The sequence below is a fragment of the Ixodes scapularis genome, unplaced genomic scaffold, assembly GCF_016920785.2.
Source record: "Ixodes scapularis isolate PalLabHiFi unplaced genomic scaffold, ASM1692078v2 ptg000065l_1__unscaffolded, whole genome shotgun sequence".
Taxonomy (NCBI): Eukaryota; Metazoa; Arthropoda; class Arachnida; order Ixodida; family Ixodidae; genus Ixodes; species Ixodes scapularis.
This window is the reverse complement of record NW_024609904.1, coordinates 48,105-336,462: the sequence shown is the minus strand read 5'-3', so window position 1 is coordinate 336,462 and position 288,358 is coordinate 48,105. Positions and strand designations below refer to the sequence as shown.

Below are 288,358 nucleotides of genomic sequence, written 5' to 3'. Positions count from 1 at the left end.
CTTTCCGACGTCATAGTCAGCTTTTGGGCCAAACGTGGAGGGCCGGCCACAGCGACGGTTTCGGTCGCGCACGTCACCAATTGGCACTGCATACCCGCGAGTGTGGGATGGCATTTCAGTTCGTCCCATCGCCGCCGACACATGTAGGCATTACTGGTATGAAAACAAATGCAGAGCGCAAAGCGGCAGTGTAGAATATGTCAGCCGTGCTGACACAGTGGCAGACATGATCGGGAGACCAAATTTCTCGCGTTGTACAACACGGCTCCATCGTTGTCGCTGTCCCACAAAACATCGGCGAGGTGAAAAACTGTGAAACTTTGTCTCCGCGAGATACGACGCGTAACTATTGAAGCACTTAAGGGGAGACGCGGGTCTTAAAATGGTAAAAAAACGCGAAATTTCACGTTTTTCAAAATTCACATATTTGGATTAATTGTAGTCTAAGGTACCTGCCTGCAAAGTTTCAGTGTCGAATTCAATGTCTAAGCATGCAAAAAATGATGTTTTCGATGTCCCCGCAGAGCCCTAACACAGCGAGTTCAATAAAAACAAGTGGAACTTCGCGCCCCGCGCGTTTCGCGATCGCTCGTCGGACGCGGCCATCTTGGTCTTGTGTGAAAGCCGCTTATTTTCCCCACGTCCCCATTCCATTCGTTATCGCGACAACATCAGGGAACGTCCGCATTCCGCGGGTTTCGAAGGCCCCAATTGCGATCGCTCATTGGCCGGCTAGCAAGGTGCCCGTACGTCAGAGCACGCGCGGCGCCTAGCGCCCCTGCTATTGGCCTAAACGCGCCCCTCCGCTTTTTTTCTCCTTTCCTCCTTTCCGTTCCCGCGCTGGCGAGAGGTGCGTCGTCTGCTCCTGGGCCCGTCTCCGCCCGTCTCCTTAGGCCTGTCTGCTTTGTTTCCTCAGTGGTCGAGCGCACGTTTTAGTTCCCGTTTGCGCGCTTGCGTTGAACATTGTTGGTTCGCTTTCCTACGAAGTCGCGCGTGTTTTGTTTTGTTTCGCTTCGAGTTCTCGAGATGCCGGACGACGCTCGGTTGAAATCGAGCACGCGGCAAGCGTTCGGAAGGAAGAGGAAGCGACCGTGGAACAAGAAGCCGAAGCTGTCTGCTGCAAGTGCGCCACCGCGATTGACGCCACCGCGATCGGCTCCGCCGGATGCCTTGGATCTTCCGGAAACATCAGCCGGAGGCATCGCGACTCCATGCAGCAGCGGCAGTTTGTCGAGCTTTGCGAACGCGGTTCGTGTCGACACCGCATACTACACGGCCGAGCAGGCGCAACGAGTCGCACGATCGGACGAATGCAAGCGTGCGCTATCGGAAAAGTCGGCGACCCAGCGCAAATCCGACCTTCTCGGCATCACCCCAGGAGGCCAGACGCGCGACGCTGGGACACAGTTCATTGTAGTGGACATGAAAGCTCTCAAAGCATGGAGAAGGACAATCTGTGTTTGCGTAAGGCCAGCGCTGCCCACCAGAGCAGCAGCAATGCAAATAAGGGTGGCGATGTGGGTTAGTTGGTTCATACTGACGAAAAGGCAAACAGCGCGCAGAAAACGGGAACTAGAGGAAGTGCAGACAGGACAAGCGCTGACTCTCAACTGAAATTTAATCACAAGGAAACAAAACAAAGAAAACAGCAACTCCGCCCACGTCACATGACACATTCACCAAGTGTCCAAAAAAAAATCTCTTTGCTACTCAGGCCCAGTGACGTTTGGCTTACGCAGTTCGCGCTGGCTTTGATGATTGCATGCGCCTCTAAAATTTCTTCATTCACTCTTTCCCTACCATTGCCAATGATACTAGTCTTACTGAAGATAGGTTCGCACCCACAACCAGCGCTTGTCCTGTCTGCACTTCCTCTAGTCCCCGTTTTCCGCGCGCTGTTTGCCTTTTCGTCAGCAATGCAAAGCAGAGGTTCTCCAGGCAACACCAAACTGGAACAGCTGGGGACTACAGTCCTGGACAGCTGTGAGGGGGCTCCCCTTTCAAGTGCTACACGAACAAAGGCCCTTTTCAGGGCCAAACAAAATCTGCTTTCGGAACGTGCAACCCTTGGTGCCTCCTCCCGTTGTCCCTTATAGAGTCTACTCATTCTTTTATAACTTTATTTTACATCGCAGACATTATTTCTCAGTTTTATATTATTTTTTAAAGGTTCTTGTGAACGGATTGCAGAATTTTTCATCTCAATTTGTTCAGATAGAACTATGCTTCATATTGCTGAACATTATTGCATGGGATCCCTTACTCAATTTTATGCAATGAGTGTCAAAACTTCAACTGCAATTTTCTCAGCTTCGCATTTTTCGTCTACATGCCTAGCCTTACGTTTGTTTTCATGAGATTATTCTTCAAGGATTTCTATAATCTTTATACCGTTAAATTCAAAAAGAAGTGAACTGCAGGGTGATGCTATTTTTGTATGACAGTATGGGCCCGAAAGTTTATTACTAGTGATAATGTGACCTCGTTAGGCTTTCTAAATAGTGTACTTGACCTAATTAGACTAGTTCTATAAAATGATCTATCTTTACAAAAATATAAATAGCATCATCTTGCATGACAGGTCTTTAGCTACAAATCCATATCACTTATGCAAAAAAATTCTTATTAGAAAGTTCCTTAATGAGTCGTAAGAAATGACCTAATTAGGCTTCATTATTTTCTTCGTAACTCAAAAAGTAATTGAGATATTGCAGAACTAATTAAATATTTGAAAAGAGGAAGCCAAAACACATATGCACACTGATTTTCATTATAATCCATTAATAAACAAAAAAAGTCGATTTTAGAACCACTGTCTTGCCATAGTGACGCAGCACAGGCAACACTTCAGGCTGTGAACCCAGCGCAACCGCACCACTCCGACTTCTATGCGTACCAACGTACGCGGCGTGGTTTCGGTTTCGTTTTCTCTGGGGTTCTCACAACCTACCTTCGGTACCGGCCGCGTGGCGGCGCGCCAGTCGCGTCGCACAAAGAGTATATTTGTTTTGAAATTCGTTGAACCACAACCCATTCGGGAGAGCTGCCATGTTCCTCTTTTCACAAAGTTTCGAGTCTTGCTAAACGTGGAACATGCACCAGAGAAAACTCTTTTTTTATTATTTAAAATTTAAAATATTTGAATTAAACTTCCAGTTTATACTGCTCGATCTCCTTTATATAAATCATGCATCAGTTTTGATAAAGGTTGTGTCCTTTATGCTTTGGATGCTCTGAACATACAGAAAAAAAAAAACATGTTCTTCCAGATACGTGGGGCATGGCACAGACTTGAAAGAGCCTAGCAAAAAAACACTACCGTAATATCCCGAGTAATCGCCCACCCCCCAACCACCTGAAATTCGTTAAAAATTGGGGTGGGCCATGTCTCGGTGGTTGAGCACAAACACTTGAAAAAAGCGGAAAAAACCGCCTATTTTTCTCTGCGTATCTAGCGCTGATGCAGAAGATATACATCAAACTCAAAACTCGATTTAGTTTCATTGTTTTATAGAAAAAAAATGCTCACGAAAAAATATTTTACTATAGCGAAGTCCGTTGCTTGCATACGCGCTAGAAACACCGCGGATCTGCATATAGCACGAACGTTTGTTCCGTGAAAGAGTGTCACCATTATGTTCTCCTAGTTAGTTAAAAAAAAAGAAAAAAGAAAAGTCTACAAGAAAATAGAAAAACCGACCAGGCGCAACGAGCGAGCGAGCGAGCGGACCAAAGGAGCGACCAAGAGCAATGCTGGGAAAGCGGGAAAGCCGGCGGTCGGGTTGGCAAGTACTTTGGCGTCGGGCCAAGTCGGGCGCCTTGTCAATTGCAAGCTCTTGCGCAACTTTCTTGTTTGGTGCGTACATACGTGCGTCCGTGCACGGCGGGCTATCAATGCACGATTGGGACGCTCTGCAAACGTCTGTGTAGGACGTTCCAGCAAAGCTTTATTTACGCTTTGCCTTTGCCTAAAATATTGCACAACCGCGGTCGCGACGGGCGGGAAGAAGGAGCGGGTTCGCGGTGACCGAAATTCGTAAACAAAAAGAAGTGTCTTTCCCTCCTTCGTTTTACTTTGTCACGGCGTCCTCCAACTGTAAGGTCCGCGGCCGCGTCATTCGGGTAGGATGAGTGTTCGCGGATCGCAGAGTCCGCGCTGGGGTATTTGAAGGGGTGGGCGATGACTCGGTGTTTTTTCGGAAATCGATATTGGCCCAAAAAATGGGGTGGACGATGGCTCAGGGATGGGCGATGACTCGGGATATTACAGTAATTCGCTTTTTTTAAACCACTGCATTTGGTAATGAACAACAAAAATATTCTGTGCTAAACCTATTCTATTTTAAAATACTTGAAAACATTGAAAGCACCACTTTCAAAGGGCTAACAAAGGTTTCTCAACGTTTTATAAATATAAATTATACATATATATATATATATATAAATATATATAAAATATATATACATATACACTAAGAAAGTTGTAATCCATTATTTCTAAATCAAATGCAGGCAATTTTGGTTTTATATGATAATATTAAAAACAATTCTTGTTTGGAAAAAGCCCTAAAATTACATAGAGAAAAATGTGTTTGAATGTTACAGTAGATGTGTAGTGACAATCCTCCACACAGGAAGAATTTTTTCAAATTATCTGGGACAAATTGGAGCTACTGAAGACAGCAATGAAGCGGAGAAAATGTGATGGCAACGACAACCATTTGAAGAACAGCGCACACAAAAATAGCTCAAATTTATGCAGTTATGAGTTGCCAGTTTTTAAAATGCATATTTGACTCGTTTCGCTTAAAACCGGTGCTTACTATTTTTTAATGAAATATAAATAAAAAAAATTAATCACCATAAAAACCCAAAATCAGTTGTTTTGCAAAAGACTGCCATTGTTCGACTCGTACCTCCCCTTAACATATTGAGCAATTGTTTATAGTTTGCAATGGAGCAATATTGCCGCGCGCGCAGCTGGCCAAGTAGGCAGCGCGCGCCTGGCCCAATGGTTATCGCGCCTGCCTCCCACGCGAAAAGCCAGGGTGCGATTCCTGGAAGCGCCGCATCTTTTGTTATTCCTGAAATTTAGTTTTCTGGTAGACTCGAGAATAATGTTGCGTATTCGAGGTCCGAATGTTCTACGCGTCGAACATTCTACATCGATTCTTCCAGAAGCTCAAGCATGTACATAAGGGGCACTTTGGAAGACGCTGCACTGGCACCATTGCACCAGGTCTTATGCAAGCAAGAGGGACAATGTTAAAGTGCATTCATACATATAAAATGTATGGTCCAAGCTTCACTGACAAGTGTTCAACATTTACAAACCTGAAATGCAAACCACGCAAACCCTCATCACTTCAGCTTGTAATCGTATTAACAAACAGCGTGTCTCCCAAAAGAATTTACGCTCTTCTCTTTCACCACAGAAATAAATTATGAATTTCCCATTAGACAGTCTCTGCCCAAATAGCATAAACGGTTGAAGCCAGAGTTTCCAAACTAACTCTTATTTTATTAAAAAGTTATAGGCGATTTTCTGTATATATAGATACGGAAATGGGATAACCCGTTCTCGGTTACTGGCGTCAATCAGATCTATGTATTCACCCACTTTCCCATTGAAATTTACAGATGACTCAAAACTTTTTAATTAGAGAGGGGTTATTTATGAAACTTTGGTATCTGGTTTGGACCGCAAGCACTACGTTCGGGACGAGGTTGAGCGCTCGCCGATGCATAGCTTAATTTCGCAGTGAACAAAAACTCATTAAGTCATCGCACCATGCCGATGGTCACTCCACACTTGTTCTTGCAGGGAACAATGAATTTGGTGGTGCGAAATGAATATTCCAGAAGGTTGTACACTCAGCAGCAAGGCCATCGCAATGGCAGCTGGTGTGACAGCAATGCCTGTCACATATATATTTGCTCAAAAGGAGAAGAATAAGAAAATACTTCATACGTAGTACAGAGATTCTGAGTATTTTGTTGACACACTGTTACTGTTGGTTTTCAGAAACGTAGGCACAGGGATACAACCATGAGTTCCGGACAACAGCGCCAAAGTTTGCAGCCTTCAATTTTAGGTCACAGGCAAGGCATCGAGATGCAAAAGTTGAAATCAGGAAAGATGCTGGAAGTGGGTGGCAAATGTCTGCAGCGGATGTCTTGCGAGCCATTTAGAGTATCTTAATTTTTGTTAATAAAATTAAAAAGTTATTTGGCACTGAATGGGTGAGAACGGCAAGGCACGTCTCTTTCGTATGCCCGGCCCCCAGCAGTGCTGGTTGCCTTCCCTTGTGCTTCACCTGTGCAAGGGTGCTATATGCTCACAAGGCACGAAAGCATGATCGAAGGCAGGGGGCTAGCCCTGGGTATCTTTATTCGGTGGATGGATGGACGTTAATGGCTGTACTTATTGTAATGGGCAGTACCTTGCTCCAGCTATCCTAGAAACCAAAAAGGGCCAAAAGTATGGTTCCTCCCCTCGAGCTTCTAAGCCACTTTTCCTTCACCTCTTCCTAACTACCAGATCAGTCAAAGAAACTAGAAAGATCACTCCCCGCCTTCTTCCCCCACTTTTCGAGAGAGAGTCATCAATTTTCCTCGGGTTACCCCAACACCAAATTTTTGAAAGCACTGGCAAACGAGTTTGAGGCATTCGGTCGGAGCCACGCGGGAGGGAGTCCCAAGCTTGCTCTGCCCCGCCCGTCCCCAGCTGCGCTAATTAGATTTACTTCATTCAATTTTCCCCACATGATTTCCATCAATCTTTTAACCTCCTCTTTGAGAGTGTAATCCTTTTCACCTCAGTTCTTCCATCCTCACCCTCACCTTTGCCAAACCCAAAGAAAGGTTCTCATCACCTGACAGAATCAACTTGAGCGAAACGGTGTCATTTTTAAAGGAAAATCGGCTGAATTCGCTCTAGGCTGACAAGAAAGGGGGGTTCATTGTTTTGCCACACGATACCTTTTTATATGATGAAAGTTGACATCTTTCGATCTGATGAAAGTTGAAAGCTCCTCTTTGAGGTTGTACCGGCCTTCAGTCCTGCAACCAGGAAAGAAACATAAAAAAAAAAAAGCAATCTTGGACATCTGGAAGCCTTTTTCACGACTAAAACCCATAAGGACGGTTTACCTTTTTAGGGCCACTGGCACCTAAAGAGGGGCATGGCAGCGGTCAGAGAGCCAATACCTTCTAGAGCAATTAACTACCCTTCAACTTAGTGACCCATTTTAGGTGCAAAAATCACAGGCACTGGTGAGGTACTTGAATTCTGGTACCCACGCAAATGCGGCTGCGTTCTCTATCGGCATAGTTTATTGGTTTACTCTGTTCCCCATGAGAGCCTTTTTGCATCAGTGGGTGAGTGTATCGACGAAAATGGTGTGGCCAAGTTCCAAGACACTAGCGGTGTCGATGTTGATGGTTTCTTGGAACTGCTCAGGTTCTACTTTCAGTCGACTTTCAATCTGTTTGAAGGAAAGTATAATTTTAAAAAAGAAACTAGGGATGTCGCGAACCACCCTAGGTTCGATTTCGAAAGGTTTCGATATTTGGAAAGCGAACTGAGGTTCGATTTTGAAAAATTTCGATATTTTCCTACAGACCGAGGTTCGATTTCGAAAAATTCGCAACTTTTGACCACAGCGGAGTTTCGAATTCGAAAATTTCGAAGCTTTCACGGTTTCCAAAATTTCGAATTCGAATATTTCGAATATTTTTTTACTTCAGGTTCGATAAATTCGAAGATCTCAAAATTCTTTGGAAAAAAAATTCGAAAACTTCGAACGATTCGAATTTTTATAGACATGAAGTTCGAACAATTCGAAGATTTCGAATTTCTTTTTGCATAAAGTTCGAAAAGTTTGGAGGTTTCCATTCTCATTTAACGCTAGATTGAAAAAAAAAAAAAGGAACTTCGAAGATTTTGAATTTCTTTCTAATCGAAGTTTTCAAAGTTCGAAGTCCGATTTTCAAGTTTTTCCACAGTTTCACTTTCAAATAACATTTTCACGACTCACCGGTTTTCACGAGATCAAGTTTATAAAAGTTAGGGTGTGATATCTTGATTCTGCGAAGTTGGTCAGGCAATTAAATGAGACGACGAGTGTCCCGGACGTGCTAGAATATTTGCCAGTGAAGAATTGTGACCGCCAGCCCCGGGGGGGGGGGGGGGGTCTTTAACCTGCATCACGCAGTAGTGATTGCACGAACACACTGTTTTAAAAGACTCATCCAGTTCGAAACGGACAGGGGCAAGCAGGAGGTTGAGGCTCAGAAAAACCTTGAAGCGACCTGGCAAACTAGCTCGCCACCCCTTGCACGCTGGTAGTTATCCGATCCGGTGAAGTTTATAATTGTCCTGGAGGTTTATTTTCTGGGACGGAGGAATCGCCTCGCAAAAAGCACGAAAGCCGACACAACTCGAGGTCGAGGAGCGTTCTACCATACAAGTGGCGTCGGAAGAGGAAAAACGGGGGGAAAGAGGGTAGCGGGGGGGGGGGGGGGGGGGGGCTTCAGCCTCCTTCTCCCCCTTGCAGGTATTTCGAACTGTTAAAGAAAAAAATACGGGGAAAGATAGGGCGTGGTCGAGCATATTTTAATCTGAAATTATTTATGCATATGTATAGCTACTGTCGCTCTTCACTGCATAAAAGGTTGCGTAGATGGTCATTGTTAGAAACTCGTTGTCAGAAGGCACTGCTCGTCACATGCTTAGTGGTTCGGAAGTTCAAAGCTGTCTTTTCGACCTAAACACCTGTGCCGATAGTAACAAAAAAAAAAAAAGAATAAATGCGGGAATAAAAAGCAGGAGAAAAAAAAACTATCAAGAATTCGTCGGAAGTGTTCTATTCTTGCATATTCAGAGGTTCAGAAATTCGAAACAAGTTTCTTTTACCAAAATGTGTACAGGGTAAAAGAAACACGTCCCAAAAACGTGAAGCGAAAAAAAAAAAAAGTTTTCTTTTAATGACGTGCTGAACTTGAACACTATTAGAAATCTTCTCCCATGAGTTAATTTATTCCTTAACGTGAAAAAAACAATAAATATATTATTTTGTATTCTGCAGATGGCAATGATATGTACTGTCTGTGGTGTTAATTTAAATGCGATACCTCAAACAACTTAGACGAAAATAAATATCAAGTTTAGGTTATAATTGCATGCAGATACATGTTTGTACATTTCTTCGAAACTCGCGTTGAATAACAATAATCACATCTTAAGACGGCACTTACCTAGGCTATACATAGATCATTCTTAAAAAAAGTATATCTACCATAAATAGCTCCGGCTGCAGCGTGCTTCAAATCTGGCACAAACGATAATCGTCAAAAACCCGTCGTCCTTCCTCGCCCCTTCGGGGATTTATTTCTTTAAACCTAAGCATGCCAGAACATTGAAATAAACGACATTGTCTTTCGTAAGGAACGCAGCACCGCGTGTAAAAGTTCGAGAAAAAAAATTACGAATGTACCCCAGTACTTGAAATCAAATTAAACCGTCCGCCGGTCTTTCGAAGTTCGACGAACGTCGAACTTTTACCCTAAAAGTTCGAAGTTCGTCGAACTTCTGACTTTTCAGAATCCGAAAGTTCGAAACTTTTCGAATTCTCTTGATAAATAAGTTCGAAAGTTCGAAATTCATCGAATTTTTTGGTCAGTCAAGTTCGAAAGTTCGACAAGCATCGAACCTTGCAGCGCAGTAAGTTCAAAAGTTTGAAAAAGATCGAAATTTTTAACGTAATAAGTTCGACGGTTTGAAAAGCGTCGAACTTCTTAGCTTAACAAGTACGAAAATTCGACCTCCGTCGAATTTTACGATATAGACAATTCGAAAAATCGAAATCTTTCGAACCTTTAGAACCGCGTGATTTGATCATCGAAACTTCGATTCGAAAAAAGTTCGCGGCATCCCTAAAAGAAACAATTTGTATAGGTGCATGCGTAGCTCAAGTGCATTGCAACATTTTTTAGGCAAAGATTAACCAAACCATTAGCAAGAATTCGGGTGTGATCAGTGCCAGTAAGGTATTTCGATTTGTTGACGATTGCCTCGTGGTAACCAAAACGCTTGAGGGGGCTTCGATTGATAGCATTGTCAATTCAGTGTTGGCTATTTTCACGCGACACTTAAAGCCTCGTCCCACTAGAACGACAAACACAGTATTTTGTCCGACGACCCCACAAAGTTCTGTGTCGCTGATGCTGTCCCATTGCAACGACTAACACAAGCGACAAATGCCGACAAGCGCAAACAAACGACAGCTGACGGTACATTCTGTTGTCTCTCCTCATTTCCTTCTAAACTTCCTCCTGTTCCTCCCGTGGCTCGCTCCGCCGCTCAACCTTCAGAGATGTCCTTCGCAGCCATTGATCTTTCCTGCAGTTTTGGTCTCTCAATTGCCCGTAGAGGTCGCAGGCGCGGCGTGTTTGCTGGCGGTCTTGTGAAAGAGAATTGGCTGTGGCTGGTTTTGTTTGCGAAAACTTGGTGCGTGAGGTGTTCCTTCCAGATGCCAAGGATTGCGCCCCTACATCAGGATGGATACACCCATGTTCGAGGACTGACCAAAGTAAGACCGCTCACCAAGAAGTAGGACACCACGTTCCGCGGCAAGCTATTCCAGCAGACGAGAGACTTGTCATCACGTTTTGTGATAATCGGGATGCCGTATTGTCCCTTGAAAAACGCCTGCCTTCGATCATTCGAATATGAAGTTATAAACATCTTCAAAATTGGTGTGAAACTCCATGGCGCTCACCTAGAATGCCTTGAACGACCCAAAAAAAAGAACGATTCGGGAATTCTAGTTCGGAAAAAGTCTGGTGTCGATTGTCACGACTGCTAGCGGAAAGTCGCCAACGGCAAATGAAGAGAAGCGGAAGCTTTAAAGAAGAAACAAATTATTCGTCTCCACTTTCATCGTGTTTGTCGGCGCGTTTTACGCCCAAAGAGCAAAACATGAAAACCGCGTTGCCAGACTCTGTCTGTGTATTTTAAAGTGTTTTGTTGACAACTTTAGTCCCACTAGAAAAGAAGTTTCCTTGTCCCAATGTTCCGAGTCGTATCCGCCAAGGTGGGACGGCAGACTCCGACAAACAGGCTGTCTGTCGGTGTCGTCTGTTGCTCCTTGCCATGTGTAGGTGCCGTTTGTTGCTGTTTGTCGCTCTGATGGGATGCGGCTGTCAGGGCGACTAAAGTTCACACAGAAACACCAAGACGGCATGTTCTTTCCGTTTCTTTACCTAGAATTGAAGTTCACTGAGCGCCATGTGTGTTGGCTCTATCACTGTCGCACTACGAAGGGACTCTTGCCTTTTGATTTAAGGTACTTAAAGGGGCCCTGCAATCATATTTAAGCCTCTACCTTTTTTGCGGTTTCCACGTCTCTTGGGGTTTGGGCAAGCCAGCGGGCACGGAGAGAGTAACTAAATATCAGTGCTTCATATTATAACCGGACGACGCGGAAACCTCCTCCACCGACGCACGCGACCCGCGGTACCGAAAGCGCGCGATATGTGACGTCTTTGGTCCTGGGCTTACTACTGGTCAGAGCCACTAAAAGCTTCCTTTTAGTCGAAATACAAAATATAACTGGCGCGAACCGTTTCAATTATTTATAAAAGTAGTTTTTGACCAGTATTTTAGATCAGAAAATAAACAAATGGAGTTTATAAAGTATAGAAACAAGAAATGACCCGTCGACATACTTGCCACCAAGCGCTGGAAAAGGCGGCGCATACTAGGAAGTGGTAGTTTGATCAGGCGCCGACACGGAAAGGTTCCGGATGTACGCGGCGGCTCTGCGGTCGTATCGACTGGAGGATCCGACCAGCTCTGAGCGTTCCAAAGGCCTTCGGCGAGCAGCCTTGCCTTGAGGTTTGGCCGTTTCGCGGTATGGCAGCGTGAAGTGGGTCCCGTTCTGAACTGACCTTTATCCCATGTTTGCTGTCCTTTGTGGCCAATCAAGTGTCATGCCGAATTAGCGTTTAATCGCACAGCAAATGCAATGAGAGCCGCTCTGGCTGCCCGCTTCATACAGCCTAGCCAGAACATTCTTTAGTGGCGCCCTCACGAGCCGTCAACATGCAGTGCGGCAGCTGTGACCGCTCGCTGAGCTCACTACCCCCTCTAGTTCACGGCCACTCATGCAACTAGGGACGTCATGAAGGAGGTTAAATTTTGCTTGTTTTTGTCATTTTAATTTGCCTATAACTTTTAAACTAAAGCGAAATTCGAAAAAAAGTAAAGTTTCATAAGGTTACTACGTTCAGTGCGATCAGGTTCGGTGCAAATAAAAACCAGTAAAAAAGTCCTTGCAGGGCCCCTTTAAGGGGGGCATTGCATCATGTCTACAGGCGACCCTAGAAAAGTGTGCCACCATCAGTGATGAAAGCGGTATTTGAACTTTTTGTAGCAGGTTCTCTAGCAGGCAAGATATTGGTTTGGAGCAGCCACCGATGCTTTTGGAGCAGACGCCACATCACTTGAGAATGAAAAAGTGATTGCATCACTACATCAGTTCATTTAGGATGGTGGTAAAGAGGTCCTCTCTGATACTCGAGCATATTACTTATTATCGTTCGTGATAAGAATAGAAAGGGCATAAAGGGTACATAGTTTTCTTAAATAAGGCTCTGGTCAGAATAGGTTTCATGTACAATGGGTATTAAAAATGGTTGAAAAGTGAATCGTAACATACTAGTTCATTGGAATAAATCTTCTCTCTCCTCTCCATTTTACACTGGGTAGTTCCCTCAGCCTGTAAATATTTCTGTAAAATTTCAGGAAGAACCAGCATATTTGTTAACACGTTTACTGATTAAATGTGTCTACGTTCAATGAACCTGCCATACTCAAGACTTCAATATCATACACTGGAAAAACAACTGCCAATAAATAATATAAAAGCTTACATTGGCACTTTAAAGGTGACACTGCTCTTTAGCGACGTAGAAACCAGAGTTACGTTAAAGTTCGCCGATCTTTCGATTGACAGCTACACAGAAACTACCGTGACTACCTCATTTATTCAAATATATATATATGCTTTCTTCTCTCCCTTTTTCTACACATTTTTTTTATCTTTAAAGATTAATTTAAATTTAGGACAAAAAAGGTGTACCTGAATAATCCTGAGCATAATTTGCGTCCGTATCGCGCTAAGCCAGGAGCTCCCCCGGGTCAGCCGCTGCTCCTAGCACTCCGGTGCAAAGCAGCGAAGCACAACACGTGCATGCCGGTGAGAGGCAGTAAAGGTTGACGCACACGGCACAAGTGCCACGGTAATTTGCATCCACAGAACGAAGGTATTCGGAGGACATGATTATCGAGTGATCACATCAGGAGTGCAAGACCCTGGTTCTGTTTCATCCCAGTAGCCGCAATCGGCAATCCTTCTATTTTGCAAAGTTTTCTCTGGACTTTATAGTTCCTGACGTCAAAGAACAGCCTCTGCAAATTTAGACAATGTCGGAAATCAACCAGCCAGCACAGAAAAGAGCCAGAGCGGTTCATGGCCAGCATCAACGGCTCTGACCGGTTGATTCGTAGCATTAAAGCACGACATCATGTCATTCGTCATCTCCTTAGGCTGCACAGCCCTATATATAGGCCAGACTGGCCAATCTGGGAATGATCGAGCATGCAAACATGCACTTTTGCTGCGGTCTACCACCTTCCTTTACACTGTCAAATGCACGTGTCGGCCAAATTTTTGGGGGCAAGGGACTGATAAAACTGCGAGAGAATTGCTGGAAGCCTACAAGATAGGAAAGGGGGGTGATAAATTTGACAAACATCGCTGTATTTACACGTGAGATAACCTTTTCAGCATGTGTTGACGCTACGACGGTGTGGTTGTTTACCTTGGTGTTTTTTTTTTTTTTTCATTAACGCAGTGTCTAGCGTTATTTCGGACAGAACCCGTAATAAAAATTAAAGTTACATCCGACCTAATTTTACCCAAGGTTTCGAGCTGCGTCCGACGTAGCCCAATATAAAAATTAAAAGTTATGCCCGACGTTACCCAATATGAAAAATAAAGTTACGTCCAGCGGAACTCAAAATAAAAATTAAATTTACGTCCAACCACACTCCAAATAAAGAATAAAGTTACGTCCGAGGAAACTCGAAATAAAAGTTAAAGTTATGTCCCGTGTAAGCTACGCAATCTACGCGTATGTTTCACTTCACGACTGATACACGACGTAAATACGAAAATATTGTGAATTATTACTTCCTCACGCCCGATGCAGCATTCGTGAATCGGTTAAAATCTAACTCTATCTGTACCTTCAGCTTTGCTGGGAGGGCTGGAGTGTGTTCCTCGCACGTCGAGGCTGCTGAAGCTGGATGGGTTGGATGTCCGTCACATACATTTCTTTCTTCTTTTTTTTTCCCCTCCTTTAAAGGGGCCCTCCGGAGCGTTCTGCGATGGTCTATTTATGGCGGCAACTCAATCTACAGGCCATAAGAATCCTAAAAACCATAAAATTACGGTCATGCGCGGCGGATTTCCCTTTTAAAATTGCTATCAATGTCCCCGGTACGTCCCCCTTTCTGAGATGACCCCGGAAAACGGGAGGGGCATCTCTTTACGCGTCAGCCAATAGCAAGCGAAGGATCCTGGCGTCACTGCGCGTCACCGACGCGAACGACCGCCAACCCGCGGAGGAATCTCTCGAACACGCGCGGACCGTCGTCAAGGGGCCCGGACTTTGTGCTCGGCAGTCGTCGTTCGTCACGTACCGCACCGTCGCGCTGCTACTGCAATACGCAGTCGCATTCTACAGATGACAAGGAAAAGTTTGACTCATTGACGTGGAAGGATCGCAAAGCTGGCTTCGGAGTCGGGATCCACGGAAAGAAGGAACACGTGCCCCACAAACGCACGCCTGCACACGCCCCGGGAAGCAGACGAGCCGACGCGCCGACGCATCACCCCCTAGCAACGAGCTTGCGGGGAGAAAACATACTTTGCTGGTTTTGGAGCGATAATTGCGGACTATGTTTCCCGCACCACAATCAGTTTACGTTTTGCTCAAACTCTAATTTACAACAAGCTTAAAAAGTGTTACAACAATAACGTTCGCATTCACTGCGAGATGCAGCATTTCCATTGGTCAAGTTTTTGGCGATGGGCAGGGAATGGGGGATTGTCTTCGAAGAGAAAATAGTCCCGATATATTTCTTCTGCCATCTGCTTAATAAACGGTTTTGTAATCTAAAACATTGTATACATATTAACTTGCACCTACTACGAAGTATAGCAACATAAACAGACGATCGCAGAAAGCTCCGGAGGGCCCCTTTAAGACCATTTATTGCATTTTTTTTTTGTACGAAAACACTTCTTTTTATTTTTGACGCCTTTGTTACACGTGCTTGTAGCCTTTGCTGGCTTGGGCTGAGAACAAAGTTAACATGGCTAAAGGCCGAGGGTCTGTTGTCATTCTCGTACCCGGGCGGCCCCTCGAAACATTTCTTCATTTAAGACACCCTGGAAGAAAGCACTGCCAAAGCTAGTGCGCATGGCGACTTGGGTGGTACGTGAAGATTGAGCCAGTTTTCAACAAGTTTGCCGGAAACCCTGCTGTCGTGAAGAGCACATTCGTATCACATTACCATTCACCTGTCTTAATAATTACTTTGAATGTCCACGATTCTCAGAAAGCGTTGCAGGAAATCGTCTTAAAGGAGCAAAAAACTTGTCTTAAAAAAAGGGAAAATAGGAGAAAGAAAAATAATAATGTGATGGGCATCTGTCCCTGGAGGTACAGATAGTCGCAATTTTAATCAATTAAGGAATGCTGCATCGGACTTAACCTAGTAATACTTCACGATATGTTTGTGTTTACGTCATGTATCGGCCATAAAGTGCAACATTAAATAAGGTTGCGTAGGTGGACGTAACTCGAAACTTTGGGGTAAAGTTACGTCGGACGTAAATTTTATGGGCGTGTCGGCGGCATCTGGACGAGCGCTTCTACGACGCCTTGAGGTCGGCCTAAATATGCGCGTATTCGGCGACCCTATTGAGACAGATCTGGGCACTTCAGCGTATTTTGGCATGCCGTATCCGGAAGCGTACGGCGTGGTGCCGGCCAATCAGCTCCCAAGTTGACAGCCGGAGGTTGCTCCAGGGTTGGCTTGACTAGATGTGCGGATGGCAGGCTGGTTTGACTAAGCCGCCAAAATAAGAGCTGGCTTGGCGCGTTCGACGGTTTACTGGCGAACTGTACGAAATTGCAATATCTGTTTGGAACGAGCAATGAACGACCGAAACAGAAGAAAGTACTATCTCTGTAACGGGTGATGTGAAACAATTATAAAAAGAAGGGTTCTGAGCGGAGATCGCAACCGTCCTCCTGCTAGGACTTGTTGGCAACTTGTCGATTGCAAGGAACGTTTATGAAACAGGCGTTAGCAAATTAGGCTTTCGTGGTTGATTAACATTTATTTCTGTCCCCTTGTGGAACGCAATAATATAGCAGCCGATCTAAATGTTGCCTCCTTTCATGAAAGGCGAGAGTCGGGCTCCACTACACCAAACGCCGTGGAGACGTGGACGAAAAGCGCCGCGTGCGGTTTGGCGACCTTCCCATCTTCCATTATGTGAAAAAAAGCGCCCGCCAAATGCCGATTACGCCCACTGAAACGCGCGTAAATTCGTCGAGAATATACGCCCTATGTGGGTCGGTCTTAATTTTTTTTCCCGGGTTCCGTCGGACGTAACTGTACACACTACGTTTCATTAAACGTTCAGTTGAAGTTGGGCACTCGTCCTGTCCATTCCTCCCTTTGTCTATTTTTTTCCGCGCTGCTAACAGTTTGTATTCATGAACCAATTCGCCTGCATCGCTACATTGATCCATTACAACCTAAAAAAGCGCAAAAATCAGACGAAGGACGCGTGAGAGCAATGTACACGACAAGCGCTGACTTACAACTGAATTTTTATTAGGAAGAAACATGAAACCCTCGAACCACCAAAACACAAAACACCGCCAATCTAATCAATGGGATCACAATCTTGCTTCGTAACGACAGATCTAAGCAATTTCGCTGCCAAACAAGACAATGGACGGCCAACTGACACACATACCCTCCTCGCACCGTGACACTCGTCCACTACTCGTTTACTTGCGAGTCTCCTTTTAATTTTAACTAGTCCGTTTATTGCTTCAAACGGGCAGGTGAGCGCGACGTTTTCACGGCTTCAAAGGACGCTACTCGGGCGCAAAAGCGCGAAAAGTCGACGTTGAAGCAGTGTTACGGCCGCAAGCAAAGCCTTGCGAAGTTTATGTCAAAGCTATAGTCTCGCACACAACGATTCAGTCTAGAGAACAGTACCTGTTTCTTGAGTAGTGAAGTCGGTGAAGTCTTCGAACGTGGAATGACTTCACTTCAGTATGGTGCCTAGAAGGACTTGGTGTCCGGAGCGCCGCTCGAGGCGCGGGCCGTTTGAGGAAGACGAGGTAGGTGGCGCTGTGCAACGTAGGGCCGTCAGGATACGGGGTGGCGCGGCCGCGCGACGCCTCAGCGCAGCGTTGCGCGTTTCGTTTTCAGTGGGATCGTATTTAGGGCTGTATCCTGAATTGTTTTGCTGATGTTCATTCAGAATTCCCGACTGTTAGGCACAGCAATCTAGCGTTGACAGAATTAACTTCTTGCAAGCGGTTCGACGTAAGGGTGACTACCGTTCTGCCGATACTCGAGGGGCAACCTTTTCTAGCGTTCTCTCGCGCGGGCGCAGCTTTGATCGGTGTTTGAAGCGCATGCATTGCCAACAAAAGTCCAGCAGTATTGTTTTGGGCGCTGCTGGGTGTAAACCGAAATTATATTTATATTTCACATACTTGGAATAGCCACATCCGCCCACATGAGTTTCACTACATGTAATGTAAACGACTTAATTTTCGCGAGGACCCAATTTCCGCGAAAAATAGGTCCCGCGAACAATTCCGGTAAAATGTAAACACACTGGGATCTATATTGAGATCCCACCGCATGGCGAAAATTATAACCCACGAATTATTCCAAAACTTCAGCTTTGAGCCCGCGTAAAATAAGTAAAATAACATTAGACATTTGTGGTAGCGATGTCGTCGGCCGATTTTACTGCCACTAAAAAATGGGGAGGGGGGGGGGGGAGGGTTTGTGATCCAGACTAATGAGGGATGAATCTGGAACACCCCAGCTAACGAATGAGGCTCGGCAGATTCTGTCGAAACTATCGCGGTGGTTCCATACGGCACATTGAAAGAAAACATTTTTTCATCCGTTTTCCTAAACGGCCATGTCATTTGATAAAATAAATCATAACAAACGGTAAGAAGAACACAACGCCAGAAAGCGACAAAATTGGTACTTTATTCACCAACCTGAGGTTATTGCTTTACAAAAAATATACAGAAGATATTTCAACATGTTTCACCTGCAAATAAAAGCGTTCCGAAAATGGCAGTAATATTTCACACAATATACTTAGAATAATGTTCAATAATGATACCAATAGAAAACAGCTTGTACAGAAAAACTGAGCAGCTATATCTACACTCCACACTTCTGCTCACCTTCGGGATCACAGAAGAAACCGTTCACTGTCTTTGAATACCGAAAATACGCCTCGCAAGTGGGCTCATTTTCGTCTTCTGCGCATGAGAAAGGAAGTAGCGGTGACGTCAGAACGCCGAGCCCTGATTGGCTGATCGCGACCCCCTATCTCAGCGTCGTCTCCTCCTTTGCAACGTCGTCTGCTCGCAACGCCGTCTGCGTCTGTCTTGCCTTTCCTGCGGCTTTCGGAAGTGCAGGTCTTTACGAGCGAGCTCGACTTCGGCTTTCAGAGAGGGCAGACGAAATAACTCGAGCGGTACGTTGTTTTTGTCTAACAACTAGCAGACGTGCATCAAGGAGGGAAGTCAAAGGACTCACTGGCGAGGTGTCCCGAGGCGCCGAGGTTTGTTTGCTAAGAACCGAGAGGTGAGGATGCTTAGTGTCCGCAAGTTCCCTCCCAAATACTTTTTCCCTCCTTTTGTGTGCGGCGAGACCCCTGATTTTTCAACGGCGTCGGCGAGTTGGTGCAGTTAACGTCGTCTGCTTTAAGTCTGCTAGTCAAAGCGATGGCTGCTTTACCTTTCCTGCGTCTGTCGGAGATTCACCGCTTTTTCACCGGCGAGAGTCACCATTGCCTCGAGAAACAAGGAGATAACAAGAGGAAGAAATTGACCTCTTAATCTAAAATTGAGGTCAGCGATCAAAGTACAATATACGGGAAGGGTTCACAAGGGTCGCGCGGGCATATTCGATTCAGCACGCCAGCCGGTCGTGGGCAGACGGTCGCCGAGTAGCGGAGTGCCTGCTAGGCCTAACTGCCGAGCTCGCTTGGTCGTTGTCGGTGGAATCGTGGCCGTTGGAGCTTTTCCCGGGTGTTTCTGGATCCAGCGTTCTTGTTCGTCGTGGTCTGTTTCAAGTACTTTTCACTTTTTTTTTTGCTGCTTCAAGTAGGGACGCGTGAGAAGCGGACGTAGAAAAATAAACGTCCGTGGGTCGTCGTGACCGCGACGCTGTCGGCCATGCTGATTTGATCGTAAGAAGTGCGTAAGACAGCTTCGGAGCTGTCGTAGGATTTCGTCGTAACCTGCGCAAAACTTGCGAAAATTTTGTTTCGTGAATACGAATTCGTTCTTAACTTATGTCTTACGCACATTTTGGCGTAATATCGTTTCGTGAATCTGCACTTCCGAAAGCCGCAGGAAAGGTAAGACAGATGCAGACGACGTTGCGAGCAGACGACGTTGCAAAGGAGCAGACGACGCTCAGATAGGGGGTCGCGATCAGCCAATCAGGGCTCGGCGTTCTGACGTCACCACTACCCCCTGCGCGAGAAGCAGACGAACTTGCCCTCCGCATAATGCACTTTCGCTCAGCCGAGCGGTAACCTGTCTTGCATCCAGGCACACAGCAGTGCCTGTCCCTTGGCGGCCGCTTCGGCGCTGCCCCGTCCGCCATTTCGCTCACCTCGGTGATTTCATTCGTTTCATGCCTTCAGTCACTGTACTTAATCACTCCTCGGCCAAATTACAGCACATGCTCGCGCTCACCAAGCGTCCTTTTGTTTCTCTGTCTCGCTTCACCGGCTTCACTCCCGCCTCGGATCAACCCGTCTTGGCATCCCAGGGTGTCGTGGCGCCACCTATCCACGTCTTCCTCAGACGGCCCGCGCTTGTCAATGGGAGGGGGAGCTCGCTCCGGACACCAAGTCCTTCTAGCCACCATTCACTTTCACGCGGGGCTGCTGTTGTTCCTGAAAATAATGCAACACGAGCAATGGATCAAGGAACACGGCTAAAGCTCAAGCCCTTGAATCGGTCGGTGGATCGCGCCCTCTGGTCAGTGAGAAAAAAGGGTGAAAAAGGCCCCGCTCCTCTAACCAAAGGACACAAAGCCAATGACCGCCAAACACTTCCTTGCATACTGACGCTCTGGCGACTAGCGACGGTCGCGAGAGCGAGCGACCACCGACGTTCACACTGCGGGCGCCTCTCGGTAGCCGCCGTCGATTCAGTGCACCCCGCCAGAGGATCGCGTTTCGCTGCGTTTCCATTTTCGTTGTGTCACAGCTGTGCATCCGTCGTCGATGCCGCAGGAAGAAGACTGGTTATGTTGAACCGGGTCCTTCGGAACCGAACAGAGAAGCACAATCGCTACATCGGCGAGCCCTCGCTCGATCTACGACCGGCTTTTCGCACCGCAAAAATAAACTACACAGTGCGGGGGAGTTCCAACTCTGTCAAAACATAGCCCCAGCCTTTCGAGCAAGGCGCGAAAACGGCAAAACCTACCACAACCGTAATAAAAAGAGGTAAAGCCAGTAAAGCTATGAGAGGACGCCGTGCGTGAGAAGCAGCAGACGAAATGCCTCTGTTTGCGAAAGCATCTTGACGCTTCAATAAGCCAAGTGTTTTCTGGTTTGTTTCGGTTTCGGTCTGGCGGTTTGTGGCACAGTACCGCCACACCGCTTCTCACGTGCTCCGCTCAGTTTGGGTACAATTCCCGGTTTTTAGTGGATTCCTTTTTTAAACTCAGGCTAGGCTCGCTCAGTCGTTTAGTCGTATAATGCTTTTGTTGATCGTGAATAAAGATGTTTTGTTGCTTCATAAGCTGGCCTTTAAATTTTGTTGTCGTGACGTGAGCATGGGCGTACTAACCGGCGGGTCAAGGGGGGCTCTTGCCCCCCCCCCCCCCCCAGTTCTCAGGGTGGGGGGGCAAGGCATGTATTTTGCCCCCCCCCCCCTTCCCCTCAAACAGCCGCCACTGGGCAGGGCAAACACTGTCCGGGGCCCCAAGGGCACCACCCCCTGGACCTGGGGGGGAGGGGGGGAATTCCGGCTTGCCCCCCCCCCTCAGAAACATGTTGGTACGCCACTGGACGTAAGCCTTAAAGGTAATAAAGCATATGAGCGCTATGTAATAAAGTAAGCGATATCTGAGAAGAGAAGACGGCACATACAAAGAATCTAATCTGCATGGGCATTCAGAGACACGGGGAAGCAGCCGCGTCAAGATTGTGCCAGGCTCCGTGATGACAGCTTTTGGCAACCCTACAAAGGGCCTTTGTCAGGGTATTAAAATAAATAAACCGTTCACTTGACGGTAAGGTGTGAGTTCGTTCCGTAGACTGTTTTCAGATCAATTCTAGGCAGTGAAATACGGCTCTAATTCGGTTGGAACCAGGGCTTCGACATGGCCGCCTATACTCCGCGACAACTTCTCTTGGCAATGCAGTGGAAGGTACAGGCCCGCGTCCCCTCTCCTGCATCTTGAGTGTGCGCGGGCTCTCCTCCTCTCTCCGGAAATGGGGGAGGAGGAGAGCCTGCGTACACTCAAAATGGGAGAGAGGACGTTGGCCTGTACCTTCCACTGCATTGCCAAGAAAAGTTGCAGCAGCTCACATCTCGTCCGTGATGAGAGCTAACGATCGATGCGCTGCTTAATAAGGCGTCGAGTGCGGGGATGCGGCCCTTGTAGACCTGGGACTTCACAAACCCCCAAACGAAACAGTCGCATAACGTGAGGTCTGGCGATCGGGGCACTCCCACGGCATGTTCGGCGATCCCCGGCCCATCCATGGCATCCTGGGAATTGTTGTCCTCCAGCCAGTGCCTCACTAGTCGTCGAACATTGGGGTTGCGCACCATCCTGCATAAAGATCCATACGTTCCGCTGCATGTGCCGTATTTCCAACTCGGGAAGGAATATCATGCTGCAGCATCTAGGTGCTTGCATGTTACGTTGACATTGAAGAAAAAGGGGCCAACGACGCCCTCTCGCCAAATTCCGCAGCAGACTGTTACCTTCGGCGACTGCAAAGCTTTCTCGAGTGCTCCGTGCCGATCTCTCGAACTCCGAGAGCGGTAGTTCTGCCACCTGCCCGTCCAGGTGAAATGCATCGCCTCATCATTGAACAACAGAAACTGCAGATGATATGGATCTTGTCCAACCGTGAGGATCTCGTCGGTGTAGAAAAGATTGAACTCCTTAAAAATATTTTGAAGTGTCTGGATCGAACACGGATGTCAGAAAATAAAGTCTCCGCGAACCATTTCTTCAGCAGAAAAACTAGTGCATGGGACACATCCTGAAGTAAAAAAGAAACTGAACCTAGGAAAAGAAAATCAATCCATAATAGCAGTTAGTTTCGGTTTTGTTCCTGAATTAAAACGAGCAAGGGGTACTCCGCCGATTTCTTCATGGTCCCCGATTTGCTTGAAATTTTGCTAAACTCGCCAAACAACATCGCCAAAATAGTATCCCAAATATTAGGTCAAAATAATTTTTTTCACGAAGTTATTGAATTTACAATTTTGGTCCTCATCGTGTTTTCAAACTGAAAGTCTCTACTGGCAACAATGAAAAAGTGACGTCATTGGAAGTGCAGGGGTTCACTCTTTTCATGGTGTCAAATGAATGCCTTGGAAGCTCACTCCAGTCCCCGCGCTCCAGCACGGAACAAATAATTGGCATATTCTATTTTTTAGACTGCTCGCCCGACTGGCAAGCTGAACTTCCACTGACGTCACGGCCCTGAAAAGGGCGGGTATATTTGAATGTCTGTTTTTGCATCATTTTCATTTGCCGATTTCACAATAACTATTATGAATTTCACGATATTAAATAGCATTCCAGAAAGGGTAAAGGCCTGGGAGTCAGAAAATATAGTTAGTTGAGGTAGCTCAAAATTCGGCGGAGTACCCCTTTAAACCTTTCTTGCGGTTTCCACGTCTCTTGGGGTCCGGGCAAGCCAGTGGGCACGGAGAGAGTAACTAAATATCAGTGCGTCATATTTTAACCGGACGACGCGGAAACCACCTCCACCGACGAGGGCGACCCGCGGTACCGAAAGCGCGCAAAATGTGATGTGTTTGGTCCTGGGCTTACTACTGGTCAGAGCCGCTAAAAGCTTTTTCGTAGTCGAAATACAGAATATAAGTGGCGCGAACCGTTTCAATTATTTATAAAAGAAGTCTTTGTTCAGTATTTTAGATCAGAAAAGAAACAAATGCAGTTTATAAAGTACGGAAACAAGAAAAGACCCGTCGACATACCCGCCACCAAGCGGCGGAAAAAACGGCGCATACTAGAAACGTGTCGTCCTGTTTTCGTCCTCTATGTTAGTCTCCACAAACACCGTAACTTAACCAGCACGCTCCATTTCCACTAGAAAGAACTAGTGGGATGAGGCTACGACGAACGGCCAGCGGAGAAAAGCCCCGGATGTACGCGGCGGCGCTGCGGTCGTATACCCGCTCAACGATCCGATCGGTTCCGAGTGTTCCGAAGGCCTTCGGCGCGGGCCCTGCTGGCGATTTGGCCATTTGGCGGCATGGCAGCGCGAAGTGACTCCCGTTCTGAACTGATCTTTACCCCGTGTTTGCTGTCGTCTGTGGCCAATGAAGTGTTATGCCGAAATAGTCTTTAATTGCGCAGCAAATGCAATGCGAGCCGCCCCGGCCGCCCGCTTCATAGAGCCTATCCAACATATGCTTTAGTGGCGCCCTCTCAAGCCGTTGACCTGGAGTGCGGCGACCGTGAATGCTCGATGAGCTCACTACCCCTCCTCTAGTTCACGGCCACTCAAGCCAGGACCTACTACGTCATGAAGGAGATTATTTTTTGCTTGTTTTTGTAATTCTAATTCACCTATAACTTTTAAAATAAAGCGAAATTTGAGAAAAGAAAAGTTTGATTAAGTTACTACGTTCAGTGCGCTCAGGTTCGGTGTAAATTAAAGCCAGTCAAAAAGTCATTGCAGGGCCCCTTTAAACAGCGTTTTGAAAAAAAATAAAAAAAAAAAAATAAAATAAGACTGAACACAAAATTACTGATAATAAAATAAATAAGGAATATTAATAATAAATTTAAACATTTTTTTGAACAAAACAAAGTTCTAAAATAGGAGAAGTTTTGTAAATGCATTCACGGCCGAATCAATGCTGCAATTTTTGGCGCCTTTTCTGGTCGCTGTTGGTCGCTCTCTTTGGAAAGCTTCGTTTGTTGAGATCTTTGTTCTGTGGTAAATTTCAAGCACTTCAAGGAGCAAAGGAGGGCGCCAATACGAATGGACTGGTTTTGACTCTGTGCAAGCCAGCGGTAAGTGCCGATCTCGACAAAGGGAAGATCGGGGAACTACCGCAGAGTTGGTCGTGCGTGGGTCAAAGGTATCGATGGCCGTTTGATGTAGTTGGTCGTGGTTTGAAGGGACGGCATAAATAGGGTTCTTTACGAATAAACCGCATGCAAGCGATTAGGTGAGCGACGAGACATGCGACGGCGACCCGCTTCGCTGTCGCTCGGTCAGTCGCGCGACGAGGCAAACCGCATGAAAGCGACGGTAGCAAGCGACCCAGGCGATGCCGTACGACGGCACCCTTGCCGAGCGTTCAAGTGCCGTCGAAAAGTCTCGTGGAAAGTGAAGTGTCAAAACGAGTTTTTCGAAGCTGCAGCTTAGTAACGTTACGTCAAGGTTTTGAGTTACGTCTGACGGAAATAAGTTACGGCCTGTGTGACCTACGGAACCTTATTGAATGTTACGCTTTGTTGCCGAAACATGATGTAAACACAAAAATATTATAAATTACTTCTGCATTACGTCCGATGCAGCATTCGCAAATTGGTTAAAATCACGACTCTATCCGTATCTCCAGGTTTGTTGAGGGGGTTGGAGTGTGTGCCTCGTATGTAGGTAGAAGCTGCGTATGCCCGTACCATACGCTTTCTTTTTTTACTTTTTTTTAGCAATTTTTTTATAAGGATTTTTTTTTTGTTAATATGAAACCACTTCTTAGATGCGACGCACAAAAGAAAACAAATTGGGGTTGTGGGGATATTTATACAGCGTGTAGTTGGTCAGCCATTAAAGTTGCGACGAGTCACATGCTGTAGATGAGTAATTTAGCCAGTGCAGTACAACCGCTAGCCTGGGGTCTTTAACGTGCACCACGCAGTAGTGATACACAACCGCATGCCGGTACGATGCTCATCCAGATCGAAACGGGCAGGGGTGGGGCTCGAACCCAGGATCCCTGGGTTCTGCAGCGCGAGCTTTTGCTCCACGCGCGTCGAGCTGGGTGTGTGCTTTAGCCCACTCGGCCACCGATCCCCCCACAAAAGAAAGGAAAAACATTAACAAAATGGAAACCGCAGCACGCATGCTGCGAGCCTGAGATAGCAGTGTTGGGGTGTTTGTTCGTAGTTCGTACGACAGATTGAGAGCCCATCATCGTGTCTAAAGCCCCTATATGTGCCATGATCTAGAAAAACCGTGTTGCTCGTATGTTTAGACAGTTTTCATGCTAGTACGCCTCCACAAGTGACTTGTCTCTTAGCTGTAGATGAGAAAGTGAGCCGTTGCAGTACAATCGCTAACCTGGAGTCTTTAACGTGCACCACGCAGTAGTAATTACACGAATGCGTGCCAATACTACAACCTACGTCAGTACGAAAGTCATCCAGGTCGGAACGGGCAGCGGGTGGGGTAACTTCATTTTTTATTTCGAGTTCCGTCGGACGTAGCTCGAAACCTTAAGTTAAAGTTACGTCAGACGTAACTTTAATTTTTATTTAGAGTTCCGTACGTAACTTTAATTTTCATATTGGGTTACATGGGACATTACTCGAATCCTTGACGTAAAGTTACGTGGGACGTAACTTTAATTTTTATTTAAGGTTCTGTCGGACGTAACGCTAGACACTGCATTCTTTTTTTATGATTAACATTGAAAGACAAAAAAACGAAGGTTGTTGACGAAACTTCGCTGAACAAAAGAATATGGGACACCCTTTCCGGAGGTGCATGGGGGACAGCGTGGCTTGTGTTGCTGGCTGGACGCCGCGAAGTGGCGTGTACGGCGGGGCCTAGTGGGCTAATAGTTTTGTAATTAGCAGCCGCATTCTGTCGCCACCAAGCGGCGTGAATGCAGGCGGTGGGACTGGGTTAAAGGGGTACTCCGGCGATTTCTTCATGGTCCCCGATTTGCTTGGAATTTTTCTAAACTCACCAAACAACATCGCTCAAATAGTATCCCAAATATTAGGTCAAAATAATTTTTTTTTCGCGAAGTTATTGAATTTACAATTTTGGTCCTCATCGTGTTTTTCAAACTGAAAGTCTACTGACAACAAGGAAAAAGTGACGTCAGTGGAAGTGCAGGGGTTCACTCTTTGGACTGTAGAATTTGTTCCCAACTGATTCGAAGCAGTTGCATGGTGTCAAATGAATGCTTTGGAAGCTCGCTCCAGGACCTGCGCTCCAGTATGGAACAAATGATTGGCATATTCTATTTTTTAGACTGGTCGCTCGACTGGCAAGTCTGCCCGCCACTGACGTCACGGCACTGAAAAGTGCGGGTATATTTGAATGTTGGTTTTTCCATCATTTTCATTTGCCGATTTCGCAGTAACTATTATGAATTTCGCGATACTAAATAGCATACTGGAAAGGAAAGGCCGGGGAGTCAGAAAATATAGTTAGTTGAGGTAGCTCAAAAAATGGTCTCTTTAACGAGCTCTCCTGTGATACACGCGTCGTCCGACTTTCCTTCGGACGGCACTGCAGGCACAGACTTTCTAGAAATTTCTAGAAATCCGAGCGATTCGGCAAGCGACAGTGAGAAATCTCTGCTGCTCTTCACCGGCTCCTGTCGCTTTTTCTGTCGCTCGCTAAATCGCTCACATGCGCTTCAACCTTTGCTGTGGCGCTTATTTGTACCAAATGAAGTGTGTCTACAGAATCTGCACACTATAACGTAAGCCATTTTCTTTTTATTTTTTATCTGAGTATATACTTGGTGTCTCCAAGCGGTGTCCAGACGTAAAAAAATTCAGTTGAGGGCCATTAATCTTTCCAGTATGTCTTTTGGTGGTACATTTATCATGCTCATATTGGGTGAGTGTAGGTTTTAGCGAACAAAGCTGTGAAATTCTTATGCACCGAGGAAAACCGTCCACTTGACACTCTTTTTCACAGATGACGCTACATAAAGCAAAGAAATGGAAGTTCCTTTAAGATGAACACCCAAAAGCAAATCCAGCAGATCGAGTTTGTGGTACCATGATTGAGTGACAGTGCCAACCAGGTGATTCTAACCTTTTTGCTCCCTGTACTTTGGCAAAAAGTTGATTTTTTCAGCTTAGCTAAAATCTACACCCATGAAGTTTGAATATAATTAAAGCATCACCTAAAAGACGGCTTTGTAAGAACTTTAATTGCGGCAAGTTCAATGGATTATTTATACAAATTTTGTTATGCTGCTGAGCACATACCTTTCACACTATTGTTTCGCACGGCCATATTTGTTTTTCTCGGAAAGAACAAGTAGGGCAGATCACTGTCAGGGTGCAATGAGCAGTGATGTGATTGCTGCGCCAAACTGTGCCAAGGGGCTAATTCTGATACATTCTGCTACAATTTGCCGAAATATGGGTAATCTGCGCCAAGCCTGCACCAAAGGACCGATTTCGGTCGCCTTTCAAAACCGAAACTAAACTGAGTACCGTAATTGAGCATGCGTGAGCTAGGTGGCGCAAGCGGCTGCCTGACACAAAGTACCCTGCATTAATCATCCATTCAGTCTTGCATGGTGTTTCCCGCCGTATTTCGTTTCCTGCTCTCGTCGTCTCGTGGGTCTGGTCTCGCGTCTTTCTTAAATTTTTGTAACGATAGATGCAAGCGTGTGCGGACGCTCCGATGCTAGCCTGCCGGGTACCAGCCATGCCGTCGTGTTGTGAAATGAAACCACGTTTTTGCGCGGCAGGAGTTGCTTTGTGAGCTGAAGCACTTGCTCCTAAAATCATCGGCTGTGGAAAGACTATATTTGGTCCCTGCGTACCAGTCACCGTGGTTGCATGACGTCGGGTGTTGCCGTCTTCACGTCGCTGCAGATATGGCACTTTTTAAGCTGAAGTGTAAGGACCGCCGCAAGGTCATCAACATTTCTGTCCTTGTTTAAATGATACGCTACTACAAAAATCCTTCTTTAACCCAAAGACTGCTTGTCAAAGTATTGATTATCTAGGTTTCTCTCGATAAGCTTTCTTTTGAGAGGGACCTTAGTATGTGAAAAGTTTGCCGCGAAAGAAAGTTGATGAGAAGTGAGCTAAAGCAAAAAAGGCAATGTCTGCACGCTGAACCCGCACAGCGCACTTGTTTGTCTCGAGTTCGCTCGTTGCACGAAGCACTCCAAGAACTTTTTGACCCTGAGTTGCAATGTCTTGCATCAATGTGACCAGGTTCTTTTTTTGTGTGTGTTTAGCTTGTACCTCGCCTGCCGGCCTGGCAAGCACGCGCCGCTGGACTGGACTGTGTTTTGTCGTATTCTGGACCATCACATATTGCGTACAATTTCGGGAACCAGTTGGAGACGGAACGGAGTGGCATGGTTTTGGTTTTGATAGAACAGCAGTCTCCAATCGCACAACGAAGCGTCTATAACTGCCTGCTGCCGAAGTTGCCCTCATGTGCATGTAAACATGATAGCACGACAGAGGCACCAGCCGGGACACTTGCGATTCATTGTTCTACATTTGCTTGCTTTTGACGAAAATCTGGCATGTTAGCAATTGCTCGGCAATGCCTACAGCACTGTACATTTGTGGGATATCTCAATATCTCTTCGGAGACATTGAAAGTGGACATTCATTACTTGCCGAAGGCAAACCGAGGCTTGCAGCAGCCTTGCAGAAATTTTTGAAAAGTAAAAATAAAAAGCACCCGATGTCGTACTGGACCTTTTTCTTGAGTGCAGTTTCGCATTGCACTGCAGTAGTTACGTGTTCCGTCAGTCAGAGACTGCTTCCCTTCATTATATTATATAACTAGTCAACTTTTTTCTTTGATGTTTACTACTACTAAGCTGGTCATTTTCAAATAAATATAATGTGTGCAGTTTGGTTTTTATTTACCTATAGTGGGTACATATATATGTATCATTTAACTGAAGTGTCATGTCGTTGGCATTTCGGTTAACATTTTGATAGACTCCCAGGTCGTCTAACTTGACCATAATTTGTTTATTGCGGCGAGCAAAGTGCCCTTCATTTATCCAGAACTTAAAACAAATATTTTTATTTTTCTAAGAATATCTGCTCCAAAAGCCACTTTTGCTGCTCCACAACGGCTTAGGCCAATCACATCACTGAATGATGTTAGTGTGGGTTAGGGTTCTTGTACATAAGCTCCAATGAGCGCATTCAGTAGCGGCTCTCTCAGCTCCGAATGGAGTAACTCAAGTCGGAGTCCTCAAAGTGCCTACTGAACAACAAAAAAAAACAAAAAAAAACGTGGCTCCTCAGCTGCTTTTGCACGATTTCCGCTTCCTCCCCTGCCAGACGGTCTCCGAATAAAATGGAACCAGACGATGCCGAGCACGATCGCTGTTATTTGAAGCCATTATTGAAGAAGTCTTGACATGGTCGTTAAGAACTTCCTATAAAATATATTTGTATACACACAGGAAGTTTGTCCGCACTCGGCGATGAGGGTTTTGTCGGCCGAAGCGAGCATCAGCCAACGTACACCCCGATTTGGCTACGACAACAAACCATTAATCGGGATTATGCTCTGCGTGAGTGTCCAACTGGCTACCAAAGTCGTGTTCATTGCCTGCCTTGCTCTGTTCAACGCGGACAGGACTATCGTTGATATGAACCATTTACGTTGTTTATTGGCATATTCAAACCAAACAAAATGCGGTCCAATACATTTTTCGAAAAGAGCCTTACCTGGAAAAGAAATTCAAACGCGTTATTTGTCTTACCTTGAGCACTTTTCACTTACAAAAGCAAGCAAACCGCTCACTTGCGACAAAACTAACGTAACTTATCCTGCCAGTTTATTTATGTTTTATTTCTTTGATTGTCGGAATTTTGTCAGCGATCCGGAATTACGTCATGCTGCGCTCCTTTCACTCCTCATGCACCGTCTCCGGGGACGGTGCATGAGAGCCTGACTCCGGAAACTCGGGAGTAACATGCACCGGAAGTCGGTTTTAGCCGTCTAGTGGATGGAGCGCTGACTCCTTGACTATTGGAGCCGCTACTGAATGTGCCCATTGGGAGCAGAGTTGTTCATTCATCCATCTTAAAATTCAAAGTTATGCGGGAAAGTCACTCTTCACGCCTGCAGGTGCCGTGCTTCCACGAATACGGCTGGCACTTTGAGCTCGTTCTTTTCATCATTACTTTGATGACCATGTTGCACTTGATGATGTACTTGCAGAAAATATTTCACCGAAGTACTAGTTAGAAAATGAGCCAGGCAACACGACACACAAAGAAGCTTTCAAGTAGGTATACTTTTTGGCGACAAATTTAGTTTCATGAACAAGCACGCCCATGCATCTTTGGTTTTGGCCTCTGTTGATGCCAATTAATTCTCGCAAATTTTTTATTGCAGTATCCATACTGATTCTGCCTGCAGGTATCCAATGTAGGGGTGCGACATTGAGCATATTGAATGCTAGCAAATTTGCAATTTAGTGTTAACAACGAACTATGGTTTGAATATATAAAAACGTGTTACTGGTCATCTACTTTGAAAAAAATTAAGTGCCGGTAATCCAGTACTTAAAAAAAAGACAACTTTGGTTGCCTAGTTTATTTTAATGAATAATCAGTGAAATTATGAAAGCTTAGAAAAAAGCCTTCCCACCAGTTCAAAGAAAACATATTTGGTGCAATAAATTAATTGAGATACCATGGTTCTATAATGTAATGGCACTAATTTCCCTCACACTAGGACTTGATTTTTTGTATGTGGCGAGTTATCTTTTTCCGCTAAAAAATCAATGTACTTGGTTTCGTAATGGGATTAGTCAGTAACTGAAACAGTGATTTACCTTCACAATTTATTTGCAACTTTGGTAATTATGGCATACATGCCCAGAAATATTTCATTGTCTCGAAAGAAAGTAGAAAATAAATACATGTACTCATGATCATACATTTATTAATATGCTGCTAAACAAAGGTCACAGGCTAATACTGCAGTTTTGGCAAAGAACTCTTGTTCCTCGAACCCTTGCACGGCAAGTGTCTTTTTAAGTTGCTAGCTCGCTCCCTCCTTTGACTTTCAAAACATGAGGCACAGCGTGGGGCTATTTTTATTTTTAATAAATTATTATCATATTAGCAGTTTTTAGAATTGGCATGCGAAAATTCTGAGGACATCAGGTATGAATATTCATTAACTATAAAAATCCTGCAAGGAAATTTTGTTTATCTTGTACAGGTTATGTTAATGACATTTTTTGCAACACTCCGAAGTGTACTGATTGCAGAAACAATTTTAAATATGAAGAAACATCCGGCATCAAGTAGGATTTGATGCAGAAGGTCCCTCAATTCTTCCTAATCGAAAAAAAAAATTATGGACAAAAAATAGATGAGGAGAGAAGTGGAAACATGACAAGTAAACAAAGATCACACTTTCACTCTCCAAACTAAAAAAAAAGGTATATTTTGCTGTGCCTTTTTCTATGCTCTGATGTACCTTAGTAGAATAGTCTGTTTGGTGCCAAGATAAGCATTTTGGACCGTACTAACAAACTCAAAAACATTCTTTATTGCTTTGCTGTAGTTTATATCCCTACATGCTGAAGGAATTCCAGAGCTGCATTTTCCGCTAGCTGTGTACAAAATATCTTGGTACGATGGCACAAACAATTTTGGTACAATAGCATCGACGTTCCCTATGTTGAGTGTTCATTAGTTGCACACTCTAATGAATTTAGTCGTACCAAACATGAGTGTCCTCAACGAATTTCTAAGTTCATTTCAAATTCCACTTGTCAGTAAAAACCAGGGCTAAACAGTATCGCGATACAAATGTATTGTGATAGTATCTTAGATACTTTTGAGTATCTGTATCTCTGTATCAAGATACATTTGTAAAATGTATTTGTATCTCATTACTGAAATACATTTACGATGTATCGCTTGTATCGCAATACTTTGCCCGACAGGCATCTCCTTACATTTGTTGCCCTTTTTAAGATAAGTTTAAAGGATAAAAACATCCGTCTGGTACAACTTGCTTCAGAATTTATAATATGAACCTGCCCAATAACATAATCCATCTCAATCACCAACAATAAAAAAAAATTGTAGCTTAAAGGTTATTTGCAAGAATAACAAAATCAGCTCCTCTCACAAAGCTCTCCACTCTTTCCGATTTAGCGGAAGAAACGCTCTATGGGAGTTGAGTGGAGAAAAAGTATGGCCCTGTTGTCCAATCTCCCTACACTATGCGTGACCGAGAGGCTCATAATGTGACAGTTTGAGATGCACCCTCACAGCAAAACGGGGTTAATTTCGGGCAGACGCCTTTTGTCAAGCATGGTACGCAGTCTTTACCCTTCTGTAACTATGTGGTTCAACGGGGGTGACATGTTTTTTTAGCGGAATCAATGATAAAGAGTTTGAGGTAATGGGTAGTGCATAAAATGGCACAAAAAGAGGAGCACAAGAATAAATTACCTTTCGCATTCGCCGCGAACTGCACCCTCTCCACGTAGGATTGTTCGGGAACAAATGTATTTCTATAACTACATGTGCCTTTAAACGCATGTATTTCAGAATTTATATTCCGGAATACTTTTTGGAGTATCTCTGCCCAGCCCTGGTAAAAACATGGTAGCACTAATTCCGAGCGTTGTGATTATTTTGTGTAAAGCAAGGTTGGATCCTGCTCCTTCCAAAAAAAAAGATGAGTGCGAACAGTCTTTTGGTGACTAGAGGCCACTTGTGCCAAGTGCTCCTATGACAAGACGACCTCGATCAAGAAGGCTGCTGTGACCAGTTGTAACAAGTTTTCCGGTGACGAGTTGGATTCTGACGAGTGGCCTGGTTCCAGGGGAAGACAAATAAGCAACTCAGGCTCCCTTACAGGAAGCCAATCTAGGATGTCTAGTCCGAGCCATGTGTAAGGCCACGACAACTAGCTGCAACGATCAGTCTCTGTGCAGTTTCCATTTCAACTTCGTAACTTTTTAACACTCATCTATCAATTGTTGGACCATACGTTCAGGAACTGCAACATCTGCCCCTGCTCGCGTAAGACCAGGTGCAGTGATGTGGAGGCAGCATCCTCCCAAGTTAATGTCCCTCCATTGCAGACTATACCAGCTGTTTCTGCAAACGATTTTAAAAGTTCGTACTACTAGGGTGTTTGAAAAGTGAACACTTTTTGGGAACAAACTGCGTACCACGGGGGACGTCGAAGATTGCAGAAAAGAGCCACCAATTCGTGAAAATGAACGTATGGTCCTGACTAGAATCTTGCTGAGCGTCGTTACAAACTCAAAGATTAGTCAACTATAGGAAGACAAAGCGTGTGCGAAGTGTGGGGATACGCTAAAGTTCCCACTCATGAAGCAGGAGGAAGGCTGGCAATGTGAAAATGTTGATGATAACAAAATCATCAGTGTTTTTGCATCGCCAACCTTCCATTTGCTAAACGAGTGGAAACTTCAAACACATTTTCACGCTCCACAGATGCTTTAACTCTTCCAAAGGTTCACTCATTTAAGGGTTTTTGATGAGTCTAAACAAGCTTCCTAATGAAACCATGTTTATTTTTACTTATTAATAACAAATTATTACAATTTAGTTATTTGATTTGCTAATTACCAAAAAATTGCGCAGAAGTGCCCACTTCGTTCCAGGGCCATTTTAATATTTCCCAAACTTCGGAATTTAGAAATTATACGTTAATCGCCCGATTGGACCGGGCAAGCGCCCATGTCTATAGTCGGTTACAAGTCAAGAAGGTAGCGGCAAAAGCCCCTCAAAGGGAATCTTGTATTCCTCCGCCACCAATCGCGTCCCGTTGTTTCCGTGACGTCACGACCTGCCCGAACCGATCTTGTTCTGGCAAATGAATATTTTCAACATGGCTGCCTGGCAGATTTTCTACGACTCGAGTATCTTGCAGCAATTATTCTGTTTTTAATGCGGTTTTTCACTTACCCGAGCATACGTCGCTAAGTCGTAACCGCGTCCACTTTTATTCGCAATAGGTTCTGCGCGACAGCGTGAGAATCCAGCGATAGCATTGCCATCGAAAATTTCGATGCGGGAGTAAGGCCTAGCATCATACATACGTCGAACGCCGTCTGCTTCTCTGCCTCGGGTTGCGCCTCAACATCGTGAAGGCATCGGCTTTTCTTCGCAGTGGTTTCCGTGGAGCAACGTTAAAATGCAGCGGTCACCAAACTCTTCTTTATAAGTGTAGTGGGCTGTGCGGGAGGGGCATAAGTGAACCGTGAACACAGTAAGTGTCTTTACCCAATTTCGATCGTACCTTTGCTGGCGTTAATAAATAGTCTGTCTACTGAAATGACGCTTTCGAAGCAGTATGCATTCATCTGTGAAACGTGGCGTCCTTTTCAAATTTCCGCGTCGCAATCGGCTGCACGGTAATCTATGACTGCGATAGTACCCGCGGGTACACCCTCGTTCGCAATAATGAGCTGTTACATACAGGTGGCACACAAATGAAAAAGCCAGTGATGCGTATGTTACAAAAATTTAATTGATATTGTTTTGGACGTTAAGAAGCTGATGTCTTCTTTTGGAAGAAATACCAGAGAATTTGAGGGAAGCAGATTCGGTTCTCTCAAATGCTTCCGAACATTCTGCTTGCTCTCGAGGCGCTGTCAGTCGTATGTTTATGCTTCGAAACCCGGGTACGTGACACCTGTACCTCCACTCGCTTTGCGTCGCGGCCTGAGGTATTACCGGTAAACACGCACCAATTTTTCCAATTTACTTAAGAAGGAAAATGTGTCCACAATACTGGATCGCAGCATTGGTTTAGTAATTTGTAAAAGATGAAAAGTATGGTCAATAAAAATTGATTGTAAGGGCAGCTTCCCGCTTCATGAATTGTGGCTTTCTTATATGCGAAATATTTGTTTAAATCAAGAATTGAAAACATACCGAATACTCTTGATGTCCTGATCTTGGTCCGAATGCAAGTGACAGAATGATTTGTCTTTATAACAATAAAATCAACAATGTTTGAATCAAGCAACAGCTCTAACCGCCTAATTACATTTCTGATGTATGTTTATCTCCGGATCATACCAGGCTGTAGCCGCGAACGAGCTCTTCAGAATCTGCCATCGTCTTTCTGGTCTACCTTGGCAAAGACAGACTCGTGTAAAAACATTGAGCTTCTTGGAGGCAACCTTGCAGTCCTCATTGTCAGAGCCTCCATGGAACCACTGGAAAGAAGGGTCTCTGTTGTTTCATCGACACGTTTCATCAACTTTTTAGGACTCTCGTTTCATCGATACTGCCACACTGTGCTGTGAAGTTTCATCGACACAAAAATTGTACGCTGTAGGAACATTTTGTTGTGCGTTTATCACTGAAGCACATATTAAACTATCCGACCGACCCAGTTCACGACGCTTTGCGGCGACAGTCTCCAGCTGTTCATTATAAAAATGTGGACCCAACCAGCCCACCCGTACATGCCGCTTCGCAGCAGCGTGTAAGGGTGGTCCTGCCCCCGTGCATGTACCCGTACCCTTGCTCACCAACAAAGCAGCGCACCCCTAACCAAACCAAGATCTTGTCGACGAAACATATCAAGATATGTCGATGAGCGAGTGTCGATGAAACAATCTGTTGATAAAACGTCGCAGCGTTGAAACAAACCATCGGGGAAATGTCATTTGATGAAATGAGTGGCAGCGAAAAAAAAGCCTGTTCCCGAGCCGCGTTTATTTATTTATTTATTTAATTTTCCCTCAAGGCCAGAGGCATTACAGAGGTGGAGAGCAAAGAAAAATACAGAAAAGGAAAACAAGCCTAGAAATAAGTTAAACACACTCAACAAATAAAAGATTAGTAATTGCAGTTTTGAAAAGGTCAGAATCCGTGATGGAGGCAATTGTCCCGGGAAGGTGGTTCCATTCTCGTGATGTACGAGGGACGAACGATGAATGAAATGTTGTTGTGTTAGAAATTGGAATACCAACCTTGTGATTGTGATCGTTGCGAGAAGAAACGTAAAAAGGACGGGGTATTAATTTGTCGCGCAGGATAGAATTGTGAAAATAAATCTTATGGAATAAAGAAAGGCGAGAAATGCTACGACGCAAGGCTAAAGGCGGCAATGATAGAGTAGCTTTCATGGCAGTCACGCTAGCAGTGTTGTGGTAGTTAGAAAGGATAAAACGAGCTGATCTGTTTTGAATCGCTTTTAATGCAGTGATGAGGGTGACTTGTCCAGGATCCCAGACAGAGGCTGCATATTCCAACCTTGGACGAATTAATGTTTTATAAAGGGTCAACTTTAGTGCAACTGGAGCTAATAAAAAATTTCGTTTAACATAACCTAACATGGGGTTAGCGTTAGAGGAAACATACTGAATATGATTCGTCCATGAAAGGTCAGATGTTATGTGCACGCCGAGGTATTTATAAGACGACACCGGCTCCATATAAACCTGATCGAGAAAATAGTTAGGATTGTCAGAAGATTGTCGAGATACACGCATAGACTTACATTTGTTAGCGTTAAGGCTCATTGACCATAAATCACACCACTCGATGATAGTGTTAATGTCGGACTGTAGAACACTGGTGTCATGATTATCTATTATTTTACGATAAAGGACACAGTCGTCAGCAAACAGACACATGGACGAGGAGATGTTAACCGGAACATTGTTAATATAAATTAAAAATAGCAATGGCCCTAGAACAGATCCCTGAGGAACCCCGGAAGTAACAGATACAAGAGATGAGTTACTATTATTGACAGTAACAAATTGCGAGCGATCAGACAGAAAAGATTGAATCCATGCAGGATCTAAGTTAAGCTTGGAAAGTTTCGGAATCAGAAGTTTATGAGACACTTTATCGAACGCTTTTGCAAAGTCTAGGAAAATGCAGTCTGCCTGAGATCCTCGATCTAAAATGCAATGGAGGTCATGGGTGAAAGAGAGAAGCTGAGTTTCACATGAAAATGTCTTTCTAAATCCATGCTGGGAAGGGCTGAAAAAATTGTTAGACTCTAAAAAGTTGACAATGTGGGAGAAGATGACATGCTCAAGTAGTTTGCAAGGTATGCTGGTTATTGAGATTGGGCGGTAATTATGAGCAGAATGCTTGTTACCAGCTTTGAGTATAGGTACCACCTTCCCTATCTTCCAGTCGAGAGGAAGAACGGCATCTTTGATTGACTGTTCGAACAACATAGTTAATATTATGGATGAGTAAAATTTAGTATTCTTGAGGAATTTTGAATTGATACCATCTATTCCTGTTGAGGAGGACAATCTGAGATTTTCTATAATTGAAATCACTCCAACATAATCAAGAGGAATCAAATCCGTCGGTAGGTAATCAGTGCTAACCAGCAGTGGGGTATCAAGGCGTCTATCACTTGAAAAAGAATCAATGAAAACGCGATTAAATACATTTGCGCAGACTCCGCTAGGCATGCTTTCACCACTTGAAGACATTAGTGTGATTGAAGAATGGGATTTTTTGTTCATAATGTTCCAAAATTGTTTAGGGTTATTTATCAACATTGCTGGTAAGCTGCGTGTGAAAAAATCTAATTTGGCGTCTTCAATTGCTCTTTTATACACTTCAGCAGCAGTGCGATGGCTCGACCAGCGATGTTCACATGTACTGAATTTTGCAGCGCGAAATAAACGCTTTTTCTTATTGGAGAGGCGTTTTAGGGCCCTAGTAAACCAGGGTGACTGTGAGTTTTCAAAGGCTGTTCTGAGTGGAATATGCTGATTGATAAGCATGTGTACTTTGGTCTTGTAAAGTTGCCAATTTTCTTCTACTGACCGGCTCGAGAAACCTGCTGAAATTACGTCAAAGAAAGCTTCGAGGTCATGATTAATTCTGATGAAGTCAGCTTTAGCATAATTACGAATTTGCTTTGTGAGAGTTGATGGCTTAGGCACTGCTGCTTTAACATCAAAATGCAATATGGAATGATCACTAAGTCCTGCGAGGTGTATTATCGGGGAAACAATATCAGGATGAGTTGTTAGAACAAGATCCAACACATTTGCTATCAATGGGGTCACTCGCGTGGGTTTTGTGACTAGCTGAGTTAAATTAAAATCTAGACACAGGGAGACGAAGTCTTTGCATTCAGAAGATAAAGTCGTTGCAACTATAGATTCAGACCAAACAATAGAAGGATAATTAAAGTCACCCAAAAGGAAAATAGGTGAACCTGGATAACGCACCTTAATGTCATTTAATGAATCATGCAAGGCTTTAACAAATGATGACGCGTAGGAGGGTGGTCGATAGCACACCCCTATTATCCACTTTTGATGGTTGTTACCAATGCACACCCAAAGAATTTCTAAATCACAGATTGCGTTTATGCAGAAAGAACTCATGTAAGCTGCTACTGCAATTAACAGTCCACCACCGCTCTTATCTACTCTGTCATTCCTGTAAATATTATACTTTTTATTCGCGGGAAAAATCTCATCATTACGCAACTTCCCGTTTAACCAAGTTTCCGTTAAAACAATTACATGAGCATCAGTTGAATCAATAATTGAGCACAAGTCATCTCGTTTTCTAATGATGCTTGTAATATTTGTGTATATCACCGATACATCCGAGAAAGCTGACGCAGGCACTCTACCCCTCGCGGTCCGTTAACTCGATATCGGCTGCCGAGGCGATTCACCGCTGGGAGCCAGATTTTGCGTGGTAGATGGTATCGGAGATACGGAGGGGCCGACTTCATATACGTTGTCATTCACCGTGCAGTGATGTGATTTCTGCGCCAATTGCGCCAAACTGCGCCAAGGGGCTAATCCTGCTACACGCTGCTACATTTTGCCAAAATATGGGTAATCTGCGCCAAGCCTGCGCCAAAGGACCAGTTTTGATCGTTTTTCAAAACCGAAACTAAACTGACTACCGTAATTGAGCATGCGTGAGCTTGGTGGCGCAAGCGGCCGCCCGACAAAAAGTATGCTGCATCAATCGTGGCATTGTAACCCTGGAGTCTGGAAAAAGAAGGGACGTAGGACAGGAACAAAACTCCAATGTCAGTATTGAACCGGCTCGCCTGCACCCTTGCTTTAGTTACATCAATCGTCCATCCGGTCTCGCATGGTTTTCCGCGCCGTTTCTTCTTTCGCGCTCTCGTCGTCTCGTAAATCTCGTCTCACGTTTTTTTCTTTTTTTTTTTTTTAACGATAGATGCGGGCGTGTGCGGACGCTCCGACGCTACTATGCTGGGTTCCAGCCATGCCGTCACGCTGTGAAACGAAATTACATTTTTGCACAGCGGGAGTTACTTTTTGAACTCGCTTCCGAAAGCAACGGCCGTGAAAAAACTATTCGGACCCGGCCAGCCAGTCCGCACGTCGCCACAGATATGGAGCTTCCTAAACTGAAACATAAGGACGGCCGCATGTTCATCAACATTCCTGTTCTTGTTTGAAACATACGCTACTACAAAAATACCTTTTTAACTTAAAGACTGCTGTGTGGAAGTATTTGACTACCTAGGTTTCTCTTGGTTGGCTTTCTTTCAAGAGGGACCCCGGTACGTAAAAATTTGTTGCGAAAGAAAGTTGGTGAAGAGAAGTGACATAAAGCAAAGAAGGCAATATCTGCACGCTGAACCCGCAGAGCGCGCTTGTTTGCCTCGAATTCAGTCATTGCACAAAGCGCTGCAAGAACATTTTGACCCTGACTCGCGATGTCCTGCATCGATGCGCTCAGGTTCTTTTTTTCTGTATGTTTAGCTTCTACCTCCCCTGCCGGCCTTGCAAGCACACGCCGCTGGACTGTTTATTGTCGTATGCTGGGCAGTTACATTTTACATGCATTTTTGGAGACCAGTTGGCGACAGAGCGGAGAGGCATGGTTACGGTTTCGATCGAACAGCCGTCTCCGCTTGGGCGACGAAGCACGTGCAGCTGCAAGCCTGCCGAAGTTGCCCTGACGTGCATACGAACATGATTGCACGACAGAGGCACCATCCAGGACGCTTGCAATCCACTGTTTTACATTTACTTTTGACGAAAATCTGGCACGTCGGGAATAGTAAAACCGTGGCAAGCGGTTTTTCAAAATTGCTCGGTAACGCGTACAGCACTGTACACTTGTGGGATGACTCAATGTCTCTTTGGAGACATTGAAAGTGGACATTTATTACTAGCCTAAGCCAAAGCGAAGCTTGCAGCAGCTTTGCAGAAAGTTTCGAAAAGAAAACAGTACCCGCTAGTTGTAGTGCACCTTTTTCCATGTGTGTGATTTCGCATTGCACTGCAGTAGCTATGTATTTCATCAGTCGGAGACTGCTTCCATTTATTATATTATATCACTAGATCACTGGTCAACCTAATGCTGTGATATTTACTAAGCTGGTCATTTTCAAATAAATTTTAATATGTGAAGTTTGGTTTTCAGATAAATTTTAATATGTGAAGTTTGGTTCTTATCTATCTATAGTGGGTACATATATATGTATAATTTAACTGAAGCATTGCAAAATGTGTCATGTCATTGACATTTCAGTCACACCTTAAAATACTCCTAGGTGGTCGAGCTTGATCATAATTCGTTTATTTCGGCGAGCAAAGTTCCCTTCGTTTGTCCAGCACCTAAAACAAATATTTTTTTTTCTAAGAATATCTGCTCCGAAAGCCACTTTTGGTGCTCCGAAACACCGTTTTGGCTGCTCCAAAAGCCACATTTGCTGCTCCAAAACATTGTTTTGGCTGCTCCAAAGGCCACTTATGCTGCTCCAAAACACTGTTTTGGCTGCTCCGAAAGGTGCTCCAAAACGGCTTAGGCCAATCACCTCACTGACCGTGTCATAAGCGTAGCATATGTTGTTAATATTCATTTTGTTGTGCCGTAGTTTAAACGTGTCACCTTTTTCTTTCGCGAATTCGATAAGCTTTTTTTGTGCCTGGCACGTTCCAATCGAGTAGTCCTCGCTCACAGAAATGCGGTCAGCCTTAAGCATTAACCGTCGTTGCAAAATTTGGTCTTTAATCTTGTAAGATGAGAACTTCACAATGACTGGGCGGGACTTTGACTGACAGAATGTTCCAATTCTATGGGCCCTGATAATCGCGTCATTCGGGACTTGAAGATTAAGCGACCGCTGAAAAATATTTAAAATTGATTTCTCCGTTTGTGACCAAGTTTTGGCTAGTGTGTCAGCAATTCCAAAAAAAACTAGGTTGTCCCGGCGTGAACGATCTTCCGCGTCATCCAAACGCGCTCTCAGTGCTTCGTTTTCCTTCTGCATCACCTCTGCGAAGCCTCGTGCCGTGTTAACGTCTTGCTGAAGTTGAGTGATAGCCGTAGTTTTATTTTCAACATCAGTTAGGCCAGCTTTTATATCAGTTATATCCACTTTAATGGCTTCTTGGTTTTGTTTTACTTCGTTTAGTGAGGCAAGAATTCCTGATTGAGCTTAAACACTATCGCAGGCATCATTTTTAGATACCCATTGCCAGAACAAATGCACTCTAAACAAAGAAGAAAATGAATTTCACGCCCCTCTGCTGTTAAAGTTCACGACCTGGAATCGGATAAGGGGCCATAAGGCAAATTTGATATGGTTCTGGACTGGACAAGACAACCTTTCGGTACTTTACAACTCTGCCCTTGGCAACAAGTCTGGCTGCAATCTGTGCATTGTGGTTCTTATCAGCTTTGAAAATGTTAGATTTAATCCTGTACATTGCACTAGTCCGGGAGGCTCAAAACTGAGGTCTCTATGGAAGACCGCTTCACTTCATCACAGCGTTTCTGCAAGACGGACAATATCAAGCTTCAGCTAGGCCCAGTTACTGGCATTGGCATTCCCCAGATCTCCGTCCTCTCACCAATCCTTCATCAATGTTGTAGCCGACGTTTTTTCACGTCAAGCAATTAGTGCTGTTTTTACGATATATTTCAAGCGAGTACAATGGCGCCTCTTAAATTCAGGAAATCTCTGCCAAACTACTTCAGACCGCACTTCGGCGCACAGGGCAGCTTGCTCCTCATCCACCATGAGGTGTTGGCCAACTCGCCAAAGTGCGACCCAAGAGTCATAATGGTCGTCGCCTTCAAGGGAACTTTCGACGCGTCTGTTCAGCTGCGAAACGGAGCACTAGCACTGGCATTTTGCTCTCCACTGTGCTAACACAAGGTATTGTTATTCCCAGGGTGGCCTCAATCGTGTGAATGGCCACAGACGTCCTGTTTATGTTTCGAAACGAGATCATTAGCAGTTAGAGTTAGCTGCACACAGTGCTGACAGACGTTATTGTTATTCTCAGAGTGACCTCGGTCGTGTGGATGGCCACCGACGTCCAGTTTATGCTTCGAAACAGGTCATTGGCAGTTAGAGTTAGCTGCCTGCAGCGCTGATGCACGTTATTGTTATTCTCAGAGTGGCCTCGGTCGTGAGAATGGCCACCGACGTCCAGTTTATGCTTAGAAACAGGTTATTGGCAGTTAGAGTTAGCTGCCCGCAGCGCTGATGCACATTATTGTTATTCTTAGAGTGGGCCTCGGTCGTGTGAATGGCCGCTGACGTCCAGTTTATGCTTCGAAACAGGTCACTGGCAGTTAGAGTTAGCTGCCCGCAGCGCTGATGCACGTTATTGTTATTCTCAGAGTGGCCTCGGTCGTGTGGATGGCCACTGGCGTCCAGTTTATGCTTCGAAACAGGTCATTGGCAGTTAGAGTTAGCTGCCCGCAGCGCTGATGCACGTTATTGTTATTCTCAGAGTGGCCTCGGTCGTGTGGATGGCCACTGACGTCCAGTTTATGCTTCGGAACAGGTCATTGGCAGTTAGAGTTAGCTGCCCGCAGCGCTGATGCACGTTATTGTTATTCTCAGAGTGGCCTCGGTCGTGTGAATGGCCGCTGACGTCCAGTTTATGCTTCGAAACAGGTCACTGGCAGTTAGAGTTAGCTGCCCGCAGCGTTGATGCACGTTATTGTTATTCTCAGAGTGGCCTCGGTCGTGTGAATGGCCACGGACATCCAGTTTATGCTTCGAAACAGGTCATTGGCAGTTAGAGTTAGCTGCCCGCAGCGCTGATGCACGTTATTGTTATTCTCAGAGTGGCCTCGGTCGTGTGGATGGCCACTGACGTCCAGTTTATGCTTCGGAACAGGTCATTGGCAGTTAGAGTTAGCTGCCCGCAGCGCTGATGCACGTTATTGTTATTCTCAGAGTGGCCTCGGTCGTGTGGATGGCCACTGACGTCCAGTTTATGCTTCGAAACAGGTCATTAGCAGTTAGAGTTAGCTGCCCGCAGCGCTGATGCACGTTATTGTTATTTTCAGAGTGGCCTCGGTCATGTGAATGGCCACTGACGTCCAGTTTATGCTTCGAAACAGGTCATTGGCATTAAGAGTTAGCTTCCCACAGTGCTGACTCACATTATTGTTGTTTTCAGAGGGGCCTCGGTCATGTGAATGACCATTGGCGTTCCCTTTAGACTTAGAAACAGAGTACTGGTACTGCGACTTCGCTCTCCACTGTGGTAACACATGGCCTTGTTATTCCCAGAAGCCTCAGTCATGTAAATGGCCACAGACGTCCCATTTATGCTTTAAAGCAGAGCACTGGCAGTGATATGTTGTGTCGTTTTTCTTAGACAAAAAAGAGCTTATTTGCAATCAAAATTCCATTTGCTGCGTAGCAAAGATCTTTATACAGCGGGAAGGGTCAATATGGCATCTGATGTCTTTGCCGTAGATGGGCTGCAAACTTTTGTTTTCGTGAAGTTGAAATCTATACTGGTGATTTAAGGCACAGTGCAATGTATAGACCAGCTTAGACATTATCGCAACAAAAATAAAAAGTTTGTCTGGTGGCTGCATATTGAAATGCTATACGGCAACGAGCAGAGAAGCATGACAACATGAGACACGGGAGGTTAGTGGTGGTCAAGAACAACAATCCAATCTTAAAGCAAATAAGTGGTCCTTAAAAGGACCGTTTTGTGTTCCGAGATGTTCCACGCTTTCTCCATAATGGTGGCCTTCAGCTTCGTCAAGGGGCTCGACACCAGACAGGTCACTCTCGGATGGGGTGTCCTCTCCATCCAGCTGGATGACGATGGGCTGGATGTGGGCACTTGTGGCACCGCCTCGTCGGAACGTTGCTTCAATGTCAATAACGTGCCTGACAGCATTAATCCAGTTGTCAATGGTGACCTTGTCAACTTCTTCGTTGAGGAGTCTCCCCACGTCGACAATCTTGAACGTCGTGTTTCGGGCAGCAACGCCGTTCTTGATCTGCGCCCTTATCAGTTCAATGGGGTTGAACTCGCAGTGATACAATGGGAGCCTGACCACAGTGCAGCCAGCTGTCTCGGAAGCAGTGTCCACACGATACTTTAGGTGCTGTGGCTTCACCAAGGCCACAATGTCGAGCAGCTGCTTCTTCACCATCTTGGGGTCCCATGAAATTTTCTTAGACGTCAGCCACTGTCGGATGTCGTCCTTCCGGGAACTCGTCGTCGGCACTGCTTCCAACCGCCGTGAATGGTAAGAAGCGTTGTCCATGACGATAACGCTTCCTGTCGGCAGTTTGTCGAGGACACCGTCGAACCACTTCTCAAAGCGGGCGCCATCCATCTCCTCGTGGTAATCACCGGTCTTTTGTCCACGGAACACGTCCAGGCAGCCGTCGACGAAACCTTTATCGCTGCCGATGTGGGTGACAATAAGACGCTGGCCCTTCCCCGATGGCTGCTTGAGGCCAGTCGAGAGACCACGCATGAAGGCGTTGTGAGACGAGGCCACTGTCGTGTCCACCCACACCCTTGAGACAGTGTGTCCTGCCGTCACCCACGTCTCGTCCAAGTAGAAGATCTTCCGACCATCTTGTCGGTGACGTGCGATCTCATGCAGGTACTTCTGCTGCCAGGCGACTATGTCCTCTCGTTTAGTCAATTGGGAGTTTCGTTCCCTCTCGTCATGCTCGAATCCGATGTCGTGGAGAAGGCGACGCACAGTCCAAGCCTTCAACGAGGGAAGTTCAGTGCTCGCGCAGAATTCGGCCGTTATCTTCTTGACCGTGGGGACCTCGTTCCGTCGAAAGAAACGGTGGACGCACGATCTTAGCGCGCACAACGTGAACTCGCCGTACCTGACTTTGCGCCGCCTCTTGCCTTCACTTGCTGGGCGCTTCCGAGAAGGTGTCACAACTTGTCCCTCGGTTTCTTTCGCCTGCTTCCTAATCTCGAGGACGGTGCGTACACCAACGCCAAGCAGCTTGCTGACTTTGATGCAGGACTCCTCCACAGTGAGGCCAGGCTGGCCGGGCTTGGCAAGCGGTTCGTGTCGCACCTGAACGTATGCGTTCATTATCAGCTGCCGTGCAGCTCAGTTGAGGACATTGCCGCTCTTATGCTTCTTGTAGAGGCGCCTTGGCGTAGGCGGCGAGGCTGCACCAGACTCTCTTGACGAAGAAGAATTGGAGGAATCGCATTCCGCTGTCTCCACGTTGGGATTCATAACGGAAAAGGGCGACTTCGGCATTGTTAAAACGCGAATCGCAGGAACTTTCAAAACCCGAGACGCAGGTTTTTTTTAACAAACGCAATAAATACACGGAATGTACCTAATTCGAGTAGGAAGGTTATCAAGCTAAAACCAACAACCATATATGCATTACTTATAAAAGTTACAATTTTCGTTGCACTGAAGCCTTCTTTTTACGTCAACCTTCCGGAGCGAGTAATTTGCCTCGGCTAGGTGGCGCAAGCTGCCGCCCGCTACAAGGTCTGCCTGTAGTCAATATCCATCCATTGAAGTAGAAGGGGCGTTTTCAGCGAACTATATTTTCGACTGCGGAGGCGTCTGAAGCGGGCTCATCATGCTTATGGGGAGGGGCTTCTACTACCTTCATAATTTGTAACCGACTATAGATTAACTCCATTTTCAGTGAAAGCGAGTTGGACGCTTCCCCAATATTTTACGGAAGGGATTTTTTTTTTTTTGCGATTCCTGACATTTGCTGTAACTGCCATGTTCCCGAAATATTTTTTTTTCAACAACCCAATGTAAAGGAATTTTTGAAACTTCACAGTGTGCGAATGCTCACAATGTTGTGCATTAAGCAACACTGAAAAATTTTTTTGGAAAGGGAACATGGCAGCCTTCCTGTATGGGTGGATCTGATGGTCGTTCAGTCCGATTAATCTAGAAAAATAAGGTGCTCTCTACAAAACAAGCTTAGCAAATATATAAGGAAAACAAATGGGTTCCAGTTGTATAGTTATCTCAGATTTTATCTTTTGCCAGTCTCCCCTTTAACTGATAGGAATTCTACTGTAATGGCAATGGTGGCAGAACACAAGAAAACGAATTGTGTTAACATAAGCAAGCGACCATCCATTGCTAGGCACACAGCATTCCGTTTTCTCATTCATTGGTCACTGTGGTCTCAATATAGCAATATTGTGGATGTCTCTTGTGTGTTATCCTCATAGCTGTCTGGCTAACCTGATGTGCTTAGAGGGTGTGCGTGCTTTGTTCTTAATTACGGTGAATTCTCTCTGCATTTAGTCCTAGTCATCTCAAGTGGTCCCGTGCCTCCTTCAAGATCGTCCATGCCTATTTGCGAACCTGATCACAGCCAGCAATTCTAATGGAACCGATCCAGTCCTTAAGTCTTGGTAAGTTTTTCATTTTAACCTTTTTCATAACGAGAGTACAGTGGCTGTGTCTAGACTACAGGTGGTCATAGACCAAAGCAGCGCTTCTTGTACAGCTGTCCTACCAGTTCGTGCCGATTTGGAGATCCTTCTCCAGAGGTGCAGCCTTAGTTGAGCTATGGTGCCTGGAACGCGTCTCCGACTGGTGTGTTTAGCGCGCCCAAAAAAGTGGTCCCTCGATTTCCGCCTGATGACGTCATACGAGTGTCATGCTGTCGCTGGTAGCGATCCTGGCGGCGTCTCAACAGCGGTAGTGTTTGTAGCAGATGCCTGGTCTGCTCCAAGTCGCTCTCAAGTGTGGCGGTCCACGGAAATTTCGGCAGCCAGAAGTTGGGACGCCATGACGACAGCGAGACTCGTGTTCGGCTGTGCTACTCGCAGCCTTCTCGTTAGCATTTCTATGACCAGCCGCCAGGATCGTGACATGCAACAGCATGACACTTCAGCTTCTGTGATGTCATTTGTTGCCACTTGGGGACCACTTTTGATGTATGGGCGGGATAGGACGCTAAACACACCAGTCGAAGACGCGCCTCAGGCACCACAGTTGAGCCCAGAGCTCAGATGAAAATGTGCAGAGTGACATGGATTATGCTTCTCAGGAAGGGAAGCAAGCACTAGGATTGAAGTTTAGGGGAAGTTCATGGCAGTGGGAAAAGAGTGTGAGGCAAGGTAAATTTGGAGCTCCTATATACGCGAAGGTGAAGATAAGATAGAGGAAGCAGGCTTTCTGCAAGGTACCAGCATAACATTGGTAAACAATGAACTCTGTAGAATGTCAGCCATTGCTTCCTAATTTTTTTGTTCGCAAAACATCCCGCAAAGTTTTATTGAAAATCTATAATTTGTGCAAACATCAGAGAAAACATTCCTATTCTTGGCCATCTGATGCATTCATTTAGTAGCTGTTGAGCATGTCATACTCTTGAAAACATTCAGGAAGGTACAGAGCAACATCTAAAGGCCAAGTGAATGTTTTTTTTTTTTAGTTTTCCTGCAAATTATGGTTTTAAATAGAGTGTTCAAGGTATCAGAGGGGGGATTGCAAACGCTTGCAAACTAAAGTCCTTGAGTATTTCTTCTTCGGCTAAAAACATGCGCATTGAGGCCATGCCACCTTTTTACTACGTTGCTGACATCTAATTTTTTTCCGGGTTTTGATTGTGTTTGTGTGTGTGTGTGTGTGTGGGGGGGGGGGGGGGGGGTCAGGGGGTAGGCAGTTTGATAAATATAAAACAAACTACAAAAATCCTAAATGCTGCCATCTGTTGGAAAGTGAACAAATAAGCTTCCAAGCTCAAACATTAGCCAGACTTGTTGTTCATTGTGGCCCATGACGGAAAGCACGCAAGAAACTCCTATTACCAGCCTACTGCGCGTAAAAATTAAGACGGAAAAAGGGGAACTTTTTTTATAAGTTCAAAATGAAATTGTCTATCGTCCGAGGTAAAGACGGTGGTACTACAGACCATGAGTTATAGGTAGAGATATGAGGAGACACTGGGTACAGGCAAAGGTAACAGCAGAGCATGTAAGTATGGGGAGTCCGGTACATACATAAACAGAGGTGGACTTTTGTATTGCTTTGGGATGGGAGGGGCTGATGAAGGAATAGGGGATCTTTAATTGGTTAAGCAAACTAAGAGAAGGCTGGAAGTATAGTGGCAAAAGCTGAAAAAGGCCATTGAAGCAAAAAACAAGGAGGAAGTATTCTTTGTGCAGAGTTCCTCAAGGGTTTGCTCGAACCAAAGCGCCATGCCCCAATTCATCCATCCATCCAGGATAAAAAATATTGTCGAGCCAAAACTCTTTCCATCCAAATTTCATGCATTGCTATCTGTCTGGTTGCCAGAAGGCTGCCTTCCTTTTCCAGCTGTTTTCCTCTGAGACTAGCAAAATCTATAGGTAGCACTGACCAAATGATAATGGTAAGCTTTTCTCAAGGGACAACAGTAAACTGCCACTGTTGGATGACGGCCATTACGTTAAGAGAGGCAAACCTTGCCTCCTCTATGAGGAATGGGCCAAAGCGGTTCCAAGTTATTGGCATTTGTAAGGAGCATAGTGAAAAATATCTACTGTGTTACACATGAGTGGCACTTCAGTGCGTGTGGACCCAACAATGGTGTAATAGGGCTCGGACCATCGTAAAGTTTATTTTTGTGCACTGGCACCATAAATGTAACCTAACTCGGATTCTGCTTTTTCCAAGTTTCTTTTTTGGCTAAATTAGTGGGTGTTCTACCAACCTAAGCCACATACCTAAGCTTGGCTCAGGATGGGAGGATTCAATGAAGGAATAAGAGATCTCCAAAAGGTTGAAGCAAACTAATGAATGCTGGAAGACCGGTGGGAAGGGCTCAAAGAGTTCAATTGATCGCTCAAAACAATTGCTTTGATCTAATTCATCCACCCATCCACTCAGAATTAAAAAATTGTAGAGCCAAGTATGTTTACACTTAAATTTCACACAATGCCGTCTTGCTGGCTTCCAGAACGCTGCCTTCCATTTTTAGCTGTTTCTTCTGAGACCAGCAAAAACTCTGGGTAGCACTCGCCAAATGATAATGGCAACTGTTACTCTAGAAACAACAGTGCACTGCTGTCTTGGGGTGATGGTCATTGCGATAAAAAGGCAGAGCTTGCCACATGGGCCGGAATGGTTCCCACTTTATTCGCGTGCACGATGCTCAAAGTGCTACTCATGAGTGGCACTTCACTGCATCACCTCGTGGAACGAGCTATGGTGTAGAAGGGCTTAGGGCATCGTAAAGTTATTTTGTACCTGCAGGTAGCAAATATGTGACCGTACTATATCAGTGTTAACAAAATTTAGTTTCTTTTTTAGGTTTTTGGGCAATGTAGGGTTCACCATGTCAGCAAATATATTGGAACAAATTTTTTATAGACAACACGTCGTAGTAAACACAGTGTTGAAAATAAGTGCATATACGCTTACTGCCGAATTCACCAACCTCACTCCAATCGAAGGTCCCCTCCACTTCCTCGAGGAGGGCGCGAGGGCCGGCGCTGGCCGATCGCGACTGTGGATCCGTCGTCGCGATTGCCCAGTGCCGGCCCTTGCGCCTTCCTCGAGGAAGTGGAGGGGACCCTTAGTTAAAGTGAGGTTTGTGAATTTGGCAGTCAGTTGAGCAATTGGCAGTAACTTGCATAGCACGTGGCTTGCTTGTTCATGGGGTTCATTGTTTTGATGACTTAAGCCAGCGTAGACAATCTCATCATTCGAAAAGGGGCAGTTTATGGTAGATCCTGCAACGTAGTGGTAGAGTGTCAGGGCAGTGGATCCCCCATTATTATGTGCCTCAGAGTTACGTGGGAATAAATGAACTGACCGTGTTTTTTTTATCCTTTAGGGTTATGACCTACCGTAATATCCCGAGTCAACGCCCACCCCCCCACCGCCTGAAATTCTCAAAAATTGTGGGGTGGGCCATGACTTGGGTACCGAGCTCAAAAAGTTTAAAAATGCGATTTTTTTTGTCTGTGTACAGCGAAGCTAGACAGGAGATTAACTGAACTCAAATCTCGGGTTGGTATCTTACTTGCGACTCATTTTACTGTCGAGCAAAATCCACTGCTTCGCGGGTAGCTCGTTTTCGCCTGCTCCGAGCAAGCGCAATTCGAAGCCACGACCGCTGCAGCCTTCGGTCCAACGTGAACGAAAAAAAAAAAAAAGAAGAGAATCATCGAAAAAAGAAAAAGAAAAGAAAAATGGCAAGAAGCCACAGTGACCGAGCAAAGGTGACGAAAGCCGAAAGGAAAGCGGGTCCCCGCTTCCTTTTCGACTTCGGAACCAGGCAAACCGGCAGCTAACGTTGCCGGCAGCCTTTAACCTACGCCTAAAACGAACCCAGTGCAAAAGCAAAAATAAGATGACAAAAGCGAAAACCATAAAAAGGCTCTCTCCGCGGGCGCGACCGTTGCCGCGGGAAGCGCGCGCACGCACGCACAAACTCAATGACCTTTGAGTTTGTGCGTGCGCTCGCGCGGCTCCGGGACAACTTTCTGTGGCAGTGGAGCTGCGGGCGGGACGCGGAGCGCAGCAATTGGTTGTTCTCAGAACGCAGCCACCGGGCGCGTTAAGTTAGTGAGCTCCAGACTCCGGACATCTGCGCTCGGGCGCGCGGGTTCGGAGCGTAGCTTAACGGCGCACTTTGTTACCGAGGCGACATCTGACGCCTGTTTTTTTTAACGTTTCCGTTTCCGGCTTTCCGGCGCGCGCTTGAACATGGCTCCCGTCCCGTCGAAACATCGAAAAAGTGTTTGGTCGACGACGACTTCGATGAAATAAGTGCGCGGAGACGGCGGCAACAGCGAGAGCTTGTATTTATGCTGCACGCTGTTGGTGCGGCGATTAAAGGTACGCCGAACGCCTTCTGAATTCCCAAAAGCCTTAAAGAATGACGGCTGAATGGCCGAATTTATTGGCTCGCCCGATTGTGAAATTGCGGTAAGGTACATGAAGAACTTCGACAATCATTTGAAGGATGTATGCATACCTTTCTACACCAGCACCATGCTTTTTTTTTTTCCACGATGACGGAACGACTACACGAGCTGCCAAGCGATCGCCGTCGAAGTATCCACGCATCCAAACAGGCCTGACTTGCGCGTCCAACGGAGTCCCTAAAGACTTCGGCGCAAGTACGAACGACGCCGAGAGCTCCGAGCACTGCATCGTAGCGCAGAACGAGCAGCTCCTACCCACGACCGGCCTACCTCGGTGCCGTTCCTGGCTAGGCCGGAGCCTTTCGGCCGCGGAGTTCGGTCGGTCGGCGAAGTTTGGCGAGGCGAGCGCGGTGGCATCCTCGGAGCGTTCGGAAGGGGTCCATATCACAAGAGCGAATGACATTTTAGCGAACGGCGACATTTGAGCGAATGGTCGTTTTAGCGAATAACGGGGGCGCGTGTTAACCCATCCGTCGCGCTGCGCTTTACGCCGCTTCGCGGCGACAGTCTGCGGCAACTCATTACAAAAATATGAACTCACTTGGCCCACCCGAAAACGCCGCTTCGCGGCATCCGACTCTTCGCTAAAGTGTCATTCGATGAAACGTGGGCGTTCGCTAAAACGTCATTCGATCAAGTGAGTGCCTCCCGTTCGGAAGCGACCTCGCTCGCCAAAGATTGCGCACACCCGACGCCTCTGGTCCAGAGTGGAACGGCAGCCCGGTCCGGAGTGTCCGGAGCCCAAAACGCTTGGGTTTTGATGATTCTTCCGTCTCGTGCGAGACCACCGCACCGACCGCACCACCGTGTGAAACCGGTGAAACCACGACCACCGTGCAAAACCACCGCGAGTAACCGCGAGACTGGCCGCGAGAGCGGAAACGCCGTCATCTCACCGGAAACCGACCTGTTCGAGCTCTCGCGCACCATCTCCGACGATGGAGCTCGCGGAGCGCGCTCCGCCACCGTGCACCGGAAGTGAGACGTTGTCGTTTAGTTTAGCTCGAGTGCACTCTGACCGCTGGAGCGCGCTCGAGCGCGTTAACTTAACGCGCCCACCGGTTATGCTCTGCGCCGGCGCCCGATTGGCTTGTGTGTGTGTGTGTGGGGGGGGGGGGGGGGGTGATGCTTTGGGAAAGGAAAATGACGCTTTGTTTCCAGCCTCATACTACCGGTAGGCACAGTGCGGTCGCGGCATTCGCGAAGAATGCCTGTGTGTTTGCCCCCTTTGCGGTTTACCGATGGGCGTTTTTTTTATCTTTTGGGTGAACACGGACTTTCCGTTAGGAACAAAAGGAAGCGGCGTTCTATAAACGTACTTCGACTTCGCGCGGAGTGGTCGCGACGTTCTCAAAGAATGCCAAGTCGGCCGCAGCAGGTTTCGGAGAAAGAAAATCGAATCCAAACGAGGCTTTTTGTTCTGAACCACTTGTATTCGCAGTATTGAGTTAGTCATCCGATCCGCGTCCTATTTAAGTTGCGGTTTCGCGGCCTGACTTATCTTTTCGGTGAAAACGGACTTTCAGTTATGAACAGAAAAAAGAACATAAAGCGGCATTCTGTTATCTCTTTCTCTCCCTCCTACGATCTTTTTTGACCCTATGATCCGTGCCTCCAGGCGCTATACACCTTTCCAAAAACCGCTCCTAGGCCGCCGCCATGTTGCTGATGCTGATGCGGTTGGTGCGACTCTCGCGCCCTCTATCAGCTAGAAATTTTCTGCCACTCTCTGGGACTGTGAAGACCCGCTCAGCGCGGTTCTCTACCTATGTTTTTGCGGTTCTGCATTCGACGTTTTCTCGCCCCTCTTGAAAGTTTCCACTTAATTTTTTTTATGCGTGCTGCGTACCCTTTCGGTGTTATCTTCGATTGTGAGAAATAAGGCTGGTAAGTGCCTGCCTTTCAAGCTTTTCTGCTCGACATTCACGGGAAATGAAAGACGTGAAGGACGTCGAACGACCCTCGACGCGATTTTGCGAACATTGTTCTCCCCCCTCCCAGAGATAATCCGCGTAAAATCCTCAGCCATCTCCAAAAACAGTCGTCCGGGTTGGGGTGAGAAACGGGTCAGTCACGTTTGTTTCTTTGCCTTGGTGCGGTTGTGAAAAAAGGAAGCTCTCCCCAAGACGTGCCCCAAAACAAAGTCATCCCGGATTCCGTCCGATCGTCAAGATGTGACTGCCGTCGACTGTGACTGTGCTATTTGAGATCTTTCTCAAATAAATTCGTTTCGGACAACGCTGCATCGTGTGGTACGTACGAATGTTAACACTTTCTCAATTGTATGTCCGTGTCCTGTCCATCGGTAAACACGTTATTTGTGAGCGTGAAAAATGCATGCCGTTCGGCCCTCTTCTGGTGCAATTTATTTTTGACAGCAAAGCCCTTTGTCGTTTCACATGCGGCGAATCCCGCGGTGCGGTCAAAACTTATCGCAAGAAAAAAACAAATAACTAGAACTATTCATTCCAGTCGCATTCGTTCTGTCGCGCGTGTACCCAACAAAAATAGTTTAGATTTTTTTTTTTTTTACTTTTTTTGTTTTTTTAAATGCGGCACAATGCTTTCTCAATGTCCTCGGGAACATACATGTACCATGAAACACAAAATATAGCGGGAAAAGACGAGAATTGAGCCGCCAGCAGCGTTTGAAACTGCACCTACGCAGGCTGCGCCTATTGAAATCACAGTCCACTCGGTTAGGGTTAGGAGGGACGCCGGTGAGAGTCTAGCCTCAAACTCAGTGACTGGGCTCACAAACGGTTTGTTGCCCCTGGGGTCGAGTGTTTTTTGGAAAGGTGTATATTGAAAACGGACCTTCTGGCATTTTATATGTATTTCTTTTTCGGGAGGGGAAGGGGGGGGGGAGGGGTTTGCGGGCAGGAGAGAAAGGATCGGGAACGTGTCTGCTTTTGTTTGCCAGATAAATATAGGTTCGCTTTCTTATCTTTATTGTGTTTCTTCTGCACACGCATCCTCCGATTTTGGAGTCGTGAAAATGCAGAAGGGCGCCCTTTCTTTTCTTTTTTTCTTTCCGTTTGCCATTTGTGGGGCTCGGAATTGACGTTTTTCAGGTCTGGGCGATGACTCGGTTTTTTTTTTACGAGATCGATTGCCCGAAAAGGGGGGGGGGGGGGGGGGAGGTGGGCGTTGAGTCGGTGCTTTTTACGAAATCGATATTTCGCTCAAAGTGTGGGGTGGGGGGGGGGGGGGCGATGACTCGGGGGTGGGCGATGACTCGGGATATTACGGTAGGCTATTCAACCACTGCACGTCTTTTGGGCAGTTGGATTAAACTGAATTTTGTTTGTGGGATCCTAGTTTTCTTTGGGAAATTGTATTCATCAAATGTGAATATGTTAATCCCCACTAATGGCCCCTTGCAGTCTTTGTCGGGTATCCAAGTAGGATATTTTAGAATACTGAGAGTAGCGCCTCTTGCGCTCCTGTATGAGTGCAAAGAATAAGTCTCCTTCACATTCTTTCCCCTCACGGTGAGTCCATTCCCCAAAGAATGGACATTGCTTGGAGTGCGGTCTAAGTTTATATTTATGGAAAATGATAATTGTGGCTAAGCAGTTTGTGATAGTATGCACGTTTAATGTGAACACATAAAAAAGGAAATAGCATGATGACAGTCATGCTATTTCCTTTAAAGATGATGCTGTAAGATGATTTCTAAAGTTCCAAGATATCCAGATACTTATAATGTATAAATCAGTCATTGCATGTCCGCGGAATGCAAGGACATTTTTTGGATGAGAACCTGGAGGCATTGGGGAGCAAGGGGCACTTTCATGTGAGTCGGGGCCCCCCTGACGCGGAACTCTGTGCACGCCTACGGCAGTTGAGACGGCGACGTGAGCTGGTGCAGCCACTCGTTTTCCATTCATAAAATAATAAGAAAAGCCTCAATCAATTTGCTACAACTTTGTTAAATGTCTCCCATGTAAATGGCCGGGTTTCCAATGCATCGCCGTGTAGAGACAACTTTTGGTGCAAAGGCCAAACGGGGAACTGAGTAATTTTTGGCTTCATATGATCTAGGTCAGGGGTCTCATACTCATTCTTGTGGACGCCCAATAACCCACCCTTGAAGAGTTGATGGCAAACGTAAGGCAAAGGGGGAAGGGGAGGGAGGGAAGGGAGGAGGGCTGAGAGATTTTTATTAAGGAGGAACCTCATGCTTTCTGCTTTTTGTAAATTCAGTTGTGCCAGTGACATCTTTAAATTTAATTTCTTTATAGGACTACTTTCGGCCCTTACCTGTTGTGATAAGAAGTTAGAATGGCACCGCCCCACCAACATGCTGGAATTTTTTATAGAGCAATTCAATTCGAAATTAGGTGCACTTAATAGGTCTAATATATATACAGTGAAACCCATTTAGAACGAACCCACGTATAGCGAATTATTTTCGATATTGAACTCGCGGAAAATTTAAGTAAAAATGGATGTAAAAAGTATGTTTTATTACGAACAACATATTGGCTATATCGAACTTTCCCCCCGGAAGCTTCCAAAAAAACACAAACAATCGTCTTGTAGCCTGTCCCTTCCCCAAGAAAAGAAGTCGGAAAGAAAGGAAATTTAAAAAGCTGAAGTTGCGAACAAAGTTGAGCGAAGGGAAGTGGTTCAGAAAAGGGGGTGGGGGGCGAAAGCTAAAAAATACACTCTGCACACAGGCAAAAATAAAAATCTTTTCACCTCAAAGCGTTTGCCCACGTGGAGAAGCGATTGAGGAGAGATAAGCTAAGAAAAAATAAACTGCACAAAAAAAATCTTTTTAGCGTGCTGTTACAAGGTGGAAGAGATGAGAAAGAAAGAGGCTCTCTCCTTACAACGAACTCATCGTGGAAGTTCGTTCTAAATGTTTTTTTGCTATATCAAACTGCTTGCTATATCGAACTGATCATAGCATTTCCTGCTGTTCGTTATAAACGGGTTTAATTGTATATATATATATTTTTTCACGGCAGGTTCTGCTTTCCTCAGTAGCGGCAATCTTCGAATATACTTGTGTTTTAATGGTGATATTTTCTGATGGTGAGAATAGTAGAGGGATTGCCATATAGGCGATTAATATGGTAAAAGCTGGAAAGCAGTAATTAAACTAAGGCAAAATAAAACTATAACACCTGAACTATGTTTCAAATGGGACCGAATTGACAACATGAAGTATGGCGTTTATCATTTCTACCTCTCGAGACATGGGAACGGGGGCTTGCAGCGAGTTGCCTGCGGGTCGCGTCCCAGCGAGTGGCGGGCCAAGTGTTTGAGACTCCTGATCTAGGTACACTCATTGATCCATGATGTATCAATGTTTCAACATACCCTTTCTGATTCTCCATTAAGAAAAACTTCCAAGACATGCTGCTCATTCCTGCTCATCGAAACATACACAAAGTGGTCCATTTGGAAGTTCTCCTTTTAGGCCTATGATGTTTTGCCTTTACTTATTTATATAAAAATACCATGTTTAAATGTTTGGTCAAAATGTGGATGAATGGAAGGATGGACATTGATGGCTGTACCCTTTATAACGGGCGTTGGCTTGTGCCATTTAGTGTAAAAACAAAAAAATTTGATTCTGCCCCTTTTAAGCCAATGCATTTCTCTCAATATCACCAGGCCGTGGAGGTTATTGCTGGGATGACTCTTAAGGGATCGGGTAAAAAAACCAACATGAACCCCCCCACCTCATTCCCTCGTTGAGGGAGTTGCCAATTTTCTGTAGGTGTCGCTCCAACACCAAACCAACTGGAGTAGAAAGTTAAGACTTTGGGCCACAGTCACAAGAAAGGGAGTCCCAATTTTTCTCCTATCCCCCAGCTGTGCTAATTAGTTCTTAAATCAGTTTTCTCAAGATAATTTTCACCAGCACTGGCCTATCTATTGCATCTGCTCTACTGTAATTCAAACTGCCATCCTCTCCAGCGAAACTCAGGGCCCCCGGTACATCTGTCACGCTTGGGAAGGGCAGCACTAGTCCTTACATGTTATAAATCACATGTTCCAATTGTTTCCCTCATTACACATAGTGCACATTTTATCTATATCTTCAAATTTAGCCCTGCATGTGTTTATTCTTAAGACTTGATCCTGTCCTGATCTGAGCTAGTTAAGTGCTCCCTCTGAAATTATCACCTTAGCAAGGTGTGCCCACAGTTACCGGACTGATTTTCTTCCAAAACGTGACTGCCTGTAAATGTGCATAGACGAGACCCGACAAGCTAGAAAAGCGGCCATAGATTACAAACCTGAAGAACATCATAACGCAAGAAGGAAAGGATACACATTTGGCTGGAAAGCCCCGATAAATTGAACCATTGTTTGATGTCAAAGTTTTATGCCCTTCAAAGGAAGCACAACCTACAGCAGACAGTTGTGAAACCTTCCGTGAACATTGTAACCCGAGGTCTTAAGTAAGCTCTTTCTTGTTGTTTATTAGTGGTCCCTCTTGTGTCTGTAATAATGAGACAAACCTGGATGTATTTATTTAGTTGCCAAAACTAGCTGTCCATAGTCTGAACGTCAGGTTTTAATATTCACAAGGCAGTTTTATAGGGAAGGTTTGGTCCCCTAAAATTGTGTCTATAGCGAGACGTCTATATTAACGAGACAAGACTGCATCACATGTTGAAGTTCTTTTACTAATAACTTCAAGGAAGACCTTTTGATCTGACCTGCATAATCAGTCATGGCCAATTAAAAACGTCATATCTAACAGTCTCCAGAAATATTGCTTTTGTTCCACTCTGAATAATGAAGTATCCAGCCCCCAAAAGTATTCACATCCAGATTCTAAATCCAGAGGTACTGCACCACAAACATTTTCTTGTCACAAAAAGTTCATTTTTAGAAAACAGAAAAACTTTCCGAATGTGAGAAGATATGTAAAGTGTAATTTAGAAATTAAGATAAAATGTATTACTTTTTTCTAGGATTTCCACTGTTCAAAATTAGGAAATGGTGCCAGTTGCATATGACTGCTTGCGTGAATTAAATTTCAAAGTGCAGCAAAATATTAAACTGCACACCTGTGGCAAAACTGCATTAATGACAACTCTTTCCCAAACTAAGTTGCTATCTTGGTTGGGCTTTCTTTGTGTGTCAATACATATGGTCTTTTCTTCCAGGGGATAGTGCAACGTTGTTGGGGGAGTCAAGCTACAGATTGAAAGTCACTGAGGACATCTGGTTCAGATGCTGTTCCTGCACCTATGTCACCAGAGATCAGCATGGAATTGTGAGCCACTTGGCTGCCCATGGTCAACAATCCAAATGCCAGCATCCTTCCAAGTCTGGCTCTAAGACCCGTGTGCTCGGCAGCACTCAAAAGCACAACAGTGAAAAGCCATTTAAGTGCAAGCTTTGCCCTCAAGAGTTTGCTCATAATTCTTTTCTGACCTGTCACAATCGAACACACACTGGTGTCAAGTCATTTAAGTGCAAGCAGTGTCCTAAAGCCTTTGCTCGAAATTCTCAACTACAACGCCATACTCTAATGCACACAGGTGAAAAGCCATTTAAGCACAAGCAGTGTCCCCAAGCCTTTGCTCAAAATTCCGATCTACAAAGCCATAATAGAATGCACACTGGTGAAATGCCATTCAAGTGTGAGCAGTGCCCCAAAACCTTTGCTCGAAATTCCCATCTTAAACGCCATGCTCTAATGCACACAGGTGAAAAGCCATTTAAATGCAAGCAGTGCCCCCAAGCCTTTGCTCAAAATTCCCATCTTCAAAGCCATAATCGAACGCACACTGGTGAAAAGCCTTTTAAGTGCAAGCAGTGCCCCCGAGCCTTTTCTCAAGATACTGCTCTAAGAAATCATAATCGAACCCACACTGGTGAAAAGCCATTCAAGTGCAAGCAGTGCCCCCGAGCTTTTGCTCAAAATTCCCATCTTCAAAACCATAATCGAACACACACTGGTGAAAAGCCATTTAAGTGCAAGCAGTGTTCCCAAGCCTTTGCTCAAAATTCCCATCTACAAAGCCATAATCGAATGCACACTGGTGAAAAGCCATTTAAGTGCAAGCACTGTTCCAAAGCCTTTGCTCGAAATTCATATCTGAAAAGTCATAATCAAACACACACTGGTGAAAAGCCATTTAAATGCAAGCAGTGCCCCAAAGCCTTTGCTAGGAATTACCAACTGCAACTCCATACTCTAACCCACATAGGTGAAAAGCCATTTAAGCGCAAGCAGTGCCCTAAAACCTTTGCTCAAAATTCCCAGCTGCAACACCATACTCTCCTGCACACTGGCAAAAAGCCATCTAAGTGCAAGCAGTGCCCCTAAGCCTTTGCTCGAAATTCCCACCTGCAAGGCTATAATCGAACACACTGGTGAAAAGCCATTTAGGTGCAAGCAGTGCCCCAAAGCCTTTTCTCATAGTATCAATCTGATTAATCATTGTCAAACACATTGTGTTTAAAAACCATACAAGTTGAAACTGTGCCCCCAAAACTTTGCTCAGAATATGAGTTTATCTGCCAGAACCAGATGCACATTTGCAGAGTGCCTTTCAGTTGACCTTTAAGTTGAGCTACCATTTGGGAGACTGCTAGTTGAATGCCCCTCACACTGCCCAGCAGGTTTTTCGAATGTATTGGCACTGTTCCCATTTTGAATACAGTGTAATGCCCCTTCGGTACTGCACTGACGAAACCTGTGGATAGTTTGGAACTGGACTAACATGCTCTTACTCAAAGTGTTTTCGCATTCGCATCTCAGTCAGGTATTTAAATGACACCTGTTTTTAGATATCACTTTGTCTTGTGTTTTATATCTTCCAGTATTGTCTTGTTCCGTGTTCATGTTCCTGGCATTTGTTTCTGTGTTGCCTGGCTGTTTGCATCAGAATTTTCTGACCGTAGGTGTCATTGTTTGCTGGAAAATTCCTTTTGCTTTTTGTTTTGTGTAACGCAGGAGAGTTGTTTCTTTAATGGCTTACATTCTTATATTTTTAATAGAATGAGGGGGATCAGTGAAGCAAAGTCTCAAAGAATACTAACTCAGCAGTGGATTGGCTTTGATTACAGGATCTTTTGAATCGTTGTTCAATGTATGTTTATTTTTGTATTGTGTAGGGAATTTAGAAGGAAATCTTTATTGCATCTATTTTTTGTTTTATATTTGTTTGTTTTGAATGAAATCTGCAGATGATAAATATGTAACCAGACTTCTCTGTTACTGTTCCTAATATAAAGGTTGACAGTGTTAGCTTTTTTTTTCTTCCATTGCGTATGTTAGCTGAAGCAAATCTGCTACGGGCAGAGTAGCTCTTTAGAAAGTTCCCATTTTGCCATCCAGCTTGAAGGTGGGGTCTCACTGTAGCAGTTAAAAGAGTGGTGGCTTCTGGTGTTGGTTCTGACAGTATCCCAGTTCCTGCCCTCTAGCAGGTTTATACATCATGTTTTAAGTGTGGATGTTTGATGCATGTGAAGGCCTTGCACTGCACTCCCAAATCGTGTGAAAAAGAGACTTGGGACTGTAGGAGAACTTTGGACCGATTTTATTGGGCTGATACTCCTCAGCACAGGCACCTTCCTAATTGCGTATTGTTAACCGACAGTTGCTTCTTTTCAACCGTCACTACCTAGAACTTGCGTGACTGCAATATTTTGTGGCACCAGGCACTTGTTCCTGGGGCCAGTAGTTGTCTCGCTTTGCCGGGATTTATAAATTGGATGTCGTCGTACAAGTTGCAGTGCTTCTTGCTCATTTTCCTATAGCTCTAGAAACACTGCAGCTAATATATGGTTTGGAGCATGTGGAAAATGACAACAGATGCATGTACAAATTCTAATAACAGTCTCGTTCGTTTGCAATTTGTGCCGAGTTGAGAGGTGTTTGGCCATCCGTGGATTTGCTGAAGGCGAGAAAGACATGTAGGATCACTGGAAAAGTGAGAAAGTCAGTGCGTTTCTTTTCAATGTCCAGCCTCCAGCACGCGCTTTATGTCTTACGGCGTACTTCAACAATGTGTGCGCGTTCAGAAAAGACAGTAGTTGATGTTGCTCCATTTATCTTATGCTCACTAGACAAAATCAATTCAGACACTTCCTGCTCTTTAATTTTAGTTGAGAATTCAGAAGTCAAGAAAACCTCACTTTCATTCATTTAGGCTGTACAAAAAAAGATGTATTAACGCCAGAAATAAAAAAAGATAGGCGTTTAAAGGTCTTGAAAACGTACAGCTGTCGGAAAAATTATAAAGAGCTTTGACACTAAAGTGGAGAGGAAAGCATCATATATTTTACATCTTACTCAAACTCGGCGTTCTTAATGCTCGTGTGTAAGGCACCAAAGCAAAAACCATAACACCAAAACAAACAAAAAATTAAAGAAGCTAGACTTTTTCACGAGTGTGAGATAGGATGAAACTTATTCTTTTTCACAAACCAAGCATGCAAAGCGAATGAGGAATAATAATTTTCACGCTGAATAAAGCATATCTGCTGCGAGCGCCAGGCCTCGGCCAGCCGTCGGATGGCTGTGATCCGGCCCACAGTTCCCTCACCCAACCCCCAGAACCTTCCTATACCTACCATTATACTTCAGCCTCTGTCGCACTATCAAGTTCACAACTGCTTTCTCCCTGAGAAATGAAAACTGACGTCAACGTCTTAAAGCTATTTTGGAAATTGAAGGCAGGTGGCACCACGTGCCGCGACCCCCGCACCATGGTCATAAAGATTATGCATACTAACTCTAGAAAAAAAGGTCCGCCATTTTCCCATGCATTCTGGCTGCCGTTAGCGGCGGGGCATGGGGGCAGACCTTCGGCGTCCCACACATGGTTACCAACTGCCTTCGATTTTACGATTATAATTATCATCAGAGCAGTTTAATGAACTTCAACAATCCACATACTTACCGGTGGAAAGATATTCGCGTTCCTTTCGAAGCTTTTTGCATAGCGCGCAGGTGTACGGCCTCGTCAACGCAAAACTAAACCAGATCTTCGTGATTACCATTGCGACTGTCCTTCAGCTGTCAACATTGCTTTCTTTCTCTCATGTTACGTCGCTCTCTTTCGCGATCTTTCACTCGGGACTCCGGATGTCAGTGCACGGGATTTGCCACTTTTCCTCACTCAACTAACTATTGTGACTAAAAGGAGAAGGTGTGACTATCGGAGGAGGCAAAGCCGTCCTGCTGCGTGATGATGCCGCGAGTGGCGCTGTCGTCAGCAGCGCGATCAGCCCGTTCCGTGTCCACGCTGTCGTCTGCACGTTGTCGCGGTCAGTTCAGTTTGCTCTCTGAGCCCCGATGTAACACTTGTGTCACAAGAAATCATAGACTGAGATTTTAATTTTGTTTGACCGACGTAGTATGTTATTTGGGTATTCGCAACTCTCTTGAGTTTTAATCATTGGCCGATCACGGAATCTTGCACGCAGGGGCAATCCAAGTACTTGCCTTTATCTTTTGATTAGTCAGTGTGGAGTGAGATGGGATTGGAAAATTTTCAATGTCGTGCTACAAGCGAAGGATGATAATGCCTTGATTTGTCATTGTTTAATGTTCACGTTTTCTTTACTGCACTACTTAAACTGTTGTCGAATAATCCAGTGGTACAAGCGAGTTTATGCATATTAAATATGTGAAATTGAGTACCCGAGAAAGCAAAATTTTACTTACGTTAAAGGGATACTGAACCGAAATCTGGATTTCGCAAAGTAAGGCTGCAGAAGTGTTGAACGGGACGCTACGAACCCCAAAACATCACTACTGCATCGATATCTCAAACAGATGGCCATACTTTTGGAAAAGAAGGGCGTGATCAAGCGAGTTCTTTGACGTAACTGTCCTCCGGGAGAATTTGAGAATGAGGAGAAGCGGCCTCGCTTCTCTCCTCCTCGCTTCGGTTCACCAGCTTGACGGGACGTAGCGAGGAGGAGAGAGAATGGGCATCGTGACGTGCCTTGTCTCGTCGGCCGAATTCAATCGCGCACTTCTTTTCCAAAAAATATGGCAATCCGTTATATATCGCTGTATGAGTGATATTTTTTGGTTTTGCAGCTTCCCGCCTATCTGCCCGGCCTTGTTTAGTGAGCTCAAAATTTTGGTTCAGTATCCCTTTAAGGCTTTGTGTTCTTGCGTGCAGGTAGTCAATTCTTAGAGCTTTGTATATGTCTATTGGGACTTTTCTCGAAAATACTATTTCTAACAGTTTCATAAATTTGTGTATATAATTGATAGCCTTTGCACATCACACCAAAATAAAGGGTGAATTGCACAATGTAACATACTTTAACACCAATCCAAAGAATGCATGAACACTTTAATAAGCACAAAACCGAAAACAGGGTTGTGAAAATCTCGCTAACAGCACGAACATGAGCCGGCAGTCAGTCTCATAAGTCAGGATTTCTCGACAACAGAACGACTATGTAAACAATTCAGTGGTCAAAAATTTATTTATTCAAAATACCCCTAAAGGCCCTCTGTAGAAGGGTGTTTCATAGGGGGGAGGAGCAAACATATTACTCTACACACAAAGAAAAACCAAAGGCATACAAGGCAATATAACAACAAGGAATAAATAAGAATGCTAAGTATTAGTACAACTGCACGAGTTCTTGGGAGTTTGAGAAATCTAGTTCAGTTGCAATGTGAGCCGGTAGGTTGTTCCAGTCGATTATGGTTCGTGGTATGAATGATCGTGCATAACTAAATGAGCGGCATGTGATGCGCGTCACTTTGAATGAATGATCATGACGTGAAAGGATAATTGGGGGCATTTGAAAAAAATTGTCGTGAAGCGATGCATGGTATTAGAGCTTGTGAAATAATGACGGACTGGCATGTTTACGGCGGCATGATAGGTCTTGCAACTCAGCCTGATTTTTAATGCGGTGACACTGGAATATGGCGAGTAGTTGAAACAGAAAACGAGCAGCACGGTTTTCCAGGGACTCTATGTTACTTATAATGTAGGCTCGCTAAGGATCCCATATGGCAGAAGCATATTCAATTTTGGGGCAGATTAAAGTCATATAAGCAAGTTTTCGTAAATGAGCGGGTGCTTGTTTAAGATTGCACTTTATGAATCCTAGGGAACGGTTAGCGGAAGCGAGATCAATCTGGTAGTGCTAGGATAAATCGGACTGAAAGTGGACACCCACATTCTTATATGTAGAAGTGAGCAACAATATTTTTTTTCAGAAGGTAAGAGGTTGGAATCTGAGTAGAGCATTTGGTAAATGATATGTTTTGTTTTATTACGGTTGAGGGTCATTAGCCACAAAGAACACCACGTAGTTATCTTGTCCAGGTTTGATTGGAGAGCTTGGCGATCGGTGTTAGAAAAGATGTTATGGTAGATGCCACAGTCGTCAGCAAAAGAACTGACTAAAGGTGAAATGCAAGTGGGTAGGTCATTATATGAGAAAAAGTAATGGACCCAGCACGCTCCCTTGGGAACTCCAGATTCCACTTGGGCAAAAGAGCTGGAATCGTTAATGGAGGTGAACTGAAGTCTACTTGAGAGAAAGTATTTTACCCATTAGAGGACACATGTTAAGCTGTGCAGGTTTTAGTAAATAGCCTGTGATGGGAGACGCGGTCAAAAGCAGGGTTCGCACGGGTGCTTGAAAACATTGAAAACCCTTGAATTTGAAAATGCCATTTTCCAGACCTTGGAAGTCCTGGAATTTGTAGCGGTGCTTGAAAACCCTTGAACTTCCTTATGATAGTCAGTGGTGCTACATTTTTATAATAATAAAATAAAATCATGATTTTTACGTGTAAGTTAAAAAAAATTTTAGAAACTAAAACGAGGGAATTTTTTTATATGGCATACAACTCAACATATTTGGTTGATACACGTTAAGCGCCTGGCCACAATGGTAGCAGTCCTGGTGGTTCCGGATCCGGTCTCGCCCGTCCGCTTTTTGTGATCTCGCGCCGTCGGTCGCTCACTCGCGTAGCGTTTGCTATTATGACCCTGCTTTACGCAGCACATGGTGGACGTTGTTTAAGCTGTGCGCGATGCCTGGAAAGTGCAACTTCCAGCGGTCGTGATTGGGTCATGACGGCTACAGACACTGGGTTGCGCCGGACCCAGAGAGCATGAATCGGGCAAAATGCAGACCTTGCGGGAAGACGTACGACGTCTCGTCAATGGGCAAGTCTGCACTAAAAAGCCACATGAAAGTGCGAAGCACAGTAGGAACACGAAGACGGCAGCAGGCAGCTCTATGAAGAACTATGTGACTCCGTGCTTCAGTGACCGATCAGTCCTCGCGGGATCGAATTACGTGGGCTTGAATTTTCGCGAACCGTACCACAGCTGAAAATTTGGAATTATTCGCGGGTTCTAATTTTTGCGACTCGAATGTAGCTTCCGAAGTGTTGATATTGGGCCCAAATTGTTTGCGGGACTTGTTTTTCACGAATCGTCGGCAATTCGCGAAAATTACGTCGTTTACAGTATTGAAGGGGTCCTTTAAAATATATTTCCAGGTCCTTAAAGGTCCTTGAAAACCCTTGAATTTTTTTCTTTAAAGCCTGTACGAACTTCTCAAAATTCGAGAAGTTGGCAAAAAGCACATCAACCTGAAAACCAGCATCAATATATGTATGTAAGTCGTGAACGAAAACGGCAATTTGAGTGTCACATGAGTAACCTCTGCGAAAAGCGTGCTGATACTTGAAAATAATGTTATGGTCCTCTAAATCCTGCATGACGGGCATTTATGATGTGCTCCAGAGGTTCACAAATAGTGCAAATTGAGCTCCTTTCATAGATAATTAAAAAAGTGCAATAATGCAAGCTAGCAACAAAGTCGATACACGGTCTTATCGCACACAGCTTATCTTTAGGTACCGGTATTTATTTCCTTCCCCGGCTCTCCTGCCAACTTGCATTCTTTGTGGCGACAAGGAAGTGCAACCTTGTAAAAGTGAAGATCAACTTAATGATCATGTTTTTCAATGTGGTGCTGTGTGTAGTACAGCCAACAGAGCCTAGTGCACATGCTTGCAGGAAAGAGCACACATCGAGGATGCTGTCCGCTCCAAGTTCTCGAGAACTAAAGCAAGAAATGAACGCATTTTCCGAACACATCACCAACAGGTTCAGAGCTGCTTATCGGTAAAGAAGTTCACCCTGGTTTGAAGCACTCATCAGGCATGCTTCCTTGGCTGCTGCTGCAGAGTCCTGGAGCAGCCGTTCAGTGCATTCCCTGCACTTTGTCTTCCGTATGCACTTGCGTGCAAGGTGCCCTGCGACGTAGAACACCAAGTGTGAGTCACTTCCTTTACTTGTGAGGGACGGCTGGTCAGTAACGATGCCACAAGCATCCAGCGTAGCCTTGACTTCCTGAAGATTGCCAAGGTCAAGGAGGTCATCGACTCGTCGCTGACCGTTATACGCGTTAATTGGCTTAAGAAGGCTCCTCAGGGTGCTTTCGGTGACATACCTCTCTATTAGCAATCTTGTAAGTTTGGTGAATGTCATGCAGTTTACAGAGACGAGAAACTGTGAAGGTGCTAGATGGTCATTACGTTCCAACATTTGACGGAGGATCCTGAACAGGTTTTATTCGGCTCTTGACTAAGTCGTGATGTGAGGAGGTACCCCAACACTTCTGTCACATAATGCAAGAGAGAAGCGTGCTTGAAAGCGTAACACGAAGTCCTTCAGCGGTGCTTCGACTGAGGAAGCCGTGCCGCTGCATTTTTGCCGATGTCTGCCATGTGTTGATGTAGCCGAGAAATTCTCGCAGCACAGCCTCCTTTCTTGACCCAGGCCTTAAGGCATCCTTGCTGCAGCGGGATGTCTTAACACTGTTGAGGTCGCTCATCTTCTTGACACTGTCGCTGTTGTGGTACCAAACCTGCGCTCTACTTTTTGCTTATACAGGTAAGTGCCCCGAACTACATTGTTGCTGTATAGGCGGATGGCGTGGGTGACGCTCATTTTCTCCAAGTTGTGATGCGCGACATGTCTCTCCATTGTGTGAGGCTCTTGTTCTCACACTTCCAGCTTTCTTGAATGTGCTCCACTAGGACTCACCCTTCTGCTGTGCAAAACACTGCTATCAGCATTGGTGATTCTCGAGCATTTCGCCAGGTGTAGAAAATCCGAAATGAAGTGCAGCTTTCTGCTTCGGTCTGCACGATGCTCCATCTTGTAGAAAATGTTCGTTGATGTTGCTTTAAGTCCAAATATTTTCCACATATGCCCGTTTCATGCAGCAGTGTCGCATGTCACGAAGTCAATGAGAAGCCCAGCTTTCTCAGTCATCAGAATAGCATCTACGATGATATGTACGAGCATTTCGGCTTTTACATTATATTGTGACCCTAAGACGCCCATGATCTGATGTGGCGTTCCACCAAATGGCTGAAAGAACAGAAGCAGTCCATGGTGTCACATTAGGTGCCAGGCACGTAGCCAGAATTTTTATTCGGGGGGGGCCCCCGCCCCCCCCCCCCCCCTCCCCTTGAAATTTTCCATCTTGCTGGGGCCTCCTCTCCCCCTCATACAGCATTTTGTCATAGGCATCTTTGGGTTGTGCAGGGGGAGAGAGGAGAGGAGGCCCCAACAAAATGGAAAATTTTGGGTGGGGGGGGGGGGCGGGCCCCTTTTGGCGTTTGGTGGTGGTGTAGTCGACCAAGTCCACAAACCTTTCAAACTTGCTACGTTAACCTACGCTTAGGTGCTCAGAAAGCTTAATCTCATCAATGAGCAACCCGCCGTGGCACCTGGCGGGTCAATGTTTTTTTGTTTTCTCAGCTAGACAGCGGAACATACTTACGTTGAGGCCAAATCCACCCCTGTATGCACGAGCGTATGTGCGGAGGCCAGTACGTCCTAATAGGACTACCATCTTTTGTTTGCGAAGGGTACAGATGAGGGCTCTTCATTCATTCGCATGATAATGCACTCCAGTGCCCATTCATCTGTGAACTTCATTCCACATGTCCTTTTATGCTTGGATGCCTCAAGGCAAGCTCTCACCTGGTGTTGCTGCATGCTTGGCAAGTCGGCTCGAGCTCTTCATGCAGGGTTGATGGCCTAACCTGTGCTTTTTTCAATTTCATTTCTGCCAGTTTTTTTTTTTTTTGTTTTTTTTATGTTAGCAATTGTTTTTCCTGCTCTTAAAGGGGCCCTCCGGAGCGTTCTGCGATGGTCTATTTATGGCGGTAACTCAATCTGCAGGCCCTAGAGATACTAAAAATCATAAAATTACGATCATGCGCGGCGGATTTCCCTACTAAAATTGCTATCAAAGTCCCCGGCACGCCCCCCTTTCTGAGATGACCCCGGAAAACGGGAGGGGCATCTCTTTACGCGTCAGCCAATAGCAAGCGAAGGATCCCGGCGTCACTGCGCGTCACCAACGCCGCCGACCGCCGACCAGCGGAGGAATCTCTCGAACACGCGCGGACCGTCGTCAAGGAACTCGGACTTTGTGCTCGGCAGTCGTCATTCGTCGCACCGCACCGTCGCGCTGCTACTAAAATACGCAGTCGCATCCCACAGATCACCAGAAAAAGTTTGACTCGTTGACGTGGAAGGATCGCAAAGCTGGCTTCGGAGTCGGGATCCACGGGAAGAAGGAACATGTGTCCCGCAAACGCACGCCTGCAGACGCCCCGGGAAGCAGACGAGCCGACGCGCCGACGCATCACCCCCTAGCAACAAGCTTGCGGGGAGAAAACATAGTTCGCTGGTTTTGGAGCGATAATTGCGGACTATGTTTCCCGCACCACAATCAGTTTACGTTTTTCTCAAACTCTAATTTACAACGAGCTTAAAAAGTGTTGGAATAATAACGTTCGCATTCACAGCGAGACGCAGCATTTCCATTGGTCAAGTTTTAGCGATGGGCAGGGAATGGGGTATTGTCTTCCAAGAGAAAATAGTCCCGATATATTTTTTCTGCCATCTGCTTAGTAAACGGTTTTGTAATCTAAAACTTTGTATAGATATTAACTTGCACCTACTACGCAATATAAAAACATAAACAGACGATCGCAGAATGCTCCGGAGGGCCCCTTTAAACTTGAGCATCTTGATCTGCATCTTGTGAGCTGTTGCTTGGACAGGGTACCTGATACTCCTCCTCTTGTGCGAAAGTTCATTCAGCAGCAGATTGCACGGATATTTACACTGCACAGATCTGCTGTTCTGGCTCTGAACAGTGCCAGTGCACTTCAAACTGAATACCTTCCATCTAAATGCGCGGTGCCTACACTTTGTGCGATGCAGCTTATCAAGGCCCTACACTTCTCCCAGTCCCCTGCAGGCTTTAATCTACTTCTCGAAGCAAGTCTTTGGCTTCTTGTATGCTCTCCACTTAAACTGTTTTCAGAGTTGCACTTTGAAACATCTTAAGGGTGCAAATCCCGTTGCTCGTGTTGAACGCTACCAACCGCTCCAAGCATACCGTCCCTCTGCCTATCTCGCACGCTAAGAACACAACCACCTCAGCAGCACCTGAAACCAGATGGCTTCCCCAGTAGTTAGGAAGTGCACAGCCTTGCAGGTCCACTCTCTAAAGAATGCCCGTGCTGGTGCACAGCAGATCAGCGTCGTTGAGCTGCTGTGCAGAATCTGACCCTTCAATGTCAGCTCAAGGTGCTTTCGAAGGGAGCTCCTCAGACAATGTTTTTTGTTATGTTGGGCGTCTCGGCCCATATATAGAGGGAGATTACTTCCGTCGCTGGCTGAGTATGAACTGCTTTTATTCTCACGATCTTCGTACGGCCAAGCCTGCTCGCGTCACGGGCGGCTCGGGTAAAGGGGTGTCCAAACAGGACACTACAAAACGCGCGACTCCGACAAATCGTGAAAATTGAAGCGGGCGCTTCTATAGGAGCGTCCGCTTCAATTTTCACGATTTGTCGGAGTCGTGCGTTTTGTAGTGTCCTATTTGGACACCCCTTAACCCGATCTCCGAATGCCGCGGCGGCGGGACGGCGGCACTATGTGATCGCCCGACTGGCGCCGTAGGGGGTTCCACAAAGCGGCAGAATGTTGCTCGTATTATACATAACATTTTTGTTTGGCGGTTCTTTGGCAGTGGCTTTAAAAGATACGCTGGCAGATTGTAAAAAAAAAAAACTGCTGGTACCGCATTGTCTATGAGCATAGGTCGGTCGCGAGGGATTTAAACGAGCTCCCCCTTCACTGTATGCGTGAAGTGGCGTATGATATAGCCAGATACCATTGACTACCAATACTGGAAACTCGAGCCAAAATACATGGGGTTGTCGGGAGACACAGAAGTGCTGCCATCTTTCGGTGTGAGATGGTAAACTATGCGCTCGAAATTAAAAGGATAACAGTCATTCAGTACACTATTTTTTCTCTTCACACTATCAAGAATTGTGAATAGATGACAAATCGGGGTGTGCCGATTTCAATTGAGCAAGAGCTGATACACGGTATTTCTGATAATGAGGTGCGCTTCATATTAGCACTAAGTATTTAGATTATATAGACCTATGTATTACACCTGGTACAAATGACGTACTGGCAATTAGCGACTTTCTAGTAAATTGACAGTTTATGGACCACTCTAAAGGCTATGGCTGTTACTAGCTGTAGTGACTGGCTCTTGGCGGTTAGAAATAAAGCACAGCAATTCAAATATGTAATTGCTCCATGAGTCATTATTTTAAATCGTATGAGATTCACTTCCAATGAGTCTGGAAATTCTACACTACATAGTAATTACAGCCAGTAAATGCTATACTGGCTGTTTAACGAAGAGTCAGCATTTATAAGGAAGTAGAATTAGTGTCTGGTTCAGTTTTACCTGTCGTTTTGGGGACCTGGTTAGCCTCTAATGACTGCAATTACTATTGGATTATATTTCTGAGTTATTTGAACGAGTATAAATTAGATTGCCTTCCAAGGGCTATTAATGGCTCTAGGCCAATATCCTAAGCTATTTCGGGGCATATAGACCAATCAGCTGTTTATTAGGTAGTTCCATTTGTGATAGACTTTAATGACCATTAGCGACCATTTAGTGATATTTGTAATGTTATGTCTCAGATTGGATTTGAATGACTATTATTTTATTTTATTTCCTAATTATATGGCAGATTTCGGTTCCAAATGACTTTTAATGACAATCAATGACTATTTGTAACTATTCTGAGTTATTTGATTGTGCGCGGCCCGAGTTGGCTTTCAATGGCGAATTTTGGCTTTTTGATCAAAATTTGACATGAAAGATATGTAGTTCAAATGACTTCTAGTTACTTTTAATGACTTTTGGCCACTATTTTGAGTTATTTGATTGTGTGCAGACTGAGCTGGCTTCATATGGCTATTATTGGCTATGTGATCATGTTTATAAATTATATGGCAGATTTGGGGTCCAAATTACTTCCGTGACTATCAATCACTATCGGTCACTTTTTCAACTTATTTGTTGTGTGCAGGCTGAGTTGGCTTCCAATGGCTACTATTGGCTATACATTCAATTTATAATTATATGGCAGATTTAGGGTCCGAATGACTTCTAGTGATTGTCCATGATTATCAGTCCCCATTTCGAGTTATTTGATTGTGTGAAGACTGTTGGCTTCATATGGCTATTATTGACTATATGATTATATTTATAAACTATATGGCAGATTCGGAATTCAAATGACTTATACTGACTATTGATGACTATGGGTCACAATTTTTAGTTATTTAATTGTGTGCGGGCTGAGTTGGCATCCAATGACTATTATTGGCTATACAATAATATTTTTTTATTTATATGGCAGATTCGTGGTTCAAATAACTTCTAGTGACTATAATGGCTATTAGTCACTATTTCGACTTACCTGATTGTGGGCAGACTGAGTTGGCCTAATAGGGCTATTATTGGCTATATGATTATGTTTATAAATTATAATGCAGGCTTGGGGTTTAAATGATTTCTAGTGACTATCAATCACTATCAGTCACTAATTCGACTTATTTGATTTTATGCAGGCTGAGTTGGCTTCCAGTGGCTACTATTGGCTATACAATCATATTTTTTATTTCTACGGCAGATTCGGGGTCCAAATGACTTCTAGAGACTTTCAAGGGCTATTAGTCACTGTTTTGACTTACCTGATTGTGTGCAGACTGATTTGGCTTCATATGGCTATTATTGGCTATATTATCATGTTTATAAATTCTATGGCAAATTTGGGGTCCAAATGACTCCTAGTGACTATCAATGATGATCGGTCACTATTTCGACTTATTTGATTTTATGCAGGCTGAGTTGGCTTCCAATGGCTATGATTGGCTATAGGCATCTGTTATTGACCTGGTTGGCTCGAATTGCCTAAAAATGGCTATTATAGTGCTTATTGGTCGCAATATTCTGCTATTCTATACTTATGAATGAAAATGGCTTCAAGTGGCTTTGTTAGCAATTGCAGATCATCTTAACAATATCACCTTAAATCACTTCAGAATGAACATTAGTGACATTTAGCTACATAGTATTTATGATGTTTTGAATATGAATGGATTTAAGTGTCTACTATTATTGGCTATGGGCAGTTCTTGACCAAATCGGCTTGAAATGGCTATACATGTCTATTAGTGACTATTATTGGCAATTTATGCAATTGGAGTGTGTATAGATTTGAATGACTTCAACTGGATAGTATAGGCTATAGGCATCTATTCTTGATTTGGTTGGCTTGGATTGGCTATTATTGGCTATAATCATCTGTTCCTGACATGGGTGGCTTGAATTGGCTACAAATGGCTTAAAGTGACTAGTATTTATAATTAGCAGCTATTTCTTTGTCTATAAACGGAGATGGCTTCATGCGGCTACTTTTGGCTATTACCATATATTTTTTACCAGACCGGCTTCAAATGGCTATGAATGGCTATTCGTGGATATGGTTGACAGTTCTATGCTATTTCAGTGATTATGACTGAAAATGACTTCAAATGGCTATTATTGGCTTATTAGTATCTATTTTACTAGATTGGCTTGAAATGGCTATACATGGCTCTCAGCAACTATTATTTACAATTTATGCAATTGGAGTGTGTATAGATTTGAATGACTTCAACTGGATATTATTGGCTATATGCATCTGTTCTTGACTGGTTGCTTGGATTGGCTATTATTGGCTATAATCATATGTTCCTGACTTGGGTGGCTTGAATTGGCTACAAATGGCTTAAAGTGACTAGTATTTATAATTAGCAACTATTTTGTTGTCTACGAACTGAAATGGCTTCATGCGGCTAGTTTTGGCTATTACTATCTATTTTTTACCAGACTGGCTTCAAATGGCTATTCATGAATATAGTTGACAATTCTTGCTATTTCAGTGATTATGATGGAAAATGACTTCAAATGGCTATTATTGCTTATTAGTATCTATTTTACTAGATTGGCTTGAAATGGCTACACATGGCTATCAGCAACTATTATTTACAATTTATGCAATTGGAGTGTGTATAGATTTGAATGACTTCGACAATATTATTGGCTACTATGTATCTGTTCCTGACCTTGGTGGCTTGAATTGGCTACAAATGGCTTAAAGTGACTAGTATTTATAATTAGCAGGTATTTCTTTGTCTACAAACTGAAATGGCTTCATGTGGCTAGTTTTGGCTATTACCATCTATTTTTACCAGAATGGCTATTCATGAATATCCATTGAATGGCTATGAATGGCTATTCATGAATATCCACAATTATACTTGCTATAGCCATTGCTAGCCCATTTAAGCCATTCTGGTTACAATGAATGATAATAGACAACAACAGCTACTAAAAGCAGGTCTGGTTAGTAAACACTAAAATTGCTCCTAACTATCAAGACGAGCCACTAATAGCCATTTGTAGCTATTCCAAGCCAATTCGATAAAGAATAAATGCTGATAGTCAATAATAGCCACTTGAAGCCAGTTTCGGCCATAAGCAGTGAAATACCACAAAATCGTCAGTTATACTCACTAATAGCCATTTCAAGCCATTTGAGGTGAATCTTGCCAGAAATATGTGCTAATAGCCAATAAAAGCCATTGCAGTTAGTAAACATGAAACCTGCTTATAAATATCAACACTAGTCACTACTAGCCATTTGTAGCAATTTTAAGCCAATCTAAATGCTTATAGCCAGTGATAGCCACTTGTAGCCAGTTCCATCCAAAACCACTGAAATAGCACATAATTCTCAATTATACTCGCTAATAGCCATTGCCATTTGAGGCAAATCTGGCCAGAAATGGGTGCTAATAGCCAACAATAGCCAATAAAAGCCATTCCAGTCAGTAAACATGGAACCTGCTTATAAATATCAACACTAGTCACTACTAGCCATTTGTAGCAATTTTAAGCCAATCTAAATGCTTATAGCCAGTAATAGCCACTTGTAGCCAGTTTCATTCAAAAACACTGAAATAGCACATTGTCAATTATACTCACTAATAGCCATTGCAAGCCATTTGAGGCAAATCTGGCCAGAAATGGATGCTAATAGCCAACAATAGCCACTAAAAGCCATTCCAGCTAGTAAGCATAAAACCTGCTTATAAATATGAACACTAGTCACTACTAGCCAGTTGTAGCAATTTTAAGCCAATCTAAATGCTTATAGCCAGTAATATCCACTTGTAGCCAGTTTCATTCAAAAACACTGAAATAGCACATCATTTTCAATTATACTCACTAATAGCCATTGCACGCCATTTGAGGCAAATCTGGCCAGACATGGATTCTAATAGCCAACAATAGCCACTAAAAGCCATTCCAGCTAGTAAACATAAAACCTGCTTATAAATATGAACACTAGTCACTACTAGCCATTTGTAGCAATATTAATATTATATATTATAGCCATTTATTATAGCCACTTGTAGCCAGTTTCATCCAAAAATACTGAAATAGCACATAATTGTCAATTATACTCACTAATAGCCATTGCTAGCCATTTGAAGCCAATCTGGTCAGAAATAGATGATAAAAGCCAACAATAGCCATTTAAAGCCAGTCCAGTTGGTGAACACAAAAATCACTCATAACTATCAGCAGTAGTCATTAATAGCCATTTGTAGCCAAATTAAGCCATTGCAATAAAAAATGTTTATAGCCAGTAATAGCCACTTGTGGCCATTTTCATCCATAAACACTGAAATAGTCCATAATTGTCAATTATACTTACAAATAGCTATTGCTAGCGATTTGAAGCCAATCTGCTCAGAAATATATGCTAATAGCCAACAATAGCCCCTTAAGGTCATTCCAGTTAGTAAACACTAAAACACCCATAAATATCAACACTAGTCACTAATAGCCATTTGTAGCCATCTCAATCAAGTTTATCTAAAATTTGATGCATCAGCCAATAATAGCCGCTTGAAGCCGTACTCATTTTTAAGTACTGAAATAGCACATAATTGTTTAATGATCTCATCAATATCCATCAGCAGCCATTTCAATTCAATCTGGTCAAAAATAAATACAAATAGCCAACATTATCCACTTGAAGCCATTCCATTTTGTAAATATAAAAATAGCTCAAGTAATAGTTATCTACTAATAGGCTCCTTGCACATGACGTCATTTCCGATACCCTCCAGAGAAGAGGGGGAGAAGGAGCTCCCCTCTTATCAGGACCCTCCTTTGTGCCTTCCGGATTTGCACAGGCGTCGCTATTCTCCTCCCAGAAGATTATAGAAGATTAACCCGTCACTCAAAATTCTTACAAAAGCAGCTTCCCTCTCCTCCTTTTACTTGGTGTGCAAATGTGTGCGATGTGACGTCAATGCAAGGAGCCTATTGCGGTTTGTAGCCATTTGCAGCCAATCTATTCCAAAATAGGTGCTTATACACCAACTCATGTTTACAAACAAACCGGAGCGCTCCTAGCGGACGCCACCGGCGCCGCGCATGCGCGGTGGATGGTGGGCAAGAAGCCCGCCGTCGCCCATAAACAAACCATTGAATTGCGTTGTTGTCGGCGTCGGTGGGAGTCCCCGTGCTCTTTTTCGCGTTGGAATTGTTGATGCTACGTCCTCCTAACAATGTCTGACTATTTGAGCGGCTTCAGCAAAACTAACGAGGCAAAACTTTGCGTGAATAATGTGACGTGCGCCGATTCATTTCACGTGGACGCCGCAGAATGGGCGCTAAAGCCTGACTCCCACGATGAGATTCTGCTCGCTGTTTTCAGACGCGACGTTGCTCGGACTGCAAAAGCGTGGACCGTAGCTGAGATGGTGGACGTCGATACTGAAAACCGCAAGTAGAATCGGGCATTACAAGTGGGTGATGGCCACTGGTAACAATAATGATAAACATCTTCTTGTACCTGTTTACACTTAGCCTACTTACCCCAACCAACCTTCAAAAGTGTTCTGAGGCCTGCACTTAGTTCTTATCGCAATTACCGGGTTAACGTTTGGTTTCCGGGCCGCTGTCGTTTGAACGAGCTGACGACAAAAAGCAGCCAAGTTTGAAAGAGCAGACGACAGTTCGAACGCGTGCGTAATGGGGTACGGGCAAGAAGCACCGCGTTTCGCGTCAACAAACCACTCGAATGTCACGTTGTCGGCGTCTGTGTGAGTCTGCCTACTCTTTTTCGCGTTGGAATTGTCGATTCTACGTCCTCATCGCAATGTCTTACCACTTTAATCGCTTAAGCGAAATTATCAAGGCTCGTTACGCCGCTAAACTTTCCGTAAATAATTTGACGTGCGGCGATTCATTCGCATGAACGCCGCAGAATGGACGCCAAAACCATGATGAGATTTTTTTAGCTATTTTCGGTAGCGACGTCGCTCGTGTTGCAAAAGTGTAGAAGGTAGCGGCGATGATCGACGTCGATATTGAAATTCGGAAGCGGGAACAGACCAAGCGTAACAAGTCGGTGATGACCACCGGTACCAATGATCAACATCTTGTATCTACTTTTTACACCGAGCCTACTTAAGTCTTTTGAGGCGTGCAATTACTTCTTATTGCAATCACCGGGTCAAAGTTTGGTCTACGGGCCGCTTTTGTTTGAACGAGCAGACGACAAAAAGCAGACGTTTGAAAGAGCAGACGAAAGTTCGAACGATCAGGCGGTCGTGTGAATTTGAAGACGCACTGAACCCGTGGGTGGTTCGGACAACTTGGCGGTTTTTTCTCGTTTATGTTGGAACAAAGCAAATACTACTGGCGACCACAAAGTGTTGCCCGCGCACGCAATCGTAGTTCGAGAGCGTCTGGTTTGCCCTTTTCACGGCTACTATCCACGTTCTCGGACGAACGGAGGGGGCAAAAACACATGAAAACTGATCTTCAAACCTTTCCAGACTCTCTTGGTACAACCCCCGTCGCAGCATTTTGACGAGAAAGCAGGTTTTTTGTCTCGTTTCTTCAAGGGAACACAGGAATGCATGTCCTGCGCGGCGACTTCTGCCCACCGCCACAGACCGGAAGTGCGTCCGGCGCGCCACCACCGCGGCGTGACGTAGGAGAGTTGAGTTGGTGTATAGCTAGTGATGGGACGAATCACCGGAGATTCGGATTCGGACAGATTCGGAAATTTCCGAACTTTTCGCGACGAATATTCGGCAGATTCGGAGATTCGTCAGATTCGTCGCTGGATGCAGGCGGCAGCATGAAGCTTGTCGTAAACCTCGCGAATGCGGTCAGTTGTGCTCTTCTTAAATACTGTTCCTGCATATAGCCAGATTTCGTCTTGTTTATTTCAACGTATGGTATGTACTGTACTGTCATTGTAAACCCTGGCACGCGCCCAGGTCCAGCTGAGCTGATCGGTGTGGTTGACGTAGGCCTAACCAGTGTACGGTCTCGCTTTCTGTGCGGTTTCGCGGTGATCGGTAAAATGTAGCGAAACGCTGTGTATTGTATGTAATCTGGCGCAACGCACAATAAATATATATTCAGGCAATGAAATGATTCGTCTCCTTCTCTAGAGCTGCGTATGTCTGTACCTGTAAGGCGCGAGAGCGAGATGTATGTTGCTCGTCACAACTTGGGATGCGTACTGGCACCGGTGGCAAAGAACAACTGTCGATTCTCCGTTCTGGGCAGCAAGTTTTGTATACATGAACTTTATTTGATGAAAAAGAAACACAAACACAGGGGTGTCCAATACAACTTCATTGTTCGGAAACAAACACTAAATCGGAAAGCCTGCATTAACCAGGAGTTTCAGGTTGTTTCCCGTGTTCCAATAGAAATACTTCAATGGGCACTCGTTGGAGATAATCGAATCGAACATACTCACTTATGTGGTGTGTGCCACTGCGACAGTAATGGACCTTTTCCATATACCGACAGCACCAGGCGGTGGCTGCGCGAACTAAAAAATCGAGGAAGTGACCTGCGCTACCAATCAATAATGGGAGCTACGTTACCAGTTGCTTCGCTCTCTGAGCAGCGTCGCGTGCCCAATGCAACGAGGTAGGCCTAGCGCGACTTTAAAGAAGGAAATCCGTAGCGTCCACCCAAACGTCGTGTTTTTCTTTCCGTCCACTTTCTTTTTTTGTGTAACACAATTATATATATGCTGCAATTACGTGTTCTACTCGTCGATTTACAGCCTCATTCCGAATTTCCTCGATTTTTTCGTGCCGACTTCCACCGCTTGGCATCGGGCGCTCGCGCGTGCGCAGAACGCTTCTCGGAAAAGGTCCATTATGGGCACGCAATGCGTCTGTACCGAACAGCATGTACGGCATCGATCTCTTGCGGCGATGAAAACATGCGCTTGTATTTCCACGTGCGTGCACCAACATGCCTATTTGGGTCGTGATCCGGAACCGAAACCAATTTTTCGGCGATGTCTGGCTAGGCTACCGTTCTCGATAAACATCCAAGATAATATTAACAAAGCGGAACATTTTATTTATTACGCTGATATTATATTACAATATTATTTCGTGCACTTTGTAGAATTTATTGAATTTAATATCACGAAAAGTTGAAACACACATTAACGTGATTTGGCAACCATGGCAACGCTCCGAATCTTTCCGAACTTTTCCGAATCGCTTGAGATTCGGCTACTTTTCCGAATCTTTCCGAATCTTCAGATTCGGTTCCGAATCTCGATTCGGATAAAGATTCGTCCCATCACTACTTATAGCCAATATTAGCCACTTGAAGCCTTTCTCATTCATAAACACTCAAACAGCAGATAATTGCTAGTATACTGACTAACAGCCATTAGTAGCCATTGAGCCTATCTAGTCAGAAATATATTCTAATAGTCAACAATAGCCACCTGAAGTAATTCCAGTTTATAACAACGAGGTAGAGGGGCTTAGAGTGATAAACCGGAAGTTCGGAAGTGGCACCCCCCCGGTTGCCGCCATATTTTACGCAAATGTGACCACTCGTCACGTGACCTCCCAAGAGCCGTGACGTCACAGGTAAGATGGCAGCGCCCAGAGCTGGCGGATGCGAGTTTGTTCGGTGCGCGGTAGCCGTGATGTGCAGCTGCTTTCCGACGACTTCGGGCTTCTTCGTGCTCGCTGATGCAGGTATAATGTGAAAATATGAAGGAATGGGACTTTATACCGTTTTTGCGCAAGATCGCTCTGGATCATCTGGATATTAACGCCTGTGAGACAGCTTCAGCTCTGCATTGCCGTACCGGTGCTTGGATTCCGGGATGTGTCCGAGGATCGATAGAACTTTGAGTGCTTTTAACATGAAATTTTCGTTTTCTCTTAGCTTTGTTTGAACGTTGAAATATCTGAGAATCTACGCGAAATGTATACGTCGCGTTAGTGCCTAAGGGAAGTTGTTTCAGCCCTCCGTCACTGAACAACCATAGCAACTTTTAGCGATGAAGCTCCTGCGATTTTAACCTTTTGTGCTAATCCACGATTCTACATTCGATCGCTTTTCTTCCTTTTTTTGTGTGTGTGTGTGAGTGCGAAGTGCACCCTTATTTTCAGCTATGAGGTTGGCGTTTTATTGAGTATGGGGAAGAATAAATCGTTGCAGGCACCTGCTTCAAAGCTATTCGACTTGCTATAAGAACAACTGTTTTGGTGCATGCATAGATTAACTGCGCATTTTTTCTGTTTTGTAGGATTTATTGCAGCTATACTCTTTTCCATCAAGAGCGCATTGTATTAGTCGGTCAATTATTTAATTGTTCTAATTACCTGGATAAGATGATTCATATTTGTGTTCATCCCTTGCCTGGAGAGCAGTCTTGTTGAAAAATGTTGAGTACCATTTCTTTCGGTCTCTTCAATAGACTCTTTTTAAAAGTGTGGGCTGTCTATACTTCGCATCACCGTAACTTGGAAAAGGCCAACCGCCACAGCCCCCTCGAGCCAATCAGAGAGACGGAGCGAAGGTGTGTGACAAATCTGTGCAGACGACCACTCTGGTGATATGCTGTCATGTGCCTCTCTCCAATGTGTGTATTGACTCACCGAGACTGTAGCCTTTGCCGTCTGCCAAATTCTGATGAAACAAATTACAGTAGCTACTACTGTAATTACCCCAGGCTTTCATAGTTTGGGTATTTGTTCGACAAGAATGTTATGTCCGCCATCCCTGTGAATTCGGCTCAGCACCTATTGGACTCGAATGCTGCATTAGCGTTCGACGTGAACTGGGGCCCATTCGTGTGCTTAACGCCGAAAAAAATGGCGACGGTTGTGTTGCTTGATAAGGTTCTGCAAAGGGTCTATTGTGTCATACATATAGGAAGTGTCATGCTATATAACAATGCATCAACACATACTATTAAACTATATGCTCAGAGGTGTGTTTGTTTTTCCAATTAACAAGTTACAGCAGTGTGCTTTAATGCTATTATCATGTGTGTAGTTTTAAGTATCCTCTCTGCAATGCCTACGAAGGCCCCTGGAAGGAATAAATTAATAAATAACATTTTCACATCACTGGAGTTGGTTTTCGGATGCACCACATGTTCAGGAAAGGTTGAACGAGTGCAGCCCCTTGCAAGAAGTCTGCCAGTCTGGTATGACCCCTTAATTAATATTGAAGGGTCAGAGAAGCGAGTGTCCTCGTAAGGTCTAGAGCGTGCAGTGGACACAATTCTCGGTGTGTAGACTCTCGAGGCATGAAGGCAAGCGGAAATATGTTTATCTGGTTAGTGTATGAAATATGTTTATTTCCACTTGATTACATAATTATTGATTCTTAGTAAATGGTTCCATAACGAGTTCTTTCTGCGACAGTCTCGTGTCATGCGTTCAGTCCTAATACTTGTGGACCTTGTTGTCGGATGACGCTCCTGGCACGTCGGTGTTCAGTTTGGTCGAGTGGCCACTTTGACCGACTGATGCTGTCTTGTAATCATACGTCATGTGCGGCCACTGACGGCTGATGCACTGAAGCTGCAGGGCTGGCTTCTTGCTGTACCGTTCACTTGAAAGCTGGCAACAATTTTTGTTTGCTATCCAAGTCTGGTGATGCTTGCAGTTCACTTTTAAGAGCAACCAACCATTCTATTCCTTCAAGTCACTGAGAAGCATTATCCCTCAAAGTTGAAACTTGTGTGCTTCGTGGAGTGGACACAGAAAATTGGTGTCAGCAAATTTTTAGGTATTGTCCTTGGACAACAACCAACACCAAATCCACTGTCACTGCATCGCCGCTCACCTGCTTTGTCGTGCTTACCTCTTGTTGAGGTGATGGACATGAGGAGCTTTGGGGTAATCAGGGATTCAGAATCTTCGATTCAGCACCTTCGGCATCAGGGACAAAGGTCGCCGAAGGTAATCCTTAATCTCCCGTGGTCGCTCCTCGAGACGTAATCGAGGGTCGTTTGGCACGAACCCTCGCCGACCAATTCATTGGTACGGGCTGCTTTGGTAGACATGGTCGGCTTCATGCAGTGGTAGCAAAGTGGTTTTCGGTCGCACATTTGCATCACCTACATTTTCCTCGGTGTACTTTGTTGAGCACAGTCCTACACACGATGTCGGGAATGCTTCGGCGTTAGAGTGTCTCATTGAATTGGCATTGAATACTAAGGGGCAGCCGGTGGCGGTCGTCGTGCCATTGTGGCGTAAGTTGCCCTTGGTTTGTCAGATGCCGCTTCGCTCGCAGAAGTCTCGGTTGAAATACCTGTCAAATTGTTCTGAAACAATCTTGGCAATCAAAATAAAAGCCGGGCAACTGATGGCAGGAAGTAGCTTCCTGATCTCCTCCCAGACAACGTCGTGGGTGATGTCGTGGATGCCTGGGAGGCTGGCGTCGAAGTAGTAGCTGGACAACTCGAGTGTCGAGACGCCGGGAACTTGTTCATAGTGGCAGGCTCGGGCATGCAGTGCACATTCCATGTTGGAAGCCTCAGTGATATGAACACTTCGACTGTTGTTGGGGCGTTGCGGACAAGGCTGCCGAAGGTGTCGTCCCTCACGTGAGGCGCATGGGATTCTTAGGTTCTTGTCTTCTGTAGCATCAAGGTCGGCGTGGGCGTGGGCGTGGGCGCTCAATCAAGTGCAAAACATCCTCGACGAGTGCGGTGGCGCTCTCATTGGGGCAGTGTCCTGGACAGAATCAAGAATGCGGCTCTCTTTCGTTGATGTTGGCTGACGGATGCGCGCTTCAGCTCGATCTTGCAAACTTCCTATGACGTTAAGGAGGATCCATGGTTCTCAGACCAGCGCCGGCAGTTGCTTCCACGAGAAGTATAGGTTCTGCAGGAGCTGGTTGTCTGTCCACCCAATGTGGCAGGCGACACTGTCATATTGTTCAATCCAGTCCTTGACGTCTTCATACAGCTTGCGTGAAAAAGCGTCGGAGTGTGATTTGCGACGGGCATGGAAACAATGGTGGGAGGGGACACGGTTTGCTGCTACAGGTTTGTCATTGTTGGCTTAGTCAGCTTCGGATTTTCTGACAGGAGACCGAATTCCGGTGGTTTTTCCTGGTAGCAGCAACTGGCTCGGATTTCAGGTGCTTCGTGGTGTATTTCCGAGGTTACTCCTTGTGGTACTCGGTCGTCTTGCGGTTGTTCTGCCAGGCTCGTATCAGGACTTTGCCTACGGCTCGACAGGGGTATAAGACGCAGAATAGTCCGCCAGCCGTGTCCCATTATCGGGTAACTCGGCTGAAGAGCCGCCGGGTTCACACAGAGTGAAGGGCTACGGGTAAAGTGCCCAGCACCTCCACCTGAACATACGATTACAGCTGAGCATGACCTGCAGTGTCCCAGAATAGTGAATATTGATAGAAGATAGGACTGGAACAAGGATCCGTGACAGTATAACACAACTAGCAGAAGAGAATCTATCCTGACCACTGAAGAAGCTGCATTGCTTTAGTGGCATTCTGTCCGAATAAATCCTCTCATTCAGGGTTTGGCGACTGCCGTGGACGAACTGAACTGAAATGGATGTGGGACCACTTTTCTGGTAATGAGCCACTGCAGACTGTTGCCACAAAGCGGCGTGAGCTGGGTACGTAACACGCTCGGTGAAATGTCCGGACAGCTTGCAATTCGCGTAACGAGCGTGGATGAAACGTTTGTGTTGACGAAACGTGCGACAGACCAGCGGGATCAATACCAACTGCAACACCTGTGCTCCGTGAAAGTGCACGTCTACGTCGGAACAATTTCGGAGGCAGCACAGCATCACCTAAAGCATGGCACAGGAACTACCAGCTTGAAGGCAGCTCTTCGGTGCGCCGCACACCTGTGCTCCGTGAAAGTGCACTTCTACGCCGGAACAATTTGTAAGCAGCACAGCATCATTCAGCACGGCACGGGAACTACCAGCTTCAAGGCAGCCTTCCGGTGCGCCGCACAACCGAAGTGAGCCCTGGGTCATTTGATCGAAGCTGCACCGCGATTGCACACCGCCAAGCACGACTCACGCAATTTCCGTCGCTAAACTGTGTATCCAAATATATTGCACACGCTTCACTGCAAACCTCGAAGGTTCCGACGGTCAACGAGAGCACAGAAACGTCGCCTTAAATTGTATCCTAGCGGTATCCGAATCAATCCGAGGTCCGTGCAACGTAGGTCAGATTGTCTCTTCCGTGGCAATATCCCGGTCGGTCACCAGCAAAATGCACACCGTTTCTCCGTATTTTCACGTTATACCTACGTCAAACACCACGCTGAACTCTGAACTCGCTTTCGAGCGGCCTCATATGACGGCTTCCGCGTCTGAAATCAACTCGCCGAGACGAACGACAACCAACAAAGCATCCGACAAGCTCCGGCCCAGCTGGGGCCAGCCGCTGCATGGGCGCTGCCATCTTTCCTGTGACGTCACGTATTTGGTTTGGTCATGTGACGTGTGGTCAAATTTGCGTACAATGGCAGCCGCCTTATGGGGGTCACTTTCGAGTGCAGACCGGAACCCCGGTTTATCGCTCTAAGCCCCTCTACGTCGTTGGTTTATAAACAGAAATAGCTCAGTTTTCATTACTCATTAATGTTTGTAGCCATATCTATCAAATATATATAAAAGTGGAGGCTGATATCCAATAATAGCCAGTTGAAACCATATGCATGCACCAATGCCGAAAGAGGTAGTTGACTCCGTAAGTGTGACGTCATGGGTCCAAACAAACCGTTGCTAGGGTCGTTGTTATGGACAAATACATGTGGTTAGGTGTCGCTACGAAAACCCGACCAATCAAAAAACGGAAGTAGGATTTAAACTTCTAAAAATCACAGATCTAGAAAGCTGGAATATCATATATGTTTCGACAGAAGTGTGCCGGTAATCGCTTGTTTCTGAAATATTTACGACTGCAACTTCCGGTCCTCAGGATGCCTGCAGCAGACGACGAATGCAAGAAAAATGCCGTCTGCCACACGCCCGCCCGCCAAAGCGGCACCGGCGTCTAAATCGGGTGAATAAAGACGATATTCTGTTATTGCGTTTGTTTGAAATATGAGTTTCAGACACTTATAAGAATTCTTAGTGGAGTGCGATGCAAAATATGGTTTATCTAAAGTCCGGGCGTCGATCGAGATGATCGTCTGCTAAAATATTGCAATGCACCCGTGAGGAAAGCACTTCAGGTGATCGGTAGAGATTCAAAATTTTGTTTGCGGACTCGCGCTGTAGGAGGGTGCTTCGTACCTGGTTGTAACCATCCGTAACCATCGCATGGAGAAAGATTCTTGCAGTTTCTTCAGATTTCCGCAAAACCCCGAAACGCGAAAGAACTGGATAAAAAACATAAGGTGAGTTTATTCGCGGGTTCGATGGAGATCTTCACCAAAAGAGCACGTCCACTAAATTTAATGTATACAAAAGAAAAAAAAAAAGCGAAATTGCGATAGACCATGCAATATTTTAATAACCTGACAATCTCGATAATAATAATAACAAACGACTTACCTCGACTGCGTACGATTTGTTTCTCATGCTGGCCTGCACTCCGCCGGTAATGCACTTCAGGTCGTCGTCGTAACTGATCTGCATGACGTGGTTTGATTTTACGGAATTTTCGCCCCTCTTAACCAAGCTGGGTTCTCACAGAAAAAAAAAAAAAAAAAAAACGCATATTGCGGAGGTCTTTGCGGCCACGGCGATGCACTTGCTTGTGTTGCTCGTTTACCGACGCAATTCAATGAAGACGCCCGCTGCAAAAGAGGCCAGCAAATCTATCGTGTCGTCTGCTACCAAAGCAAAGCGGAGTAGAATACTTCAGAAATGGCTTCGATCGTTGCAATACGACGCTGAGATGACAAGAACATCTTCATAATTAGACATCAAGAAGTTAGGTTGCTTACAAAAAATGATTTACTTATAAGCGAAAATCTAGCCTCGTGTGGAGTCTCCATGCATTAGTCCATAGCAACGCCCCTAGCAACGGTTTGTTTGGACCCAGACGCTATGTTGTGACGTCATCACTTACGGGGTCAATGGTCAATTATCTCATCAATAGCCATTGGCAGCCATTTAGGGTCAATCTGGTCAAAGATGATGCTTATAGCCAACAAAAGTTACTTGAAGCCGTTCATAAGAGTAAGCAAACAGAAAAATCACATAATTATCAATAATAATCACTTCTAGTCACTTGGAGTCATTTCAAGTCGGTCTCATAAAAAATTGATGCCTAATGCCAATTATGGTCACTTTGAGCCAAGGGCATATGTTTCGGTAGGAATAAAACAAATAAATCAACAAGCTCAGAAAAGGTTAATAATCATTTAGATTGTACAAAATCACTATACAACCCCTGACTGATCTATACAACACACTGCATTTTGACATCAAAATAGCAAGAGGTCCAATATCACGAGCTTGTGCTCCCTATGCTCCATCAAAAAATGGGAATATTTCATAGACTATCAATTTCTCTAGTGAGTCAGCCCCAGTTGATTCATTTCCGGGGAAAGTGGCGAGTTGTCCACTCCACACCGCCAGGATCACTTTCTACTTCCGTCTCCCTTTTTAGCCCGGAGTTTCCTGTATTATTCTCAACGGTATTTGATATAGCGTTCGTCAAAGCGCAGTTCACAGGGGACTGACCTGTCGTCGAGTTCTTTGTCGGCTCTTGGAAGGGTGCGCTGCCACGCTTGCGATCTGCTTGTTTGGGCACGCCAAACAAAGACACGTGTGTCTTCGTTCGCGTCGAAACATTACTGCTTGAGCACCCAGCCGGTGGCAATCAGTTCATCGAACGACGTTTCATCGACACGCAATGTTTCACCGACGAATCGTTTTATCAACAGCTCAGATTAGCTTGTTTTTGTGATAAGCTGCATGCGACTGTTGCCACGAAGGGGCGTGGACGGGTTGGCCAGGTGGGTTAACATTTTTGTAACGAGCCGCCGCAGACTGTCGTCGCAATGCAGGGTGAATGCAGGCCGGGAAGGGGAGGGGGGAGAGGGGCGGGGGCGGGTTATGCGCATTCCAGTGATTCCCGCGTGATGAAATGTCCCTACAGCGTGCAATTCGCGTAACGAGTGTCGATGAAACGTTGGTGTCGACGAAATGTGTGTCCATGAAATATGCGTCCATGGAAAGTTGTCCCCGAAACGTAATTCTACGATACGAGTTTCAGCGAAACGTTAGGGACCCGGAGCGGCCGCAGCCGCTGACGTCTCCCGATGAACTGATCGCCGTTATACGACCAACACTCCGCTCAAGAAAGCGAGCCGTGGGACCCGGTGGGACCCACGGTCAAATCACATGTGATGGTCCCTCGCAAGGCCACTTGCAGATAATCGCGAATAAACAGCGCCCCTCAAGCCGGATGGCGACTACTCAACATTTCATTAAAAAAGAATAAGGTGGAGACAAAGGTAAAGGAAGACAACCGATCAAACACTTCACTTGTGGCATGTTAGCTGAGAAAAAGATACACAATTATTATTATTTACATGCAGATTCGGTAAGGTGCATACTCCTTTGCGAAAAGTCGCTTTTGTTGCACATTTGCACATCCTCCGGATAGATGCTGAACGCTACTGTTTGAATAAAATAATTCAGTGGTGTGGTCAACGATGGTCAGAGCTGTATATCGTTGGGTGTGATACATCCACTTGTTTGTTAAAGAGTTACTTCAACGGAATTTGAAATGTACCCGTCGTGTTCAGAAATAGGCTGATTGAGATCCACAATATCCGTAAGTGACAATCGCGCGTTTGTATTTTGAGCCTGATGGCTGTATTTTTCGTTATAAACGGCGGACTCTGTCAAGCGCCGGGAGAGCAGCCAGCGGAGAGCACGTCACTTCCGGCGCAATCATGACGCAGTCTGTCTCGGGATAAGCAAAGCTGCGGCGATACAGACGTCGTCTGGATGCCCTTTCCGTTCCAGCCGCCGAAGCGGTCGAAGCACGCCAGCGATCGGGCCTCCGCAACTAACCGCAAAGCTGATTTTGTGGGAATTTTGAGTGACGGGTTAATTTTCTACAATCTTGTAGAGGGAGAATAGCAACGCCTGGGACACACAAAAGAAAGCCCGGTTGAGTGGAGAGTTCCTCCCTCCTCTCTTCTCTTGTGCTGGCCGTAGAGCTGTCTGGATGATGCCCGGTTCAAAGCATGTATACACCAACTCATGTTTACAAACAAACCGGAGCGCCCCTAGCGGACGCCACCGACGCTGCTCATGCGCGATGGGGGTGTGGGCAAGACGCCCACCGTCGCCCATAAACAAACGGCGCCGGTGTGAGTCCCCGCGCTCTGTTTTTTTTTTTTTTTTTTGCGTTGGAATTGTTGATTCTACGTCTTCCTGGCAATGTCTGACTACTTGAGCGGCCTCAGCGAAATGAACGTGGTCGAGTCTTCAAATCTAAGTGTATCGGACCGTTGACACGCCCCGTCAATTATTTCTGTAAAAGAAACGGCCGAGAGCTGGTAGAAAAACCATTACCACACCACATTTTCATGCCCAAGACCTTCCAAAGCGCCTCCTGGAGAGAAATTTCCCTTTCGGTGCCGCACGCTGGGCGCTGCTCGACCCAGCCAACTCTTTAGCCACCCGGCGATGCGCGGGCCATTGGCCATAACGATACATCGCGATCGCGATGCAGCTCATCCATAGCTCATGCAGCTCACGCATTGCGATCACCCAAATAATAGACAGTTTTAGTGGATCGTACGCTAAAGCCTTGCGTACGCAATAAAATTGCGGGTCGGGAGTGCGCGTGCGCAGAACGCAATAGAAGAGCTAGCGTATTGCGTACGCACGCAACGCTGGGGATTTTGCGTGGCGGGCTAGCGGGCTCTGCGGGACGTTCTCGAGAGATCTCGGACCCAACGAGAGCGCCAGTTTCAAGATGGCGGTTACCTCGACTGGCGCAGCAAAGGCGACGTGGTGTTTTCAAAGTTCTGTGTTACGTGAAATTGCGTGGTGTTCAGCTCGGCAATTCCGGGACCTACGGCGGTCGAATCAGATCGCCGTGCAGTTGAAGGAGTGCACAGTGAAAACGTTCGCCGCTTGGAATGTGCGTCAACGCTGCGATCTGCTCAACGCTAAGCCTATTCGCACAGTTCATCGCCGACGGACGAGCGACTCTAAAAGAAATCGCCGAAGTTCTCGCTATGTACTGGACATCAGTAGGTCATGAATTTCATTCCGCGATAGCATTGATAAAAGGTGCCGTTTCAAAGGGAAGATTGACGGAGGCTCCGTGATCGAATTTGGCTACGCACTCTTAAGCCTGGTTCAGACAGTTGCGCTTGACTGCGTTTGACTGCGTTGCGGCAGCGAGAAACCAGGACATCCCTGCTACTTATGTCGCGTGCTAAGATGATTCTTTGAATTGGATTGCACGCTTCACACGAAGCACAGATGTGCCGGTGACTCGCTTTCGGTTCTCGACGCAACGCAGTCAAAGGCACTCAAACGCAAGTGTCTGAACCGGCCTTTACTCGTAGCCTCTGTACCCCGCAGAAAAGCGCGCTTGACGAGGCAGTTGCGGCTTGGTTTAATTTGAAATAAAATGATTGGACACGTTTTCATTTTCAATATTTCTTTCCAGGAGCATGGTTGCGCTATAAGCACGCGGAATTCTGCAGCTCTAGCAAATATAACCAAGATCATGCGCGGTGTTCACTCGAAAACGTAACGCACAACTAAATTCGGTCCGAGCAGGTCATTTTTAGCGTACGCTATACTATTGCGTATTGCGTACGTAAGAGCCAGCAGCTCTATACTAAAACTGTCTAGTGTCACTTATGCAAAAATACATAATTGATACGACTTATAATTAACAAAGGTAACTTTATTTAAAACTATGGATTCGGCTAGTTGGTTCATTGCGATCTAGAGGGGAAAGCGCGGTCGAAGAAGAGACATACAACACGGACTGGCGCTAGCAGTCCTCTAGAACAGTGGTTCTCAACCAGTGATGTTTCGCGGACCCAGGGCCGTAACCAGGGGGTGGGTTAGGGGTTCTCAATCCCCCCCCCCCCCGAAATTTTTTTCTGGGTACGGCCCTGGTCGGTGCACTTGCAGCCAGCCGATTTTAATCTCCACCTCTGCGCACGCGCAGTGGCACCGGTCGGCTATCGGGTACCAAACCGGGACCGGTTCCTCGGTTTGCTATAACTCTCCATTATATGCCACCGATGCACATGATTCATAGGCGAAAATAAGACAAATGGCCGCCGTTGTCCCCGAAACCCCTCCCCCCCCCCCCCCCCCCCCCCCCCCCGAAATTTTTTTCTGGGTACGGCCCTGCGCGGACCCCTTGTGGATCGGCGGAGATGATGGACCCCGTTGGTGGTGAGAGGAAGGGAAAGGTATAGGTTATTTACGATAGTGATTTATTAAGTAGTTATACTTAAGGGCGAGTGTAAGGTAGACTTCTCTTATTAACATATACATAAGACTTACCCGAAAATTGGAACGCTTCTTCTCAACCTGAGAGAATGCAACTTTTACTGCCGTGCTTGTCTGATGAGGCTGAGCTTTGCGGACCCCTAGAATGCCTTCGCGAACCCCCATTTGAGAAACACTGCTCTAGAAGTTTATTTAACTGAATTTTATGTTTTTGATAACTTAAAAATGTTGCTGTTTGTCAGTAACCGACGCTTAGCTCCTCCGCATCTAATACATGGCAAAGGAGTTTGTCACATTGCGACTTCTGCTCGAAAGAAAAGAAGAATGTTTTATGACTTCTTGAATTGTCGGACATGGCCCGGCAAAATCAAACCATTCATTTGTTCTATCCATTTTTTACTCAGAATGGATTACAAATTTAAAATTGCTCGCTGAGAAGCACACATGCATTAGACTCAATTCTTTGCATTCGTAAAACTAAACATACAAAAGGTACCAATTTATAGCAGGTGTATACCTGATTTTTTGGGATGCTGAAGTGTCGCCACGTACTAGATTTAAGACCTTGATTGCGAGGGACCTCGCAAGCTTCGACCGGGTGAATAAGCAGGGATTTAGTTGACACAACTCCAGAAGCCAGCCACCACTTCATCCTGCCAGTTGTTTTGCGAAAATGTTTGTCTACACTGTTAGCAAGTCCCGTGTATTTGGCGAATATTTGGGGTTAAAAACACGCTATTTACACAAATTACCATACATTTACACGATGAGTAACGGATAATTCGTTCAGAAATCATGCGAGGTTGTAAAAAATGTGTTTTGGTTCGGTCATACACGCATAACCGTGTAGCCGACCTCGATAACACGCATCGCCCTCGGCGACGACCGCGGCATTGCCGGCTATCGAAGCACCGGAATGCTAGGGGACACAGTGTTGCCAACCTAATTTTCGAAAATACCCCACGGCAGCGTCCAGAAAACCCTACATTACCCTACAAATGTTTTTATTACCCTACGTCTTACCCTACGAGGCAAATCTTTGTTCAAATAACACTGTTGCATGGATTATGATCATACAGGGTATTATTAATACAGTACAAAGCGACAGGGCACGCATGCATGCGCATACCTGCGTTATTCTAGAACACCATGCTTGCATCTTGCATGTGCGCTGTGTAGCATCAGAACAACAGTGATGTAGTGAGCGCACAGACATCCCCAACCAACATGTTTAGTCGATTTGTCGTGAAATTAAAAACTGGGCTACGCGGAACCAGCACTCGCGGTGTCAGACAAGGCGGCTCATTACAAAAGGAAGCTAATCCGAACGGTATATTACCTTCTATGGGTGTACTCCAAGGGATTCGTCAAACTAGGCTTTTAGATTAGGGGAGGATAGGAAACCGGCGGCTCCTCCGTATTCGCTAAAATGTCATTCGATGAAACATCATTGTTTCGGCTTCGTTCGCTAAAACGTCGTTCGCTCAAGTGAACGCCTCCAGTCCCCGGGATGCACTCACTTAATCAAATGACGTTTTAGCAAACGCCCACGCTTCACCGAATGACACATTAGCGAATAGTCGGACGCCCCGAAGTGGCGTTTTCGGGTGGGCCAAATGGGTTCACATTTTTGTAATGAGTTGCCGCAGACTGTCGCCGCGAAACGGCGTAAGCGCAGCGCGGCCCCCGTTATTCGCTACAACGTCGATTCGCTCAAATGTCGCTGTTCGCTAAGACATCATTCGCTCAAGCGATATGGACCCGTCCTGGTGGGCTCGGGATGGTTCCGCCTGCGGTGCCACGTGTTTCGCAGGTGTAACAAGGACCGCCGGATGGACCAGTCATCAGAAAAAAATTGGCGGGACCATTTCCACTGGAAAGATACCCCTTCTGGCTCCAAACTTCCTAAGCGCAACTCCACCTCCTCCCACCTCTCCCACTTGCTCCAGCTCTCCAATACTCTCCAACCTAGGGAGCCTACATACTCCAATTTGGTGTGTGGTGCTCTCACTTAGCACGTCTTGCAACTTGGATTCTTCCGTTTTGCATGATGTTGTGGTGTGGCAGCACACGGGTTGTAAAGCTAAGCAAAACTTGCGCGGCAATTTTTTTTTTTTTTTTTTTTTATGCTCGCCGCTGAAGAAGCAACGTCTGAAAATACCCTTCTTTTGGCGGGAAAATCGCCGGACGGCCCTACAGCCCTACAATATACCATAAATGCCTAAAATACCCTACAAGTAGGGTAATTATCCTACGGTTGGCAACACTGAGGGGACACACTTAGAAAGGACCGTCGAGACGAATGCCGCGGAAAGAAACATGTCTCGGAGAGAGATATGCACCAAAAGCAATTGCGCCATGTCGCAGGACGTTGGCGAAACCCGCGCTTACTTGCTCGCCGCCATTTTCTGGCCGATGGCAATGCGGCTTCCCTCTTGTCGCCCATGTTTGTATTTAGTTTAGGGGTCCTAATAACAGTTTCTTAGACACCACAAATAAAGTCATGGGTCAAATTATTCGTTCCAAACCGTTAAAATGGATATAAAAAGCGTGTCCTCGATGTGAACACGTGACATTGCAGTTGGTTTCGTTTTTGCTTCAACCTTCAACTGCAAGCGATCTGGCCACGGCGCAAGCGCCGGTTGGCTTTCGTTGTTTTTGTTTGACCGGAGAAAATCTGGCAAGTACGCATGGCGCCGCTACTGTTTTGGTTTGACGGGACGCGAGAAGCTTCGCATAGAGCTTCGGAGTTTGCTAGCACATAGTGAAGACGTGACCGGAGAAGTGCCCCTGTGATGTTCCTGGAAGACGGAAAGTAGCATTCGTAATCGTCGTGTGTGCTTTGAAAGCGAAGGGAGTCACAGGGCCCACGAGTTCGCAACCACAAGCCAAGGTTCACGACAACGCGGCGTTGACTTCGGCGATCTCGTTCTGTTTGGTGCAACCCGGCGATGCGAAAAAGAGCTGAAACATTCGTCGTGTGTGGTGCGGTGCTTTGTATTCCGGGTCTGTTTGAACCACGCTTTTAACACGGAGCGCAAATTGTTTGTTGCGTGGTGGAGGTTCAACGGGTACAGTCCCGTCGTCGTCAGCTGATCCGGTCCAGCTGGTCCGGGAGGACGCAGCGAGCGTTTTTAAAAGTAAATCTCCCTTCGTTCCGTTTCAAACTGTGGAAGTATCCCGACACATACCGTGAGTAAGAAGCAGCGGGCGTTTTCAACAAAATTACGTTGTTTTAGTTGAATATTGGACTCCGGATTGTTGTCTTAAATCTGCCGTTTTTTATGCTTCGTGTTGGACTGGGTTTGCATAGCGACGCACACCGCTCGAGTAGATGATTCGGTCCTGCAACGAGTTTGTTGCACCAATCATGCGGCGTGAATAAATTAGGGCAAGGTTTCCTACCTGCCCACAGATGCATATGTACTGAGACCATTTTTTATGTTGTGAACGTAGTGCTCTTTTTTTATTTTGGAAGACGCGTTGGTGCATTTATTATGGTACAATCACTTGAGAGTTGAGAAATTGGAGAGCGAGCAAGCTTTCTCAACTTTTGTCTCTTTCTCTCTGGCACTGCCCGGTTTCAGTTTCAGTAGGCATATCTACTAGCAGGTACAAACTGCTCTAAAGCAGGTAAAAAACGGGAAGCATTAGGACGGTGCGGACTCCGTGTTTCGCGCTTTTCGCAAGGTGCTTTTGTGAGATATGCGGAATATGCAAGCGATTTTGTTATGCCCGTCGTTTGCGTCTCTCCAGCAAAACGAATAAGATGATCTACTACAAAGGCGCAATCACAAGCCAAGATTTAAGATAGCAGTCGTTTGCTTCGGTGATCCGTGAAGCTGTATTTTACCCTGCTCTCTGCAACACCGTGTCATGACGAAGAGCTGGAATGGTCACGGTTTGTGCTGGCCTCCCGGTTGACAGAAACCCGCGTCACCCGCATCGGCACCGAGTGCGCTTGGGCTGTTGATGCTCAAGCCTTTCATCCGCTGCTTGTCGCCAGCTCATCCTGCTGCTCAACGGTGAGGAAGCGGCGAGAGTAACCTCGGAAGTGAATGTAAATCCTCGTTCATTCAGTTATCCCGTGTCAAAGTGTGGAAGATGTCCAACGTGTACTGAGGGCGGGAACTACGAGCGTTTTGCCTTGCTTTTATAACCGAAACCAGACCAACGAGATAACTGCCTTGCGTACTCTAAAATGACGGAAGCAATAAGTTTCAACAGGTCGAGTAAGTCACCGGGGATGTAGGCGAGACGGTGCACACTGTTTAAACGCTTGCAGTATCCACGAGTGGTACCAGGAAAGCGACGTCAACAGAGAAGGAGCTCGCGATTCAGCATAATGCACTGCTACGGGCCCGTGTATCTTCAAAGTTCGGGGTGGTGGCAGTATAAAAAAAAAAGACGCATCAGCGCCCCACACCAGTGTTCACGAATAACACCGGTCACAAACTCCCAAGCCCCACCGCTCTTCTCGACACCGACACGACATACGACAACAAACTGCCTCAAAACGCCCCAAAAGTGAAGGCTTCTGCTCCCGTGCTGCAACTGCTGCAACTAGCGGAAGTGAAGTGTTGGGCGGATGTCCGGATGTCCTTCACAAAAATATATAAAAAATGCTTTGCGCAAGGATCATTTTCATTTATTATTGTATACGTAATGACAAAATCCCAATAATTTGTTTTCCTATCTGGTTCAAGCTAGTCGGACTGCTCATAACAATGGTCAAGCAAGAAAATAACAAAAATTTGAACTTTTTCATGACCGGTTTAAGATTTATTGTTAACATATCGTTATTTATTGCAACGGACTAACATTATAGATTTTGCCTCCATACTTTTTAAATGCAAACAGTTCTAACACACGGCTGTCCATTGCGCCGTGTTTTGTGTATTCTATAAATCTGTAATGGTCAGCGACCAAAGAGCTCACCCGCACATGTCAAGCTTATATGCGCCGCGCGGAAGTGTCGGGCGTAGTGTCGGTAGTTGTGCTTGTGTACATGTCGGTGCTGTGTAGTTGTGTGCTGTGTTGCCTGCGTTGTAAGTAGGATTGCTGTGTAGTCGTGGTCGTTCGCAGTGTTAACAGACTCGTCTTTTTTTTTTAAACAGGCTGCTAGAAATTTAGATAGGTGGCGCAAGTTACCGCCCGATTCTAAATAGTTCGCTCAAGTTATTTATCCATGGGAATTCGGCATTTTTTTTTTTTTTTTTTTGTCTAGCGGCTCGTTGAAGCTACCAACGCCGCCGGCCGCCGACCGCCGACGACGCACGTACGTACCTTTGCAAGTAGCTACGTCCGCCGCTTGGAGACTTTACTGTGTATAAAAGACATCGAACGAGAACTAACGCGCCCTGTGTGCTTTCAATTCGGCTGAAAGGCGCGCGGCTCGCTGGGCTTCTCTCTCGCCTGTTCTCGGCCGCTGGCCGCCATGTTTCATAAGGAACACGCTCGAAACGGTTTTGCGGAAGGCAGACACGGTGTAGCGTGTTAAGTTTACACAGCACCTCATGTGTAGACGAAAAACACAGATGGCCTCGCGTAAAACGAACACGTTTCGACGTGTCCGCTATGGGACAACGGTTTACACGTCTGGGCGTGTTATTTTTGCTAACAGTGTACTAGGTTTACAAAATTCAAAAAGGAATAGCCTCGGAAATAATAAGAGACCAGCACTCGCAGAACACATTGGAACCAACAGGATACACTGAGTAACTTTCACTTAAGTGTTTACTACACACGCGAGCGATTCTCAAGTTTCGCTCTCCTATTTTCAATTTGATGAAATCTTCGTTTCCAAGTTCTATTTTGTCAGAATCACAAAAAATACACCATATTCGCCGTGGGAGACGTACTGGGGTAAAGCACTGCATATTCCATTTTTATTATCCAGCTTTTCGTACTAGGGTAGAGGACACCCTCGTAGCAGTGCTTTGGCACCTCAGCACCAAAAGCGTTTGTTAGCACGACTATCCGTGCCACGTCTTCAAGCTCTGGTAAAATGTCCTACTACGTATATCACTTCACCAAATATTAAAGATCCAGTGGTGAATCCTTAGTGAATGTGTAGCACGACTCTTGGGAAACGCTGACGCTGACCACTTCACTTTTGTTTTGGCTTTCTCGATTTTATGCTTCCTCTTTTCGACCTCGTTACGGGGTCAGTGTTAGCATTTCTCAAAGGGGAAGGTACGTTTCCCAAGAGTCATCCCGACGCATTCCCAAGGATCCAAGAGTGTATCTTCCATCAATATCTTTCCGCTTACTTAAACCAGTGCTTAGTTCACACTCTACTTTGCAACAGAAACCAAGGCATACGCGCTCCGCAAACCACACGTTCACTCGCCCCAGCATCCACGCGTGAATTAGCTTCCGCTCCGTGACGTCGCCTCCTTCTCGCCTTTGTCCTTCACTACTCTCCTCCTCTTAATGCGGCGCACTTCCCTTTACAATGTTTTGTCCAGACGAACGCCGTCAATATTTCCCTGCCACGTGGGTACTGTGGGTCGCCTGTCAATTCCCGATCAGGCCTAGTTCTACTCGCTCCGAGGAAGTCACACAAGGAGCGCTATCATAGACAAACACTTTATAAATACTCAAATTGTGCCGTCAATGCTGTGGAAGGCCACGGCTGCCCTGTGGTCCGGGTCTTGCCTGGGCTCGTTCAGCACCGCCTCTTTCGTTCCTCACGGCCCTTCGAACTCTGTCCACGCGCACCTACCACGAGCGTCCCTTTCTCTTCTTCCTCGCCGCTCACGGGGCCGTCCATCCACGTTCAGCGTGGCTCGTTGTCTCCCACAGTACTTATTAATAAACACAACACTTGAAACAGGCTCTGCTGCGCGTTATCAAAACAGCCCTCTTTTGCGATCTGACAAGCCGAAGGGATCCAAGATCTGCGTGGTCTGTCCTACTCGCGACGTCACAAACTATGACGATGCTAGCGAGAGAAGTGCCCCCTGTAGTTTGCATACGCCGCCAATCTAGGGGCTGTTTTGATGTGCGCACATGCCAACTCGGAAGGCTTCCTATATCCTGGAAGCAGCACAATTCACTGTCTTATTATTAGGCGCTCGGAACGCACAGAATATAAAGTGAACACGAAAGAAGGTTATTACCAGGGTTGTAAAAGTTTCTTGAAAAATGTTCTTAAGGTAGTTGCAGCTACTCACACGAAAAGATACCTAGGTAAGTTACCTAGGTCAGGGATGGAACTGGGAAAAGCAGCTTTGGAGCAACCTCGGGTGCAGAAACTAGTTTGGAGCATGCTGGGACCAGCAAAAACGAGGTCTTGGAGCAAGTTGGGAGGAGGATATGAGTTTTAAGAATGTTAAAATGGAGGCTAAATGTCACCTGGTTTTCCAAACTCAAGGAAATACGACATGCAGATAACTCATGTGAACTTTACGGTAGCTTCAATTAACATTATATTTGAAACATTTTTCACGAAATTACATAAAAATTACACAAAACATATAAAGCAAAACTGCACGACAGTGTGATACATGATGGAACCGACTTGCAAAGAAGTAAACATAAACAAACGTGTAGAAATAGCTTTGAGCTCACACCTTGCTCCGTCATACGCCTCACTGCTCACTCGCCTTTGTTATGTTCCCAAGTTTTCTGCGCGGGGCCTCGGGGTGGGTCAACGAGGGCTGCGGCTTGCAATACACCTTTCCATAAAAGCGTATTAGGGCGCGTTTATTGCTGTATTTGTGCATTATGCAAGCGCAGTTTCTGGCTGGACGCAATTGCAAGAGAGCGCTGGCTGGACTGTGATTTTGCATGTGTGGACTGACTTTTGTAAACAGTGGAAACGTCTATACACGAACTCATTCATCTCTGTTACGTCACGGCACGGTGGTGGCGCGTGGGGCGCACTTCCGGTCTGGGGCTGTGGGCGGAAGCCGCCATGGGGCACGTGCATTCCTGTGTTACTATTTGGAAGAAACCGGACAAAAACCTGCCTTCTCGTCAAAACGCCGTGGCTGGGGCTTTACCAAAAGAGTCGGGGAAGGTTTGAAGGTCAATTTTCATGCTAATCTTCCTGCTCAGTTCGTCCGAGAACGTGAATAGGGGCCGTGAAAAAGAAAAAAAAAACAGACGCCTTCGGACTACGATTGCTTGGACAGGAAGCACTTTGGATTGAATTCACGGATACTTGTGGTCATCAGGTTTATTTGTTTTGTTCCAACATGAACGCGACAAAAACCGCCAAGTCGCACGAACCACCTGCGGGGTATACGTTCAGTGCGTCATCACGTTCAAACGGCTGCCTCATCGTTCGAGCTGTCGTCTGCTCTCTCAAACCCTTTTGCCTGTCGTCTGCTCGTTCAAACGACAGCGGCCCGTAGACCAAACGTTGACTTGGTAGGTGCGATAAGAAGTGCAGACCTCAAAAGACGTTTAAGTTTGAAGGTTGCTTCCGGTAAGTAGGCTCGGTGTAAACAGTAGATATACACCAACTCATGTTTACAAACAAACTGGAGCGCCCCTAGTGGACGCCACCGGCGCCGCGCATGCGCGGTGGACGGTGGGCAAGAAGCCCGCCGTCGCCCATAAACGTACCATTGAATTGCGTCGTTTTCGGCGTCGGTGGGAGTCCCCGTGCTCTTTTTCGCGTTAGAATTGTTGATTCTACGTCCTCCTAACAATGTCTGACTACTAGAGCGGCTTCAGCAAAATTGACGATGCAGAACTTTGCGTGAATAATGTGACTTGCGGCGATTCATTTAACGTGGACGCCGCAGAATGGGCGCTAAAGCCTGACTCGCACGATGAGATTCTGCTCGCTATTTTTAGTCGCGACGTCACTCGGGCTGCAAAAGCGTGGACCGTAGCTGAGATGGTGGAGGTCGATACTGAAAACTGCAAGTAGAATCGGGCATTACAAATCGGTGACGGCCACAGGTAACAATGATCAACATCTTCTTGTATCTCCTGTTTACACTTAGCCTACTTAACCCATCCAACCTTCTAGAGTGTTTTGAGGCCCGCACTTAGTTCTTATAGCAATTACGGGGTCAACGTTTGGTTTACGGGCCGCTGTCGTTTGAACGAGCTGACGACAAAAAGCACACAAGTTTGAAAGAGCAGACGACAGTTCGAACGCTTGCGCAATCGAGTGCGGGCAAGAAGCACCGCGCCCCGCATCAACAAACCATTGGAATGTCACGTTGTCGGCGTCTGTGTGAGTCTGCGTACTCTTTTTCGTGTTGGAATTGTCTATTCCACGTCCTCATAGCAATGTCTTACCACTCCAATCGCCTGAGCGAAATTATCAAGGCTCGTTACACCGCTAAACTTCGAGTAAATAATTTGACGTGCGGCGATTTATTCGTGTGAACGCCGCAGAATGGACGCCAAAACCATGATGAGATTCTTCTAGATATTTTCGGTCGCGACGTCGCTCGTGCTGCAAAAGTGTAAAAGGTAGCGGCGATGATCGACGTCGATACTGAAATTCGGAAGCGGGAACAGACCAAGCGTAACAAGTCGGTGATGGCCACTGGTACCAATGATCAACATCTTGTATCTACTCTTTACACCGAGCCTACATAAGTATTTTGAGGCCTGCAATTACTTCTTATTGCAATCACCGGGTCAAAGTTTGGTGTACGGGCCGCTTTTGTTTGAACGAGCAGACGACAAAAAGCAGGCTCGAAAGAGCAGTCGAAAGTTCGAACGATCATGCGGCCGTGTGAAGTTGAGAAGCACTGAACCCGCGGGTGGCCCGGACAACTTGGCGGTTTTCTCTCGTTCATGTTGGAACAAAACAAATACATCTGCCGACCAAAAAGTGCTGCCCGCACAAGCAATCGTAGTTCGACAGCGTCTGGTTTGCCCTTTTCATGACTACTATTTACGTACTCGGACGAACGGAGCGGGCAGAAACATATGAAAACTGATCTTAGAATTTTTCCAGACTCTTTTGGTACAGCCCCCGTCGAAGCCTTTTGACGAGAACGCAGGTTTTTTGTCTGGTTTCTCCGAAAATAACACGAGAATGCGTGTCTCGCACGGCGACTTCTGCCCACCGCCCCAGACCGGAACTGCGACCGACGCGCCACCACCGCGGCGTGACGTAGGAGAGGAGACGTTGAAAATTGTTACCAGTGGCAGGGGAGGAAGTGGTCGAGTGGGTTAACGCGTCTCAGCTCGGAGCGTGGAGCGAAAGCTTGCGCAGGGAACCTCCTGGGTTCGATCCCCGCCGCCCCCGCCCGCTTCGATCTGGATGAGTTTCGTACCGGCACGCGTTCGTGTAATCACTACTGCGTGATGCACGTTAAAAACCCCAGGTTAGCGGTTGTACCGCACTGGCCAAATTTCTCATCTACAGCTAAGAGACCGATTACCCGTTGAGGCGCATCTCCATCAAGGCTGTATAAACATAAAGAGCAAGCCAATTTTTTTTTTTTTTACCAGTGGCCATCACCGACTTGTTATGCCTGATTCGCTCGGTCCGATTTTGCTTGAGATTTTCAGTATCGATGTCGAAATCTCAGCTACGGTTCAGGCTTTTGCAGCCCGAGCGACGTCATGACTGCAAAAAGCGAGCAGAACCTCACCATGTGAATCGGGCTTTAGAATGAATCGCCGCATGTTACATTATTCACGCCAAGGTTTGCGGTGTAACAAGCTTCGTTAATTTCGCTGAGGCCACTGAAGTAGTCGGACATTGCCCAGGAAGACGTAGAATCAACAATTCCAACGCGAAAAAGGGCGCGGAGACTCGAGACCGACGCCGATAACATCCAATTTCAATGGTTTGTTTATGGGCGACGCCAGCTTCTTGCCCACCCCCCATCGCGCATGCGCGGCATTGGTGGCGTCCGCTTGGGGCGCTCCGGTTTGTTTGTAAACATGAGTTGGGGTCAACGTTATTAGATTACCTCAGTTACGGAACTGCTCATAGACGCCGCATGCACGAACAGTACCCCCCTCACTCACCACGAGTGGCCAAGCGTCGCTCGACGCGCCGCCAGACGGCTGCTTTAGTAACTGAATCAGGATATGTACGTTTCAACGTACTAAAAACGGAAAAAAACAACGGAAAAAAAAACTCTTTTGGTAGTAACTTTTATTGGAGTTTAGTACAACATGAGGGGCGCGTGATGTTTTCTAAAATCTTTAGTTTGCAAGGTTTTGCGGTACAATTAATATTGTTTTAATACAACCATGCCTCAGCGGTCCTTTCAGGTAGCGCGTCCCGAGCTAGGCTCATCTTAACTTCGAGGCCAATTTCGCGGCCCGTCCGCTGGGGAGACGGGGTGGCTTCCCTGTACTTCCACTATCTGTTTTGGCTCCGAAATGGCCAATTGAAGCCAGAATGGTTGTTACGTGCAGTTCCGCAACTGACCGCTGCAGGATTAATGGCGGCGTTGTGATCGCCTGTAGGCGCTTCAGCTGGGCTCTTTGGAACGCATAGTTATGAAACGAAAATATAGATGGCACTTCGAACGACGCTTGGCGGATTGAAGTGAGTGAGGGGGGTACCCCCCTCCGCGGGAGTTCCATAACTGAGGTAATCTAATAACGTTGGTTAGTGTATACACCAACTCATGTTGACAAACAAATGGATGGATGGATGGATGAATACGGCTGAGCCCTTTGGATCGGGCGGTAGCTTACGCCACCTAGCCATTTTGTTTTAGCATTTAAGCTTAGAATATTTAAATGTGAAATCTATATTCACTCCGCAGTGCAAAGAAAGTGAGGCTATAAAACCACCTTGCCATCAGTGAATAAGAAAATACCTAGTTTTCTCTCGATTTCTGCCACCAATCACTTAATCTTTGCTTGGTAATCTCTACAGTCTTGAAATCCACTCTCCCTTCGCTGTCTCTAAAACCGAATGACTTTATTAAATCTATGTTGTTTTCGGTAGGCATAGGGTGAATTCCTTTACAGTAGAGGATCAAGTGCTCAGCCGTCTCGTCCTCCTCTCCACAAGCAGTGCACACTGTTTCCATTTCCTGGTACTTCGCTTTGTATGTTCTGGTTCGCAGAACACCCGTCCTCGCCTCAAACAGCAATGAGCTTCCCCTAGCATTGTCATAAATGCTTTCTTTGGCAATAACTGTTTTGTTTAATCTATAGCTTTCCAGAGCCATCTTTGTCTGCATTCCCTCTAGCCACCGATCTCTTTCTGTGGCCTTAACTTTCTTCTTAACTGAGACTTGCTCTTCCGTATCTTCGCTATAGCCCAAAAACTTTCCTCTTAATTTCCTAGTGCGCTGTCTCCACTTTGTGTCTACACTCCTCATGTATAAATAGCTGAAAACCTTTCGTGCCCATTGCTCCCCATCCATTTGCCTCAACCTATCCGCAAATTCTATCTTGCTCACCGCTTCCCTGCTCTCAAATGACGCCCATCCCATGTCCCCTTGTACTTGTACTTTGGCGTTTTGCAGTGTGCCCCCAAAGCCAGTCTACCTACTCCGCGCTGTTTTATTTCTAGCCTTGCATGCACTTCGGATTTCATGCATAGCACCGCGTTTCCAAAAGTCAAGCCAGGCACCATGACCCCTTTCCAAATCTCTCTCACCACCTCATACCTGTTGTAATTGCAAAGTGCTCTATTTTTCATTACAGCTGCATTTCTGTTGCCCTTACCTATTATATACTTTTCATGTTTTCTGAGATATTCTGCACCATCACACATCCATACTCCTAGATACTTGTATTTACTAGCTCTCTCAACTGTAATATTCTGTATCTTCAGCCTCTCAACTTCATCCTCGTTAAAAATCATGACTGCTGATTTTTCACTACTGAATTCTAATCCTAATTCCTCTCCTTCCCTACCACAGATGCTCATTATTTCCTGCAACTCTGTCCTGTTGTTAGCCATTAGTACGATATCATCCGCATACATCAATCCCGGTAAGGATTGCTGAATTCTTTGGCCTAGCTTACTGTAAGAAAGGTCGAATCCAAGCCCACTCTTCTCTAGTCTATCCTCCAATCCTCTCAGATACAACATAAACAGCAAAGGCGATAACGGGCACCCCTGTTTAAGGCCTCGTCTTATCTCTATTTTCCCTGTCGCCTTTTCTTCCCATGTTATAATCACCTTGTTATCTTTGTAAATGTTCCTTAATAGTGCTGTTAGTCCTTCATCTAGGTTTAAGCTCTCTATTATGTCCCACAGGTTCCTTTGGTTCACATTGTCATAGGCACCCTTGATATCCAGAAATGCCAGCCAGAGCTGTCTGTTTTCTTTTTGCGCTATTTCTATACACTGTGTTAGAGAAAATAAATTGTCATCCAACCTTCTTTGTTTCCGAAACCCGTTCTGTAACTCGCCCAGTATGCCCTCGTAATCTACCCATTCCTCCAGTCTGTTCTTTATAATCTGCATTGCCAACCTGTAAATAACCGGTGTCACGGTTATGGGACGATAATTCCTAATATCAGACTTATCTCCCTTTCCCTTATATATCATACTCATCCTACTAAGCCTCCATTCTTCTGGAATATTTCCTTTTGTTATCATGGTACTCACTACCTCCCTTAGTTTTGCCTTAGATTTAGGACCCAAATTCTTCACCAGCTTGATAGGGATACCATGTGTGCCTGTCGACGTGCCACTGGGACTCTTCGTTCCGCTTTTTCCCATTCTCTTTGTCCAAAATCCGCGATGTCCCAAACTGGACTGCTACTTCCTTCGGTTCTCCTATCTTCCACATGTACCCGTTCCCGAAATTTCTCCTCCATCACTGCTCCTATATATTGTATCGCATCATCTCCCTTTAATTGATCTCCCTGATGCGAGAGTATGAACCTTTGTCTAGTTTGCGTCGTTTCACCAAGTGAGTTGAAGTGCTCCCAAAACTTCTTGGCAGCGTTTCTATCTTTCTTGCTTACATTACTCATCCATTCCTCACCCTTTCAATGAATTTTCGCATTGATCAAACTGGATGCCTCTCGGCGACATGTTATAAAATTGTCCCATTTTCTTTTTACTTCCGTTTCGGACTCCCCACTACGCTTGGAATACCTGTTGTCTCTAGAGACTTCCTGACGTTTTTGTATCGCTTGCTTCACTTCTTTGTCCCACCAGCTTTTTGGTCTATGTCCTTGCTTCCCCTTTCGTTTACTCTGAACTTTGTCTAGTTCTAGAGCAAAAAGCCTAGTTAGGCTCTCATAGGTCCAATCTGTATACCGTTGCCCTGAAACTGCTGCCTCTATTCTTTCAACAACTATTTCCAACTCTTTGTCGCTGCAGAAAGTTTGCTTTGAATTAGGTTGTCTAGTTTCAGCATTTACTTCTCCGGCAAAATTCAGCTTAATACGTTTGTGATCACTACCAAGACTTTTGGAACCTTCATCTATTTTCATTACTTGTAACTTACCACATATTTTGTGTGACATGAGTACGTAATCTATAGTTGAATGCAGATTGCCAGTTTCCCAAGTTATGTGCCCGTCACACTTCTGACTGGTATTACATAAAACTAAGTCATGTTTTTCTACCAGTTCTAGTAATATGCTTCCAGTTGAGTCCGTATACCCATCCAGACCCTCAATATGGGCATTCATGTCTTCCATAATTCATGTCTCCCATACGTTTGTGATCACTACCAAGACTTTTGGAACCTTCATCTATTTTCATTACTTGTAACTTACCACATATTTTGTGTGACATGAGTACGTAATCTATAGTTGAATGCAGATTGCCAGTTTCCCAAGTTATGTGCCCGTCACACTTCTGACTGGTATTACATAAAACTAAGTCATGTTTTTCTACCAGTTCTAGTAATATGCTTCCAGTTGAGTCCGTATACCCATCCAGACCCTCAATATGGGCATTCATGTCTCCCATAATTATTTCGGAGCCTTCCCCTAGTTCACTAATGTCTCTTGATATGCAATCAATCATTTTTCTGTTTTCCTCTTTAGCACCTGTCCCTGTCCATAAGTAAACAACTCCAAGAACTGTTGATTCCCCAGCGACTTTACCTTTCAGCCACAAATGTTCGGCGCACTCCTTTCTGATCCTTTGAAGGTTCATATTCTTCTTAATAAATGCTCCAATTCAACCTCCCTTCCTCGTTCCCTTCATTCTGTTGCATTCTTCCCACACAGTCAGGATTGTAAGGTGGCTGCTCCATGTCTCTGAAATGTGTTTCCACAAACCCATACACCATTAAATCCTCCTTTCTTAGTTACTGCTCTACCTCTTCCCGTTTTAACCTATTTCTACCATCCTGCATGTTAATATATCCAATGTCTGATTGTGCTGTTTTTTTATACCTGTTCTTACGTTTTCTCCTCTTTTTAACCCTGGGTGCCTCTCCTGACTTTGTTGGGTTTTCAGTTACTTCAGTGCCCCCAGGGCCCTCGGTCCCCCCCAAAAAGCAGTCACCGTGCGGCCCATCCTATCCCCCACCCTGTTACCCGTGGCCTCACTGTAGTGAATGCCATCTGCAAAAGGGCGGGAGCCAGCCTCGTACACTTCTCTGTTTACTTCCATTACGTCGTACCGAAGCTGTAGACTCATACACTTAATTACTCCGTTGGCTTCGACAACCCTCCTCTCCGTTAACCCGGACTGCCCCCGAACTTCTGGAATGGTGCACACAACCACATGCACATTCTCAGACACGTCCCTCAGCTTACGTATTCCCACGCTTAGCTGCTTTCCGAGGTTCTGGCTCCTACCCTTGAGCACATCATTAAGCCCCGCAGGAACTATTACTAGGTTCCTTCCCTCCCGGTTATCCCACAACCCCTCACGTGCTGCGGTCATCCACCATACACTTGCCTGGCTGGACTTCTACGGTTACCCTCTGGTCTCCCTTCACCCTGTTATGTACACCCCTCCTAACCCGTGCTACGTTAGAGCCCCCCACTACCAGTACCCTAGATCCTCCTGGTGCCTGCGCGCCTTTGTCCTGCGACTTATCTCCTGTCACCTGACTGCCTGACGCCTACTGCTTGAAGGCGCCATTGAGCTGAGTGTCACTCAGCTCTCCAGCGTCGTCGAGCCCGCCAGCCAACAGGCCGGACTCCCGACCACCAGGGACCCCAGCCTGCAGACTGGTGGTTCGTCCCGCTAGAACTGACACTTCCTCCTTTCTTCCCTCGCTACTCTCACTCGCTCGAATTACCCCTTCCAGGCGCTCTACCCTACTGTCACACTCCCTCTTACGCTCCTCTAAACCCGCCTTCCATACTTCCCCCAGCTCTTCCGCCTGCTTCTCGAGGCCGACCCGCTGCTCCCTCTCATGATTAAGCTGCCTAGTCAGCTCCTCTACCTGGACCTCGAGACCCACCCGCTTCTCTCCTTCTGCCTTAAGCTGGGCCTCGATCTCCCGAACTCTACCCTCCCATTCCCCAGTTACCTGCTGAAGCTTCACACAAAGCCGACACTCGAAACTCATCCCCGCCGCCTCCTCCAGGCTCCCGAAACCCGTCTCCTCTAGGTAACACCACCTCCCACACCCCTCGCACTGCACCAACCCGTCCCCACCCTTGTCATGCCGACCCAAATCTAGTCTAGACCGGGAACAAACCGTACCTTCCCGCCAAAAATTCAAACAGAGCCTACTTTGCGAAACTAACGTTAACTGCTGCTGTTCAAACCTAATACTGCTACCACATAGTCACTTCCAATCAACTCTCAAAAAAAGAGAGAGAAAAGAAGAAAAACTGGCACTTAGCTTCGGATGCTCGAGGAGAACCAGGAAACACGTCCGCTCACCGCAACTGCCGCTGCCCATGCGCGATGGGGGTGTGGCAAGACGCCCACCGTCGCCCATAAACAAACGGCGCCGGCGTGAGTCCCCGCGCTCTTTTTTTTTTTTTTTTTGCGCTGGAATCGTTGATTCTACGTCTTCCTGGCAATGTCTGACTACTTGAGCAGCCTCAGCGAAATGAACGTGGTCGAGTCTTCAAATCTAAGTGTATCGGACTGTCGACACGCCCCGTCAATTATTTCTGTAAAAGAAACAGCCGAGAACTGGTAGAAAAACCATTACCACACAACATTTTCATGCCCAAGACCTTCCAAAGCGCCTCCTGGAGAGAAATTTCCCTTTCGGTGCCGCACGCTGGGCGCTGCTCGACCCAGCCTTCTCTTTTAACCACTGATCTCAATGACAATTGCTGGATCGCGCTTGCCGCTCCCGCAAGTGAAGCAACCGGACGCAACCCCACTGGGATACGATTTCACGTTTTGCTAGCCTTTTGCTGCGGTTTTCCAGCGTGCTGTAGACACGTTTTCTACTCGTTCGTCGTCATTCGCCGAGGAAGATTTTTGAGACTCTGTGTATTGTTGAGACTTGCCGTTGTGAACACGTGGAAAATTTTACGAAAGTGCAGTGTCGCAGGAAAAAGGCACAACGCGTCGAAAGGAAGGGCTGGCGGCGTGTTCAAAGCTTCCTTGGCACGCCGAAGTGCCGTGTCTCTGTGCCTTCGCGCGCTTGGATACCGACCAAGAACCGACGCCGTGTGTATGTGTTTAGCGAGTGCAATGTGCGTGAAGCCGTACCAAAAGGTACAACTCGTCGAAAACATGTCGCCGGTGTCGCGGCGTGATCAAAGCTTCCTTGGCACGCCGAGTGATGCATCTTTGTGCCTTCGCACGCTTGGATACCGGTCAAGAATTGACGCCGCGCCAAAGTTCTGAACGTGTGTCGCGCGTAGATGCCTTTAGATCATTTATATATATCGGCCACGGAGTTCTGGATCGTCCAGCTGTTCCGGTGAGTTGCTATCAATAAAAGGGGGAGATCTGTACGTGTTCTTATGTACTATATTAACCATGGCTATGTCCCAAATCTACTCTAATAGATTCCGTGGGAGCACGAATAGGGCAACGTTGTGGAGCCAGGGGGGTTTTCGAAAGCAAAAGTACAAGACGGCGAGAATGAAAATCTTTGAAGCGCGGCCGATATGGTCGTGTGCAGTCTGTTGACCAATTACAATTAGGCGAGCCGCGCTCAAACGTCAAGTGCAATTAAGTAGGTTGATAATAAGCCAGCACTGATCAGTGATGAGGAGCTGTTGTGCACGGTATCAGTTGTGTAAATCGTCTAAGGACGAAAAAAAGACGTACCTTCCCCCCACCCCATCTTCCGTCGCTAGTGGACGCTGGATTAAGCTCGTTCCTAAACCGCGAGGGGAAAAGACGCTGATCCAGAGGCACGAACAGCTTCACGCACATTGCACTCGCTAAACACATACACACGGCGTCGGTTCTTGGTCGGTATCCAAGCGTGCGAAGGCACAGAGACACGGCACTTCGGCGTGCCAAGGAAGCTTTGAACACGCCCCCAGCCCTTCCTTTCGACGCGTTGTGCCTTTTTCCTGCGACACTGCACTTTCGTAAAATTTTCCACGTGTTCACAACGGCAAGTCTCAACAATACACAGAGTCTTCAAAAAACTTCTTCGGCGCTGGAAAACCGCAGCAAAGGCTAGCAAAAACGGCAAATCGTATCCCAAGCGAGTGAAGTCCGGTGGCTTCACTTGCGCTGCAGCGAACAAGCGGGGAAGCGCGATCCAGCAATTGTCATAGAGATCAGTGCTCGTAACTCTTTAGCCACCACAGCCGGCGCTGTGCGGGCTAGCTCTCTAGCCACCATATGCGGGCCAATGGCCATAACGATACATCGCGATCGCGGTGCAGCTCATCCATAGCTCATGCAGCTCCCGCATTGCGATCACCCAAATTGTGTCACTTATGCAAAAATACATAATTAATACGACTTATAATTAACAAAGGTAACTTTATTTAAAACTATGGATTCGGCTAGTTGGTTCATTGTGATCTAGAGGGGAAAACACGGTCGAAGAAGAGACCTACAACACGGACTGGCGCCAGCAGTCCTCTAGAACAGTGGTTCTCAACCAGTGATGTTTCGCGGACCCCTTGTGGATCCGCGGAAATGATGAAGGACCCCATTGGTGGTGAGAGGAAGGGAAAGGTATAGGTTACTTACGATAGTGATTTATTAAAGGGCAGCTCCGCCGTCAATTTGAGCGTTTTTATCGAAACATATTTTCGTAAAGGGTACTAAAAATTTAGCCTATAGCAGCGGTTAAATCATTAAAAAACTGTTTACATAATTTATAATCGTTAAAATACGCTGAAACCGAAACCGAAACTAACTTGCCACTCGACTGGTCCGCCATTTTGATGTAACGTCACATATGGCATAAGCACTCGCACGTGTGCAGTTTGAGCCTGGCCAGCCTGGCAGCAGGTCACTGTTTTGTGTTCGTGCCGCGGATGAAATAGGACTCATCAAGCTCGTCTGAATCGAGCAATGATGAGGATATGTGGCTAGATTTTGAGGACGATGACGATAACCCGTTTTCATACGATCCGCCGGCATCGCCTCCGAGGGAAGCGCCAGCGGCGGCTGCATTCGTGATCCGCCGCCATGTGGACCCAGATGCCGCTTCCGAAGCGGAAGCGGCATCTGGTTGTTATTTCAGAGCGACATAAAGCACCCTTACCTGCATTCTTCTCCTCTTTGCAAACGCTCGTCGCTGGATCGGCGGCTGTCCGAGTTGTGTGTGCGCGAACACGGTAGGCACGGCACATTTGAGTAGCTTCTTTCTGCGCCCGTCCCCGCCCAACCCGTAAGATTCCCTCAGTCGCACGCTAGCGTCATAGCAATTCGGTGAGAAGTGGTCGGAGCAGATTCGGCTGTTTTTACTTGGGAGCCAGCGTTCACGTCGGACTGCCAGGACCCACTTCTTTCGTGTCGACTTGTCGGTCGGAAAACTGTGAAATGTCACATTGCTGCGTTTCTTCGTGGTGTTATTACACCCTACGGCACAACACCAATTCCCTCCAGCCGCCATTACGCGCTCTTCCATAACTGTATAAACCGATAAAATAAGCAAAAACCAGACAGTCCTAGCACCAACAAGCTCCAAAGCAAGCACCGTGACCAACATGTGACGTCACGGCAACGTCAGTGCCATCATGGCAGCCTCCGTGTGCCGCTCTTCCTCAGTGTTGCCAGTAGGGCGGCAGCAAGTGATTTGGGTGTGGACGTGCAAATTTCAAAATTCATTTTCTTTTAAGAAAATTAATATTTTTCCGAGATATTTCGTACACAAGCTCAGGAAGGGCATCCAAATACATGGTGAAAATTTTATAGAAATCGGTGACTTTATAAAAATTACGCCGGAGATGCCCTTTAAAGGAGCAATGCAACAATTTTCGTACTGTGCACAAATACCGCTTAAAACGGATCCCTAACGTTAATGACCTATGAAACACGCGTTCGTTTTTCCCCCCACGCAATAGAAGTCCCAGAAAAAAATTTAAGAAAAACAAGCAGCGTTCACCCCCTCAACTCGCAGCCAGAACAAGCGGCCACGCGATATGGAGCCGATTATATGCCGCCAGTGTTGATCATAGCCACGCGCTGGGATTGGCAAAGCGCAGGAACACGCGCTGAGTTCCAGACATTGTTATGGCTCGGCTGTTGTCGTCGTTGCAGCGATTGGACACGGGTCACAACCCGAAAGCTTCTCGAGCTAGCAATTATCACGAGCCCAAGTCGAGTGCTCACGCAATGCTCGGGTCCAATCTATGAACCGCATTCAAATATCGTCACTTGGGTGTACTGCGATCCCCGAGTTACGTCATCAAATTTTGCAAAGGAGAGATTGAATGAAAATAATCGCTTTTGTCCTTGAAATTACACCGCAACAAAGGAGTTCTTGGCCAATGGCGTTGCGTGTGAGTATCCCTGAGTCCCAGGTGTGCCAGTAAGCTCGTGTAGAGAGAAAAAGATTGCAATGGAATATCGTTGCACAGCTCCTTTAAAGGGGCCCTGCAATGACTTTTTGACTGGTTTTTAATTTGCACTGAACCTGAGCGTACTGAACGTAGTAACTTAATCAAAATTTTCTTTTCTCAAATTTCGCTTTATTTTAAAAGTTATAGGCAAATTAGAATTACAAAAACAAGCAAAAAATAACCTCCTTCAAGACGTCGTAGGTCCTGGCTTGAATGGTCATGAACTAGAGGAGGAATAGTGAGCTTATCGAGCGCTCACCGCTGCCGCACTCCGTGTCGACGGCTCGAGAGGGCGCCGCTAAAGCACGTTGGATAGGCTGTATGAAGCGGGCGGCAAGGGCAGCTCGCATTGCAATTGCTGCGCGACTAAACACTAATTCGGCGTAACACTTCATTGGCCACAAACGACAGCAAACACGGGGTAAAGATCAGTTTAGAACGGGAGCCACTTCGGCGCTGACGCACCGACAAATGGCCAAATCACCAGCAGGGCCCGCGCCGAAGGCCTTCGGAACGCTCGGAACCGGTCGGATTCTCGAGCCGGTAAACGACCGCAGCGCCGCCGCTTGCATCCGGGACCTTTCTACGCTCCTCGTTTGTCGTAGCCTCATCCCACTAGTTCTTTCTAGTATGCGCTGTTTTTTCCGCCGCTTGGTGGCGGGTGTGTCGAAGGGTCATTTCTTGTTTCCGTGCTTTCTAAACTGCATTTGTTTCTTTTCTGTCTGTCTATGCTAGATCGCAAACTCAACGATGAAGTTAACTCAATCGGTCGCTGATTGGCTGCCCTTTTGGTCACGTGATGTGACGTTGCGATTGAGTTTTTCCCTACGGATTCCGATGGAGTTCGAGCTATGCTGGTGAAATAATGAAGTTCGCGGTGACGTCAAAATGTCGTCACGATTGAGTTTGGCGATGGAGATAACTTTGTAGTAGTCGGGCAGCAAAAGTTGCCAAAGTCAATGAAGATGGCGACGTTCAAGCTCGAGGACGGGGCGGACCAAAGCGGACTATCGCTACGTTTTTATGTGTTCGCCGTTCAAGGTTCGTCAGGGACGTCATCGGGGAATACTGCCCGACACTTGCTGGTGCTGACATTTGCCGTGGAAGCTTTGGCGGCGTCGCGAGGGGCCCATATTTATTTATTTATTTATTTATTTATTTATTACATGTACCCTCAGGGCCTTTGGCATTGAAGAGGGGAGTGGTTACAAAAATGGTGTTGTAGTAAAAGAAAGCAGTTACTAGAAATACAAAAAAATGGCGTCTATTCATACAATATTAGTTAAGGCGTTCTTGAACAGGTGGAGGTCTTCGATTGAAGCTGTTGGTACGGGAAGGCGATTCCACTCTTCTGATGTGCGTGGGAGAAATGACTGAAAAAAAGCATTAGTCCTGCATGATGGGACACCGACCTTATGGACGTGATCTAATCGAGATGAAACGTATTGGGGAGGTAATATAAGTTCGGTGCGGAGATGGGGGTGATAAAATAACTTGTGAAAGAGGCAAAGACGAAAGTTTTTACGACGAGATGACAAAGACGGTAAGTCAAGGCTGAATTTCATTGTGGTTATGCTCGCAGTTCTGTTATAGTTGGACAAGATAAAGCGAACAGAGTTATTCTGGACCATTTCGAGTGAGTGAATTAGATTTTCATGACAAGGGTCCCAGGCTGAAACGGCATATTCAAGTTTTGGACGAATTTGTGTTTTGTAAAGTAAAAGTTTTAGAGATGAGGGAACTTTTGCAAAATTACGTCGAAGATATCCCAACATACGGTTAGCGTTATTAATTATATATGTTATATGAACTGTCCAAGTGAGATTTGATGTGATGTGAATACCAAGATATTTATAACTAGTCACAGCATCTAGGGGCGAGTTATGAAGATGGTAAACAGGTAGATTATGATTTTTCCTGGACACCCGCATAAATTTACATTTGTTAATGTTCAATTGCATGCACCACGTTTTGCACCAAACAGAAATAGCGTTAAGATCGGACTGGAGCGTGTTAATGTCATTTTCACAAGTTATTTCCCTAAATACAACACAATCATCGGCAAACAAATGAATATGGGAAGAGACACAAGAGGGTAGATCATTAATGTATATAAGAAAAAGAAGAGGTCCGAGCACAGAGCCTTGTGGCACACCGGAGTGAACGCCACTCGGCTGAGAGAGGTGATTATTAGCTACAATGAACTGCGAGCGGTTAACCAGAAAACATTCAAGCCAGATAAGAAGTTTTGGGTCAAGGTTAAGTTGGTGCAATTTATAGAGTAATAGCTTATGGCTTACCTTATCAAAAGCTTTTGAAAAATCTAAAAAGATGCAATCGGCTAATGAGGAATGGTCAAGAATAACATTTAGTTTATGAAGGACTGATACCAATTGTGTTTCACATGAGTAGGTTTTTCGAAAGCCATGTTGTGACGACGTGAAAAACGAATTAGATTCAAGGAAGTTGGCGAGGTTCGAAGATAGTATATGTTCGAAAATTTTACATGGGATGCTGGTTAGTGATATTGGTCGGTAATTAAGTGGAGAATGCTTGTTACCTGATTTATGAAGTGGAATCACCTTCCCGACCGTCCACTCAGCTGGAAGACAACCATTATCGATGGTCTGTGGAAAAATTTTTGACAGGATAACTGAACAATAAACGCTCGTACATTTTAAAAATTTGGGGCTGATGAGGTCACAACCAGGAGCGGAGGAAAGTTTAAGTGATCTAATTATGCTTTCGACACCTAAAGGATCTATGATTATCGGGAACATAGCAGGGTAGTCGTAAGAATAGGTAGTTGGTAGTGAGATGTCGGAAGTTACAGAAAAATTACGCGTAAAAATTTCATTGAAGATAAACGGACATTGATGAGGGGGAATGAGATTCCCTGAACTGTCAACTAATGAAATATTATCATCATCAGCAGGATTTATCACGCGCCAAAATTTTTTAATGTCGGTTACAAGCATGGATGGTAAGGTAGTATTATGGTATTTTTCTCTGGCTGTTTTAATGGCCGCCACGTATTCATCAGAAGCCAGTTTGTAAGCGGCCCAACGAGCATCGTCTGATGATGAATTGGCCGATCTGTACAATCGCTTTTTTCTGTTAGATAGACGTCTGATGTGGGGGTTATACCAGGGAGCATTACTGTTAGATATGATAGTGCGGGTAGGAATGTACTTATTAGTTAAGTCGTTGATCTTGGCCACGAAGATATCCCAGTTGGATTGCACGCTGCGAATTTCAAAGTCCTTTAAAAATGTTTCGAGGAAGACAGATAGATAACTATTAATAGCCTCAAAATTTGCCTTTTGATAAATACGAATAGTTTTCATTTTTCTTTTAGTCTTAACGCGCTGCAGGTTGACGTGAAATGACAAAAGGGTATGATCACTCAAGCCAGGTAAGTAAGTAATTTCTGAGATGAGATCAGGGCAAGATGTTAGTACAAGGTCTAGTGTATTCGCGACTGATTCGGTTATTCTTGTGGGTTGCTTGACAAGTTGCGTGAATGAAAACAGAGAACATAGATTTAGAAATTCATCTGCTAGAGTGGAAAAAGGTTGTATACAAGGCGATTCGCTGTCCCATGAAATATTAGGAATGTTAAAATCGCCCAGTAAAAATAAAGGTAATGTAGGATGACGAGACACAACTAGGTTAATTACATCATGTAGCTCGTTTACGAAGGTGGAAGAATAATTAGGGGAACGATAGCAAGCACCAACAATAACTCTTTGCCCATTCATTTCAATAATAGCCCATACCATTTCCAAGTTGCTGGGGATATGAATACACTGGGAAGGCAATTCCTTGGTGACCACCGAGCAGCAAGTGCTCTCTTTGAGCGTTGCTGGCGGCACATTTTGCTGCGACGAAGACGTCACCGTGTGTCGGTGTGCTGCGAGTCGCATTCTTTGGATGCTACAGAGGCGATAATCGATAACCCGGGGCTGAAGGTGGGTGGGCTTCGCGCGCCAAGTGAAGACTGAAAGACGACGACCAAGAAGTTCAGCGATGCGAATTCAGTGGTGTTGTCGGTAAGTGCTCAATACACATTTCCTCAATGCGCTTGCACGAGAGCTCTCGGTAGAAAACGGGTGCCTCGTTCACCGTGATGAGTGTCGTGTGAGATAGTCGCACGGATTCAAGCTTACTCGTGATTGCATGTGTATCATCCAAATGTCTCGGGCCTCAACATCTGGAAATTGTTCTGCTACGATCGCAGGTTCAAACTGATACAGTATCTTGTTCTTTTGCTTGTGTTGTCTGAAACGTTTCTGCTGCTTTTCTGCCACACCGAGTAGGGCGCCTCGTCAAGCTGCAAGCCATGCAGCTTGACGTTTGACATTGTATGTCCCATCTCCCACCTTTGTATATAAAGGAAAATAAAGAGATTATTAACTCAATTGACACCTCTTTGCTCTGAAGGCATAATTTTGGGTATTGTGCAAGACAAGTGGAATATCTCCACTTTGTTTTTCAACTTTTTTATTATTACATTTTCAGCCTTTTGGGATGCTATGCAACTACTATCTCCAAGTAGAGGCTGCATTAGCATATAGAATTTCTATCCAGTCTTGATGTGCTTTTGGACAACTCAGAAGGTTATGAAACATTCATGTCAGATACCACCTCATTGTTGTGTGCAGGTAACAGCGACAAAACCCTGAAGCCATGCTTGCACACAAATTCCTCCCAACCCCAATGGATGCTCTGCTGTTCCGAGTCCAAGCTTAACAAAAAGCATTGCTTAGGATTCTGTCGTAGAGCAGTGAATAGGATGCTGAAAAGAGGGTTCCGGTGGTTGTAAAGGTGCTAGAGACAGCAACATCATTTGACTTTCTGCACAATGCGGGCTTGTATAGCTCTATTTTGGGGCCTCTCCCTTGAGCCCCAAGAGTCCGACCCCGAGGACAGTGTAAGCTTTGACAGCAGAGGACACGCTGTGCAGTGCTGAAAGTCTGAGAGGTGACCACCTCTCCAAGTATGTGCTGCCTACCAGGGTCTCCCTGCTCAAACTTGAAGCCTGGCAGCTCTTGAGGCTACTACGAGCTTTGTCTCTCGTCACATCTGCGAAATATACTTGTGTGTATCCGCTTGCAATGTTTTGTCATACTTTGTAACTTGCCACATCAAGTAGACACAGTAAGTCCCTTTGACTGCAGAGTGGTCTACCTAAAAGACAGTTCAAGCAGAGTTTTGGTATGGCACCTAAAAATGGAAGTTTGTAATAAGTTGATGTTTCTGAAAAAGCTTTTTAACACAATGTTTTTGGCAGGGTAACCTTGCAAAAATGCAAACCGCATAAGCGAAACGTCGAGGCATTAGAATAGAGAATAAAAGAGGGCCTCCTCATGGGTGGCATATTGTTTCCCATTGACTGCATAAGCATTCTGGCTCTAACAGTATATTGTTCCAAGCATAGAGGAAGAAAAGGTGAAGAATTAACTGTGGTTGCTGGTATCTGGACGATTGAACTTGCACCGCCGTGTCACCGTTAATTGTGAAATTTCTGGTTCCCTGTATATGAAATATACATCGACATCTGAAGTCGAGATACGCGTCCCGGCACATAAACAATTGCACCGAGATTTCCTGACCCAAAATTTGTATTTGATGTATGACAATTTTGTCGGGTATGACCAAGGTAGTGCTGCAAACCTTTTTTCCATGCTATACTGAAATCATGACAGACGCAAAATGGTGCCTGGGGAGCATGTTTTATTGTGCATGGAAATTCTGCACCCCCATGAGGGGCAGCACGAGTGTGGTCAGTGAAGATGACTGCTGGCTATCTGCAGCTGCTTGTCCCTCCACAGCCTGCAAACAAAGTACACGAAAAGGGTGAATGTTTATAAAAACAAGCATTTTTAAAGACTGTGTTACAGAAATTGCATAGAACAAGAGAATCCCAGGGGTGTGCTGAGCAGTAGCATATGGCACACCACTGCTTTTATCTTCTTTTAGAACTCTTATGCAGTGCTGGAATTATCAAGAATGCGAGACTCTTGAAAGACATTTTGTTTATGCGGGCACCTTGTTTATGCGGGCACCTTCCTAACCAAGGAACTGCTCAGACCAGCAAGCTCATGCTGTGGGTCTTCCAGTACAACACGCAACCTATGAAGCAAGCAGCCTTGAGCAATGTGCACCTAGCATGATCCAATTACTTTGCAGCAGACAGGCCTGCTCTGTCCATCACATGAAAAATGGAAAGCGAAAAGTTGGAAATCACTCACTTCGAAACACAACACAAGGTCCGAAAATGAAAAGGAGCGAAAACAGAAGAGTCCTGCATTCACTTTCCTTTATGCTATAACTGTCTGTCATAACTGATTCCCAATGACAAGTTAACTGTTGTTCCCGTCAATGTTTTTGGTGCTGTGGAAGTCCAGCTCTTCTGCATTGCATTGAGCAAACAACAAAGACTGTGAGCCCAAGCTGCTCTGGGTGTAACTCAATAAAGCAAGGACGAAGAAACTTGGCCTGGAATAATTCATTAGTGCCATATGACACAGGTTTTCTTTCGACGGTTCTCCAAACAATGCTTGCCAGCCAATTTTAGACCTTGACTGCACTTCTCTACATCTAGGGCACTCATGCTGTAATGCTGGCTGCCCAGCAGCATGTGCAATGCAACCAGCTGCTCCTGCTGAGTGGACGAGAGGTCCTAAACAGTGCAGCTGGGGGCAGTTTAGGCCCTCACCATCCAGGGTGGCAGTGTACAGCTGCAGCTGAAAAAGATTAGCACAAGTGACCAATGACCGGAGTAGCAAAATTGCGACAGGCAGCGCTATTGTTCCCGAGCGCGCCGATAGCAAGTGCCAGTCATGTTCCATGTCTCAACGTTGGTGGCTGCCAGAAAATTGAGGGATAAGATAGCTTTCGGAATGCAAGCTTTAGGATGGGCTGCTTTGTGCCGTCCACCACCGTGTGTCGCGATTTTGCTGCTCCGGTCGTTGGTCACTTGTGCTTATCTTTTTCCACTGCAGCTCTACCTGATGACTGGTGCACAGCTGACACGACACAGTTTCAGTAGCATGCATACATGGTTCGCAGGTAATGTCATGTCAGTATAAAAGACAAGACCTTTGAGTACTTCCAAGGGCACCGTGTTGGTGACCACCACTTGGTACATGTCAGAGGCTGCTCATATTGCCATGCACGTCTCCGAGCAAGCTTGCCCGTGGCCGAATGGTTATTGTGCTTAGCTTGCACACAAAGGGCTGAGGTATGATGCCTGGCCGCACATGCACCTTTTTGTTATTTCTGTAAATGTTGCATTCTGGTTTAATTCAAGAATCCCATTGCTTGTTCAAAGTCAGAATGTTCTACGCACCAAACTTTCTATGCCGATTGTTCCAGAAGTCCACGCATATACATGAGGGGCTCTGCGTGACGATACAGAGAGAGTCTGGCTCTTGCGCTCAATCGTGCTACTCCGCCGACCTTCGATGTATTTTTGTTTTCGGCACAAGTTTGCCAAATTAAACATTTAGTTTCTGTTCATTCGACACCTGACCATCTGTCATTCGCGAAATTTCGGTGGATGTGCGGGACATTAACAAAAAGGTGCATGCGCGGCCAGAAATCGAACCTTGGCCCTTTGTGTGGGAACCAAGTACGAGAACCATTCGGCCACGGGCGCGCTTGCTCGGAGACGTGCGAGGAAATATGTGCTAGTGCAGGCACTTGGGCTAACGCGGAACCAGAAAGGCTGCCAATTTGTTGTGCGTTAACTTGTGTTTGATTGGATGATGCAGGACTCATCTGCTGTGGCCAAAGGTGCTATTGAGGACCCAGCACAGATGGCAGCTCCACCACTACCAAATGGTAGGTATAAAAAACAGTCTGGATTCATCGTCATAATACGTGGTTTGCGCCTGTGTCAGGACATGTATTATGCATGAGTGCCGTCGGTAGCCTCATGCTGGTGGCCATTGATGTTGTGGGGTTGCAGCTTTGCTACACTGTGATCATGGTGAACTGCGCTGGCTCCAGTGGCCCAAAGTGACAGCTTTTGTACCCATCTCAGCAATTGCACAAAAATGTGAACATGACCTGCACTGTGCATAACTATGTAGAAGATGCTGTCATTAACTTATTGTGCCTGGTCGGTAGCTCCCAAGGTGACTAGGTCCAACCGTGATGTTTCTAGCAAGGTGACACCTCAGCAAGACTTACAAAAACTTAAGTGTACACATGGTGCAGAGACAATCCACACATGGTCACTTGAGTTTTGTGTCAGACAAGACACAGATCCAATTAATGAGACTGTGTCAGGAAAAAGACGGTGCCTCCGGTCCTGTTTCCCAACAGCAACCTGCTTCCACCGAACATTCCCGGCAGCACCACATCTACCCACTGCCCTGAAATTCACAAGGGAATGACACTAAGACAAAACTGGCTCACCAATTCCTTAACCGGTGTCTGCTATTTATATAAAAGGTCCACTTCTAAAATTTATATAAAAGGTCCACTTCTAAAAAAAGAAAAAAAATTGGTGCTTTCAAGCATTATGTTTTACTTGCGTTTAACAAGTGTGATGCAACCATCTTTTATGTATTTTACCCCCCTACTGTAATGCCCTCTGGGCGATGTAGGTACTGTATAAATAAACAAAATAAATAAAAATATTTGCTGCAAAGGGCTGTGGAAGCAGGACGCACCTGGCTGGGCATTGCCTGTCGAACTCGGCAAAATCATCGGCGTGCAGTTTTGTATACTTCTCTTCATTTTTTGCACTCAGGTATTCACGTCCTCCACCTTTGGCTAGATATCACAATCTGTCACAGTTGAGAGTAAGTAGCAGATGGTTCTCGCCACCACACAGAGCAATATTTTCTGCGTACTGAACTGGACAAACACGGACAAACTTTGTCATCATCACTTGACGGTTTAAACTTCTGCCTAGGCTTAGCCCAAGTGCCTGCACTAGCACATATTTCCCCGCACGTCTCCGAGCAAGCGCGCCCGTGGCCGAATGGTTCTCGTACTTGGTTCCCACACAAAGGGCCAAGGTTCGATTTCTGACCGCGCATGCACCTTTTTGTTAATGTCCCGCACATCCACCGAAATTTCGCGAATGACAGATGGTCACGTGTCGAATGAACAGAAACTATATGTTTAATTTGGCAAACTTATGCCGAAAACAAAAATACAAAGAGGTAGCATCACAGGCATCGAAGGTCGGCGGAGTAGCACGATTGAGCGCAAGAGCCAGACTCTCTCTGTATCGTCACGCAGAGCCCCTCATGTACATGCGTGGACTTCTGGAACAATCGGCATAGAAAGTTTGGTGCGTAGAACATTCTGACTTTGAAGAAGCAATGGGATTCTTGAATTAAACCAGAATGCAACATTTACAGAAATAACAAAAAGGTGCATGTGCGGCCAGGCATCATACCTCAGCCCTTTGTGTGCAAGCTAAGCACAATAACCATTCGGCCACGGGCAAGCTTGCTCGGAGACGTGCATGGCAATATGAGCAGCCTCTGACATGTACCAAGTGGTGGTCACCAACACGGTGCCCTTGGAAGTACTCAAAGGTCTTGTCTTTTATACTGACATGACATTACCTGCGAACCATGTATGCATGCTACTGAAACTGTGTCGTGTCAGCTGTGCACCAGTCATCAGGTAGAGCTGCAGTGGAAAAAGATAAGCACAAGCGACCAACGACCGGAGCAGCAAAATCGCGACACACGGTGGTGGATGGCACAAAGCAGCCCATCGTAAAGCTTTCATTCCGAAAGCTATCTTATCCCTCAATTTTCTGGCAGCCACCAACGTTGAGACATGGAACATGACTGGCACTTGCTATCGGCGCGCTCGGGAACAATAGCGCTGCCTGTCGCAATTTTGCTACTCCGGTCATTGGTCACTTGTGCTAATCTTTTTCAGCTGCAGCTGTACACTGCCACCCTGGATGGTGAGGGCCTAAACTGCCCCCAGCTGCACTGTTTAGGACCTCTCGCCCACTCAGCAGGAGCAGCTGGTTGCATTGCACATGCTGCTGGGCACCCAACATTACAGCACGAGTGCCCTAGATGTAGAGAAGTGCAGTCAAGGTCTAAAATTGGCTGGCAAGCATTGTTTGGAGAACCGTCGAAAGAAAACCTGTGTCATATGGCACTATTGAATTATTCCAGGCCAAGTTTCTTCGTCCTTGCTTTATTGAGTTACACCCAGAGCAGCTTGGGCTCACAGTCTTTGTAGTTTGCTCAATGCAATGCGGAAGAGCTGGACTTCCACAGCACCAAAAACATTGACGGGAACAACAGTTAACTTGTCATTGGGAATCAGTTATGACAGACAGTTATAGCATAAAGGAAAGTGAATGCAGGACTCTTCTGTTTTCGCTCCTTTTCATTTTCGGACCTTGTGTTGTGTTTCGAAGTGAGTGATTTCCAACTTTTCGCTTTCCATTTTTCATGTGATGGACAGAGCAGGCCTGTCTACTGCGAAGTAATTGGGTCATGCTAGGTGCACATTGCTCAAGGCTGCTTGCTTCATAGGTTGCGTGTTGTACTGGAAGACCCACAGCATGAGCTTGCTGGTCTGAGCAGCTCCTTGGTTAGGAAGGTGCCCGCATAAACAAAATGTCTTTCAGGAGTCTCGCATTCTTGATATTTCGAGCACTACATAAGAGTTCTAAAAGAAGATAAAAGCAGTGGTATGCCATACACTACTGCTCACCACACCCCTGGGATTCTCTTGTTCTATGCAATTTCTGTAACATAGTCTTTAAAAATGCTTGTTTTTATAAACATTCACCCTTTTCGTGTACTTTGTTTGCAGGCTATGGAGGGACAAGCAGCTGCAGATAGCCAGCAGTCGTCTTCACTGACCACACTCGTGCTGCCCCTCATGGGGGTGCAGAATTCCCATGCACAATAAAACATGTTCCCTAGACACCATTTTGCGTCTTTCATGATTTCAGTATAGCATGGAAAAAAGGTTTGCAGCACTACCTTGGTCATACCCGACAAAATTGTCATACATCGAATACAAATTCTGGGTCAGGAAATCTCGGTGCAATTGTTTATGTGCCGGGACTCTTATCTCGACTTCAGATGTCGATGTATATTTCATATACAGGGAACCAGAAATTTCACAATTAACGGTGACACGGCAGTGCAAGTTCAATCGTCCAGATACCAGCAACCACAGTTAATTCTTCACCTTTTCTTCCTCTATGCTTGGAACAATATACTGTTACAGCCAGAATGCTTATGCAGTCAATGGGAAACAAGATGCCACCCATGAGGAGGCCCTCTTTTATTCTCTATTCTAATGCCTCGACGTTTCGCTTATGCGGTTTGCATTTTTGCAAGGTTACCCTGCCAAAAACATTGTGTTAAACAGCTTTTTCAGAAACATCAACTTATTACAAACTTCCATTTTTAGGTGCCATCCCAAAACTCTGCTTGAACTGTCTTTTAGGTAGACCACTCTGCAGCCAAAGGGACTTACCGTGTCTACTTGATTTGGCAAGTTACAAAGTATGACAAAACATTGCAAGCGGATACAAAGTATATTTCGCAGATGTGACGAGAGACAAAGCTCGTAGTAGCCTCAACAGCTGCCAGGCTTCAAGTTTGAGCAGGGAGACCCTGGTAGGCAGCACATACTTGCAGAGGTGGTCACCTCTCAGATTTTCAGCACTGCACAGCGTGTCCTCTGCTGTCAAAGCTTACACCGTCCTCGGGGTCGGACTCTTGGGGCTCAAGGGAGAGGCCCCAAAATAGAGCTATACAAGCCCGCATTGTGCAGAAAGTCAAATGATGTTGCTGTGCCTAGCACCTTTACAACCACCGGAACCTGCTTTTCAGCATCCTATTCACTGCTCTACGACAGAATCCTAAGCAATGCTTTTTGTTAAGCTTGGACTCGGAACAGCAGAGCATCCATTGGGGTTGCGAGGAATAGGTGTGCAAGCATGGCTTCAGGGTTTTGTCGCTGTCACCTGCACACAACAATGAGGTGGTATCTGACATGAATGTTTCGTAACCTTTTCAGTTGTCCAAAAGCACATCAAGACTGGATAGAAATTCTGTATGCTAATGCAGCCTCTACTTGGAGATAGTAGTTGCATAGCATCCCAAAAAGGCTGAAAATGTAATAATAAAAAAGTTGAAAAACAAAGTGGAGATATTCCACTTGTCTCGCACAATACGTCAATTGAATTAATAATCTCTTTATTTTCCTTTATATACAAAGGTGGGAGATGGGACATATAATGTCAAACGTCAAGCTGCATGGCTTGCAGCTTGACGAGGCGCCCTACCCGGTGTGGCAGAAAAGCAGCAGAAACGTTTCAAACAACACAAGCAAAAGAACAAGATACTGTATCAGTTTGAACCTGCAATCGTAGCAGAACAATTTCCAGATGTTGAGGCCCGAGACATTTGGATGATACACATGCAATCACGAGTAAGCTTGAATCCGTGCGACTATCTCACACGACACTCATCACGGTGAACGAGGCACCCGTTTTCTACCGAGAGCTCTCGTGCAAGCGCATTGAGAAAATGTGTATTGAGCACTTACCGAGTGCACCACTGAATTCGCATCGCTGAACTTCTTGGTCGTCGTCTTTCCGTCTTCACTTGGCGCGCGAAGCCCACCCACCTTCAGCCCCGGGTTATCGATTATCGCCTCTGTAGCATCCAAAGAATGCGACTCGCAGCACACCGACGTCTTCGTCGCAGCAAAATGTGCCGCCAGCAACGCTCAAAGAGAGCACTTGCTGCTCGGCGGTCACCATATGGGGCCCCTCGCGACGCCGCCAAAGCTTCCACGGCAAATGTCAGCACCAGCAAGTGTCGGGCAGTATTCCCCGATTACGTCCCTGACGAACCTTGAACGGCGAACACATAAAAACGTAGCGATAGTCCGCTTTGGTCCGCCCCACCCGCGAGCTTGAACGTCGCCATCTTCATTGACTTCGGCAACTTTTGCTGCCCGACTACTACAAAGTTATCTCCATCGCCAAACTCAATCGTGACGACATTTTGACGTCACCGCGAACTTCATTATTTCACCAGCATAGTTCGAACTCCATCGGAATCCGTAGGGAAAAACTCAATCGCAACGTCACATCACGTGACCAAAAGGGCAGCCAATCAGCGACCGATTGAGTTAACTTCATCGTTGAGTTTGCGATCTAGCATAGACAGACAGCACTCGCAGAACAGATTGGAACCAACAGGATACACGGAGTAACTTTCACTTAAAGGGGCACTGACACCCCAAAGGTCGTATTTATTTTTATTGTCTAAAACGATGCAAGTTGTAGTCATAGACACGCAAAAAAAAACCGCATCGCGAAAAAAAATTTTCTTGCGCGCGCGCGCGCCTTTTTATTTTTGGCGTTTGATTTTCCCGCCTCTCGCCTCCTCGCTTCTTTTGATCGGTGACGTCAAAAATCAGGAAATTTAGAAGCTTTGTAGGCGACATCTCTATAACATTTAATTACGGCAATCTTAAAACATGTTTTTTAACGCAATTGCGAACGCACTACGGCCCTTCTTTTTGAAATACCAAAAATCGGGAGTTCGTTGTGGTGCCGTCTCCTGGATTTGTATCCTCCAACGGAAAACAGGCGACACCGCTCAAAACCGGTCCGCCGCAACGCCGGCGCTAGCCGGCGCTCGCTCCTATCCTCCTCGCTTTGGGTCACCATGGCAACAGCAGGGAGTGGTGACAGGAAAGTGGACTCTCAGGTCTCCTCAATTTTTGACGTCAAGGCACCGGCGCCGATCGCGCGGGAACTTCGAATTCGGCATTTGGAAATTTTTTTTACTTCACGAATACTGAATTCCCAAATCTCAAATTTTGAGGGTAATGTTCCTGCATCGTTTTCAATCGTTTCGGATAATAAAAAAAAATATGATTTTGATGTGTCAGTGCCCCTTTAAGTGTTTGCTTCAGCGATTCTCAAGTTTCGCTTTCCTATTTTCAATTTGATGAAATCTTCGTTTCCAAGTTCTATTTTGTCAGAATCACAAAAAATACACCAAGGGCAACAGAAATGCAGCTGTAATGAAAAATAGAGCACTTTGGAATTACAACATGTACGAGGTGGTGAGAGATTTGCAAAGGAGTCATGGTGCCTGGCTTGACTTTTGGAAACGCAGTGCTATGCATGAAATCTGAAGTGCATGCGAGACTAGAAATAAAACGGCACGGAGTAGGTAGACTGGCTTTGGGGGCACATTGCGAAACGCCAAACCAGGGAGTACAAGGAGACATGGGATGAGCGTCATTTGAAAGCAGGGAAGCGGTGAGCAAGATAGAATTTGAGGATAGGTTGAGGCAAATGGATGGGCAGCAATGGGCACGAAAGGTTTTCAGATACATGAGGAGTGTAGACACAAAGTGGAGACAGCGCACTAGGAAATTAAGAGGAAAGTTTTGGGCTATAGCGAAGATACGGAAGAGCAAGTCTCAGTTAAGAAGAAAGTTAAGGCCACAGAAAGAGATCGGTGGCTAGAGGGAATGCAGACAAAGACGGCTCTGGAAAGCTATAGATCAAACAAAACAGTTATTGCCAAAGAAAGCATTTATGACAATTCTAGGGGAAGCTCATTGCTGTTTGAGGTGAGGACGGGTGTTCTGCGAACCAGAATATACAGAGTGAAGTACCAGGAAACGGATACAGTGTGCACTGCTTGTGGAGAGGAGGACGAGACGGCTGAGCACTTGATACTCTACTGTAAAGGGCTTCACCCTACGCCTACCGAAGACAACATAGATTTAATAAAGTCATTGGGTTTTAGAGACAGCGAAGGGAGAGTGGATTTCAAGACTGTAGAGATTACCACGCAAAGATTAAGTGAATGGTGGCAGAAATCGAGAAAACTAGGTATTTTCTTATTCACTGATGGCAATGTGGTTTCATAGCCTCACTTTCTTTGCACTGCGGAGTGAATATAGATTTCACATTTAAATATTCTAAGCTTAAATGGTAAAACAAAATGGCTAGGTGGCGTAAGCTACCGCCCGATCCAAAGGGCTCAGCCATATTCATCCATCCATCATCCATCCAAACATGAGTTGGTGTATACCAACATTAGTAAAACACTCAGTTGGGAAACTCCCATAGAGACAGCTGCGAAAAAGTGGCCCTGTCTCCGAGCACCGAGCTAATGACGAACACAACGCCACCATTTCTCCCGCAGCGGCCACTCGAGGAACTGCACGTGACTTCTATTTTGGCTTTAAGAACAGATACAGCGCAGGAGGTTACGGGGGGTGCCACCCCCGTCTCCCCGGCGGACGCGCCGCGCCGAAGTACCGAAGTTAAAATGCACCTAGGTCGGGACGCGCTACCTGAAAGCCCCGCTGAGGCATGGTTGTATAAAAACAATATTAATTGTGCCGCAAAAGCCTGCAAACTAAAGATTTTAAAAACATAACGCGCCCCTCTTTTTGTACTAACCTCCAATAAATTTCATACAAAAAGAGTCTTTTCCGTTTGTTTTTACGCAAAAACAGGCTTTCAAAAAGCTCAAGGTGACCACAGTACAAACGATAGAGAGTGGCGCTGTTGTCGCATTTAGCTCGGTCTCGGTGGACGCCGGCGGCCCAGGTTTCGACGGCGAGTTTCCCAACTGAGTGTTCTAGTAACGTTGGTGTATACCCTCATGCAATCAAGTTTGGTGTGACACGTTGCGCCATCTAGCTCCAAATATTTGCAACACTGGGAGAGCCCTTTCGCCAGCCTGCTTGCTCATGGGGCTGTTCACACATTGATTTGAAGGTGTTGAGTCGTGCGTTTTTGGTCTTTTATTCTTAACATTACTATCAGATGTCGCAGAAGAGCAAACGTCGAAGCTGTAGGCACTGTTGCGTACCGGACTGTCGCAACCCCAGTAGCTTAGCAGGCGAGAAGCTCTGCAGGTTCCCGCCGAGCAGGGGCGAATCCAAGGGGGGGGGGGGGGGGGGGGGGGGGGGGGGCTACGTGGGCGCCCCCCTTTCCCAAATAAAAAATAAGTGAATTCCCCCTCCCCCCTTCTCGGAAAGCAATTTGACATGGGTAGCCCCCCCCCCCCCCCCACCCCCAAATAAAACCAATTGTTTGGGCACTTCTTGGAACAATTTCGTTCTTGTAAATACTTTTGTATCAGTCTGGCGCATGAAAAGTCATTAGGTGCACAATGGCACAGCAGTTCTATCCCTGCTAGGTACTCGCTTAAAAATGTACCTAGGTACCCCCCAGGTACAGTTACCTCAATACTTTATTTATTTTCCCCAAATTCGTCAGAATATATTGGAAGTCAAGATTTTTGCACTAAGGATACACAGAAAAACGCTTTTGATAAATGTGGTGTACACATCGGAGTTGAGTCATCGCGTGCCTTATCCCCACGCTCCGAATGGATCACTGAGGACACAGCTTCCAATGTTTACCATCACACCGAAATTCGCTTATTGACTTTCTTTCCCTCAGAGCCGGTGCCGACGTCGACGGGCCCAGAAGACTTCGGTCGCATGAAGAAACGTATGAGTGAGTGCATATGCACCTAACCTTTGCGACGACGAGCGAAAAACTTCAAGCTTCCTCGTTTCTTTTTTAGTCGGAAGAAAAACAAGCTTCTTTTGGCAATAATAATCCCTGGAGAAGGAGAACAAAGGCAACGAAGGACAAACACAAATCTCCAAACACAGCTATAGCCTGCGGGTGACTGGTGCGCAACCGAAGAAATCCGCCTGGTCCGGATATCGAACCCGGGACCTCTCCATTTTCAGACGAGTGCTCTACCAACTGAGTTAACCAGGGGTTAGACGTCAGTAGAGCAAACGGGTTTTACCAGCTGCCACCAGTCTAACACCAACAAGGGTGAACGGCCTGCATTTTTAAGGTTATGATTAAGATGCAATTAATACAAAGGTGCAAGCGAGCTGGACAAGAATGACGAAAATAATCCCCGGAGAAGGGGAACAAATGGGACAGAGGACAAACACAAACCTCCAAACACAACTAGGTGACTGGTGCGCAACCGAAAAAATCCGGAGTCCGGATTGCTTTTGGTCGGGCAGCAGTCACCTATAGCTGCGTTTGGAGATTAGTGTTTGTCCTCTGTCCCCTTTGTTCCCCTTCTCCAGGGATTATTAGTGCCATTCTTGTCCAGCTCGCTTGCACCTTTGTATTAATTGCATCTTAATCAGAAGCTTTTTTTTTTTTTCTTTCGGAACTTTTCAGTTTTGATAACTGCAAAATTTGAGTCTGATTTATTGAGTGGAAACTATTATTTACGCGATGTTAATTTGCTTTAAGATTGTAATTATAATTTAATTTCAATTATATTTTACATTGCATTTATGGCAGAAAAGAGCCACCACCGGGACAAGATACATGCAACAAAAACTGCGCACATCTTTCAAGTCGATTTTGTTTTGAGATGCGGGAAGCAGGTCGCTATTTTCTCTAAACGAAGTTCCGAAGCGATTAGATAAATTGGTGTCGTTAGAACAGCATCGCTAATCCACCGTTTGCTCAAATCAACACCGCCATTCACTAAAGTGTCGTTCGATGAAACATCATGGGCGGGGCTTTGATTGCTAAAACGTCGCTCGATCAAGTCAGTGCCTCCCAGGTAGTGCCCAACTCAACGTTAATCATTGCACATGGTAGTGTGCCAATACTTCAAGATTTATAGCTTTTACCATTTTGACGAGGTGAATAGAAAAGTACCTGTAAAATGTACCGTAAAACATGCATATAATACGAGTTTTTTTGTTTTTTTTTTATTTCTTCTCAAATTTTGCCATGTAAAATTTGCTGCTCGTATTATACATGGGTCCCAACAATTTTCAGCTTCGATGAGGCGCGATCTAACGCAGTTTCGGTTTCGAAGCAATATGCCGTTCAAAGCAGCTATCATTAAAATTACAATGTCCGAGGCGCCATCATGCGTCCACAGTCAGGCTAGACAATGGCGTCGACGCGAAAACAATGATCATACTACAGTGTACTAGAGTACTTGGGTAGTGTTGGACCGGAGGGGCTCGCCTGAAGCGCGTGGTATTGATCGCGACAGGTGTCGACACCGGCGCGTTATCCAGAAGGTGTGCGCATGCGCGGCTGCACGCGCGAAATTATAAATCTTTGGTGCCACTTTGGTGGAGTGCACATAGGATTTCTGATACAGCTACGACCTGCCAGCGGTCGTACCGCGGCATCAATTACGCTGCGACACGAACGTTAGCAACATGATGCTTCAATGTATTGGACGGTACAAGCTACATTACCCTTCCTTTACATAAAAACAATTGCGACTTTAAGGAAGCGGATTGCAAGTTGTTACAGCGTAGAATTAGCTGCAACTTTCGGTTTGTCTGATGGCGAGCATTTTAAATGAAATGCCCATTTCCTTGGTCGCAAAGGCCGAACATTAGATATTTAAAAGGAATATCTAAAACTCGGAAGCAGTTTTTTTTTTTTTTTTCCTATTTTATTTTATAATGGAACGAAACGACGCATACTAAAGTCCGAGATTGTTTTAGTATGCTTTTAAGACCCCAGGTTAACTTCTCTGTCATCTTTTCTGCCCGTCTTCTTTTTCTTGACCTTAATCAGCTCGCTTCACTTGTCACTCATTCGTGTGTTCATTTATGCGACGAACCACCCAAGCGACGGTCGCAAAGGGGTGAGAATCTTCTATTTCTTCATGGCTGCCACGACCATCCGAGGAACACCCGACGTTCACTTGTAATAAATGGCTTATAAGTAGTGACAATTTTTATCACGCGTTTTAACATTGAACTTAAGTCCAAAAACTGAGACAACGTGGGCTGAACAAGTAATGCTTTATAAGATTTAAAAAAAAAACAAGTATTTCACATCATTTTGAGCAGAAAACATGAGCAGACGTAGATGAGGCAAAGAAAAAGTTGTAATAGTTTACAGCACGGCATTGAAATAATGGTTACAATGTGCAGCACATACATGGTTACAATGCAGCGCATTATCCTCTTGAGGGTAAACCATCTGAAACCTACACGCTCATAACAATACATTTAACCGACAGCTGCCTTCTGACAACCAGGCAAGTCTCGCCTGAGCTGGGTATTTGAAGGGAAAGACCCATGGTTCCACAGGGGGCGTATCTGGTTCACGCAGACATACAGGGTGGTTTTGTTTTATTATGTACAGAACTTTACATATTTTACAAAAAAAGGATGTGGCAGATATGTGGATGCCGTGTTTCGTTATATTGCCGCGCGCGCAGTTGGACAAGTAGGCAGCGCGCGCGTGGCCTAACGGTTATCGCGCTTGCCTCCCACGCAGAAGGCCAGGGTTCGATTCCTAGCCGCGACTACACATTTTTGTTGACAGTGTAATTTGATGTTCTAGTGAATTCGAGACCGTCTTGCTGATTCGAGGTTAGAATTTTCTACGCGCCGAACCTTCTACGCCGAACGATCCAGAAACCCACGGGGTACATAAGGGATTACGCCAGGCGAGCGGAGTCAGTTTCGCCCCAGCGTTCGACTCTGCTGTCACGCCGACTTCGACGCCTGCGACGCTCTGCTTTCTTCTGTTTCCTTTTTATTCTTGGGCACAAGTTCGCCCCATTAAACGTTTAGTTTTTTCAGTTATTATCGCCTCATCACTTGCCATTCGTGACACTATCTGTAAGACTTGATCGGTGGACAATAAATGGGTGAATAACCGTTGCAATGTTTAATAATCAACCAAAATCTGTTAGTTAACTTGTTTATTAGCGGCTTAATTGGCCATGGTGCAATTGCAGTTTTAAAAGGAGTTGTTATTAAAAGGGCAATGCAACAATTTTCGTACTTTGTGCAAATACCACTTAGAACGGATCCCTCACGTTAATGACCTATGAAACACGCGTTCGTTTTTCACCCGACGCAATAGAAGTCCCAGAATAAAATTAAAGAAAAACGAGCAGCGCCCACCCCCTCAACTCGCAGCCAGAACAAGCGGCCACGTGATCTAGAGCCGATTATATGCCGCCAGTGTTGATCATAGCTACGCGCTGGGGTTGGCAAAGCACAGGACACGCGCTTAGTTCCAGACATTGTTATGGCTCGGCTGTTGTCGTCGTTGCAGCGATTGGACACGGGCCACTACCCGAATGCTTCTAAAACTAGCAATTATCACAAGCCCAACTCGAGTGCACACGCGATTCGCGGGTCCAATCTATGAACCGCATTCAAATATCGTCCTTGGGGTGTAGTGCGATCCCCACGTTACATCATCAAATTTTGCAAAGGAGAGATGGAATGAAAATGATCGCTTTTGTCCTTGAAATTACACCGCAACAAAGGAGTTTCTTGGCCAGTGACGTTCCATGTGAGTATCCTTGAGTCACACTAGTGCCAGTAAGCTCGTGTAAAGTGAAAAACATTCCAATTGAATATCGGTTCACCGCCCCTTTAAAGGCAAACACAATTTCGACAATTCGCGAAAAAGCAACGAGGCTCGCAAATTTTATCGTAAAAGTTTGCCTTTCTTCGCTTGATTCAGAAACCGCGTTATGAAAATATGTAGAATAGTAATAGTCGTCTTGATGTGTGGCGCCGGCGAGTCCACCAAAGACACGCTGTCGAGTTAGTGACAAGGGGACAGAAACAACTGTCATTTTTCTACGCATCGATATCAGCACAACCTCATTCGCGCTTTCAGCGCCCGGCTTTTTAATTAAGCGAAGAAAGGCAAAATTTTAGCGATGAATATCTCAAAACAGAACGAGCCGGGGTTGGTAGAGATAATTAATCTTGAGGAAGAAAACGAGAAGGGACGGACAGACACAACAAAAACGAGCGCCTCGTTGCTTTCGGTCAAAGCGTGTTGTTTGTTCGCGAACTTTCTAAAGTGGGTTGGCCTTTAACAATGGCTCCCTTTAAAGCTGCAATTCCAACATGGCCCATTAAACCGTTCATTAAAGGGCAACTCCACTCCATTTTTACAATTTTTGGGTTATGATCTGTTTAGTCGAAGCCGGCGGCCCTGAATCACGAGATATAATTTGTTTTTCGGTAGTGTGTTTAGTTTTGTAGATATCGCGAATCCGAGTATCGTTCCGGCGGCACGGCGAAACCGAAACTACCGGTTGAAGCAGCTTGGCAACACTGATACTAGTGGCGCGTCGTCGGCATGACCTAGTTCTGGTCCCGCGCTTCTCAGCCGACGCGCCGACATGGTCGGCTCAATCGCACGTGGAGTTTGAAAACAGAAGGTTAGATGCACATTTTCTTTTTTTACCGCTTCACTTTGTTAATATGCACCAAATGTAGTAAGTTTTAGTGTGTATTTATAAATTTGCCGGCCGAAAAGCGAATCCGACTGCTATAAATATGACGCGGTCGGTGCCGGCGCAGCGTGACTGTATTTGTTTTTTGCTCGCGGACCGAGAGAAAACGAAATAACGGGAGATAGATGGACAGATCTATCCACAAGTGGTCTAAGTTGGTAAGCTAAGGTGCCTTTATGTGCACGCTAGTTAGATCAGCCGCGACCTGCTGCGTCCGGCCGATCGTGCTGGAGCAGCCGGCGGACGGTACGCGAACAGCGACGGCACCGCATCGTTCTTCAAAGACGCATGTTTCGTGGAGAAACCCGCAACGGTCAGCAGCCGCAGATCCCGTGTGTAGGTGTCTGACGTAAAGTGCTGGGAGCAGAGCTTCGCGTTGGAGCTCAGAGTCAACGGTCTTCCGAAGTCTATCCGGCGAACGGCACCGACCCACACCTTGTTCCTCTTACGGTCTCTTGGGAACTGGTGGAACCGCAGCTCCGGGTTGTGCACCGGGTTTTTGGTGCAACCCAGGCCACTACAAATCCTGCTCGACATTGCCCAACGCGAGTCCGGCGAGTCTCTCCGGCTCCACGACGCGCGCGTGAGCGAGCGGCACCGCTTCGCTCTCTTCCGCGCTGTCGCGGAAGCAATGCTGGAGTTAAAGGAACTGCCTGGAAGCTAATAAATATAGGGAAACACAAAATAATGTGGTAAACACCTCGTGCCGTCAGCAGAATCGCAGAATGCCACAGGAAACGAAGCGCTCGCGGCGTCCGTATGAAAGCGTAGGACTAGAACTACGTCATTGCCCAGTGTTGCTTCACTAGCTCACCCGGTGCCAGCGTTGCTCACCCGCTTTCGGGCCGCTAACCGAGCCGGGAGAACATTTTTAATATTGGTTTTAATCGATAACGCGGCGTCGCTTTGACGTAATATTTTGGGTATGACCGTACTTTGACCTCCTAAAGCGATATCAGTCATTTCGATAGGGTCGACTTTTTGAGTGGAGTTGCCCTTTAACTCTTTGCCTACCGCAAAATTTTCAAAAAAGAAAAGATTTGAAAATAACGATTCTTTTATGTGCCCTATACTCTGTTTCACCTTGTGTTGTACCGCAGGAAAGGCTACAAGCGCGAGCTCCTTGCTCTAGGGCACATCTCGGCGGCACAAGCTCTCGTGCACTAAGAGCATGCAGCTGCCAATGCTGAGCTCGAGCTTCTAGCCTTCGCTGCGGTACAATATAAGGTGAAACGGAGTGTATAAAATCGTGGTACCGACACGTGCACCGCTCAGAGTGAAAAAAAAAAAGGCGGGCTGCGCGAGCTGCATAATTACACTACAGCGCCGCCACGAACTGTCAACACACGCGCCCTCACGAGCTCCCGTTGCCGAGCCGCTCCGGTCCCAACACTACCCAAGTATTCTAGTACATCGAGCCCCACCCCTGCCCGTTTCGATCTGGATGAGCATCGTACCGGCGTGCGGTCGTGTATCACTACTACGTGATGCACGTTAAGGACCCCAGGCTAGCGGTTGTGCCGCACTGGCTAAATTGCTCATCTACAGCTGGGAGGCTCGTCGCCCCTGCGAGGCAGACCAAGTTCTAGGCTGTATAAACACACACACAACCCAATTTTTTTAGTACACTGTAATCATACTGTACTTTATTGCACTTAAAAAGAAGAGTATGGAGGGCGTGCGAGTTCTGCGGGAAGGTGGGGGCCTATGCAACATGTGTGCCCGCAGAACTGACCCTTCATACATGTATTAGAATACCATAGCTCAGCTGGCTCGGCTGCCTTCAAAAGAAAAGTCATTTTGGTTGCGGAAGACATCGGCAACAGTGCTGCCGGACGACAATCAGTCGTAAATGAAGGCAGCATCCACGGATGGAGACGACAAAAGCAAGCTCTGTTTGCGTTCAACGGAACGAGAAGCTTTAGGAGCCCAAAGAATGGCGTGTTCGCCGACGTCGAAGCAAGTCTCGGCGACTTCGTATAAGAGCAACGTGAACAGCACCTCGCCGTAAATATTGAGCTGCCGCAAGAGAACTTCGGCGAGCCGACATTGGGTTGCTCGCTTTATGCGCCGCGCCGCGTTTCCACTGCGTCGGCGCACACTCATCGCTCGCTCTTTCAAGAAGTGCGGGATTTCAAATACGCTCGACGGCACTGAAGACGACTGCCTTTGGGAGGAGGCGTCGGAAAAGGAGTCTGATGGAAATGATGACAGTGATTAAGGTTCAATTACGACGCAAATAAATTTTTTAAAGACTTCCTGGGTCACATTTTACGCGGTCCTTAAATTGTTTCATATTACGTGAATAAAACTTTTTTTTTCCTTCGCTGTATTCAAGTCATGCTTCGTATTATACGCGGGCTCGTATTATATGTGGGTTTTTACGGTAACTTCACTTAGTTACAAGTTACTGGAAAAAGTACCTAAGATACATAGTATACAGAAATTGAGAAAGGAAAGTACCTAGGTGTGTAACTCGGGTACAACAAAAATACCTAGGTACCGATTGCCAGGTACGTGTACCTACCGCAGAATATTGTGCATCCGCCCATTCGGCACTAAGCACCCACCCCCATAATTTGAAACATCTGAAAAAATATGCACAGAACATAAGATAAAATTGATGACTTCACATGCGCCCATCCCCTATTTTTTGCAATTATCTTCAAATTTTCAGTGGGTGCTTGCTCGGTATTTTTACGGTAGACACTTTACAACCCTGATTATCACATACTGCTTTGCTTTTTATCTGCCTTTAAAATTGCAAAATAGTCAACCAACATGAACTTTGCCTTCAGTTCCTGGATAACCTCACGTGCTACACATAGAAACGTCACAATGCGTCAAGCAGATGGTAGGGCACCACACATTTCCGGAAAGTTCTACAGCAGGGCGGGCGGAATTCTCTGGCACAATATAAAGAACAGGTTCACAAAAGAGCAATCGAGTGAAAATTAATCCTTGGAAGAAAATCTATACGGTTTTGAAGTGTTAAGAAGTCTGGGGAAGGTGGCAGTTATTCCAGGCATCACGTACGGGAACGGGGGCGACTGGCCTCGAATCAAACAAGCATAATTTTCTAAAGACAAGGCAGCAAGAGGCAAAAGGAATGGCCCCTAGAGCTTCCTCCAACGGCTCCAATAGAGCAGTCCAAGGACACCTCGGCTGGTTGAGCATAGAGGACAAGGAGACAGTGGTGAAGCCCAGCTAAGAGAGACACCCGAGACAGATGGATCAGAGAACGTGGACAAGATCTGGACCTACATGGTCTCCAGCGACCAGAACACGAAGTGGTGGGAAAAAACAAGGACACTCGCACATCACTGTCAGATCCCAACACGACCTTTGATGGATAGCAAAGACCGGAGCACCACGCTGCAGCCAAAGCCAAGGCGGCGAGGATGCTCGTGCAAGAGGAAGAGAGATAACGCTGGAGAAATAGCATGGCCTAGAAATCATCGTCATGGATGCACGGGGTAGAGAAGGACACAATTGAGAGTGTTTTCACGAAAACACCGGGGGAAGCAGTTTCTTATTCAATGCAGGGGCCGGGACTCTCCAAAGACGGCAGTGGAGGACCCACTTCACCGAAGACCTAGAGACTGCTTGCGCCAGCTGAGGGAAGGAGGCATATAGTGATGGACTGCAAAGGTATAAGGTCACAGCCAGAAATCGACTTGTTCCTGGAGGCTCTTGCCATTGGGACAGGGGCAGAAGCCACCATAGACTCGGCAGATGCAGCACAAGAGCCGTAGAGCAAGTATATGATGTACGTGTTCTCCCGCCAAAAAATGTTGCGTTTTTTCAATGCAACAATAAACTATGGATGATTCAAAGGCAAAGTGTAGTGCTAGCAGTCTGAACCTGATGCCAGTTTCAGAACTAACCATCATCTCATTTAAAAGTTAAGTGATTTTCTAAAACATTTTAATGGGAAAAATGCGGCCCATTTTAGCTCGTTTTTAGGTGACTGGTGCCATTCAGCTTCATGAATTCGAAAACTTTATTAACTGCCATTTTCCGATAAAAACTTCAGAAATTTGTTTATAATAGATATTGGTTAATTCTGGAACTTTCGCATCTGGTTCAGACCACTAGGATATTATTTGGGTGGAGAATGAGTGTTCACCTATGCGTAGTTTACTTTCGTGGTAAAAAAATGCTGTAATTTTTTTTTCTTTTGATGGGGGGCGGAAATGCCGAAATAAAACTTTCCAGAGAGCTTCTCTGCTAACAGCATTCCTTCAGCTAAAATATGCAATGGCTGGAAAAGAAAACTAACACTGGCAGCTCGAACTGTCTAGCTTTATTTGGAGGAACACCGATACAAAACTCTGATTACACATTTATCATCTGCAGTTTAAGATATATACAAATGCATAACACAATGCAAAACTATGCACACACTGACCAACAATACACAGGATGCAGTAAATCAAGCAAAACAAAAAGGATGTGGTAGTACAAAAGTCATCGTCTGGCATACATGACACCTGCGGTCCGAAAACTCCGACATACAGGTACACGGAAACTACAGTCAAATCCACTTATAACGAACGTGATAGCTCCGCGAAATGTGGTAGTTTTATCAGTAGTTCGTTATATCTGGACTTCCCTTTAAAACATTATAAATAAGGATAATGAAGCTGGTATTGGTAGTTTCACTCTGCCAGCTCTTTATTTAAAAAAACTGTTTACACGATTCTAACGGGCCCCCAATTGTAACGCGATTGCAGATTTAGCTTTCAGATAAATAAAAAGTAAATTGTTGCGGATTCTACCGCCCAAGTAAAATAATGTAGATTGATCACATACCTCATAGAACAGACTTTATGAAACGCACGCCAGCACAAAAATGAATGCCGTGCACTAGTACGACGATGGTTCTTCGCTGTCCACAAAGATAATTAATACTCGCTTTGGCCTAAAGTGTTTTAAGTGCCGCGCTTCCTGCGCATGTAAGAGTCCGAGGCCGTCGCCTCTGGCAGGGTCGCCTTTCAAACAATGCTTTCCCAGTTAAAAATAACCATTGGGTCCAATTAGTTATTGACAATTAGAACCAATGGGGAATCCTATGTGTGATTTCGGACTCCTAGTTAGAAAAAGTCAATTGGTTCCAATTAGTTGTCGACAATTAGAACCAATTGGGAATCCTATCTGTGATTTCGGACTCCTAGTTAGAAAAAGTCCATTGGTTCCAATTGTCGAAATCTAATTGAACATCAATTCGAACCAGTTCGGCATTGTCAATAGGATGCAACCAATTGGAAAAACCTTTTTCTGCTTTCGGACTCCCAATAGGAAAAAAGCAATTGGTCCAACTGTTCAAATCATATTGACAGATACGAATTGGGACAACTATTAGTGTTTGGATATCCCAAACAAGAAAAAGTTGCAACTAGATCTAAAGGTAGATAATCACGACAGTCTTTATTTAACTTGTTAGAAATGATTTCTTGCTTCCAGGCATCGTCGTTTTCTTCCAGGATAGCAGCTGCAGCTTCCCTAAAATAAAGGATAAATATGCATTAAATGACCTTATGGGACTATAAATGTTTAAATCAAGCTTAGAAACCTACTAAACATTTTTTTTTCGCTGCCAAGAAATTAGTTGCAGTGGTATAAACCTGCAGGCCTTGCATTAAAAGGCAAACATCCCTGGGTGACTGAAACACATTGGTCAAAATTAGGAGATGAAGCTTTTGCCGAGACTGGGCTAAATTCGCATCTGGGATGGTTTAAGTACTAAGTTTCCTATGAGCCTGTGAGACATATTCTCTGCTATAAGGAGAAAAAACAGTCAATTCAAAGGGATCTCTGTAAAGCTGGCCAGTGCACCTGAAAAATGCTTAAAGGAGCTGTGCAACGATATTAAATTGGAATGTTTTTGTCTCTACACGAGCTTACTGGCACACCTGGAACTCAAGGATACTCACATGCAACGCCATTGGCCAAGAAACTCCTTTGTTGCGGTGTAATTTCAAGGACAATAGCGATAATTTTCATTCAATCTCTCCTTTGCAAAATTTGATGACGTAACTCGGGGATCGCAGTACACCCAAGTGACGATATTTGAATGCGGTTCATAGATTGGACCCGAGCATTGCGTGGGCACTCGACTTGGGCTCGTGACAATTGCTAGCTCGAGAAGCATTCAGGTTGTGACCTGTGTCCAATCGCTGCAACGACGACAGCCGAGCCTTAACAATGTCTGGAATTCAGCCCGTGTCCTGCGCTTTGCCAACACCAGCGCGTGGCTATGATCAACACTGGCGGCATATAATCGGCTCCAGATCACGTGGCCGCTTGTTCTGGCTGCGAGTTGAGGGGGTGAACGCTGCTCGTTTTTCTTTAATTTTTTTCTGGGACTTCTATTGCGTAGGGTGAAAAATGAACGCGTGTTTCATAGGTCATTAACGTTGGGGGATCCGTTTTAAGCGGTATTTCCGCAAAGTACAAAAATTGTTGCATTGCTCCTTTAAAGTGTGCATGGGTGAAAAAATAAGTGTCTTTCGTATCTCGAAAAGAAATCGTGCATTGCAGGCTGTGTTCCAAATCTTACTCGAATGGATCAGAGGCAACGCTGGATGCGGGTAGGTTTTTGAACTTACCCTGAGTGAGACAGAGTAAATTTTGAAACATAGCTGCAAATAGTCCGCCGGATGAGATGCAAAATTTTTGGCACCTACTGTTATTTTATTAAAGGGACAATGAAGACGATTTTATTTAATTTTTTTAATGGTGTTTTTATGTTTCTTGGGAACATAGCATGCTGCCCAATTTTTTGTAGCCATTTGTGACGCGTATTTCTGTGCCTACGAAAGAAGTAAAGAAACCGAAACTGGACAATCTCCATTCTCGTTTCTGGGCCTCCAAAAACGGAGGTGACGTAGAGAGTGACGTCAAGTGTGAATAGTCGGTATCGGTAGTATTTAGGAGATCGAGATTCCGGGGACCGCTCGCGACTCCAACTAACTATAGGTGGCGCCACTCATTTTTCAAGATGGCGGGTTTAGTGAGGGTCAGAGATGCGTGCCGCTGTTGAGCCTGTCTAGCGTGCTGGCTTCACTGAGCGACATAAATTATTTCTGGTAATACGAGGAAGCTAATGTTTTATGAGCGCAGGTCACCTCTTTAACCTGAAAACAAGAACGGTGTTTAGCGTATTAATTACGGAAGGATGCGCGTTTTAATTCTGGAGCGAAACCGAAACTTACCTCTATTTTGGATTTAACTTCTCGACAGAGGTCTTAATTTCGGATTCCTTCATGACTCAAGATGTGTCTCACATGGTAATTATTTACTTAGAAAAGTTGTTCGCGGAAACCTTATTTTGTGACATAGTGTTCGATCCAGGCTGATATTCGTAGTTGTTGAAAAAATCAGTGCTGATATCTCTGCGTTCTCGCTGCCTTTTTCTCGCTCAGATAATTGTCATGGGAAATAACGAGAATCACCCCAGCACAGGAATAAGAGAATAATTCCAATTTTTACAATATGTCCACGAAACGCATAAACTAATAAACGCTGCTCTCACTGCAACAACCCAAGACGGAATCCGAGTCAGACAGCTGGAGTGCGTGTGTGTGTTTTTATAGCACCGCGTGACGCGTAGGACTTCATATCACATCCAGCGTTTAACTGTTTGTCTATCTTGATAACTATGTAAGAGATTTTCATATGCTAAAAAGAAAACAGAATTATATCTTTCTGGAAAGACTATTATGATTAAATAGAGTATTCTCGTGATCTTGGCTTTAATTAGAGGCATACATTGCCGCGATTTGTATTATAATAATAACATTAAAGTTCGCATATTTGAATAAGTAATTATTCAAGCTCTAATATAATTTGTTGCTTATGATCTAATTTTAAACGCGCGAAGAAATATGACAATGAAAACTGTGCTAATTATCATCACTGGTTCCAATTTCTGCATTTTAATTACAAATAAAATAAAAATAGTCTAAAATCAATGAAAACATTCTAGCTAATGTGAGAAATCCATGTAAAATTACATTAATTGTGGGTAAAGTATATTGTACTATCGAAGTCGCGACTTTTGACAATCGGCAAACCGTTCAAAGTCGCCGCCAATATTCTTCCAGACCAAATGCCCAAAAGTAAAAAAAAAAAGCCTTTTTTTAATTACTAGTTTTTTCATAACATTTATTTACTTTTGTATTTGCTCGCCGTCATTTTGCCAATCTCAGCCTTTCCAGTTCGAAGGAACGCCTACCTGCTTGAACGTCTGGTCACTGCAGCACGTTTCGTTGGCGTTGGAAGCCGGTGAAACAGTAGTGAGTTTTAATATTGCGTATACGAGCGAACTCAAGCACTGTGTGTTTGCGTTAGCTTTGCGCGTTCCACACTGCGCGTGTGCGGAGCCCGAAATCGCGGTCTTGGATGGCGCATGGCGATGAGGCGCACGCACAACGTGGGGCACGCGACTCTAACGCAAACGCACACCGCTTGCGTTTGCTTCTATGCGCAATACTAAAACTATAGAGTAAGGCACAATCCCATACCGGCTGAAGCACTACGTTGGGACAGTGAAGAGTGTTGTTTGCATTCGGAAATGACATTTGCGAGCCATTATCGCGAGCAGTTCCGCCATGCCCGCTGAGCAGGAGAATCGGGGGACCCTCACTAGAGCGCTTCCCGTTTCCCCCGCGGGAGGGCGAGCGTCGAGCTGGAGACGCGAGCGCGGTGGCGCGGTCGTTTCGTCGAATCTGTCAACATGGACGGCAATGCCGCTCTCGCGAGCGAGTTTTCGTTCAGTAACCCAACGCAAACGGAACGGGAGTACGCGTGTGGCGGCCTCCGCCATCACCCGAGGGAGACCGCCCAGCCGGTAACGAGCGGCCCGCATGCCGAAGTGCTTATAGTTGCTCGTTGGCCGTTTCGCGTCCAGCGCAGCAAAGGAAAAAAACAATCATGCTGCTTTATTTACGGTTTAGTAATCCTTTCCGGTCCGATTTATTCTTTTCATGGTTATTCAAGCGGAAATTAGAACAGTATTCCTAAAAACCGAGAACCAAAACGTGACCGAGGGCGCGTCTCTCGTTTCGACCAATCGCCGAGGCGTCTCTTGTGACGTCGCGCTTCTTGGCCTCGCATCGGTCACGTGAGCTCCGCTTCTCCTGGCTTCTCCCGCAACTCTCGGGGCGTCGCTCCAGTCGATTCCGGTACGATTATTACCGCGACTGTTTGATTGATTTGCGCGGCACACAAGCGTCGGTTTCGGCTGAAATTTGGGCGACGTGGCCTTAGACGTGCCTGGAAGCCAGTTCGATCGCCAAAAAGGTGTCCGAAATTGCCTTCATTGTCCCTTTAAGTCATCAAATTCCGGAGGTAATGACCCGACATCACCGACCGACCGCCCCACTCATCGAAAATTCCCCCAAAATTGCTTAATTTTGAATCCCAAAGCTTCCATTTTTGAAACTGTGCCCAGTCAGTGTTTTCAGCAATTCATAGTTTAGTTTTGAGATGCTTAAAACGCACTTTCCTCGCGGACACCCAACAACTTCCGAACTGATAGCTGCCCGGAAAATTTTCTTCTCGAAAGCTATACATTCACGCTCGTATCGTTCACTGAAGATCAAGCAACGAGTGTCTCAGCAGATCTAACAATCCGAAATCCCCAAACTGCAGCGCAACAAGGACAAAGAAAATTTCTTACCTTGCTCCCATAAACGTTTGTTGCCAATCCTTCGCGCTCTAACAAGCTGGCAGGTCAAATGAAGTAATTATCACCGCACCATTAAGCACTCTGCAGCAGTAAAACACAAAAAAACTCTTGCCATAACCATGCTACGAATGCCGTGCACGCCATCGGCGCCATGTGCTTCATGCTTCGCTTCCACCAACGTTACGCTTCCACCGTCCTCGCGGTGCCATCTTTGCCGCCCAGTGTACACCGACGCTGCCGGAAATTCCGACTAAGTCTAGCAACAGAGTTTTTTTTCTTTTTTTTCGTTTTTATATTATTATTATTTTTTATTAAACAGCGTACGAATTGTTTTCCCCCATTTCAAATTGCGATGTTGAAAAAATTTATTGCAACGCAATACTGAAAAAAAAAAAAAGAAATTGCGATCTTTGGAAACTTGAAAATTGGAAACATTGAAAACAAAGTTGGAAACATTGAATCCAATTAGAGTGACCGATTAGGTGACCCAGTGCCAACTGAATTTTATTGATCCTAATTGGGATAACCAGTTGGAAACATTGAATCCAATTGAGTGACCAATTAGGTGGCCCAGTGTCAACTGAATTTTATTGATCCCAATTGGGATAACCAGTTGGAAACATTGAATCCAATTAGAGTGACCAATTAGCTGACCCAGTGCCAACTGAATTTTGTTGGTCCTAATTGGGGTAACCAGTTGGAAACATTGAATCCAATTAGAGTGACCAATTAGGTGGCCCAGTGCCAATTGAATTTTGTTGGTCCTAATAGACCTTATGCGAAATTGCTTTGTGGTCTGACAACAGTGAGAGTGTCGCCATTTTAATGTTGGCAAGCGCTGTCGGCACCGAAGCATGCATGGAGGCATCGGAGACAGCCGCACGGGCAATGTGCGATTGCGCAGTAACTATTTTCCGCCTTCTGACCATGTTATGTGGGCGAGCAGTTTAAATAACCTACCGCAACTGTCTGACAAAACTCTCAGAGGTCTCTGCACGCTGGCGACAACCGTCGAAGCAGCGGACCAAGCCCTACGCCTTCGCTGTGGAAGCTTGCCGCCAGCGTGTGCACAGGCCTCCGAAAGGACTATACACGTTTGCAAGCGCAATCATCATCAGTACCGACTTAGCCTCGAACCGCGCGATGGGCGCGCCGAATGGAGGCCTACTCTCAAACTAGGACGATAGCTCCACTCTCACGATTATCGTTAGCGAGAGGTGGCGCAAGCTACCGCCTGTTACAAAGAGTACAACGGTACAGTTACTATCAGAGCCGTATATGTAGAGAGTTTGGTCAATGGGAGGCGCGGGCAGAGCCAGGGCGTGCGGCAGACTCGGAAAGAAGGCTTGGCATGCTCTCTTGACCAACCAGAAGTCGAAAAGGATCCCCTAGCGGTGGTAGCGAGAAACAATTCTGAGCCGATCGATCATCGAAGGCATCGAAGGTCTCTGTTCGTATATGGTCTTAATAAGTGCGTAAGAGTGAAGTGTAGTAACTCTTTGTGGTTGAAAATAGGGTGCACGTGTTGTTTTGATCATGATCATGCAGAAAGATGTAAGAAACGAATGCGCCGCTCAACTCTGTTTTGCGCGGACAGAGTGTGACCGCTCTGACGGCAGATTCCCGGCGCTCGGCGTTTGGCGTAAGGATTGTGTCGATCTTTCCGCTAGTCGCACTCTTCCACCATCATTTCAGATGAGTGTGATCACTGATCTCTATGACAATTGCTGGATCGCGCTTCCCCGCTTGTTCGCTGCAGCGCAAGTGAAGCCACCGGGCATCACTCGCTTGGGATACGATTTGCCGTTTTTGCTAGCCTTTGCTGCGGTTTTCCAGCGTGCTGACGACACGTTTTCTACTCGTTCGTCGTCATTCGCCGAAGAAGTTTTTTGAAGACTCTGTGTATTGTTGAGACTTTCCGTTGTGAACACGTGGAAAATTTTACGAAAGTGCAGTGTCGCAGGAAAAAGGCACAACGCGTCGAAAGGAAGGGCTGGCGGCGTGTTCAAAGCATCCTTGGCACGCCGAAGTGCCGTGTCTCTGTGCCTTCGCACGCTTGGATACCGACCAAGAACCGACGCCGTGTGTATGTGTTCAGCGAGTGCAATGTGCGTGAAGCTGTTCGTGCCTCTGGATCAGCGTCTTTTCCCCTCGCGGTTTAGGAACGAGCTTAATCCAGCGTCCACTAGCGACGGAGGATGGGGAGAAGGTACGTCTTTTTTTCGTCCTTAGACGATTTACACAATACCGTGCACAACAGCTCCTCATCACTGATCAGTGCTGGCTTATTATCAACCTACGCGACTCGCCTAATTGTAATTGGTCAACAGATTGCACACGACCATATCGGCCGCGCTTCAAAGATTTTCATTCTCGCCGTCTTGTACTTTTGCTTTCGAAAACCCCACTGGCTCCACGTACAACGTTGCCCTATTCGTGCTCCCACGGAATCTATTAGAGTAGATTTGGGATATAGCCATGGTTAATATAGAACATAAGAATACGTACAGATCTCCCCCTTTTATTGATAGCAACTCACCGGAACAGCTGGACGATCCAGAACTCCGTGGCCGATATATATAAATGATCTAAAGGCATCTACGCGCGACACACGTTCAGAACTTTGGCGCGGCGTCAATTCTTGACCGGTATCCAAGCGTGCGAAGGCACAAAGATGCATCACTCAGCGTGCCAAGGAAGCTTTGATCACGCCGCGACACCGGCGACACGTTTTCGACGAGTTGTACCTTTTGATACGGCTTCACGCACATTGCACTCGCTAAACACATTCACACGGCGTCGGTTCTTGGTCGGTATCCAAGCGCGCGAAGGCACAGAGACACGGCACTTCGGCGTGCCAAGGATGCTTTGAACACGCCGCCAGCCCTTCCTTTCGACGCGTTGTGCCTTTTTCCTGCGACACTGCACTTTCGTAAAATTTTCCACGTGTTCACAACGGAAAGTCTCAACAATACACAGAGTCTTCAAAAAACTTCTTCGGCGGATGACGACGAACGAGTAGCAAAACGTGTCGTCAGCACGCTGGAAAACCGCAGCAAAGGCTAGCAAAAACGGCAAATCGTATCCCAAGCGAGTGACGCCCGGTGGCTTCACTTGCGGGAGCGGCAAGCGCGATCCAGCAATTGTCATTGAGATCAGTGAGTGTGATTGAAACATCACGTGTACCATATTTTCAGCCATCGAAAGTTACTCCAATGCAGTTATCAGGTTTGTTGCTCGCGACCACCGCCAGGGTATTATTTCCGGCTTCTGGTTGGTCACATTCGAATTTCTGAAGACGCCCTGGGAACACGCCCAGCCCGCTTTCGGCCAATGGCGCCGCTTCATTTGTCTCCTATACTTCCCAACGAATGGCCAAACTCTCTACATATACGGCTCTGGTTACTATTTATCCATCCACCGAGCATCGTCTCAAACGAGAGTTCCTGCTCTGTGGCGTTGCTCAGAGGTTGTCGAGGTCTTTTTCGTCGTTCTTTTGTCTGGTGGTCTTGTGTCTCTGTTTTCGCGTTCTGCCGGTTCTGCGCTCTTCCCGCTTGTGCTCTTTTCAAGGCACTTCGTGTAGACTGCACGATGGATAACCCAACTAGGTCGTCGGGAGTACACTGCGCTGTTTTCGGATGTTCAAACAATCATCGAAAGAGAAAAAATTAAAGACAGCAGTTGTGCGCTGTCCACCAACAAACGTCATGTAATTGCGGGGTGGTGAAGTTCCACCGCTTCCCCAAGGATCCGGTATTGAAAGGAAGGTGGCTCTCTGCGCTGAACCGCAAGGATTTCACGCCCACAGAACATACTCGGGTCAGTAGAACATGTCTTTATCGTGGAACGTAACTTTATCGCTGTCGTTACCTGTTGCGTAACATTCATGCCCGATTCCAGGTATGTTCGGCCCATTTCGTGGCTGGAGAGAAGACGGACGAAAATATCGTCCCGCAGCTCTCTCTCGGGTATGCGCGTAAGGTAAATGTGACCCTAATCACACTAGTGTCTCAGTTCTGATACACACAGTACGCCCAAAACGCTTATGCTCTCTGACAGGTTGTCGTTGGGAGGCGCCGTTTGGTGCGTGATGCCAGTTGCGAACCACTGACCACAAAGGTAAGCGCTGACATGATTGAATACTGGTTCTTGGCTTTCGTCTGTGATCTGAACAAACATACTATTATAATTTTCGTTGCAGAGGAAGAAACTGTCTTCTGGAGCTGGATGTGGAATTGTGTGTTGATCCTTAGAACACACAGGGGCGGATGCAGGAATTTCCTGAGGGGGGAGGTCAGGTGTTGGTCAGCGTACCATATGTTTAGGAACCCCCTCCCCCTCTTCTTCGTTTTACGCCCTAAATTTTACACACACAGAAATCAAGAGGGGGTCAGGACATCCGGACCCCCCCTCTAAATCTGCCCCTGAGAACACACATGTATTGCCTCCAGTGCCACAGGGGTTATGCAGGACACAATTTCTCTTTAGTTTCAGAGCTCGAACTTCGCATGCCTAAAATTCGACGTCCAGCACTATTTTGTGGCATTGAGTGTGAAAAGCTGTTGCACTCCTTTCAGAGCAGCGACTCTACTGCCGAACACATGATCGCTCTGGCATCAACATCAGCGCTAGCTGCTCCTGAACACTCGGTAGGTTTATTGCACAACCTAATGAATGCAAGCTGCAGCATGGTCTGTTTATTAGGATAAACATGTCTGGCATGGTAACATATTATTGGGCATAAAACATTGTTGCATTTGTTTCAGAGCACCAGCTACACACAAGTAGTGGAGCGCGTCATCGCCTTGGCCTCCACATCAGAGCCAGCTACTGAACACACGGTACATTTAATACATACCTGAATTGATGTGAGCAGCAGCATAATCGGCTTAATATAATAAACATATATTGCATCCTAGCTTATTTTAGTGGCTATAAAAAGTAGGGGTGTGCGAGTATTCAAATATAAATTGAATAATTCCCTTATTCTAATCGTACTCGATTGGAGAATTGCCTGCTCAGAAGTTCCCGATTATTCAGCTGCGGCCAAATATTCAGACAAACTGCGAATATTGGGTCAAGTAGAAAATAATCTGTACCCTGCACATGCCCTGAAAAATCTGAAGTATATAAGAATACGTTTATTTGCTGAAAGCTATGTATCCGTTTTCGTTGAACGTAAAAAAAAAAACTTCACAAAATCTGCCTCATGAGACCAGAGTAGTTTCGATTTCTTTTTCACTTTGTTTTGCCAATCAATTTGCATGACTCAATTGTAAGTTACATCTGATATGTATTATCTATACTTGTTTCACCTCAAGAGCCGTCGTAAAAAAAGTCAGACTCCTTGCGGAGCATTATTAATTTCCTTCTTTATGTGGATAATTAAGATACATGTAAGTGAATTTTAGATTAGATCTATGTTATCTTATCAAGACACACACCTTCCAAACACCAAAAGCATTGCTGTTTCCTCCGACAAGCAAATGTCATAAGAACTACTTTGCACCGCATGTGAACAATGCGCAAAACCTGCTTTTTTTCTTGAGGTGAAAACGGGTATAGTCATATTCTGGTATATTTTTAAATGTCATCTATCTATGGCCCCAGTATCAGTTGTATCCTTCATACTCTAAGGTCATACCAGTCTATTTCTGAGACCATATTTTCAGTTGCATCTTTGTTATGCTGTTTAGTTATGGACTGATGGACTGTTTTATTGTTTTATTTACTCCTTTTATGTGGGTAATCACTGGTCAAGTTGCAATGACTATTTAGAAGATTTTTTTTACATGCTGCCTAGACAGATCGTTTTATTTACTTCCTAATATAAAAGGTCATCACTGGGCCAAAATATAATAAAAACAAAATTATTCGCATGTTCGTCTTTTTTTTTTAATTTTTCCATACTGCTCACATATTCAATAATCAGTATAATATTCGGAGGTGCTTTCCCTTGATATTAGATTCGAATTCGAGATTATCAATATTTGCACACCCCGAATAAAAAGCTGTTGCATTCCTTTCAGAGCACCGACTCCACTGCCGAGCACAAGATCGCTTTGGCATGGGGGATCGGTGGCCGAGTGGGCTAAAGCGCACACCCAGCTCGACGCACGTGGAGCGAAAGCTCGCGCTGCAGAACCCAGGGATCCTGGGTTCGAGCCCCACCCCTGCCCGTTTCGATCTGGATGAGCATCGTACCGGCGTGCGGTCGTGTATCACTACTGCGTGGTGCACGTTAAAGACCCCAGGCTAGCGGTTGTACCGCACTGGCTAAATTGCTCATCTACAGCGTGTGACTCGTCGCAACCTTAATGGCAGACCAACTACACGCTGTATTAATATCCCCACAACCCAATTATATCGCTTTGGCATCAACATCAGGGCCAGCTGCTCCTGAACACTCGGCAAGTTTATTACACAACCTAACTAATGCAAGCTGCAGCATGGTCTGCTTATTAGGATAAACATATCTGGCATGGTAACTTACATTATTGGTAGGGTTCTGTGTTTCGGGATAAGTCCGAAAAACTCAGAACATTACCCGCCGGTAAAATTCTGGTCAATTGGGATTTATCCGATAAACACCAAATTTTTATGTGCCAATGCCGCTCCCCCCTTCCCGAAAAAAAAAAGAAAATAGTAAAAAAACTTTTTTTTTACAATTTCATTAGCGCAGGGTCAATGTTCCTGGGTAAATGCCACCATAATTATCTTTCAAATTTCGAACCGTTGTCAAATGGGGTCTTACTCCTTGCCTCGTCAAGGTTGATTCAGGGCAACAGGTCATTGTACATACGGGTCACGACAAAAGCCACTCTTTTGGTTTCTGGTTTGAGCCATGCGATTTGTGATTTAGAGAAAGGAGAGGATATGTTTTTGTAACGGTGAAAGCTATGGACCATAAAGATTGTATAAAATAGGGAAGAGGGGCAGTTGAAACTTCTCTATTACATCCTTAACCACTCCACCTCGCGCGGCCGCGTTCTAGATTGATAAAATAGGTGGGTATGACTACGAGCTTCCTAGCCACTACCCCCTGGACTTTATTGATTCTAAGGTACCGACGTTTATCGAAGCAACATTTGTGTGCGACTTTTGTCGTGGGACAAATTAGTATTGCCAATGGCAATGGCACCTGCGCCAAACTCAACTGAAGAAATTTTAAATGATACAAGCGCGTTTTATTTTTTATCTGGCACACGTTTACATCTGGTTATTATTTATTTATTTGTTTTTAATAGGAAACACTGCAAAATTAAGCTCAGAATTTCCGAGAATTGGGAATCAAATAAATATAAACTCAGAATCTTCGGCAAAAAATAAACTCTGAAAACCATCCTTTGAATTTAATGAAAAATAAACTCCGAAAACAAGGAACCCCAATTATTGGGCATAAAACATTGTTGCATTTATTTCAGAGCACCAGCTCCACAGAAGAAGTCGAGTGCATCATCGCCTTGGCCTCCATATCAGAGCCAGCTACTTCTGAACACTCGGTACGTTTAATACATACTTCAATTAATGTGAGCAGCAGCGTTATCTGCTTAAAGGGACAGTGACAGGGTATTTATGCTCGCCGAGGTTTTTAGTTGTACGTGACATATGAGAGCTCATCTACCCAGAACAGAATTTGCGGCTCGAAATTTGGTTTCTTTCCACCCGAAAACCGCCGATCAAGAACTGGCCGGTTCGAGTCTCGCTCACTCTCTTTTCCGCGGTCACGGGCCGTTTTCTAAGGTATCGATGCGACCACCAAATTTAATCAAAGTCGTGGGTCACTGAAGGCGCACACTCAATATTAAAAATAGAAAAAAAAATATGAAACCCATTTTTTGTGGCTTCTAAAAAGCTGCGAATACGTTGATTGAAAAAAAAGTTTCACAGACAACCGGAAGCATTCTGTGCGTGCGTCGTTTCGCGTGTCGTGGGACTCGCAGGGACGCGATGGCAGCGGACGACGGGCGTGGGACCTCTATTTCAGAACTGTCGTTCGCGGTACCGGTGAATTTTGTCTGCATTTGAAAGAGAAATTTGGGACTGATCAAAAGAATTGGTCTTCATCCCATACGACACGCCCGACCACCAAGCCGATTTGCACGAAGACGTCGCCGAGCCGTCGCTCCCTTCTCGTGGCTGAAGACATCGCTCGCGCAAACGTCAAGCACGACGTGTCTACTTCGAGTTGAATATGCACGCGTACGATTTCTTTACAAGGTGAGAATGTCGCCAATGCGGGGTGCATCCCGACTTCGACCCGGCAGTGCTTTTGCTAAAGGAAAATCGGTAGCAAACTTTCCAACTTAGTTTATCGGCTGAATTATTACTAAGGAAAGAGATCCCTTGTTTCGATATGCCCCAGTAGCTTAGTGGGGAAGACGTCCAGATCGAACCCGTACGATCGGGTTCGATCCCCGGTGAAACTTTTTTTTTATTTTTTTCATGTGTTTTTCGATGGCTACATTTCTTTTCTTTTTTCCAATTATCACTGAAGAAACAACACACACAAAAAAAGAAGAAACCAATGTTGTGGACGACACGTCGCTGAATTAAATGGTATGGGATTTCCTTTTTGACACCTGCGAACTCAATGTAATCACTTTCCACAAAATACAAGGAGCATATAAATCAGGTAGCGTCCGCTTTCCGAGGTGCCCGTAAATGGTCTACAGGAATTGCAGCCAGCCATTGGTCCCGATCCCGTTGATCTTTCGAAACTCTGTCGCACAATGCCACTTCTGTTTCGGACGCAGGACATGTGAGCCAGCTCTTCACGCAACATCTTGGGTGTATTCTTTTCGGAGCCGATCAAAATTCACCACGGGCACTCACTACTCATCTCCAACTCCTCAATATACAAAACAACTCATCTTGGAGTACAGAACAACGAGCGGAACATACATAACTGCAAAAAATCCCACGGCGAACAGTTCCCGTACGCCGCATGTCGTCTGCTACCGGGAAGGAGAAAAAAAAAAAAAAAACACAGTTGGGTGTAGCCACGTGATTTCCGCCACTCGCTCTCTTCTCTCCACTTCTCCGACCTCCGTCGGGTTTCGGTTTCGGTTTTGAGCAGTTGCGTCTTTTGGCTTTACTAAAAAAATATGCTACTCTGTTGCAAAATATTAATTGGGCAGTCCTCCGACACCATAATGAAGCGCCTGGCAAATAATTAAAAAAAAATTTTGGGGGGTGTCAGTGTCCCTTTAAGCGTCTAACTTTTTTGCGGTTTCCACGTCTCTTGGGGTTCGGGCAAGCCAGCGGGCACGGAGAGAGTTACTTAATATCACTGCGTCCTATTTTAACGGGACGACGCGGAAACCTCCTCCCCATACGGGGGCGACCCGCGGTGCCGAAAGCGCGCGATATGTGAGGTCTTTGGTCCTGGCCTAACTACTGGTCAGAGCCACGAAAAGCTTCTTTTTAGTCGAAATACAAAATATAAGTGGCGCGAACCGTTTCAATTATTTTGTGAGAGTAGTTTTTGTTTAGTATTTTAGATCAGAAAAGAAACCAATGCAGTTTATAAAGTACAGAAACAAGAAATGACTCGTCGACATACCCGCCACCAAGCGGTGGAAAAGGCGGCGCATACTAGGAAGGGGTAGTGGGATCGGGCATTGACGAGCGGCGAGCGTAGAAAGGTTTGGGATGTACGCGGTGGCGCTACGGTCGTAACCGGCTTGAGGGTCCTACCGGTTCCGAGCATTCCGAAGGCCTTCGGCACAGGTTTGGCTTGCGATTAGGCTGTTTGGCGGTATGGCAGCGCGAAGTGGCTCCTGTTCTGAACCGATCTTTACCCCGTATTTGCTGTCATTTGTGGCCAATGAAGTGCCGAATGAGTCTTTAATTGCGCAGCAGATGCAATGCAAGCCGCCCCGAACGCCCGCTTCATACAGCCTATCCAACACATGCTTTAGTGGCGCCCCCTCGAGCTGTTGACACGGAGTGCGGCAGCCGTGAGCGCTCGCTGAGCTCACTACCTCTCCTCTAGTTCACAATCACTCAAGCCACGACCAACGACGTCATGAAGGAGGTTATTTTTTTGCTTGTTTTTGTAATTTTAATTTGCCTATAACTTCTAAAATAAAGCGAAATTCGAGAAAAGAAAAGTTTCATTAAGTTACTACGTTCAGTCCGCTCAGGTTCGGTGCAAATTAAAAACTAGTCAAAAAGTTGTTGCAGGGCCCCTTAATGTAATAAACATATCAAGCATGCTAACTTATTTTAGTGACCATAAAATGCTGTTGCATTCCTTTCAGAGCACTGACTCCTCGCAAGAGGTCGAGCAGATCATCTCTTTAGCCTCAACTTCAGGGCCAGCTGTTCCTGAACACTCGGTAGGTCTAATACATAATCTAAGTGACGTAGGCAGCAACAGGATCTACTTAATGTGAGAAACATATCTTGCGTGCTGGGGATAAAAAGTTGTTCCTTTCAGAGCACCGACTACATGCAAGAGGTCGAGCAAATTGTCGAAAGCGATTTGGCCTCAACATCATGGGAGTCTACTCCTGAGCACACAGTAGGTTTAATTCAAAACCGAATCGATGTGAGCAGAAGCCTGGTCTGCTTAACGCGATAAGCATGTTGTCTCAATTGATAGACTGATTTTGTTTACAGGCAACTGATCATGGCAGCCAAATTCGGTCAGATGTGTGCCGCCAGGGGGTCCAGCGAGAAGACACATGCCATCGCGACCACGCCTACTCGAAACCCAAAGCTCCAGCTGCGACTCCTGCTCTTCATAGTGGCTATAGCCTTGAGGATCGAGACATCTTTTTTTATACCGGTCTCCATGCAGACGTCTTCAAGGAGTTGGTGAAAGTTGTGCCACAGTTTGCTACAACTAATTTTATGATGCCTGTTGAGCAGCAGCTTTTGCTCACGCTAATGAAGTTGAGGCTCGGCCTTATATATGGCGATCTGTCGAGGAGGTTTGCAGTTTCGGTTTCAACTGTAGGGAACATTTTTCGCGCCATGCTTGCTACACTAGGGCAAGTCCTAAGGAATGTAGTGGTGTGGCTCTCTCGAGACACTATCTTCAGAAACATTCCGCGATCCTTTGAGGAGAATGGTTTTGCAGGCACTACTTGCATCTTGGATTGCACTGAGGTGTTCTTGCAGCGACCGAAAAAATTGCTCGCTCGGGCACAGACGTATAGCTCATACAAAGGCCACAACACTGTGAAGTTTTTGGTGGCTATTGCACCCCACGGATCGGTGATGTTCGTGTCCAAGGTCTACGGTGGACGAGCGTCGGACAAGCATATTGTAAGAGACTCTGGAATCATTTCACACTTTGAACATGGCGATCATGTGATGGCCGACAGGGGTTTTTCTCTTGACCCCGAAATGGAAGCGAAGGGAGTAGCACTCAACACGCCAGCCTTCACTCGAGGGAAGGCTCAGTTATCCGAACAAGAGGTGACGGAGACTAGGAGGATTGCGTCTGTCCGAATTCACGTAGAGCGGGCAATAAATAGGATAAAATCCTACAGGATTTTGAAGCAAGCACTCCCCATACAGCATCGCAAGGTTGCAAGCGACATAGTTTTTGTATGTGCAGGGTTGTGCAACCTGAAGGGGCCTTTAATCAAAAAGTGATGTTCTCCCCAGCACTTTGCCCATATGAAGGTGAAAAGGTGGTTGCTGACAACTGTATACTGGCAGCACCCTGGAGAAGTGGCCATGGCAGCTTACTGTCCTCATTCCACGCCTTGTCACGTGTCGTTCACAAGGCAAGCAAGCAGCTTTGGCCTTCACTCCATGGTACTGCCAGTATGGGGCCGTCGGCAATCACCTGTTCAACTTTATATACTGTAAATAACTTATTTTTTGCGGGCTCAGTATTTCGCTATTCAGGTCAAACCTTAAGTTTTGGAATAATTAGTGGGTTCCAATTTTCACGGCGCGGTGGGATTTCAATGTATAGATTTTAATCTACATTGAGGGACGAATAAGGGAGCGGACGAGCGGCTTGCATGCTTTCGCATTCACAACTCATAAGGAATGCTTAAGTGTACCTCTATCTTTTGATCAATCAAACTTTTTACTGCCAAAACTTTCAAGCATCACACATTGTATAAAAAAATAAAGAATACTGCACTGCCTGTCTGCCTCGGTCCATTACATACGTGCAAGCTGCTTGTACTCATTTGAGAGCGTTATCTTTCCAGAGTTAACGTCTTCCACAAACGCCGGCAACAGGCTCTTGAAGTAGAAGTTCTTCACTCTTTGTAGGTGGCACTTCATGAAGTCCTTGTTGTAGGGGACAACTACAACCTCGTCGTGGCCCTCTGACCACACATAGAGGTGGCAGACGGTCTTTCCAGTGCAGTGCATTGCAAACTGAACTTGATAATAGAACTTGTTTCTTCCCTTTGGTCGCAGCTCGAAAATGCCATTGCCATTCTTTTTTATGTCGTATTTTCCGGAATTTAGAAGGTCTTCACAGTTCAATACATTTGGACACTTTATCTCTAAAAGAGCGTCAATTCCATCAATGATGCCATCGGGGCTGGCTGCGAGCCATGGGAGCTCCGGACAAACAACCAGGCCCGTTTGTCGCACGGTGCAATGGTGGTCAAGCATAAATTTCCTCCTAGCTTTGGGCTCACTGCGGCGGCCGTGCTCCGTCGCTTGATTCCCTCGAAAGGATGGGTGAAGTATGTCCTTCACAGCCTTGGAAGGGTCAGTTGATGCCAGTATTGGTATTCTTTTAACCATCGACGACGTTAACCGCATGCGGCGGCTCTCGTGCCAGAGTGTGCAGTTGCCTTGGTCCGCTGTTTTTTTGCAGAGCAGGTCCATACTAGGTGCACTGATGGCAACAAGCTCGTTGTATGCCTCCCAGCAGGCAGGACAGCTGTTTGGAAGGGTGGTCGCATCTTCGTGGCTGCTGTGAGCAAGAGGTATTGCGTCGCATTGAACTGCTGAAGGGTCTTGTGCTGCTGGAGGGTCTCGTGGAGGTGCCATCAGTGTCTCATGAAACAAGGTCCCTGGTATTTTCATGAGCCCTGCAAGGGGGCCGTCTTCAATGTGATGAGGGTACTCTTCATGTGTGTGAAACTGCAGCACATCTACGGTCCCAAGAATTTCTGTGTTTTGCTCATTCTTTCCAAACGAAATGTTGTCGAGGCTTGTTGGCGTTACGTTTTTCTTGGTACCTCCGTTCCAGGTGGCAGCTTCGTCGGTGCAAGCTGTGCCCGTCATTTTGTTCGCAAAGGCATGCTCCATCTTCCACAAGATGGCCCCAACATGGCTACACACCTTTGCCTGGCCAGCCATGCAGGAACAGCCTCCTGTAACTACCCGACCAGTGGTGTGCACGCATGCCCATGCCTTGTGTGGAGCAGCATTAAAGGACTGGGATCTACCCACTTCTGCTTTGAAGTAGCCCAGCTGGTCGCTTATTCTGTGGTGAAGGACAGTTCCCACGAGGCCGCTTGTCAGGTAGAGATACGACTCTAGGCTCTTGTACGCTCTGACCTCCTGAAGATCGCAGGCCTTTGAGTGGACCAAGTAGAAGACGATATCCGGCTTCTCTATGGGTGGCCACGACTTCATATTGTCCTCCCACATTGACACCTCCTTAGGATGCACGTAGGACATCGATTCTGAAAGGAATAAAAAAGACGATCAATGCTTACGACTCGTGTATGTCCAAGTATCGGTCAACATTGAATTTTCGATATAGGACAAAGAAGCTATTTTTAGCAATATTTCACTTTGTAATGAAATTTTGTTCCTAAACAGAATTAGCATAGTTAATGTTTTTCCAGACACTGCTACTCAATAATGCGTTTGTGCCACTCGTGATCACATGAGGCAGAGTTAATTAAAGCTGCATTTTAACAGTTCGTGCTCATGATTGACATTATTTAAAACGGCTTGTATTGTAAGGCGAAGTCGTTGAAAGAATTCCTATATTGAGTCTTTCTTTCTTCGCCACTGGGCGGTTTAAAGGGCAGTGCGCGTGGCACATTTTTTGCTTACCCGCATTGTAATTTTACCGAACTAATGGCAGTAAGCTCTAGCGCAAGCGAGCACGGTCATGTCTACTTAGAAACCTGCCCGACTCCCTGACTGCTGTGATTCCTGCCAGCCAAGAGGACATTCGCAAACTACAGCATAATGTAGCGCATGCCATTTAAGGTTGTTTAACTTGTCGTCTTGTGTAAAATGATTGTTGTAGTCATCGTTCTTCACCCCCCCCCCCTTTTATTTTTATTTGTTAGGGCTATGATAGGTCAGTTCGGTAGGCACACCAGATGCATGGGCCCAGTGATTTCCCTACACCCCCCCCCCCCCCTTGTTTTTCTAAACCTCAATGCCGCCTCCCGCTTCGCCAAGCCTGCCCCTGCCCCTCCCTCTACCCCCCCTCCCCCCAAAAAAAAAAAAAATTCTAGACACCACATTTAATTTTAATTCCTGGGGGGACCCCTGCATGGGCCTCCACCTTTCCACCGCACTAGCACACTGTCGTACTCAATTTTTTTTTTTTTTTTTTTCTTTCATGTGCAATGAAGTTGCAGTTCTTTGTGCGACCTCAAATCTGCCCGAGCACACTGCCCGAGCACATCTCGGGCGCGTGGAGTTTGAGCATACCGCTGCCGTGATCCGTCGTCACTCAACCGGAGCTCTCGCTACTACTCCGAAGCACGCTCTTAAAAGCGCGATGCTCGACCGTGTTCGCAGCCAGCAATAACGCTATGCTCCAACTCCCCGAGGTCCGAGTCGCGCCGAGGTCCGCGGCATGACGGCAGTTCAAAGCATGAACGGTTCGATCTCGCGGTCCTAACGTCTTGATAGGTTTTACTAATGTGAATGCTACAATTAATTATACTACATTTCTGTAAACAAAATGATTACATAAGCTTACCGTCAAGTACCAAGAAATCCAAAGAATCCCAGGCGTCGCTCGTCGAAACCATCGCCACGGCTCGCAAAGGAAAACGAGCTTGAAAAAAAATATATATGGCTTGTTCACGGTCGCAAAGGCGCACGAACGGATTAAAAAGGCTTCGGGATAACTACCCACCAAATAAAACCGAAAACATGTTACTAAAAGTCAACAAAACACGTAAAAGCGGAAATCGCTCACAGCATTCACATTGGGTTTGCTGGACGATTGGCAAAGTTACCCACACCAGCCCCTCGGAGACACGCCGCACGCTAGGCGGCGCCACGATCATTCAAGATGGAAGCGCCCCGTAGCCCATCTTGCAAATGCCGTCATGCTTTTCAGCTTTGAGAACACTTTTAATTCCTTTTTCGATGCGAATACGCTTGAAGTCGTACTGTTTAGCGGTATACTGCTCCACGCAAATACATAACTCAAAATTAGTTTTTTTTTCCCCCCTTTTTTTTAGTTCTTACTGGCGGAGGTTTTTTGGTGGAACACTCTGTGTTCTAAAAAAAAACTGTGCCCAGAGCAATATTTTGCAAGCGTTGCAAAGGGCTAAAATTGGCTTCAGATAGCATTGACCTCAAGCACAGTTGACGGATGTTGCGCTATTAATGGAGATTTGTTCAACCCTGGCAGAATAACTGCAGTGACTTTCTCAAAACTACCCCTGAGCTTCTTTGCACAAAACAAAATTTCTACCCCAGCTGCGACAAAAAAAAAGAAAAGGAGGTTGTAAAATGGAGTTGGCACCGCCCTGTTGCTTCATTTGGCTTCCGCAACGTAAATTTTTGAGGCCGCCGATATTGAAGTTTTAGCCACTGCGATGAACCTAACCTACACCGTGACCTAACCATACCACTGTTAACCATACGCATCTTCAATTATGGTTGGTGGCGTAGATTATAAAAACAGCCAACTTTTTGCCTCGCTTAACAGCCTTGGTCTCGTCCGCATGCATTGAGCTGCTTGCGCATCAAGAAAAAGGCAGGCCGACACTACAACGAACATAAAATAAAAAAAAGGTCATAAACAGATTTGGTACAACTTATAAAAAAAAGATTAGGGCTCAGTTCAATAGTTGTAAATGGCTGCACGCCGCGCGATAACGTCTGCATGTTTCTTCGCGTTGTCACCGATTGTTTTCGTCAAAAGCTGCGTCTCAAGTGACAAAAAATAGGCAAAATCGTGAACCCTGTTCACGTTTGCGTTCACGTCATGCATGAATCGAAGGTTTATCGCTGCATCCGCAGCGGAACGCAGCATTCATTGGCATCGCATCTCTCGCATGAAGCGCGGTCGCTTGTTTACATGGGGTCTTTGCCGGTCGGGTCTCTGGTTTCGTTTTCTCGCCACTAACAAGATGGCGGACGTAGTTCTCGGCGCGCTACTAGATGGCGCTCTAAATTTCGCATATGGCCTATTGGTGTGACCAATTGGAAACATTGAAACTAATTAGAATGACCAGTTGGACGACCCAGAACCAATTGAATTCCATTGACTCCAATTGGTTCCAATTGAATATCCTAATGGACCTTTCCGAGAAGCGTTCTGCGCACGCGCGAGCGCCCGATGCCAAGCGGTGGAAGTCGGCACGAAAAAATCGAGGAAATTCGGAATGAGGCTGTAAATCGACGAGTAGAACACGTAATTGCAGCATATATATAATTGTGTTACACAAAAAAAGAAAGTGGACGGAAAGAAAAACACGACGTTTGGGTGAACGCTACGGATTTCCTTCTTAAAAGTCGCACTAGGCCTACCTCGTTGCGTTGGGCACGCGACGCTGCTCAGAGAGCGAAGCAACTGGTAACGTAGCTCCCATTATGGATGGTAGCGGAGGTAGGTCACTTCCTTGATTTTTGGTTCGTGCAGCCACCGCCTGGTGCCGTCGGTATTTGGAAAAGGTTCATTGGAGTCAATGGTTATTTTTAACTGGGTTGCGAGCTCGTCAGGTGGTTGGGATTGCGAGGCCACGCAGTGCTGCTCCGTTGTCATTTTCCGCCAGCGTGATGCCCTTTCGTTTAAAAGATTTTTTTTTCCCATCTTAAAACGACAGACACGAGTCCGTAGACGCGAGAGAATGTGCATGATACCAAAATGGCAAACAAACAAACTGTCACGATGGCGATGAGGCTAGCCAACTTGTACCAAACGTTGAGCTCTTCTTGAGTTGCATACAGAGTTTGAGTTTGCAAACGTAGAACAAACGAACGCAGCACGGTATGAGAGTTGACTTTCTCTTCCTCTTCTCTTTCCCGCGCAAGCTCAATGAGCAGACTACGCGATCCGGGAGCAGACCCGGGAGGGCATTTTTGCTTTTGTAGTTGTTTTCTCCCCTGCTGCGATGCCAAGGCCGTGAAAATGACCTTGAGCGTCTCGCGGACCGCCGCGCCCGGAATGTAGCTCTTCTAATCTTTGCTCTCTTTTTTTTTTTTTTTTTTTTCCTTTTTCCGCTTGGGTTTTTTTTTTTTTTTTTTTTTTTCTTTCGAAAGCGGACTTTGTGTTCGTTGCAACAGTATAATGCTTTGAAAAACGGACGTTTTATCGGGACAAATTTTAATGGGGAGAGCCTTGAATCCGTATATTTTCTGAAAGTTGGTCGTTATAACCAATAGTTTGTTATATGTGGGATCGTTATAAGTGGGTTTGACTGTATCAAGAACAAGAATACAGAGCAACAGAAAATTGTGATAACTTAAACACAAGAGCAATATCTCAAAGCAGGTGTCATATAAATACATGATTATGAAGGTGCCAGTGGAGGAAAGGAAGTAATGTCACGATCTTTTTCGAACGTGGACGAGGGGGGCCGAAGCACCCGCCGAGGAGAGACGACACGCAGCCTGGTTGTGAGGGTGGACGATGACTGACCGGAGCACGTGTGCTCAACGGTGTTTATTAGCGCGGTGAACAATGTTGCCCACCGAGCCAGGCGGCCGCAGACGGGCGGACTGGAGGGGGGCGCTACATACTTGTCACATTCCTCCCCCCCAGTTTGTTTCTCTAAAAAACAAAATAACTAAATACACAGCGCGCACGGCCGACACCATCTCGGCGTCTGGTCATGCAAAGTCCCGGCCTGTCGACGATGAAGGTCACCCCGGCGAGTAGCGGTCAGGTGGCCTCCGCTGCCGTGCACTCTGCCTGGGCACTGGTGTCGACGGGCCAGGTGTGGCAACGCCGGGCGCTGCCTGAATCGGTCGCGCTCCACCCGGTGGAGCTGCAGGGACCGGATTTGGGGGTGGCACTGGTGCCACAGGAGTGGCGATGCTTGTCGCCTCCGGGGTGGGTGGCGCTCCGCTGGCCACGACTGGTGCTGTTGGGCCCCCTGCAGGCTGGTCCTCCGAAGCGACGGTTGAGGGTGCAAGCCAGGTCCCGGAGCGAGGCCTGACATGGTCGGCGTGCCGGTGCCAGGTGGTCTCGTCGGGCATGCGGACGAGCAGCGACGAGGCACTCGCTGGTGAAACCACACGCCCGGCAGACCATGGTGGGCCAGGACGGAAGTTCCTGGCGTACACCGACGCTCCCGGCTCCGGCAAAGGCCCGGGACGGCACCCTCGGTCAGCAGCCAGCTTCTGCTTCAGCTGCTTCAGGAGCGCCGTGGACCGGAGGTCTGGATGCAAGACGTCCAGGGGGTCTTGACCATCCGGCCCAGCAGAAGCTCGCAGGGGGCACGGCCAGTGACCTCATGCGGTGTGGTCCGGTATTGAAACAGTACCCGGGCCACCTGCATTCGGAAATCTCCGGGCTGGCTCTTCTTGAGCTTGTCCTTGATGGTCTGGACCACTCGCTCGGCTGCACCATTGGAAGCAAGATGGTACGGCGGAACCAGCATCCGGCGGATCCCATTCCTCTGCAGCCAGTCCAGGTACTCGGCGCTAGCGAAAGCGGGACCATTGTCGGACACAATGATGTCCGGCAATCCCTGCGCCGCGAAGACCTGCCGCAGAGCCGCAATGGTCGCGCTTGCCGATGGACTGGTGACTGGCAGTGCCACCACCCACTTGGAGAAGGCGTCCACTACCACCAGGAAGTAGTGGCCCTTGAAGGATCCCGCATAGTCCACGTGCAAGCGGGACCACGGCCTCTGTGGGAACGGCCAGGGGGTGATCTCCACGTGGCGCGAGGCTCGCTGGTTCTCCTGGCAGACCTGGCAGCCTTGCACCTGGTGCACGATGTCCTGGTCCAAGCCAGGCCACCAAACGTGCGACCGTGCCACCATCTTGGTCTCTTCAATGTCAGGGTGCCCCGCGTGCAGCAACTGCAGCACCTTGGCCCGCAGACTTTGTGGAATCACCACCCTGGAACCCCACAGCAGGCAGCCCTGCTCCAAGCTCAGCTCGGCGGTCTTGTGGCTGTAGGCCTGGTGACGCAGTTCCTCCCCTCGGGCAACCGCCTTGACCACTTGAGGCAGGACCGGGTCCCGGCTGGTCGCCTGCTCCACCGCAGTCCTGGTGAGCACCCCTGGGTAGGCCCGCTCCAGCAGGAACACGTCGGCTGGCTCTGGAACGGCAGCAGGCACCTCCGGCAGGGGCAGGCGGCTCAGGGCATCGGCAGGTCCCAGGTCCTTCCCAAAGTGGTAGACCAGCTTGTACCTGTAGGCTGCCAGCGTCAAGGCCCAGCGTACCACACGAGGCGATGCTTGCACTGGGACTGCCTTGTCAGGTCCCAGAAGCCCCAGCAGTGGCTTGTGGTCCGTGACCGCCTCGAATTGCTGGCCCCACAGGTACTGGTGGAAGCGCTGGACCCCGAAGATGAGGGCCAAGCCTTCCTTGTCGAGCTGGCTGTAGCGTTGCTCTGCCGCATGGAGCCGACGAGAAGCAAACGCCACAGGGCGTTCCTGACCATCCTGACCCCGGTGCGACAGGACGGCTCCTACCCCGTACGGCGACGCATCCACGGTGAGGACTACAGGCTTGGCCGGGTCGAAGTGCACCAGCACTGGAGCCTTAACGACCAGCTCCTTGCTGCGCTGGAAGGCCAAGTCCTGCTCCTTCTTCCAGGCCCACTGCTGCCCATCATGAAGTGGGCGATGCAGCGACTCCAGATGCGTCGACAGGTTGGGCAGGAACCTCCTGTAGAAGTTGATGAGGCCGAGGTAGCTCTGAAGCTCCTTCTTGCTCTTGGGCTTCGGCGCCTTGAGCACGGCCTCAATCTTGCGGGGTGCCGGGGCCAGGCCAGCCTGGGAGATGATGTGTCCCAGGTACTCCACGCTGGGGGTCAGGAACACGCACTTGTCCAGCCTCAGCTTGAGACCGGCGTCCTGTAGTCGTGTCAGGACTTTGCGCAGGTTCTGCAGGTGGTCCCCATCGTCGGTACCGGTAACCAGGATGTCGTCCAAGTACACCGCCACGTGCCTCATGCCCCTGAAAAGGTTGTCCATCTCTCTCTGGAAGATGGCTGGGGCTGAGGCCACGCCGAATGGTAGGCGCGTGTACTGGAAGAGTCCCATAGTTGTTGAAATGGTGACATACTTCCGGGCGGCATCCTGGAGCACCAGCTGCTGGTAGGCATCTCGAAGGTCGAGCTTGGAGAACTTGTCCCTCGGACAGGGCCGACCAGAGATCTTCTACCCGAGGCAGCGGGTACTTTTCGACGGTAGCGACGGGGTTGATGGTGACCCTGAAGTCCCCGCAGATCCTGACGCGGCCGTCTTGCTTGAGGACTGGCACAATCGGTGCGGCCCACTCGGAAGACTTGACGGACACCAGGATTCCTTCTCGCTGCAGCCGTTGCCGCTCCTGGGTGACCCCGCCCTTCAGGGCGAACGGCAGCGGACGCGGCTTGAAGAACCGAGGCCGGGCTCCCTCGGGTACGTGGATGCCGACCGTCGTGCCGGCACAGGTGCCCACCCCCGGCTGGAACAGGGACTGGAAGTCGGTCAGGAGACTCAAGACGTCCTTCACCACATGCAGCGCAGCTTCTTGGTACTCCGGCAGCCGAACACCCAGCGAGTGAATCCAGTTCCGGCCCAGCAGCGTCGGCGACGACCCCTTGGTTAAATAAAGGGGAAGGATTGCCTCCCTGTCGCCAAGGCGAACGCTGACTTGGGCCCGACCCTGGACCTGGGAAAGCTGCCCGGAGTAGTTGCGCAGCATGACGTCAGACGCCTCGATAGACACGCCGGGGAAGGTCCGCTTGAACAGCTTCCCGGGCATGACAGACACGCTGGCCCCTGTGTCCAGCTCCATGGTGATGGGGTGGCCGCAGATTTCGGCAGACACCATGTATGGTGGCACAGACGATGAAATTCTCCTGGTGTGCCACACGTCGAAAATCTGCGGGTCCTCGGCCACGACGTGGACCCTGGCTGAAGACGAACCCGGACCTGGTGCCGCTCGTCCCCGCCGCGTTCTCTTGCGACGACCACCCTGGCCGCGGGCTTGGCTGGAACCCGGGCTTGAACCAGGCTGCTGCTGCTGGCCGCCGCTCGTCCTCCCCCCTCGGCAGACACGTGCGAGGTGCCCAGTTCTCCCGCACGTGAAACACTGTGCTTGGACGAACTGGCACTGCGAGGGGGAGTGGGCAGCACCGCAGCGGCTGCAGGCACCGCTCCTTGTCGCCATCTTGTTCACCGCCGCTTCTGCTGCTTCCGTCGACGGTGAGCCGGCCGCACGCGCAATCTCGCTGGCGTCCTTTGCTGCGGCTTCCATCTCCTGCGCTGCCTTCACCGCGTCGTCCAGCGAGGGGTCGGGGAGCTCCAGGAGTCGCGTCTGCATGGCAGGGTTGTTGATGCCGCAGACGAACCGGTCCCGGAGTAGCGAGTCCAACTGGTCGCCGAAGGCGCAGGTGCTCGCTAACCCTCGTAGCGCAGCGACGAACTGCCCGAGGGTCTCCCCGTCCCGGCGGCTTCGGTTGTTGAAGCGGAACCACTCCATAAGCGTGGATGGCGCCGGGCTGAAGTGCGAGCGCAACGTGGCGAGCAGCTCACCCAGCATTTTGACGTGCGGCGCGGCCGGCTTGAGGAGGTCGAGCAGGAGGCTGAAGATGCGGGTCCCGCAGCTGGCCAAGAAGATGTCCCGCTGTTTCGCCTCGGGCGTGTCGTTCGCCTCGAAGAACACGTGGACTTGTTCTTCGTAGACAGGCCAGGCGGACCCATCTCCCTCGAACGGCTCGAGCCTCCCGTACAGCGGCATGGCGACAGGAGCGGAGGGCGGTGTTGCGACTCTCTCGGCGGCGTGGGCCGAACCGTGCACGTTGGTGGCCTCCAGTGCCACGGTTCCTCGTCGCCAGTGTCACGATCTTTCTCGAACGTGGACGAAGGGGGCCGAAGCACCCGCCGAGGAGAGACGACACGCAGCCTGGTTGTGAGGGTGGACGATGACTGACCGGAGCACGTGTGCTCAACGGTGTTTATTAGCGCGGTGAACAATGTTGCCCACCGAGCCAGGCGGCCGCAGACGGGCGGACTGGAGGGGGGCGCTACATACTTGTCACAAGTAAGAACACTTATAATACAAGCGAGTTCAAGCCAGTTCAGTTCTCTACATCCCTCCTTCAACAGAGTGTTGAACATGCATTATGGAGTATTAAAATTTGACACGCTGTCCATTGTAAAACCTGCTTGGTGGTGTGGGAATACGACTACCGTAGAATACCATGCATCCGCCCATTCCACATTAAGCGCCGATATACAAGTTTCTAAGATCTGAGAAAATATGCACAGTACATTTATGTGTAAAATTAATGACCGGACAAGTGCCCATTCCCCATTTTTTGCGATCATCTCTAAATTTTAAGTGGGCGCTTGCCCGGTATTTTACGGTATACTAGGGGGATAGCTTTTCTCTGCCTTTCGGAGAAGAGAGCGCACGCACAACTTCCATAAGTGCTCAAAATCGGAGAGGAATGCGTGCCAGTGCCTTTGACGGTAATTCCAAAAAAACATTGTTCCCGAGTATAGCAAAGTTCAAATTAGGAGCAGGAACCGCTGCAGTGCACACACACTCAAAAATCATTTCCAAGCCGAGTTGATTGCTAAAACGGAAGGGCATGCTACAGGATGAAAAAATTAAAACCGAAAAAATTACTTTACACTAGGGTACTAGGATCGCAAAAGCAGAAAAAAGCCAGTATAGAAATTAAAACTGATTCTTTTTTTGATAATCGAAAGAAAATCTGCTCAGATTTATTTTCTGCAAGTGCTTATTTTTTATACAGACAGGAGTAAAAACAAACATGAGACGAAACCTCAAATGAGCTACATTGACCTATTTCAATCTATTGAAAATTTTAAAGGTTTGTCATTACACTGACCAACCCCTTGATCACTTCTGGCAAGGAATTGCTTCCTACTTGTCAACACATTTATGTGATTACAAACAGTAGCATTCAGATGAAAGGCTTGTAGCAATGCAAGAGTTCGGCTATGTGTGCACAATCAATGTGGTAACCATACTGGATATGCAACCAACCGTTCTGAGAAGTCGACAGCGCAAAAGGCCATTCCCTGCCACCTGATTAATGCAATCGCCCTTAGGTTCGTCATCCAGAGACACAGCCGCACTATAAGGTTTTTCACAGCTTTGTGTTTGTTTATGGTGGATCAGATTAGCATAAGGCGGATGCATCATAAAATCTACAGGAACATTGCTGTACTCTTTAAGCCAATGCATTAATGTCATTTTAGGGCACCGCATGCATTTATACACTTCAACTGAAATGGTGTATATCTCTGCATGAGTCAAATGATTTCACATGTTACAAAACATGGAAGGCTAAACTTGCAGCTAGTGTACTAGTGTACTTTAAAGTACACTAGGTTGTGGCGGATCAAAATGTCATTCTCACCCGTGCGCACTCGGTTACGGAGGGATACGAAAATTCAGATCAAAGTTTGCACTTGTATGTCCTTTCACCTGTGGTTGATCAGATTTCAATTCTGATGCAAGGCCTCGGTAAACAGTGTGCAGCCATAAGGCTTCTGACCTGTGTGCATTTGAATATAATAAGCCAGATGAGAATTTGAAGCAAAGGTTGGGGGACAAAGCTTGTACTTGTATATCTTTTCACTTATGAGTGTTTTTGGTGAGGTTCATAAAGTTGCAATTCCGAGCAGTCATGGAAACTCAGCTGCACCATAAGGTTTTTCACAGCTGCGTTTGTTTATGGTGGATCAGATCGGAATGAGCCAAGGCTTGGGGACACCTGTACAGGGGTGGAAGCAAGCTTCAGCCTTTTGTAGCAGGTCTGAGAGCAGCAAAGATGCCCCTTTGGAACAGTTCAGGAACTACAAAAGTAGAGTTTCGTAGCGGCTAAAGTAAATCCTGGAGCTGGTCACCCAGGTCGAACTTGGGTCTGTAAGCGCAGAGATGTTTTTCTAAGTACAACAAATATCATAACTAAAAAGCATCTACATGTAACGTACAGCACCATTTCCAAACATACCCTTTCCTTACATCCTAATCCAGCCCTTACCATTAAAAAGCAAACATCATAAATGCAATTTATCTAAATGGTAGCTATTGCAAACTGTCCTGGTAGAGGGTTCGTTCCTCTTATGGATTTCCAATAGAAGGCATAGTCAACAAAATAAGCACAGCTTAAGTGTCATGAAAACAAAACGTGCCTATTTAACAACCCAAATCACAAGTATCCATAACTTGAAAACAAAACCATTTAAAAATGCAATAGTATGGGATGAAATTAAGCCCAATACTAACTGACTACAGTTTTCATTGTTAGGGGATACAAATGCTCCCCAAGTCCCTGTTTAGCAAACATAAATGTATTCCAATACTCAAGTCAACAGAATACAAATCTCTCATTATAGTACAAATGCAGAAAATTGAAAACTTCATATCTTCTCTGCTCATACACACGTGCCTACGACCGTACTAAAACAAGCATGACTGAATAGAATAAAAAAGCTTGTTTAGGAGTTTGTTAAAAAAAAGTGGCTGACAAAACTAGCAAGTAAGTCTCAATACTTCTGACAAAGCCACCTATGCAGTTCCCATTTTCGGAGATCAGACATCTACATGCAATGTTGGCCGAGCTGTGGCACTGATGGCACAAAGCAACGCGCCCAGACAAGTGCTTCGACGGCACTGGTACGGAACGGAAACTTAAACAACTAACTCACGCAATCTTCCCTGCGCTGCTGGCGCTTGACAGCCTATGAAACGAAATGGAGCACTGTCTACTTACCTGGTCTGGAATAAATCATAATTTTCATTAGATTAAAATGGGCAATCAACACCTGTTTTTATCAAACAAACAAGTCACCTGCTTTCATAACTGAAAAAACTTTTGTGGTGCAACATTTGGGCTTGGGAGGAGGATGGCTCAGCGAAAGTGGAATGGCACACAATGGCGCAGCGCTTCCACCCCTGCTTGTATTGCTTTTCATCTGTGTGCTTGATTATGGCATCAGAGATGAAAATATTGAGAAGACTTGGGGTGCAAGCAGGCATTTATATGGCTTATAATCCGTGTGCTCGACTGTGTTTAATCAGCTTACTCTTTGAGCAAAGGCTTGGGTAGACAGCTAGCATTCAAATGGCTTTTCACAACTGTGTTCAGTTATCGCAGATTAAATAAGAACTCTGAAAAAGGGTCTTGGGGCATATCTTTAACTTAAATTACTTTTCACCAATGTTCGCTTATGGTGTCTCAGATGTGAATTCCATGCAAAGGCTCGGAGCACAGCTTGCACTTAAATGGTTTTCACCTGAGTGTGTTCCATAATGGCGGATCAGATCGGGATTTTTAGAAGACTTGGGGGCACAGCTTGCACTTAAATGGCTTTCCCCCAATGTGTGTTCGGTTATGGTGGCTCAGTTCAGAATAGAGAGCAAACGCTTGGGGACAAAACTTACACTTGCATGGTTTTTGACCTGTATGGATCCGATTATGCCAGACCAGAATGCCTTTGAGAAAAGGCTTGGGGGCATACCTTGCACTTAAATGGTTTTTCACCAGTGTATGTCAGATTATGCCTTCTTAATATACGATTCTGAGTAAAGGCTCCGGGCAATGCTTGCACATAATTGGCTTTTCACCTGAGTCTGATTATAGCAGATCAGGCTTGAATTCCGAAAAAAGGCTTGGGGGCATAGCTTCACTTCAATGGCTTTCACCCGAGTGTGTTCAATTATGCCAGATTGGACTTGGATTCCAAGAAAAGGATTGAGATCATAGCTTGCACTTAAATGGCTGTTCACCTGGGTGTGCTCGATTATGGCAGATCAGACCGGAACTCTGAGAAGGCTTGGAGGCACAGTTTGCACTTATATGCCTTTTCACTTGATTGTGTTCAATTATGGCGGAGCAGACTGGAATTCCGAGAAAAAGCTTGGGGGCACAATTGCACTCATATGGCTTTTCACCTGAATGTGTTCGATTATGGCAGATCAGACTGGAGCTCTCAGAAAAGACTTCGGGGCACAGCTTGCACTTAAATGGCTTTTTACCTGAGTGTGTTCGATTATAGCGCATCAGATTGGAATTGTGAGAAAAGGCTTGGGGGACAGCTTGCACTTAAATGGGTTTTCACCCGAGTGTGTTTGGTTATGGTTTTGCAGATAGGTATTTCGAGCAAAGGTTCGGGGGCAGAGCATGCACTTAAATGGCTTTTCACCTGAGTGTGTTCGGTTATGGCGGATCAGATCGCCATTCTGAGCAAAGGCTTGGGGGCACAGCTTGCACTTAAATGGCTTTTCACCCGAGTGTGTTTGATTATGGCGGATCAGATTGGAATTCCGAGAAAAGGCTTGGGGGCACAGCTTGCACTTAAATGGCTTTTCACCCGAGTGTGCTTGGTTATGGTTTTGCAGATGGGTATTTCGAGCAAACGTTCGGGGGCAGAGCATGCACTTAAATGGCTTTTCACCTGAGTGTGTTCGGTTATGGCGGATCAGATCGCCATTCTGAGCAAAGACTCGGGGGCACAGCTTGCACTTAAATGGCTTTTCACCCGAGTGTGTTTGATTATGGCGGATCAGATTAGAATTCCGAGAAAAGGCTTGGGGGCACAGCTTGCACTTAAATGGCTTTTCACCCGAGTGTGCTTGGTTATGGTTTTGCAGATGGGCATTTCGAGCAAAGGTTCGGGGGCACAGCATGCGCTTAAATGGCTTTTCACCTGAGTGTCTTCGGTTGTGGCGGATCAGATCGCCATTCTGAGCAAAGACTCGGGGGCACAGCTTGCACTTAAATGGCTTTTCACCCGAGTGTGTTCGGTTGTGGCGGATCAGATCGCCATTCTGAGCAAAGGCTCGGGGGCACAGCTTGCACTTAAATGGCTTTTCACCCGAGTGTGTTCGATTGTGTAAGATCAGAGCACTATTACGAGAAAAGGCTTGAGGGCACTGCTTGCACTTAAATGGCTTTTTTCCAGAGTGTGTTACATTATGCCTTCTTAAATGAGAATTCCAAGCAAAGGCTTTTAGGCAAAGCTTGCACTTAAATGGCTTTTCACCAGTGTGTGTTTGGCTATGCTTGGTCAGTTGGGAATTACTAGCAAAGGCTTGAGGACACAGTTTGCACTTGAACTTGTTGCTTTTGTGCTTTTGAGCGTTGCTTGGCACTTTGGACCTGGAGTGAGAGGACACGGGAGGATGCTGGCTCTTGGATTGTTCATCACCATGGGCAACCAGGTGGTTCACGATGCCACGCTGATCTCTGGTGTCATAGGTACAGGAACAACACCCAAACCAGATGTCCTCAGTGGCTTTCAATGGGCAGCTGGTCTCTCTCGAAAGTGCAGCTCCGTCTCCTACAAGGCCTCATTGCATTAGGATACACTAAGAAAGCACAAAAAAAGATAGCCACATGTTTTAGAAATAAGCAGCCATTATTGTAGTTCTGCATCAGCTGAGTGGTTGAATTTCATTTTTTCCATTTTTACATCAGTTCAAAGAAGCACTCAATGAAACAAATTTTGGCTTGGGATAAAAAAATGTAGTTTGGCATTAAATTAATAGCATATTTCATAAGCCAATAAAAGTTAGAAAGTCAAAAGCCGGTTTTTCGGTATAAAAATCTGAAAACAGATCATTTCATACCTCCTGTCCTTTGACAGATATCCGCCTTTTCACTGATACATCCCTGGTACCCAAACATCTCACCTGGACACAAAGCCACAAAGCACGTCACACGACAGCCAGCCTGTCTATTCTGTTCACCCTTAAGCAATTTGTCGCTAAAAAGAATACCCACTTGACAGTTTCTTTGCATGCTGTGTTGCCTGACTGATTTTCTAAATAGTAATTTGGAGAAATACTTTTTGCAAGTACATAATGAAGTGTGACGTGGTTGTCAAAATGATAATGAAAAGAATGAGCTCAAAGCAGCAGCCACTTTTGTGAAAGCACGGTTGCTGCACGTGGGAAGAGTGGATTACCCGCATAACATTGAATTTCAAAATGAATGAATGCACAACTCTGCTCTCATGGGAGCTTATATACAGGAACCCTAGCCGACACTAACATCATTGCACCCTGCCGGTGATCTGCCCTACTTGTTCATCCAGAGAAAAATAAACATGGTCGTGTGAAATAATGTGGAAGGTATGTGCTTAGCAACATAGCAAAACTTGTACAAAGAATCCATTGAACTGGCTGCAATGAAAGTTTTCACGAAGTTGTGTTTAGGTGGGGCTTCTATTGTATTCAAAGTTCATGGGTGTAGACTTTAGCTAAGTTGAAACATCATTTTTGCCAAAGAACAGGGAGCGAAAAAGTTAGAATCATCCGGTTGGAACTGCCACTCAAAGATGGAACCACACACTCAATCTGCTGGATTTGCTTTTGGGTGTTCATATCAAAGAAACTTTTGTCTGCTTTATGTTGTGCAATCTGTGAAAAGGCATCAATTAGAAGGTTTTGACCACCATAAAATACCGAGCCTGCGCCCTACTTGAGCAAGTGGCCCCCCCCCCCCCCCCACATCTAGGAATTTCCCATTTCTGTACACGACCGAGCAAGCGTCCCCCTCCCATAGCCGCCCATCCCGAAGGCATTTTCTAGCTTTGTTTCGGGCTTTTCGGCTGTCACAGTGTGCAAAGCCAATATTCAATCCCATCCAATTCAAGAGGCTGCTAGAACGCACCACCAGCCATCGCTGCCATTTCCTTAGTGCTTGCGTCGGGAGCGGTTGTCTTGTTGGCCAAGCATCCGTATACGGAGCAAAAGAAACTCAAATTTGTGGATTGACCTCGGAAGAATGGCAAAAATGTCTATCTGACCTCTTGCCATTTCAAGTTGGACATAAGAGGGTAGTACGCAAGAGGGACACGAAGTACAAAGTTTTGCTGCAACACAACTTCGAGGAGTCAAAGGTATAACGCAAATTGAGCATTGGTGCCCATCTTTAGTGAAGTTGACGACACCTTGTACTAGTTCTCAGAGCGCGAAATGAACTCTGGACGTGCGGCTAGGAGGGCGATCTTCATGAACGGCTGTCTGACAACGGCGCCATTGTCCCCAAGAAACCCAACGAGCTACGGACTGAGGGCCTAGACCTGAGTTGGATCTGATTCTGAGGAATTATTTTGTGGCTTTGATAGCGACTGAGGTGAATACCGGAATTTCCGTTTTCCGAATTGAATATTGATTGGAGTGTCCGTAAATAAATGTTTGAATAATGCAGGCTATAATGCTTTTTTTCTTTACTTTTACTGGCCACCATTTTGTGGTCGCCATCTTGAATCTTAGGCCCAATCCGAGTAAGAGCCCCCTCTATATCCAGGCGAATTATCTCCAAATTTTGGGAAGGCGCTTATATTTTACGGTAGGTGCATAAGAATTTTTCAGTCAACATGTTTTCTCTAAAACCTACTCACCAAATTTGAGAATAATAAATACATTATCAAAAGACAGTAAAAAATTTAATAACCCTTAACAGACAATTTGCTAGGCCTGAATACTGCTTGGAGACACCCTCTATATATATTCAAATAAGAATTAAAAAAAAAAGTGTTGCATGATAGTGTGCAGATTCTAAGTACTCAGTTGACACACTGTTGCTGCTTGCTTTCAGAATAGTATCTGCAAGGCTCAGGGAAACAGCACATGAGTTCCAGACAACTGAGTCAAAGTTTGCAGCCTTGATTTCAAGCAAGATTACCACAAGAGACAGTTACTGAGGGCTAGTTAATGTTACACGTGATTCTAAGAAGTAGACCACAGACAAGAAGACGAACGCCTGTCTCAATGGTACTCTGAAATGGCGAGATGTAGAAGAGGCAATAATTGTTTGCCAGTGTGAGAAGGACATTATTGTGTTAATTAAAGAGACAAATTGTACAAAACAGGTTTAAGCGACAATTAGGATTGGCTCTGTAGGAAATTGTATGGTCAAACATCAATTGCACTGGACCTGGCGATGCAAAGGTTTTTACAAGTGATGGACTGAATCTGCCGAACTTCAGATTTGGCAAAGTTCGGCACATGCCGAACTTTTGAAGAAATGTTCGGCAAAAATTCGGCAAGCGTCTGCGCACGTCCGAGAACGCGATGGGGCCATGGATTGCAAATGGCTGCCGTGTGGTTGTGCGGTTGCCACTGTACTGTGTAGTGCTACCAGCGGTTAAGGCAGGGTGCGGAGTGGGCGACATGGTAACTGTGTTCAGCCTTTGTGAGTGTGGTTCTCTTTAATATTCTCTGCCTCAAGAACGGAAGATCGACCAGAAACCAAAAATTGACGCAAAAACGACCCAGTCCACTGCGCAACTGACAAATGATGTGGTACATTTGGGATAAAATGATTTTAATTTGATCTTTCCAGTGATGCAACGAGGTAGTTGCCGCTACAACTGACAAGTACTTTAAAGCACTCCTCGCCATTATAGCAATCCTGTTTTCGGCTGACAAGTAGTTTGTACCAAAACAAAATAATATTGCTTTTCAGTTAATGTTATTTCGCGGTTTCCATCTTTACCTGCACAAAACTAAACACACAACTATCATGCTCGACGTTGCACAACCGACATCCCTAAATCTTCCACATCTTCATAAATGTCCGGTGTGTCCAAACATCAGAAACCGGCATTTTAAAAGTGAAAAACGAGATGTTGCGAATATGGAATGCACTTTCATGCAAAGCTAAAGTGACTAAAATCGAAAAACATGCATATTTACAATAACATTGTTATCTCTTGGGATGAAGGCTCAGCAGCCGTTGCATTCATTTTCACGCACGAAGCGGTGACTCGCAGAGAAAGCGGAGAAAGTAAGAACACAGTGTTACCGCCTTTATTTCAACAATACACTTGCAGGCGTGCACTGATGAGGCCTCAAAACCGAAACTCGCATATCGTGACTGCGCTGACTGCGCCCCCTACTACCAAACCCCATTGTTACACCACTTCTGCAAAAAGTCAATTTAAAATTACCAGTAAACACACAAAAATGACACCGATACAATTATCTTGTAGAATATTAGCTTGTTTAGTAATAACTGTGTCAATATGTAGTAAAAAATCCTAAAAACTCCCTTTGCACGCAAAACGATATATCAACTTCTAGGTCTGGCAACAATGTATTTTTGCCGAATCTTTCGAAAAGTTCGGCAAAAATTCGGCATTGCTGAATCCTAAGATTCAGCGCCGAATTTTGGATTCGGCAAAAGTTTGGCCCATCACTAGTTTTTACTTTTGTAAGGGGTAGAACAGGGGAAAGAGAAGCATTGCTTAAAACCTCGTGGTTTGATTGACCTTGACACAGCACTTGTTAGAGAAGTTCAAATTTTGTACCATTGGCTCTATTATGAATGGTGTGGTGCTGGCCGTGTGCAGTGCCAGATTAAGTCTTTCAAAGGCCTGGTTCAAGAAAATTGAGGGCGGCCCCCTTCACTTTCTAGCTCGCCAATATCTTGCATTTATATCAGTGAAAAAAGTACCAATTATTCTTCATGTTTAATTTCTGCACATACCATTTATCTCAATGTTTACAAGATGATGCTAACATAAACATATATTTCTGTAAGACTTGCCTACTTTTCTATACCAAAATACTATCACAGATATACCAGAAGTTTTAATTACCCATTGCCTTCGGCGTGAGAAGCAGCAGATTTTTGATAGGCAATATAAGGACCAAATAGGCTCTCTCTACATGAAAGCCGCACAAAAATATATCTTGCTGAGCAGCATTTTCCTTAAGAGATATGCAATATACTTATGTTGTTTGCTAAGTTAAGTGCTTTTCCTTGTAATTATATTACAAGATAAATGTAAAAATCTTTTCGCGAGCCGGATGCAGCACGCAGGCCGCATGTTGTCCACCTCTGCTCTAAGCCCTTCCACACAATAGCTTAGCCCACAAGGTGATGCAGTGAAGTGCCCCTCATGAGAAGCACTTGGAGCACCATGCATGCAAATAAAGTGGGAACCATTTCAGCCCATGCGGCAAGCTCTGCCTTTTCATCGCAATCGTCATCATAAGACGGCAGTGTACTGTTGTCCCTAGAGTAACGGTTGCCATTATCATTTGGCAAGTGCTACCCAGGTTTTTGCTGGTCTCAGAAGAAAACAGCTGCAAATGAGAGGCAGCTTTCTGGAAACCAGCAAGACGGCATTGTGTAAAATTTAGATGTAAAGATACTAGGCTCTACAATTTTTTTTTTATTCTGGATGGATGAATTAGGTCAAAGCAATTGTTTTGAGCGATCACTTGAACTCTTTGAGCCCTTCCCACCAGTCTTCCAGCATTCATTAGATTGCTTCAACATTTTGGAGATCACTTATTCCTTCATTGAATCCTCCCATCCTGAGGCAAGCTTAGGTATGTGGCTTAGGTAGGCATAACACCCGCTAATTTAGCCACAAAATGAACTTCGAGAAAGCAGAATCTGAGTTAGCTTACATTTATGGTGCCAGTGCACAAAAGTAAACTTTACAATGGTCAGAGCCCTATTACGCCATTGTTGGGTCCACACGCACTGAAGTGACACTCGTGCGTCACACATATTTGCTTCACTTTGATCTTTACAAATGCCAATAAACTTGGAACCAGCTTGGTCCATTCCTCATAGAGGTGGCAAGCATTGCCATTCTTAACATAATGGCCATCATCCAACAGTGGCAGTTTACTGTTGTCCCTTGGAAAAGGTTACCATTCTCATGTGGTCAGTGCTACCTATAGATTTTGCTAGTCTCAGAGGAAAACAGCTGGAAATGGAAGGCAGCCTTCTGGCAACCAGACAGTTAGCGTTGCATGAAATTTGGATAGAAAGATTCCTGGCTCAACAATATTTTTTATCCTGGATGAATTGGGGCATGGCACTTTGATTTGAGCAAACCCTTGAGAAACTGCCTTCTTTAGCTTTTCCCACTATACTTCCAGCCTTCTCTTAGTTTGCTTAACCATTTGGAGATCCCCTGTTCCTTCATCAGCCCCTCCCATCCCAAAGCAATACAAAAGTCCACCTCTGTTTATGTATGTACCGGACTCTCCATACTTACATGCTCTGCTGTTACCTTTGCCTGTACCCAGAGTGTCTCCTCATATCTCTACCTATAACTCGTGGTCTTTAGTACCCCCGTCTTTACCTCAGACGATAGACAATTCCATTTCGATCTGATAAAAAGGTTCTCCTTTCTACATCTCAATTTTTACGCACGGTAGGCTGGTAATAGGAGTTTCTTTCGTGCTTTCTGTTATGGACCACAATGAACCACAAGTCTGGCTAATGCTTGAGTTTGGAAGCTTATTTGTTCACTTTCCAACAGATGGCAGCATTTAGGGTCTTTGTAGTTTGTTTTATATTTATCAAACTGCCGACCCTGACACCCCCCACATACACACACACACACACACAAAACCCGGAAAAAAATTAGATGTCAGCAACATGAAAAAAGGTGGCATGACCTCAATGCGCATGTTTTTAGCCGAAGAAGAAATACTCAAGGACTTTAGTTTGCAAGTGTTTGCAATCCCCCCTCTGACCACCTTAAACATTCTCTTTAAAACCATAATTTGCAAGAAAATTAAAAAAGCAATTGGCTTTTAGATGTTGCTCTCTGCCATCCTGAATCTGTTCAAGAGTATGACATGCTCAACACCTATTAAATGGATGCATCAGATGGCCAAGAATAGGAATGTTTTCTAATGTTTGCACAAATTATAGATTTTCACTAAAACGTTGTGGCATGCTTTGCGAATAAAAAAAATTAGGAAGCAATGGCTGACATTCTACACTGTTCATTGTTTACCAATGTTATCCTGGTACCTCGCAGAAAGCCCGCTTCCTCTATCTCATCTTCACCTTCCCGTATATGGGAACTCCAAATTTACCTTCCTCACACACTTTTCCCGCTGCCATGAGCTTCCCCTAAACTTCAATCCTAGTACTTGCTTCCCTCCCTGAGAAGCATAATCCATATCACTCTGCACATTTTTATCTGAGCGTCCCTGGTGGAGGATCTCCGAATCGGCACAAACTGGTAGGAATCTGTGGACAGCTGTACAAAAAGCGCTGCTTTGGGCTATGACCACCTGTAGTCTAGACACAGCCACTGTACTCTCGTTATGAAAGAGGTGGAAATGAAAAACTTACCAAGACATAAGGACTGGATCGGTTCCATTAGAATTGCTGGCTGTCATCAGGTTCGTAAGCATGGACGATCACGAAGGAGGCAGAGGACCACTTGAGATGACTGGGACCAAATGTAGAAAGCAATCGCCGTGATTAAGAACAAAGTAGGCACACCCTCCGAGCACATCAGGTTAGCCAGACAGCTATGAGGACAACACACAAGAGACATCCACAATTTTGCCATATTGAGATAACAGTGACAAATGGACGAGAAAACAGAATGCCGTGTGCCTAGCAATGGGTGGTTGTTTGTGTATGTTAACACAATCCGTTTTCTGGCTTTCTGTCGAATTGCCATTACAGTAAAATTCCTATCAGTTAAGGGGGAGACTGGCAAAAGATAAAATCTGAGATAATTATGCCATGGAAACGATTACTTGTCCCTATATATTTTCTAAATTTGTTTAGTAGAGAGTGCTCAATTTTTCTAGATAGATCAGACTGAACTTGGGATGATCAGATCCACCCATACAGGATGACCGCCATGTCCCTCTTTCCAAGAAATGTTTCGAGTGTCGCTTAATGCTTAACATTGCAAGATTCGCACACTGTGAAGTTTCAAAAATTCCTTTAAATTGGGTTGTTGAAAAAAATATTTTCGGGAACGAACTGGCAGTTAAGGCAAATATCAGAAATTACAAAAAACAAAAGAAAAAAAACACTACCGCAAAATATTGGCGAAGCATCCACCCCATTTTCACTGAAAATAGGGTTAATCTAGACATGGGCACTTGTCCAGTCCAATCGGGCGGTTAACATATAATTTGTAAACTTCCGAAGTTTGGAAAATGTTCTGTGGCGTCACGGCTGTCCTGAGCCGGTAGAAATATTATTATTATAATTAGTTGGCGCTGGAACGAAGTGGGCGCTTCTGCGGTATTTTTAATATTTACAAAATCAAATACTTAAATTGTACTAATTTGTTAATTTGTAAAAAATAAACACTGTTTCATTAGGAAGCTTGCTAAGACTTATCAAAAACCCTTAAATCAAATAACCTTGGGAAGAGTTAAAGCATCTGTGAAGCGTGAAAATGTGTTTGAAGTTTCCACTTAATTAGCGAATGGAAGGCTGGCGATGCAAAAACACTGATCATTTTGTTATCAACATTTTCACATTGCCAGCCTTCTTCCTGCTTCACGAGTGGGAACTTCAGCACATCCCCACGCTTCGCATATGCTTTGTCTTCCTATAATTGACTAATCTTTGAGTTTGTAACGACGCTCAGCAAGTTTCTAGTCAGGACCATTTGTTCATTTTCAATAATTCGTGGTTCTTTTCTGCAACCTTCGACGTCCCCCGTGGTCGGAAGTTTGTTCCCGAAAAGAGTTTATTTCTCGAACACCCTAGTAGTAGGAACTTTTGAAAGCGTTTGCAAAAACAGCTGGTATAGTCTGCAATGAAGTGACATCAACTTTGGAGGATGCCGCCTCCGCATCTTTGCACCTGGTCTTACGCGAGCAGGGCAGAAGGCAGATGTTGCAGTTCCCGAACGTATGGTCCAACAAGTGATAGATGAGTGTTTAAAAGAGCTACGAAGTTGAAATGAAAACTGCACAGAGCCTGATTGTTGCAGCTAATTATTGTGGCCTTACACATGGCTCGGACTAGACATCCTAGATTGGCTTTCTGTAAGGGAGCCTGAGTTGATTGTTCTCCCCTGGAACCAGGTCACTCGTCATAATCCAACTCGTCACCGGAAAACTTGTTACAACAGGTCACAGCGGCCTACTCGATCTAGGTCATGTTGTCATAGGAACACTTGGCACAGGCGGCCGCTCGTCACCGGAAGACTGTTCGCACTGATCTTTGTTTTGGAAGGAGCAGCACCAACCTTGCTTTATACAAAATAATCACAATGCTCGGAATTAGTGCTACAATGTTTTTACTAATCAGTGGAATTGTAATACAACTTGAAAATATGCTCATATTTGGTGAGACTACATTCATTAGAGTGTGAAACTAGTGAACACTCAACATATAGGACTTCAATGCTATCATACCAAAATTGTTTGTGCGATTGTACCAAGAAATTTTGTACACAGCTAGCGGAAAATGCAGTTCTGGAATTCCTTCAGTATGCAGGGATACAAGCTACTGTAAAGCCGTAATGCTTTATGACTTTGCAGTACTGCCCAAAATACTTATCTTGGTACCAAACAGACTACTCTACTAAGGTATATCGGAGCATAAAAAAGAGGAACGGAAAAATATACCCTTCTTTTTAAGGCTGGAGAGTGAAAGTGTGATCTTCGTTTACTTGTCATGTTTCTACTTCTCTCCTCATCTATTTTTGTCCGTCATTCTTTTTTCAATTAGGGAGAATTGAGGGACCTTCTGCATCAAATCCTACTTGATGCCAGATGTTTCTTCATATTTAAAATTGTTTCTGCAATCAGTCCACTTCGGAGTGTTGCAAAAAAATGTTGTTAACATAACCTGTACAAGATAAACAAAATTTCCTTGCATGATTTTTATAGTTAATGATTATTCATACCTGACGTCCTTTTAATTTTTGCATCCCAATTCTGAAAACTGCTAATATTATAATAATGTATTAAAAATAAAAATACCCACACGCTGTGCCTCCTGCTTTGAAAGTCAAAGGAGCGGGCAAGCTAGCAACTTAAAAGACACTTGCTGCACAAGGGTTCATGGAACAAGAGTTCTTTGCCAAAAGTGCATTATTAGCCAGTGACCTTTGTTTAGCAGCATATTAATAAATGTATGATCATTAGTACATGTATTTATTTTCTGCCTTATTTCGAGACGAAATATTTTCAGGAATATATGCCATAATTATCAAAGTTGTAACTAAATTGTGAAAGGTAAAGTGCCTTTCACAATTTAGTTGCAACTTTGATAATTATGGCATACATTTCCGAAAATATTTTGTCTCGAAATGAAGCAGAAAATAAATACATGTACTCACTCTTTCAGTTGGTGACTAATCCCATCACGAAACCAAGCACATTGATTTTTTAGCGGGGAAAGATAACTCACCACATACGAAAAATCAAGTCCTAGTATGAGGGCTGTATGTGCCATTACATTATAGAACCATGGTATCCCAGCTAATTTATTGCAGCAAATATGTTTTCTTTGAACTAGTGGGAAAGCTTTTTTCTAAGCATTCATAATTTCACCGATTCTTTAATAAAATAAAATAGGCAAGCAACGTTTTTTTCTTAACTACTGGATTATCGGCACTTAACTTTTTTAGAGCAGATGACCAAAAACATGTTTTTATAGATTTGAATCACAGTTCATTGTTAACACTAAATCACAAATTTGCTAGCATTTAATATGCTCAATGTCGCACCCCTACATTTGATACCTGCAGCCAGAATTAGTATGGAGACTGCGATAAAAAGTTGGCGATAATTGCTTGGCATCGAGAGCCCAAAACCAACGATGGATGGGCGTGCTTCTTCACGAAACAAAATTTGTTGAGAAAAAGTATACCTACTTGAAAGTTTCTTTGCGTGTCGTGCTGCATGGCTCATCTTCTAAATAGTACTTCGGCGAAATATTTCCTGCAAGTACATAATCAAGTGCGGCGTGGTCGTCAAAGTGATAATGAAAAGTATGAGCTCAAAGCACCAGCCGTACTCGTGAAAGCATGGCACCTGCATGCGTGAATAGTGACTTTCCTGCATAACTTTGAATTTCAAGATGGATGAACGAACAACTCTGTTCCCAATGAGCACATTCAGTAGTGGCTCCAGGAGTCAAGGAGTCAGCGCTCCTTCCACTAGACGGCGAAAACCGACTTCCGGAGATGGCGCATGAGAAGGGAAAGGGGCGCAACATGATGTAATTCCGGATCGCTGACAAAATTCCAACGCTAAAAGAGAAAAAAAATAATAAAATGGCAGGATAAGTTACGTTGGTTTTGTTGCGGGTGTGCAGTTTGATTGCTTTTGTTAGTGAAAAGTTCTCAAGGTAAGACGAATAACACGTTTGTATTTTTTTTCCAGGTAAGGCTCTTTTCGGAAAATGCATTGGACCGTATTTTGTTCGGTTTGAATATGCTAATAAACAACGTAGATGGTTTATTTGTAGCCTTGTCTTGATTGCCGTTGCATGGAAACTCGGTGAATATCGACGATAGTCCTTTCCACGCTGAACAGAGCAAGGCAGGCAGTGAACGCGACTTTGGTAGCCGGTCGGACACTCACGCAGAGCATGATCCCGATTAATGGTTTGTTGTCGTAGCTAAATCAGGGTGTACGTTGGCTGATGCTCGCTTCGGCCGACAAAACCTTGATCGCTGAGCGCGGCCGAACTTCCCGTGTATATACGAATACATTTTATAGGAAGTTTGTAATGAAGGGCAGAACAAAAGCATGGCCGTATCAAAGTATCGCGACCGGCGAAAGAGATTCACTGAGCTCCATATTTTGGGTGTGCTGACGACGTTTTTCTCGGTTTTTAAAACAGAAGCAGCCTTTGCACCGCCCCGCGAAGGGCTTGATGGCGTTGGATCGCTTCGAACAGCAGCGCTGATGGGTACAGTCACTCGCTTTTTCTTTAACGACCTTGTCAAGACTTCTTCAATAAAGGCGTCAAATAAAAGCGATCGTGCTCGGCATCGTCTGCTTCCATTTTATTCGGAGACCGTCTGGCAGGGGAGGAAGCGGAAATCGCACTAAAGCAGCTGAGGAGCCGCGTGACTCCATTCGGAGCTGAAGGGGCCGCTACTGAATGCGCTCATTGGAGCTTATGTACAAGCACCCTAACCCACACTAACATCATTCAGTGATGTGATTGGCCTAAGCCGTTGTGGAGCAGCAAAAGTGGCTTTTGGAGCAGATATTCTTAGAAAAATAAAAATATTTGTTTTAAGTGCTCGACAAATGAAGGGCACTTTGCTCGTTGCAATAAACACATTATGGTCAAGTTAGACTACCTCAGACTCTTTGAACATGTTAGCTGAAATGCCAATGACATGACACATTTTGCAATGCTTCAGTTAAATGATACATATATATGTACCCGCTATAGATAAATAAGAGCCAAACTGCACATATTATATTTATTTGAAAATGACCAGCTTAGTAGTAGAAAATATCAAAGCAAAAAGTTGACTGGTTATATAATTTAATAAAGGGAAGCAGTCTCTGACTGATAAACACATATTTAACTACTGCAGTGCAATGCGAAACTATACGCAAGAAAAAGGTCCAGTACGACTAGCGGGTGCTTTTCCTTTTGCTTTTCGAAACTTTCTGCAAGGCTGCTGCAAGCCTCGGTGTGCCTTCGGAAGCAATGAATGTACGCTTTCAATGTCTGCAAAGACACATTGAGATATCCCAGAAGTGTACAGTGCTGTAGGCATTGCCGAGCAATTCCAAAAAACTGCTTGCCATCGTTTTACTGGTTCCCGACGTGCCAGATTTTTGACAAAAGCAAGCAAATGCAAAGCAATGAATTGCAAGCGTCCCGGCTGGTACCTCTGTCGTGCAATCATGTTCGCATGCACATGAGGGCAACTTTGGCAGGTTGCAGTTGCACGCGCATCTAGGATGACCACCCGTCCCGCGACTCGCGGGACTGTCCTGCATTGAGGGCTCGTGTCCCGCGTCCCGCAAGAAGTTCTCAAATCTTCAAAATGTCCCGCATTTTATACTGTAACAAAATTCGCACTGCAACTCATGTTGTTGCCGAAAAACGGGGCACAGGGAAGTGCGGATGTCACTGGTTATCGTGTAAATCGCAATGGTACACCATTTTCTATCCGAGCATTGTGGGAAGCAACCGTCGTTATTGCAGGAGAACCAACGCGCATGCTCCGTTGTGCCTCTCCCCTTGGCAAAATATTTTAAGAATTGCTCACCAAAGGTTTCACTATAAAATATTGTAATTATTTTGAAATCACTGTGTCAACGCGAAAGGGCTGCTGTGGATTTTTGTTTTAGTGAAGGCAGCCATAAACGGCAAAAAAGCCTCCAACTCTCAACGGTCGAAAAAGAATATAATGTTAAAAATTTGTGTAGGACCATGTTGATAAAAGTGAGCGTTGACAAGAAACAATTGCCCAAAAAAGATTTACTGTTTCTTATTTCCATTTGATGCATTAAGTTCTGCTACAGTCGGTTTTTATATTTTCAACTTCGACACATTAATAACACATTTGGCATAGAAGATATATCACTGGGAGTGAAAATTAATCGAGCTTAATGGGCGCAATACAATTAGCAGGTGTATAAACAGCACAGGATATTAAATGTGTTAACAGAGCCTCGGTTCGTGGTGCATGTGTTAATGAATTTCCTTGACCCTCCCCCCTTGCGTGTCCAGCATTTCACTAGCAGGTAGGTGGTCACCCTATGCGCTTCGTTGTGCGAGTGGAGACTGCTGTTCTATCAAAACCAAAACCATGCCACTCCGCTCAGTCGCCAACTGGTTCCCAAAATTGTATGCAAAATGTAACGGTCCAGAATATGACAAAACACAGTCCAGTTCAGCGGCGCGTGCCTGCCAGGCCGGCAGGCGAGGTACAAGCTAAACACACAGAAACAAAGAACCTGAGCGCATCGATGAAAGACATTGCAAGTCCGGGTCAAAAAGTTCTTGGAGTGCTTCGTGCAACGAGTGAACTCAAGACAAACAAGCGCGCTGTGCGGGTTCAGCGTGCAGACATTGCCTTTTTTGCTTTAGCTCACTTCTCTTCACCTTTCTTTCGCGGCAAACTTATCACATACTAGGGTCCCTCTCAAAAAAAAGCCCATCGAGAGAAACCTAGGTAATCAATATTCCGACACAGCAGTCTTTGAAGAGTATATACTCAGATAAAAATTAAAAAGAAAATGCCTTGCGTGATAGTGTGCAGATTCTAAGTACTTTGACCCACACTTCATTTGGTCCAAATAAGTGCTACAGTAAAGGCTGAAGCGCATGTGAGCGATTTTGCAAGCGACAGAAAAGGCGACGGGAGTCGGTGAAGAGCAACGGAGATTTCTCACTGTCGCTTGCCGAATCGCTCGGTTTTCGGATTTTTAGGTTGTGTCTGCAGTGCCGTCCGAAAAAAAGCCGGACGACGCGTGTATCACAGGAGAGCTCGTTAAACCACCCCCCCGCCTGCATTCACGCCGCTTGGTGGCGACAGAATGCGGCTGCTAATTACAGAACTATTAACCCACTTGGCCCGGCCGTACACGCCACTTCGCAGCGTCCAGCCAGCAACAAAAGCCACGCTGTCCCCCATGCACCTCCGGAAAGGGAGTCCCATACCCTTTTGCTCTGCGAAGTTTCGTCAACAACCTTCGTTTTTTTGTTTATCAATGTTAATCGTAAAAAAAGAATGCAGTGTCTAGCGTTACGTCCGACAGAACCCGGGTTACGTCAAGGATTCGAGTAACGTCCAACGTAACTCAATATGAAAATTAAAGTTACGTACAAAACTTGAAATAAAAATTAAAGTCACGTTTGACGTAACTTTACCCCAACGTTTCGAGTTACGTCCGACGGAACTCTAAATAAAAAATGAAGTTACCCCCACCCGCTGCCCGTTTCGACCTGAATAAGTTTCGTACCGGCGCAGGCTGTGGTATTGGCAACGGTTCGTGTAATTACTACTGCGTGGTGCACGTTAAAGACCCCAGGTTAGCGATTGTACTGCAACGGCTAACTTTCTCATCTACAGCTAAGAGACAAGTCACCTGTGGAGTGTACTGGCATCAAAACGGTCCAAACATACGAGCAACACGGTTTTTCTAGATCATGGCACATATAGGGGTTTTAGACACTTTAGATGAGACGATGGGCCCTCAATCTGTCGTACAAACCACGAACCAACACTGATATCTCAGGCTCGCAGCATGCGTGCTGCGGTTTCCATTGTGTTAATGTTTTTCTTTTCTTTTTTGTGTCACCGCCGTTCACACTCTTGCGACTGAGTACGACCGAGAAAGACCAGACCGGTCTTTAAGCCTTTTGCGACTTCTTAAGACCGGATGCGATGCAGCGGAGCTGGTCCTAAGAGATTGCAAGAGGCTTAAAAACCGGTCTGGTCTCTCTCGGTCGTATTCGGTCGCAAGAGTGTGAAAACTAATTTCATATAAAAAAAAAATCCTCTTAAAAAAATTGTTAAAAAAAGAGACAAAAAAAAAAAAAAAGAAAGCGTATGTGACGGGCATACGTAGCCTCTACATACGAGGAGCACACTCCAACCCCCTCAACAAACCTGGAGATATGGATAGAGCAGTGATTTTAACCAATTTTCGAATGCTGCATCGGACGTAATGCAGAAGCAATTTATAATATTTTTGTGTTTACGTCGTGTTTCGGGAACAAAGCGTAACATTCAATAAGGTTCCGTAAATTACCAGGCCGTAACTTATTTCCGTCGGACATAACTCAAAACCTTGAAGTAAAGTTACTACGCTACAGCTTCGAAAAACTCATTTTGACACTTCACTTTACACGAGACTTTCGGATGGCACTTGAAGGCGTGAGAGGAGTGCCGTCGGACGGCATCGCCTCGGTCGCTTTCTTGTGGTTTGCCTCGTCGCGCGACTGAGCGAGCGACAGCGAAGCGGGTCGCCGTCGCATGTCTCGTCGCTCGCCTAATCGCTTGCATGCGGTTTATACGTTAAAGGGACACTTCAACGAAATTTGAAACATTCCCGTCGTGTTCAAAAATAGGTTGAATATAATCCACAGTATCCGTAAATGACAATCGCACTTATGTATTTTGAGCCTGGTGGCTGTATTTTTCGTTATAAACGGCCCCCTCTGGCAAGTGTTCGGAGAAAGCCCAGCGGAGACCACGTGACATCCAACGCAATCGTGACGTAGGTCGTCTCAGGACGAGCAAAGCTACGGCGAGGCTGACGTCGAGAGGATGGCCTAGTCGTTCCAGCCACCGAAGTGGCTGCTTTTGTACGGAGTTTGAGTGATGGGTTAATCTTCTGTAATCTTGTAGGGGGACAACAGCGACTTCTGCGACACAGAAAAGGCATTCTCGGGAAGAGGGGAATTCCTCCTGCCCCTCTTCTCTCGTCGTGGCCGGAGGCGACACAACCTCCGTCACTAGCTGTCAAGGTTCCTAGACGGGCATTACAAGCGAGGCGTTAGCGACATCCACCAGGTGCTCTTTGCTAATCGTTTAATTCGTTTTAAAATTCCTTTGCGTGACTTTTTTAACAAGATATTGGTATGTTCGATGTGATGCTGCTCCTTTGAACACAAATAGACCAAAAAATGAGCGCCGAAATTTCGTTGTAGCATCCCTTTAAAAATGACACCACTTTGCTCAAGGTGATCCTGTCATGTGATGAGAGCCTTTCTTTGGAATTGGCAAAGGTGCTGGTGAGGATGAAATAACGGAGGTGAAAAGGATTATACTCACAAAGAGGAGGTTAGAAGATTGATGGAAGTCATGAAGGGAAAACTGAATGAAGTAAAACTAATTAACATAGCTGGGGACAGGCATACCAGAGCCTTGAAACGGCCGTCGATCCTTTGACACACGCGGTAGTTCCCCCATCTTCCCTTTGTCGAGATCGGCACTTACCGCTGGCTTGCACAGAGTCAAGACCAGTCCATCCGTATCGGCGCCCTCCTTTGCTCCTTGAAGTGCTTGAAATTTACCCCTGAAGAAAGATCTCAACAAACGAAGCTTTCCAGAGAGAGCCACCAACAGCGACCAGAAGCAACGCCAAAAATTGCAACACTGAGTCGGCCGTGAATACATTTATAAATATTTTCCGATTTTAGAATTTTTTTGTTCAAACAAATTTGTAAAATTTATTATGAATATTCTTAATTTATTTTTATTATGAATATTCTTAATTTATTATATTATCAATTGACCCCGTAAGTGATGACGTCACAACATGGCGTCTGGGTCCAAACAAACCGTTGCTAGGGACGTTGCTATGGACTAATGCATGGAGACTCCCCACGAGGCTAGATTTTCGCTTACAAGTAAGTAAATAATATTTTGTAAGCAACCTAACTTCTTGATATCTAATTATGAAGATCTTCTTGCCATCTCAGCGTCGCATTGCAACGCTGAAAGCAATTTCTGAAGTATTCCACTCCGCTTTGCTTTGGTAGCAGACGACACAAGCAACACGAGCAAGTGCATCGCCATGGCCGTAGAGGCCTCCGCGATGCGCGTCTTTTTTCTGTGTAGAACCTAGCTTAGTTCAGAGGGGCGAAAATTCCGTAAAATCAAACTACGTCCTGCAGATAACTTACGACGACGACCTTAGGTGCATTACTGGCGTAGTGCAGGCCAGCATGACAAACAAATCGTACGCCGTCGAGGTAAGTCGTTTGTTAACATTATTATTATTGAGGTTGTCAGGTTATTAAAAAATTGCATGTCTATCGAAATTTCGCATTTTTTTTATACATTAAATTTAGTGGATGTGCTCTTTCGGTGAATATCTCCATTGAACCCGCGTTGAGAGTACAATCTGTAATAAACTCACCTTATTTTTTTTTTATCCAGCTCTTTCGCTTTTTGGGGTTTTGCAGAAATCTGAAGAAACTGCAAGAATCTTTCTCCACGCGATGGTTACAACCAGGTACGAAGCACCCTCCAACAGCGCGAGTCCGCAAACAAAATTTGGGATCTCTACCGATCGCCTGAAGTGCTTTTCTCACGGGTGCATTGCGATCTTTTAGCAGACGACCATCTCGATCGACGCCCGGACTTTCGATAAACCATATTTCGTATCGCACCGTGCTATGAATTCTTATGTCTGAAACTCATTATATTTCAAACAAATGGAATATCTGGATTTTGTCTTTATTTACCCGATTCAGACGCCGGCGCCGGCATGGCCGGCGGGCGTGTGGCAGATGGCATTCTTGCATTCGTCGTCTGCTGCAGGCATCTTGAGAACCGGAAGTTGAAGTCGTAAATGTTTCAGAAAACAAGCGATTACCGGCACGCTTCTGTCGAAACATATATGACATTCAAGCTTTCTATATCTGATTTTTAGAAGTTTGAAACCTGCTCCCGATCTTTGAACGGTCGGGTTTTCGTAGCGAAACCTAGCCACATGTATTTGTCCATAGCAGCGACCCTAGCAACGGTTTGTTTGGACCCATGACGTCACACTTACGGAGTCAATTAGTTTCTGTCCGCTCTTAATTTCATTTCTTTCAAAACGGTGTTTCAGGCTCGTTCTAATCCAGAAACGAAACCGAACCTATTTTCTATATTATGGATTGACTTTTTTCCCCTGGGAACGGTACTGTAGGTGTTAATTTCAGTTTCTTTTCTACTTCAAAATGTGTCCCATGCAGTAGTTTTTCAGCTAAAGAAATGGTTCGCGGAGACTTTATTTTCTGATATACATGTCCGATCCAGACACTTCAAAATATTTTTCGGGAGTTTAATCTTTTCGACACCGACGAGATCCTCAGGATTGGACAACATCCATATTGTAACGGGTGGTGACCAAAAAGACGATAAATAAACAGGAAGAAATAAAGCTTTAATGAGGCGAACTTGAGCCAAAAATTAAAGGGTACAAAAGATAATTATAGAGCTTCGCGGGCGTCGAAGTCGGCGTGACAGCAGAGTCAGTGGCGTAACTAGAAGGGGCGGGGGGGGGGGGGGGGGGGGGGGATTACAAGTGCTTGGGGCGCCACTTGGGAGGGGGCGCCGAGCCGAGTCCACCCAACTTGTGCGCGATGGAAAAAAAAAAAAAAAATGGCAGCGGGGCTACGCGCTGCCATTTTGAGGGGCGCGAAATTTCATTTAAGACCATTCCATTTAGCGCTCTCTGGGCGGCACCATTTTGTTTGACCGCAGCGCCCTCTCCACACATCCGGGAAGTTCAGCGGGTTCGACGGGGTAAAACGAGAGAGAGGGCACGCGCCCGACTCCGCTAGCAGACGACAAACCGGGAAGTTGCCGTTCTCCATCTTTGGGCTGTATCGGCGGGCTCTACCGAACATCGAACTCTCGGTCGTGGCTGCCGTTGTGAAGTGATTCGCGTTCTTAGAATAGTTGTGGCTACTCCAAAATCAGCCTTTAGCTCTCTGTTGTTCTATTTCGGTAAATGATCAACTGGCTTATCTTATTTCCGTTACTTAAATAGCAGTTGAGTCAGCCGGCAGTACTACCCTCAACTACTGCTTGTATTGCGGCAGGAGAGCACGTTTTATTTATTATTTCAGACTTCCACTCATGGTCGCTAAAGGCCTACACCAGTACGAACGTTTGTATAGTAAAAAAGGTACAGCAACCGGATTTTCTTTTCGCCAAAGAGACCGGCCAATCTGACACAGTTTTCCCTATTTTTGTTTTTTATTTGCACGCAGGTAACACCGCAATTGGACCCTGTGAGTCTTTTTATCTAGAATAGTATTACACGACAACTGGCATACCAAAATCTGCGCATCTGCGCTTGAAAGTTCCAAAATGACGCGATTTTAAACAGAGTTTGCACGCCAACCGGACGCTAGCTACAGCCCACTCGGCGGAGCGGTCAACGTGCGGGGTGAGAGGGGGAGTGCATTCTTTTTCTCTTTTACCCTCTCTGCTATGACCCTAATGGAACGGTCTGAGCCATCTGAGCAGCGTCGAACGCTGGGGCGAAAACTGACTCCGCTCGCCTTGCGGAGTCCCTTATGTACCCTCGTGGGTTTCTGGATCATTCGGCGTAGAACTTTCGGTGCGCGGTCTACGAAAACTCCCTAATAGGGAGTTTTCGTAGACCGCGCTGCCCCCTCCGCTAAGCGTTCCGCAACGAAGAAGTTGCTACTGCGCCTGCGCGCCGATAGCCTTGACTGTGGAGTTCCCGCTATCGTAGCGGGTTGCGGAGGGCCTTGCGGGACGGCGAAAACGATCTACGAAAACTCCCTATTCACTGAGCCTGCAGGTTCGATTTTGCCAGGGAGCGCCACGGTCGATCCGCCATCTTCGAGGTCTCGGTTTGACTGGCTTGGGTACGCTACGCGATCGTCCGCTGCTACTGTGTGCTAATTTCCTATCGTTGAAGCTTCGTTGAACAGAAGAGAGAAGAAAAGTTAGTCTCGGGGGCGGGCCGTTTTCCTTGTTGCCGCCAAGTACCGTGTCTAAAGGCTGAACCGCATGTAAGCAATTTGGCGAGCGACGGGACGAGACGAGCGACAGCGACGAGACAAGCGACGACGACCCGCTTCGCTGTCGCTCGGTCACTCGCGCGACGTGGCAAACCGCATGAAAGCGACGGGAGCATGCGACCAAGGCGATAAGCGACCCTTTCTAGAAATCCAAAAGCCAAGCGACGCGACGACCGACCGCGAGAAATCTCCGTCGCTCGTCGCCGACCCCCGTCGCTGTCGCCATCGCTCGCTAAATCGCTTACATGCGGTTCACCCTTCACTGTCACTCGTCGCGTAGCTCGGTTTTGGGATTTCTAGAAAACTTAGCGCTCCTCGCCTTGGTCGTGTCCTCCCGTCGCTTTCATGCGGTTTGCCTCGTCGCGCGAGTGATCGAGCGGCAGCGAAGCGGGTCGCCGTCGCTTGTCTTCCCGCTCGCCAAATCGCTTACATGCGGTTTTTAAATCGCTTGGGCTAATGAAAATGCGCCGCATTTTTTATAAGCTGCGCACCCTGTGAGCCGCACGGTATGTTTCTGCACAGGAACGAGCACCGAAGGCACGACGTATGTACGACACAGCGGCGATGGAGCCACACGGTTACACGGCCGTAGTACAGAAAATCAGCTAGAGAAAAACATTAATGAAACTAGCAAAACAAAACAAAGAGTAATCACACCGTGCTGCAAAAGCACCAAAGTAGAAAAATTAGTTCTTGCAAGAGCTACCGCCGTCGGCACGGCGGGCGACACGGAGCGCTTCATGGAGCCGAGGGAACAACGCGGCCGCGGTAAACGAGTCCGATCGCGACAAAAACAAACTAAAACACACAAAAAATACTCCCACAACGCTTCAGAAGTACCAAAGTATAAGAATAACCCCTAGTTTCGATCAAAAAGACCCTTTAAAGTTGTAAAATACTGCTAAACCACGCTCAAAAGGTCCGGCCAGATGGCAATCGCGATAGCAAGAGACCTCGAAGATGGCGACCGCGGTGGGCGATGGCAGCGAACCTAGCGAGTGACGTCAAGTGAATGTCACCTATAGTATACACCTTCCGCGGGAAAGTCAAGCGTGGTAAGCCAACGGTAAGCACTGGGCCACGCACGAGCTTGCTCGTCGACGCGCGTGGCAATATCATCTGCAGTTTCTGTTGTTCAATGATGAGGCGCGACAAATCACCTGGACGGGCAGGTGACAACTTACCGCTATCGGTGTTCGACAATTAAATCCACATGCACTGGTGCGGAATTTGGCGAGAGGGCGTCGCATGGCCCCTTTTTCTTCAATGACAACGTAACATGGAAGCCCCTGATGCTGCAGCATATGAGTTCCTTCCCGAGTTGGAAATATACGTCACATGCAGCGGAACGTATATGCATCTTTATGCAGGATGATGCGCGACCCCACTGGTCGACGAGTGTAAGGCACTGGCTGGACAACACCTTCCCAGGATGCCATGGATGGGCCGGGGATCGCCGAACATGCCGTGGGAACGCCCCGATCGCCAGACCTTAATTTTGTAGAAACATCGGTTCGAGAGTAAATGGTTCCAGCACCCTCTCTCTCTTCCTTCTGGCCGAGCAGAGAGGGAAGATGGTTTCGTTGTGTCGACTTCGGGGCGGAAGATTACGCACGATGTGGACAAAGGAGAGCTTGGGAGAGCCTTATCTAGGTCACAGCGCCTCGATGGGTGAACAGGATGTAGCTGACGTTTTGGGTGTGGAACGGGTGGGAGAGGCCTTGCGCGCGCGTTGTTTTCTCGCCACTTAGCCTCGAACCCAGTCGGGTGTCTAGGTGGCAGCACATATTCGCCAAGAGGTCCGACTGTTTCGTTTGCGGGTTTGTGAAGTCCCAGGTCTACAAGGGCCGCATCCCCGAACTCGACGCCTTAAGCAGCGCATCGAGGCAGCGTCAGCTCTCATCACGGACGAGATTCGAGCTGCTGCATTCGGAAAGTACGTGACCAGGACTTGGCCTGTGCACTTGGCGTAGGAGGCCACGTCGAAACCCTGGTTCCAACCGAGCTAGAGCCGTATATTGCCCTGCCTAGAATAGATCTGAAAACAGTCTACGGAACGAACTCACACCTTCCCTTCAAGTGTATGGTTTATTTATTTTAATACCCTGACAAAGCCCCTTTTTAGGGCTGACAAAAGCTGTCGTCACGGAGCCTGGCACAATCTTGACGCGCCTGCTTCCCCGTGTCTCTGAATGCCCATGCAGATTAGATTCTTTGTATGTGCCGTCTTCTCTTCTCAGATATCGCTTACTTTGTTACGTAGAGTTCATATGCTTTATTACCTTCAAGGATGACGTCACAACAACAAAAATGCAGAGCCTGCCGATAAAGCAACAAAACATCTTTATTCACGATCCACAAAAGCATTATACAACTAAACAACTGAGCGAGCCTAGCCTGAGTTTAAAAAAGCAGTCCACTATACCTCGTCTCACCTTAGTAGGGACTAGAGCCACTAAATAAGCTGCGCTTAGAGTATCGGCACTCCGTTCCCCGACATTGTTGTGGGCGCTGCCATTCTGGCTCGTATGCAGAACAGACGCAACGGCCGATCGTCATGATTCAAAAGTGCGACTTCCTCAGCATTAGATTCGGTGTTAGGAAGGTCATGTAATATTGCTTTGCTCTGTCGCGAACGGTTTAAACATTTGTGGAGGGCGGAAAAGCATTTCCTGTAATTTCAGATAAAGCTTCAGATAACTGGCAACCTTGATTTTACGACACAATATGGCCAAGTGTCGTTACTCTGAAGCGTAGCTTATTTAGTGGCACTAGTAGGGACTAACCGCGAAGGCTGTGCTAGCACGAGCGGCTAGCCTTGCCTGTCTTGACAGGAGCACTTGCTGCACGAGCGCTCGTACAGCCGCCGAGGCTTCATTCGAAGCAACTAGTTCGCGCTTTTAGCAGGCGCAGCTAACAATAGTTCATACTAAGGTGAGACGAAGTATAACAACCTGGAATTGTACCCAAATTGAGCGGAGCACTTGAGAAACGGTGTGGCGGTACTGTGCCGCAAACCGCCAGACCGAAACCGAAACTAACGAGAAAACACTTGGCCGATTGAAGCGTCATCTGTGAGATGCTTTCGTAAACAGAGGCATTTAGTCTGCTGCTTCTCACGCACGGCGTCCCCTCATAGGCGAAAACAGTTTTTACCTCAAACTTTTTATTCCGGTAATGGTAAGTGTTGACGTTTTCACGTCTTGCTCGAACAGCTGGGGCTGTGTTTTGACGGAGTTGGAACTCCCCCCAAACTGTGTAGTTTATTTTTGCGGTGCGAAAAGCCGGCCGTACCTCGAGCGAGGGCTCGCCGATGTAGCGATTGTGAATTTACGAATTTAAAAGTAGCGCTCAAGACGAGGACAAGTAGAAGACACAGACACGGACAGGCGCTGACTCGCAACTGATATTTAGTGAAGATTAAAAGGAAGATAAAGCAGAAGTGCAAGGACATATACTAACGACATATACTTGCAAGTGTACTCCTCTATTCCATCGAACAAAAATTCTAAAAAAGTTCAGTGATCAACGAACAAGAGAAATTTATGAGGCGCAAGTCATAGCAGCTAAAGGGGATACATGCATCAGTGCACTGTCGGTAGCCTTATCGGCGAAGGAATTGCACTACTTACAACGTTTTGTGTGAGAACTTCGTTTAACTAGATTAATTTTCAGAGTCCTCTTCTTTTTCTTTCTTTCATTTAATTAGAGTAGGTTTTCATTTGAACGTTTTGTGTAAACATTTTTTTAATTTTTTTAAATTTTTTAATTTTTACCGTATTTTTTCTTATTTCTTAATTTTGAAGTCAAAAATATTTGTTGCTTTCTTTCGTTTTGGTTAGTCTTCTTTTTCATTTCGTATATGTCCTTGCACTTCTGCTTTATCTTCCTTTTATTCTTCACTAAATATCAGTTGCGAGTCAGCGCCTGTCCGTGTCTGTGTCTTCTACTTGTCCTCGTGGGGGGATCGGTGGCCGAGTGGTCTAGCGCACACCAGCTCGGAGCACGTGGAGCGAAAGCTCGCGCTGCAGAACCCAGGGATCCTGGGTTCGAGCCCCACCCCTGCCCGTTTCGATCTGGATGAGCATCGTACCGGCGTGCGGTCGTGTATCGCTACTGCGTGATGCACGTTAAGGACCCCAGGCTTGCGGTTGTACTGCACTGGCTAAATTTCTCATCTACAGCTGGGAGACTCGTCGCCCCTGTGAGGCAGACCAAGTTCTAGGCTGTATAAACATACCACACATCCCAATCTTTTTTTTTACTTGTCCTCGTCTTTAGCGCTACTTTTAAATTCGTAATGTATAACCAACTAGCCCGTCACATGATCCTTGTGTAGCGATTGTGCTTCTCTGTTCGGTTCCGAAGGACCCGGTTCAAAATAACCAGTCTTTTTCATATGGCAACGACGACGGATGCACAGCTGTGACACAACGAAATGGAAACGCAGCGAAACGCAATCCTCTGGCGGGGTGTGTCCTTTGGTTAGGCGAGCGGAGCCTTTTTCACCCTTTTCTCACTGACCAGAGGGCGCGAGCCGCCGCCCTATTCAAGGGCTTGAGCTTCAGCTGTGTTCTTTGATCCATCGTTCGTGTTGCATTATTTTCAGCAACAACAGCCCCGCGTGAAAGTGAAGTTGGTGAAGTTCATTTCAACGTTCGAAGACTTCACTGGTCAAGAAACAGGTACTGTTCCTTAGACTGAATCGTTAGGTGCGAGGCGATAGTTTTGACATAAACTTCGCAAGGCCCTGCTTACGGGGCTTACGGCCGTTGCTTCAACGTCGACTTTTCGCGCTTTTGCGCCCGAGTAGCGTCACCTGAAGCCGTGAAAACGTCGCGCTTACCCGCCCGTTTGAAGCAATAAACGGACTAGTTAAAACTAAAAGGAGACTCGCAGGTAAACGAGTAGTGGACGAGTGTCACGGTGCGGGAGGGAATGTGTGTCAGTTCGGCGTCCTTTGTCTTGTTTGGCAGCGAGATTGCAGATTGCTTACATGTGTCATTACGAAGCAAGATTGTAATCACTGATGAGGGCTATGTTCCAAATCTTACCCGATTAACCTGCCCCCTACGTCAGCGGGTAATACCACGTGACATCCCGAGTAAACGATCCGCGACTCGATTTTGGAACGGCCAGGATAATCACCTGGATACTACGCGGATTGGCTTCGTCTTGGGCAACGGCAAAAAGGAAACACAGCAGCGATGGCAGAAAATTGCAGACGATCTTTTTGATCATGAAGAAAGCACCCGAAGAACGGTAATGTTAATGACGACGCGGTGTTTTTTGATGTTGATCCACCAGGCTCCATTACTCACCTTCGTTTTGAGCTGTAAATTGAGAACAAAATTACTTACTCCTTACAGCTAGACATAAAAAAAATGTGTTTTTATTAATCAGCGCGATCGCTGCAATTCTAGTCACGGTGCCCTAAACGCATACATATATTCCACGCATTGTAATTTGCACCGATTATGTTTTGCAGAAATATATTCCACACGGTGTAGCGGTACAGCGCGAGGGTGCTTCCTCCAGAATGATATGAAACTCACGGTCGCTTTGACGCGAATGCCATTACAGTGAAATTTTCGAAGCCTTCACTGCTTTACAAACGTTATCCTCTCATTGCACACACTCTGGAGGAAACAAAAATGCTGCATTATCATATACCGAGTTCCAACATTTTCGGCCTTAAACGTGAGAATACAGCTTTCCCTTAACGCCGAGGACGAGGATGCGGAGAAGCTCCTGTTTACGCTCGCACTCAGATAATAGGGAGTTTTAGAATAGCGCACGCTAAAGCTTTGCGTGCGCAAAGAATAGCGTCGTCGCCACTGCGCATGCTCCGAACGCAAACCAGATTTTGCGCTTTGCGTGCGCAATTTTAGCGTGCGTTATTTCTCGGAAACAGCGTGCGTACGCAAAGATTCTTTGCGCTTCTCCAAGGAGGATTCGTGATGAGAAGTTGGCTAAAGCCAAGACGAGCAGAGTTGAAAAAAGATGGCGGCTTCCAGGATTATGTCAGCGGCTGGTTTGGTGACGTCGTGAGTGCGACGTCGGCGGCATCCTCGCGGCTGCGATTTTCAATACGGGACGGCATTGTACTCGGTTTGCCAACGATCACCGACAGCTTGATGCTTGTGACGCGCGAACATTTCTCGGCGAAGGTACGATGTGCGAAGGTCAGGTCAGTACTCGAGACCTCTCTTGCCGAGGCGACGCAAGCGGACACGACCGGTCAACCGCTCGCGTCGCATTCTCACGTTTAAATAAATCTAAAATAATACTCTGGACCAGAAAACTTTTTTTTTTTCTTAAGTTACAGCATTTCGTGTTTGAAATAAAAATTGTGACTGTGTCTTGGTGGCGTCGCAAGCGCGAGATGCTTGGGTTGGGCTTTTGCGTTGCGACCGGAGAAACGCTATTCTAAAACTCTTTCGCGTCGCGTGCGCTAATACAAGCGCTAAATTTAGCGCTAGCGTGCGCTAAAATTGCGTACGTTATTCTAAAACTCCCTAATAACAAGTACACGTTCACGGGGAAGGTGGACGGTCTGGATGTAATGCAGTCAATTCCTGCGTTGACAACAGCAAATCGCAATAACTACACATGCTGCACCTAATTTTTTGTCATTTCGAACGTCCGCCACCAAAACCAACGGAGCAAGCGAGCTTAGACGGCTGTCGGCGCAGAAAGCAGACGACGAACAGATCACGTGACATATTTACTCAATTTGATCCGACCTTACCCTCCGATCGAGGAGGGTAGCGCGAGTAATTACTCCGGAGTAAACAACCCGCTTCTAGAACGCGAGTTCTGACGTCAACGAGTAAGCTCGAGTAAGTTTTGGAACGCCACGGTACGAAATTTTTACTCCGGAGTCGGATCGAGTAAATTTTGGAACACAGCCGAGATTGGCGGTGTTTTATGTTTTGGTGGTTCGAGGGTCTCATGTTAATAAAAATTCAGTTGTAAGTCAGCGCTTGTCGTGTACAGGTGCCGTCAAAGTAAAACGGAGCGCCGGAGCGACGTCCGAACTGCATCGCCGCGCTATCTGGCAGCGCCGGCTGGAACTGATAGGCTACATCTGCGCTTGCGCGCGTGCCTTCCGCTGGGGCCTCCGTTCTCTTCCGACCCACACGTTATCGGTGGTTCGAGCGGCGCAACGATTTTCCTAAAATCGACGCCTGATAGCACAAGGGGCGGTGCTCATTGACAACACTGGCCCTTTCCCACTTGCATTCAACGTTATCTCCGAGTGTGAGTCGAACACCTAGCGGTGTTTATCGGAATAGCGTTTGGCAGCTCGAGACGCCAATAATCCGAGGATCAAACAAGAAAACGGAGGACACCGCAAACGACACGCGCGCATGCGCAGACGGCACCTATCAGTTCCAGCCGGCGCTGCTAGATAGCGCGGCGATGCAGTTCGGTCGCCGGCGCTCCGTTTTACTTTGACGGGACCTGTACATTCCTCTCCCTCGTCCTTGAGGTTGTAGTGCAGTGGTTCTCAACTACCGATGTTTCGCGGACCCCTTGTGGATCGGCGGAAATATTGGAGGACCCCGTTCGTGGTGAGAGGAGGGGAAAGGTGTAGGTGTAATATAATAATGATTTAATGAACGGATATAACTAAGGCTAGTATGAAGTAGACTTCTCTTGTTGACATATAAACAAGAAACCTCGCCCGAAAACTGAAACATTCCTTCTCGACCTGAAAAAAGACAACTTTTATTGCCGGGCTTGACTGATGAGGCAGGGCTTCGCGGACCCCTAAAATGCCTTCGCGGACTCCCATATGAGAACCACTGTTGTAGTGGATCAATGGAGCGATGCAGGCGAGTTGGTTCGTGAATACAAACTGTTAGCAGCGCGCAAGAAATAGACAAAGGGAGGAATGGACAGGACGAGTGCCCAACTTTAACTGATTGTTTAATGAAACGTAGTGTCTAGCGTTACATCCGACGGAACCCGGGAAAAAAATATTAAGGCCGACCCACATAGGGCGTATTCTCGACAAATTTACGCGCGTTTCAGCGGCCGTAATCGCAACATTTGGCGAGCGTTTTTTTTTACAGAATGGAAGAGGGGAAGGTCGCCAAACCGCACGCGGCGCTTTTCGTCTACATCTTTGCGACGTTTGGTGTAGTGGATCCCGACTCTCGCCTTTTATGAAAGGAGGCAAAATTTAGATTGGCTGCTATATTATTGCGTTCCACAAGGGGACAGAAATAAATGTTAATCAACCACGAAAGCCTAATTTGCTAGCGCCTGTTTCATAAATGTTCCTTGCAATCGACAAGTTGCCAACAAGTCCTAGCAGGAGGACGGTTGCGATCTCTGCTCAGAACCCTTCCTTTTATAATTGTTTCACATCACCCGCAACAGAGATAGTACTTTCTTCTGTCTCAGTCGTTCATTGCTCGTTCCAAAGAGATGTCGCGATTTTGTACAGTTCGGCAGTAAACCGTCGAACGCGCCAAGCGAGCTCCCGTTTCGGCGGCTTAGTCAAGCCAGCCTGTCATCCGCATAGCTAGTCAAGCCAACCCTGGAGCAACTTCCGGCTGTCAACTTGGGAGCTGATTGGCCGGCACCACGCCATACGCTTCCAGGTACGCCACGCCGAAATACGCTGAAGTGCCTAGATCTGTCTCGGTAGGGTCGCCAAATGTGCGTATATATACGCTGACTTTGAGGCGTCGTAGAAGCGCTCGTCCAGATGCCGCCGACACACCCATAAAAGTTACGTCCGACGTAACTTTACCCCAAGGTTTTGAGTTACGTCCGGTGGAAATAAAAGTTAAAGTTTAACTGTGTAACCTACGCAGCCTTATTTAATGTTGCACTTTATGGCCGATACATGACTTAAACACAAACATATCATGAAGTATTACTAGGTTAAGTCCGATGCAGCATTCGTTAATTGATTAGAAGTGCGACTATCTGTACCTCCAGCGACAGATGCCTATCACATTATTATTTTTTCTTTCTCCTATTTTCCCTTTCTTCAGGACAATTATTTTTTCTCCTTTAAGACGATTTCTTGCAATGCTTTCTGAGAATCGTGGACATTCAAAGTAATTATTGAGACAGATGAATGGCAATGAGATACTAATGTGCTCTTTACGGCAGCAGGGTTTCCGGCAGACTTGTTGAAAACTGGCACAATCTTCACGTACCACCCAAGTCGCCATGCGCATTATTGGCAGTGCTTTCTTCCAGGGTGTCTTAAATAAAGAGATGTTTCGAGGGGGTTGCCGGGTATGAGAATGACAATAGACCCTCGACCTTTAGCCATATGAACTATGTTCTCAGCCCGAGCCAGCAAGTGTTTTCATACAAAAAATGAAATAAATTGTCTTAAAGGAGGGAAAAAAAGAGAAAGAAATGTATGTGACGGGCATCCAACCCATCCAGCTTCAGCAGCCTCGATGTGCGAGCAACACACTCCAGCCTTCCCAACGAAGCTGAAGGTACCCATAGAGTTGAGATTTTAATCGACTCACGAACGCTGCATCGGGCGTAAGGCAGTAATAATTCTCAATATTTTTGTATTTACGTCGTGTAGCAGTCGTAAAGCGAAGCATACGCACAGATTGCGTAGCTTACACAGGACATAACTTTAACTTTTATTTCGGGTTTTGTCGTACGTAACTTTATTCTTTATTTGGAGTTTGGTTGGACGTAAATTAAATTTTTATTTTTGAGTTCTGTTGGACGTAACTTTTTTTTCATATTGGGTAACGTCGGACGTAACTCGAAACCTTGGGGTAAAATTAGGTCGGACATAACTTGAATTTTTATTTCGGGTTCTGTCGGAAGTAACGCTAGACACTGCGTTAATGAAAAGAAAACACCGAGGTAAACAACCACACCGTCATAGCATCAACACATGCTCAAAAAGTTATCTCTTGTATAAATACCGCAATGTTTGTCACATTTATCACCCTCCTTCCTATCTTGTAGGCTTCCAGCAATTCTCTCGCAGTTTTATCAGCCCCTTTGCCCAAAATCGTGATGCTGCCAAACTTCGGCCGACACGTGCATTTGACAGTGTAAAGGAAGGTGGTAGACCGCAGCAAAAGTGCATGTTTGCATGCTCGATCATTCCCAGATTGGCCAGTCTGGCCTACATATAGGGCTGTGCAGCCCAAGGAGGTGACGAATGCCATGATGTCGTGCTTTAATGCTGCGAATCATCCGGTCAGAGGCGTTGATGCTGGGCATGAACTGCTCTGGCTCTTTTATGTGCTGGCTGGTTGATTTCCGACATTGTCTAAATTTGCAGAGGCTGTTCTTTGACGTCAGGAACTAAAAGTCCAGAGAAAACTTTGCAAAATAGAAGGATTGCCGATTGCGGCTACTGGGATGAAACAGAACCAGGGTCTGGCACTCCTGATGTGATCACTCGATAATCATGTCCTCCAAATACCTTCGTTCTGTGGATGCAAATTACCGTGGCACTTGTGCCGTGTGCGTCAACCTTTACTGCCTCTCACCGGCGCGCACGTCTCGTGCTTCACCGCTTTGCACCGGAGTGCTAGGAGCAGCGGCTGACCCGGGGGAGCTCCTGGCTTAGCGCGATACAGACGCAAATTATGCTCAGGATTATTCGGGTACACCTTTTTTGTCTTAAATTTAAATTAATCTTTAATGATAAAAAAAATGAGTAGAAAAAGGGAGAGAAGAAAGCATCTATATATATTTGAATAAATACGCTAGTCATGGTAGTTTCTGTGCAGCTGTCGATCGAAAGAGCAGCAAACTTTGACGTAACTCTGGTTTCTACGCCGCTAAAGAGCAGTGTCACCTTTAAAGTGCCAGTGTAGGCTTTTATATTATTTATTGGCAGTTGTTTTTCCAGTGTATGATATTGAAGACTTGAGTATGGCAAGCTCATTGAACGTAGACGCATTTATATTAGTAAACATGGTAGCGGATATGCTGGTTCTTCCTGGAATTTTACAGAAATATTTACAGGCTGAAGAAACTACCCAATGTAAAATGTGGAGGATAGAGAGGATTTTTTTCCAGTGAACTATTGTGTTACGATTCAATTTTCAACCATCTTTAATACCCATTTTACATGAAACCTATTCTGGCCAGAGCCTTATATAAGAAAACTACGTACCCTTTATGCCCTTTCTATTAGAGCGCAGCTCTTAGGCACCCGTTCCCGGCTTGAGTGGCGTCGCCGTCGCCGTCGGCGTAACCGCGAGTAACCCTCGTATTAGAGCGCAGCTCTTAGGCACCCGTTCCCAGCTTGAGCGGCGTCGCTGTCGCCGTCGGCGTAATCGTGAGTAACCCTCGTAACCCTCGTGAGGGTTACGAGGGCTAATCTCACGAGGGTCACCCTCACGAGGGCTACGAGGGTTACTAACCTTCATAATCCTCACAAGAATTACGAGGGTTAGTTACCCTCAAAAGGGTTACCTTCACGAGGGTCGCGAGGGTTATGAGAGTTAACCTCACAATGATTATGAGAGTTGCCCTCACAAGGGTTACTAGGGTTACCCTCACGAGGGTCACGTGACACCCCCCGGGGCCACGTGACCTGGGGATACCCCCCCTGAGGTCACGTGACCCCCCGTTGACGTCATCGCCACTGATGACGTCACCGGCATACGGATCGTCATCGGCATCATCACTGATGACGTCATCGGTATCCGCATCGTGATCGTCACTGATGACGCCATGGGCATCGTCACGTGACCCCCCCCCCCCCCCCCCCCCGACGTCATGTGACACCCCAAGGTCACATGACCCCCCAAGGTCACATGACTCCCCCAAGGTCACGTGACCCCCCCACCCCCCGAGGTTACTTGACCCCCACCCCCCCCCCTCCCAGTACCCTTCCCTCCTCCTTCTCGAGAGCTGTGCTCTAATTCGGCGTTACAGGGAGTTGTAAATGACTTTCATTTTTTTCTTATCACAAACAACAATAATATGCTCGAGTATCAAAGAGGAACCCTTGATCACCATCCTAAATGAGCTTATGTAGGGATGCAATCACTTTTTCATTCTCAAGTGTTGTGCTGACAGATGCTGGCATCTGCTTCAAAAACATCAGTGGCTGCTCCAAATCAATATTTTGCCTGCTACAGAACCTGCTACTAAAAGGTCAAATACCACTTTCATGACTGATGGTGGCAGACTTTTCTAGGGTCGTCTGTAGACATGAAGCAATGCCTCCCTTAAAGGGGCCCTGCGAGGACTTTTTTACTGGTTTTTATTTTGCACCGAACCTGATTGCACTGAACGTAGTAACTTAATGAAACTTTTCTTTTTTTCGAATTTCGCTTTATTTTAAAAGTTATAGACACATTAAAATGACAAAAACAAGCAAAAAATAATCTCCTTCATGACTTCGCTGGTTGCTTGAGTGGCCGTGAACTAGAGGAGGGGTAGTGAGCTCAGCGAGCGGTGACAGCTGCCGCACTCCGTGTCGACGGCTCACGAGGGCGCCACTAAAGCATGTTCTGGCTAGGCTGTATGAAGCGGGCAGCCAGAGCGGCTGTCATTGCATTTGCTGCTCGGTTAAACACTAATTCGGCATGACACTTCATTGGCCACAAACGACAGCAAACACTGAAAAAAAATCAGTTCAGAATGGGAACCACTTCATGCTGCCATACCGCGAAACGGCCAAACCTCAAGACAAGGCTGCTCGCCGAAGGCCTTCGGAATGCTCGGGGCTAATCGGATCCTCCAGTCGATAGGACCGGTGAGCCGCCGCGTACATCCGGAACCTTTCCGTGTCGGCGCCTGATCCCACTACTCCTTTCTAGTATGCGCCGCCTTTTCCACCGCATGGTGGCGGATATGTCCACGGGTCATTTCTTGTTTCCATACTTTATAAACTGCATTTGTTTATTTTCTGATCTAAAATAGTGATTCAAAACTACTTTTATAAATATTTGAAACGGTTTGCACCACTTATATTTTGTATTTCGACTAAAAAGAAGCTTTTAGCGGCTCTGATAAGTAGTAAGCCCAGGACCAAAGACGTCACATGTTGCGCGCTTTCGGTACCGTGGGTTGCGTCCGTCGGTGGAGGAGGTTTCCGCGTTGTCCGGTTAAAATACAACGCACTGATATTTAGTTACTCTCTCCGTGCCTGCTGGCTTGCCCAAACCCCAAGAGACGTGGAAACCGCAAAAAAGGTAGACGCTTAAATATGATTGCAGGGCCCCTTTGACTACCTTAAATCAAAAGGCAAGAGTCCCTTCGTAGTGCGACAATGATCGAGCCAACACACATGGCGCTCAGTGAACTTCTATTCTAGGTAAAGAAACGGAAAAAACATGCCGTCTTGGTGTTTGTGTGTAGACTTTAGTCGCCCTGATAGCCGCGTCCCACTAGAGCGACAAACAGCAACAAACGACACTTACACATGGCAACGAACTACAGACGACACCGACGGACAGCCTGCTTGTCGGAGTCTGCCGTCCCACCGGGGGCGTACGTGACTCGGAACACGGGGACAAGATAGCTTGATTCCTAGTGGGACTAAAGTTGTCAGCAAAACACTACAAAATACACAGACAAACAGAGTCGGGAAACGCGGTTTTTATGTTTTGCTTTTTGGGCGTAAAACGCGCCGACAAACGTGGTGAAAGTGGAGACGATTAATTTGTTTCTTCATTAAAGCTTCCGCTTGTCTTTGTTTGCTGTTGGTGACTTTCCGCTAGCACTCGTGACAATCGACACCAAACTTTTTTCGAACTAGAATTCCCGAATCGTTCCTTTATTGGGTCGTTCCAGACATTCTAGGTGAGCGCCATGGAGTTTCACGCCAATTTTGAAGATGTTTATAACTTCATATTCGAATGATCGAAGGCAGGCGTTTTTCAAGGGACAATACGCCATCCCGATTATCACAGAACGTGATGACAAGTCTCTCGTCTGCTGGAATGGCTTGCCGCGGAACGTGGTGTCCTACTTTTTGGTGAGCGGTCTTACTTTGGTCAGTCCTCGAACATGGGTGTATCCATCCTGATGTAGGGGTGCAAACCTTGGCATCTGGAAGGAACACCTCATGCACCAAGTTTTCGCAAACAAAACCAGCCACAGCCAATTCTCTTTCACAACACGACCGCCAGCAAACACGCCGCGCCCGCGATTTCTACGGGCAATTGAGAGACCAAAACTGCAGGAAAGATCAGTGGCTGCAAAGGACATCTCTGAAGGTTGAGCGGCGGAGCAAGCCACGGTAGGAACAGGAGGAAGGATAGAAGGGAATGAAGAGAGACAACAGAACGTAGCGTCATCAATCGTTTGTTTGTGCTTGTTGGCATTTTTCGCTGGTGTTGGTCGTTGCAATGGGACAGCATCAGCGACACAGAACTTTGTGGGGTCGTCAGACAAAATACTGTGTTTGTCGTTCTAGTGGGACGAGGCTTTAAGTGTCGCGTGAAAACATCCAACACTGAATTGACAATCCTATCAATCGAAGCCCCCTCAGGCGTTTTAGTTACCACGAGGCAATCGTCAACAAATCGAAATACCTTACTGGCACTGCTCACACCCAAATTCTCGCTAATGGTTTGGTTAATCTTTGCCAAAAAAATGTTGCAATGCACTTGAGCTATGCCTATACAAATGGTTTCTTTTTTTTTAAATTATACTCTCCTTCAAACAGAATGAAAGTCGACTGAAAGTAGAACCTGAGCAGTTCCAAGAAACCATCAACATAGACACCGCTGGTGTCTTGGAACTTGGCCACACCATTTTCGTCGATACACTCACATACTGACGCGAAGAGGCTCTCATGGGGAACAGAATAAACCAATAAACTATGCCGATTGAGAATGCAGCCACATTTGCGTGGGTACCAGAATTCAGGTACCTCACCAGTGCCTGTGATTTTCGCACCTAAAATGGGTCACTAAGTTGAAGGGTAGTTAATTGCTTTAGAAGGTATTGGCTCTCTGACAGCTGCCATGCCCCTCTTTAGGTGCCAATAGCCCTAAAAAGGTAAACCGTCCTTATGGGCTTAGTCGTGAAAAAGGCTTCCAGATGTCCAAGATTGCTTTTCTTTATGTTTCCATTCTTGGTTGCAGAACTCAAGGCCGGTGCAACCTCAAAGCGGAGCTCTCAACTTTCATCAGATCGAAAGGTATCGTGGGGCAAAACAATGAAATCCCCCCCCCCCCCCCCTTCCTGTGAGCCTAGAGCAAATTCAGCCTATTTTCCTTTAAAAATGACACCACTTTGCTCAAGTTGATTCTGTCAGGTGATGAGGACCTTTCTTTGGATTTGGCGGAGGTGCTGGTGAGGATGGAAGAACGGAGGTGAAAGGATTGCAATCTCAAAGAGGAGGTTGGAAGCAATAAAACTTTGGTGGGGCTAGTTGGTTCATATCGATTAAAAGGTTAAAACGCGTGAACACAGAGGACGAAAAAAGAGAATTTCAAGCCTGTCGAATTTCTCCCGAAGAAGCAAAGGACGGCTGCGCTGAGGTTGCTCAAAGACGTGAACCTTGAAGGATTAAGAAAGGCGGTCAACAAGGCAGAAAATGTTTTTTTGGAGGTCTTCTTTAGTGGCAAGACTCATAAGCCTAGCTGTCCCTTACGAGTCATTGACTCGGAAAAGAGTGCCTGGCAGGTCCAGGTCAGCAGGTACTTACAGCATCACCTAAGTGCCTTGGTCATTGACGATCCCTTTCTGGTTCGAAGCTCCGGGGAACTAATTCAAGATTTGAAAACAGGGTTGCAGAATGCGGCCACGGCCTTTTCTGTGGATGTAGAAGAGCTGTTTTACTCTGTTCCCCATGATGGGGCTTTACATCGCTGTTCGTGAGAGCATAACGCAGTCAGGTGAAGTGGGGTTCCAGAATTCTACGGGTGTCAACTGCGATCATTTTACAGCGCTGTTAGAATTTCACTTGCAGTCCAGGGCCGTTGTTTTTAATGAACAGTCCTACGTACAAAAGAGTGGTATTTGTATTGGTTCTTCTGTGGCACCTGTTTTGTGTGACATTTATCTTTCTGCCATGGACAAGCGCATATCGAGGAATCTTGACGGGACGAATGTGGTCAAGATCTTCCGCTATGTGGATGATTTTTTGGTTATTTTGGGGGAATGTAGAGCGAATTGTATGGATAATGACGTGGCAGAAATTGTTGAGCTGTTTAGGCCTTTGTCGGGAGGACTGAACTTCACTTGGGAATTGCCTAATGAAGGCAGTATTCAGTTTCTAGATTTACAGCTCTTTTTTACTAAGGATCATTTATGCTGGTGTTATAATCCACGAACTAAGAAAGGCCTCCTTTCTTTTAGCAGTGCCCACTCAAAGCTCGTAAAACGGGGGATTGCATCCTCCTGCCTTCACGCAGCCATTACAAAAAGCTGCCAGCATAGACTGCCGGTCAGCTTTGATCAGCAGGTTGCACGCTTGACGAGGGCCGGTTACCCAAAGAGTTTAGTGACAAGTGTGTGTGAAAGGCTCCTACAAAAAATTAAACGAGAGGGTGTTGACAAAAGTCGTGAAAAGACAGACAAGAGGCCAGTGCAGGTGATACCATATTTGCACAAAGTGTCCCACAATTTAAAAAAGATGGCTGTTAGACACAGGGTTAACGTCGTCTTTTTAGCAAACTTTCAAAGATATGCTCCGCGATGACAAAACGAAAGTATGTAGTGTGCTCAAAGAAACATGTAAAAAGATACACCGAATGCGTGACTAAGGTGGTGTATGAGATTTCTTTTAGTTGCGGCCAAGTTTACATCGGTCAGACCAGCCAATGCTTTAATGAAAGAGCGCGCGAGCATAAGCTTGCCGTACGCAATAATTCGGGTGGGCATCTTGCGGAGCACTGCAAACGATGTGGGTGCAAACCTTTGTTTGAGCGCACCAGGTTTATCAAGAAAGGGAATGAAAAAATGGAAAGAGAACTAATCGAAGCTTTCTGTATCCACAAAGCGGCCGACAGATGCGTATGCATGCCGTCTCTTTATCTGTTAACCAAAGATATTGTGTTTCTTGAAGGATGTGTGTAATGAGCGATAAGAACTTTTATCAGTTGCATGTGTTTAGGTGATTGGGATCGAGTTTGACAATGATTCGTGTTTCAATAAATCAGTTGGAAGTTTGCGCCTGTCCGTGTCGTACGTGCCTCTTTTTTCGTCCTGTGTGTTCGCGCCTTTTGACCTTTTAATCGAGGTTAGAAGATTGATGGAAATCATGAAGGGAAAATCGACTGAAGTAAAACTAATTAGCGCAGCTGGGGACAGGCGGGGCAGAGCAAACTTGGGACTCCCTCCTGCGTGGCTTTGACCGAATGCCTCAAACTTGTTTGCCAGCGCTTTCAAAAATTTGGTGTTGGGGTAACCAGAGGAAAATTGATGACTCTCTCTCGAAAAGTGGGGGGAGAAGGCGGGGAGTGATCTTTGTAGTTTCTTTGACTGATCTGGTAGGTAGGAAGAGGTGAAGGAAAAGTGGCTTAGAAGCTCGAGGGGAGGAACCATACTTTTGGCCCTTTTTGGTTTCTAGGATAGCTGGAGCAAGGTACTGCCCATTACAATAAGTACAGCCATTAACGTCCATCCATCCACCAAATAAAGATATCCAGGGCTAGCCCCCTGCTTTCGATCATGCTTTCGTGCCTTGTGAGCATCTAGCACCCTTGCACAGGTGAAGCACAAGGGAAAGCAGCCAGCACTGCTAGGGGCCGGGCATACGAAAGAGACGTGCCTTGCCGTTCTCACCGATTCAGTGCCAAATAACTTTTTAATTTTATTAACAAAAATTAAGATACTCTAAATGGCTCACAAGACATCCGCTGCAGACATTTGCCACCCACTTTCAGCATCTTTCCCGATTTCAACTTTTGCATCTCGATGCCTTGCCTGTGACCTAAAATTGAAGGCTGCAAACTTTGGCTCTGTTGTCCGGAACCTATGTTTGTTTCCCTGTGCCTACGTTTCTGAAAACCTACAGTGACAGTGTGTCAACAAAATACTCAGAATCTCTGTTTTACGTACAAAGTATTTTCTTATTCTTCTCCTTTTGAGCAAATATATATGTGGCAGGCATTGCTGTCACACCAGCTGCCATTGCGATGGCCTTGCTGCTGAGTGTACAACCTTCTGGAATATTTATTTCGCACCACCAAATTCACTGTTCCATGCAAGAACAAGTGTGGAGTGACCATCGGCTTGGTGCGATGACTTAACGAGTTTTTGTTCACTGCAAAATTAAGCTATGCATCGGCGAGCGCTCAACCTCGTCCCGAATGCAGCGCTAGCGGTCCAAACCAGATATTAAAGTTTCATAAATAATCCGTCTCTAATTAAAAATTTTTAAGTCATCTGTAAATTTCAATGGGAAAGTGGCTGAACACATGGACCTCAATGACACCAGTAACCGAGAGTGGGTTGTTCCATTTTCCCATCTATATATTCAGAAAATCACCTATAAATTTTTAATAAAATAAGAGTTAGTTCGGAAACTCTGGCTTCAACCGTTTATGCTATTGGGGCAGAGACTGTCTAATGGGAAATTCATAATTTATTTCTGCGGTGAAAGAGAAGAGCGTAAATTCTTTTGGGAGACACGCTGTTTGTTAATGCGATTACAAGCTGCAGTGATGAGGGTTTGCGTGGTTTGCATTTCAGGTTTGTAAATGTTGAACACTTGTTGATGAAGCTTGGACCATACATTTCTTATGTATGAATGCACTTTAACATCGTCCCTCTTGCTTGCATAAGACCTGGTGCAATGTTGCCAGTGCAGCGTCTTCCAAAGTATATATTGCTCCATTGCAAACTATATATGATTGCCCAATATGGTTAAGGGGAGATGCGGGTTGAATAATGGCAATCTTTTGCAAAACAACTGATTTTGAGGTTTTATGGTGTTTAATTTTTTTTATTTATATTTCATTAAAAAATAGTAAGCACCGGTTTTAAGCAAAATGAGTCAAATAAGCATTTTGAAAACTGGCAACCGATAACTGCATAAATTTGAGCTATTTTTGTGTGCGCTGTTCTTCAGGTGGTTGTCGTTGCCACCACATTGTCTCCGCTCCATTGCAGTATTCTTTAGCTCCAATTTGTCCAGATAATTAAAAAATTTCTTCCCGTGTGGAAGATTGTCACTACACATCTACTGTAACATTCAAACACATTTTTCTCTATCTAATTTTGGGGCATTTTACAAACAAGAATTGTTTTTAATTTTATCGTATAGAACCAAATTTGGCCTGCATATGCTTTAGAATTAATGGATTACAACTTTCTAGGTTTGATTAGAATGTATATATTTTATATTTATAATAACGTTGAGAAACCTTTGTTAGCCCTTTGAAAGTAGTGCTTTCAATGTTTTCAAGTATTTTAAAATAGAATAGGTCTACCACAGAATATGTTTGTTGTTCATTACCACATCCAGTGGTTTAAAAGGAGCAAATTAGTGTTTTTTACTAGGCTCTTTCAAGCCTGTGCCATGCCCCACGTATCTGCAAGAACATTGTTTTCTTCTGCATGTTCAGAGCATCCAAAGCATAAAGGACACACAATTTATATAAAGGAGATAGAGCAGTATAAAGTGGAAGTTTAATTCAAATATTTAAAATTTTAAATAATAGAAACAGAGTTTCTCTGGTGCATGTCCCATGTTGAGCAAGACTCGAAACTTTGTGGAAAGAACATGTTGGCTTTCCTGAATGAATGGATCTGAGGGTCCTGTTGTTTAACGAATTTCAAAACAAATTTAGCATTAATATAGGGACATCTAATGCAGTGATGTGATTGCTGTGCCATTTGCACACACCTGTGCCAAAGTGCTTACCCTGCGACATCCTGCTACGCTTTACCAAAATTTGAGGAATTTGCGCCAATGTTGCGCCAAAACTTAATTTCACTTTAATAATGCTCAAAATATAATAGCTCAGGCCGCTCTGCGCTGCGCTGGCGGACGGTTGCGATATGGTTATGCGAGTTTTCAGAACTTTTGATTATTGTCTCAACTAATGTACTATTCGATCGCATTTCGTATGAAAAACTAACAGTATTCGGAAGTTTTGAAATTATTCTCGTATTCGTCGTCTGTTTTGCTGGAAGGTTAGTTAGTCTCGTTGAGTGCGCTTCTCACCACGTACTGGTGTACTGCAGAGAAGCAAAAACTGCGGAGTAGTCATCGCCAGAGCCGTGTATAGAGAGAGTTTGTTCAAAGGGAGGCGCGGGCAGAGCCAGGGCGTGCACCAGACGCAGAAAGAGGGCTTGACATGCTCTCATGGCCAACCAGAAGCCGTAAAGACTTCGCTAGCGGTGGTACCGCGAAACAGTTTTAATCATTTTATTAAGTGCGTAAGAGTTAAATCTAGTAACCCTTCATGGTTGGCATAGAGTGTACATAATGTTTCGATCATTATCGTGCAGAAACATGTAACAAACGAATGTGCCACTCAACTTTAGTTTGCTCGGACAGCGTGTGACTGCTGGGATGGCAGATTCGCAGCCCTCGGCACCTGGCGTATGGATTATGTCGATCGTTCCACTAGTCGCACTCTTGCACCATGATTTTGGATGACCGTGTTTCAAACATCACGTGCACCATATGTTCGGTTACCGACAGTTACTCTGACGCACTTATTAAGTTTGTTTCTCGCGACCACCCCCAGGGTATTATTTCCGGCTTCTGGTTGGCCACATTCGAATTTGTGAAGTTGCCCTGGAACACACCCAGCATGCTTTCGGCCAATGGCGCCTCCTCATTTCTCTGCTATACTTCCCAATGAATGGCCAAACTCACTACATACACGACTCTGGTCATAGCGATTTTTTGTGTCTTGCTTCGCCGCAGCGCACCTGCGTGCGAAGGTGAAAGCACTTCTCCAGAGCAAGACGCAACACAATTCCTGAATACAATTTCGGCTCGTATATATGATAGACCGCGATATCCTGGCAGTACCTTTTTCCAGCTCGAGATTTAGCAAGGATTCTTCTGTAATGCAAGAGCATTTATATGCACTCTTTTGTATGTTTATTTATTTCTGCCAACTCATTTGTTCGGCTATCACTTTTCTGTAGATGTGAGTAAATTACAACTAAATTGGCAGGAGCAGTGGATGGAATCTCGGGAAGGGTTCTGCGGGATTGTATTTAAGCTTCGTTCACATGCTGTTTTTGTTATGAAGTTCTACACGTAAAATGTAATTGACGTTCATAATCAAGAGACAAGTGATGTGTTTTTTATCTGAATTATAAATTGCAGTTTTATAAGAAACTCTAGAACTTGAAGAAAACATTAATTTACGTGCTCAATATTGTCCTATTTCAGTGGTATTCAGTACCTAAAATAACCATTCACAGCAGTTCACGCTGTCCTTCATTACTCACCTTCTCGTGACCCTGTCTGGTGCTTCTCCATACATCTAAATGCTAGTTTTTGTATTTGAGGGACTCACTCCTGTTGTGCAATTGATGCCAACAAAGGGTTGCACCTATATGCGAAGGCAATGTAGATATTACCTTTTAGTTGGACATGCCGACATATTAATTGTAGCATAATGTTTGCATTGGTATAAAAAAAAAATGATGCTATAAAAATTATTTTTGCTGCTCCAAAATTAACTCTTGGCTGCTCCAAGAGCTGGTCCAAAATGGCCCAGACCAATCGCATCACTGCTATCGGGTTCCAGCCTTCTAGTTATCTCAGATTTTGTATCGTGCGAGTCCTAACTCTTTTAGCTTTTAGTATTTTTACCGTACTGGCAATGCAAAACGGAACGGGTTGTTTTGAGACACCTTCCAACTCTAAGTCGGGTGGTAACGGCTGGCACCTATTACTAGGCACGGAGGCATTTCCTTTCCTCGTCCATTCATCATAGTTATACTGAAATGACGAAATCCTTGGTGTCTCTTGTGTATTACTCTCATAGGTGTCTGAGTAGCTTGTGTGCTCACTTTGTTCTTAGTTACTGTCATTGCTCATTGCATCAGGTTCCTAGCATCTCAAGTGGTCCCGTGCGTCCCTCTTGATCTTGCGAGACTCCCTACGAACCTGACCTTGGGCAGCGATTGGAATGGAACCAATTCAGTCCTCAAGTCGTGGTGAGTTTTTTTTGTTTGTTTGTACCTCTTTTATAAACAGAGGACAGTGAGGGTGTCTAGATTACAGGCAGTCATATTCTAAAGCAGTGCGTCTTGTACAGATGTCCACAGCCTCCTTGGAGTCTGTGCCGATTCAGAGATCCTCCATCAGGAGAGCAGAAGGCCCAGATGAAGATGTGCCGGATGATTCGGTGTTTCTTTGAGGGGAGGGAGGCAAGCTGTGAAATTGAATTTGAGGAGAGGTTAATGTCGGCGGCGAATTGACTTTGGGGACGCTAAATGTTGGACTGCTATACATCAGGGGTGTGGAGATAGAAGACGGGAAGCGGGATGTTTACCAAGTACTGAGCTAATGCCAGAAAAGAAGGAAGAGGACAAAGTTAAGAGGGCAGCGAAGAAAGCTGAAAGAGATATGAGAGAGTTGAGATTGGAAAAGAAGCCTACTATGCAGAAACATTTGGATTAAGAAAACAACTGTTTTCACAATTCAAAAATAAGTTTTCTCTCTGCTTGGCAAAGACGGGTATTGAGAGCCGGAACTTATAGATCAAGATCTGAGGAGACAGATATGAATTGTGCACTATGGGGACAGGCGAAGGTTACAGCCTAGCATTGTAGGTATGAGTCTTTTACATACCGAGACTAAGTCAGACTTTTTTGTTGCTTTGGAATTAGAGGGGTTGGAGAAGGAATAAGTGGCTTCCAGAAGGTTAAGCGAACTAAGAGTGCTGGAGAAATGGTGAAAACGGCTTATGAAGGTGACAAAAAAAAAAAAAACACTAACAAAATTTAGTTATAATTTAAGCAGAGTGGCTCAAGGGTTTGCTCGAATTGAAGTCCTCTGTCCCAGATTATCCATCCACCCAGGATAAAAGAAGATTGTTAAGCCGAGAATCTTTACCTTTAAATTTCACACAATGCTGTCTTGTTGGTTTCCAATAGCCCGTCTCCCATTTCCGGCTGGTTTCCTCTAAAGCCGGAGAAAACCGGGTGGCAGTGGTCAACTTGTAATGGTAACCGTTACCCAGGGAGCCACTGCTGTCATGGGCTGATGACCATTACGATGAAAAAGGCACAGCTTGCCGCCTCTGTTGGGCATTGTTGGCATTCGTGGTGCTCAAAGTGGGGCAAGTGTACCATGTTATCATGAGTGGCACTTGAGTGTTTTGCCCTGTGGACCCAACAATGAGGTAGAAGGGCCTGGAGCATCTTAAAGTTTATTTTTGCCCAGTGGCACCAAGTATGTGACATAACAAGATTTCTCCTTTTTGAAGTTTATTTCTGATTGAAACTGGAGTGTGTTCTTATGGGTTTATTTTTTACCTTAAATCCAGAGGTTTCTGGAGATTTCATTCATTGTCTACAAAATTCAGAGTTTCCCTTTTAATGTTAAACATACTTAGGGTAGCTGCTCCGGATTTCGTGAAGCCGTGGCCCTCTATAGGAATATCATATTATATATCTATGTATTTCTTTCTGCAGGAAGCATCCTGTATTGGATTTTTTTGAACAATTTAATTTATTATCCTTCTGCTTCTGCACATGTCGTGTATTTCCCTTCAGATCTATCCTATGATCATAGTCTTTTATGGCATACTCTACAACCAGGGTTTTGCACTTCCAAACAGCGAACGAAAAATCCTGTTTCCGCACACTGAACAGCTGCATATTTCCGAGCATCGTCCTCTTGTCGGTCTGAAGTGGTTATGTGAACTTCATAAGTAAACTTATTGAAGATAATAAAAAATGTATAGGGTGACCTAAGTCACCAGGCTCGGTCTAAAATGGACCGTAAAAATCGACGCCTGCACATAGCCATCTAAGCTTTTCGTCAAAGGCGTATTTCACACGTCGGTTTTTTCTTGCAAAATTAGGAAGCTTAGCTCCCTTTCTGTAAAATACAGGGCCAAGAAACTTGCCTGGGTCAACGATGGACCGCAATGCAGACGACGAAGTCGAGTTGCGGTTCAAGTTTGGCGTGCGAATTGATAGATGGCGTCACGAGCAGCATCGGAAGGTGCAGCCGACCAGCGAAAGAAAGCAGACGACACGCAGATAAAATCTGTTGGCAGCAAAAGTGGCCAAGTTTTGCTTTTATTGTCCGCATTTATTTTTTATCGAAAGGTACATTACTAAAAGCTTTTGTTCATTTTAATAAACCATGGTGGATACGAGCCGTCTTGATAAGAAGGTGGCGCCATCTATCAATTTTAGATCGAGCCTGGTGAGTGGTCACCCTATACTTAATTACTGAAGATTTGACAACAGAAATAAAGGGCCGATAAACCTTAAAGATTTACATCATAAGTAAATGAACACCCAAATTATGTAAAAGATGTTCCGCAAATCTTTTCCTGGATTTTTGTCCTCGACAGGCACGTGTATAAGTGATTTGGGAAAGCCTTAAACAAATTTCCGATTTTGAAGCTGATTTAAATAACTTTGTTCCTGATTCTTGGATGCGGGCCGTTCATCGAACGACAATTCATAAAAGGTAACCCTTAGCAGGGGAATTCGTCACAAAGGACAGTTCGTCATAAGCCGATTCGTCGCAGGGACAACATGTCAAAAAACCGGAGATGATGTTTGAAGATCTTACCCGCATACTAGCCTTTTCAGCGTTCAGTCGCTTTCGTTATTCAGCTTTTCTGTAGCATCCTGTTTAGAAAGTTAAGTCATTTGTTTTCTTTTAAGATGATAAACATTTTACTTCACCTTAAAAGCATAGAATATAAAATCTTCTGGTCTCCTTTGTAATCCACCTCCACGTTTTCTCAGTGCATGCGTGACACAGACAAGTGCGTGACCGAAATTTTTGCCATACCTTTTTTTCATTAGTGACAGATCTGCCAAAATTGTAGTGGACGAGACGTAAGTCTTCAGTATCTATTAGAAATTAGTAAGCCTAATTTCTTGTGTCAAGAAGAAAGTAATTAAATGAAAAAGGGAGTTGCTGGTAATTGTATGCACTTGGAAGAACTACCATAATATACCGAAGAAGCGCATACCCCAGTTTGACTGAAAACTCGGTTAATCTATTAAAATCGGTGAAAACCGAGATGGCGATCAATGGAGAGCTTCGAAGGTAGGGAGGGTGATTGAATCAGAGAAAGCACATTTATTTTCACATTATGGATGATGGGGCCTTCCTCATCATTTATCCTGTAAAAATAAATTAAGCAGTTCCTATTCATTGTCACTGAACACAGACGACTCTTCTAACTTCTGAGTCAGTGCAGAATAGGGGCCAATGCTCTCATCACAAGTAGTTTTTCCCTCTCGATCGCAAGAAAGCGGATATCCCCGTCATCGTCGCTGCCGGTCTTGTGGCTGCTGCAACGGGGTGAATATTTTCAGTTGATGCTGTCACTTTGAGGGTGGGTGCTTAACGTATGCTTCGCAGAATTCCTAAGTTTGGGAGACGTTAGTAGTGGGCACTTCTGCGGTATTTTACGGTATGCTCGGTAAACATCAGAAATGATACAAATATTAGAAATATCTGTTAACAGTTTGACGAAATGTCATAGTGCACTATGTGACGAATAGCCCTGCTACCAGTTGACGGGAGACGAATTGTCATTCAACAAACGGTCCTACAGCCGTTCCTGACACATGTATTTATTTATTTATTGTACTATTTTATTACATTAAGGTGGCAATTTGGGCCAGTTGATTCATGATTGAAGATAGGTGCCGAAAAAATAAGGACAAGAAGAGACGTAAGCACTGGCGCCAGTGTTTACGTCTCTTCTTCTCCTTGTTTTTTCGGCGCCTATCTTCGATCAATTTTATGTATGTTTTTGTGAGGGCTGGACAAAAACAATGTACACAGGGGCATGTGGCAGAACTATGGCAATTACGCACACATACCATGAAAATGTGACTAATTAAGTAGCTGCCGTGTCAAGTAGAGCATTAAATGCTGTTTTGTTCTATTGGACAGAAAATCACCAATTAGCAAGGGCAATGTTATTTTGACAATTGAATTGACTGGCGTCTTGTCGGGCACAAACCTGAACGGGCAGGCTATGTTGTTCATCTTTTATAAGATAATTTTCGCTTAGATGCACTTTTTTAGGCCAGATTCGATCTGAGTACGAAGGTGTGTACAGATTATAGTGAACAATTTGGACCACTCCTTTCTGCATAATTCTTTGCCTGCGTTGCATTGCTGAGTATAAATAATGTTGTTTAGGAAAGCGAGAGTTGTGATTGCCGCTCAATGTTTCTATAAAAGGAAGACTGAAAGGGCTCGTTCTATGACTTTCGTGACATTTCGAAAATATTATTGCTTTTAGCTCAGTTATGTCGTGATAAATAATGTTCAACTTATTTTGTAAACTATATTACGCTATATGGTGACAAGATGCCCTTTTTGCGCTCTATGCACTGTAATTAATTGCTTTGTTCAAGAGCACAACTACGATCCAACTTTTAATACTGCGACACAAAGTTGTACCAGTCGCATGTATTTTTGTCAACCTACCACAGTTCGTGACACTCTTTCAATTTGGGTAAAATAGGTGTGACTGAAATAAACAAATGGATGTTGAATCATATAAACAGAACGTTTAAAATGTTAATCCAGATTTGTTTTTTTACTGTGGCGTAAAAATTAAGCAACATAATTTCCTATTTTTGATACCTGAGAGTAAAAGTAGATTTTACGAATGATAAAAAGAAAACTATACGCATAGTTACTGGTATCGCGGTGAAAATAAAGGCTTTTTCCAAAACAATGCGGAAAATAATTACAAGTTTAGCGTTCCGAACCGGTTTGAACCATTGTCTTTGCTCCTTGCAGAACTGAACCGAAAGCCGTCAACCCGAACCCAAAGCACCAAGGAGCATTCTGCGAATGTAGTTACATGCGCTGCATCTGCTGGAGTCTGCAGCAGTTGCTGTTTTAAAGCAGAAACCCAAAACAAATATGTTATCTTGTTTGTGCTTTTGGGAACGCTTTATTGTGGTCATTTACTTCAAATCTTTTGTACGGAGAAGGCGAGCATATGGGGCGTCTTTATCTACACTCCCAGCATTCTCGTTGATTCTAGGGTAATTAAGCAATACCTCTATTACCATGCCTCGCATCTCTATTTTGTTCTACGTTGTCGGTCCTTGCGTAGCTTCCACACTGGATGACCTGCACTATTCTGCACAATGCAGCACAGAATAGTTGACACCGAGTATAGCTGTATATGCCACTGCATTGTGAACTAAATGCTTGTACCTTGGCAAGGGTTTAACAGTGCTCGAAACATTTGCAAGGACGAATTGACAGCGGACATTGCGTTCACACTCACCGTAGCTGACAATGTTACTCCGAAGATTACGCATTTGTTTACTTTCCAGCGAGTTCCAGACCTGCCTTTTTGTGTGTTTGCAGCTTGCCTTCAGCTTGGCAAGAAATATTTCTCATCCACTGGTTCTGAACTCGATTATAAGAGTGGAGAAGGGGGTCGGTGACCAGACGTGTTAACGCACCACAGCTCGGATAACGTGGATGAAAGCTCGTGCTATAGAACCCGGGAATCTGGGGTTTAAGGCGAGACACTGGTTCTAAAATTGACTTTTTTATTTTTGCAGCTATTCTAATGAAAATCACTGTGCATATGTGCTTCTTGTTCCTCAATTTAAATATGAAATCAGTTTTAAAATATCTCAAGTAGTTCACAAGTTATTAAAAATAGCGTTGCCTAATTTGGTAATTTCTTACGGGTCGTTGAGGCCATTACCAACAAAAAATATTTTTTTTATTAATGTAGATGCATAGCTAAAGGTCTGTCATGCATTATAAAGCTATTTAAAATTTCACAAAATGACAATATTATATAAAAAATGGCTAATTATGCCAATTATGACATTAATGAGGTCACATTATTTATCATAATTTTTTTTTTGAAACTCGAGACTGTAAAAAAATAGCTTTACTCCGTAGTCCAGTCCTTTCTGAATAAAACGGTATCAAAGTTTTCAAAATGCTACGATAAAAACCTCATGAAAACTCTCGTAAGGCTAAGCATGTTGACAAAAAACACGAAGATGAGAAAATCGAAGTTAAAGTTTTGACATTGAACATAGAAAATTTTGTGAAGAATGATAAACAATAATTGCCATCAAGGTGTAGTGTAAGTCTTCCTGAACATCTTGACATAAAAATGACGTAATCCATTCATGGGAACATTAGAAAAAAAATACGAAAAAAGTAAAGAATTAGTGAAATGTTTATAAAATCACACTGGGAGGAAGTGGGTTATCCAAAAATATTTTTTGTTTATTGGTATGTCTGTGATTTTTTGCATAGACATGCAGTTTACTATGCTTATTCCATAACTGCAATCAGATTTCAGATATTTCTTCTTTGTCAAAAGTTATCAACAATATAAAATATTAATTAGCTAATTTGAGCATGGGTTTTAAAAAAAACCTAATAAAATTTTAATGCAAAAAAAGGTATCACTTGCTTCCTAAAGAAATGCCATACAAGCTAAAGCTATTTTTATTTCTTTAGCACAATATAATCATGTAAAAGAATTAAAGTGAACAGAAGTCATATAATAGAGGCTATAAGAATGGCTAATAATGAAATGCCAGTTCTATATACCTAAATATCATAATAAAAGTAGCTTTAGCTTGCAGTCTAGTTCATTCAAAAGAAAATTGTACAGAGTTTATGAAAATCGGTTGAGCGCAAGTGAATCAAAAGCCTATGCTGGAAAAAAAAAAAAAAAAAACAAAAACAAAAACAAAGCTGGGGTAATAGACTTCGAAATTTGGATATGCATAAGTAACAATGTTTTGATGGGATGCCTTTGGTTAGAATTGCATACTAAAAGAGACACGGGTGGGGAAAGCAGCCCCATATGTAACAAAAAAAAAAACTGAAAAGCCCTGAGGGCTTTTTTAGTTTTTTTTTTTTTTTTTTCCCTAGGCATCGGCGAAGTTGTCGAATACGAACTTGATCCAGCGGTAGAGCGACTTGCGCATCGGCGAAGCGGAAGGTTTTTGTTGATGCGGAGGTGTAGGCACGTCTCCTGTTTCTGTTTAGTCTCTGCGTGTTGAGTTTCAAACCGGCGTCCCCAACCATCGAAGTGCGCAGAACGAAACAAAGAACAATGGCGCAGAAAGGAAAAAGCAAAGCTAAACAAAGAGGAGGTATCAAAATATTTACACGAACGATGCGAAGAAGACAGGGAACATACGAAATACTAGTAAGCACAAAGAAAACACTGAAAATATCGATAGAGAAAGTGGAGAAATCCGAATGTAACGTGCGTCTCGAAGGGCGAAGCGAGGGAAAGCAGACGACGCGGGAGTCCGCGGAGCGACTTGGACGTCGCGCCGGGGAAGCCAGAAGAGGAAGCGCGCGTCTTGGCCAATGAGAGAGCTGCGCCTCGGAGGAGCGCGCGCTTTGCCCAATCAGCGCCTCTCTTGCGCTGGTGACGACCTTTCGTCCGGCATCGATGACGCCACGGCTTCGAGGGGTACGCCGCTTTGGAGCGCGGGAAAAATAAGCGCGGGAAACCAGCTTTCGAACAAGACCAAGATGGCTGCAATCGGTTGAGCCGTTGCAGAGCTCAGACGGCTTGAACTTTGTTGACATTTCAGAGTTTAGGCTTCAAGTCGGGTCTGTCAACGCTTACAAATTGTCATTATTTTCTTATTTAGAGATTGAATTGAGCATTTATATTTTGTGAGGACATACTCTGGACTATATAGACCTCAAAATCGTGAATTTTGAAAAATCACATTTTTCGCGATTTTTTGATATTTTAAGACCCGCGTCTCCCCTTAATACCCGTCTCTGCGAGTTTCTATCTGGGCGAGCGTCGTGCCGGCGTGTGGTCGTGTGTCTAGCTGTGATACTATACTCGCAGAAATTCTGATTTACGGTGGAGACGACAGACACCGATTGGGGCTCGCTAACCTCCCGCTCACTAAGCGTTCAACACGATTACAGTTACGGGAGCCTTGTGGGAATCGACTTGGCTTCAGTGAGGCGGCGTTTGGCGGGTGTCCTTGGAGCCTGATCCCATTTAACACTTCGTATGGAACCGAATCAGTCTTCAAGTCACGGTAAGTTTATCGTTTCCACCTTTTTAATAAACGTTTTCGATGGCTTTGCTACGGCCAGTCTTAGTCTAAAGCTGCTCTTGTACAGCTGACCCCAAACTGCTAGGGTCCGTGCTAATTCTGAGATCCTCCACCAGAGAGGCGTCCTCAGTAGGGTCCAAGTAGAGTTCCTTTATAGGTAGTCATAGTTGTGCGTCTGTTTTTCATGTGCTTCTGCGCCGCTATTTGCTGACATCAATCATGTGAGGAGCAAAGAATCCTGCCCCATGCATTAAAGACTGCTTGCCAATGTTTCACGCACGTGCGCCGGCGTATGTTACCCTGCTTTTGCCTTCTCCTCCTCCTTCCCTGTTTTCCAAGCAGGACGATGTGCGCGGTGCCTCTATTCGCCGAATTCAGTCACGTGAGCGGCCGCGAACAACGGAGCACGGCTTTTACACGCGCGAGAAGTGGCTGTACCGCATCACTTAAAATTTCAAGATGGCTGAACGCGCAACTCTGGCTCCTGTAGGGATCCTATACAGAAAGTTCAAATCCTAGAAAAAGGTGTGCACGGTGAAAAGGGTTGGGCTTGTAGAAGACGAGAGCAGCAAACTACGAATTTTACATGAGGTTCATGGCAGTGGTGAGTGAATGTTGGGCAAGTTAAGTGTTAAGTTCCTATACTTTGTATTCCGGGCACTTCTGGCCCCTTGACAGGGTTCAAAAATTCGTTCCAATTTGTGTCTTTGTGGCATGCTTTTAAGAGGCAACATCTTGGCAAAGTTTTTTGTTCTGTAATTCAATCGGTGTTTTGTGGTGTTCTGCGTGCCCGGTGATTAGGAAGATTCTATAGTGGTGTGTGGTTGATTGCACGGCTTTGATTTGAAGATCTCCACGATATAAAGGACTTCGCAGGCCTTGGCCGTCGAGCGTAGCACTGGCTCAGTTGTGGCCAGTCGCTTCGAATATGCATTGAATTCACGCAAGCACTAGGAATCCTTTTTTTACATATATCTAGGTTGCTCGCACCTGACTCTTCCAGTGAGTAGAGAGACTGCCATGTAAAGATTCATTGAAAGAATAATTTATGTCTGCCACTTCCAAATGTTCAGACAATGAAAAATACAAATAAATTTGCATTTTAGTTTGAGGCATATGCTGCCTTAGGTGCCATGCAATAAAAGTTGCTGACTATTTTTAAACCCCCCCCCCCCCCCGCCCCCCATATCATACAATAATATATATATATTTTGTTAACGCAAAATGTTTTTACTCAAGAGATTTCAGGTGCTTGCACGTTTGTGACCAGGCAGCTTATGTGACGGTCTTGAACAAACGCCACCTGAGAAACCGAGACACTTGCAGAAAAAAAAAATGAGTAAACTTAGGGAATGTACCTGGAGAGAACTCAGGATTGGGATCTTTCAGCGAAGAACTGAACCTGGAAATTCACAAGGCGGTTTTTGCCTGATAACCTGAGAGCCGCAAGAGCTTTCTCTTTTATGGCTTGCGATAAAGTGTCTCTACATAAAGCAAGAAATGAGAAATAGCATAAAACTATTGGTACTGTTGTGTCTTCGAAGACATTTATTCATCTGCCCGCACTTCGCCATTGCTCGTGCTGAGTCAACTCAAAGTGCCATGTGCGCAAGGTTATGCACGGCCACCACCCCGTGCCATACAAATAGCAGTCGAATCTCCTTATTCTGAATATGATAGTTAGGCCTTCTTTTTCTAACTGGGAATAATTCTTTTCATGCTCATTCAGGGTCCTGGAAGCAAAAGCTACTGGCCGCTCTGTTCCATCTTGAAACACATGGGACAGGGCCACTTACTCCATATATGCCGGTGCATCGCATGCAAATATAATGGGTGGACGTGGGTCAAAATAGGACTGGTGCTGACGTCACAAGTTTCTTTAGAGAGTCAAAGGAGTCCTGACAGTCTGTGCTCCATTCCCATGCTGCATCCTTCTGCAGTAGACAATTCAGAGAATACAGGGTATAGTTGCCAAGTTTGGTAGAAATTTGCCATAGTAGTTACCAAGCCCAAGGAATGAACGCAACTCTGCCTTGTTGCTTGGAGTGGGTGCATCTCGAAGTGCAGCTACTTTTTCCTCCATGGTTCGTAGACCATCCTGACTGATCACATGACCAAGGTATGTAACTTCTGTTTGGAAGAATATGCACTTTTCTTTCTGAAAATGCATTTCTTTTTCTTGTAATCGTGTTAAAACCGCTTTTAAGTTTCCAAGATGCTCACCCTTCATTCTGCCTGTCACCAGGATGTCGTCCAGATAGCAGGTGGTCTGCGGACAACAACAACGGTCTGTGTCCGTTGTCCTGTTGCGCTTTTTAATTATTGTGAGGTACTTCCATGCTGCAGGATGCATTTCCATCTATAGGTAGGCTTTTGAGAGGTCTAGCTTTGAGAAAAACTTCCCTCCTGCCAACGTTGCAAATATCTCTTCCATCCTGGGGAGTGGATAGTTGTCGACTTGTAGTTGCCGCAGATTCTTATGTCTCCATTCTTTTCGACAACCGGCACGATGGACGACGCAAGCGTGCTGCTATCCACCGGGGTTAGGATCCCTGGCTTTCAAAGCCATCAGTTTTTGAGAGATTGGTGCCCTCAGGGCGTGGGGCACTGGTCCTCGCTTGAGGAACTTCGGAGTGTACCCATTCTTTAGCTTGAGGTGAGCTTCAAATCCCTGGAGACTGCCCAGATCATCTGAGAACACCTGAGCAAAGTCCTTCAAAACACTGACGACTTGTTCCTTGTTCTCCTTCTCCAAGCACTGGATAGCCTTGCAACTAGACCAGTCGAGCCTCTGCACTTCCAGCTAATCATGTTTCAAAAGTGGGGGACTCTTGAAGTTCACAATCTGCAGTGGCAACTGGTGAACTTGGTCTTGGTACTCCACGTCTACCTGTGACTCACCTACCAGCTTTACCTTGTTGCCCATAAATGCTCAAAGAACAACTCCGCTTCCCTTGACCAGGTTAGGGAACCTTTTCTTGTACAGGTCTAGTGGGAGTAAAGACACTGCGCCCCCGGTGTCTATTTCCATCGTCAGGGGAATCGTGTTCACTTTCATTGTCAGTTATAGCGGCCTCAAACGTGTCCCCCGAAGCTCGAACATCTCGACCTCGTCTTCCATGTCGACGTTTAGCGTCTTGACTTTTCCCCTTGATTTCTCCGGCTCCGTGTAGGTGCTCCGCAGTGCTGAGAAGCTGCTGGTCCGGACTGCTGGCTCTTGCTTGCTCGATCAGGGTGTCCGCGTCTTCCGCACTTGCATCAATCTAAGCCTTTCCACCTGCAGTCAGTTGCTATGTGATTCCTAAGTTCGCAGTGCTTGCATTCGGGCTTGTCCCGCTTCAGCTTGCGCACTTTGGCATCCGCACTCTGGCCATGTAAAACATGTGCGTCTGCCGAGGCGGCTTCCGTTGCCACTGATTTCTAGCGCCTTCTTAAACGTCATGTTACCTTCCGACAACAGCCGCTTTTGAATGGAGTCCCTGATGATACCGCACACCATGCAGTCGCGTAAGGCTTCGTTCAAGGTGCCACCGAATTCACATGTCTGCGCCAGCTTCTTCAGTTCGGCTACAAACTCGAGGACACTTTCATTCTCGTTTTGGTTTCTTTTGGGCAAACGGAAGCGTTCCGCGATGACGAGTCTTCAGCAACAGGTGCTCTCGCAATAGTGATACTAGCTCGACGTATGACTTACTAGTTGGGATGTCCGGAGCCATCAAACTCTTTAAGGGAGGACGCGGGCCTTGAAAACCGAAAAATCGCGAAAAAGTCGATTTTTTGAAAACTATATTTTTGGGTTGTATATCTCATAAACTACCTTCCCTGTAATTATCAGTACCGAATAAAACGGGAAAGTATTTAAAAACGAATATCTACGACGCGTGGGTAGCTTCCAAGTGACGATCAAACGTCAAAACTCAACTCTTCTTCGCGCGCTCGCCATTCCCGATGCGCTGGGCCGACGTCCGCCATCTTGGTCTTGTTTTGAACGTGATTTCTTTCTCCTTTTTTTGCCGGCTCCCAAAACGGCTACGGCCGCTTGGTTAGGGCGCTATCGCCGTTCTCCTATGTTGCAATCGCGAGAACGTGATTGGACAGAGCGCGCGCTCCCCGAGCGCGCGGAGGAGAACGCGGCTACTATTGGCCGCACGGTCAGCTCTCCTCTCCCCGCGCGCTGTTTGCCTTTCCCTTCCTCCCGCTCCTGCCGCTCGCGGGCTTGCGTCGTCTGCTCCTTCGGCAGTGATCTGCTTGCTTGCCCTCGTGCTTTGTCAGCTTCGCTTTTCACTCCTCCATTGTTACGTCGGTTTTGTTTTCTCGATCGCGCCTCTTCTTCAATCAGGCTAGCGATGTGGAGGAGTAAGTACAAAAGCAAGACGAGGTTTGCGTACGGAGCGTGTAAACGCTCGATGAAGGAAGTGAGAGCAGCGAAATCGAGCGCCGATGCGGCTCCCGCCACAGGCAGCGACATAGTCGTGTCGACGTGTTCACCGACTGCAGCTGAAGAATCTATCAGCTCCTGTGTGCCTGGAACTTCGACGGGAAACACGACGGTGCACCTGCAGACAAAGTACGTTTCTCGGGCGGAAACTGAAGCGGCAGCGCAACATCGCGATGCCGTTCGTGCCGAACTTGCTTCCGTGTCTGCCACGCAACGTAAGTTTGATATTCTGAAGCAAGATCCTCCTACTCCGACGAATTCGTCATCGAAATTCACCATCGTGCGGCTAGATGCTATCAATGAACTTCTTGGCTACACGGTCTGCCAAGGCTGCTCAGCCACGGGAATGAAGATTCAAGAATCGACAGCTCTGGGTCTTGCTGTGAAGCTTGAACTTGTGTGCCCCGTCTGTGAAGTTGTTTCCCACGCCTGGTCTTCACCACGCAAGGCCGACTCTAACGCGTTTGACGTGAACCTGAGAGCAATATCTGCAATCAGGAGCATCGGCAAGGGCCAGACTGCGTTGAATGATTTCTGGTCAACGATGAACGTTTCCCACCGAGGACTCCATCACAAGACTTATCAGGAACACCTCAAAAACGTTGTCAGCAAGTCGGCTGCAGTTTCTGCAGAGAAGATATTCACAGAGTCCGCTGCTGCTGTGAAAAGTATATGCAAGGACATGGACCCAAGTTTTACCAGGGATATTGCCGTCGTCTATGATGGCACCTGGCACAAGAGGGGCTTCAGTTCCCATGTCGGCGTTGGGAGCGTCATAGAATTCGACACCGGCCTGATTCTAGATGCTGAAGTGCTCTGCAATCTGTGTCTCGGCTGCCAGACTGGACCCAAGCCTGGAGACGAGAAGTACGCCGAGTGGTTACAAAACCACAACTGCCAAAAGAACACTGATGCAAACTCTGGAAGGATGGAAGTTGATGCTGCACTTGCACTTTTCGGGCGTTCTTTGGAAAAACATGATTTGCGGTACACTACGCTGATTTCAGATGGGGACAGCAGGACTTTTGGTGCCCTAACCGAAGAGAGAACCTATGGGTTTGTCCCCATAAAGAAAGAAGAATGCCTCAACCATGTGCAGAAACGAATGGGGACTGCTTTGCGAAATCTCTCGCAGAAGAGTGACAAGCCACTAGGAGGAAAGGGCCGCCTCACGAAAGGACTAATTGAAAAGCTCACTGGCTACTACGGATGGGCCATAAGGAATCACAGCAACGACGTGGGCGCCATGAAGCGGGCCGTGTTGGCGACCTTTTACCATGTCACCTCAACCGACGAAAATCCGAAGCACGACCTGTGTCCAAGTGGAGCAGACTCTTGGTGCAGGCACAGGGCAGCTGAGGCAAAAGGAGAGCCACTGGCAAAACACAAGTACTGTCTCCCCAACTATGTTGCCGAGGCCATGCTGCCTGTGTACGAGCGCTTGTCACAAACGGCGCTCCTCACGCGCTGCTTGGGAGCCAAGACTCAAAATGCTGCGGAAAGCTTTCATTCGGTACTGTGGTCTTTGATGCCGAAGGAGCAGCATGCTTCACTGGTGTCTGTAGAGGCTGCTCTGCACGAGGCAGTCATCAGGTTCAATGCTGGCTGTGCTAGGGCACATCAGGAGATAAACAGTGCCATGAACCTCCAGCCTGCACACCTGGCTCTCCGGCGGGCCTCGGAAAAGGACTCTCTGCGCTTGAGCAAGGCCACGAAGCGCCACCACGCAAAGCAAGATGCACGCCAGAAGAGGAGAGCTGAACACAGCACCACAGACTATGCTGCGGGTTCTTTTTGACACTGTTGTGCTGCATCTAACTTTGGGACTTCGTTTCTCGAGAAGGTGTTTATTGAATCTTACATTACTTTTGCCAAGCATATCTCGCAGAGCAGTTGTTCGATTTGTGCGCTGTTTCTTTTATTTTGATGACAGATAGTAGTAGAAGGGTGTGACAAGCCCGCTTTTTGCAATAAGATGTTAATTTTTTTTTTAATCCATAAATTGTTTTTATATTTGTTAATGACTTTGGTGACATGAAAATTTGAATTTGTATTAAAAGCTGTTCTTGAATGAAATTCACCGAAAGGGCTCTGTCACTCCCTTGGGTGTATATTCAGACACCTGTCTAGCAAATTTAATGTTCATACTATCGTCCATTTATATCTTGGGCTTGGCAGAACAAAGGAACATAAAAATTCATGTAACTCAAAAGTGAACAATCATAATTAATTCAAATCTTACAGTTATTATCAATGCCCTTATACCAACAGACTCTGTAAATTTCATGCCAATAGCTCCAGAAACAAAAAATATATTTTTGTTCCCCACCTCCTCCCTTAACAGGGCGTACGTCTTCGTGCCAATGAAGCTTAGGAACGCTGCTACTTGCCTTTCTGGTTTGACGTCGTTGGCAACGAAAAACTGGTTAAGTCGCTCTATGTAGGTTTGCCAGTCCGTGCTTGCTTGTTGAATGATTCAGTTCGACCAAGGGTTGCCATGGCATCGCGGCGTCACCAGCAAGTATTGCGGCGGGCGATCCTTCGACGAGGCCCGCGTGGCTGAACACTCGTCACCAGTTGTTGTGTGTTCGAAGACCTGCCGAGTCAACTCAAAGTGCCGTGCTCAGAAATTTTTCCACATGCACCGCTCCTGCGCTTCTAATGTCCTCGGACACCACAGGTGCCGTCCTCTCAACTTTATTATTCGTGCGCATTGTCCTGCACTGTGACGTGTGTCTGTGTAGTATGTTCCGGGAGTTTTGCGTGATCGGCAGTAAGCTGGAGACAAATCTTGTTTCCTTGCCTTATTACCAGTGTTCTAGAATCTTGAACAGCCTTTTCAAGTCTGCATCTGAGACGTCTCCACGTGAATATCATTCTTGAATTTGCCGTGGTAGGCTGCTATTGCAATCATGATAGTGCCACTCGTCGAAAAACATGCACTGCTTGCTCTTTGGCGGGCGCAAGCATTCAAGGGTAATTCCAGCACATCTTCTCGATTTTAAGGTTACGACGGTTTTTAGTGAAGGAAGTGTTCCTGAATTACGAGGTGCCAGTTTTTATCAATGCATTCTGCAGTTTTGTAGATATCCTCAATTTCTAAGTGAGAGCTAAAAAAAAAGGAAATAAACTTTCTCTCTACCTGCACCACCTGACGGTATAACAGGTTTAAGGCTGCGGTACCACGGCGGCCATCTTGAACAAAACATTAGTTGAACCACCGGGGCGGCGTTGGCTGTCCGTATGAGCAAATGCTGCAAAACCTGCGCGCCAATTTCGAAACCCTTTTTCCCCGTCGCTTGCGACCTTGAGTTTCCTTCTCCACTCTTACGCCCCTCCTTTCACGTGTTCACCCTCTGGCGCGTCGCGCCCACGTTCATTGTTGGGAGGACAATGTACCAGATAATCCCCAAATTGAGGCCCCCTGCCAAAATTGTCCGGCTGCCAAGTGATTTGAGCGAGATGGGGTTTTGAAGCGCCGGTATGGAAAAGTGGGACCGTCAATTTTGAACTATGCCTTTTCGATACTGCATAAGTTGTGTACGGGGCTGGCCAAGGCACGGGCGCGAGGACGTAACTGTATACAATGCTTGGGTTGCAGGAGCACTCGCGCGTAGAAATGGTAGGACGCGCTTTCTGAAATCACACGCCTACATTCCGCAGCGTTGCAATCCTACGAGTAAAACAGAGTACATCTTCGGACAGTGCGTGAGTTGATGCCGGCCGTACGAAAGACACACCTCGCGCTTCCTGTCACTACTGCCTCTGCTTGCACGCGCTGCCGATTGGCGGTCCTTTCTTTATTTTGTTTCGTCGCTCTTTTGAAAATACTGAAACTAATATTTTCTCAGACCCTGCTCATCGTACCTCTGCACTACAGTTGTGTAAACACGTTGTGATGTAATTTGAGATATGGGACGGAGTGTCTACATTCTTATTTCGTGTGTAATGCCGGCATAATATTCCTTTGCTGCCAGAGGGTCAAAATAATGGTAGGGTCGGCAGCAAAAACTACTTCAATGACCGAATTATGATCAAACACCAGTAAGAACATAAAAAAGAAATCACATGGGGACAATAAAAAATATTGCTACAAGAGGATGGTGCGCGGGGCACAAACAATATTCGGAGTGACGTTGAGGGAACGCGACAAGCCAGATCTTTCCTGATGGCAGCCGTAAAAGTTGATCTGGGGCCTCGTTTTGATCGGCTTTGCACGGAAACTCGTCGACTACCGACTATCTTGTCAGTGGTGAACATAGTGAACATGAACTGGATGATTTTTTTGTTGTTTTTGTTTCTGTAGGTAATGAGAGTATGGAAATATGAGACGTCCGCTGACGCTTGCGTCGGCTAACGGAACCTCAATCGCCGATCGCGGCCGATGTCATGGGCGTATACAAATACATCAAGTCGTCTGGGCGGGAGCAGTTGAAGGCCGCACTTTTTTGGCCGGTCAGTAGAGACTCCGCGAATTCTGACTCGAGGCTACTCTGTGCGGAGGGAGCCGCTACTGAGCGCGACAATCGGAAACCAAGGATGGCTGAAATTTCCTAATTGCCATGAGATTTGCAAATTCGTTCTTCCCGCCGTAGTAAATTCGTCCGAATCGCTATTCGATTTACTAATCGATTATTTGGATGAAAAGATATATTTCAAAATTCGTACGTGGCTCACCAAATGGCAATAAAATTGGTATAGGATTTCAAACCTATATAGTGTCGCCCTAATTTACAAACTTGTTTCACTTGAAATTAGAGTTCACGCGCAAGCGAGCTGGTGGAAGCCTATACTAAAAAGGCCAGAAACAAGAGAAACAAAAAATAAATAAATAAGAGCGGGATAAGCGCAACACAGTCTCAAATCACAGCTGAAAATGGTTACTTGGTAAGTGTAAATGTCCAGACATTGTATTAGTAAAATGTATATATATATATAAAGTCAAAAATGCGTACTGTCGGAGTTATTAATTCGAAGTTTATTCCGACGTTTCGAGCGGGGACCGTTCTTCATTAGGTGATGAAGAGTGGTCCCCGCTCGAAACGTCGTAGTAAACTTCGAATTAGTAACTCTGACAGTACGTATTTTTGCCTTTGTGTATATATATATATATATATATATATATATATATATATATATATATATATATATATATATATATATATATATATATATATATATATATATATATATATATATATATATATATATATATATATATATATATATATATATATATATATATATATATATATATATATAGAGAGAGAGAGAGAGAGAGAGAGAGAGAGAGATAGGTAGATAGATATTTTTCACTATTTGCTGACGGCCGAAACTAACTATGCAACACAACAAGTAAAACCACAGAGCTGCCCCTCCTCATATCTATCACCCTCAGTTGGAGCTCGACTGACACATTGCGCCGATCAAGCATCACCAACAGCTCAACACCTAGCCACGGCGTTCACTATCTTTGTTTGAGTGATTCCACCCACTAATATAACAACTCATACAATGCGCCGTGATAAAGTGCTTTTTGTCTTTGTGTATGTGTTTTCGTGACATCTAACCTCTGTTTGCGCTCTGACTAAGAATGAAACCATGTATACTAAAACATCGATAGTGGTCTCTATTTTTAGCGACGCTCGCACACGTCTTGCCTTTGACGCAGTGGCATTCTCATCTCCCATACACGGACATTTGGACAAAATAGGTTGGTCGGCCTTCACTCATTAGCTGCGGAACGTTTTGACCGTGACGTATGTATAATTCAAAGAAGCACCGACAGGCGGGTGCCCCTTTGAAAACAAATCATGTTCGCGTAGAGATATTTAGCGGCTATAGTATAGTCCGTGGGTATTTATTTCTAGGCCAACTCGTCGGCGTCAGTCGGTACAGGCGCTGGAGGCGTGATGAAAATGCTGGCAGATGTCGGCTTGACGAGCCCCACACTCTCCCCTTACAGCAGATGGCAAATAAACCAACAACAATATTTGTCGACGGGCAATTGATTGAAGAGGCCAATCGGTAGTAGGATGACTCGACAAAGGGTAATTCATCAAAAATTCCAACTCGTTGACAATTGTTTGTGAGGCCACTCAGTTTCCACATTGCACTCATCTTCTGTATTAGAACACATACACATGTTAGACATTTTAATATAAGCAAGTTTCGGGCATCGGATATTTTTTTGAAAAGCTGTTTCACCGAATTTCGCATCTCCCGGTTCGTCGAATTTTGATATGAAATCATAATATAATTATTATACTTGTCACTTCTTCAATTAGAAATGGTTACAGATAATTATAAAATAAAAGTAGGCTTTCGCAAAAATTATGTCGATTATAGGCTATGCCAACGTAGCCGAACAGTAAAAAAAAATGTTATGAGGGTGTTTTTGTTAGGGTTCAAAAAAGACAAAGGCGATTCTTCAAATGAGCACTGGTCACACAGGCCGACTGGTAACATAATTAAAATAAAAGCACCGACTTCACAGAACAGGAAAAAACAATTTCACTAGACGTTTCGCCTCCATGAATAAACGCCTCCATGAATAAACGCCTCCATGAATCATGAATAACCAACTCGCCCAAGCTGAAGTTCTGACCAGTTTCGCCTCCCTTGCGGGAGGCATCTTCAGTAGTCACACAACAATGCCTGTGTAAGCTTCGTGGAGAGGGCCGCGTTTTTTGTTACACACGGATGTGTGTGTCCCTGCATACAAACCACGATTCTAGGATTTTCGGGACCCCCATCTGTCCTCCCTCGCCAAGGTCGTCGCGGCCGGGAAGTCAAAATAATGCCCTATTGTCCACACATAGTACACCAGTTCAGACTTCAGTCGGGTCGCGTGGGATGCGCACGTGACGTCACGCTTGTGTTTACAAAGCAAATGCAAAGTTCAACCTCAAGTCAACGCTATTTATCAAATATGTCCGTACTTCGTAGAGAGGGCCGCGGTTTTTTCTTACACACGGATGTGTCTCTGAGAACAAACACGATTTTAGGAGATTTTCGGGACCCCCATCTTTGTCATAGGGTGACTCGTTTATCGGACTGTTCGTCGCAGCGAGAGTACAGGGAAGGATAATAATTCATGCCCTATATCGTGCAGAAGAGAAGAATATATAAAAAAAAAAAGAAAACGAAGCGAAAATTTCGATTTCCTTTTTTGTGGACAGGGCATTGTAGGTGAACGTGGCTTCCTTGTTTGATTCACCAAAGTAGCAACAAAGCGACATTTTACGATCGAGCGAGCACCGTCGGAAACACTGCCCAAAATAATTTTATAGGGAGTTTCACGGCTTTCCACTGCGACATAAGCACGTGGATAGAAAAACAAATATTGACAACAATAATTGTCGAATATTTTTGGCACGCTCACACCTGGTTTTTCTTCATAATTTGATGACTCATATGTTGATTTTGTTTGCGGAACCGTACTTCTGACCGGCAATTTTATTGCGTACGCGAAGCTTTTGCGTGCGATCCACTACAGTTAATTATTTTGGGCCGTCCAAGTTGAAGTGGTGCGTGTTATTTTTCGATCTCTGTCCGAATGATACAAAGTTGCACGTTTTCACCCTGTGAGTGAAGTGAGTTGGTCAGTGCTAGCATCGAAGGCTAACTTCGAACTCTAATTTGGAAATAATGTCTCTGTTGCCGCATCGTGGACAAAGATATATATGCTCTTATCACTGTAGCAAAATAACGTGGCAGGATTTGTGCTCTTGTTATGATCGTGTACCATTGTAGTCGACGTCATCCCAGCACGGCGTATCGTTTTTGTATTCGGTTCAGCCCTGCAAACCACACTTAGGAAAAAAATGAAAGTTTGCACCTTGTTTGTTCAATTTTTTGTTATACTGCAGAAACGTATTGCGCCCCGTGTTTTTGAAGGCACGGTAGACGGTGGTGACGGTGAGGTGACCGACCCCCATGTCAGCCGGCGTCTCGCTCGACCTCCTCGGAGGACAGGTCGTTTTTACTGGTGACTGGTGCATACGTGGAGCAACTCCGCGCGCATTGCGTTCTTCATCTCAGAGAACGCAATACATGACTCAGCTCTATCTCGTCATCGCTCCAAAATGACAAGTGGAATTCGCAACTGTAGTCGGTGACAGGTCAAGAACGAAGTGGGAGCTCCTCCCACCCTGTTCCACTTCAGCGGAGCGAACGGGGGAGAGGAGGTCGCCCCCTCTCCAGCGTTCGCAAATGGCAAATATTAGTTTATTAGGCCATTAACTGTCAATTTACGCTCGTTCCTTTACGTCCGCCGCAGCCGATAATGTTATCCCCGGGAATACCATAAATATAATTTCTTTCAGCAAAAAAAACAAAACAAAACAGAATAATAAAACGCCCGGTATATCACAGCTTTGACAACGCTTCACGTGTGTGAGGTTCGATGACCGACAGAGAACCACCGCTGGCCGTGCTCCCGAAGCGGGGAAGTGCAATTTATGGAGACCGATCATATTATCAGAAAGGTGCAGACTAGGGAGCCTTCATGTGCGCGAAGCGCACATGGAGGCACTCTAATGCAGACAATCCAGGAAAAGTATTCTTGCAACTATGAGGTTCCAGTTGTACTTACACATGCATTATCGTCAAATCTGACGGAGTTCCTTCCAACACTAAAGAGTTGTCAAGAGTGAAGATTATAAAGGAGAATATCAGCAGGAATCTATTGTCTGTTCACTGAAAACAAAACAAGCATCAGAAAAACGCATTTGGGCGGCCGGGGAGGCCAGAAGCACGGACTGCGCGCACCCAGCGTGGAACCAGCGAATGAGAGGGCACTCCTAGCAATCTGTTTTCAGAGCCACGGTATGCCGGCTGCCGGCCAAATGTCCACTTTAATTCTATTATGGCTTTCGAAACGTAAATACACGCTCGAGAATTTTCAACAATATCACGCGAGCGCCGACCGGCCTGTAGATCAGCGCATCGTCACGGCGCGAAGTAGCGATATCAATGACAGTACGCGCGTGCGCAGAAGAAACGCGCCGAAGTCGGCGTCGGCCGCGTCGGCTGCTAAGCTGTTTCCCCAATCACGACCCACCCCTGGCGCGGCGACCACCGCTTGCTCCACCCCATAAGCAGGGGACCTAGTAATTAAAGCGACACACACGGTACGCAAACACGAACAGCAGCCAGTAGGAAGGACACCGACACGAGCTTAGTCAGCGAACGAAAAGACAGACACGAACCTCACTCTAGGCAAACAGAGCAGGGGTAGTTACAAGGATGAGATGCGTGCGCAGACGGAGGTAAGCAGTGCACAATAAATACGCGAAAACTCGCAGCAACCGAAGAACTACGCAGCAAACACGTACGTGCACACGCACCAGAAGTACGTGCGTCACGCTGCGTATCTACGCAGAACTGGCGATTTTGGCATTTCGGTAATTTGAAACTTCGATATCGATTCCGTGAACAATTTATTCAGCAAACTGAACCGGTGGAGCCTCGCATAAAAAAAAAATTGTTTAACAATATGAAAGCGACTGAAATTCTTCCTAAAAGCTATATTAGCAGAAAGTACCGTGTTATAAAGGACCTCACGAGTTTCGACCAAGTTTTCCAGCACGTTATTTTGCAAGAAACGGAAGAAGCCAAGTGTACAACCAGTTTCCGAAGCTGGCAACCACAGCTGGAATCAGCGCCATCCTCGGCAGTTTCCTGAACCTCGCGTAGTCACATTTCAGCCACCGCCACATAGAGGGCGCAACCAGACATCCAATTTGTGTTTTCTGTGTGTTTTATGATTATTTTTAATAAAGAGGCTCGATTAGTGAAAATGTGGGCTAATAATCAGGACCTGAAACAGTAATCTCCATTTAATACTAAAAATATCGGCCTAAATGTCTGCCAAAAGGGGTCAAAATACTAGTTTTTGACTATCAACAAATACGTGATTTCACCTATATTCAAACTTTTTTTATGGAAAATCAAAAGTGAAATTTAGAAAAAGGGCCTCGCTTTGCAAAGCAGAATATGTTTTTCTTTGCGGGCCTACAATTTTATTCATGTGTGCCAATCCCTAAGCGCTGTACCACTGTACTACCAAATGAAGTTTGCCAAAAATTAACGGTTTTTGTCACTTTTCACGTGAGCATTCCGAAAAAAGTTTAAGCCATATTACAATGAAATTTAGCGTAACTCTTTCGACCATAATTACAAACTGATGTAAAAAGTTTCAAATAAAATGACCGAGTAGGCGCCCAAAACTTCGCGACTGAAGTGCTATTGCAAAGTCAATTTTTCTAAAGTAAATATCTGTCAAAATAAAATAAAAAACGAAAAAAGGGCCTCCGTTGACAATGAACGCACTCTTCTTCTATAACATTCTAAAATTAGAAAGAAATTGCTCCAATAGCGCACCCTGTACCACTGTACTACGAAACCATGTTTTGCCGAAAAGGTCAATGTTCGCGGGTGCCCTCTGAATTAGCTTTTTGCACTAGGAAAACAAATCCTACATCAGATAAAAGATAATGTTGTACACTACAAGATGATATATAACACATAATTTTAGCAAGCTTGAACACGCCACGATCGCATTTCGAAAACGTGCTGAAAGCGTCATATGTCATGGCCGCCGTGGGACCGCAGCCTTAATCCACTATAATAGAAAAAAATGAGGGCCGTAATTTGTCAAACATTTCTTCAGTTCTTAAAGGCAATTAAAAAGAAAAACAGGGATGCAGCTGAACCTTGGCATTGGAACGAACTTGGAGAATCTTGTGGACATTTATGATTATTTGTGTTTCGTTTTGTTTTTCCTTTGGTGTTAGGTTATTAATTGTTGTTCCGGTTGAACCTGCCTCTTGTCTTCAGTGTTCTTGACGACGAGGAAGTTGTCTTGTTCTTGTTTAAAATTTTCGTACTGGAATATATAAGAAAATGAAGTGGAAACAATTTAAAAATCTTATTATCTTGTAATGATTTTCTTTTTAAGATTCATTATGTATATCTGTGTATCTTGGTATTCTCATGTATGTTTTCATTATTTATTTGTCTTTCTCCTTAATTATGTTGTTTTCTTATTTTTTTTGGGGGGGTGAGCAGAGATCATTTTATTTCTTCATTGTTTTTCATTTTTTTAATGATTATTTTTTACAACACAAGATTATTTTTTTTGTTTTGTTTTGAGATTGGAAGTTATGAGGTTGTGTCTTGAAACCGACACTAAATGTTTAGTCGTTTTCATCAGCATTACTCTTCTTTTTGTAAGTTGTTAATTGTTGGTGATCGGTCTTGAGGTGCTGTAATAAGAGATCAACCTCTTGGTTGTCCATTCCTGAACACTGTTGATTTGAGAGTAGATGAATTTTGTTCCACTTTCGTTATAGATACTCTCATTATTTTTTATGAGAAGCCCAGAACCTGGAACTGGTCTTAGGTCCTCCTCACCTGTTGTTTGTGGTCTTCTCTGTTGATGGCTGTTTGTCGCGATTGGTTAAAGAGAGCCCAGGGAAAGGAAACTGGCTCACTCCCCCTGATCTTGTTGTGGGTCTTCCAATTGGCATTAGTTGTTCTGTTGGTTCAAGATAGTAAACTAGGAGAAGCTCTGAGCCACGAACTAGTCCATGACTCTCCTAACTAAAGATGAAGTCTTCTTATGAGATGGCATGTTTTGATTTTTGATCTAAGAAGCTAAGGAAGCCCGGAGAATGGAGCTGGTCCAGACCCCCCTATCCACCACTTTTGGGTCTTCCAAGGCCATTGACAGTGTGCATATTTGCAGTTTGATGTTTAAAGATGACTATTCTTTGTCTTTTTTCTTGGGTTCTGTTCTTGTTTTGGGTAAAAGTTAGTTTGTAAGAAATCTTTACAGTAGTTTTTGTTTTTCTCTTGGGATTGATAGCTTCCATTCTCAAGTTTGTTATAAATATATATATATATATGGGCGGTTTCATTTGGATTCAGGCAACAGGTGCAGCCATTTTTTATTTTGCTTCAAATTTTTATATTTTGTGCCACATGTTCCAAGAAGAACAATCCTTTTTTTATTTTAATGTCCTCACATGTTTAGTTTCTGAGAAAAAAAATCTCAAAGAAGTGGGAAAGAAGGACGAGGTTTTGACGATTGTCATGTGTGGCGTTTCTGAATCACTCTCAATCTCAAAGTATTCAAAAGAGGGCGTCTATATTTTTTCAGTGTGATATATATGCAAGTAAGCAAACTGACATAATAACTACTATTTATTATTCGTTGCTACAATTTTTGGAAAAATCCCCAAACATGCTTCCGCGAACAACTGTGACCTAAATTGCGGATTTTTTTTAGTCGACTTTGTTTAGTATTGCTTTTTTAAAATAATACCACATGAAGAACCTTTCATTGCCTCTTAAATTAAGCAATGTTTGTGCCTTCATCATGTACGAGTACTGAGAAATAAGTTATGAAACAGAAGGTTTTTACTTTTCGTTAAATTTCAGCACGCTGTATAAAAAAAAAACATTTTTAATTTTTTATTTTTTTTGCGTCACATTCTTTTTACACTTTTCTTTTACCGAGAATACATTCCGTTAGAGGTATTTGCACTGGTTCTGAGTTTTAAGGCTCTAAATATGCTAAAAGAAGAGAAAAGTGGTGAGGGTGGGTTTTGACGATTGTCGTGTGTGGCGTTTTAGAACCACTCTCAATCTCAATACATTCAAAAAAGAGAGCTTCTACATTTTTACAGCGGAGCTGTTAAGGGCTCGGTTCCCCAGGATCGTGTCCGTGTATGTCCACACAAACCTACCTGGACAGCTACCGCCGTCTATACACGAACTCAACTCTCCTACGTCACGCCGCGGTGGTGGTGCGTCGGACGCACTTCCGGTCTCGGGCGGTGAGCAGAAGTCGCCGTGCGAGACATGCATTCATGTGTTCTTTTCGGAGAAACCAGACAAAAAACCTGCGTTCTCGTCAAAATGCTGCGGCTGGGACTGTACCAAAACAGTCTGGAAAGGTTTGAAGGTCACTTTTCATGTGTTTCTGCCCGCTCCGTTCGTTTCAGTATGTGGATAGTAACCATGAAAAGGGTAAACCAGACGCTGGCGAACTAGGATTTCTTGTGCGGACAACACTTTGTGGTCGCCAGATGTATTTGTTTTGTTCCAACATGAACGAGAGAAAACCGCCAAGTTGTCCGGGCCACCCACGGGTTCAGTGCGTCTTCAAATTCACATGGCTGCCTGATCGTTCGAACTTTCGTCTGCTCTTTCGAACTTGTCTGCTTTTTGTCGTCTGCACGTTCAAACAAAAGCGGCCCATAGTCCAAACTTTGACCCCGGTGATTGCAATAAAAAGTAATTGCAGGCCTCAAAAGACTTAAGTAGGCTCGGTGTAAACATGGATACAAGATTTTGATCATTGGTACCACTGGCCATCACCGACTTGTTACGTTTGGCCTGTTTCCACTTCCGAATTTCAGTATCGACGTCGGTCATCGCCGCTACCTTCACGAGCACGAGCGACGTCGCGACCGAAAATATCTAGAAGAATCTCATCATGGTTTTGGCACCCATTCTGTGGTGTTCACGCGTATGAATTGCCGCACGTCAAATTATTTACGCAAAGTTTAGCGGTGTAACGAGCCTCGATAATATCGCTCAGGCGATTAAAGTGGTAAGACATAGCTATGAGGACGTAGAATCGACAATTCCAACGCGAAAAAGAGTATGCAGACTCACACAGACGCCGACAACGTGGCATTCCAATGGTTTGCGGACGCGGGATGCGGTGCTTCTTTCCCGCACTCCATTCCGCATGCGTTCGAACTGTCGTCTGCTCTTTCAAATGACAGCGGCCCGTAAACCAAGCGTTGACCCGGTAATTGCGATAAGAACTAAGTGCAGGCCTCAGAACAGTTTTGAAGGTTGGTTGGGGTAAGTACGCTAAGTGTAAACAGTACAGATACAAGAACATGTTGATCATTGTTACCAGTGGCCACCACCGATTTGTAATGCCCGATTCTACTTGCGGTTTTCAGTATCGACATCCACCATCTCAGCTACGGTCCACGATTTTACAGACGAGTGACGTTTCGACTGAAAATAGCGAGCAGAATCTCATCGTGGGAGTCGGGCTTTAGAGCCCATTCTGCGGGGTCCACGTGAAATGAATCGCCGCAAATCACATTATTCACACAAAGTTTTGCCTCGTTAATTTTGCTGAAGCCACTCAAGTAGTCGGACATTGTTAGGAGGACGTAGAATCAACAATTCCTACGCGAAAAAGAGCACGGGGACTCCCACCGACGCCGAAAGCAATGCAATTCAATGGTTTGTTTATCGGCGACGGCGAGCCTCTTGCCCACCGTCCACTGCGCATGCGCGGCGTCGGTGGCGTCCGCTAGGGGCGCCCCGGTTTGTTTGTAAACATGAGTTGGTGTATAAGCAACAGCGGCAAGCACACAACCAGTATGGTTTCCGCCGTCGCTCGTAGATCGTGCCAACCTTTCCAGGCTCCAGCTATAGACCAACACGCAGCCCTGACGTCGCGCAGCTGCGGTGGCGCTGTTGACGGTACTGCCCATGCGCAGACGCTTCCGTTCACGCGAACCTGGTTTCCGCGCATGCGCAGTGCCCACACCAGGTGTGGGCAAACGCCGGCTTGTTTGTAAACAGCGTGTCGGTCTATAAGAGAAGAATGGATACTTGGGCACGTTGGTAGGAATTCGTCGTAGGAAACAGCGTGAAAAACAAAACGACGACGAAGAAGCACACAGTGTATCGAGTACAGCTCCACTGGTCTTCCTTCTTCACGAGAGTGGAAAGGCTGAACGTTTCTTACCGCAGCTCCCATTGGCACTAAACAAACCATTTCACCCAACTCGGCGAACATCTATCAAATACGGTCAAACGCAACAAGCAATTTATTGTTATATATATACGCAAGCTGGTAAAACGACATTCGAGTTACTATTTCTTATTCGTCAATCCAATCTTTGTAAAAATCCCCAAACATGCCTCCGCGAACAACTGCGGATTTGTTTTTTGAGTCGACTATGTTTAGTTTTGTTTTTAAAATAATACCACACGTAGAACCTTTCATCGCCTTCCAAATTAAGCAAAGTTTCTGTTTTTATCATGTACGAGCACTGAGGAATAAATATGGAACAGATGTTTTCACATTTTGTTCACTTTCCTCAGCTGTATTAAAACAAACAATTTTTTTTTTTATTTTTCTTGTGTTGCGTTTTTTTCACACCCTTCTTTTAGCCAGCATACATTCCGTTAGAGGTACATGCACTGGTTTTGAGTTTTAAGCCTCTAAATATGCTAAAAAAGCAAATGCTGATGGTGTGTTTATGGGTTACATCTGTATATTTTATTCTTTATTATAATAATCTAAGGGACGTTTAATAGATAATCATATAAAAGACATTGATGTCGTTAGGCGTATAAAAGCAAGTTTGCAATTCCAAACGTCTAAACACTTTAAAATTCGCAACTGCTGAAAGTGGGTTTTCAGGCAATTTCCGCCGGTGGCTTGATTGGAGAGGCCTCAAGCCTAAACTTTATGCGCTACATAATCTATACTACGTTAGAAATATCAAAGTATAATATTGTAAAACATTAGAGTAAAATACACTTCCTATTGGAAACCTAGATTTTTAAATGTGAAATTTTACATTTTTAATGTGAAATTCATGTTGATAACAGAACAGAATCATTTTTTAGCATATTTAGAGGCTTAAAACTCAAAACCAGTGAATATACCTCTAATGGAATGTTTTCTGGGTAAAAAAAAGGTGTAAAAAAAAACAAAGGGAAATTTTTATATAGCGAGCTGAAATTGAATGAAACGTGAAAACCTTCTCTGTTTCATAATTTATTTCTCAGTACTCACACATGATAGACGCACAAATTTTACTTAATTTGGAAGGCAATGAAAGGTTCTACACATGGCATTATTTTAAAATCAATACTAAACAAAATCGACACAAAAAAAAAAATCCGCAGTTTTGGTCACAGTTGTTCACGGAGCCATGTTTGGTGATTTTTACAAAGATTGGATCGACGAATAATATATAGTAGTTGGAATAGCGTTCTACCGACTTGCATATATATAACAATAAGAAATATAGAAGCTCTCTTTTTAATACTTTGAGATTGAGAGTGGTTGAAAAACGCCTCACACGACAATCGTCAATACCCACCATTGGCATTTGCTATATTATAGCATGTTTAGAGGCTTAAAACTCAAAACCAGTGCAAATACCTCTAACGGAATGTATTTTGGGTAAAAGAAGGGTGTGAAGAGAATGTAACACGAGAAAAAGAAAAAAATTAAAAATGCTTTTTTAACAGCGTGCTGAAATTGAACAAAAAGTGAAAACCTTCTCTGTTTCATATTTTTATTTCTCAGTACTCGTACATCATAAAGGCACAAACTTTGCTTAATTTGGGAGGCAATAAAAAGTTCTTCACGTGGTATTATTTTAAAAGCAATAGTAAACATAGTCGACAAAAAAAATCTGCAATTTAGGTCACAGTTGTTCGTGGAGGCATGTTTAGGGATTTTTTCAAAAATTGTAGCAGCGAATAATAAATAGTAGTTATAATGTTGTTTTACTTACTTCCATATATATCACACTGAAAAAATATAGACACCCTCTTTTGAATATTTTGAGATTGAGACTGATTCAGAAACGCCACATATGACAATCGTCAAAACCTCGCCGTTCTTTCCCGCTTCTTTGAGATTTTTTTTTCTCAGAAACTAAACATGTCAGGACATTAAAATACAAAGGATTGTTCTTCTTGGAACATGTGCCAGGAGATTTAAAAATTTGAGGCAGAATAAAGAATTCGACTGCACCTCGTTGCCTGAATCCAAATGAAACCACGCATATATATACAGTTAAACCTCGATGTAACGAAGTCGGTAAAATTCGTAATTTACTTCGTTACATTGAAATTTCGCTAAATCGAAATTTGGCTTTAGCATGCGAAAAAAAAAAAATTCCGAAACATTTTACGGGTATGAAAACTCACCGAAAATGACATTTATTTAGGGGCAAAGTAGTCCGTGAGTTTTGCTCGCGCCTTGTCCGACAGTAGCAGCGGCGTCGGCGGCGTCATACGGCGTTCGAGCGCCCAGAGCGCTTGCACGGCATCTTGCTGCCCATGCGACGCCGTGTACCTCCTCAGTACGTCCATTGCGTCGAGCACTTCCCGAGTGCTCGTGATCTCGGCAGTTTCTTCAGGATGCCGTCCAAAACGTTTGCTTTCACATCCAAAGAAAGAACTTTACGTTTCCTTATGGCAGCAAGCACGTGAGTGAACCGCCCGGTTAAAAAATAAAGCTGTTTAGTTTAGGCGGTGCCAATGTTTCCAACCTACACAGCACTCTTGACCGCACAGTTTACTTGCCCCCTTGCGCCCACACTGTGCTTGCGCCTTTGCTTTACATCACGCTCGCAAGACGATAATCGGTCTTCTCGGTCTTTTCCTAATGGCACTGCCCGTGCGGTCGCGCGGTCGCGCCATCACGTCGCTCCCCCGCTGAAGTTCGCTCCCGCGCTACCCGCGGTACAGTGGACTATGATGATCAGTGAAAGTCAGTGGTGATGCCGTTATGCCGTGTTAACTTTTTGCTCGGCATTTTCTGGCCAGCCCCGCGGAATCCGCTTTGCCGCATGCCTCGCCGGCGCTACCGGCGCCGCATCCTCGGGCAGCCTAGGAACGTTGGAAGGCCTGTCCCCGTGAAGTAACCTATCAAGCGCTCGCGTTTGCGCATTTTTTTTTTAACCACAATTTTTTTGCGAAGTTGTTTTTTAGAGTTGATTTATTTATTGCCTTTTATGGCAATGGCGCTTCGTTATATTGAAATAGCAGCAAAATAGACTTCGTTATATAGAGACTAAAAATACATGGGGTCTATGGGCAAGAAATTATGAAAAATAAAATACTTCGTTAAATCGAGGATTTCGTTACATTGAAGTTCGTTATATCGAGGTTCGACTGTACACACATACAGACACACACACATGCACATATATATCTATATCTCTATATTTATATACTATGGAATGTTGTCTGAAATATGTTTAACTAACGCCTCCACACCATGGACACCACGTGCGCAGAGTCGCAGACTTATGCCGCAGTTGTGAAGACGTCGAATGCCGTAGACACCAAAACGTGGCGAAGAGTGCGGTGCAGACGACACTCGTGCCTGCCGCACGCCCGCCCCCATCCCGCCCGTCGTTGGGCCGAGGATCACGTGACATCTCGTACCATGTGATGGCCATGTACTTGGCGACCCGAGGCCAATGTTGCCGGACGGAGCCGTAGTTTCGGTTTCGATTTCCGCTCGTGTTTAAAATTAGATTTAAAAATATATATCCTATTTTTCGCGAAGCAAACGAGGTAGTGTCTTTTACCAGGGCTTTTTAATTCGAAATCACTCATTATATCGAAATTGAGCGGAGTTGCCCTTTAAAGAACAGTTTCAATCAGTCAGGTAAGATGCTACTGCTGGTTTGCTGCTTTTCATTGCAGATATGAAACATTTGTGGCAAATATTATTACACAGTCAAAGTTCCTGGACGAAAAGAGTTTGCCACGTCGAACGCAGGCGTCAAAACGAGCCCCCACTTCTTTTCTGAGAACTACAATCTTAGTGGTGTGCAATGCATGTTGTAGAAGTGTTGTGAAAGCTAATCATAATCTTGCGCTGAGCAGGAACTGACTGAATTATGGCGTCCTGTGAATGCCACCTTCGGCACCACCATGCACTTGAGCGAGCAGAGAGTCATCTTCATGCGCAATCGCCGAAGAGCACTTAGAAACTACGGCCACAAAAACATAACATAACAAGCAGAAATCGCCTGCCAGAAGGGCTAAAAATTGAGCGAAAAGACAGTTGGAAGCGGGAGTATGAATAAGAAACCTCCTTAAAAACGGATCAGGGCACAAGGTTGCTGGGCAAACAGCCAACCCGCTGAATACCCGCCGAGTTGCTGGTAATAGCATTTGACCAGCCTTAACCGTCACGACACGCAGGCAGATAACGAAGTGACGTGAGCTGGTGCACGCACTCGCTTCCCGTTCACAAAATAATTACAAAAGCGTCAACTGATTTGCTTCCTGTTTTGTTGAATGTCTCCCTTGTAAATGACCTGGTTTCCAATGCGCTGTGGCATAGGGACACGTAACTTTGAGCACAAAGGCCAAATGGGCAACTGTGCTTATCCTTGGCCTCGTATGATTTTGGTACACTCATTGATCCATGGTCTATCCTTTTGACATACCCTTTCCTATTCTACATGAACAAACACTTTAGAGATGCGCTGCCAAGTCTTGCTCGTTGAAACATAGACAAAGCACAGTCCAATTGAAAGTACTCTTAGGCTCAGGAAGTTTTGCCTTTGGTTAATTATATAAGAATACCTTGTTTACATGTTTGGTCAAAATCTGGATGAATGGAAGGATGCATATTAACAGCTCTACCCTTTAAAACGGGCCTTAGCTTGTGCCACCGAAACTAAAAACAGAAATATGTGATTCTGCCCCTTTTTAGCCAATGCAGTTCTGTAAATATCACCAGGTTGGGGGGTGACTGCTGGGATGACCTTTGAAGGACAAATGCAAAGGAAAAAAAATGTTTTAAACAGCCTAGATGGAAAAAGATTGTCATAAAACAAATTTACAACGAAGAAAAAAAATGACCGCATCTCCACATGGTGAATGATGTTGATTGGGGTTGAAGCTCTGGTGCTGATGATACTGATTTTATTGTTCATAGGTAGTGCTGATGGTGCTGATGTTTTTTGATTGCTCATAGGTAGTGCTGAGTTCCGGGTTGCGTTTCGACTTCATTATTACTGCTTTATGGTCGGTGAAATGCAGATCCAGTGGTTCTCCTGGTGGATCAGCTTGGATCCGCTAGAAGCCGTGGGAACGTATCTCCACCGCTTAAGTAAACGGTCCATGTCAAAAAGAGAATCTGTGGTATGGATAGTGGTTATATACGCAGTTAAGCATTTGACCGGAGCGCCCTCTCGTCTATAGATGTTGAGCCAATGCATGCAAAGGTTAACGCGATTATACACGCATTTGACCGCAGCGCGCTCTCCTGTATAGACGTTGAGTGGCTACATGCAACGTTTCATCTATCACATCCCCAGCTCTTGAGTTACTACCTCATTTCAGAGCCCCCTACTCGTCCCACAGTCGTGGCTGAGTGGTTAAGGCGATGGACTAGAAATCCGTTGGGGTCTCCCCGCACAGGTTTGAATCCTGTCGACTGCGTAAACATTTTTTTCTTTTTTTAAGAGGACAGATGGGATAGCAATCGATGTGAGCACGGACGCCAGACAGGGCTAGACCCTAAGGAGCTTCGATCCTAAAAAATTTAGATTTTTTTAGGATTGCTGCTGGTTAAATGCATCTCTCTACGCCGCTGCCGCAGCCGCCGGAAGGGAACACTCCGGCGTGCCTCCACTGTTATTTCTGACCGGCACGCGGGTCTATCACGTGGTGCTTGAGCTCTTTCAGGAGCTTCCTCTAGGCTCTAAAAGTCATTAATAATATTCATTTTTTGTTGTACTTCAAACGAAGATTAATAAGTAACTTTTAGAGACCATAGGAAGCTTCCAAAGAGTGCAAGCCATATGTGATAAATAGCGGCCAGTCACGCGATAAATAGCGGCCACTTTTCCAAGGGTGCCCGCGGGCGCTAACTACAAATTCGTTTCGTGCCGTAAATATAGATGTAAAAATTTTCTTGTTCGTTGTAAATTTGTTTTATTTATGTATTTATGACTTTCTTTTCCCATCCAGGCTGTCCAAAAAAAAATTGTTTTCCTTTGCATGTATTTTTTAAGGAAACGGCGAAAAAAACAAACAAACAAGATACGCGCACCTCCTTCTCATTCCCCCATCGAGGGAGTCGCCAATCTTTAGTTGGCGTCGCTCCAACACCAGACCCACTGGGGCACAGGGTTGAGACCCTGCTCCAGAGACACGAAGGAGGGAGTCTCAATCTTCCTCCTGTCCCCCATCTGTGCTACTTAGTTCTTCGTTCAGTTTTCCCCAGATAATTTCTACCGGTACTCTAACCTCCTAATTATTGCGTCTACTTTACTGTAATCCACTCTTCCATCTTCTGCAGCGAAACTCGGGGCACCTGGTATGTCTGTCGCCCCTTTGGGAAGGGCAGCTCTAAGCTTCTTACATTTTAGAATCGCAAGTTCAAATGTTTCCCTCCTCTTTACATATAGGGCACATTTTATCTGCATATTCAAGTCTAGCCCTGTGTGTGTCTTATGCTGCCCTGTATCTTTCTCCTTAAAGGGGCACTGACAGGTCAAAATCTTTTTTTCAATCCGAAAGGACTTGAAAAGATTTTTCAACTTTTTCCTTATTAAGTTCTCTCCTTAACTCACAAATTGTGCATTGTACCAAACAGTTCAAGAAGACTGAAAGGAGGGAAACCCCTCTTGCTGGGATTCTTGTTTGTGTACCCAAACACCACCATTCTCCTCCTAGAAGATTAGCCTGTCGCTCAAAACTTGGAACAAGTTGCCTTCCGCAATCCGTTCACCCCGAAGCAGACAGTGCTGTGGAAGCTACGTGCTCGTTTGGCCAGCCACATTTTTGCCACTTGATCACACGCCCTCGCGCATACCCACCTGAGAACGAGGTCACCTGATGCAAGGGAGGCAGCTGATTGGTCCGGCAAGCGCACAGCTTCCACTGCACTGTTAGCTCAGGGGTGAAGGGAATAAGTGAGGTCCAGTGTCGCGTGACGTGCGTTTGGGCCGGGGGACACAATTTGGGTACCATGGATGTTTCACAGTGAAAAGGTAGAGAGCTTTTGAGGGGTAGGAGGTACGAAATAGTCTTCTGTATTTTCAAATTTTCTTACTGAAAGTCAGGCTTTTGGCTTTCTACCTTCTTTCTTTTTGTCCACTAAACGATATGGTATTAGTAAAATCTCAATCTAAATTCATTTATCCTGGCCTAAAATTCGTTTAGTGGACCCTTTAAAACCAGTGCTTGGATATTACCCTCCAGATTCAGAAGTTTGGAACTAAGTACTGTAAATGACTTTATTTTCGCGAGGACCTAATTTTCGCAAATTTCTCGAATCGTCTACAATTTGCGAAAAATAAGTCCCGCGAACAATTCCGGTAAAATGTAATCTCATTGGAATCTAGATTGAGATCCCACTGCTTTGCGAAAATGAAAACACGAATTATTCCAAAACTTCAGCTTTCACCTAAATATTGAGCCCGCGAACAATAAATAGTTTACAGTATTTGTTAAGTAAAAAGAGTTTCCCAAAGCCGAATTTAAAGTTTCTGCGTGACCCACAGCAGTGCAGTGACGTCAAAGATGGAGTCGTCCTGCAACTCGAGTTTGTCACACGCCTCCGAATCATCCCGACCTGAAGTGTCGTGTCGCCCGCATTCCGTGATCAAACACTCTTTTCCGTGCCTGCGTCTGCCACCCATCGCTGTAAGCAGACAACGCTTCACTTTCAAGTTTGAAGTTCTTTGGGCCCTTTCAGCAATCTCAAATTCTTTAAAACGGTGTGAGGTCGAAGAGGACGCACAGTGGACTTTTGTGAGCGACGTGAGAAGCCTCGTCGTGCCGGTTCTCCTTAAAGGACACATGCAAAGGGAAAAAAACATTTTTTTTAAACGGCTTAGGTGGAAAAAGGCCGCCATAAAACGAATTTACAACGAAGAAAAAAAATTTTTCGAGCTATATTTACGGCGCAAAACGAATTTGTAGTTGGCGCCCGCGGGCACCGCGGAAAAGTGGTTTGTATTTATCACGTGACTGGTCTTTATTTATCACGTGGTGCTTGTGCTCTTTTGGAAGCTTCCTATGGCCTCTAAAAGTAACTTATTCATCTTTGTTTGAAGTATAACAAAAAACCAAGACGAATAAGTAACTTTTAGAGCCCAAAGGGAACTCCTGAAAAAGCGCAAGCAGACGTGATAGACCTGTGCGCCAGTCAGACGACGGCGGCGGCGCCCCGAAGCAGACGAACTTGTGCGGCGGCGGCGACGGCGGCGTTGAGAAACGCGTTGAAGCGGCGTTCGCACAACACTCAGCGTGCGGCAGCGACGCAGCGCGGCGGCGCGCGGGCCTACCACCGCGAGCGCCAACTACAAATTCGTATAGCGCCGTAAATATAGCTCTAAAAATTTTTTTTCTTCGTTGTAAAATCGTTTTATGACATCCTTTTTCCATCTAAGCTGTCTAAAAAAATTTTTTTTCCTTTGCATGTGTCTTTAAAAGACTGGAGACTCCCCTTAATGGTGCCAGTTGCAAATGAGTGCTTGTGTGAATCGAATTCAAATTGCAGCAAATTATTAAACAGGACAGCTGCATCTGGATCTTGGTTGGGCTTTCCTTGTGTGTCAATACATATGGTATTTTCTTGTAGGTGATGGAGTCAGATGGTTAGGGGAAGCCAGCTGCCCCCTGAAAGTCACCGAGGACATCTGGTTCGGATGCTGTTCCTGCACCTATGTCACCAGAGATCAGCATGCAATTTTGAGCCATCTGGCTGCCCATGGTGATGAACAATCCAAGTGCCAGCATCCTTCCATGTCTGGCTCATCCCAAGTGCTCAGCAACACTGGGAACCACAAGAGTGAAAAGCCATTTAAGTGCAAGCTTTGCTCCCAAGAGTTTGCTTATAATTCCCTTCTGACCTGTCATAATCGAACACATGCTGGTGAAAAACAATTTAAGTGCATGCAATGCCCCAAAGCCTTCGCTTGGAAGAAAAGTCTGATGTACCATAGTCGAACACACACAGGTGAAAAGCCATTTAAGTGGAAGCTTTGTCCCAAAGAGTTTGCTTGTAATTCCCTTCTGACCTACTATAATCATTTGCACACTGGTGAAAAGCCATTTAGATGCATGAAGTGCACCAAAGCCTTTGCTAAAAATTCTTCTCTGCAAAGACATAATCGAACACACACAGGTGAAAAGTCATTTCAGTGCATGCAATGCCCCAAAGCCTTTGTTCATAGTAAAGATCTGATCTACCACAACCGAACACACACAGGTGAAAAGCCATTTAAGTGCAAGCTTTGCCCCGAAGAGTTTGCTTGTAATTCCCTTCTGACCTACCATAATTATTTGCACACCGGTGAAAAGCCATTTAAGTGCTTGCAATGCCCCCAAGCCTTTGTTAAAAATTCTGAGCTGTGTCGTCATAATCAACTACACACTGGTGAAAAGCCATTTAAGTGCAAGCAGTGCCCCCGAGCCTTTGCTCAATATTCTTATCTGCGAAGGCATAATCGAATGCACACTGGTGAAAAGCCATCCAAGTGCAAGTGGTGCTCCAAAGCCTTTGCTGACAGTAGCAGGCTGGCCCACCACAATCGTACACACACAGGTGAAAAGCCATATAAGTGCAAGCAGTGCCCCAAAGCCTTTGCTGGAAGTTCATCCCTGAAAATTCATAATCGAACCCACACTGGTGAAAAGCCATTCAAGTGCAAGCAGTGCCCCCAAGCTTTTGCTGAAAATTCCCATCTTCAAAACCATAATCGAACACACACTGGTGAAAAGCCATTTAAGTGCAAACAGTGCCCCCGAGCCTTTGCTGAACAAACTGCTCTGAGAAAACATAATCGAACACACACTGGTGAAAAGCCATTTAAGTGCAAGCAGTGCCCCCGAGCCTTCGCTGAAAATGCTGCTCTGAGAAATCATAATCGAACACACACTGGTGAAAAGCCTTTTAAGTGCAAGCAGTGCCCCAAAGCTTTTTCTCAGAGTAGGAGTCTGTCTTACCACAACAGAGCACACGCAGGTGAAAAGCCATTTAAGTGAAAGCAGTGCCCCCAAGCCTTTGCTACAAATTCCCATCTTCAAAGCGATAATCGAAAGACACTGGTGAAGAGCCATTAAAATGCAAGCAGTGCACCCGAGCCTTTGCTGAAAATACTGCTCTGAGAAATCAAACTCACTGGTGAAAAGCCATTTAAGTGCAAGCAGCGCCCCCTAGTCTGCTCAAAATTCCTCTCCACAAAACCATAATCTAACACATACAGGTGAAGTCATTTAAGTGCAAGCAGTGCCCCCAGAGCCTTTTCTCATAATACTAGTCTGATCCACCATTATCAAAAACAGTGTTCAAGGGGGAATGAGGGTCTTTAACTTTCTTAATTTTTCATTTATCGTGTTGAAATTTAGTATACTGATGTATTTTCCAATGGTGATTTCAAATACACAATGAGTTTTCAGATAGCTTTACTATATCCTGAGCTATCAATAAATTCATAATTTTAACTAGGCCCTCATTATGGGTGGTTAGCATAAAATTCTTTAGAATATATCAACTGCCTATAGAATTGCATTCACCAAGACATGCTTTGTGCAGTGATGCTATTTCTGTTGCTTTATGTGATACAATCATTTTAATTATATAGTTCTAAAGCCTTAATTAGACACTAACAATCTGTAAGAAGCACCTAATTAAAATTCCATATTGATAACTCGGGATCTAGTAAAGCTACCTAAAGACTAATTGTATGTTTAAAATCACCACTGAGATGCATCAGTATGCTAAATTTCAGCAAAATAATAAAAAATAAAAAGTTAAGAGATTTTTATCACCTTAAAAACTATACAAGTGCAAACAATGCCCTAAAAGCTTTGGTCAGTGTAGTTGTTTTTACTCCAGAACCAAATGCACACGTATGGAATGCCTCGTGGTTGGCCCGTAAGTTTAGTCTGCCCCATGTGTAATTTAGCTTGTGCAAAACAATGCCTTTTCAATCAAAGTATGCATATAACTCAGTGCAAAATAGGTCCCAAGGCCTTTGCTCAGCTTTATAGTGAAGCTCACCGCAATGAAGTGCTTATGCATAAGAAGCATCACAAATCCCAGCAGCATTCCAGGCCATTTTCTAAACGGCCTTGCCTCATTGGGCACATGCTAATGCACTAGGTTAACAAACCCTAAGGGCATTGGCTTAAAGCCTGCAGCAGGTAGGCCTTTCAAATGCCAGCAATATCCAAGAAGTCTCTATCATTTTTCCAGCTTGGTTGGCTACACAGTCAGACTCTTTGGCAATGCTCTGCAGCCTTTCGTCCGAATGCCATAATTTGTCATCGCACAAACGTATTGTGTGTAGGATATGATTCTTCTCCAGCTGTGATCTGGAGGCTGGGTTAATGAATGGGAGAAATTGCCTAATGAATTTCAAAGCAGCTACTCTGTGTTCTGCACCTGTATCTACATTGGGTCATTTTCTATTGCTTGTTCCAAGCTCCCTTGAACTTGTTCGATGTATTCTTCTTGAGACAAGGTCTAATATGTTTGTAAAAATGTCTTCGTTTTTTTTTTTTTATACTACTCTTTTCTATGGGGAAGGAAGATGTAATCGTGCTAAAAGTTAATGTACGACCTAAATTCCATCTTGATTATTAAAAAACAAAAAGGTCGACAGTTTTGACTTTTACACTTGTTTCTTTCAGCTGCTGCAGATTATGGTACTAAAGTAACGGCTGGTCCGGCATGCTTGTGACTGCTTATGACCAAAGAAACTCGTTTTTGAGCCTCTTGTGAGGGTTTACAACTTACTGCACTGCTGTGCAACCGGTTGTAAGCAGTCACAAGAGCCTTGAAAACTGGTCTTGTCTCAGTCGATTGTAGTCAAATGGAAGTGTGTGAATTAAGTAGTGTGGAGTAACTTTTCCAAGATTTTTGTTTTGACATCCTTTACAGTGCTAAGACCTCATTTTAGCAGTTACCTCGGTGGGGAACTAATTGCCGAGTCTGTGTATACACCGCGAAACTTGCTGCTACCGGTTGGGACGTCGTTAGTTGAATGCCTCGCTCTGCCCAGCAATTTTCGCTATAGATTGGTGCTGTATCCATTTTGAATGCCCCTTCTGAACTGCATTGACGAAACTTGCAGAAAATTCGTAACTAACATGCTCATACTGAAAGTGTTTTTGCCTTCCCTCTTTGCACTGGCATCTTCACAGTCATGTATTTATGACACCTGCTTTCAGATATCACTTTTCTTTGTTTTAGGTTTTCCCAATATTTTGTCGCTCCGTGTCCATTTTCCCGGCAGTTGTTTCCGTGTTGCCTGGCTGTCTGCATCAGAATTTTCGAACCGTAGGTTTCATTGTTTGCTAAAAAGTTCCTTTTTCTTTTTCTTGTGTGTAACACAGGATAACGAATGACGAAATTAATCCCTGGAGAAGGGGAACAAAGGACAAACATAAATCTCCAAACAACAGCTAGGTGACTGGTGAACGACGGAAAAAATCCGCCTGGTCCGGGTATCAAACCCGGGACCTCTCCATTACAAGTGGAGCGCTCTACCAACTGGGCTAACCAGGGGTTAGACGTCAGTAGAGCAAACAGGTTTTATCAGCTGCCACCAGTCTAACACCAACAGGGGTGAAGCTTGCAAATTTAAGGTTATATTATAATACAATTAAATGCAAAGGTGCAAGCGAGCTGAACAAGAATGACGAAATTAATCCCTGGAGAAGGGGAACAAGGGGGACAAAGGACAAACATAAATCTCCAAACAACATCTAGGTGATTGGTGAGCGACCGAAAAAATCCGCCTGGTCCGGGTGTTGTTAAGGGGTGTCCAAACAGGACACTACAAAACTCACGACTCCGGCAAATCGTGCCGCGCTCTGCCGCGATCCGCTTCCGGCCGTCGGAGGGAAATTTCCCTCCGTCAATTCTTCCCGGGGGGAAACTTCCCTCCGTCAAATCTCCCCCTCGCTTCCTCCACGGCGGCCTTGCTCTGCTTGTCACGTGGGTCTGGAGAGCCACTCACACGCTCTGTTGGCTGTCGGTCAATCGCTTAAGGCCTCCGCTCACAATACGGAACCGCATCGGACGCCATCACGACGAAAGTGAATCTCGACAAAGAAAGCAGATCCGAGGCGGGCGAAACGCACCCTTCGACGCAGGAATGTCCCAAATCCACCCGAAGCCGGACCTCCTTGGCCTTCGAGCCGAGGCGACGGCGGTACGCGAAGGCGTTGGCAAGGTGAGCCAGACGCAGGTGGCGTGTGACGTCAATCTGAAGAGGAGAGCAGTCGTGATTGTAAAAATTTTCACGGCTCCTGCAAACATTTTCACGACTCCGACAGACCGTAAAAATAGAAGCGCCCGCTTCAATTTTTACGATTTGCCGGAGTCGTGAGTTTTGTAGTGTCCTGTTTGGACACCCCTTTTGACTGATGGCAGCTGATAAAACCCGTTTGCTCTACTGATGTCTAACCCCTGGTTAGCTCAGTTGGTAGAGCGCTCCACTAGTAATGGAGAGGTCCCGGGTTCGATACCCGGACCAGGCGGATTTTTTTCGGTTGCTCACCAGTCACCTAGCTGTTGTTTGGAGATTTATGTTTGTCCTTTGTCCCCCTTGTTCCCCTTCTCCAGGGATTAATTTCGTCATTCTTGTCCAGCTCGCTTGCAGCTTTGCATTTAATTGCATTATAACACAGGATAGTTTGTTTTTCTGCTGCTTTGATGGCTAACATTCTCACATTTTTTTAAAGGAATGAATATTGTCGGTAAAACTAAAGCATGAAACACAGGTGCGGTAAAACTGGGTGTTGCACGCTGTTCGCCCCTCGCCGCTAGGTGGGCCGCAGGCGCACCACGCGGCTTTCTTTCTATAGGGTGTTTTCACTGACGTAATTCGGTCCACCATTTTGTTGTGAGCTGTCTGGTGTGTGCCAAACTCAAGCATTCCAAGGATTTGCATGCCCTCTCAAATGCGTAGAGCACCAGTGACATCTCAACCGGTTACAATGTGACCCTTCAATGTAGTAAATTTGAAAAAAACAAACTAACAACAAAATGGCGAATTGGCGTCATGTGCATGCAACCTATATACTGAAAGGTAGCGTAATTTCTCCTCTCCCCGCGTTTTTCTCCTTTCTATCGAGGGCAATCCTCCTTGTCCTCCTGCGCCTGACCCCCACTGCCCTGTTTTTGCGAGGCCCACAAGGCGCGCGCCTGTGCGCCAGGCCGTACTTGTTTGTTTTTGCAGACGGCGGACTACAGAATTTTTTTTTTTTTTTTTCAAATATGAAGACAGTTTTGTTTTTTAACGTGAAGAAACTAGCCCCTGTGCACCTTTATTGGAGTTGCTAATCATGGGAAGGCGTCTCGATCAGCTAATGTAATAATGCGAGCGGAGTTGGAAACCCTCGGATGCAGACAAAACTTTCTTTAATTCCTCTAAACGCTGACGACAAAAAAAAGAAATGGCAATGTAGTTTTGAGTATTTTGGGACATCGGCTTGCACTGAATACTACCTGCAACTGTGCACATGTGCACGGAGGAATATGCGACGTTTGCTGTTCACACGCCTCGAGCATAAAACTAGCCATCAAATACACATACTCGTTTCCCCTCGATTAAAATAAAACATTGCGCGTTCTCGGTTGCCATCTAGTGCGTTTCTTATTTATCCCATTTATTGGGGAGGCCGTCTTTCATCCTTACTGTGTTTCGAGATATTGTTTTAAGGTTCTCACGTGCAAAGTACGCCCTTGAGTTCACTCGCGAAGCGTATAAGCTTTGCCACACACCCGCGTGCGTACCTTCCTGCGTGAGTTACAAATGAGGACAGGGAGATCCTTCAGCAAACACTTCAAAAGACAAGCAATTTTTTATTGCCAATAAATTGTTCTAATAATTACAGAGGACAAATCACATACAACGATGAACACAATAAAATATTTATTGCTACAAAGCAACATATTGCACATTTGTCATTATCTGGCCTATTGCCCTTTCCAGAAAAATTTATTTTCAACTACAAAGATGTCTGTCACAAAATAACTACTGGACTTTTCACGTCATATACAACCTCCCACACAAAAGAAATCCTAAGCACGGCAAACCAACCCTTTTTATTTAGGATGTCATTGGATTTTAGTGTTCTGCTGTGGCTGAGGGTCCGAAACAACATTTTTTAAAGCGCAGCTCTTAGGCACCCGTTTCCGAGTTGAGCGGCGTCGGCGTCAGTGTAACCGCCGCTTAATATAGCGGGTAAGGTTTCCCTGCTAAATTTAGCGGGAAACTTGTTGCTAAATTTCCCGCTAAATTTAGCGGAAAGATTTCCACGCTAAATTTAGCAGTGAAATTTTTGATAATTGTTTTGCTAAACTTGGCAGCAAAATTTTTCTAAATTTCCCGCTAAATTTGGCGGCAATTTTTTTCACTAAATGTAGCGAGGAAATTTTTGCTTAATTTAACGGGAAATTCAGCAGACAGTTTCAGCTAAATGGGAGGAGAGCAGAAGAGGAGGGGCATACCCTCCCCTCTGCACCCTCCCCATCCTCCTCCTCAAGAACTGCGCTCTAATTCGTCATTGCAGAGAATCATAAATGGTCTCATTTTTTTCGATCACACATATATCTATACAAAACCAGTGGTACAAAAAAAAACATAAAAGAAAAGCATTTATTGCACATTTGTGACTGCATCTCTCATTGCGATGCTCCTGCTACTAGGTTTTCTTAACGCCACTCCCTTTCGGTCCGCTTCGACAATGTTTCTTCACAAAGGTCCGCTTCGACAATGTTTCTTTACAAGAATGTGCATCCTTGTTCGCAGAGACAATGTCGCAACCTTTTGTGAACTTCGTGGCATGTCGGAAAGGCGTTGGCAGTAAACAACGAGATCAATACTGTTTCTTTTAGAGCTGGGAGGCTCATTTCGTTGCTCAGAAGGTCGGACTCATTTTTCCTGAAACACAATAACTTAGTTCCGTGTTTGTCTCGTCTCATGCTCTAATTTGGCGATCTTCATTGGCAAAACCAAGAGAAAGGTCATGCGATCCAGAGCTTTAAATGACTTACCTCGCAAACTCTCTGTAGGAGGCTGTCAAAACTTTTCCGACCTATCCGGTGTAGCCATTGTCTTCGTTGCTGAAGATTTTCTTTTCTCGTTGGAACGGCAAAATGCTTCTTCCCTTTCGCAATGCTCTTTGTACAATGCACAGCGCAGCATGACGGCATCGCATTGCTGCAAAAATCGAAATTAAAAAAAAAACAAAAAAACTTTCGGTTTGGTTGTAGACAACGGAGCCACGGCTACGCCTCGCACGAAGATGGCGCCGGTTTCTAGCAGACCGCTGAATCGCGCGGGATCATGGGAAAGCAACGGCCACTATACTCCGTCTCACCCTACGATGGACTAAGGCCTGAAGGCTGACGGGTGGAGCACTACCTCAGAAAAGCTTGCATCCGCTTTCCAGAGGAGTGCGCGATAGAAATTCCACTACGCAAACTACGAAGAACACTAATCTTACGCATATGGTTCTCTGGTGTGATTGACCGCTATTTTATATTGGTGAAGTAAAGGTATACGATATTTAGTTCCATAAGCATTCATGCCATATTTAGTAAACATGTCAACTGTTTGGAGAGATGAAGGGTGCGCAGGCAACATTGCCGTAAAGTTGTTTCGCCTTAGCCATAACAATCCAATCCAATTTTTGTGTACGTAAAATGTACCCGGACCCGCATCTCCTTTCCGCACGTGGTCCATACATACGCTCCCTTGTCGAACTCTCGATCCGACTCAGCTTCATTTCTTAAAGGCCTCTGGTTCTGATCCCGGGTTATTTTTGGCACATCGCTTTCAGACGGTATTTAATCCCTTCAGTAGCAGAAAGCAGAAGGAACCGCCACGAGGGCTCGAATAGCAGACGAAAAACTCTCCTCCGCATGAAGCGTCTTGGCGCACTGATGCGTAGGACGGAGCAAATATACCATGTTTCTAGCAGGTTCGTGCTTGGACCCGACGGCCTGTAGCATTGGGCTTTAGTCCATCGTAGGATTAGACGGAGTATAGTCGTGCCCAATCCAACGGAAGCAAGGGGAAAGAGAGCTTTCGAGAGAGAAAGAGCATGGACGAGGAGAAATTTCTTCTCCCCATTTCAGACAATGGTTTGCCTACCTTTCAGTATATTGGGGCTTTACTTTATCTGTATGAACCAGATCAAAGCGCAGTCGTGTTGCGTGGAAGTGACGTAAGGGTGCCAGCATAGGTTGCTATTATACTGCCGCATGGCGCCCGTTTTCATCGCTTATGTGTCCCTTGCTTAAAGGGATACTACAACGAAATTTCGGCGCTCATTTTTTGGTCTATATATGTTCAAAGAAGCAGCATCACATTGAACATACCAATATCTTGTTAAAAAAGTCACGAAAAGGAATTTTAAAACAAATTAAACGATTAGCAAAGAGCACCTGTCGGATGTCACTGACGCCTCACTTGTAATGCCCGTCTAGGAACCTTGACAGCTAGTGATGGAGGTTGTCTCGCCTCCGGCCACGACGAGAGAAGAGGGGCAGGAGGAACTCCCCTCTTCCTAAGAATGCCTTTTGTGTGTCGCAGAAGTCGCTATTGTCCCCCTACAAGATTACAGAAGAGTAACCCGTCACTCAAAATTCATACAAAAGCAGCCGCTTCGGTGGCTGGAACGACTAGGCCATCTTCTCGACGTCAGCCTCACCGTAGCTTCGCTCGTCCTGAGACGACCTACGTCACGATTGCGTTGGATGTCACGTGGTCTCCGCTGGGCCTTCTCCGAGCGTTTGCCAGAGTGGGCTGTTTATAATGAAAAATACGGCCACCAGGCTCAAAATACAAACGTGCGATTGTCTTTTACGGATATTGTTGATCATATTCAACCTATTTTTGAACACGACGGGAATATTTCAAATTTCGTTGAAGTACCCCTTTCAGTGTCAATGAATACAAACTCGGCCATGAATATGCCTTGTTTACAGTATCCTTCGAATCGTTGCTCAATGTCTGATTATTTTTGCATTGTGTAATTAATTTACTAGCATATCTCTATCGCAGCGATATTTTTCTTTTAATTTTTATGTTTGTCTCGAACGAAATCTGCGGATAATAAGTATGTAATTAGACTTCTGTTTCACTGTTCCTCAGGAATAAAGGTTCACAGTCAAACTTCCGCAGTGTGGTCTTTTTATTCCATTGCATATCTTTGCTGAAGCAAATGCGCTGCGGGCAGAGCAGCTCTTTAGAATGTTCCCACTCTGCCATCCTGCTTGATTCTGGGATCCCACGTAGCAGTTTTGTCGCCAAGAAATTGACTACCAAAAAAATTGGGTTGTGTGTATGTTCATGCAGCCTAGAACTTGGTCTGCCTCACAGGGGCGACGATCTCGCAGCTGTAGATGAGCAATTTAGCCAGTGCGGTACAACCGCTATCCTGGGGTCTTTAACGTGCATCACGCAGTAGTGATACACGACCGCACGCCAGTATCGATGCTCATCCAAAATTGACTACCAAGTGGAAGTCCCTACCGCGGCACATAAGAGATTGGCGGCTTCTGATGTCAGTTCTGACCGTAGCCCGATTCCTGCCCTTCAGCAGGTTTACGTACGTAGGAGGTGACATCATGTTTTTTGTGCTGTTTAATGCATGTGATGGCATTGCGCTGCATTCCGAAATGGTATATGAAAAAGAGACGTCGGAGACTGGAGGAACTTGAAACAGATTTTATTGGGCTGATAAGCAGTTCTCAGCACCGGCATCTTCGTAATTGCATATCGTTAAACAACAGTCGATTGTTTTCGACCATCCCTATCTAGCACTTACATGACCACAATATTTTGTTGCACCAGGCACTTGTTCCTGAATGCTGTAGTTGTGACTCCTGGCTCTCTCCACCAAAATGCATAGATTGGATGTCTTCATAGAAGTAGCAGTGTTTCTTGTTCATTTTCTTATAGCTTAAAGAGAGACCAACGGTACTTAGGCACATTGAGTTTTTTATTTGAACACGACCTTTGAGAGCCATGCAACTACCCATAACACAATTTGCGGCTCAAAATTCATATTTTATCTGCAAGCGGGTTTGACTCTGAAGCGTTTGAACATTTTCTTGCGTGTTCACTTATGTGCGTGTAGGTCTTGTATATCTAATGTTTTTTTTTTAGCCTTTTTGCATTAAAAGTTTTAGTTTTCTTGTTCAAGGAGAATTCAGCGGGTCTATAGTTTGGCCCTTTGTTTATTAGCGCGGTCGCGCTTCTGACATGCCTCGAATCTTGGTTGCCGGGGGTTCGATGCTGAAATACTTGTCCCAGTATTTCCCATTGAATAACCGGGTGGCTGTCGAAGTGCGGGCGTTTAGTGGCATTAGGATCGAGGCCTTGTTTTCCACAGTGTCTGACGCCCTGCCCGATTTTGTTGTTGTCATTTTGCATGTTGGCACAAACAACACAATTGTGCCAGCCCGCACATTGACAAGTACCGTCGGCTGGCCGCTCAGATGTTGGAACGCAATCCGACGATGCAGATCGCCTTTTCCTCTGTCCTCCCGAGGGAACAGGTCCTCTCCGTTAGTTTGTCAGCATAATCAGAATGCCGAGATCAACGTCACTAAAACACTCAGTGGGGAAACTCGCCGTCGAAACCTGGGCCGCTGGCGTCCACCGAGACCGAGCTAAATACGACAACACCGCCACTCTTTATCATTTGTCTGTACTGTGGTCACCTTGAGCTTTTAGAAAGCGTGTTTTTGCTTAAAAAACAACGGAAAATACCCTTCGTATGAAATTTATTGGAGTTTAGTACAAAATAAAGGGCGCGTGATGTTTTTAAAATCTTTAGTTTGCAAGGTTTTGCGGCACAATTAATATTGTTTTTATATAGCCATGCCTCATCCGCGCTTTCAGGTAGCGCGTCCCGACCTAGGTGCATTTTAACTTCGGTCGTAAGACGCGGCGCGCCCGCTGGGGAGACGGGGGTCGCACCCCTTTAACCTCTTCGACTGCATCTGTTTCGGCGCCAAAATGGCCGATTAAAGCCGAAATAGAAGTCACGTGCAGTTCCTCGAGTGGCCGCTGTGGGAGAAATGGCGGCGTTGTGTTCGCCATTAGCTCGGTTCTCAAGGACAGATCGGGGCCACTTTTTCAGGGCAGTCTCTATGGCGGTTTCCCAACTGAGTGGTTTAGTAACGTTGCCCCAGATTCACGAAGAGCTTCTTAGTTTACGACAACTTAGCTAAGAAGTTGGTAAGTTAAGAACATAGTAAGAGGAGAAATTGGTACTCACGAACGCGTTCTTAAGTGAGAGAAAGAAAGCGACGTTCTCGTACGCAAAAACTGGAGCTTACCGGTGCTGTTGCTATGGCGACGGCGTCTTCGGCAGCACGAACAATTAATCGGAGAGCTCGGCTTGATTCCGAGCACTTCTTAGCACGTGGATTTTTATTAACAAATCACGACCAACAAACATAGGCGGCCCTTCTGCCACCGCTTGTCTGGGGTTCGTGTCCGCGCAGTGCGATGTCGACGCTGACACAAGTTAAACGTGCCCGAATGCCGAGGCCGGTATGCGTCACCGCCTCCGTTGACTGCTACGAACTCGATCGATACGAAGTCAGCACAACTGTCTTCGTTGGTAAAAGGCGGCTTTTACCAGTCGTTTTCAAAGCGACGTAGACGAAATCAATCGACGCGGCGTTTTTCGCGGCCTCTATGATGTAGGAAGGGTCCGACGTTAAAAAAAATATAAGTTTGAACTACCAGAGAGTCAGCAAGTGCCACGTAAATATCCGTTCACATTCGGAGCGGACGTGCGCGTTTGATCGAAGTGCTGGATTCGGGCCTTTTCCGGGGTTTCCACGGCGCATGCGCGGCATTAGCAGGCAGGAGTCCGCCATTTTCGGTGGCGTGGTGCGTCCGGCTCGGGACTGCTGGAGGCAGCGGTGGTCGCGCGTTTCGAAGTTCTCCGACAGGCCCTAGCGCTGTTTCGTTGTTGGCTGCAGGAACGACAGCAAGCGTTGTCGCGGTTTAAGCTTCTTTCGGTTTCCTTCTACTATCGTGCACTCGACGAAGCGACGGCTCTGAATTCGGGCGGTCCAACGAAACAATGCGGACGGCTTGTAAAGTCAGCCTTCAAGCCCTCCCGCGTTCGCAGTTGCCACTCCGAGAAAGGTTCATGTTTTTGTTCCTTCATTTTTTATTTGTGAGTAAGTACAAGTCAGCATATTCGTTAGGTATGCTGTCGTGTCGCTCATGTGCCACACAGAGCGAGCGCCTCGGAGTTGGCGTTTCTGGAATAGTGCGTTTCACTGGCACACTTTTTTGTTTACCAATGTGACGGTCCAGCGTTTCTACGCAAACTGCCTGTCTGCTTTTTGGTTGTTGTAACCCACAATTTTCAAATATTTATAAATCATTGAGGTAAAGTGGCTGTGATGCACAGATCTATCACTACCACGACCTCATCTGCTGGTCGTTTCGTTAAAGGGCAACTCCGGTCCATACATTCGATTTTGGGATTATGACTGTTTTTACTGCAGTCAGCGTCTCTGAATTGCAAGGTGTAATTTTTTTCTTCTTATTGTGCGTAGTTTTAAAGATATCGACGTTTCAAAGTTTTGCTTGGGGCGCGGCCAACAAAACCGAAACTAGCCGCTCGAGGCTCCGGCAACACTGGGAATCGGCTGCTATGTGAACGTGACGTCAAGATCGTTCTCGATCAACGAGTACGCAGGCCGAGCGGCACCTACCTCTGTTGCGCTAGCCGTCTAAAGATAGGAGGTAAGCTGATTTTGTTTTAATTCTGTATACGTGGTAGTTATCCAGCCCATGTAGCAAGAGTTAGAGCGTATACACAAAAAGCTAGCGACTGAAAAACCCGTGAACTCGTGCGGTGCCATACTCGGCGGCCGCCGCCGTGCGTGCGTTATGCGCCGTACTCGTCACTTGTACACCCAAAAGCTAGCGACTGGAAAAGGAGTGAACTCGTTCGCTGCCGTACTCGGCGGCTGTCGCCGTGTGTGCGGTCTTCCGTACTCGTCGCTAGGCCTAAATTGTCATCGGGGCTCCGTGGATGAGCGGCGTTGCTCTACGCCGCGCTGCCAGTGACGTACAGTACTGGGGGCCCTCTCGCTTTCGCGCTGCTGGTCAGTCCCAGACATGAAGCTTTGAGGCTCTCCGGCGCGGGCCGCGGCGCCCGAACACGTGTACTGGACTGTACACGTCTGTTTTTTCGTTCTTTTTTCCTCGCGCGCGTAAAAGCCGAAGTCCAAAGTCCACTTGTCGAACAGCGTTCACCCCACACCTTCTCCAATTCCCGGTCCGTTGGAAACTTGTGAAAAAGCACCTCCGTGTTGCGCAGCGGCTTATTTGAGCAGCCCACAGCTCTACAAGTTGCACTCGGCATCTTTCGAGGAACAGCTGGGCAATCTTGGGCGCACCGAGTTGCCCGCTAAAACAAGTCTTGGGGTCCTCACAAGCAAATAAACAAAAAGCTATACCGAAGCTACATGGGCTATAGATAAAAGCAACGACTAAACACGCCAATCACAAGCCGAAGTAACGGTGGTAGCGGCTCAAAGAAGCGCACTCTGCGCAACGCCCGGACCAAAGGAAAAAATGAACGATACGGACGTCACTGCCCAATGTTGCTTTAGCGATCGGCAACCCGCTGGCCGCCCGCTAAGGAGCAGCGGCTCGCGGCGGGTCGCATTTTTATGATCGGCATTAGTTGAGAATGCGGCGTCCGACGGCCGTGATATTTTGGCTGGGGTCGTATTTTGTGTCACTACATCGATGCCAGTAATTTATTTCATTTTGAGTTTTGGCCGGAGTTGCCCTTTAAATAAGAAAGAGGTAACAATTGTCATGATGTGTTGTCGTCGTGTATGTATCAAATAAACAAAAATAATAAGTTTACAACATTATTTACAAACGCGACACAAAAAAACAAAAAAAAAATGAAACAGCTGTGGCCGATTTTGTGTTTTTTTTTCTCCAGGACCTGTACAGTCACACAAAGCTGTAGCCTGAAGTGGGGTGACATCAATGACGAGGCTCGCTCAGAAATGGTGGCTGCACGAATTAATATTGGATATTTATTAATCATGTATATTAGTGATAAATTTGACCTTGTGAAATTTCAAAGTGTTGCTTCCTTCCAGTACAAAACGAGACCAACAAACTCGCCAGGGTCAGCGGCGCTCGCAAACGACATTTAGTATATATAGTCGCTGAACAAGTCCGCCGTTGACCCGGCCGAGTTTGTTGGCCTCACCTCTTAATAGAAATGGAGCTAGACGTTGAAATTTAACAAGGTGGAATCCACCACTAAAATACATCTTTGATGAGAATTGCATTGGTTCGTTCTGGCGTCGAGTTTTCGGACGGTTTTAGAGTAAGCTTTCACATTTATGAGAATACATCTTGCCTATTAAAATTTTCGAGCAAATTAAAAAAAGATAGCATGTAATTAAAAAAAAAAAAGTCTTTCCTTAACTGTAACTTGGTCTCGAATATTTTCTGAATTTACTGCCGGTATTGCATTTGACATGAATCCTAGTTTAATGTAGCGTTTGCACTTTCTCATAGGTCGAAGAGAGCTTCAGCTGTGTCGTCAGTTACAACGGCTGCCACGGCGAAGTCAGTCGTCCATTCATTCGGGGTAAAAAATGTACAAACGGACGAAGTCGTCCGTAGTTAACGCATTCATTGAAAACAAATCTGCTCGTCGATTGTGTTGGATAGAGGAAAAACAAACGCTGAGCAGTGAGCGCATTTACCGACCGCTTTCAGACAGCACACATAGCTTGGAGCGGGCAGAACCGGAAGCGAGGCAGGCCATCAAAAACGTCTCCCCTGCTTGCCGATAGATGGCGCCCAACATTTGCGGAAAATACTACCTACGGTAGCAGAGTTGCGCATTCAGCCTCGGCGAGTGGCCGTAGCGTCGGCTTTCCCGCACGCCCTGGTTGCTTTGCTCCTCACGTGACTAAATTTGGCGAATAGCGGCGCCGCGCGCGCCGCCGCGCACGAAAACAGGAGAGGAGGAGAAGGAGGGCGAAAGCAGGGGAACATACGCCGGGGCGCGAGAAACGTCGGCGAAGCGACCGTAAAGGTGGCTTTCTTGCACGCCACCGGATGCTTTGCTCCTCACGTGATGGGTCTCGGCGAATAGCGGCGTGGCGGCGCGGGGTAAACAAATGCGCAACTCTACTCCCCCTTCCGGGGAGCTATACAGGAACTCTAGCGGAAAAGCTGTTTATACATGAGGTGTGTAGACACAAAGTGGAGACAGCGCACTAGGAAATTAAGCGGAAAGTTTTTGGGCTATAGCGAAGATACGGAAGAGCAAGTCTCAGTTAAGAAGAAAGTTAAGGCCACAGAAAGAGATCGGTGGCTAGAGGGAATGCAGACAAAGACGGCTCTGGAAAGCTATAGATTAAACAAAACAGTTAATGCCAAAGAAAGCATTTACGACAATTCTAGGGGAAGCTCATTGCTGTTTGAGGCGAGGACGGGTGTTCTGCGAACCAGAACATACAGAGTGAAGTACCAGGAAATGGATACAGTGTGCACTGCTTGTGGAGAGGACGACGGGACGGCTGAGCACTTGATACTCTACTGTAAAGGGCTTCACCCTATGCCTACCGAAGACAACATAGATTTAATAAAGTCATTGGGTTTTAGAGACAACGAAGGGAGAGTGGATTTCAAGACTGTAGATATTACCAAGCAAAGATTAAGTGAATGGTGGCAGAAATCGAGAGAAAACTAGGTATTTTCTTATTCACTGATGGCAAGGAGGTTTCATAGCCTCACTTTCTTTGCGCTGCGGAGTGAATATAGATTTCACATTTAAATATTCTAAGCTTAAATGGTAAAACAAAATGGCTAGGTGGCGTAAGCTACCGCCCGATCCAAAGGGCTTAGCCGTGTTCATCCATCCATCCATCCAAAGACCACGTGACACTCGGCAAAGAAAGGTTGGACCAACGAGGTAGAGGGGCTTAGAGTGATAAACCGGAAGTTCGGAAGTGGCACCCCCCCGGTTGCCGCCATATTTTACGCAAATGTGACCACTCGTCACGTGACCTCCCAAGAGCCGTGACGTCACAGGTAAGATGGCAGCGCCCAGAGCTGGCGGATGCGAGTTTGTTCGGTGCGGGGTAGCCGTGATGTGCAGCTGCTTTCCGACGACTTCGGGCTTCTTCGTGCTCGCTGACGCAGGTATAATGTGAAAATATGATGGAATGAGACTTTATACCGTTTTTGCGCAAGATCGCTCTGGATCATCTGGATATTAACGCCTGTGAGACAGCATCAGCTCTGCATCGCCGTACCGGTGGAGTAAAGCTATACGCACTCCGGAGTGCGCTTCGCGCGGAAATGGCTATACGCACTCCTCCGAGAGATCATGCCGCTCGGGTCACCCTTTTCGAACGGCGCGTGAATCACTGGGGCGCTCGTTAACACAGCCCCCCGCCTGCGTTCACGCCGCTTCGCGGCGACAGTATCGGCTGCTAATTACTAAGAGTAACCAGTACACGCCGCGAACCAGCCGGCAATCCAAGCCCCGCTGTCCCCGATCGCACCTCCGGAAAGGGAGCCCGATACCATTTAGTTCTGCAAAGTTTCTCGACAACATTCGATTTTTTTTTTGTTTTTTTTTTACTGTTCATTGCAAAAAAGGAAATGTCGTAAATATCGCCTAATGCCTCAACAAAATAAAATGTTTGAGAAAAAGAAAAAAAAAAGTAAGCCAACCGCGGATCGAACCCATGTCCATTTGCGTATGAAGCGGACACCCTAACCACTACGCCATGGCACCGCTTGGGAAACTCGTTGTGTCCACTCTTTTTATACGAGAAAAGCGGAGTGCGTATAGCCATTTCCGTCCGAAGCGCACTCCGGAGTGCGTATAGCTTTACTCGTACCGGTGCTTGGATTCCGGGATGTGTCCGAGGATCGATAGAACTTTGAGTGCTTTTAACATGAAATTTTCGCATTCTCTTAGCTTTGTTTGAACGTTGAAATATCTGAGAATCTACGCGAAATGTATACGTCGCGTTAGGGCCTAAGGGAAGTTGTTTCAGCCCTCCGTCACCTAACAACCATAGCAACTTTTAGCGAGGAAGCTCCTGCGATTTTAACCTTTTGTGCTAATCCACGATTCTACATTCGATCGCTTTTCTTCCTTTTTTTTGTGTGTGTGTGTGTGTGAGTGCGAAGTGCACCCTTATTTTCAGCTACGTGGTTGGCGTTTTATTGAGTATGGGGAAGAATAAATCGTTGCAGGCACCTGCTTCAAAGCTATTCGACTTGCTATAAGAACAACTGTTTTGGTGCATGCATAGGTTAACTGCGCATTTTTTCTGTTTTGTAGGATTTATTGCAGCTATACTCTTTTCCATCAAGAGTGCGTTGTATTAGTCGGTCAATTATTTACTTGTTCTAATTTCCTGGATAAGATGATTCATATTTGTGTTCATCCCTTGCCTGGACAGCAGTCTTGTTGAAAAATGTTGACTACCATTCCTTTCGGTCTCTTCAATAGACTCTTTTTAAAAGTGTGGGCTGTCTATACTTCGCATCACAGTAACTTGGAAAAGGCCAACCGCCACAGCCCCCTCGAGCCAATCAGAGAGACGGAGCGAAGGTGTGTGACAAATTTGTGGAGACGAGCACTCTGGTGATATGCTGTCATGTGCCTCTCTCCAATGTGTGTATTGACTCACCGAGACCGTAGCCTTTGCCGTCTGCCAAATTCTGATGAAACAAATTACAGTAGCTACTACTGTAATTACCCCAGGCTTTCACACTTTGGGTATTTGTTCGACAAGAATGTTATGTCCGCCATCCCTGTGAATTCGGCTCAGCACCTATTGGACTCGAATGCTGCATTGGCGTTCGACGTGAACTGGGGCCCATTCGTGTGCTTAGCGCCGAAAAAAATGGTGACGGTTGTGTTGCTTGATAAGGTTCTGCAAAGGGTCTATTGTGTCATACATATAGGAAGTGTCATGCTATATAACAATGCATCAACACATACTATTAAACTATATGCTCAGAGGTGTGTTTGTTTTTCCAATTAACAAGTTACAGCAGTGTGCTTTAATGCTATTATCATGTGTGTAGCTTTAAGTATCCTCTCTGCAATGCCTACGAAGGCCCCTGGAAGGAATAAATTAATAAATAACATTTTCACATCACCGGAGTTGGTTTTCGGATGCACCACATGTTCAGGAAAGGTTGAACGAGTGCAGCCCCTTGCAAGAAGTCTACCAGTCTGGTATGACCCCTTAATTAATATTGAAGGGTCAGAGAAGAGAGTGTCCTTGTAAGGTCCAGAGCGTGCAATGGACACAATTCTCGGTGTGTAGACTCTCAAGGCATGAAGGCAAGCGGAAATATGTTTATCTGGTTAGTGTATCAAATATGTTTATTTCCACTTGATTACATAATTATTGATTCTTAGTAAATAGTTCCATAACGAGTTCTTTCTGCGACAGTCTCGTGTCAGGCGTTCAGTCGTAGTACCTGTGGACCTTGTTGTCGGATGACGCTCCTGGCACGTCGGTGTTCAGTTTGGTCGAGTGGCAACTTTGACCGACTGATGCTGTCTTGTAATCATACGTCATGTGCACTGAAGCTGCAGGGCTTGCTTCTAATCCGAAAATTTTCCTGGTAGTTTTCGGCATCATTGTCGCAAGCTCGGGCATGTATTGCTTACGTGACTGTGCCTTTTGCTGCACCGTTGACTTGAAAGCTGGCAACAATTTTTGTTTGCTATCCAAGTCTGGTGATGCTTGCAGTTCACTTTTGAGAGCAACCAACCATTCTATTCCTTCAAGTCACTCAGGGGCATTCTCCCTCAAAGTTGGAAATTGTGTGCTTCGTGGAGTGGACACAGAAAATTGGTGTCAGCAAATTTTTAGGTATTGTCCTTGGACGACAACCGACACCAAATCTACTGTCACTGCATCGCCGCTCACCTGCTTTGTCGTGCTTACCTCTTGTTGAGGTGATGGACATGAGGAGCTTTGGGGTAATCAGGAATTCAGAATCTTCGATTCGGCATCGGGGACAAAGGTCGCCGAAGGTAATCCTTAATCTCCCGTGGTCGCTCCTCGAGACGTAATCGAAGGTCGTTTGGCACGAACCCTCGCCGACCAATTGGTTGGTACGGGCTGCTTTGGTAGATATGGTCAGCTTCATGCAGTGGTAGCAAAGGGGTTTTCGGTCGCACATTCGCATCACCTACGTTTTCCTCGGTGTACTTTGTTGAGCACAGTCCTACACACGATGTCGGGAATGCTTCGGCGTTAGAGTGTCTCATCGAATTGGCATTGAATACTAAGGGGCAGCCGGTGGCGGTCGTCGTGCCATTGTGGCGTAAGTTGCCCTTGGTTTGTCAGATGCCGCCTCGCTCGCAGAAGTCTCGGTTGAAATACCTGTCAAACTTGTTCCGAAACAATCTCGGCAATCAAAATAAAAGCCGGGCAACTGATGGCAGGAAGTAGCTTCCTGATCTCCTCCCAGACAACGTCGTGGGTGATGTCGTGGATGCCTGGGAGGCTGGCGTCGAAGTAGTAGCTGGACAACTCGAGTGTCGAGACGCCGGGAAGTTGTTCATAGTGGCAGGCTCGGGCATGCAGTGCACATTCCATGTTGGAAGCCTCAGTGATATGAACACTTCGACTGTTGTTGGGGGGGGTTGCGGACAAGGCTGCCGAAGGTGTTGTCCCTCACGTGAGGCGCATGGGATTCTTAGGTTCTTGTCTTCTGTAGTATCAAGGTCGGCGTGGGCGTGGGTGTGGGCGCTCGATCAAGCGCAAAACATCCTCCATGAGTTCGGTGGCGCTCTCATTGGGGCAGTGTCCCGGGCAGAATCAAGAATGCGGCTCTCTTTCGTTGATGTTGGCTGACGGATGCGCGCTTCAGCTTGATCTTGCAAACTTCCCATGACATTAAGGAGGATCCATGGTTCTCAGACCAGCGCCGGCAGTTGCTTCCATGAGAAGTATAGGTTCTGCAGGAGCTGGTTGTCTGTCCACCCAATGTGGCGGGCGACACTGTCATATTGTTCAATCCAGTCCTTGACGTCTTCATACAGCTTGCGTGAAAAAGCGTCGGAGTGTGATTTGCGACGGGCATGCAAATAATGGTGGGAGGGGACACGGTTTGCTGCTACAGGTTTGTCATTGTTGGCTTAGTCAGGTTCGGATTTTCTGACAGGAGACTGAATTCCGGTGGTTTTTCCTGGTAGCAGCAACTGGCTCGGATTTCAGGTGCTTCGTGGTGTATTTCCGAGGTTACTCCTTGTGGTACTCGGTCGTCTTGCGGTTGTTCTGCCAGGCTCGGGTCAGGACTTTGCCTACGGCTCGACAGGGGTATAAGACGCAGAATAGTCCGCCAGCCGTGTCCCATTATCGGGTAACTCGGCTGAAGAGCCGCCGGGTTCACACAGAGTGAAGGGCTACGGGTAAAGTGCCCAGCACCTCCACCTGAACATACGATTACAGCTGAGCATGACCTGCAGTGTCCCAGAATAGTGAATATTGATAGAAGATAGGACTGGAACAAGGATCCGTGACAGTATAACAAAACTAGCAGAAGAGAATCTATCCTGACCACTGAAGAAGCTGCATTCCTTTGGTGGCATTCTGTCCGAATAAATCCTCTCCTTCGGGATTTGGCGACTGCCGTGGACGAACTGAACTGAAATGGATGTGGGACCATTTTTCTGGTAATGAGCCACTGCAGACTGTTGCTACAAAGCGGCGTGAGCTGGGTACGTAACACGCTCGGTGAAATGTCCGGACAGCTTGCAATTCGCGTAACGAGTGTGGATGAAACGTTTGTGCTGACGGAACGTGCGACTGACCAGCGGGATCAATACCAACTGCAACACCTGTGCTCCGTGAAAGTGCACGTCTACGCCGGAACAATTTCGGAAGCAGCACAGTGTCACCTAAAGCATGGCACAGGAACAACCAGCTTGAAGGCAGCTCTTCGGTGCGCCGCACACCTGTGCTCCGTGAAAGTGCACTTCTACGCCGGAACAATTTGTAAGCAGCACAGCATCATTCAGCACGGCACGGGAACTACCAGCTTCAAGGCAGCCTTCCGGTGCGCCGCACAACCGAAGTGAGCCCTCGGTCATTTGATCGAAGCTGCACCACGATTGCACACCGCCAAGCACGACTCACGCAATTTCCGTCGCTAAACTGTGTATCCAAATATATTGCACACGCTTCACTGCAAACCTCGAAGATTCCGATGGTCAACGAGAGCACAGAAACGTCGCCTTAAATTTTATCCTAGCGGTATCCGAATCAATCCGAGGTCCGAGCAACGTAGGTCAGATTGTCTCTTCCGTGGCAATATCCCGGTCGGTCACCAACGAAATGCACACAGTTTCTCCGTATTTTCACGTTATACCTACGTCAAACACCACGCTGAACTCTGAACTCGCTTTCGACCGGCCTCATATGACGGCTTCCGCGTCTGAAATCAACTCGCCGAGACGAACGACAACCAACAAAGCATCCGACAAGCTCCGGCCCAGCTGGGGCCAGCCGCTGCATGGGCGCTGCCATCTTTCCTGTGACGTCACGTATTTGGTTTGGTCATGTGACGTGTGGTCAAATTTGCGTACAATGGCAGCCTCCTTATGGGGGTCACTTTCGAGTGCAGACCGGAACCCCGGTTTATCGCTCTAAGCCCCTCTACCTCGTTGGGTTGGACCGGCATTGCGTAGCTCCCACGAACTGTTATAGCACGACAGTGGCGACAGTCGTGTCAGAATAAAAATGGCATACTGATAACAACGTGTACATACCGTGTTGCGAAGGTAATCACAAGGAGATAGAATCGATGAGAGCCGACAGTTGAGAATAGACGACAGCATTCGTCACCGCTGCCTCGGAAAACAAGGGGAAGAGATTGACCTATTAATCTAAAATTGAGGTCAGCGATCAAACTATAATACGGGAAAATCTTACAAGGGTCGCACGGATATATTCCATTAGCACGCCAGCCGGTCGTGGGCAGACGGTCTTGGCCAAGGACCGTAGGAGCAACGCTGCGCCGAGTCGGAGTGCCTGCTAGGCCTATATTCTGCCGGGCTCGCTTGGTCGGGGTCGGTGAGATCGTGGTGGTTGGAGCTTTTCCCGTGTGTTTGTGGATCCAGAGGTCTTGTTCGTCGTGGTCTGTTTCAAGTACTTTTTACTTTTCTCTTCATGCTTGAAGTCGGGACGCGTGAGAAGAGCACGTAGAAAAGTAAACGTCCGTTGGTCGTCGCGACCAAGTAACTGAGCGGCGCTGTCGGCCATGCGGATTTGATCGTAAAAAGTGCGCAAGACGGCTTCGGAGCTGTCGTAGGATTCCGTCGTAACCTGCGCAAAACTTACGACAATTTCGTTTCGTGAATACGAATTTGTTCTTACATTTTGTCTTACGCACATTTTTGGCGTAAGATCGTTTTGTGAATCTGGTATCAGGCATTCAATGATCGGCACAGAGACGTAAACTGGCTCCTGCAGGAGTTTTGCCGCAAGGACTCCGTGTTCATCGATGCTCTCATGGACGAGTGGCATCAGTGGATGGGCTATGACGGGGTACACCGAAGCCGGGATGGCAACAAACATGTCTCAAGGACGAACTGAGCACGTAGAGTTCTTGCAGAATGCAGACACAAGTTGTTGTTTTTTCTTCTAAAATCCAGAAGCTGAAACGAAGTAAAGTTTTGCTGAAATTTGGAGTCTATCCATTGGAGCAAAGATCCCGTATGCGATTAATCTGGAATCTCATAGTATGCAAGAAAAACCATTGCAAAAGTGGCTGCCGTACATGCTCAAATCTATGTTCATAAGCAGAAATTTCCGTTTATCTGTTTTGCTTCGCATGCATTTGGCCCTTTTAGAAAAAAAGAAAAAAAAAAACTCATCGGCTTGTGTGTGCTTTTTTTTTTTTTTTTGTCAAGGTCACCTTCCCGCGGTACACGTTGTAGTAGGGAGAGGCACACTTGCGCTCCTTCCTACTAAACTTGCTTTGCTTTTCCCAGAGAATGCAGCTTTGAATAGAGGTGTTTTAGAAGTGAAAAGAGAAAGCGAGAGTTCAGGCACTTGGATCGCCACAGACTGCACTTCACTGTCCGTGACGCTATCTCTTTCTTCGAAAATAGCTTATTTTAAACAGTGATGGAAGTGCTGCGCCAATTGCGCCAAGGACGCAATCCTGCTACATGTAGCGCCAAATTGTCATTTTACCGAAGAATTGCGCCATGCCTGCGCCGAGATGAGATGTAGTAATAAAAAATAAAAATTGAAGTCTTATCAGAGCGCGTGGCGGTACCGCGGTATTTTCCACGCCGCAACTGTTACGCAAACCGAAACTGCGTGGGCGCATTATTATTATTTTTTTTTTTTTTTATTTAGGAATACTGCAGGTCAATTGCGGCCCAAGCAGGATTGGGGGTTACAAAAGAGGAGTAAAAGAAAAAAAAAAAAACGCAACACCAGGTAATCCGTAAAATGGGAGAGGGGAACAGGGGAAAATTATGCAAAAATTGTAATAAAGCACATGTAATAGCTCACATCAAAGTTGGGAGGGGTGGCGGTAGTGGGGAACAGGAAAATAAAACACAATGCAAAGAGTTACACATCAAACAAACGCTCAATCGACTCCAAAACATTGTCAGATATAAATATGTGATGAGGTAGGTTGTTCCATTCTGTTATGGTTCTGGGAAAGGAGTATTTAAATGCATTTGTTCGAGCGAATACTGGAGTTATTTTATGCGGATGGTCATGCCTTGTGCGCCTAGTCGAGGATGGGTGAAGAAAGGACGACGATTCAAGCCGGAGTTTTTTAAACCAGAGTTGATAAAGAAATTTTAGTCTAGCTAGCTTCCTTCGTGATTCAAGAGAGATGATGTTGTTACTTTGAATTAAGGCAGCAGGTGAGTCATGCGGGTGGTAGCGATTAAATATAAAACGAGCTGCTTGCTTTTGAATATCTTCCAGTATCTTGATATCTTTTTTTGTGAATGGATCCCAGACTGTACAGGCGTATTCTAACTTCGTTCTTATCAATGTGTTATAGGCTAAAAGTTTCACATGAGAAGGCACGTGCTTAAGCTTGTGCCTTATCATACCTAGTTTTCGACGGGCAGCTGCACAAACGTGTTCAATGTGTGAGGACCAAGATAAGTTGCTAGAAATTGTTATACCAAGATATTTAAAGCTCATCGTCCGAGAGATGTAGTTATCTCCAATAAAGTATTCATACTGATGAGAGGACGTTTTGTTAGTGATGCGCATATACAAGGACTTTTCTTGGTTAAGCTTCATCTCCCAACGATCGCACCAGCTAGAAACTGCATTAAGACTTTCGTTCAGAACAACTTGGTCCCTAGTAGAGTTAATATCCTTGAACAATAGACAGTCGTCCGCAAATAAACGAATACTCACGCTTTTATCTATACAAAAAGTGAGGTCATTAATAAAAATTGAAAAAAGTGAAAGCCGTTTACAACTCCCTGTAACGCCGAATTAGAGCGCAGCTCTTGAGGAGGAGGAGGGAAGGGTACTGGGGGGGGGTCAAGTAACCTTGGGTGGGGGTCACGTGACCTAGGGGGTCACGTGACGATGACGATGCCGATGACGTCATCAGTGACGATGACGATGCGGATACCGATGACGTCATCAGTGACGTCACGGATGACGTCATCAGTAATGATGACGATGCGGATGCCGGTGACGTCATCAGTGACGTCACTGATGACGTCATCAGCGATGATGACGATGACGATGCGGATGCCGGTGACATCATCAGTGATGATGACGATGACGATGCGGAAGCCGGTGACGTCATTGACGTCATCAGTAATGATGACAGTGACGATGCGGATGCCGGTGACGTCATCAGTGACGTCACTGATGACGTCATCGGGGGTCACGTGACCCCGGCGTCACGTGACCCCGGCGTCACGTGACCTGGGGAGCCACGTGACCTTGGAAAGTCACGTGACCTTGCGTGTCACGTGACCTTGGGGAGGGGTCACGTGACCTTGAGATGACCTTGCGGGTCAAGTGACCTTGGGATGACCTTGGTTACGCCGACAGCGACGGCGACGCCGCTCAAGCCGGGAACGGGCCCCTAAGAGCTGCGCTCTAAAAAGTGAAAGCCGTTTACAACTCCCTGTAATCCCGAATTAGAGCGCAGCTCTTGAGGAGGAGGGAAGGGTACTGGGGGGGTCAAGTGACCTTGGGTGGGGGTCGCGTGACCTAGGGGGGTCACGTGACGATGACGATGCCGATGACGTCATCAGTAACGTCACTGATGACGTCATCAGTGATGATGACAATGACGATGCGAATGCCGGTGACGTCATCAGTGATGATGACGATGCGGATGCCGGTGACGTCAACAGTGACGTCACTGATGACGTCATCAGCGATGATGACGATGACGATGTGGATGCCGGTCACATCATCAGTGATGATGACGATGACGATGACGATGCCGGTGACGTCATCAATGACGTCACTGATGACGTCGTCAGCGATGATGGCGATGCGGATGCCGATGACGTCATCAGTGATGATGACGATGCGGATGCCGGTGACGTCATCAGTGACGTCACTGATGACGTCATCAGCGATGATGACGATGGTGATGCGGATGCCGGTGACGTCATCAGTGACGATGACGATGCGGATGCCGGTGACGTCATCAGTGACGTCACTGATGACGTGATCAGCGATGATGACGATGACGATGCGGATGCCGGTGACATCATCAGTGATGATGACAATGCGGATGCCGGTGACGTCATCAGTGACGATGACGATGCGGATGCCGGTGACGTCATCAGTGACGTCACTGATGACGTCATCAGCGATGATGACGATGCGGATGCCGGTGACGTCATCAGTGACGTCACTGATGACGTCATCAGTGATCATGACGATGAGGATGCCGGTGACGTCAGTGATGCCGGTGACGTCATCGGGGGCCACGTGACCCCGGGAGTCACGTGAATTGGGAAGCCACGTGACTTTGGGTGTCACGTGACCTTGGGGGTCACGTGACCTTGGGGTGACCTTGGGTGTCACGTGACCTTGGGGTCACGCGACTCTCGGGGAGGGGTCACGTGACTTGGGGTTACCTTGGGGTCACGTGACCTTGGGATGACCTTGGGGGTCAAGTGACCTTGGGATGACCTTGGTTACGCCGACGGCGACGGCGACGCCGCTCAAGCCAGGAACGGGCCCCTAAGAGCTGCGCTCTAAAAAGAAGAGGGCCAAGGACACTCCCTTGTGGAACACCCGAAATTACAGGAAGAGGATCAGAATGGTGACCGACTACATCGACGAATTGTTTTCGCATTTGAAGATAAGATGAAATCCATTGAACAACTGTGCAGGGAAGGCCAATCTCATTTAGTTTGTATACAAGACAGGAATGAGGAACTCTGTCGAAGGCTTTGCTAAAATCAAGGAAGATGACGCCGACTTGACCAGGCCTATCTACTATAGAAGCAAAAGAATGAATAGTTGAAATGAGCTGAATAGTAGTAGAAAGTCCATTTCGAAACCCATGCTGAAAAGGCGAGATTATTTCATGTTTATCGAGGAAATCATTGATGTAATTAGAAATTATATGTTCCAATAGTTTACAGGAAGACCTGGTGAGTGAAATTGGGCGATAATTTGTTAACATTGTACGGTCTCCTTTTTTAAAAACGGGTACAACCCGAGCAATTCGCCAATCTGAGGGAACAACGCCACATGAAAATGACATCTGGAAGATAACAACAAGGAATCAAGAAATCCACTCAGCGTAACGACGAAGAAATGCATTTGGTATATCATCAGGACCATTTGACGATTTAGGTTTGAGGTTAAGTAGCATAGAAAAGATACCTTCAAACGTGATGAACTCTGAGCTTATTTCAGTTTCTTCGTTAAAGGAGGAATGTCTCGTGTAAGACTTCGAGAACACTGACTGAAAGAAAAGATTAAACTCCGTAGCTATTTGTTGTTTGTCGTGAACCAACATTTCCTCAATTTTGACATAATCGACAGTTTTTTGTTGATTTGAGCTGAGGTGTCGCCAGAACTTCGCTGGATCTGTCTTAAGGAATCGTGTGAGTGTATTGGAATGATAGAACTGTTTACTTGTGCGAATTTTAGCTGCTAGTGCTCGCTTTAGGCAGGGGAGGGAAGAACTGTGAACTCGAATTCTACGGTTTCTTTTTACTTTCCGTACTAGATGAATTATTTCGCGTGTCATCCAGGGGCTTTTGCGGCGCACATATTTACTTTTATTAGGAATAAAGTTTCGAAGACAAAAATTACAGATTGATTTAAATTTATTCCATAAATAATTAACGTCGTTCCCAGAAAATGTATCTAAGGATAACTCGAGGTAATCTAGAACAGATTCGTCATTCGCCCTAGAAAAGTCTTTAATAGTTTTGCGCTTCTGGGCCACAAAATCATCCGAGCTGCCCATGAGGCAGGAGAAAGAAACAAGCTTATTGTCGGACAACCCATCCTCCACTGATACCTGTACCTCAGACAGAGACCTACTATAAAGGACAAGATCTAAAATGGACGATGAATCACCCTGGACGCGTGTGGGTACATTAACTGCTTGAGAAAGGTCACAGGCAAACGCAATGTCGAAAATGGTTTGGTCAGAGGGTGAGGAGGATGATAAATTATGCCAATCAACGTTAAATAAATTAAAATCACCAACCAATAGCATGCAACTCTTGGAATACTTGAGTTTATAATCATAAAGCCTAGCCAGGTATTCATTGCTTGATGAGGGAGAGCGATATACAGCGATCAAGATGAATGACTCCTTCCCGTAAGTAACACGAAGACACAGGCTTTCATGATCAGTCATTTGATCTAGCACTACAGCAGATAGGCTGCTTTTTAAAATGACGGCTACACCGCCACCACGGGAGGGTCTATCTCTTCGGTATATATTGTATGAACCAGCAACTATATCACGGTCATCGATTTCATCGCTTAGCCACGTCTCAGTTAATACTGTCACGTGAGGATCATGACAAAGCATTACACTTTCAAGCTCCACAGTTTTGTTTATTATGCTTCTGGCATTAATGTTTAGAAGGCGCAAGTACTGTGGTGGAGAGTGCCGGTGATGTCACGTGCCTTCAGGTTGGTGGTGCGTAGATGAAATTTTAACCCGTGCATTCTTGCTGTCATCCCATATAAACGTGTCGTAATCAATGCGAAGTTTATTGTTAACCATAAAGACACGCCTTCCATCAGCTTTATCACTCCTGGCACTCTCCCACAGCAGCTTACGCTTTCGAAGTGTGCAACGTGAATAGTCATTTTCAGTAAAAATGTGCGTGCCTTTTAGTTTTTTAGCGTTCTTCAGTATAGCCTGCTTTTCGTTATAATCTTGGAGGTACAAAATGACCGGACGATTAGCTTTCTTTCGACCGAGTCGGTGAATTCTACCAATTGAACAACATTTCACATCAAGTTTCTTCTCAAACAGTTCCCCGACTACGTGATCTTTAAGCTGAAGGTCAGTTTCATTATTTGGCTCTGGTAATCCATAAATCACTAAATTAGAGCGACGACTACGGTCCTCAAGATCAACAAGTTTTTCAGTTTGTTGTGCTGTGTTAGTCTGGAGCAAACTTAACGTGCTGTCGAGACCATCTATTTTGGATGTAGAAGAGCTCATGAGTTGCAGGAGTCTTTCCAGCTCAGTTACTTTAGTACGAAGGGAGGCTATTACTGCATCGGAAGCAATTAGCTGTGACTTCAAGTCGTGAATACCATTAAGGATCTCAGCTTGTCCTTTGAGAATGTTATCTAACATGCAATCACTGTCGGGGCCAGGGTTTGATTCAACGTCCCCACAAAGCAGGAGCCGACAAACAAGAAAGCAATCATACATGATACACATACAAGTGCCTGGGCATGGCAAAATAACAAGAAACCTATTGCTAGATCTTACTGAGCAATCTGCGTAACGAACCTGAACAGCGAAAAGGACGGATTCGGTCAGCATCGTGGTTGGTTTCACTTCGCCATGCCCAATGAACTGGAAGTGCTGTAGGCCGGTGTTTATAGCTCCCGCCGAAGGTGACGTCACTGATCGCAGCGCCACGCCGATGTCGATGGGAAGATAGGGTTCCGGCAGGCGTGAAGGTACTGGCATGAGGTCAGATAAGGACGGAGATGACGAGGCAGCGGCAGGGCATCGGAGCGGCGGCGGCAGGCCAGCAGGGCTAGCGAGACCGCAGCAGAACAGGAACGCCTGAACAGCGAAAAGGACGTATTCGGTCAGCATCGTGGTTGGTTTCACTTCGCCATGCCCAATCATCATCATCATCATCATTGAAAGGAACAACATTAGCAACATCTGAGACCAAAGCCGCAGAGGCTAAGCGAAGAACCATCTCACTGAGCAGCCTATTAAAAAAAAAAAAAAAAGAGGCCGAGCATGTGGATGTTTTCAATGTTGGCCCGCACTGTTTCCGTGCGCTAGCTACCAGCGAAGTCAAAGCTAGCGCGAGCCCAATGCTCTGTGCATTCCTGACTCGCGCGTGGGCTCGTGCAGTGTGGGCACCGTTACGGGCTCCATGCGCGCGCTTGTAGCTTCGGCTGCGCTTGCACCGAAACTGAAAGAAAGTATAGTTTAGTTGCACCAAATTCTGGATGTAGTGCTGGTAAAGCCTCACCGTCCTTTTCGGAGCACAAAGCACTGCGCGACTCGCGCGACGGCGGTGTCTGCTCCGCGGGTGTCACTTCTCTGCAGCGCGTCGGTGCATACCAAGGAGCGCACTCAACGGGTTAACACGCCGTGATCCGATCGTGACTTCACCAGCACATCGAAAATGAATCGGAATTTTTGAAGCGAATATCAGATACCACAATATTTGAAGCCGCTGCCCGAAAGACAACTCTAATCTGAACTAAAACATTCCACAACAGTGAGGGTCGTTAGGTGCTGCTGCAGATACCTTAAAAGAAGTGCAGGCTGATAAAACTAAATATTCTGTACCATCAGAACTCAGTGTGAAATATATAATTGTATTTTTTTTTATCTGACGAGCAGATAAACTTTATTTAAAAAATGTTTTTTTTTGTGTGTGTTTACTTTGTTGAACTTTATATATCCTGTCTTAAAAAGGCGACGGGCGCTGTGTTCCAATAATAGAGATGGGCTTTATATAGCAACGCAGCATTATTTCATTTTCAAGTATTCTGTTAACATATGCCGGACCCTGCTCCAAAAGGGCCACTACCTGCTCCAAGACAACATTTTGCCTGCTACAAGGTCTGCTCCAAAAGGTCAAATGGCACTTCCATCACTGTATTTATGTTCCATTCAGTTAGAAATAGTGTGTATAACATTGTGCTTTTTCCAAACGTCATAGATACACAGGATAAACAAGTTAAAGGGACGGTACAGGCGGTTTACAGGCAGTACAAGTTTACGGTAGATATTTTGCCCTACAGGGGATTCAGCAAATTAACTTTTTTTTCTCCCAGGTCGCTTTTCTGAAGTGCGAGGTTAGTGGGGAGAAGCACACTTGCCAGGGTTTCTAAAAATATTGGTTTGTTTGAATATATAGATAGCGTGATGTTGGTCAGCCATTCAAAAGGTGGCAGACCAACATCCCGATATAAGAAAATAATTTTTTGTTATATAGCCTGCACCCTGTATATAGACTGCTGGGTAACATTGACAGCAAAGAATCTGTTTCTTTGGACAATCGGCACAATCAGTTTATTACTCTGGTGTGTGTCTTTTGTGCTAGTCATTTGTGCTGTTGCGAGAAGATATGGAATGAACATGTAGTTTTCCTGCAGTGAATAGAAAATGGATCAGTCAAACCCAGCGTGAAGGCAAGCTTTTGGGCTAGATTTTATAGCACTGCAGAGGCGTCACAATGGACATTAACTTGTTCTTTCTGATCCCACTGGTTCATGTCGCTTTCCCGCAGTGCACGTCGTTGTAGGGAGAAGCACACGCGGCATCTTGCTGTGCTGCTTCCCTAGATCACGTCGTTCTAAGGAGGAGCCCACCCCGAGGGGACAAATACTTCTGAGCATCTTGCTTTCCCAGAACACTCCTATTTTACGGAGACGCGCACTGGCGAGTTTGTCAGCCTAGCCAACGCTCTCTGCCGATCGCTTTCCCTCACCACAACATGTGTAGGGAAAAGCACTTCTTCCAAAAGACAAGCTGAATTATATAAGTTGCGTGTGTTGGTGAAGGGTGCAAGCGAGGAACTTTCGGAAGTTCCTTAGTTGTGTACGGCATAACTGTAGACAACTTATTTTCTATGGGTGTTATAGTTTCCAAAGTTACAGCTTCATGAATATTTCAATTTGTGCATAGTATGTTCATGAGATGATTTGATCAAATCAAGGATTTCACAAAAAGTAGGTTGTCGGGACAGTTATAAATTGTTCACAATATCCTCTTTCTTGAGACTTAACTTGGCGTCCAAGCAGCTTGTTGTTTTTCCCCAAGTTGCCGGCACCGATGGCTTCCAGCCTTGAGAACCTATAGAGGTATGTCAATTTTTACTGCAATCATCGGGGCTGTAGTCGGATATTATTGAAGGCCCAATGTTGTGGAAGCGAGAGTCTGCCACCACGGCCAGAGGCCGCTGCCGGCCGCTCAAACTGGAGAACATCTGAGGCGCGCAACAGCGCACGTGGGACAGGCGCAGAAGCCTACAAAAGAGGGCACACGCCCACAGAAGGGGGGAGACGGACCGTGGTCACGGAGGCGTGCAGTTCGAACGCTCCGGCAATGTTTTACGTTGATACTAACAACCCATTCCTGTTACTCTAATAAATGTAGTTTCTCGTTATGGAAACCCCGGCTTCGTGTTGTTCCTTCCGGATGGGCATGCAGCAAGGCAACCCTACCGCAAGGTGTGTTTTCAATGGTTTCACAGACATTCCGTCGAAACACGTATTCAATGGTCCACAAGTCTCCTTCCATGACCATCCAGCCGTCCACTTCCAGAAGGTGATACAGATCGCCGGTCAAGCAATACGGGTCGCTGAGCGTTTAGTTAGGGTGCCTTGTACTCGGAATTTCTTGGTTACATAACATCACTTTGATCTCACGCACCGGACTTCTGGTACTGGCTTGTGCTGATAACACCGATCATCATAATCGCAGTTTCATTTATTTGCATCCCAGGTTTCTGAACCTCCACTCTCGCTGTCAAAAAACACTCGACCTTCCTCTTCCTTTCGCCGGTACCTCAAATTGGGGTGTTGAGCTTCGAAGCCTGGTTCCACATGGATCTTGCGTGCCTCCTCCCCGCAGTTGCGGCATCTATCTCCTTTGACACTTTTTCGCTCGATGAAGCACCACATGTGTCCGATCATACACTCCCTTTCAGTTTCCGATCGTCCCTTCTGCATACCGCCGGTATTGCTTCGTGTGAAAATGCAGAGCAAAGGTTAGAAGCACAAACTTGGAAGCTCACACCTCAGCTGCACGAACTCTTGCACAGTAGCCATACTTTGTTTCACCTGTTTCAGCTTATCTGTGAGTAAAGGCAAAGCCACAAGTGCGAGCGGGTAGTCTGGGGATTTCAGACTGCGCGAGCGTGCACACAAGTCAAGAACGTACGGAGGGGTGGGCTCGCACTTGTGCTCTTCGATGCACATAAGCTCAAACTAAAACGCCTCGAACCAAGCCAACCACACACACGACGAAGCCTCACCGGCTTGCCTCGGCAGCGATGCACACATGGGCGAAGGCCCCGGAGGCTGCACCCGCACCAAGCCAACCAAGCCCAACGTTACTAGAACCGACTCAGTTTCGCAGCTCATAGCATTCCGCCCATAGCATTCTAGGCTGTGGGCGGAAGTGGCGCACGTGGCGCTCGCAAGAACTAACGGCGCTGCAGTAGAGTCTTGCGGCCACCATCCCACGCGTCGTCTACTTTTGGTGAAGCCTCCAGTTTCTCCTAAACATGACATAAAAGGTCCCCGAACGCGGGGCTGTTGTCAAATGCTTGCTGCCACTTCTCACGAAGAACGAGTGCGTCTTTACCGCCGATATCGTGGCGGAAGTGCTTAATGACATCTTCGTCTTCGAAGTGCACGTCACAAATTTTACACTTTGCAATAAATTTCCCGACTTTCATGTGTAGAGCGTGTTCCATCCTCCTAAAGTCAGTAGGGTCTCTCGGTGCAAAGGAAGCAGAAGAATAGAACCTAAGCGAGCGTCCATCGCATAAGTAGCAGAGCGACTCGAGGAACCGGAACCAATACTCGACTGCAGCGACACTAGTTCTCGCGATCGCCGCCGAGCCCACGTTTCTAGGGGAGCTGGGTCACTGAACAGGTGAAGAACAAAGTGAATGCTCCTCCCACTCCTTTCCACTTCAGCAGAGCAAACGGTGGAGAGGAGGTCGCCTTCTCTCCAGCGTTCGCACTACTAAAGTAAAAGGAGGTGCGAGGAGCTTCCACTTCGTTCATGACCTTTCGCCAACTACAGGGCGAAACAAGGAGACGCTAGGCTCTTTAAATCGACCGGAAAATTCGGTTTCTTAACCTATCGCGCTACGACTTTGTGTAGCGTTGCCCACAGATGGTGCATTTTTATTTTTTTTGTAAAATTGGCGAAGTGCGAACTTACCTGAGGAAAAAGTAAAAAAAGAAAAAGGCTTAGCTCCTATGGAAACGCAGCGACGCCACCGGTCTGCAAACAACACGGCGCCGTTTCGCACGGGAGACAAGAGATGGCGCAACAAACGCCGCCAACGAACGAGCATACGGCGCCGAGAGCCGGCCTTTTTAGCAGACGATCTTTTCTAGGGAGCCTTCATGTGTGCTGCGCTAAGCGCAGCACACATGTAGGCTTCCTAATCTTTTCGACTCAAAAGCGGCGCGCGTTCCGCAGGCGGCGACAGTCGCAGAAACTAAAAAGACAGGCGCAGTAACAGCAAGGAACTGCAGTTCCTTGTCTGCAAAAGGGCCGGCTCTCGGCGTCGTCTGCTCGTTCGTTGGCGGCAGTTGGCGTCGTGACCGCTTGCGCCATCTCTTGTCTCCCGTGCGAAACGGCGCCGTGTTGTTTGCAGACCGGTGGCGTCACTGCGTTTCCATAAGAGCTAAGCCTTTTTCTTTTTTTACTTTTTCCCCAAGTAAGTTCGCTCTTCGCAAATTTTACAAAAAAAAAAAAAAAAGAATGCACCATCTGTGGGCAATGCTGCACAAAGTCGTAGCGCGATAGGTTAAGAGGGAGCGCTCCTCGATTTTCATCTCCGATAGGAACTTTTCAAGAATCCAGATGGCGCGCGCGTCGAAGGCGTGAAAAGGCGCTCTCCCTCCGAGGCGAATGAGTGCGTAACGTATCTGGGTCTAGCAGCGGAATGAGAGCTCGTGTCCCTTAAAACTCCTCGGGAAAGAACGTAAACCACATTTTGGTTCGTTACAGTGGCATTTCCTTCAGTGTAGTCGAAACACAACCAAAACGCCGCTAGTGATAGCCTTCACAGTGCTTCCGTGCCCCGAGAAATTCGCGGACGGCGCTTCACGTCTCCTTCGGTAGGGTGACGTATATGACACGTGATGACGTCGCATTCGATGCTCGCAGCGGATTCGCGGGTTTGTGAGGCTCGTGCCGAGTCGCCCACGGCAGCGGCGGCGGCGGGCCGCGGCCGGCAGTCGCCCCGAGGGGCTAGAGGGGTGCGGAGTGCTGCGTGCGGTAGGTAAGTGTTCGCGGGGAGTGACTTCTCCGGAGGATTCGCAGAACTCTGAACGCCGATATGTTGTCCGTCCGGCGGTGACGGCTGTTCGCGCACGACCGCTCTGTTGTAGTCGTTATTGGTTTAGAGGGCCTAGACTTTTCAGTCGCGATATGTCAGTCGGCTGGCCTTCCCGAAGAAAACCGAAATCAAGAGGTAAGAACTTTTTTTATGACGTCCCCATTCAGTTATGATTTCTGTCGCAAGTGATGTACATTTTCACTTTATCAGAATGGTGCGATTGCCACGATCGATTGAGAATCACTTTGTGTACTTCAGGTTGGTGCGAACCACACACTGAATAAACGTATAGCTTCTATTGTAAACAGATTGCTTCCAGATTCGGATGTGTTCGAGGGACGAAGTACGTCGCTATCATTACCTAGTTTGAAATTTTCATGGAAGCTCACAACTGTTACTTGGTGTCCTGCATTGAACATAATTATTGACTCTGCTTTTAGCCAATCTGCTATTTATACGTTCTAGCGCAAGACTTGGTCGGCTCGGCAAACAGTCTTATCGACTCCAGTTTGTGACCGCCTCCAGTCCTTCAACTTGGGCGGACCCGTGCCTGAAGACTGCGCTAATCTGCAATCAAGGGACATGATGTTATCATTCTATGCGCAGGCCTTTGAAACATTAACTGGTCATCGTCTTCACTGTGTTGGGGTTGTGGAGGAAGAACGAAGTCCCGCTACAGTATTCTGAGTGAGGAAAGGAACATGCTTTCTTTCAATTGAGAACGTTTCCACTTGCGTCTATTTTCCAAATTTAGACGAATTTCATAATTACAATATTAAAATGCGACCACGCAATGTGAATAAAATCTCCTGGGTGCTTGTTTTGCACTTGACTGACCACCAGTTTTCGTTTCTTCATTTCTTGTTGTGTCTCTATAGTCGTTCCTAAGTTTGGTTACTTCTCCACTACTAAAATCCCTCTTTTGTACTCGAAAAAGTAAATCTACAAAAATATGTTACGTGAAGGGTCCGATTTTCCTCTACCCACTAAAAGAAAGCATTAAAATGTGATGTTGCAAGCGTATTCTACATAAATAAAACGTAAAGAGGCCACCTAGCTTACTGACATTTGTGCGTCAAATATACATGCAGTTCTGTTATGTTATGCCGCGGCAGTTTTCTTTAGGACGACTCTGTCTTCAGATAAAAACGGCCGACCGTGTCCGGTGACAGTTTTTAATTTTGACCAGAAAAATGCATCTTGCTGCCAAACGGAACCGGTCTTTGTTTTAGGGAAAAAAAAACAAAGTTACCTTCAAGAAAACAAGTCAGAAACACCTGCTCAATCTGAAGCGTTGTCTGTGGATTTAGCAAAATTGTCATTTCAGGCAGCTCTCCACCAAAATGTATTGTGGCTGCTGGCCCGTATCGGGATAGTTGACCCAAATTATTTATCACTACGTATCGACGTCGTTATTTTGAAATAAAAAATCGCACAGACGACGGCAGATTGAGCAATACTGCCAAAGTTTTAACTTTTTTTTTTGTCCGCATTTATTCAAGCCCGTTTTCAAACTTTGCCAGCGTGTTGTCCTCTATTTGGCTATAAATATTGTTGTACTGATTAGCAGGAAAAGTTTACGAGAAACGCTCAAATCGAGGCATTTTACTAAATATGCATACTTTTGCAAATCAATTTAAAAAAATGCTATCTTCGATATTTTAACTCTTCCAAAATAACGCCTATAGTATCTATGAGCATGATGTGCAAAAATATTATTGCATTGTTTCTGTGTCTTATACATACCCGTAGTTGGCAAGTTCATAATTTTTACAGCCCGTAACCGCTCATTCACACTGGAAGCGGATCCGCGTTCGCAAATCGGTTGCGAACGCGGTTGTATAAAGATCCAGTGCAAATGCACGCGCACTCGAGGACATCATGTGCGCGTGCAATTGTACTGGATCTTTATACAACCGCGTTCGCAACCGCTTTGTGAACGCGGATCCGCTTCCAGTGTGAATGAGCGCTAACCCCCCATTCACACTGGAAGCGGATCCGCGTTCGCGAAGCGGTTGCGAACGCGGTTGTATAAATATTCAGTACAATTGCACGCGCTCTCGGTGACATCAAATGCGCGTGCAATTGTACTGAATCCTTATACAACCGCGTTCGCAACCGCTTTGCGAACGCGGATCCGCTTCCAGTGTGAATGAGCCCTAAGAGTGCTCCGGGGTGGTCAAATTGGCAGCGCAGGGGTGGGCGATAGTTTCTAAGCGATAATGTTTAGCAAGTTATTTTTTTCTTCGTACAAGATTAAAAAAAAAAAAAAAAAAAAAAAGTACGCATGAGCCGGAGCAATCGAGAGACGCTAGCCTGTCGCACGCTTCGCGGGGTATGTTTTCGGTAGTCGGCGTGTAGCGTCTCTGTGTACGCCAAGCAAAGGAATCAACAGAAGTAGTTCCGATAGCAGATGTTTATCTCAGCGTGTAAGAAAATGGGGCTGCCGAGAACAATGATCTTCGGCACGTAATCACAAAAGAAATATTATTGTGCTACAATAAATAGGACGTGGACGGGAAGGAATACACGAAGTTTCGGGCGGACGCCCATCTTCGTGTAAGAAACAAAAAGTCGGTGAGTAACAAATGTATAGCCCCCTTTTCTTGTGACGTATACGACCCTTTCTTTTTTTCTCGCCGTGTTTCGTATCTATCACTTGAAGAAGGACGTTCGCCCGAAACGTCGTATTTTTCTTCCCGTCCACGTTTTAGGCAGTGTAGCTGCATCTTTCGTGTTTTTGATTAATTGGTCACCCGGAGAATCACGTCACAAAAAGGGGTGCGTTCATTGGTGGAAAAGGAGGGGAGGCGAAACCATTAGAGGGCACAACCTCTTCGGTTGCCATATATTATTAGAGAAGATATTCACATGCGACGTCATGCATAGTGACAACCAAAAAAAGGTACTTGTAGCTGCGCTCCGATCAGTGATGACACCAGCCACGATTCCGCCCGCGCATACTACGGCCTTGGGAACATTCACGAGTGGCTTGAGGACGTTGCTCCTTTCTTCGCACATTTTATGTGGGTCAGTGACGGCGGAGCAAGCTACTTCAAGAATAAGCACCAACTTCATGAGCTCGCTAAAACCGAGTACCTGTCGGCCAAGTGGCTAGTATCCGCTACTGGGAGGCAAGAACGCCTGCGATGGGATTGGAGGCCTCGTCAAGCACCATGATGCAACTGTTTACAACCTTCGAGGGCCGGCTACATCAGATATGAAATGTGCGTCAGATATGGTGGACGTCCTCAGCACCAAATTACCCAATGTGGCATTGGTTAGCAAGGGCTGACTTTTAGGAGTTCAGTTGAAATGAAAACAACAGCCTGGGATTCCCTCCATCCCGTGCCTGGAATTCAATCCTGACACTACTGAGTGTATACATGCGTCAACTCACTGCGACACGAATTGCTCGTAGCACGAACGATAGCGTCTACAAACAAGCCACTCGGACAATAAAGGCCCGATTCCACCCAGGCCTGCTGCCAGGCTAGTGCGAAGCGGCTACAATGAGTCTAACACAAAAATGTGATGAAAAGGGAGCCTAAAAAGTCTCAAACAAACGAACTGTCCAGCTCACTTGCACCTTTGCATTTAATTGCATTATAAACAAACAAAAATCTTTCTTCCTATTTTTTTTTTTTTTTTTGCGGTGTGCGGTGTGCGGTGTGCGGCCCACCACGGCCGAGGCTCTATACACCTTTCCAAAAACCGCTCCTAGGCCGCCGCCATGTTGCTGATGCTGATGCGGTTGGTGCGACTCTCGCGCCCTCTATCAACTAGAAATTTTCTGCCACTCTCTGGGACTGTGAAGACCCGCTCAGCGCGGTTCTCTACCTACGTTTTTGCGGTTTTGCATTCGACGTTTTCTCGCCTTTCTTGAACGTTTCCACTTAATTTTTTTTTATGCGTGCTGCGTACCCTTTCGGTGTTATCTTCCATTGTGAGAAATAAGGCTGGTAAGTGCCTGCCATTCAAACTTTTCTGCTCGACATTCACGGGAAACGAAAGATGTGAAGGACGTCGAACGACCCTCGACGCTATTTTGCGAACATTGTTCTCCCCCCTCCCAGAGATAATCCGCGTAAAATCCTCAGCCATCTCCAAAAACAGTTGTCCGGGTTGGGGTGAGAAACGGGTCAGTCGCGTTTGTTTCTTTGCCTTGGTGCGGTTCTGAAAAAAGGAAGCTCTCCCCAAGACGTGCCCCAAAACGAAGTCATCCCGGATTCCGTCCGATCGTCAAGATGTGACTGTCGTCGACTGTGACTGTGTTATTTGAGATATTTCTCAAATAAATTCGTTTCGGATAACGCTACATCGTGTGGTACGTACGAATGTTAACACTTCCTCAATTGTATGTCCGTGTCCTGCCCATCGGTAAACACGTTAATTGTGAGCGTGAAAAATGCATGCCTTTCGGCCCTCTTCTGTTGCAATTTATTTTTGACAGCAAAGCCCTTTGTCGTTTCGCATGCGGCGAATCCCGCGGTGCCGTCAAAACTTATTGCAAGAAAAAAACAAATAACTAGAACTATTCATTCCAGTCGCATTCGTTCTGTCGCGCGTGTACCCAACAAAAATAGTTCAGATTTTTTTTTATTGTTTTTGTTTTTTTAAATGTGGCACAATGCTTTCTCAATGTCCTCGGGAAAATACATGTACCATGAAACACAAAATATAGCGGGAAAAGACGAGAATTTAGCCGCCAGCAGCGTTTGAAACTGCGCCTACGCAGGCTGCGCCTATTGAAATCACAGTCCACTCGGTTAGGGTTAGGAGGGACGCCGGTGAGAGTCTAGCCTCAAACTCAGTGACTGGGCTCACAAACGGTTTGTTGCCCCTGGGGTCGAGTGTTTTTTGGAAAGGTGTATTGCCGCGCGAAGGTGCCCC

General features: G+C 45.8%; 4 protein-coding genes, 1 long non-coding RNA gene, 2 other non-coding genes and 3 pseudogenes across 12 annotated transcripts; 6 read left to right on the top strand and 4 right to left on the bottom strand.

Annotated features, from left to right (window-relative positions):
- Window positions 1-58,716: 58,716 nt before the first annotated feature.
- On the top strand, window positions 58,717-60,191 carry LOC115313876 (zinc finger protein 525-like). The gene is made up of 5 exons (XM_042287637.1): window positions 58,717-58,792; window positions 58,887-59,096; window positions 59,265-59,348; window positions 59,433-59,952; window positions 60,119-60,191. Exons 1-5 carry the CDS (start codon window positions 58,717-58,719, stop codon window positions 60,189-60,191), a joined length of 963 nt encoding a protein of 320 aa, XP_042143571.1.
- A 1,370-nt stretch (window positions 60,192-61,561) lies between these two features.
- Window positions 61,562-67,226, bottom strand: LOC120849333 (annotated as a pseudogene).
- A 36-nt stretch (window positions 67,227-67,262) lies between these two features.
- On the top strand, window positions 67,263-138,413 carry LOC120849334 (annotated as a pseudogene).
- Window positions 138,414-138,453: 40 nt separating this feature from the next.
- On the bottom strand, window positions 138,454-142,956 carry LOC115313871. The gene is made up of 2 exons (XR_005717907.1): window positions 142,734-142,956; window positions 138,454-138,553 (listed from the first exon to the last, which is right to left on the bottom strand). It is a non-coding gene; the product is annotated as an uncharacterized LOC115313871 (long non-coding RNA).
- Window positions 142,957-146,333: 3,377 nt separating this feature from the next.
- On the top strand, window positions 146,334-154,939 carry LOC115313870. The gene is made up of 13 exons (XM_042287636.1): window positions 146,334-146,350; window positions 146,417-146,561; window positions 146,643-146,723; window positions 146,802-146,861; window positions 146,944-146,979; window positions 147,320-147,391; window positions 147,509-147,583; window positions 148,772-148,798; window positions 149,108-149,153; window positions 150,165-150,244; window positions 153,008-153,085; window positions 153,187-153,270; window positions 153,369-154,939. The coding sequence occupies exons 1-13, from the start codon at window positions 146,334-146,336 to the stop codon at window positions 154,350-154,352; spliced, it is 1,785 nt and encodes a 594-aa protein (XP_042143570.1). The 3' UTR covers window positions 154,353-154,939.
- Window positions 154,777-157,712, bottom strand: LOC121833925. The gene is made up of 2 exons (XM_042287642.1): window positions 157,630-157,712; window positions 154,777-156,364 (listed from the first exon to the last, which is right to left on the bottom strand). Exons 1-2 carry the CDS (start codon window positions 157,679-157,681, stop codon window positions 154,875-154,877), a joined length of 1,542 nt encoding a protein of 513 aa, XP_042143576.1. The 5' UTR covers window positions 157,682-157,712; the 3' UTR covers window positions 154,777-154,874.
- An 8,035-nt stretch (window positions 157,713-165,747) lies between these two features.
- LOC115313883 lies at window positions 165,748-186,705 on the bottom strand. Its single transcript, XR_006076935.1, has 4 exons — window positions 186,551-186,705; window positions 180,665-180,731; window positions 177,157-177,256; window positions 165,748-166,953 (listed from the first exon to the last, which is right to left on the bottom strand). It is a non-coding gene; the product is annotated as an uncharacterized LOC115313883 (transcript).
- On the top strand, window positions 169,170-169,931 carry LOC121833924 (annotated as a pseudogene).
- A 6,692-nt stretch (window positions 186,706-193,397) lies between the features above and the next one.
- Window positions 193,398-252,061, top strand: LOC120849306 (zinc finger protein 501-like). 6 transcript variants are annotated; one of them, XR_006076933.1, is made up of 4 exons: window positions 194,889-194,954; window positions 205,335-205,390; window positions 212,218-212,328; window positions 217,133-217,177. XR_006076933.1 is itself a non-coding variant. In XM_040221513.2 (4 exons), the coding sequence occupies exons 3-4, from the start codon at window positions 212,301-212,303 to the stop codon at window positions 249,674-249,676; spliced, it is 1,434 nt and encodes a 477-aa protein (XP_040077447.1). In that variant the 5' UTR covers window positions 194,889-194,954; window positions 205,335-205,390; window positions 212,218-212,300; the 3' UTR covers window positions 249,677-252,061. The 6 variants fall into 6 exon arrangements, 5 of the variants coding, with proteins under 5 accessions (XP_042143569.1, XP_040077450.1, XP_040077447.1 ...); XM_040221513.2 differs by lacking the exon at window positions 217,133-217,177 and adding an exon at window positions 248,271-252,061; XM_042287635.1 differs by lacking the exons at window positions 194,889-194,954; window positions 205,335-205,390; window positions 217,133-217,177 and adding exons at window positions 193,398-193,449; window positions 248,271-252,061.
- A 1,046-nt stretch (window positions 252,062-253,107) lies between these two features.
- Trnat-agu lies at window positions 253,108-253,180 on the top strand. The gene has a single exon. It is a non-coding gene; the product is annotated as a tRNA-Thr (tRNA).
- The last annotated feature ends 35,178 nt before the right edge of the window (window positions 253,181-288,358 follow it).

Excerpts from the sequence above, each read along its gene's own strand:
- LOC115313876 (XM_042287637.1), top strand. The coding sequence starts at position 58,717 with ATGGTGCCAGTTGCATATGACTGCTTGCGTGAATTAAATTTCAAAGTG. Across the intron at positions 58,793-58,886 it reads TATTAAACTGCACACCTGTG|GGGATAGTGCAACGTTGTTG; the intron begins GCAAAACTGCAT and ends CTTTTCTTCCAG. Across the intron at positions 59,953-60,118 it reads ATAGGTGAAAAGCCATTTAA|GTGCAAGCAGTGCCCCAAAG; the intron begins GCGCAAGCAGTG and ends AAAGCCATTTAG.
- LOC115313870 (XM_042287636.1), top strand. Across the intron at positions 146,980-147,319 it reads CTGGAGCTGGATGTGGAATT|AGCAGCGACTCTACTGCCGA; the intron begins GTGTGTTGATCC and ends CACTCCTTTCAG. Across the intron at positions 149,154-150,164 it reads AGCTGCTCCTGAACACTCGG|AGAGCACCAGCTCCACAGAA; the intron begins CAAGTTTATTAC and ends TGCATTTATTTC.
- LOC121833925 (XM_042287642.1), bottom strand. The coding sequence starts at position 157,681 with ATGGTTTCGACGAGCGACGCCTGGGATTCTTTGGATTTCTTGGTACTT. Across the intron at positions 156,365-157,629 it reads GGATTTCTTGGTACTTGACG|AATCGATGTCCTACGTGCAT; the intron begins GTAAGCTTATGT and ends TATTCCTTTCAG.
- LOC120849306 (XM_042287635.1), top strand. The coding sequence starts at position 212,301 with ATGGAACCAATTCAGTCCTCAAGTCGTG. Across the intron at positions 212,329-248,270 it reads AATTCAGTCCTCAAGTCGTG|GTGATGGAGTCAGATGGTTA; the intron begins GTGAGTTTTTTT and ends ATTTTCTTGTAG.